The sequence below is a fragment of the Ambystoma mexicanum genome, chromosome 4q (assembly GCF_040938575.1).
Source record: "Ambystoma mexicanum isolate Mex_15411 chromosome 4q, UKY_AmexF1_1, whole genome shotgun sequence".
Taxonomy (NCBI): domain Eukaryota; kingdom Metazoa; phylum Chordata; class Amphibia; order Caudata; family Ambystomatidae; genus Ambystoma; species Ambystoma mexicanum.
In genome coordinates, this window is record NC_090928.1 from 362,125,229 (window position 1) to 362,369,021 (window position 243,793).

The window sequence follows — 243,793 nt, forward strand, 5'->3', positions numbered from 1 at the left end:
ATGCCTTCTTGCTCTTTCCAGCTGAGTTCTATGCGCTCTTGCGTTTTGTTTGCTTCTCTGCATTTGCGTGCTCGTTAATTCTACACATACTCATCGACTCAATACGCTCTACCGCTCTACGCACCCAACCATTCTTCCTACTCATTGGCATTATTATGTTCATGTAATTCATCCGGTCACCATACTTATTTGATCTTTCTAGTCGTCTGTTCTTCCACTCATGCTCGCTTCCACTTAGTTTATTCGTTTGTTCTATACGCTTCATCTATTCTAACTATTTCGTTTATGTCATTCACTGTGTTCCTTCCTCATTCATTATGTCCCTTTCATCGGTTCAGATCTCCTAAGTTTCTCAATGATTTATTCCTATTATCCGTTTTACTGTTTTGATCTACTTTACTCGCTTAGGTATGTTTGTCTTTCTAGTATTTAGCTGTCATTTCTCGCTTATGGTAGTTTGATGGATCGGTATTATTGTGATGATGCTGGTTTGGTTTTATGGGAAGAGCCAGGTTTTCAGTTGTTTGCGGAAGGACGTTAAGTCCTCAGTTAGGCGTATGTGGGGTGGGAGCGAGTTCCACAGGGTTGGAGCCAGAGCTGAGAATGATGATCCGCCTAGCCTGACTGAGTTTGTCTTGGGAATTACTAGGAGGCCGGCTGAGCTTGATCTTAGGGTGCGAGTGGGATGATAAGGTATTAGTTTGTCTTGAAGATATTGAGGTCCAGTTTTATGCAGTGCTCGATGGGAGAGGCATAAGGTTTTGGGAGCCAGTGCAGTGTTTTAAGGGCTGGGGATACGTGGTCTCTTGGACCGAGCGCAAGTATCATTTTGGCCGCCGCGTTTTGTGCTCTTTGGAGTTTATTCAGTTGGTAGGCATGGATTCCGAGGTATAGGGGGTTTCCGTAGTCGAGTCTGGATATGACGATTGATTGGACAGCGGAGTCTCTGTTGGGAAATGAGAGGTATGGAAAGATGCGTCTAAGGGTTTTAAGGTGGTAGTGGCAGGACTTTGAGACATTGTTGACTTGGCGCGAGGGTGTTAGGTCGGAGTCCAGGGTGCATCCAAGATTTTTCACTGTGTTGGAGGGTGTCGGTGAGTTGCCCATGGCGGGTGGCCAGGGTAGTGGGTGCGGAAGAAGATCGGGGTTGCCGCAAACCATGATTTCTGTTTTGGAGGGGTTTAACAAGAGGTGACTTTGGGTCATCCAGCGTTCTATGTTAAGGAGGCAGGATGCGAGGTCGGGTCGGGAGTTGGGTTTTGAGTTCAGGAATTTTAGAATTAGTTGCGTGTCGTCGGCGTAGTTGTAACATAGGATGTTGTGTGAACGAATTATTGGTGGGAGGGTGATCAGGTAGAGATTGAATAGGAGGGCGGATAGACATGCTCCTTGAGGGACTCCCGTGTCGACTGGTCGAGCTTGGGAGGTAAAGCTTGAGAGTGTCGTTATTTGGTGCCTGTCTTTGAGGAATGAAGCTATCCATTTAAGAGTGGTTCCACGAATTCCTAGGGAGTGGAGGCGGTCTAGGAGGATTGAGTGATTGATCGTGTCAAAGGCAGCGGATAGGTCGAGAAGGATTAGAGCGGCACATCCTGCAGAGTCTGCTGTCATTTTAAGGTCGTCCCAGATCGAGGTTAGGGTGGTTTCAGTTCCGTGACGTGTTCTGAAGCCTGATTGGGCGGGGTCAAGGAGATTGTTGGCTTCGACAAAGGCATTTAGTTGAGAGTAGGCGGTTCGGTCAATGAGTTTGGCAAGGAATCTGGTGTTTGAGATTGGGCGGTAGTTATTGGGCTTGAGAGGGTCGAGTGAAGATTTTTTAATTAGTGGTTTGACATGTACCATTTTGAATGCTTCGGGAAAAATACCGGTGGACAGGGAGGCGTTTATAATAGATCTTGCGTGTTCTCCAGCACAGGTGGAAGCAAAATTTCTTCAAGGGTTGTGGCTGGGCAGGGGTCCAGAGGGGATCCAGATGGTTTGCGGGCTGATAGAAGTTTGAGAAATTGTTCTGATAATATTGGACTAAAGGATTCGAACGTTGGTTGGGTAGAAGTTGTAGGTGACGGGCTGGCCGGTACGGGTGGAGGATTGCAATTGGCTGTAAGAGAGCCAGTTTGGTGTTTAGAGTTTTTGTCCTTTCAATAGCTGTGGTGTAAAAGTGGAGGGAGAGTGAGTCACACAGTGATTGTGACGGGGTCGGGACGGTTGTATTACAAGCTGGATTGGTGAATTCGGAAATGATTTTGTGGAGTTCTTTGCTTGGGTTTTTGCAGTTTAGGATTCGGGTGTTGTAGTGGGCTTTTTTAGCTTTCCGGATTTCGGCCTTGTACCGGTACAAGTTTCGGGCTAAGGTGGTCCTGCTCTCGTGGGTTTTCTCTTTCTGCCAATTGCGCTCTAGGTATTTGTAGTGTTGTTTAGTGGTCTTCAGCTCAGGAGTGAACCATCTGGGGAAAGGGCCACGGCGGGTTGATGGTTTGCACGGGGGGTGAGTCGCATCAGAGATGCGTTGAGCCATGTGTCGCAGGCCTCAGGTGTTAGTTGGTTGTTGGGGCGGCAGGTAGGCGGTGGAGACTGGAGGAGTGCCTCGGCTAGGTCTGGGGAGATTATTAGTTTTTTCCAGCATTTGCGTAGGTTCGGAGGTTCCGATGCGAGTACGGGAAGGGGGCTGGGAGAGGGGATGGTGAACAAGAGAATGAAGTGATCGGACCAGATGATAGGGGTGAGGGGTTTTAACTGAATCAGGGGGTTGGAGCTAAAGATGGCATCGAGAGTGTGTCCTTTAAAATGAGTCGGGCCGTTTATGTGGGGTTGGAGATTAATTGCATCCAGACCATCAACCAGGGCGTGTGTCATAGGGTTGGTGGGGATGTCGAGCCATATGTCGAAGTCTCCGAGAAGGGTGAGGTTGGGATGGTTTATTTGGAGGGTGGCAATAGAGTCGCAAAGGTTATTTGTGAAATGTCTATCGTAGCCAGGGGGCCTGTAGATTATTAGGAAGATGTGTGAGAGCGACGGGGAGAGGGATAGTTTAACGAGGAGAGATTCGCAGGATGGAATGAAGGGTTGGTTGTCCATGATTGAGGCGCGGAAGAGAGATTTGAAGACGAATGCTACCCCCCTCCTCTGGACGGACGGTTCAGTGGGATGAGGCAGTAGTCGGGCGGAAAGGCTTCATTTGCGATTGGGCTGAAATCATCAGAGAGCCAGGTTTCAGTGATGAAAGCTAGGTCTGGTTTGGCGGAGGCGAGGAGGTCAAAGATGCAATGTCTGTTTTTTGCTACAGAACGGGCGTTAAATAGGATACAGTTCACATCGGCAGGGAAGGTTGGTTTTGGTGCTGGAGAGGGATTGGGCGGAGGGGGAGAGAGTGGAGGGAGAGGGGTACGGTTGGTGATGCTAGGGAAGAGTGGGCGAGCCGAAAGTTTTGCAGGCTTCGGGCGGGGTTGGGTGGCTGTGTGTGATAGGATGATCGGGTTTGGGGTGGGGGATTTGAGGATGGGGAGTGGGCGGTTGGGAGTTTCAGTTGCAGTTGAAGAGAAATCGAGGGAGAGGGGTTTCAGGAAGGGAGAGGCCACGGGGGAGGGGGGAGATTGTGGGAGAGAGGTGGAGGGTCGAGACAAGGGAGGCGATGAGAGCAGAGAGGTTGAGGGGGACCAGGAACATTTCCTCTTTAGTTTCTTTGCTGCGACTGGTGTGAGAGAGAGGGTAGGGGGGTCAGAGGGGGAGCAGGAGGCAGCTTCGGTTCTCGCTAGGGCTAGGCGTGCAGTTTTTAGGGCGGGGAAAGGGTGGAGTCGGGGGGAAGGTGGCAGGGGTGTGATAGCAAGGCGGGGGTGGGTGATTGCAGGGTGTGGTAGTGAGGGGAGCGGGCATGGCAAGTGCTGGCGGGTCGGTGGTGTGGTTCAGGGGACGAGAGCTCTTGGGTTGAGTGGCGGTGTGGTTCAGGGGGTGAGTGGTCATGGGGTGAGTGGCACGCCATCGTGCCCCCCTGGCTTGGTGTTTGGAGAGGGTGATGGCAGGGATTGCGGAGGAGGGTGGGTTGTCTCGGGAGGGAGGGGGCGGGAAGGAAGGCAGATCGGAGAGTGGAGGAGGCCAACGGGAGTCGATTCCGACAGGCACTGGTGGAGTTGGCGCGCTCATGATTGGTGTGAGCTTTGGGTTGATTTAGGAGGGTTTTCCGATTGGAGTTCTAGGATCGGTGACTCACGCTTTTAGGCACACTTCCAGGTTCAATTAGTCAAAGACTAATTGGTGCTTCTAAGCAATTGGGTAGACTTCTAAATGAAATTTTCTCAGGGAGGTTATTGGGCGCAGCTTCCAAATGCAGTTGGGTACACTTCTAAATGCAATGGGGTACACTTCTAAGTGCAGTTGGGACACTTCTAAGTGCAGTTGGGACACTTCTAAGTGCAGTTGGGTACACTTCTAAATGCAATTGGGTACAGTTCTAAATGTGGTTGGGGACACTTCTAAATGCAGTTGGGTACACTTCTAAATTCATCTTTCCAGCGAGTCTAATGGGCGCAACTTCCATATGCAATTGGATACACTTCTAAATGCAATTGGGTACACTTCTAAATGTGGTTGGGGACACTTCTATATGCAATTGGGTGTACTTCTAGATGTAACTTTCTCAGGGAGGTTATTGGGCGCAACTTCTAAATGCAGTTGGGTGCACTTCTAAATTCACTTTCTCAGGGAGGCTATTGGGCGCAACTTCTAAATGCAATTGGGTACACTTCTAAATTCAACTATCTTAGAGTGGCTGTTGGGCGGAACTTCTAAATGCAATTGGGTACACTTCTAAATGTGGTTGGGGACACTTCTATATGCAATTGGGTATACTTCGAGATGTAACTTTCTCAGGGAGGTTATTGGGCGCAACTTCTAAATGCAGTTGGGTGCACTTCTAAATTCACTTTCTCAGGGAGGCTATTGGGCGCAACTTCTAACTGCATATCATTTAGTCACCTGACTCCTTCTTCTGGTTCGCCACACCATCTTCTTACCTTCCCCTCACTCCTTTTCTTTCTTCCTGTAGACTAACTTCTGGATACCGCAGGCAGGGCAAAGTCAGCGACTCCATGGACAAACCTGGGCACTCAGATACTTCGATGGTGGCGAGTTAGTGCAGTATAAAAGTATAATAACATAACAGCTACCTTATTACCTGCAAATATCCAATAGTTCATGTTCAAAGTCACATACATCCTGGGAAAACAGCACATTCAAGCAGGTTCTCTTACAATGCTTTCCAGAAAGAAATGAACTAACATCAAATTTCTCAAAGACAAATGTGTTGTGGCCACAATAGAAGATCTATCGGAAGATGAGAGTAATACATTGTACCAAACCACTTGTGAAGAGCTTGTGAAGAGAATGTGGAAAATTATGAAACTATGTCAAACTCAAAGAGCATGCAACCAAGGATTGGCCCCAAGAATGCTGTTTAACACGTACACCAATACACTAACAAAAGGGCACCGGCGTAAACACACTTGTATGCATACATGAATTTGAAATTGAACTCCTACTTCCTTCAGTGCAGCAGTGTGTCACACACTCTTTTATTCATAATACAACTGTTTTTTCAAGAAGAATATTAACCTAGGCCCAATCAATGTGGCCACAAAGAGCAACCTGTGACCTCCGATCTACTATAGATTCAGATACAAATTGCACATGCTCAAATTATACAAAGATAAAAAGGTGCAAAAGTGCTTGCGCATAAAGTGCAACAATGTTTGAGCAAATGTAGCAACATGCTGAGTGGGGACATATGAGGAATCAATCGAAAAAGTGCACAAGCAAAACCTATACATCACATAATTAAATTAATTTTTTCAATGATCAGACTAACCGAAAACATGTCAATATACTGCTCCTTTTGAGGTACTAGTACCTCAGAAGAAGTAGTTTAATTACCTGTTTTCTGGATAGATAGAGTGTGTGACACACTGCTGCATTGAAGGAAGTAGAAGGTACATTTAAACTTCATGTGTGCATAGAAGTGTGTTTATGGCAGGCACCCTTTTAGTATATTTTTGCTGCTTCTGCACACTAGGATATGTCCCTTTCGGCAATGGTGTTTTCTTTTGTTTACCACTTACACAACCGCCCTGCAGAAAGGTGCCCGAGGATATTTCGGTGCAAGAAATTATAATATTTATGAATGCCAATATTCCACCTTTTGCACGCATGCGTACTAGGCGTGCATTAGTGGGTGTAGCCTCCCTTGCAGTTCATTTGGGCACTATGCTCACAAAACGCAGAGTGAGAGAGATTTATTGGGGGCCAGGCTAGGATTCGGATGTTGACAAAATGGCAGATAACTGCATTGAATGTTTGACGTGATAGGCATTTACTGACTAAGCAAGCACGTCTACATCCTGTTGATTACCCAGAAGCAGTATGGAAATAAAATGGGGCTAGATTTCATTGGCCCACTAGAAAACATGCCAAGTGGAAAGAAATATGGAATTGTTGTCATAGCCTACTTCTCAAAATGGATCAAATTCCATTCTGTGCAGGATATTTGTATGGACATGACAATCCAAGTACTTGCCAATATTTTCAGAAGAGAAGGATTACCTGCAGAACTTGTCACGGACAATAGAGTACAATTATTATTCAGAAGAATTTTCTTATTCGTCAATGCAAGCAATGTTAAGCACACAAAAGCACCTTTATATCATCCCCAAGCTGATAGGGTTAATAGGTTTATAAAAAGGGCTCTTGAGGTAGGTATGGCCTCAAGACTAGGTGAAAACGGGTGGCATTGGCTGCTGTCAGTGCCCACAGAACTCCAATTCTGTCACCAAAGTGGGCCCATTCCTGTAGATGGAAAATGCAGGGGATATTTTGTATTAGTTCCATGGTGGCTTCCTTAAGTTGCTGAATGCCAAACTGAAGATATATCTGAGATTCTGTAGAGTTATGCAGGTCTCTGCAGATGTACTTGAAGAAATACCTCAAGAACCTAGTCGACCTGTCGTGTCGTCTACAAAGGAACTTACTCCCATAATGGACAACCTGCATGACACAGTAAAGGTTTCTCTGCACCAGAGCGAAACTAGGTTTCCCAGGAGACCATATAGAGTGATAAGAAAGGCCGTCAGACCTTCAGAAGAACAGGAAATGGTGCTGTCCACACATGATGTACCCAATACCAGATACAGCAAGAGTAAATAGAAGCTGCCATACAAGTATAAAGGCGCAGAGATCTAATCCTCTTTTATAGGTATAAAAGAGAGATATGTACCAGTTAAGCTTTTCTCATCAGATACATGCACGAGACTGGCTTGCACATGCATGGAACTTTGGCACACGAAGAGCAGAGAAGAGTGGACCTCTACAGAGTCAGTGGCAACTTCACACAGCTGCCACAATGCTGAAGACATGTACACTTAATCTGCAGTTTTGCATATACCACTTGGGAGCTTGTGGACCACTTACAAATACATGTCCTCAGAACCCATTACCTTCCAAGAGCTTTAATTCATGGTCTGGATCCTGATCACAACACTCCTTGCCTGCAGTAATGTTCTCCCTCCTTTCTTTAACTAAACATTGAGGAAACTCAGGCTCTGATGAAAACAAGTAATGGCAAGCAAGCAATCATGATAGAGAGGAAGTGAGGAGTGAGAATGCAGAAAGTCAGAGACTTGATAATAGACAATGCGCTCTAACAGTTTTGAGAGGAAAGGAAGATGAGAAATTGGATGGTAGATGGAGGGAAGGGATGGGTCGAGGGTGGGTGAGCATACGACAGTAGAGCCTGGCATATGCCCTTCTAAAACCTATGCACAAGACAAAACTGCTGGTCTTGTCAATGCTTGTTTTTAGTGGGACTTAAGTGCGAGGAACAACACTACACCAAGGGGCTGGAGGCACACCTGGTTAAGACATTTTATTACACCAGTACTGCAGTTACAGCTATGAAACAGTCAATGAGCGCGCCACTACAGCATAGGTCCTCTTTTTTAAAAAAAAATTAGAGGCTTGTTGCAGGAGGACTGAGTACAAGGAAAAAGAGGGGATAACAACAAGCTACCTTTCGATATCCACACCAGAGGTAACAGAACTGGGTCTCAAACTATGTAAGTGTGCAAACAAACCATCATTCTTTTAACAAATATAAAGAGATGGAAGGCTCCATTTTAATAATAAATATCTCATATATTTATTATTTTCTCATCAGTAATAAAACAGACCATTCTGTCACATTTGCAAATCTCATCAAACATTAAAAAAAAGTAAAAAGAGACAATTGATCAACAGTTTTGATCTTTGTGTTCATTCACATAATACATTGGGCCTCATTCCGGGTTTGGAGCTAACCATGGAGTAATTAGCTCCATTGTTGCCTCCAAAACCGTCCCAAATCCGGCATGGTGAATGGTGTAATTACCGGTCCATTCCAGGGTTGGAGGGACCGGTAATTCCCCATTCACCTTTTGCCCTTCCCCATTCCCATTTCTGCCCCATAAGGCTCAATGGGAATGGGGAAGGAGGTAATTACGGCACCGTACATTACGGTACCGTAATTACCTCCGAAGTACCTTTGCGGGTCCCGTACTTTACTCCTGCTAAAAGCAGGAGGTAAGGAAGGACCTGCAAAGGGACCTCGCAATACGGAGGTAAGGGATTACCGGCATTGGCACCCTTACCGGTGCCGGTAATTCCTTACCTCCAACCTCGGAATGCCCCCCATTGTATCATAAGTGATGTTAGTAGCACATGGGTGACTTTAGATTAGCCCATTAATGTTTGTTTTATCTATCGTAGATAGATTTCTCACTCTCTATTCTGCATGAGATAGGGTCTATTCTATATCTATTTAGATGGACGCCTTTTATTTTATTACTAAATCCATTTTTTTTATATACGACATGTTGATATATAAGCTGCATATTATTTGACAAATATGTACAAAAGACATACCCATTATGACTCCTTGTAAGTGATATCTTCACTCGCAAATGGAAACGGCGATTCTTGTACTGAAAAAAATGGATTCAGTAATAAAATAAAAGGCGTCCATCTAAATAGATATAGAATAGACCCTATCTCATGCAGAATAGAGAGTGAGAAATCTATCTACGTTGTACTAATTAGACAGCAAAACTATACCAAATAGCTTGGAGGATGCCCACCCTACTAGACTGAGAGGTTAAACATAGGTTCTCAACCATCTCTGTGTGTATTGAAATAACATTGGAAATAATGAAAGGCTCTTTTCCTTTTTGTGTACATTGATACAGATATCTCTGTTTTTATAGATATTGTGAGAACCTGCACAACTGACCTTGTGACATTCTGAACCCTCTAATATGAGGTTTTGATTGTGTCCTGAAGAAAGCCTTGCATATACGACCAACCAGTATAAGAACAAGGAAAAGTCGTTGTGTGAATTAAACACTAAGGCTGGAAATGTATTTACTCATGTCGACACAAGGAAAATGAGTGCTTTATAGTAAAACAAACATTAATGGGCTAATCTAAAGTCACCCCTGTGCTACTAATATCACTTATGATACAATGTATTATGTGAATGAACACAAAGATCAAAACTGTTGATCAATTGTCTCTATTTACTTTTTTTATGTTTGATGAGATTTGCAAATGTGACCGAATGGTCTGTTTTATTACTGATGAGAAAATAATAAATATATGAGATATTTTTTGTTAAAATTGAGCCTTCCATCTCTTTATATTTGTTAGAAGAATGATGGTTTGTTTGCACACTTACATGGTTTGAGACCCAGTTCTGTTACATCCGGTGTGGATATCGAAAGGTAGCTTGTTGTTATCCCTTCTTTTTCCCTGCATTTACAGCTGAATTAAGTCTTTAATTATCAGCAGACTGTTTATATAACACTGGTAATTTGATGAAACTGCTCGAAATATCTAACTCAATGAATCCCAGGAGGAGGTGTTCTGGGCAGGGAGGGGCAAGCAGTTTGTGGTAATGGCCGTAAGGATTAGCATGTTCATAGGCAGTCATTGGGTGGATACATGCTCCCAAACAACCACTACAAACTGTGTGTCCCTCTTCACAGGTTATCTCCCTCCTAGCGAAAACTGGAAATAGGGCTTTTTTTTTATAGATTGTCCAGGTGCAGCCTGCTCGTGCTATCCTGGATACTCCTCTGCTTCACTGGCTTTTGCCATACCTATCCTCGTGCACACACTGCACTCCGAAACTGTGGGACTTTTGCACATTTTCCAAAACCTAAATAAAACAAAAAAACTAAATATATCATGCTCACCTAAGATACGTTTTCATGTAAGGTACGAGGATGTGTCCTGACTCCTAACATTTTCCAAAAGGCGACGGATGCCCAGTGACGTACCGAGCGGGGTGTGTGGCAGGGGGGGGCAAGTGTCCCCCCTGGCTCTTCTAAGAGCCAGACCGGGACATTTGTCAGTGGGACACCTCCCCGGTTCGGCTCCTCAATGAGGGTTCCCAACGGGAAAGGTGTTGTGCTAGCACGACAATGTGTGCCAAGCAATTCCTGCTCAGCAAGCTCATTGTTCTGCCAGCGCAATGTGGTGTCATGTGACCCCGCGCATGCGGGCACGTGACACAGGATGAATAAAGGAATCACCGGAACTGACGTATGCACGTCAGTCCGGGTTTATGCACTCCAACAGCGAGTCGTGTATTGATTGCGCTGCGACTGCTTCCCGCGCCGGCCCTCGAACCAGCCCGCCCCCGCGCATCGGCGGAGGCCGGAACACTACGCGAGAGGCCAGGCCTCCGCGAATATCACACTGGCGACGAAGTGATCCATGGACCCGACGCGGACCCGCACCCCCGCGCCTCCTCATCACACGGAGCCACGCACCGACGCCCGCTCTAACTACGGAAAACCAGCAGCTGAGCATAACGCTGCTCACAAGGTGGTTGAAACCCCACCTTCTTGATCAAATCAGGGGCTCCCATACACAGCGGCAACAAGACCATCCAACGCTCCTGGCAACATCCAGCGATTTTAAGCAGGTACCGCGCAGAAGCACACAGGCTGACTGCGACAACCCACATGACATTGTGGTGCCGTACTCTACACCGCCACCCTAGGCCCACGCTCCAACGCTAGAGAGAACGCACTAAAAGTACTAGCATGTCGAGCCCAAGCACCAGCCCTGGGAGGGCCAGCATGAGCCCATCATCCAGGAGGAGCCTCTCCTGTGAACATCCCGACCCGACACAGACGTCATTCATGCCGCCGTTTGACCCATTCACCACAGGCGCCGCCATCAGATGGGAAATCTGGCTCCAACAATTCAAGATGCACCTCGAGGCCAGAGACATCACCGTGCCAAAGAAAATGCGCACCTTTCTTCTACTTAACATTGGAGCAGCGGCCCTGCGCCTCTTCAATGCAACACCCAACCGCGGTAACGCAGACAATTATGACGCAGCGAGATCTGCACTCACAAATATGTTCAAGCCCGACCTCAACCCAGACTACGAACGCTTCCACTTTTGCATGGCGAGGCAGCGGGAGAAAGAGACAGTAGACAAATTTCACGCTCGCCTTCGCGAAATGGCTGTAGGCTGTGAGTTCCCGGACGAAGAATTCGCCATCCGTCTCCAAATCATCAACGGGATATCCTCCGAAAAACTGAGAAGAGCTATACTATCAGAACGTAACATACGCCTCTCACGCATCCTTGAAATGGCGCGTCTCCGTGAGCAAACGGAAGACCAGGTAGCAGTCATGGAAGCTGCGATCCAGAAACTACCACTGGACAGCCCTGGACCTGCGGAAGACGTAGCAGCCATTTCCAGGCGCCAGAACACTCGCACGAGGCAAGATTGGAAGCCTCACCCACCACAGGGGCAGGACAAAAGCTGCAAATGGTGCGGAGGCCCGTGGCACAAAGGCGACTCCTGCCCCGCATGGGGGTCCACGTGCAGGAAATGCAATCGCCTCAACCATTTTGCCGCGGTCTGTTTGAACCCGCCAGACAAAGATCCTGCCCCACGCCAGACACAAGAACGCCGGAAAAAGTTTGCGCCCAGAGAATCCTCACACCACCAAGCACGCAAAGGCAAAGCCAGAGCTATCGACGAATCCCAAAGGTCCCCAGACTCGAGCGACAGCGATGACAGCGACAGCAGCACGTCCCCCGAAAGAGGTGATAAAAGTAGACGGAAAAAAGGAAGCAGACGGATACACCGCATACATCTCATATCCGCAGTTGAACCACATCGGTCACAGCAGAGGAAACGACCGTCGTGCACCGTTCTCTCCAATGGAGAGCCACTGAAGGTAGTCATCGACACTGGCGCAACAGTGAACGTCATGCCTGTGGCAGCATTCAACAGACTTCGCCCGAAGCCTAACCTTCAACAAAAAAAAGTCAGGCTATATGCCTATGGTTGCAAGAAACCCCTCCCCGTACGAGGGTCGTTCAAATCAAACTTTGCCCACGAAGACACCAACTGCCGTGCGCGCATATACGTGGTAGATGCCGGCTGCGAGATGCTACTGAGCTGCAGGACCATCAGAGAAGCTGAAGCTAATACACTTTGCGTTCAGCCTCCAACAAGATGAACTCAGCAACCTACTGAAACGACACAGAAAACTATTCCAGGGCATTGGGTGCCTCAAGGGGAGAACCATCAAACTCCACATAGACCCCACCATTGAACCGAAAGCAGTTCGACACAGACGGATCCCATTCCACCTAAGAGGCGCAGTAGAAAAAGAACTAGCCAAGCTTGAGGAAGAGGGGATCATTGAGAAATCGTCTGGACCAACCCCGTGGGTCTCACCCATGGTCGTAGCACAAAAACCCAAACAGCCGAACGCAGTAAGAATATGCATAGATATGGGGCTTCCCAATGTTGCGATCGGGAGAGAACGCCATGTAACCCCCACGATCGACGAACTCATCGTAGACCTCACCGGAGCAACCGTCTTCAGTAAACTTGACCTCAGATCAGGCTATCACCAGCTACGCCTATCCAAAGAATCGAGGTACATCACCACTTTCTCATCTCACCTCGGCCTGATGAGATACAAACGGCTCAATTTTGGAATATCCTCTGCTGCAGATGTGTTCCAACATGAAATCCGCAAAGTCATCACGGGTTTGGAAGGGACCACCAACATCAGCGATGACATCCTTGTATACGCTCCGAGTAAAGATGAGCACCATCAACGCCTAGCGGCGGTCCTGAAAAGGCTCGAAGATGCAGGCCTGACACTCAACGCAGAGAAGTGCGAATTCAACAAGAGTGAACTGTGTTTGTTGGCTACATATTCAGCGCGGAAGGGGTATCCCCCGACCCGTCAAAAGTTCGAGACATTAAGGATTCCAAAGCACCACAATCAGCCTCCGAAGTGAGGAGCTTCATGGGGATGGCCACCTACTGCGCACGTTTTATCCCCGACCTCGCAAGCGTCGCAAGTCCGCTTAGGGAGCTAACAAAGAAAGACCAGAAGTGGGAGTGGACCGCAGCTCACCAACAAGCGTTTCAACAAATCAAAGACACTCTATCTACCTCCACCACCACGGCATTCTTCGACATAGAAAAACAGACCGAACTTCTCATGGATGCCAGCCCTTGTGGCCTAGGAGCAGTACTGACCCAAACAGACAATGAAGGCAAAGTGTTCCCCATCGCATTTGCCAGCCGAGCCCTCACAAAGCCCGAACAAAACTATGCGCACATAGAAAAGGAAGCCCTAGCCATCTTGTGGGGATGCCGACACTTCAAAGTGTATTCACAGATCACAAACCATTGATCCCGATCTTCCGAGGCTCTGCCCCCCACTCACCTGCACGCATAGAAAAATGGATGCTGCAGCTACAACCGTACAACATTGAGGAGGAGTATCGCCCAGGATCGGACAACCCAGCGGACTACCTGTCCCGTCACCCAAGGCCAGCTACTGACAGTGAACAACACCACGCAAAAGAGACCGATGAGCATGTCTGTCAAGTAGTTGCCTGCGCAAGACCGAGAACCCTGACTCTGCAAGAAGTTGTGCGTGAAACAGAGGAAGACACCGTCTTACAACACACAGCGGCAGCCATCCAGTCCGGCAATTGGAAAAACTATCTCATGTCAATTGCCCAACGCACAACACCGGCGCAGACCAAACTCAGAGCGCTGTTTGGGATCAGACATGAACTCTCAATAGCCCCAGAAGGAGTGCTGCTGAAAGGACACCGTATCATATTGCCAGAGTCCCTGGAGGAAAGAGCTCTCACATTAGCCCACAGCAGACACCAAGGAATCATAAAGTCAACAGCATACCTCAAGTTTAGGATGTGGATGCCAAACATGCAGCAAAGAGTTGCAGAACTAGTTGAATCCTGCGCGGCCTGCCAAGCATCCAGGAGGCCCGAACACCCTGAACCAATCAGCAGTATCCCATGGAGCTGCACACGCTGGGACGCAGTCAGCATGGACCACTGCACCATTGCAGGAGAAGGATATCTGCTCATGGTGATCGACGAGTTTAGCAGATATCCGGAAGTCGAGCACGCAACCTCGACCAACGCCGAAACCACCATCCTCGCGCTGGAGAAGATATTCGCCACCCACGGAATTCCGAGGAAAGTAAAAAGCGACAACAGACCCTCCTTCACCAGTCAAGAACTACGCGACTACTTTAAAGAAGTGAACGTCAAACACCAGCGGATCACCCCGAGATGGCCCCAAGCAAATGGAGACGCGGAGGGATTCATGGGGTCTCTTAACAAAGTCATCAGAATTGCCAAAGAACAAAGGCACCCGTGGCTGAAGGCCGTCTACCGGTTTCTGAGGACACACAGACAGACCCCACTCTCGGCCACCGGGATCAGCCCCGCCGCCCTCATGTTCGGGGTACCCATACAGGCGGAACTCCCTGTACACCCCCACTGGACAGCCCCAGAACCGGACATCCCAGCGATAGATGCCAGACGGCTAAGGAGGAACGAACAGGAGAGCATCGCCAGGCGAGCGTGCCACCGAGAACTGACCCCAGGAGACACTGTCATTGTCAAGAACCGCGCACCGCCCAAGAAAATGTCCCTAAACTTTGAAGTACGACCATGGACAGTCAGCGCGACCAACCACAGCATGGTCACCGCCACCCGAGGGGGAGAAACCGTGACACGCAATGTGTCACACTTCAGGAAGGTGCCTCCGGAAATGTGGGAAGAACCATCAACACCCCCAAGAGAGGACGAAGGGGAAACGCCGCAGACTCCTCGAAGGTCGGCACCATCAGATAGTCTAGCCACACCAGGAGATGTAGACAGACCGCACTCGCCCAATGAGAGAACCGAAGCGGAGACCACAAAAAGAGACATGCCCAGAGAAAGAAACACCCGCTACCGTCTGAGAGAAAAACCCAAGCCGTCATGCCGTCTCCAGGGGTACATAGTAGACGGAATCTACAGGCGAATGCCCACGCCAAGATGAACCCCAAGAAGGACACGAATGAAAGCAGAGGCATTACGTTGTGCGTTACTTCGTAAGTCGGAACAGTTTACAAGGTCCCGTGTTAATTGCCATGCTGTTAATTGTAATGCATAAATATCTCCAAGTTGGGGAGGAATGTAGTGTCACGTGACCCTGCGCATGCGGGCACGTGACACAGGATGAATAAAGGAATCACCGGAACTGACGTATGCACGTCAGTCCGGGTTTATGCACTCCAACAGTGAGTCGTGTATTGATTGCGCTGCGACTGCTTCCCGCGCCGGCCCTCGAACCAGCCCGCCCCCGCGCATCGGCGGAGGCCGGAACACTACGCGAGAGGCCAGGCCTCCGCGAACATCACACGCACCACACGTATTCTAAAAGGGGGTGGTGTCCCACTGCTAGAAGACTGTCCCAAGGAGCTCTGGGAAGCATAGGGGATCTCAAGTTGCTCTGTGTTAACAGAGCATTTCAATGTGAGCCATTAGGCACTGATGGGAGGCAGAAGGGACTATTAGCAGGGGCTTTTGTCCCTTTAGAAATGTGAATGGGAGCATTTAAGCAAAGTTTGTGATCCTGGGCAAATCATTTAAATCGCACTGCATCTTCTCTGCAGCTCTGTACATGATTCGGATTCACTTCATAGCTTATGTTAATATATTATGCTATTATAAAAAAATAATGACTAGAGTTTTTCCATATATAATAATAATGCAATTTGAGTATTTTGCACCACAGTTATTTGCCACTGTGCCTCCAAGTATCAAAGACTGATGATGTTCCTTGCAATGTGCTTTTCCCTGAAGTCACTTCTGTTGGTGCAATTCATATGCAAATTAGGAGGTGTGCATGCATTTTACCCAAGAACGCCTGGACAGAGCTCTAATAGATACGTTTCCTGCATCTTTAATGATCCTACAGTTTTACTTTGTTTGTTACGTGTTAAAATGTAAAATCTACCACTAATGTTACCAAAAAAGTAGATTGGAGCAGGGAAGGGCGGTTTGTCGGCGCGAATGAGACCGTATGGCATTGCGCACACAATGCATTTTGTGGAGGAAAGGGGGCGGAGTAGCAGGACTTTTTTCGTGCCCCCCCCCCCCCCCCCCCCCCCCCCCCCCCCCACACCTCGTGCAATCCTGGATACTTCTCTGCTGAGGCCATTAGAAGAACTGCCCCAAAGGATTACTTTTTACTCTGAAAATGTTGAGCTAATAATCGACGGAGGCTCTAGAATGCAATATCTGCTTGAGATCCGCTTCTGTGCTGTGCCCTAGCATCAAAGATTGACAACAGGCACGAGAAGCTCCTCGCCAGCGCTCCGCCGCCTCGTCTGTGCAGCCCTCACTACTTCCGTGTTGTTGTCAGGCTCCTCCTCAGGGGGGGCGGGGCAGCAGGGAGCATTCTCTTGCAGTAGCCGCCTCAGTCCAACACTCCAGCTCGCAGTGCTTTGAAGTGAAGCTTGCTCATGGCTCCCCCTCCTAAGCTGCTGTGTGGTGGGTTTGTGTCGCTGCTGGTCCTGCTGGCTGCCCTATGGTACCGGCCGGAGCAGGACCATGACCTGCAGAGCCGCCTTGACACGGTGCTCTCCTCCTTGCTGCGTGCCGAGGGCAAGGTGGCGCTGGGCAGCCTCCCTCCACCCCGGGTGGCAATAGGTAAGGACATAGGCGGGTTTCAGGGCAGGAGGGTGCAGTGCCGGATTCAGTGTACCCTCAGGAAAGTGAGAGAGACAACTAGGGGGGGGGGGTCGGTTACTAGGCGGCCCTGGGAGTGGGTGTGGAAAGGGGCGCCCTTTCATCACAGCTGCGTCTTCATCACATCCACTCGTCCTTTGGGGGCACGATATTCAATTCTTTCTCGGTTGGTATGCCTAAACTCCCGCCCGCCATTCCTTACCCGAAAGCATCCTTTGATCACAAGGTCCCGTTCCTCCCTTGTCTGTGGGTGCGGGAGGAGTATCCCTTCACCTTCATGGCCTGCGGTGAAGCCCGGTTTCACGTGTTTAGGGGCTTGAGGGCAATTTTATAAAGCAGGTGGGAAATGGGGCCAGGAGTGGTCATCCAGCCCCTCCAAGTGCCTTTAGCACACGTTCATCTATGTCTTTGCTTTGTGCACTCCGATCTCAGTAACCCTCATGCATAAGTTATGTAGCGGCTCCCAAATGACCAGAAAAGAAAGCTTGGGGGTTCTATGTTGATAAGTTATTTGTGCTGGGACTCAAATAGGGCACCATCTCGAGGTGACTACAGATCTGACCCTAGCAAGCAAATCTGCTGTATTAGTGCCTCGCCGGGATGTCTGGACTACAGGTTACATCACCTGCTACTGTGCGTTTGGAGAGCTCTGAAATGTCCCTTGGCCATGTGAGAGAAGGCCATCTAGTCCGGTTTTATTTTGCTTTGGATTCTAGGATTTGTAGTTTTATTTCCCATTTGAAATTTTGGAAAACTGCAAGTCCCAGGATTCAAAGCAAAACCAGGACTCACGCATGGCAACGGGAAACTTGCGGGCTCTGTATTTGTTGCTGCTGCCTGTTATAAATTATTGATTGAACTTAAACACTCGGCTCTTACAACTAAGTGATTTGACAGGCTCTTGCTCTAGTGACCCTTTCTGATTGCAGTTCTGGGCAAAGAGCCTTGTCAGAGTGCTGCTTCCTGCCTGCAATAGTTGGTGGTTGGTTCTACCACTTTTCATGGTAACGCATTGCATCTCCTCAAAACTGAATGCCAATGGCTGTAAGGTTTTGCAAAAATGATTGCTCCGGAAAACCCCCATCATCTTCAGCCTGCATGGCCATTACAGAAGGGCAAAGATCATTTGCAAAACAGGTTCCATCCCAAAAAGGGCGGTCCAATTTGTACTGCTTGGTCACATGATGTCTACCACATGAGACCAGAAGTAACCCCAGACATGTTTCGGCCTCATGCAGCATCATCAGTGAAATGTAGTTTTATTTTCTGGGTACAGCAGGCTTGGGACCCATGTCTGCCCATATCTGTTCACTCAGGGTGACGGTAGCAAAACTGAAGGTTTTGAATTAATAATAACCACCATTGCTCTGGGCAAAACTCTAGACAATTTCCTTCAGCCTGCTACGCCAGTGGTGCCACGCTAAAAGGGCAAATCCAGCCCATCGATTCTACAGGCGAACACAAGGAAACCCATACTGTTTTACCCCTCGTCGTCACTGTGATGTGTTGGGCATACATTTATCCGAATTGGGAGACATTAAACATTGTTCTGAAGATCAATATGTTTCGATTTATGTTACCACAATTCCTTTGACGAGTAACTGTCTTCCTCAGTATCACATATGTTAAAATAACCTATTTAGTATCAAGATCCGAAATTGTGTTTTATCATAAACTATTCCTAAGTCATTGCTGATTCCTACTACGAGGTTAATGTCTTTTTATTCACTTTTCTTAGATACATTTTAGTTTTATCTCGTCTTCTTAATGTTTGATTCACCACTTTTCCGAATCTTGGGTTGCTAAATGGCTGAAATCAACAATTTGTTGTTACTTATTATAATTTATTTTGTTCAATGCAGTCCAAGTTTAAAAGATCAATATATTTTCTGGATTATACTGATGTTTTAATTGCAAGCATCACACTCGAGCCATGTCCTTTCTAGAGAACCTCCATGTGTTTCTCCTACTGCTATCTTATACGTTTCCACTTAGAGCTCCCCCGTGTAACGGGGTTCTTTTGCTACAGATCTCTCTTTTTGTGTGTATTACTGTGATAGGTGAGGCGGATAGCTCAGGGGCAACGTGTTTGTCTTGGAAGCAAGACAATGCAGCCAACACAGGTTTGAATCCTGATCCTGCGCTTAGAAACCAATCTCTGGTTTTAAGCATAAAAGTATAATTATAATAATAGCGCCACAGATTCCAAATTCAGATTATTTCCCACCCTAAAAAGATCTGGTGAGGACATATCTATCCATTGCATTAGATCTGGTTATCCTCTTCATTACACATGGGAGTTGAATTTAGTAGGAATTGTTTCACCTCTCTAGTCCTTTTAGCGCGAGGACCCACTTATGGGTGTACCTCTGCCCTGCTGCAAACCTGAAGGTTGATGGTTGTGTTTTTGAATTGATGGTAACCACTGGCATTGCTGCTGGCCACTCTCCAGACCATCGCCCTGCCCATGCCTTACAGAAGGAGAAAGCCCATCTCGACATCACTAGTGGCCTTTAGGAGTTCTAGATCAAGAGGAATATAGTGGCTGAGAAGGAGCATCAAAGGCAATGTTTTTGGAATCTACAGGTTTCCCAAAAACGTGCTGTCCGAACAGAAGTGCTCTTGATAGGAAGTGCCAGTTCTTCCGTTGAACGTATTGATCTTCTTCTTTTTTTTTTTTTTTTTTTTTAATGGAATGGGATACATAGAGCATTTCTAACACAGTCTGGGTGAATTTTTTTTCAAAAGGGATCTTCAGGTTTGTGTTCCACCCTGCCAGATGAATGCACCTATTGCAGAGATGTATGTTGTTTAATGTACAGGTCCCAGGTTTCAATCTGGGAAGGAGAATCGGGATGCACGTTAAAATGTGCGTGCATAAAACAAACCAATTTCCCTGTGCTTCTATGGAACAGACACAGGAGCGGTGTAAGGCCTGTTCATGGATTGTATTCATTTGTTTGTTTTAAATATGTTTTTAAGTGCGAAACGGTTGCGGCATGAACTTGCATTACTGTCCCGCAAACCAGGATATAAGCACTTTTTTCACAATGACAGGCCCTTTAAGGTCCGATTGGGATGAAGTGCACTCCCCTCATCCACATTGGTGCAGAGAGGGCCATACATTTTCTAGACACTAATGTATGCAATGGGACTGGCTAGCACATCATTTGTGCTGCAGCCCATTGGAAATGCGCAGGCCACCTTAGTGAATATGGTGACCTGCACATTTCTCAAGTAACCCAAGAAATACATCCTCTGTTTTTTTTTTAATTGCTTTTTACTTTTTGAAAATTTACTTTTTGATGTAAAAGAAATTAAAAATCTGTTGTGAGTTGCACATTGTTAAATTTGATTTTTATATTAAAGAAATAGTGGGGTGCAAGCTATTGGTCATTTAACCACTTTGCTTTCCTTTGGCATCCCTGGCAGGAAAGGTTCTGACCTATTGCATCACCATTATATTTTGTTCGCTTTGAAAGGGTTGGCCTCTTCAACCCAGAGCTTACACCAACATTTCAGCAGTCTGAACCAGTTCTAAACCTGAATCGATTAAAAGTTTGGCCGAACCGGAATCACCCGAGTACTCGGCTGAATTTATTTGCTCGGGGTTATTTCTGACATACCCGCCCCCCCCCCCCTCCCCCCCCCCCGATTCCCCTTCTGCACTCCTGGAAGAAAGCACTGGGAGGGCTAGGGGCTTTCAGCTTGCAACTCATTTGCACTCTGCTGCCCACAGTGTGAACATTCAGAAGCCGGTTGAGGTGAGGTTGTAGGAGAAGTGTTTGCCACTTTTGCTGGTAGTGGTGGAAGTGGAGAAAAAAGGAACTAGCGGTACTCTGGCTGCATCCGAAAAGGAGGGAGTGGGATGGTGGGATAGATGGGGCTGAGAGGGTGTTTGGGGGAGGGACAGGGCAGGGCAGTTCTGGCCTTGACCTTTGGTTTGCAACATCGATCTTTTTGTATTGTGGCCAGACTAGACATTGGCTAGAATAAACGAATGGCACTAGATTTATCATTTGATGTTACTGTTTGATAGAGCTAGCTCAAAGGCATCCGAGGAGTATGTGTTTTGGGTGGGAGGGATGAACCGGTAGTGGTGGAAATGGTCATGGGGACCAAAATGGCTGTGGGCAGTCAATGGATTGGTAAATAACAAAACCGTACCCTCAAATTGTGTGTCCCTCCTCACATGTCCTCTCATTACTAGCTTTACTCCAGTGCAATACTTTCGGTTTACAAACATGATCAAATTGCCAAAACTAAAAATGGATTTAAGTAAAACTACAGTACAAGCACATTTCTGTGGTTAGGGGTCCGTCTGGTCTTCGTCCCTCTGTTCATTGGTTGTTCTGGTGAGTCACTCTCCTCTTGTCCTGGAGCTGTCGAAAACAAATTGAAGCAAAAGACTTCCATTTTCTGTGTACTGTTTCTGTTGAAAGCCTCAAATTCCCACTCTTGCATGGTGTGTCAATGCAATCAAGTTTGCTATTGCTTTGCAGAAGATATGGTAACAATAGCCACTTCAAAATCACTCTACCTCCCACCCTAACTGAAAATACATTGTGTCACAAATCTGTGCACCAAAAAAAACAGGTTACAAAATGGAACATATTATATGCACTACATTTCCCAAAACGGCAAACTAGCCCACCACAGATATATACAGCACAACCCCCTCACACTTCCTCAAAAGGGGTGCCTTGTGTTGCTCACTTTAACAATCCTAGATGTGCAAGGTGACTGGTGCTTTGCGATGCCTTTCAGTTGGGAATGTTCCGTCATGCACATGAAGGACTATGCCACTGGTAAAAGAAACGTGTTTGCGGGTCGTTCAAGTGCTCGGGTTGAGCGTGTCTATGCCTGGCCCGTGACCTGGGGCAATCAGCAGTACTTGAATGTCCGGTCTGAGCGGATTCTAGATTTGGCTCAGGAGTAAGTGCTTTCCTTGAGCTTTTAGGCCAAAGGTATGCTCTGTAAAATGTAAACGAACTAGAGGTGCGGCGGACCAATGATTTATATTACACTTCCATCTCTGGTTGCTGGCCCATGACTTGATTGAGTGACCCTCCAACCTCTCCCCACCTGCGCTCCACTGCGAGCTTTGTCTCCTCCCCTCTTTTCTCTCATATTCTGTCTTAGAGGGGCGCAAGTCTATTTACTAACTGGAGGAGCAGTGTCGTTTTTAGCCTCGCGTTTGAAGAGGTTGTTTTTTTGCCACTAAAATAATTTACTACAAATGTTGTTCTTAACTGCCAGTAAACACTTATTTTTTTTTCTTATTATAAGTGTATTATTTTTCATGTCTTGCTTGCAAAGCATGTTTGCAAGAAACTGATAACATTTAATGTGCGTTTCTAAGCGGTGGACACTCCAAGAATCGTATTTATGGGTCACAGGCAAAAGAAGAGGGCGCTCCCATTATGAATAATGACGACCGCATGAAGGCACTGCCACCCCTTGGCCCACCCCTTCATTACCTATCAGCTCTTCAGTATATTCGTGCATATGCCATGGAAGGCAAGTCCTTGAGCTCTGACTTCTCTCCTGGCAAGTTGAGGAAGGGTCGCATCAGTACTAATGTAAGGCTGTCGCGCATTATTCTGAAGAATACATGCAGCCCGGAGCGCTTCACCCCAAGGTGGTGATAAGGGTTAGGATTGCGGGGTCCATGAGTAGCTATTATAAGAAATACTTGGGGGACAGCAGAGGGCTGCGGGTAGATATTCTCATAAGAAATGTGTGTAATGGCGCAGTGGCTCACGCCACATGTAATCCGTGTGGATATATCCAAGTAAGCACCGACCACTTGACATGTGCCAACCTGCACTTGGCAAGTTATTCCCGAGTTCCATGATTCGAGAACCATTAACTCTGGGGGGTGAGGGAATAACTTGTTACAGCACCGAAAAGTCCTACGAATCGGTGTGAAGCGCTCGCTACACCGTCATGTGTGTTATTTTGTATATCAACTGTTATTGCAGGAGGCAACAAAACCTAGGCCCAACAACCGTCAAACATGGATTATTTTTGCACAAACCGTTAAAACAAGGACTTTAACTATGCATAATAATCTTTGGGTCTGTCGCGCCCATTCTGCCCGCGTTTATACCCACTCTGCTCTCTTTTGTCCTTGGGAATCGAGCACTGTAGCCACCACAATAAAGCGAAAACACAATTGTAGTGGGGAAGGAACGTAGCAGGGGAAATTGTAGTAGACGGCCCTATATATCCGCCGCCTGCGCATGCTTACACTGCCTAGAGTATGAGAGAAATAACTCTTCGTGATGTGGCGTTTGTCACTTTTTCTACTGGGTGCGCTGTTGGCAACAGCTGCCTTTAATCACCATTGGATGATAAACCGACCAGGCCACAAGTTAAATAAGATTAAAAGTAACGACGTGGAAGCAATGAAGCAATACCCTTCCTGGGTCTGTGCCCAGAGTCCGATCACTTTCAATGGGGAAAAGCAGCGTGCGAAAACCGGGCCTTGCAAATTTCACTGCAACAAGGTTACCTCGCACTTCAGTTCAGCCGTCATGTTCTGAATATTAAAGCTTATGTATTTAAACCTTGTAAGAATGTTAGGCGAGCATGGCAAGCGGCCCTCCCGATTTCTCATCAAAGCCCATATGACGGTGAGCGGGCAGAGTGTGGGGACGCACCTGGGCAAGCCAGACATTATGCCAGCCCCACCCTAGAGATACCCGTGTTTCTATGAACGGCCTTATCTAAGCTTGACAAACGTTGTAATTCTAGCACATAAACATTTACAACGCTCCCCATTGTGAGAAGCTTGTGTGAGCCAATGGGCATGCCTCTGCAAATTATAGGGTAATGCTTGTGCCCAATATCGGTGCACCCACACACATAGATGTATTTACTGCTTTAGAGCTGGCGTGAGGGATTTACAGCGGGCATGTGTCTCAAAAGATTTGTTAAATGCTAAAGTATATGAACTCCATATATTCGACTTGACTGGTTTTACAGGACAAAAATAACCCAAAATAAAATCCATACACATGAAAAATGCAATGCAAAAAAGTCAGTGTCTCCACCAAAAGGCATGCAATATTTTAAGGAAGGTTAAAAGAGAATATTAAGTACTAGCTGTTGCCAGCATAACATACGCCATTCTAGCATATCTTAAAGGTCAATATCGGTCGGTAATTTGTAGGGTTACTTCTGTCTCACTTCTTAAATATCAGAGCTACCACTAATCACTTCCAGGAAGGGGGCGTAGTTTCCTGTGATTTATTAATGATCTTTGAATAGGCTAAATGTATCATATGGAATGAGAGGTATGCATGGTATAAGCAAAGTAACTTCCATCAATCACACAGGCCTCTATGATGTGTCTTTGTAGATACGTAATTGTCAACCTTCTTCCCTTGCAGAGTCTTGGTGATGGCATAAGATTGCGTCGTGGCATAATTGCAGCACCTACTTTCAGTTTAGTTTGTGAGGAGGCATTCGTCCTATAGCATTTTGCTCTTTAGAGACTGAAACGTTGAGCCGGTAATTAACTGGTCAATGACACTGGAACCGCCGTGCCCTGTGTGAAGAGAAGTGGGGGTTGAAAGAAGTAACTTGACATGAATCCGAATGTTTGTGATAGTGGAAGGTGAAGGTGACCATGTAGATCCCTGCTCATTCTGTTTGTTGAAATGATAGCTTGTGTGGAAGTGGGTGCACTTTGCAATTTGGACAGCAGAAGGCAACCTAACATTGATGAATTGCATAAGCTGAGTACGGAAACATGCCTAATATTAGGGGTGTCACGGTATGGATTTTTGGACGGTATGATAACCTTCTTGCCAAGTAACGGTATACCACGGTTATCGCGGTATAGTGAGCATATTAAAGTAACCTTAAATAATACTTTGACACAATGTTTACTTTTCTTAACAGACTTACACTACAAACAAGAAGTCGTCTTTGTATATAAATGTGTTTAAGTAGAAGTGACAAAAGTGGGCACTTTGGTGTTCCCAGTTAACAGTCCTAAAAGACAAACTCCCTTCTTCATTTACTGAGAACACTTTGGCCGCACTGAGTGCATAGCGACACTGACTACATATCACCAGGGAAACAAAGCTCTGTGCCCACGCTGGACAAATGTCTGGGCGAGGGTATAGGTAGGCCGGAACTTCATCCCATTCTATTGTAGTAGACCCCCCGCACCCAAGTCTTTGGGGGGCCCTTTAATCTTTAAAAGAAAGTTTATAGCATTGTTTAAGTGGTCATTTAGAGTTTCAGCTCCACAACTAGGCTACTTTTCTTTGTTCGGAAATGCAGAGGACAGGTAACTTCCCTTGATAATCTACACACCACAAAATAAGGCACAGGTTGAGGCTGTGTCACTTCGAATGTATATTTGGTGGCCAAACATAAATCGCTCCAAAAGGTGATCAATAATAACAGACCGTTTTTTCCCTGCTTTCAGCTAGTGGGTGTTGTGGGGCAGTGATACATTTTGGGATTATTATTCAAATTCATTGATAAAACCAGGGACTTCACCCATTGTAGTATACATTAGAATCTGTTACAATCTAAAATGTAATTTATATAATCCATAATAATTTACATATCACACATACCTCATGAACTAGTTCCTTCTCATTCCTTACAATTTATTGATTTTGTGATCAGGTATGTGCTTCAAAGGTACAAAAGGCACCACCTGAAACTGTGTGTACCCAAAAAACATATTGTTAACATAGGCAGGCTGCTTTTCCCAGATGTAGGAATGGGGCTCCCCAAATAACATTTTGAAATGGGCAATCATGCATCTTCAAACAGATCTGCAGGTACCCAAATCAAAACATCTGTTAAATGGATAATTCGTGGTAATTACTCTGTCTTCTCAAAAGTGGGGCCAGAGAAAGTGTGAATGCGTACAAACATTTAAAATCTTTGGTGCATGCTCCGTCACCCCCTCAGCCCCTGTGAAAACTGGGACATACTCTATTTACTAAAATGGTTCTGGAGGGACCTCGTGCAATCGCTTACTTCTCTTTTACAATGGTCTGCCACAAAAGTAGGCTGTAGGCTTAGCAGCACTTCAGAAATTTCAGAGAAATGCAGACGGTTGCCATTAAAAAGGAACACAAGATAGCCCATAAACGCTTATAAAGAAGCTCTTTTCAGTACGGTTTTATTTATTTATTTGGTATTTATAATGCGCCAATACAGCAAATGGTGTTCCATTGGACTTTTCTGATGGGTGTAAGTAAACTGATAGCAAGTAGGTCTCAGCCCCCCACCCCCACATACCTTCATGCACATCAAGTCCACTCAAATGTAGACAAGAATGATAGTTGATCGACCGAGGCAAATAACTATCCTTAGGTTTGTCACCCATAGGACCATTATTCGAACCCCATGGTCTCCAACCCGTCGATCGGGAGCCACTCGTAGCTCGCCTCTTGCTTCCCAGTAGCTCTCTCAGCTGTGCTGCCATTGCTGGCCCCTAAGCTAAGTCAGGGGAGAAGGGACTGCTTGACTCCAGCTCGGGGTTGAGCCATTGCTGCTGCCACTTTGCAAGGCAATAATTATGTGTGCCTTATGTATTTCCAAGTCTCTGAAAAGAGAAGTAAATTAATTTGGGCATTTAACTGATTGTTATATTGTGCCCTGGTTTTTGGGAATCCCGCTGGAAGCAGAGTACATATCAGTGGCATACACTGAACAGCTCAGAGTGCAGATTCTACTATGGCGAATCTTGCAGAAACTCCTGTTTACTCTGCAAACATTGAGTAATCAAAAGGGTTTTCAGGTGAGGATATACAGGCAATGTTTTAATTATTTTTATACTGACCACAGCCTAACATTACGGACTCAGCAGCACAAGAGAACATTCACAGGTAAAACCTGTGAATGTTTAAGAACATTTAAATTTATGGGATGGGATCACAACGCAGTGCTGGCAGTGCATTTTATGTTTGCATCTAGAGAAGAAAGTAACCAGTGTAAAAAAATATTACGTTATTTGCTTCTTGTATTTTTTGATTGACTATACTAAGCTAAAGAGTTGTTGGTATGACCGTCCTCAAGTATATAGGGAAGTGCGAGATCAATCAACTACTTTATGTGCCCAAGATCACACATTCATCATGTTTTAAAGCCTCACTAATAGCTTTTGCCTGTAGCTTAGAGGTCTGTCCCCTCTAGCCTACATCTGCAGGAGTCTGTCCTGATCCATTCTGGTTTCACCATCACCTTCTTGTGGCCAATGCTGGATTTTACTTTTATGGACTTCATTGATTGACAGTGTGTCACCCTTTCTCAACTCTCATGCTGGACTTCCTTTGCATCTTGTACTCATGGTGGTCCCGAAGCATCCTGTTCCCATCTTCATCTTGTATCCTGGCTTGCAACATTGTGTGTTACTACGGACTTCTGCAATTGTATTCGCCCTCCCCTCTTGCTTCTCCACTCTTTGACTGCTTACTCCCTGTTCTCTCCTCTCCCTTTCTCAGTTTTCCCATCTCCTCCCCTCCTCCCCTCAATTTCTTCTATGCACTTACTCTATCAGAATTGTCCCTGGACCTAGAATGATAGCAACATCATCTGTCTCCTCCTCCCTCCCCTTAATGTCCCCCCCAACCCGCCAAGCACTATCTGAAATGTCGTCAGGCCAAGTATGATAGTTAATGTCACATACTTACTGATCATGGCTTGTAAGAATGTCCTTGTATTTTCCCTTGTTCCCTCCCTTGCCTTGAAGCGCTTTGAAACACATTGTGTATAGGTGCTATATAAATAAACTATCATATCATTTATGCAATAGCAGCATATGTTTTTCAAAAGCATTTCAATAATGAATTTACAAAGATTGTTTAACCAAGAAGAGCTGTGTTGGGGGAAAAATGCTTGAATGAGGGACTAAAAGCTGAGTAAGAGCATGTATTTGTTTTGCATTGGCAAATATATGCCAAAAAGCTCCATGTTAATTTGAGAGCTACTCATCGATTCATGTTTTTTCTTTGCATTATGGAGCTTGTCGCCCAGCATTTATAATGGAAAAAGCAAATTTCCCAGAATGTAAAAAAGGACTTAATGAGCATCTCCCAAATTACATCGGCTTGTCAGGCTGCATTCTGATGTTGTCTACTAATGACAAGCATTGACAAAGCCAACACTTTTGGCTTTTGTGTAGACATGATCTCTGTATTATTCAGGCATTGCCATAATATTCCTACCTGGCCATAAAAAGCCAACAGCTGAAAATGATGTTAGTACCTGGGCATATATAACGGAAGTGCCTTATAAGTGCTTACTTAATGCCTATACAAGAGAAACAACCTTTGGGTTTTTGAATGTTTGTTGGAACAGGAATTAAGTGCAAGGGACAGCTGCAAGGACACACATACTGCTAACACATCAAGTGGCTGATGGTACACTTGGTTAAGACAGTTTTAATACATGAAGGGCTGGTTTATAGCTGTAATTATGCCATTGCTTTTCAGAATGATGATCAGAAAGCACATAACTAGACTTTGCGATCCCAGGGGCATGGGCTTTGGGAAGGTAGGGGAAGATAATAGTCAGTGGGAATGGCTAGAGGGACTACCATGGCCATGGTTTTCTTAATATTCAAGCAATACCCACAGAATGTGTGTTCCTCCTTGCATCCCATCTCTCTCCTGTCTGCGCTTCCCGTGACAATAGTTTTGGCTTATAGGCAGCACTTTTAGTGCCACCTAATAGCCAAAACTAAAAATGACCCATTTATTCAGCAGGTCCATAATCCACCATTTCAGCTCTACAGCGCTTTGCCACAATACCCTTTAACATACTGCAAAAGGATTGCAGAACAAAATATATGTATGTAACATTCAACTTCTCAAGTACCTACTGTATCCTTATAATGTGCAGAGGTAGTTGTAAGCTTGCAGTTTATGTATTTTTAAATTAATTGCAGTATTGAAATGCCACAGTGAATGCATACATTTTTATTCCGGAGTAAAAATAAAATTCCAATAAAACCAATCTTTTTACAAATCCCCATGCTCATCACCGCTCTCATAGTCTTGCACGTTGTCTCTGAACTAAAAGTAGCCCCTGTTCTAAACTATATACAGCACTTTACTCTGCAATGTTCACATTCCAAACCTTGGCAACAGTGGCTAGACTGACTATACGGCATTTGCCCATACAAAGCAGCCTGCCACCGGACCACCACTCGAGAACTTTTGCACTGAAATGCTTTTGGAAAGTTTGCTGCAGCACAGGAGCTAATGTGTTGTTTTATGGCGTGTTCAAGGGGCCTGGACCAAATTGAAACCTTTATGATCCTGCTGGCAGGGTGGTTGCTGTGCAACGGGCCTGGCTGTCCGTCTCTTTCACTGAAAGAAAAACAAAATGGGAAAAAAAATAAAGCTTTCTTGACACATACCGGCTCTGAACATGACGATTTGGGATGTCCTGAGCCCCACTCCTGGGACAACAACCCTTTCCGCATTGCACATGGGAGGCTTTTTTTTCACGCAGAATGTGTTTATTTTTGTATGGAAGAAAAACAGCACATTACTAGAGGGCCCAAGCCATGCAGCTTTCACTGGAGCTTTCAATGCACGTTTCACTGGAGCCTCGTGACTGCAGCTTCGCGACTTTTGACACCAGCTTATCTGCCTTGCTCAGTGGGGGTGCTAGCTTACTGGAAGATGCCAGGCAGCTGCAGGCAATGTAAACAAAATAATTAAGTGGTCAGAACTTCCACTGTCTGCGTGTAGAGATCTGCTTTGCCGCCTTGCCTCTGTCTCCCACGTGTTAAAATGAGCGAACTGAAACCACTTTAAACAAACAAAACTGTGCTTTGATGCTGAACACACGGTAAACCGGTATGGACAAGGTCAAGGTTATTGTGATTAAATGAGGAGATGCATGGTAATTATACCGGTATACCGGTGTACCGTTACACCCCTACCTAATATATAAACTTATATTAGGGCAGCAGCCTATAGTTGCACACTGACCATAGCTGAAGGCCAAGCTTAATGCCAGTTACAGTTGTATTGTAATTAGTGATGTCGTCATTGTGGTCATAGTCTGCGCAACTGCGGGCACGAAGATAAGGTGGCTTTAGTTGAATTTCCAGGGTTTTGTTGCATTGAGGTCTCACCTTTAACATCCCTTCAACTGAAGTTATTTTTCCTTGAATTTCAAAGGTTTTGTTACAATGTATTGCTCACCTTAACGTCCCTGCAGCTAAAGATTTTTCCTTGGATATTAAAATCTCAGTTGGTCTCTAAAACAACTATTGGGGGGAAAACAGTGACTACGGACAGTGGAAGCCAGGAGAGAACTGAATATTCGTATAGCCACAAACTCATGCAAAAATCTGCACACCAACATCCCTTTTCACAATCGCTGACTCGCCAGTTTCATATAAATGAAAGCGTTTATTTAAAGGCTGAAAATCGAGTGTGTGGGTAAAGGTCTTATTCTGAATTAATCAGTTATGTTGAAGTTGCACTTCCTTTAAGATGTGCTGGACCTTGTAACTCTCTGGATGTGAAGTCTTTTGGACTTGTGCATCACTTGTTGTTTCTGTGGTGAGTGATTCTGAGACGTCACAAGCATGCAGATAGTGTGCAGTTGGGGCTCAGAAATGGTGACCGTTTGACATTTAACTTTCAATTAAAAGTGTACTTTATATGTCTCAGGAAAAATAAACCCCTCCTCTATTTACACTTTGACAGTGGAGGTAGTCCTTTCACAATGCTGTACGCTGTTTTTTGAGGCTTTGCATCTTTGTCAAGTGTTTTGGGCGCACCTGTACGCCTCCAACAAACCTGCAGTCACCAAACCAGTTTTTCAAAATTTTAGTTGGCACCGGATGGTTTGGCAGCTACAGACCTACTGGAGCCTGGTGCTGTGCCATTGTAATGAAGCACGGTGTGCCAATTTCCCTGCACGCGTTTGGCGTGGAGTACAAAAAAAAAGTTCAACTCGAAGGCCTAGTAGGCACCGCTCAAATTTCTTTCAACAATAGAGATCTCCTCACCTATTCTAAAACATCCTTCTGCCGTGATTTCTGTTACTGCACAGGGGCTTAGTTGGCAATATGGTTTGTGTCTATTGCGTTTATGTAAGGCCCGATATACCTACACCCGGGATCAGGGCACCTCTGTGCTTGAATTGCAACAAGTAATGCGGACTGGATAAATGCTGTAGATGGATATTGGCTAATACAGAGTTATTTATTGCGGACAGCCTCTTGCTATGTATAATGGCTGTGAAGCAGTGGGAAGGTGACATGTAGCACTCCACCCAACCCAAAATAATACATATTGGCGGTACTCATTTGAGTTATAGAGCCACATTGCCCAGTATATACTGCAAAAGCAGACTCTACTATCCCACTGAACCCAAGATTACCCTGCTGCCCTCTATTGAAAGGATGAGGTGACTGCACCCCAGGCTGAGAAGGGGAGTCTATGCTAAATTATGCAGATTAACTTCCAGAAGTGCCTAGGCCAGTAGGCATCCAACCTCCCACACTACCATCCCCACAAAGCACCTAACAGGACTCAAAAACTTCCAGGCAGTCTGGTCCAGGGCCTTGCTCCCAGTGGCGCCACAAACCAATGGCCACCCCTATTTAAGATGTGCATGTAGTTTCCTGTCTATGGAACCTGACCGCTTGGGTGCAAGTGGAAGAGTGTGTGCTCTCCTGCTTCTTTGTTTATCACTAGAATACACCTTGGCAGTGCACAAAGGTGTCAACGACCTGAGCTGAAGGTGGCTGACAGCCTCTGCATATGCGCCTTATAATGGAGGGTTGCCGTCCTGGAGAGTTGTCCTTAATGTGAATGTCTTCTTTGACCCAGCTACATTGCTATGTATTATGTTACAACCATACCGCTAATGTATTTGTCCGATACTGTGCCAGGGGGGAGGAGAGTGCAAGTAGCTCGTAAGAGCGTCAGTTGGTGGCCCATAAGTGCAGACTCATGGGGCTGTAGGGTTGCAGATACAATCCCTTAAGTGGTTGGGAGGCCCAGAGGCAGTGCAAAGGCAATTGGTTGTGCAGGAGCCTGGTCCCATAAGTTCAGTGGGTGGCCAGGTAACCAGAGTGCGCAGCAGACCGGGACATCAGCAAGGGAGTGGAAGAGAGAAAGCGGATGCAAAAAGGAAGGTCTTGAGTTGCTTCCGGAACCTTAGGTGGTCCTGCTCAAGTTTCAGAGAGGCAGGGAGGCTGTTCCAGAGGGAGGCACCTGCCGAAGAGAGTGATCTACCCCGGATTCTCTGCCTGGAGAAGCGTCTGACCCTAAAAGAGTTGGAGGTGGATGAGCAGAGGGCTCAAGAAGGAAGATATTTAGGACGAGAAAGTTGGATGCAGTGTGGTCCCTGGCCCCAGAACGCCTTGTGGACAATGCATAGTCATGAACTTGATCCTTGCAGCCACAGGAAGCCAGGAGAGATTTCAGGGCTGGAGAGATATGATCCCTGGGCTTGAAGCCAAGGACAAGTCTCGCAGTGCTGTTTTGGATAAGTTGTAAAGGGCAAAGAGTAGAGGCAGGCAGATTTAGAAAGAGGCTGTTGCAGTAGTTCATCTTATAGAGGACTGGGGCTCTGGAGACTGAGCTTCTGGGCGAAAGTGAAAAAAAGAATAATACCTCTGAGGAGGTTCAGCTGATAGTGTGACTTCTTAGAGACATCAAATATGTGAGGAGAGAAGCAGAGGGTGGAATTGAAGATGACATTAAGGTTTTTAGCCTACCAGCAAGGAGCAGATAGAGGGCCCTCGGTGGGCGGCCAGTGTGAGAGGGAAGGCAGGAGTAGGTGTCCCAAGGAGGAGGGTCTGTCTTACTGGCATTAAGGCAGAGATTGTTGGAGGCACACCATCCCTGAATTGCGGACTGACAGTCTGGTATGAGAGAAGGAGCAGGAGCAGAAGAGGCTGTAGGGAGCCTGAAGGAGAGCTGGGTGTCATCTGCATAACACTGAAAATTAGAGCAGAAAGTAGAGATGCAGTGGGCCAGAGGTGTCCGGTAGTGGTTAAAGAGCCAGGGAGAGAGGTTAGACCCCCACGGGGAACACCACAAGTCGAGATAGAGAGGGATAGAAGAGAGGAAAGACCCAAGTTGGACCTGGGAGGGTGGATCAGAGAGAAAGGAGGTCAAACAGGCAAGGGCCCGACCAGAGATGCCCAGGTTGTCATGGAGACGATTGAGCAGGATGGAGTGGTTGACCATGTCAAAAGCAGAGGATAGATCTGGGAGAATGAGGAAAGAAGAAAGGTTAGTCAAGAATGGAGCAGAAGTCTGAGAGCAGTTCCGTGTTTCTGGCTGCTCTGAAGCCAGACTGACAGATTCAGTATGTAAATTAAACTGGGAGATGGTCAGCTTTTCCAGGAGTTTGCCCAGGAAAGGAATGATGAGATTGGGTGATAGTTTGCCACTGGAACCTCCCCCTCAAGAACTCCCCCCTACGGCAAAGAATGATTGCAGATATTGGCCAAGGCTGGAGCAATGGTGTTGATGTGGTCCTTAATGGATTTGGATTTACTGGGGAGCACCTGCTTTGACAAGACTTTTGTAGATTGGACTTATCTAGAAACCTTGTCGGGAGTGAACAGAGGGAAAGGGGTGAAAGGCAGAGGAGAAACGGCCAAAGAGGGGCCTGGAATAATAATAATAATAATAATAATAATAATGGTGGTGGACGTGGATGACAACTTTTTGGATGTAAGCTCTCTTCTTAAAGAGGACAGAGAGTCTGTATTGCCTTTGGAGCAGGTGGCAGAGTTTGTCAGAGGGTGTGCTTGATCCCTCATTTACTCTCATCCACCCTACCCTTGCACTTAACGGTGACAAGGTCAGAATCATACCAAGAGTTACACTTGGATGCAGGCTGCAAACGGATCCTCATGACAGGGGCAAGGACATCCAGAGTGGGAGGAGGGAGGAGGGCGACGAGGAGGACGATGACGAAGACGGCTTAACCTGAGAGAGAACACACAACGGTTGTGAAAGAGCCCAGAGGAGAAGTTGAGAGGTAGTGGCAACAAGGGAGGAGGAGAGGTCAGCCCATTCGGAAAGGGCGACCTGTAGATGATGGCCACAGGGAGAGGCTAGGAGAGATGGAGAGCCTGCAGACCAGGTATTGAAAGCAGTAGGCCTGTGTAGGAATGACCGAAGCTGGGATCCACTCTGGGAAGATCAGGGCTACTCCCCCCCGCCAGGATGATTGGTTCTGGGTTTGGAGAGGATCTTGTAGCTATCGGGGAGGAGAGTGTCAAAACCCGTGACGGAGCTGTCCGTGATATGTAGTACATCCAAATCAAGCTCTTCCAGGAGACGGCAGATGTTAGGCAGGGCGAGAGTTGAGTAATGACATGGAACACATTGCCACCTTTGCAAGACTTCTGTGGAGGGGTGCAAGCATGAGATGCGCCCTGTGGAAGTGTTGGAGGTACCTGAGAATGGGTAAAGAAGGAAGGAGGAGTAGGCAGGGTAGTCAAAGAGGAGGAAGAGGGTGCCAGAGAGGTTGCAGAGGGAGGAGAAGGCAGAGCAGCCAAAGAAGCATTGGAGGATGCCAGAGAGGTGTTGGAGGAAGGAGGCGGCAGAGGAGCCAGAGAGATGTAGATGGGAGTAGCAGGAGAAGAAATCAAATTGATGAGACGCAGAAAGCGTCTATCGAAAAAGGAGAAGATTGGCCTGAGGGCCCTGGACCAAGACGGCACCATTTAAGTGGACATTAATTATGGTCTTGGAGGAGTGGAAGGGGGCCAGGAGGGCCTGCCACCGGGTGCCACCATTAATGGTAGAGGAGGAAAAAGGAGAGAGAACCAAGACCGTATGAGGGGTCCATAGGCCTGGAGAGGGAACGACAAGGAGGATGTCGGTGAGGTTCTGTCTGGAGGAAGCACTGGTGTAGGTATCTGCGATAGGGAGGCCTGGGTTGGAGACCAGAATGTCCCTTTTTGAGCTTTTTACTACCAGGCTTTGTGAGAGGGATAGGCTAGTTGAAAGAATAGCAGTTAGAGAAGATAGGGGAGACAGAGAGCACCATAGAAGGTGCAGGGAGGGGGGAGAGGGGCTAGGGGTGCAGCCCAAGCAGAAGGGGGCTATCAAACGCTAGGGGCAAACATGAGGGAGGCACACAACATATCACACGAGGGGCAACGGGTACAGACGACACAGAACAAGAACACTGGACCTTGCGATGTCTGAACGTGGGTGGAGAAGAACAGTGCATGCAACAAAATTAAACTACAATGGAACTTGTGGTAGTGGGAATGCAAGTACAGTACAAGAATACAAAGCAGGAAGCCAAAGTGGCCCTTGATGGGAGAAAGAGAAAGAGGCAAGCGATGCAGCATGTAACAATTCAATAGTAACCCACAGACAAAATCGCACACGCTGGTGGTACAAGGAAACCTGGAAGTAAGCGGAAATGCAGTCAGTGCAACGGAATGACAATACAGTAGTGAATACAATATAGTGAAATGACAACACAATAGTCACAGAACGTAAAGGATAGTCATGTGGGGAGAACGCGGAGAGAAGGATGCGTGGGAGCAACGCAGCGAGGGATGCTTTGATGACATTTTCTTCTGGTCAAAACACTGAACACTTTACATTCATCCCAATGATCACTATCGCTCACACTTATGCTTTTATAACCCTCCATGCTGTGAGTCAAGTTTGTACATTCTTTCCTGCTCTCCTCTGCCCCCTTTCCTTTTTACCAGACAGACCATGATCTGGATGCCACTCTGGGCGGGGGGTCATAGTTCGCCTCTACAGGGACAGGCTCAGTGCTTTAAGACCACTATGGTGGTGGTGCGCACAGTATAAAAGGCAGCATAATGTACGATCTAGGCAGTAAATGTAAAGTGACCAATTGGGATCAGCCCAACAAAAAGGTGTAGATCCATCGCATTTGTGTCCAAGAAGTGTGATCTTTAACTCCATGATCTTAAAGCATAGACTTGTTAAGTTGGAACAGATGCAGCATCGATCTATGGTTTTTATTTGTGTAACTTGGGATGTGAAGGATTAGCTTTGAGTGGAGAGCCCATAGCTGGAAGACTCTGGGCTTTTGAAGTCATCAGTAAACTAAGAGTTATTTACAATATTCAGGGCACCACTTTAAAATAAAACGTTAATTAGGTTCCTCAACTGAAATGTAAACGTGTACTATTTGTATGACTGTTTTTTGGGGGCTGTTTACATTTATTTTTCATTGGACATTTGAATGGCGCCTATACACTGAGGTTCTTCTCTCCCGAATAATGGGCAGCTTTCTGAGGTTGCCCAGTGAAATTGAACCGTATCCAGTGGCCTTTTTCTTGTTAATATACTCATTTCAGTCTGTACTGAACCTATTGGATGTTGATGAACCGATACTTCTAAAGGGATGATCTTTATTTTCATGTTTGTAATTGTGCTACCTTGCAAATGTTGTTCAACATAATGGTGTACATTTGCAGTCATTCGACTACCCTGGGCAGAGCGGAGGCTGAGAATGAGGCAAAACATCTAGTAACCAGACCAGAAGAACCACAGCTTTAGGCCTTTACCAAAATTCCACTTGCATATAAAAAGTAGCTTAGCATGAGAAAATGCGACGCAGTCCTCATACTAACGTGAACAATGGAGGGACCACTCAAAAAAGAAACATTTAATCCAGTGGTTGCCGCCTAAATAATACAATAGCCACAAAAAAAGGTTAGTTTTGCAAAACTGCCTGATGTAAGATTGCTTCGAAAGTCAGAAATGAATGAAGGGGAAATAGCCTTTCATAAGTGCTGACAAATCGAACTTGCATCTTAGAAAGGAAATGCCAAGAATATGTAACTTATCCAGTGCCCTAGAAACTTTGTGCCAAATCAATGACATAATCCATAGGTGATCTTAAAAATACGGAAGTCCAAACCCAGCCAATAAATACCACATCATCCTTTGGAGAGGCTGGCCAAGCACACAGTTAGAAATTCCATTCTCACCCCATCCTAACCTTTTCCCACCTTCCAGCCCCCTACCTAAAGACAATACAGCTTATCAAATTGCTTCCAAAAAGTGTATTCTTGTATTTAAAGCAGCTTCATGCTTCCCTGCTGTGTAACAATGGACCCTTTCCTCATGCGCCGTGTTCTACATGTGGAAAGGCCTTTGAGCATCACATAAGTGATATTTGCACCTCACTGTCCTAGGCCACAACTCATGAGTTTGCAATGTTATGCAGGAGTTGCTGGATGCTTGTCATATAGGGCTGCACTAGTAGTAGCTCAGCTTTGGATTTGCTATCCAGACTAAAAGCTAGAAATGGTAATATACCCCTCCCACCCGTCGCCTCTGTTGCATTAGTACTTCCTGACAAGGGCATCTGAAGTAATGTCGGGAGGACAGGCTTAAAGGAATAGTGCGCTCAAAAATATTATTGTCCAAAAGATGGGCTATAATCAAAATCGTGCATTAAACATAATTTTAAAGAAAGTTCCTATGTAAACTTTTGAGCAAACAAGGCTCAAAGCGTTTACATGGGAGCATCCATTTTGCCATTTCAGGCCAGGCAGCCTCCTCAGCTCATGTTAAGCTCTGCTTTGGCAGCTCTAAAAAAGCAGCAAAAGCCCCTACTGCTTACTGCAGCCAGAGCAGAGCTGTACATGAGCTGAGGAGGCTGCCTTCAATTTCATTTTACATTTTCGGTGCTCCCAAAGCCCAGGGAAGCATAGAAAACCTAAAATGATAGGCAAAAAGCAAAGGCGCAGCAATTATAAATACAACATTGTTGTATTTCTGACTGCGGCGGCTTTCCCTTTGAGTCTCCTGGGCTCCCCCAAAGCAAAAGCCGCCGCAGTCAGAAATACAACGTTGTTGTATTTGAAAATGCTGCGGTTTTCTTTCTACGTTTCTGGGGCTCCTCCGGCTTGAAAGAAAACCGCAGCATATCTAAATGCAACATTATAATGCTGCGGTCTTTCTTTCCAAGTTAGAAAGAAAACCACAGCATTTATTTTGCAGTGCTTTTTTTTTAAAAAAAAGAAATTTAAAGCACTTACCAGCAGAAGCTGGTGTTCATCTCTGCTCTCCGGCAATAATAAAGCAAAATACACCTGGTGGTAGCGTCTGTTTATTACAGCTGGCTGGCTTTTGCTTAATTAGTACCGCAAGGGCAAAACTTTAACACAAGCACAGGAGGCTCATCCATTTCAACAAATTGGATGCCTCCTAGTGCTTTAAATGTGTGACTTTGAGCCTCATTTGCTCAAAAGTTTACATAGGCACTTTCTTAATGAATATTTTTGATCATGGTCTATCTTTTGAGCCAATAACCTTTTTGATGGCACTATTCCTTTAAGCAATAGTTTCTGAACCAGTGACCAGAAACAAATCCTCGGAAACTCTATAGCTTTTAATACCAAAAGCCAAGCCTCCCACCTTGAAATCACCAAGATGCATGCTTCCAGACCTTTATCTTGTGGGAAATCCTGGTTCCTGATCGCTTCCATCATGGTGTCCCCTGGGTTTCAGATGAACCCCCAGGTCTTACACCCTTGAGTGCATCCACAGGCAAGGCAGTGAGTACTTCAGCAGTTAGTTAAAACGCTACACCCCTACCCCTGTTCAGCTGCACTAGAGCTGACACCTGGAAATGTGCCAACAGCTGTCTCGAGGCAAATCATGTTTATCTAAGAAGGATGTAGATAATGTGCCCCATTTTGCACTTCAGGCAGTTTAGCTTGCTGTAATGTGCTAGGCATTTCTCCTCATACGTATTCACTTGTGTGCATGCCGTATCCCTATCAAATGGCATGACCTGGCCAATTATGGATTGTCATTGTGAGGCTGAACCCAATGGATGCAAATAAACCCTTCTATTTATTTTGGTAAAAGTCCATACAGTTTGACCTACAGATCTTAAGATTTGTCGACTATTTGTTTGATGTGACGAATTTTACCAAGGCGGCGTTTCTAACCAGAATTCTTTTTGGGCACATAACCTGATGAGTGTAACCTGAGCTGCCATAGTATGTGACTTTTACTACTGGCACCTTTCCAGCCGGTTGCATAAACAATGAGTGAAAGTGCGCATTTCCGTATGACGCTTATAAAGATATGTACCCTTGAAAAATCTTCACCACATGAAATAAGAGCAAATCCAATAACCAGTCTGATTTAAACTTTGCTGGTGTCACAATAACGGTTCGTGCCTGGAGAATGAAGAAGGCTCTGGCCGATACAGGGCCTCTGGGCATTATTTGCCTACTGGGTTACTTCATACATTTTAAAAACCAATACGATGATCTAGTGGTGCAACGTCCATTGGGCAAATGGAGTTTTAGACGCCTCCCCCGAAATTTCGGGTCATGCTGACTTGTCATGGTTCACCTACAGGGCCCTTGGCAGACAGGACAGGACACAGATGATAAAACGCGCTTTGAGGCCTGTGGGCGAGTTGGCGCTTAATACAAATTCTATATAATAGAACAGAAACGGTGCCACGCGCTGTACTCTTTACAAAATCCCTGCAATTACAAATGTAAAGCATTTAATTGTTGGCAACTGCATTCGTTTGCAGACATTTTGAGCCCCCTGAAATGGTGATGGGGTGTTGGCACTTGCATCTCAGGAGAGTGATTGGAGGGGGACAGGGGACGGCTCATTCTCAAAGCCGTTCTTAACTCTCCCCGTCACGTGTGAAATCAGACCCTTAACTGCTTTTAATTGAAGAGTCTCTTTAGAATGTGTAAAGAAGTTAGGTGCCCCAACACAAGTAAGTTTGTCCCTTACGCCAGAATCTCTGAAGTTAGCTCCTCCTAACATTTGAAGGGTTAGACCACCCCTGGGATTATCAGTCGCCGTAGTGCAAAAGAAAAGTAGTGGGACTGTGGAATTTTGATAGAAAAAGAAAAAAAAAGAAAAAGGGGGCGGGGGGTGCTGTTGCATGGGACTTTTTTTTAAAAAAATTTTTAATGTATTTTTTAAGGTGTGTGGCTACATAAGCAGACATTTCTTTCTGGGGTGGTAGCAATATCATCATGTAAAATGTGAGCATCTACACCTCTCCATCCCACCCAACATCCCTGGGGAAAGATACTGAGGTGACTAGCACATTTGCACTATTGCCGAGGTATTTGGTACTCTCATTTGCACCTCATCTTTGCACTAGCAAATGGCATTGCTGTTCTATTCGGTTAGTGCAAATGTTACTGCATAAAATGACCTAAACTGTCTCTGGAGCGCCTGCAAGCAGAAACTAGATGGTCCTCTTTGCAGCAGGCCGGTGGTGCCATGAAGGCAGTGCGTATTACCTCTTCAGGCTGCACATGCATTCAAACCCCTGCCTCTGCCGATGGAGTAATGTCACGTTATATGATATGACAGGCAGGCGGGAATGACACAAGTTGTGTAGCGCAGTGCTGCCGCTGGGCATGCTGCATGAGTGAGTCGCAAATTTGTTTAATTTTCTTTTAAAAACAAACCATTCTGGAACTGTTTTTATTTATTTTTGAAAATATAAGTATGGGAACAGTGAAGTATCAAAGAAAAAAGTAGATGATGCCAAGGAATAGTCTATGAACCTTTATTGTAACTGGAATGCACCCTTTCTCCTTTCTTAACTGCCAGGGCTAGTGGGGTGTTTTAATATGAAAGGCTCATACGAGTTTGGGCTTCAACGTAAATGTTATTGTGATTTTTATACCACTCACCGCTGCCATTTTCATGGTATATAGGGGCTCTAGCATATCTGAAAAGGAAGGCGGGCTTACGTAGTGAGATAGAGAGGGAAAGTGCAAGAGCTTTGATGTGCTGTTGGTAACTTCAGTTTGGAAAAACCGGTCGCTGTGTGCTGGATTTGTTTTTAGGTGGTATGGGTTAGTTGGTGTTTGTATGAGTGTGTGTATGGGGTGATTTGTGTGTAATTGGGTTTTCTGTAGTGTGTTGTGTTTAGTTGGGTGTTGATGAGTGTGCATTTTGTGGTGGTTGGAGGTTTCTGCTGTGGTAGAGATATGTGTGTGTTTTGTTTTGGTGTTTCGCGGTGAGTATGCAGGATATTGAAATGTTTTTAGTAGTCTGTGCCCTTCTGTGAAGTGATTATGTTGGTCTGGTAAGGTTCACATTCTTGTATGGTGGTTTGTGTTAAAATGCCTTATTTCGTTGGGGCATCTAGGTTTCGGTTCATTAGGTTTCTGTTGTTTTGGGTGTTTCTTTTGCGTTGTGTTGGCTGTTTCCCTTCGACAGCGTTTTGCTTGGTGATTTAAAGAGTAATGTGTTTAGCCATTTTCTGAATTTTAGGTGGTCTACTGTTATTCGTATTTCCTTCTGGAGTTAGTTCCAAAGATTCGCCGGGACGCTTGAGAATGGTGATCCACCAAATTTCTGCTTTGATTATTGTTTTGGCTCAAGGCGAATGCCGTTGCTGGACCTTACTGTTCGGTTTGGTTTGTAGATTGAGATTTGTCCCTCTATGAATTCTGCTCCTTGGTGGTGGATTGCTCTGTGGGTTATGCAGAGTGTTTTGAAGAAAGTATTTTTTGACTTGTATCCAATGTAGGATTCTCAGTGCTGTTGGGATGTGTTCTCTCTTAGTGAGTCTTGAGGAGTAGTCTTGCTGCTGTGTTCTGTATCAGCTATGGTTTTTTGGTAAGGTAGTCTGGCATTCCGAGATAGATGCCGTTGGCTTAGTCCATTCCTGACATGACTAGGGAGATGATGGCGAGTTTTCTATGTGGAAGGTGAAGAAAGGTAGTATCTGCTTGATTGTGTGTAGGTGGAAGAAGCATTTCTTTACTACTGTGACCACTTTGAAAGGTTCTGGTCTGTTTCACATTTTGGTAGGTGATGGAATGTGGTGTTGGTTCAAAAGGTTGCTGGCCTTGATCATGATTTCTGTTTTGTCCGGGTTGAGTTTCAGGCTGTTGATACTCATCCAAAGGTTTATTTCTGTTAGGCAGTTGATAAGAGCTGGGTCTTGTTCTCCACTAGTGTTTTGTAGATGATTTGTGCGAGTGCGTAGTTGTAGCCAGTGAGACCATTTCTTTTGATGAGAGGGATCATGTAGATGTTGAAGAGCAGTGATGAGTCTTCTGCAGCTCTGCAGGTTGCAGTGCGGGATGCTGAATTGAAGGGATTTGGCCACCTTGTTTCTGTTCTTTCTGCAAGAAGGGATTTTAACCATAGTAACGCAGTGTTGCCGATGACTATTTCTTAGTCTTTTGATGAGTGTTTAATGGTGGACTGTGTCGAATGCTGCTGATGGGTCTAGTAGTACTAGTGCCGATGTGGTGATGGTGTCTGCAATGGTTTTTAGATCATCCCGTATAGATAGTAATGCTCATGGATTTGAAGCTGACTTGTGCCTACTCTAGTATCGATTTGTTTTCTACATGTTCCATGTTTAAATGCAATGGCAAAGTGTAGAAGAGCAAAATGAGGGCAGTAGAATGTGGCAATGCTTTGAAATGTATGTACCATAGCAATGTTGACCTTGCCGGTAATATTTTACTTTGTTACTTGCATATATATGCACACTTGCCTGCGATCTGGGCCCATATGTCAAGTTAGGTCTCCTTTGTGCATTGGAAATGCATCAGATTTGCTGGTGAATCTAGGAAGGTTCAGGTAACCCAAAATAAGAATCCATATGTGGGCAGATTGGATGGATGTAGTTCAACTTTGCTTTAAGGTGGGCACATATTTCTCAGTTTACTGTAGGGAAATGCAGGGAAATCTGTGTGGTGCTTCAGGCAAAATTAGATGATAAACACCACAATTATTCAAGTCTTTTTATGCATTGTGCACCTAAGGTGGCCAAATGTGTACTAGCCATTAGGGACAAATGTATTTCCACCAATACAATAGTGAGTATAAGGAGGCCTTGAGTCACGCCTAAATGCTCAGCTTGCAAATATGCAGTCTGTGTGCACACTCCCCGTTATCCTTTGCAGAGAGTGGCCTGGGGTCTGATGCTCGCTCAGGGCCTTGAGTTGCTGCAGCTTCTGCATGATGAAAGAATTTCTGTATGGGGCATTCCATGGCCGACAGCCATCAAAGTAAGTGCAGAAACGCTAGTAATGCCAACATCCCAAGGCAGCCTGCTTTGGTTAAGGTGGCTGAATGTGTGTGTATCTGCAGCATGTGCTATCACAAAGGGTATAGCTGTTGAGCTACCGGTCTGTGGTTGGAAGGGAACATGGACCTGAGGCTACCATTGGTGCCTCCGCAATCCCTGGTTTGGTGGGACCACTGCAGTGTCTCTGGAGTATTGTGAGCAGTGACCCCAAGTCTACCAAATTGGGTGGTAGACTGATGAAATTGACTGCCTAAATTTAACTGATTTTTTTTTTTTTTTTGTTTTTTTTAAAAATCTGGTTTAACTTTGGACTGCCAGAAGGCTTTTGAAAAATGTATCTAAAAGGCCTGCCATGCATAAAGTTGTTGTAAAGTGTGAGCAGTACTTTAAGTGGAATGAGAAAGGTTGTGGATGCTTACACAATAGCATGACCTACTAAGTTAGGCTATCCTACTTCGCTATAATTTGCTGGGATTTTGGAAAGCTTCTTAAAATCTGAAGCTCCAGCCTTGTAGTCTCGATACCTTTGCCCATGCGCATTCTGTTCCTAGTGTTCAGACTTTCTCTATATAAGGTGGCAAGAGGCCAGGCAAATGGTGAACTTCAGACTATGGCAAGATGCAGTTACCAAAGGTCAAAGTGGATGTGAACTAAAAGGTATGGTGTTCCCTTGCCTTTCAGGGAAATCTGTCATAGTTTCAGTACACTGCTTGGGATATAAAGCCCAGTATGTTAGAGAATCTGCAAATGTTCTGTAGACGCAGTTGTACTTGTAGGTAACGGGAGGGGTGTGTCAGTGGCTATAGTCATGGGCATGAACTTCAAGAGGTGTAAATTGTGGGGTGACAATACAGCCCCAGAGTAACACAGGTGGAGAGGCCATGCTAGGCCCCTATTGTGAGAGTGAAGCTGGCTAATGTGGAGTCCTATTGAAATATAAAAGCCAGTACAAAACAGTGATTTCTGACATAAGGCCTGGTTAAATGAAAAGAAACTGGCCTAGTTCAATTCTACTGAAATTGACCGGGGCACAAGTGAAAGGGAATCTACCTAAGAGCTTAAAACTGCTTGATATGCCCAATGAATGGGAAATGACATGTGGTGCTGCAGATGCTGACTTTGTGTAAACTGGGAAAATGGCACCTGTTGGCAGATTCAAAACTAAACTGTAGCAGTACACATGGGGAAAAGATATATTGAAATGCTAGACATGTAAAAACTACCAAAGAGGAATTGTGCTTAAATTTAAAAAGTCAAGTCAAGTGACATATTTCAGAGAAAGACGCTTACTTTTCACAAATAAACTGACATTTAAATGGAAAGGCTTACTTGTTGATGTGAACAAGGATTTTCTATGTAACTGTGTCCTATGTATGAAAAATACAAAAAGTGTACTTGTATCTGTCCAAACTGTATGTAAAGAAAGATTGTATTATAAACATGCCCAGACATAATGCTAAATGTTACACATAATCACATCTTGTCGATTTTAAAGCTGTACTGTCAGAAGTATGTGTGCAGAGTGTGTTTTTTCCCACTGAACTGAAATTTACTCAAGACCTGTGGGATGGACCCACTGGGAAAAGCAGGCCTGGTTCAGTTATAAATACAAAGAAATAACAGAGAATTAGATCAGAATTGTATGAGTTTCAGATAAAACAGCCAGCAGAAATGACCTTTAAAGTCAGGTCTCTGCATTAGTGTCCAACAGTGACCTTTTTAGGGCTGACCTGACGTCAATAAATGGCTTCAGAGCCACTAATGGATCTTAAAACACTGTGTAAGAAACATACCCTGGTTTGTGTCGGATCACAAGAACAGAAATGAATCTTGAAAAAAAGGTTGGGGCTACTGTGAAGCTGAGGGGCACATGTGATGCCTTGCAAAATGATTAACGTTGGGCCACCTTTTCTTTAAAAGAGAATTGTGTGTCCCAGTGAGCTCATCCCAGACTCATATTAAAGAGGTCAAAAAGCCAGTCGGTACGATGTACATATGAATCCTGTGTGATGTATACAATTTGAGGTAAGATGACAATTATGATTCCGGCCTTCTCAGAATTCCGAAGAAATGGAAAGTTGGTGTTGTGATAGGTTATGGAAGTAAGGTTTGAATCTTGAAAGGCCAGGTTTGTGACTATTTCGGCTCAGGAGCAAATCGATTAAAAATGGCAGCGCCTCTCAGGAAGGGTGTGCCGAGATAAGATTAGTATTTTCTGACTCGCCATAAAATATACAACATATATATATATATATATATATATATGTGCCATTACCAACTGTCGGTAACTGTTTGCAGAGATTTCCCATGAGGCAGTATGTTTCTGTGCTTGCTTTCTACCTTTCTTCTGTATATATTGTTACTATGACTACCATGTGGAGCCTGATTTGCATTTTATACTTTTTAGCCATTTGACTGCACTTTTATGTACCTTGTTCATATGCTTACGTAAGAAATGCCTTATATTCTGTCATTTTGGGTGATGTCCGCATGATGCTTTACGATTTGCCTTTTATAGCCTTTACACGGAACATGCTTTTATGACGAGGGATTTTGTAGTTTCTCCATTGAACATTATCCAGTGAATATTACCATGCTGCTATACTGTTAGATATGCACTTGCACTTTATTCTTCAGTTATTTGCTGCATCTCTATGTATTATGTTTGTATGTTGACATGGGAATGTACTTGCACCTTATACTACAGTGATGGATTGCATGTGTCCCTTGCAGTCTAATGTTTAGGATGCATGTTTCATGCTGGATTTGTCTGTATTTAGCATTATGTTGGCTCTCCTTATATATTTTATACATGGCTTATGCAGGATACTGCTACATTCCAATATGGCCGCCTTGCTTTAGTGACAATGCAGGTAGATTGTGGAATCAGGAAACATGGAAGAAGGACTAATTGGCGTTATGTAATGGGTTTGTTTTCTCGTCCCCCTAACGTGATCAAGCGCTCGGAGGAGCGCGAAACGCGTCGTTCAGGACACTGCCCTGGCGTCCTGTTATGCTTTGCTGTGTGTTTTTGCTTTTTGTATATTTTTATGCCACATATTAAACTCGCTCTGTATTGGATTTGAGTTTATTTTTTTGGGACTTGTCGACCTCGCTTGGAGTGCGGTTTTCTTCCTCCATGTTCTCATGATATATATAATGTGCCTGCAGTTATCTGAAAAGGCAAGGTAGCTGCCATGTTGTGAGTTTTTACGGACACTGAAAAAGTTAAACCCACTTGTCATTTTGGGATGAGGAATCTTTCTCCTTCCTCAGCCTCCATCATCCACACCTCCCAACTCCTTCTATCAGTAGGCAGAAGGTAGAGGCTGGCCAATCCGTAGTGTGGGAATTATGATAATAGTGGAGTGTCACCAGCCCTATAAGAGATCAGTTTTCAATCTGAGAGGGACTTTTTGGACTTTTGACTTTCTTTGTACTTTGGTTTTCCCTTGACTTTTCCGCTCTATTGCTGGAGGTAGTCTACTTCTGGACTCTTGCAAGGAACAACTAGCAGAGACAAGGAGAGCTACCAAAGCCCTAAACATTGCATGAGAGACAGAGACTGGGAAATCTAGAACCTAGCTGGACTTGCAATTTGCAGATCCAGAGAAAGTCTGGGTGCTGGCGACTACCCTTCACCGAAGCATTTGACCAGATCTGTTCTGTCTTCAGTGGAGCTCTGCTTTTTCCCTGGATACGCCCTAACCAAGGCCTCCCATGTAAGTATATTAATCCAAATGCCAACAAAAGTGGGGGGGGGGGGAATCTGCCAGCCTTAATATACATCTCGCAGAGCGGGTAGAGGGGTAGAACTGTGTGGAAACTGGCACATTTGATTAAATCTAACTCAAATGAATTCCCGTTGAAAACCACCCTATCCATTTAAATGTAATTGTGTTGGGAACTGCCTGCCTTAATCCTTTCCATTAAATTGTGGGGAGGTGGTGAAACTGTGCAGACCCTTAGCATGAATTAAAGTTAAATCATTTAATTCCCATATAGAAAATTACGGGATGAGGGTTTTTAGAGTTCGAAACTAACAAAGTTCATGTCTAGTGTGTTAGACAGTAAGTACTTGGGTGACTATTTTTCTGAAACCACTGACTTCTGTACAGAATGGGGGTGTCCATATTCCCAAAATAAGTAACCCTAAAACTCTGACATTCAAGTGAATGTAGTGTGTGCAGAACGCAATTTCCCATTTATTTACTTGCATCCCAAATCAGAATCCCAAGGCTCTGCATTTTATGCAAATAAAAAGCCCAAAATGATTTTTTTTTCATTTAATCTATTTCCCAAACCCTACCTTTATAATACAAAGTCAAAACGATGTTGCTACTGTATTCCCATTCCCTGTAATTTGCTTTCAAATTAGGGGATGCCCAAGTGTGGGGGTTGCTGGGAGAGAAGAGCATTGTGATAACCCAAGAAATCACTGGGGGTTGTTCCAAATTTCCTAATTGTTGGTGTGCAAGAAATCCTCTGTGATGTGATGTAAAGTCTTTACATTCAGCCTGTGTTTGTGGTAGTCCTTGAAAACGCATCAGAAATATAGGTCAGTCAATTGGTGCAAGTATTTTGAAATTGTGATGGTGTGTAGGGCCACAGCGTTGGTGGCTGATGTTTGTGTGACAGTTCTATTATTCTTTGTCTAACCTTAAATAAATATATAGTCTTACTATACTCCAGCTTGGTTCCTGGCACATTGGAGGTAAAGAGGTTATTGGTTGGATGGTGCGAGATAGGTTGGAAGCCTCACTAAAGTTAAATCTGTATAAGCGTTTTTGTGCGTGCCATCTTGCTTGCGGGGAAAGGAACTCCTTGAGTTGAGTGACCGCCCAATAAATCGTGACAAAGCAGTGAGTGATTTGAAAGGGGGAGGCTGCTTAAAGCTGCATGCTGGGGGGTGGGGGGGACAATGGCACACTAATGGTTGCCATGTAAATGCACATTCATTCATTGTGTTTTCCAGTCTTGCTAGAACTGTTGTAAAACACATCAGGGTGGAGTGGAGCAAATGAAGGACCAAAGTATCTGGTTTGAAATTATGGGTGAGGTAGGAGTGACAGTGTATATGGGGGAGTGGAGGGAACACGAAAGAGGGTGGGCACGAAGAGCATCGTTCATCACTTTAAAAAAAAAAAGTCACACTTCACGGGTCCTAACTTGAAGGTTGTCTCAGATTCAGCCCTGCCATTGGGTTCTTATCTTGTCACCTACTCTGTGTCTCCTGTTATAGTCCTCTAGCCACTACGCCGCTCTTGTGGTTATGGCCACTCACTGCAGGCCAGCTGGCCATTGGAACTCTATTAATGTTCCAATCAAGGTCCAGGCAGAAGAGCGAATTCACCACCTATAGACGAACCAAGAACTCCAAAAGGAAAATGTGCAATGACATAAGCTATGGTTGCCCCACTAGGACATGGGGGGGGGGGGGTAGATAGGATTAGACTTTATTGCTAGTGAAAGAGGGAGGGAGGAAGTGTGCTCTTTGCTTTCCTGAACATGTGATTCTGGTCTGTGGTAGTCTGAGTGCTCCAAACAGTGGCCAATGATAGCTAGCCGTCAGTCTTACAAGTTCATTTTAGGATTCTTGGCAATCCAAGGAATATTAACATTGGCATTGTCGGCAATGGGAACCCTTTCTGCAGCGCTCAGTTGTGCGCTTGAGGCAGGTGCTTGTTTCAGAGCTGAATACCCGCAGAGAAATAAACAGATTGTTTGGCCTGACTGTATGTGATCTCGCCACTGCAGGTCGTGTTCAGTGCTCTTTCAAGTATTAAGAGAGTATTGCCAGAGTCGAGTATGGATCTAAACCTTTATAATTGTATTCATCGTTCTCTCTGAGCAAAGGAAGCTGATGAGATCCATGGAAACATTTAAAAGTAAAAACAATAAAGGAAATTCGGTTCTTGAATCATAGATGTTTCTATTACTTAATGTCTACAATTGGCCTCCATTTCATTAATAGAACTGCAAACGCAGCCCTGTAAACCGCTCTCTCCCAGATCCGGGTTCTCTCTGCCACCCAGATTTGTGATCACATTTGCGTTCGTGTCCATGGCCGTAACCTGCCCGTATAAACTGTGTAATTGAAGATCCGTTCACTTGCATTCAGTCCTTTCATGTTTTTGTTCTTGACCAGAAACAATGATTTGCTACCGCCAGAAGTTCCGACAGGGACTTTGTTTGCCATTCCATGCAAATAATCTTCAACTGCTATTGAATGTTCACCTTTAACCCCTGAACAAAAGATTCTGCCACAGCTTCTTGGGCTGTTCCACTGAATAATCTCAGAATGCTGTGTAAACACATCCTTGGAAAATCGCTATCAGGTAATCATATATATATATCTCGCCATAGGTGACCATATATATGGACAGTGGCAGCGGGGGTGTCCCCTGCTCCCCTTGAGATCTAAGAGTTTGGGGGTTGCAGGGGTGTCCCCTGCATGTTCCATGTAATGATGTCCCCACAAAAAACGGCCGTTTTCGGCGATTCTTTTTTGCATGGCGATAATTTTGAAGGGACATTATTACATGGAACCGAAAGATCATTGCTGCAGAGTCCCATTATCCTTTTTTCTAAATTTTAAAAATTTAGCCAAGGTACCTTCCAGAAAGAATTGCTATGGCTGCTCCACCTTTTCTGAAGATCCAATTTTCAATTTTCTAAATATTTACCTGTCTTCGGTTTATAATGTATGCATATAATGTGCCACCTGTATCCCATGTATTGCACTTTCCTCCCCTCCCCCTTCCCATGCACTTGCGCGATCTGAATGACACCTGGCCTAATGGGATCGTTGTCTGTCTTCCCTCTGTTCCCCCTCCCTGCCTCGGCGCGCCTTGAAACACTTGTGTATAGGCACGTTATAAATGCCATATCATATCATATACCACTCTTTTCCCAGTAGATTTAATAACCCAGATATTCTCTGTCACCAGCACTCTGCTTCTATGACTGTTCTGGCACCACGTTTTGCTCCTTTTTGTTTTCTGACTCGCCCACAAAGGAAATGGAACGGGTTTTGTGCAGCCCAAGAAGAGACGCTAACCTTTACAGGTACCCCCCCCCCCCCGCCCTCCTCAAAACCTCTTTCAGCAGGTAAAATTAGGCCTTTTAACTATCCTTTTATGTACAGGGGGTGGGAGGGGGTTGGCTAAGGGGGCGAGGCCCGCTGCTGCCATTACTATTTCCGCTTGGCATGATGAATCAGATTCCCAATAACACCAACTGTGGAGAACTCTTCAATAAATCCATTGTGATACCCCCCCCCCCGCACCCCCAGCAGCAGCAACAGTGTCAGTTTTTATTTCTATATAGGCCAAAAATGTGGTCCCGAACACTGATTTGTTAGGGTTTTTGATGGGCTTTAAACAATAAGAATCAGACATAAGACCATAAAATGCATTTAGTCGGTTACATTGACCAATAAACGCCCGAATGGATCACCCCAAGACCTTGAGGAGCGTGGCATAACCGCACCATGCTATACCTCCACAATTCTGCACGCCCTCCGCAGGGGGGGTCACAAAATCTCTGGCCTCGACAGATCACTCTTTTATATATGTCACATTTACTAATTTTACTATTGTTATTGTAACTGTGTGATGGTGTGAATTTACGTGCATGAAAGAAGTTACTGAACGACTGAAGTTACTGATTGACTGCCACGGCTCACCGGCTCTAGGCGGTGCTGTGTTCTCCTGCTAAATCCTTTCTGGCATTGTTGAGGGGAATCCCTTTGGTTCAGCCGACTTGCTAGTCCTCTTTCTTTGCCCTTGGGCTCAGCCTCCTGCCTCGCTTTCATCCCGCTCCAGGCACTTATGTGTTGGACCGGCTGCCCGCGCGGCGGGCGCAGTGGGCGCACCGCCAGCGAGCCAAAGGCGCACTTAAGGCAAGCCTGTCTGTGCCCGTCCATGCCGGGACGTGCTGGAAGGGATACCTAGACAGAAGGTTCTATTTCTTTGGCCCCTTCCAACACTAGGTGGCCAACTGGCTGGAGTCACAATACAGCCTTAACTATCCCCTCTCCCACCATAAGTACTCACAGCACTGAGCCCATGCTGGATGCCCCTACTCTATGCCTGCTAAATACAAGGTCCCTTCCTGCTCATACGGGTGAGATTTGGGACCTGTTAACAAATAGGCACCAGCCCTTCTATGCCTAACCGAAACTTGGCTGACACCGAGTTTGGCGCCTGCGGTAGTGCAAGCCCCCCCCCCAATTACCGTATCACCCACTATGATCGCCCGCCCCCCAAGCGTGGTGGAGGCATTGCAGTCATTTTTAGAGACACGTACACGGTTAGACAGATACCTTGCTCACACTTAATATGGAAGCCCTCCTCTGTCGATGCGTGTTGTCACCATCCTGTGTCACTCACCTCCTGCTTATTTATCGCCCTCCGGGCCCTATAGGAACTTTTGGGAAGGACTTAGTTGACCTCATAGCTGCTCTAAACCTGCAGTACACCAATCTCGTGGTATTAGGTGATTTCAATCTGCATTTCAACCTTCCTAGATCGGATGAACTTAACTTGCTTTTGGATAGCCTCTCTGATCTACATTTCTGTCAAGTGATTTAAGCATCCACTCACTTGCATGGAAATACTCTGGACATGGTATTTGCCAATGAGGCTTTACTTGGCCCGGGCCTTACTGAGCCAGTGACCTGGTCGGATCATAACCTGATTTCATGCTTCTTCAGACCAGCCACTCCCGTCTGTAAAGTTCTCCCCCCCTAAGACGCTACTTCGTTCTTGGCGATCAGTTGATCCCAAGACACTTGGTGCCTGTATCGTCTCTAAGTGTACCTCTTTGGGACCTGTATCTCTATCTACGCTCTCGAACTCGCTGCTGTCCGCCGCCGATGTCTTTGCCCCACTTAAACTAGTCGGAGATTACTCTCTCAGCCCTGGTTTACTGATCAGCTAAAAAGCGCCCGCCTGCTACTCAGACAAGCTGAACGTAAATGGCAGATTAGTTATGACCCTTCACTCAGAGACACAAGCTCAGTCTCTCTACCTACCTTGCCAATGTCAAACTGGCCAAAGCCACTTTTTTTGCTAAAGAAATTGAAAATGCTCTATGCAAGCCAAAAACACTATTTTCTATTGTCCAGTCACTTGCTTCTTCTGAGCCCCTTACTTCTACGGTTAAACCATCGCAAAAGCTATGTAATGACCTGGCATCTTTCTTTATCACGAAAATCGATGTGATTCGATCTAACATCGCTAAATCTTCCGCTACGCAATCCTCATGCACTACCAGCTTTGTGCCACCCACCCCCACTGATCCCCCGGCTAGCTGGTCCACCTTTCCTCTGTTCACCGAGGCAGAGGTTCTAGCACTGATCCTAAAAATTAAATCTTCCTCCCCAGAGGATGCTATTCCGGCAAGTATTATGAAGACAATTGCCCCGGACATTCTATCCGACATTACAGCGGCTATAAATAACTCTTTCCAGTTAGGACTGGTACCGCCGGAGCTCAAATCAGCAAGGGTTATTCCTCTGCTTAAGAAGCCGTCACTCGATCCTACTGTCCCTTCTAATTTTCGCTCCATATCCCGGCTCCCGTTCCTGTCTAAACTCTTGGAATCTCCGGTCACGCCCCTTCTGTCCTCCTTTCTGGAATCCTCAAAGATTTTTAATCCTGCCCAGGCAGGCTTTAGGCCAGGAAGAGGGACGGAGAGTGTGCTTGTCTCAGTGCAAGACGATATGTCCAGACTTGCTGACGCGGGTGGAGTTGGAGCTCTGATTCTGCTGGATCTGTCCGCCGCATTCGACACGGTGGACCATCCTATCCTTCGGTCACGTCTAGCGCAAATTGGGATCTCTGGCCCAGTCCTTGCTTGGTTTTCCTCCTTTCTCGCAGATCGCACTCAGACCCTTGCTATGCCCCCTTTCCTCTCTTCCCCTTGTGTCCTCACTTGCGGTGTCCCCCAGGGATCGTCTCTTTTCCCTATTCTATTCAACATTTATATCTGGGCGCTAGTCTGCCTTATCCGCTCGTATGGACTCAACTGTTATTCCTACGCGGATGATACTCAAATCCTGATCCGTTTGGATCAGGATCATATTGAGGTCTCAGCTTGTCTTTGTGACTGTTTAAATGCAGTCGGTGTCTGGATGGACCAAAATTGGCTCAAGCTCAATGGCGATCAAACAGAGGTGATGCTGGTGGGTTGTCCTCCCAGTCCCTCACTTGGACCCCGGCTTTTGGGCCTACATCATTGGGCCCCCTGCCCTGTCCAGTGGACAAAGTAAAGAACTTAGGGGTCATTCTCTCCACCTCTCTTTCCATGTCAAACCAGGTTTCAGCGGTCTGTCAATCCGCCCACCACCAGATTAGGGTACTTAAGAGGGTCCTTCCTATGATCCCAGAAGTTATGCGCCCTCCCGTAGTGGCTGCATTAGTCCTTTCACGGTTGGACTATTGCAATTCCCTGTACCTCTCTCAGCCGGCGGGCCTTCTCCAGCGTCTCCAACGCATGCAGAACCTGGCAGCTAGACTGGCCACAGGCTCTCCCTATGGAGCACATATCTCGCCAGTGCTTCGCCAACTCCACTGGCTCCCAGTGGCTCAGTGAGTCAAGTTCAAGTCATTGTGTATTGTCCATTGGGCAATCCAGGGTCTAGGAGCTGAGTTTCTTCAAACCAAATTTGTCCGATATATCCCGGAACGTAATCTCCGCTCCTCGACCACCAATCTCTTGGTTGTTCCCAGATACAACCGGGAAAGACTCGGTGGCAGAGCTTTTTCCATTGCTGCCGCCAGGCTATGGAACACCCTGCCACCACTACTCAAGTCTACCTCTAACCATTTGGTCTTAAGGAAAGCCCTGAAAACAACTCTATTCTAGCTCTCTGGCTCTTACTGATCTTCTTGTCCGGTAGCTCCCTCACCAGCGCCATGATGCCCTTGGGCGACCGTGCGCTTTACAAGTCCAGGTAACATAACATAACGTATCACTGGGCGTGCCTATGTCCTGTGCAGCAGAGACTAACGTTGCAGAAGCACAGCCCTTTGGGTTTGTTAGGTGCTGCAAGCCCATCGAGCTTACATTCGGCTCTTCCGCATCATGTCACTAATCACGGCTGTTACAGGTGCACAGCCAGTGCTATAAGAGAAATCAAATACTGTCGATTTTGAGCGCCATTTGAGTGGAAAGTGCTAGAGAGAAGAGAGTCCTTAAAATTTTAAAAAATGTAGCATGCATCCGGCAAGCTTAATTGCAGGTATGTTTAGTTGACATTTTTAAACGGTTTCATGTGTTATACCCATCTTGAATAGCACTCCACCAAGTCTCTGCATTGGGTCTATTTAAAGCTTTACTATACAGTAATAAAACTCGGGTGAGATTAGTTTAGGTTTTAATTAGTAATGTGGTTCCTGTGTACCTCCTTTCATGATGGAGAAAATGAAGTTAGAATCCTTCTTTTGTATAACATTATGTTTCTATAAAAAATATTTTCCAAATATTGTCATGTTGGGTTATGTAATGGAGTGCTTTCCAAGTAAGGTCTACAAAACAAAACAGAAATGTGTTTTTTTTTTTACATTTTTTTTTTTTGTTCCCTCTTCAAAATTCAACTTTCACAAACAATTGCAACACCACTATATGACACGAACTGGCAAACTATGTGGTTGTGTGTAGTAATTGCAGTCTTGGCTCCAATCCCAGCTTCACAGTTTAGCCAAAGTGAGTGAACTTGGGTAATTTATTTAATCTCATTTTGGGTTATGAAAGTGGCAGTACCCTTGTATTGCCACTTTTCCCAATTTGCTAAATTTTCTTTCTTTTGGCTAGTGGGTTTATTGAGTAGAATAGCCTTAACACGAAGGAGGGAGGGAGGGAAGGAAGGAAGGAAACAATGGTATGATCTTTCCCCATTTTGTATATTCTCCACCTAAATTGTTCACATTGTATGGCTTTCAGAATTATGAAAGGGTGAGCCACACTCACCTGACATATGACTGGCTAAAATACCACTAAACACGCCTTGCAGAGGAGCTGGCCTGTTAAAAACCATACACATTATGAGTTGGTAATAACGGCTGAGGTGAGTGGACCAAGGCCCCAGTTACAGGCGTGAGGGAAGCGAGGGCCTTAATAAGGGTCCTTGCCCCATTACCCTGCAGTAATGTGGCTCAGCAAGGATGGATTATAGCTATTAGCGCCCTGGCATTATGCTCCCTCAATGTGTGTGTTTTCTTTTTTATTGTAAAACCTATTTAAGTTGTGGCACTGCGTGGCGGACTGAACACAAGCTTTTAAAAAACTACAAAAAAATAGAAAAGGAAGAAGCAGACTTCTTTCTTTTCTTCACCTTTTCCATGTCGGCCATTGCAGGAGGAGAGAAGAGGCAGGCCAACTGGGTAAGCAGCGACTGCAGCAGCACACCCATAAAAAGGGGAAGGCAAGAGGATGGGGGCCATAAGTCTGGTTATTTAGAGAGGAATGAAAATGGGGAGGAATGAAAATGGGGCGACGGTGGCCAGAGCCCAGGAGTCAAGATGGTGGCCTCCTGCTACTGCGGGGGGCGGAGGGGTGCAGCCTTGGAAGGTGTGCTGAAACCCTGTGATAAGACTCGCATTCCAAGCTCCCTGATTGGCAGTGATCTTCATCTTTACCACCTCTCCTGTTGCTAACATTAAAAAAATGTCCCCTTGCTACACTAAGCCAGATACTAACCCCCCCCCCCCTTCACCTTTCTACCTGTGGTTGCACTGATATTCCCTATCTCTGCCTGCACCATCTCCCATCCATTTGGAATTCTATGGGCCTCCATTCACATGCAATTATGGCTGCCACCATCTCGGTCACTTTAGTGACTGCAGCCTGAGGCCGGGGAGCCCGCCTCTACTCTCGGATTGGGCCTCTGTATGCCTTAATACAATCGGGGGAGCTCACCAATGCTCCTGTCTGGCCCTGTCTGGAGCTGGAGGGAGCCCTCGCCTCCAACGTACCACCTTTTTGCATCTGAGCCGCAGTTAGCCTGGTAAGTGCCTCCCCCTCGAGTCTTCCTTATGGTCAGTACAGGCTCTCCCTTAGGTGTGGGCAGCGTGCGCTGCCCACACTGCGCTCTGCCCTCTACCGTTCACAGCAGCACCGGTTCATAGACTTCAAGCCCTCTACTCCGGGCTGGCTCACACTAAATTAGCCTCACCCCCCTCTTGCCCGCTGTTGCCTCCTCTCTTCCACGGCTGAGACTTCTCATTACTTCTGGCCTTTGCTATCTCTGGTGCCTTTGACCCGACCTCTGTGAGTCCTACCTCACATGAACGTTCTCCTGAAACTTGCTCACACCCCTTCTCCATCCCAACAGCCAACTCTATATGCTCTGCATTCTCTGACCTTGTGGATGCCTAATAAATGACACAATCTACCGGTTGCCTAGTTGTACACTGTTTTCTGCGTTCCCTGATTTACCACTCAAGTATACATCTGCTCTTGGCCATATGTGCGCTATTCAATCCTAGCTGTTGTGATTTCTCAGTCCATTTTCTAGAATTGCTGCACTTTTCATAATTGTGGGACATTCGAATCTTGCTGCTGTGATTGTTTCCATTTTGCTGCATTCTACATGCTTGTGGGAAACTCTTTGAATCCTGAAAACATCTCAACCACTTCTCAAATTTCTTGTTGTGCTTCAAAACTGGGTATTGATTGCTTTCTGCTGCACCTAAGCACTCACCCAATCTGGGTATCTAAAACTCTGCTTCCCTGTGTAGATCTTGTTCTAAGCACCCCCCCTCATCTGTGCCTGCTTGGCTGTTAAGTCACATGGTGAGTTTATTCGTGCACAGTGCAGGTCCTCCCCCCCCCAACCCCCGATACATGGCACTCTCTATTTCCCCTATCTATTCTAACTGCTACTCTATCACATATCCTATCCCTCTCACAAAGTCTGGAAGGAAAACGCTTAAAGCTCTCCTGTCCTCTAATCCAGGACTACCTATTGCTGACACGTACGTCAGTGCTACTTCCAGACACTGTTCTCTCACCCGCCCCTCCCTCTTCTCAATCATATGGAATCTGGTTTCCACTCTCTCCCCTTTCTCCTCTTCACCCATTAATGGTGGCACTAGATTGGAAGTACTCTTGGCATACTTCTCATCCTGTAGCGGCATCATTAGTGCCCAGCACAATTGCACGATCATTGCCCAAGGTTCTCAACCTACTCTTCTCCTCCTTGACCAGTGCCTGCCCTCTGTCATTAACTTCCTCCCTTCCCTTGTTACTCCTCCCGCCTGCGCTCCTCTAACCTCTCCACCACCACTGACTGGACTACCACGTCCCGGTGCCCCCCCTCGGAAAACATTGAAAGGTGGCAACTGGCTTCACTTATCAGAACGAGCATGCAGAGTTGCTGTCACACTCCTGACATCTGCCTCCTTCTTGAAGACTTTTGACCTCGACGTCCTCGCCCTTACCGGCACATGCTCAATGACAGCTCTGTCACTGCTCTTGACACTCTCCTTCCCGAGGGCTACAAAATCCTCTCCAAGCCCAGCCCCAATCGGTCCAGAGGTGGAGTGGCCCTGATCTTCCCTGAGTGGGTTCCTGCTTCTACCATACCTACTCTATCCTACCCCTCCTTTAAGTGCCTCATCTGAAGGCTTTGGATTTCTCCTACTCGCTCACTCAACCACACTACCATCTACAGGCCCCCTAGCCCTATCTTTCTATTCCTCTCTAAGTGGGCTGACCTCATTTCATCCCTCTTGACCTCCTCTTCCAAACTCCTCATCCTGGGTGACTTCAATATCCATCTTGCTCTCTCTCACTCTCTCTCTTCTGGTCCAACCCACTTAGACAGACACACTCTGGATGCTATCATCTATGGGGACATCCCCATCTCTAACCCAGTCACCACCCCCCATCCTTTCCTGGTCCGACCACTCTCTCCTCTCCTCCTGGCTGGGGCCACTCAGCACTCTGAGCCACACTGCCAGCCTCCTTCGCCGTCATTCGACCGATGAAGCGAGTGTTAGTCGCCGCCTTTGCTTCCACTTTCATCCCCCTACAACCCCAGCTTCTGACTCTCCCACTGACTCTGTCCTCGCTAACGTGCACCCCTCCATCTCCAACACTCTTCACATCTTTGCCCCTGTCATGAGGATCCACCTGAACCCCGCCTCCAAGTGCAACAGCTGGTCTGACTCTGATCTAGCATCTCTGAAACGAAAGTGTAGAGTTGCCGAACGGAAACGGCAGACCTCGGGTTCATCATCTGACAAAATGGCCTGTCGCCAGCTCCAAAGGCAATATCGTTTTTCTATCCGCTCCAAGAAGAGGTCCCACATGCAAGCCTGCATCCCTGGAGCCACCAACAACACGGCTGTACTTTTCAAAATCTGCAAGGAACTCGCCAATCCAACTGCAGCCTCCATCGTTTCTTCCTTCCCAGTTTCTCTGCACCACTTTGGCTTCCCATTTCGCATCAAAAAATGAGGGCATCTTGTCCTACCTCTCCACCCCCCCCCCACAACCACTCCCACCCCGGATCTCCTGCCTCCCTTAGCACTCCTCCCTCCACCCTGTGCACTCTCCTCCCTCCCTGCCCATAGCACCTGAGGCAATCTCTAAAGTTGTCCGCTCTATGAAGGTCTCATCCAAACAGGTGCTCCCCTGCCCTTCTAGAACCATTAAGGACAACATATCCTCTCTTGCCCCGACTCTTTCTGATTTCTGTAACCACTCCTTCACAACCTGCTCTTTCCCTCAACCACTCCTTTGTGCACCCTCTCCTGTCTGCTGACCCTAGGCTATCTCCACCACCCCCTTCCTGGGCATACGTCTGGAAAAGTTGGTCCTCCCCCAACTGATCCTTCATACTGAACTCGTTGGTTGCCTCCTTGACCATCAATCTGGAATCCAGGCATCCAGAGGCATGGAAGACATGCTCGCAAATCTTGACTCTAACTCTCTTGCTGTTCTCATTCTTCTCAATCTCTCCTCTGCCTTTGACACAGTCAACCACTCTATGCTCAAAAAACGGCTCTGTGATACCCTCGGCATCATAGACTGGGCACTGGATTGGCTGACCTCTTTCCTCACTAACCACCCCTCCCAGTTGCAGCTGGGCCTTTTCTCCACCATTTCACTCTCCACCTCCGGCGTCCCCAGTGGCTGTATCCTATCGCCATGGCTCTTCAATATCTATCTCGCCCCTCTTGCTCACCTGATCTCCTTCTCTCCTAATTTCCATTATTATGCTGATGACACACAGCTTTCCTTCAAACTTCCCTCTTCTACCTCATGTTCCACCTCCCTCATCCCCTGCATGTCGTCTGGCTAACGACCTCTGTCTTAATGCCAGTAAGACAGAGATCCTTCATATTGGGACACCTGCGCCTTGTTTCCCTCCTACCCACTGGCCGCCTTCCCTGGACCCTCTACCTTCACCCACCTGTGTGGCCAAAAATCTCAGGGTTATCTTCGACTCCTCGTTCTGCAACCCTCCCATCCTGGACCTTGCGAAGAAGGCCCACTTCCAGCTTCACCTCCTTGGAGGCATTCTCCCCTTCCTCACATTTCCCCAGTAGCACAATGTCTCCAGAACTCTAGTCATTTCCAGGTTGGACTACTGCAACAGCCTCTTCCTCGATCTCCCCCTCTCTTCCCTTCGCCACCCCTTCAGCTAATCCAAAATAGGGCTGCAAGACTTATCCTAAAGCACAGGGACCACATCTCTCCAGCCCGAAAATCTCTCCACTGGCTCCCTGTAGCTGCCAGGATCAAATTCAAGACCCGCTGCTTAATCCACTAAGCTTTCTGGGGCCTGGGACCACGCTATCTCCAACTTTCTCTCCCTAAATACCTTCCTGCTAGAGCCCTCTGCTACTCTAACACCAACTCTCTACTTGTCAAATGTTTCTCCAAGCAAAAAGCGGGGGGCAGGTCTCTCTCTCTGCAGCTGGGGCCTCTTTCTGGAACAGCCTCCCGGCCCTTCTCAGACTTGAGCCGGACCTCATTAAGTTCTGGAAATTTCTGAAAACCCTGTCTTTCTCCATCTCTTTTGCTTCCCTGCTAATCACCCCACTGCCGCTGAGACTGGCGGCCTGGACGTTCATGAATCTCACAGGTACCAGGTTCCTGCCCAGTCGACATCAGCTAGGTGCACATCACTGAGCTGACCGGGCTCCAGTACCCCCCTCCACCCCGAATAGTTAGCTGAGGGGTGGGGCTTCCGTGTCACCATGTCAGCAAATTGGAGCCGGTTGGAAAAAAATCCAAGGTTCCTGTTACAGAGTGGCCGACTGTTTCTGAATATGATTGGCCAGAAGATGAATGGCAGCGTGGCCGTCCAATCATATTCAGAAACAGTCAGCCACTCTCTGTGTAACAGGAACTTGGTATCATCCAATGGACTCCAATGGGGATACAAAATGCTGACAGTGTAGACCTTTTAAATGGCTACACAAAACAACATTGAGGTTGTGTTTCGTCTTCTGTGTCCGGTACCAGTTACCAAGCAAGGTGAAATCAGCCCAGCTGCCCTGCTCCCTACCCGACCACACAACACCTGGTGACCTGCAGCCTCGTGGCGTTTTTGAATAGGGTCCGTTGGATTACTTGTATGTTTGTCGCCGAGCTACTGTTATGCACGTGCTTGATGTAGTCGCTTCGGTCACATATAGGCCTTTGTCCTGGTTATTTGGTTCACCGCAGTTGCCCTCTGGGCGTAAGGTCCTGAAACCTAGTTTCGCGGGCTCCTTGTTGCCAAAATGCGGCATACAACGCAGAGAGGAGCAAGCGGTAGGTGTATGTTCTCACAGTGGAGTACACGCATCTCTTGTCCTAGAGAGAATGCCCACCCGTTTCATTTTAGGGCCCTCATACGAGGGGACACATTCTGGAACGCCCCGAGAAGGGACTGCAGTGTGGGAAGGAATGGATTGTCGAAAGGGAGGCAATGAGCACATATTTGATTTTTCTTTTCAGCTACCGTGATTTCAAACAAATGTTACAAATAGTATCAGCGTCACTTTGAATACGTTGTCAGACCAGGCACGTCGTACCTTGGGCTATTTAACAATGACGGCAGGCGTTTGCACTTTTGAGTTGTAATTGTGTTCTTTTATTATGTTTATATTGCTCTGCTTCTGTACTGCTCCAAATCGCCACCAAAGTCCTTTTAATGTGCAAATCCTTGTCCATTGTACGGCTTTCATCGCCCCTCGGCAAAATCTAATGCTCACATCAGCCCACTACCCACGGATGCGAGCCAACATATAATCACGATATGTGTTGTTTCGCATCCGAGGGGGAAGTGCTGATGTGTGCATTTGCTATTGGCAGAGAGCTGGGGGGGGGCCCTATCCTGAATCTGGTGGCAAATTACTGCGTCTGTGCAGATGCAGAAAAATGTACTTGCACAAACGCAGTCAAACTTTAGAGCTGCTTTTTAAGTATGGCCTATTTTTTTTTTTTTTTTTTTTTTTTTTTTTAGGCCAAGTAAAGTAGGCATGGCATGTTATTACATGGTTGCACTGGCCTTTTGGCGCAACCAGTCTAGTAATTTATTACTGTGGCATGACCATATATTTTTGGCATGTTTATTTTTTAATGGCCATGACGTGTGTTATATGGCTGGGCTACCATTTTGCTGCAGCCAGGCTAACTATTTTTTTTCTGCCACTTGACATTTTTTTTTACAGGGCATCTCTTGTAAAGTAAGCATATGTGTTATGTGTTTAGACTGGTCCACATTCTGCAGCTGCTTTGGACATGTTTCCATGTTGTGATATAGCATTTTTAACTGCAAAGTCACAAGAAGTATGTCCTTATATGGGGCTACTGCCATATATTGGCAGAGCCCGCATGGGCATGTTTTCTTATTGGTATCATTACTGGCATTATGAGCAAAGCAAACGTGGGTATGTTCGTAGATGGGAATATTGGCATTGTCTGTGGCAGGCAGCACAATTTTTCTTTTATTTTGTTATAATTGTATAATGAGAAAACATTATTGTTTGTATGTCATGGTTTGAAATTGTGCCACAATGTAGAATACCTGGAGGTTCCCCAGTGTGTGTAAATTAAGCCAGATGGATGCCGTTCAGTTTTTTAGGGATGCTTTAGCTAAATCCATTCATATTCTCTGGCATTTTTCGGAACCAATAGCAATGGTACTCTCTTAAGCACATTGGACTAGTAACACACATGTGTATATGCCACTGACAGCATGCTTATCCCATTTAAGAGGCACTTGAGGTTTTTGGGGGTCATGTATATCCCACAAAAGTACTCTTGGCTTTTTTTTTCTAATCTACCTGCAGCCTCTGTTTTTCTGTTTTCTCTATTAATTAAAATGTGTGTGGTGTGTTTGTTTATTTTTTTCTTCACATTTTTTTCCACCCATATTTTTACTAATTGCTTTCTCCTAATAGCCTTGTGTGTGGTTTCTTTTTTAACCTCCCGCATCCTCGGTAATCCCAATGAGCAGTACGATGAGAAACCGCGTCAGAGGCATAAACCTGATGCTAAAAGACGGAAGATGGATTCCTATTTTAGCCGTTTGCCCACCCAAAACTCTACTACTTTGGCAGATATAGAACCCGGCCTTCAATCTTTGCCTACATCATGGTCATGCCATATGTTCCAACTTCAAATGCAGAGCGTATACGCAAGTTGGACCTGGGGCATGGCATAGACACGTCTGACTATAGCAGCATTTTGAGTTCACTTTCATATGACTTGAGCTACCAACTCCTACACTCTTGTTGGGCACCAGATGAGCCCTATGTATTTCCTGCGGTTCCTCAAGGAAAAATGGATTCGCCACTTTAATCGTGCCTGGTTGAAAACGTATCAACCATAGCTTGCTTATAGTGCAAAGATAGAAGGTGCCCTATGTAAGATGTGTGTTCTGTTGGCACATACAGTTGCAACATGTCCAAGACGAGTGCCTTTCCCATGGTATGTGCACGTATCACAAAGACCGTGTGGCTGCAGCATCTGACGTCTTATTTTTGAAGGGAAGTCTGTTGATGTTGCATGCATGATGGAGAGCAGCTGGAGAAAAACCGTTCTAGAAAACCGAAAAAGATGGGTGCCCCTAATATAGGCCACTGTGCTAAACAGAGTGTCGCACTTAGCGGGCATCCTGACAGTGGGCATCCAATAACCTTGAGATAACCGGAGGAGAATGGTGGTAATTTCCGCGCGGCTCTCAGACTTCGTCTTCAGGCTGGTGATGAGGTGCTTGCTTAACATTTTGCTACCTGTCCTTTTAATGCAACTTACACAAGTTGGAAAATACAGAATTTAATAATCGCTACATGCTGCACAATAATGAGAAATGGGGTGGTTCAACGTGGGAATGAGGCTGCGTTGTATGATGTTGTTGTGTCTGCAAGCACAGCATCAATTAAACAGCTTGCAGTCAATCTTTTTGTTGAGGGCACAGCATTACATGAACAATTCCTTGGATTTGAAGAACTACAGCATGGCACAGGAGTTGGTATTGGGAATACAATTCTGAAAACTTTAGAAATGTATGGCCCGAGTCTAGACTATTTGCGTGGGCAAGCAGACGATGGCTGTGCTGCAATGAAGAGCAGTGATAAAGTGTACACGCAATAGTACCTGAGAGAGCTCCCAAATCTTTCTATGTCCACTGTGGAAGCAATACAATACACCCAGTGATTGCACATGCATGTGATGTACGTGAAAAAACAGAACTGTTTCTCAGTACTTTCAGAAGTGTCCAATTTTGGGCGTATCTCAGCAAAATGTCTTTCTCTCTTGAAAAGTAACATTTCTTTCTTGCCAGACATGAAAAAAAATTGCTGAATGGTTTGAGGGACCCGGTGGGTGGAAAGAAATGCACGGTAGCTCGTTTTGTTGATTTGTATCCTGCTCTGATTGAAGCACTGCTAGAGATCTTAACCTGCCAAGATCACACTGCTTCATCAAAAGCTGAACAGTTTTTCGTCACCATTCAGTCCCATACTTTTCTTGTGGCACTGTAACACTTGCAATATATTCTGGCATTCTTCTTGCTGTTTCAGCTGCACTTTAAAGCCCTAACACAGATATTGGTGGCGTGTCTGCAACACATATAAAACATTGAAGGTGTAATCCAGGACCGTAGAGACCATGCTGACACAGTATTTCATGATTTTCTTCTGAAGGTGCAAGAAATGGCAGGAGAATCTCTGACTATGTCACGTCTGAATGGACGACGGACCCAACATGCGAACTATGAAACCAGAGAACCTAAAACGTTCTATAGAATTTTTATCTTTCTACCCTTTATTGATAATTTATTGACTCAACTGGCAGAGCAGTTTAGCCAGCATGTGAAAATGGCCTGCACTATGTAATACCTGGTTCCAAAGTCTGTCACTCGGGAGTCTTTTAAAAAATGGAGGGATGCCGAGGATGATTTGCCTGGTACTTTTGAAGACGTTAAAGTTTAATACAAAACATGGCCACTGACGTGGCTCAAGGTGCCCGCTCATGAGAGGCCCCACATTATTATGAATGCTTTAATGCATGCAAAAGTGACATTTTACCTAAACCTGCATTGCTTGCTAAAAATCTTTGCCACACTGCCTGTGACGACAGCCTCTCCAGAGAGGTGGTTTTACAAAGGTAGCGGGCGCCCCTCTCTCGCAAGAACAGACATGATAACCTGTTCAGTGGTTATTAACCACTTGAGAGTTCGCAGCCACTGCTTTTACTCACTGTGCCTTTCACAGATGGGAAATATCCATTTGCATATCAGTCTTTGTCCTGCCCAGGGGCAGTCCAGCACCGAAATACAATGGCAATTCCAATCTGAACGAGAGTACCACCAGCAACCCCATACACGTGTTTCACCCTTGTTGGGGATCATCAGTGAGGTGAAGCTGATGCCTCTCTAAGCACAGTGAGAGGGAGACCACGTCTGGTTGCCCCCAGGAGACCTAGGGTTACCAATCCCAGGTTCCTTAAAAAATAGTTTTACAAAGGTAGCGGGCGCCCCTCTCTCGCAAGAACAGACATGATAACCTGTTCAGTGGTTATTAACCACTTGAGAGTTCGCAGCCACTGCTTTTACTCACTGTGCCTTTCACAGATGGGAAATATCCATTTGCATATCAGTCTTTGTCCTGCCCAGGGGCAGTCCAGCACCGAAATACAATGGCAATTCCAATCTGAACGAGAGTACCACCAGCAACCCCATACACGTGTTTCACCCTTGTTGGGGATCATCAGTGAGGTGAAGAGAGGTGGTTTAGTTGTCATTGTAGACTTAAAATCTACCTACAGTCCACAATGGGATAGGAGCGCCTTTCTCGACTAGCCATGATGAATATCTTGCGCTCACTTTGCCCACACCCACAGAAGCCATAATTGATGAACTGGCAAACTGGCAAACTGGCAAAAAAGGGGCGTTGCCTTGAAATTGCTTTGTGGCGAGTTATCGAGTTTTGCTGTGCAAGTGTTATGATGTGCCAATCTACTTTTTTTTTCCTCAAGACTATTTTTCAAAAGTTTATGTCCATGGCATATAAAATGATCAAAGCATCTAAATGTGTACTTTGTCTTCAAATCCAATAACCTTTTCATTCTTACTGGCATGTTGCACTTTCAAATGTACCTTTTGATACTCCCACACGGGAGGATCTTTAGGGGTAGAACAGAGGGGGTGGAGCCTCCAAGTTAGCACTGCCCATTTTTTGAAGTGGCCACTCCCCTCAAGTTAATCCCTCCCTTCACCAGTTAGCCCCCACCCAAATGTGGGTTTCATTATGCCCCCGACACCAGCATCCGCACCCCCCATTCCCACTCAGCATTGCCCTTGTGGGTTCCCTACCTGGCGACTGTGCTTCCCTCCCGTGGGTTCCTCCGCCCTTGCACTTGCCAGCGGCCTCCTCCCCTGACACCCCTCGGCACTTCCTCTCAGGCTCTTACCAGTACTTCCCCCTGCAGTGGCGTAGCACAAACTGTGGGAGGCTCCTCTGTGAGCCATGCGGAGAGGGGCCCACCCTTCCCCTTGCTGAGAAACAAATTCTGGGTCGCGCCACACTTTAGGCCGGCCTAGATCACCACGCTTGTGTAATACGCTCAAACGTGCTGCTGCAGGGGTACGCCACACACTGCACTAGGAGAAAGATAAAAATATATTTTTTAATGTATTATACAGCACACTTTCTGAGAAAAATTGGTTAAAAAGCCACAGTGTTTGCAATTGTTTGGTAGGATAACATCAATGCAATGCAATGCAATGCATGCAAGTCACCAACAGTGCGCAGGAACATTAATGCTTTGAAAACATGTCCAACTGGCTGCACGATGTAGGCCGGTCGAGACACAAAACAACATATCACAGTAAAGCATGCCAGGCCACATTTAGACATATCTAGGCTGGTTGCACCAAAATGGCAGTTGAAGCAATAGCACTTACAATAACCATTATAAATAACCATTATATCACAGATGCCCAGAAAAATATACAATGCCACATAGGAAACGGCTAGACTGGCAACACTCAAATGCCAGTCTAGCCAGGTAATTCCACGTAGCACGACTGCTTTAGCAGAGATGCCTAATTAAAATAAAATCAAGCCAAACTAAGAAAAAGACTAAACTGGCTGCACCAAAATGCCGCTCTATCCACTAACACCACATATCATGCCTGCTGAGCTTGGACATGGATGGCCATTAGAATTTATCACACAATGCCGCCCCCCAAATTCTCAATAAAATAAAAAATCCTATCCTTTCCACTACTGTCTACATGTACTACTGTCTTTGAAAAGAGAACCTTTTCACTGCACAGAAGCCCGACCTCTTCGCTTTACAATTGTTTAGCAGAGCTAATAGGGGAATGTTGGCTGTGAATATTGGGTGTTTACCTGCTAGTTTACCTTAATGATTCTGAAAACTGTTGTGATTCTATGTGGCAGTAAAGTCACGTAGTTTGGTAAAGTATCACAAAAAGGCAGTGAACAGAAATCCAGTTCGGATTTGGTACCAGTGAAGCGTGCAATTAAACTATAACCTGCTATAAATCTATAACTTGACCGCAGCCTTGATAGAGCTCGGATAAAAAGCCGCAGATGTTTACATAAGCGTATCAATGGGAAAGCTTAAGTTCGCCAACAGATAGTGAAACATTTAAAAGCTATTTTGGGATTTTTTTATTTTCCAATACAGTCTTGAGAAAATAAGCGAGCAAGTTGTTCAATGTCTGGCACGTGTGCTTGGGGCGTGGCGTGAGAGGACTCCAAAAATGGGGCTTCATGCACATCTCTGCATCTTTTAGAAGTGGGCTCAAAGTCCTTCCCTATTTAAAACATACGTGCATGTTTTTCTCCTCATGGAGTGCCACCTATTTCGTGTAGTAAGCGTTTAATGTGTTATTAAATTCTTGTCTTCTGGTTGGGGAAGGTGCAGTGCTTAATGTTAAAGGTATTTATACTGTGCATTGTCACCAACGGAGTTGGTCGCCAGGCGCTCAGGCGGAACTGTAAACGAGAAGGCAAGTTGCATTAGTAAAGGTGAAGAGGGAGACGAATAGTGAGAGAAGTGGTGTCCTGTTGGCAGCTTCAGTTCGGTTAACACCGTGGCCTGAGCTTTGGTGCGATTATCAGATCGATGTCAGTCCTCTTGTGCTGTTGGTGCGGCTTATGTGTTGTTTGTTGCGGTGTGGTGAAGTGTGTGCGGTTTGCTGTGCGAGAGGTGGTTGTGTAGGTTTTTGTATGGGTTAAGTATGCAGAGATTTTGAGCTTTCCTGGTTAGTGGGTTATATGTCTCGCAAATGATCTTCGCAGTTTGGCTAGATGCCTAGATTTGAGAATCCTGCATGGTTGTGTTAGAGGCCCAGGTCTTGCAATACACTCTGTTTCCCCATACATTAGACTAAGATGGAAGCCACACCTGGACCCGAGAGTCCTGCAAAGTGGGAGAAAGGCTAGGGTCCCACAACACACTATGTTTCACCATACAATAGACAAAGGTGGAGGCTACGCCTAGATTTGAGAGTCCTGCAGCGTGGATGCAACGCAGGCTAATGTTCACAATTCTAACTAAATGTAAATGTGGCACTTGCCAATATTCACAGCTCTGTCTGGGTGCGGCACAGGCTAATGTTCACAATTTTATCTAATCGTGGCACTTGCCAACATTCTCAATTCTGTGTTTATGTGGCACTTGCTAACATTCTCAATTCTGTCTGGATGCAGCGCAGGCTAATGGTATATTAACCATATATAAGGATGGAGGCTGGGCATAGATTTGAGAGTTCTGCATAGTGGGAGAAAGGTCTAGGTTTCAAATGCAGCAGGCTTCAGAATATACTACAGTAGGTTTAGTTCATAGCAGACACAGATGGTTTGATATACTTTTACCTGAGAGTAAGTTTTCAGTGGGAGATTGCTAGTGTTGTGTTCCCTGAGAGTGAAGCAGGTAATTTGTCTTGCAAGCTATGTTCTGAGGTAGGGTAATGTAGAGTGGCAAGGTTTTCTGGAGTAGAGTAATTGCTCTGCTCCCCGCCCATGCCACACTTACGTTGGTGCTTGCTGCTGGTTGACGGCTGGCCACTGGCTTCCCATGCTGACACCTGCAGACACTATCTGGAGCCGCCTCTGTCGGAGCTGCCCTTTGCTTTGGGGCCCTTAGCTGCAGGGGCTGCCCTAGCGCTAAGGAAATTAAGCGTCCCGTTGGCCAATGCCGATGCTGGTAGGTGGCACGGTATTGGAGGGTGGGTGCCTGGCCTATCAAATGCCGACTGCACACTGTGAAGCAGCCAATCAGAGGCCGGCTATATGGAGGCACCAGTGAGAATCAGGAAGGGGAGAGCGCAAGATGGGCATTTTTTATCTTTAAAAGGGCTTTCGGCTGTGCCATGGGGGATGAGAGCCTTGCCTGCTGCCTGGGATGTTACAAATGCAGTGGCATGGAAAATCGAGCCGGGTCTCTTATGGGAGCGTAGCCCGGGAGGTGGGTCAGCACCACAATTAAGAGGCAACACTTTGCTGGTTAGAATGGCTAACATGAGTGATTATTTCCTACAAGAGCCAGACAGTGTTATAAGGCTTTTAGGCAGGGATGGTGCCAGTCCTTTCCATTTCTTCAGTTGAAATGGGCCCTAGGCTCAGGGGGCCACAAGCGGCAGCACTCATGCTGGCAGTCTTTCTACACAGTAACATTTTTCTTTAATTCATGACTTTAAAGGAGAGTTTTGTCTCGTGCACATTAGAGGCTGCCATTTGTAGCTGTTGCCCTAATTCGAGACTTTAAATGTGCGATTTGGACGTGCACACTTTACAAGCTGCCTTTGTTGTTATCACCTTGTGCCCATTACTCGGGTTTTGTCTTCTTCCATGCTGACAAAGAGCAATTATTACCTTTTCAGTGGGCGTTTAGTGTTTCAGATCCCTGCTGGCACCCTGACACATGATAATCTGCTGCAATTGACATCCTTGCTGCATTCCTTTATACCCAATATTGTTTTAGCATTTAATTGCCTCAGTCTGTTTACCCAAACTCTAGGCAAGGTGACCCCAAATAACACATTGAAATGGGTTCCGCCAACAATCATAGACCGGACTAGTTACACACAAATGAGAAGTTCTTAAAAGTATTCCTGGCCATAATAAGAGTTCCATTCCAAGCACTTCTGCCCATAATGAAAATATCCTGTTTAAGTTCTTCCATGAGCATGGCGCCAGGACTGCATCCAACTAGGCCCCTCCATGTATAAACGTCCCAAAGGGACATGTGTGAACCATGATGCCCCCTGCTCCCTCCACTTGACGGTGCCGCTCCTGTGATCCTGGGCAGGTGTCCATGACAGCAGCGTGCTGAGATGTTGGTTTTCAACTACAACATTGACTCCTTAGTGTGCACTATTTTGCTGCCGATGGCGTGTCGTTGTCCGATTTTAGAAACGCTTGTTTTTTTTTCAGAATGTAAGGGATGCTTTACAGAGGTTGCTGTAAGGCAGTAAGGAGCAAAAAGGAGGGAAGCCCCCCAAAATATAAAATAAAAGGTGTTTGTTTTCAAGCAGCTTTAAAAAATTTAATAAAATCTCTCAGAGCCACCACTAAAGAGGAAATCGCCTGCCCTGGTTGAAATTTCTTTCCCCGCCCCTGTGCATTGCACGATAGGTCCACGGACACCGCAGTAGTTCGCAGATCGCACGTGCCTTATCCAGGGCTTTTGAGGTTGGTAGGCATGGAAATGGGACTGTGGAGGCCAGGGGATTGGTCAATAAGGTTTCCTGGGTGTGGTGTGCAAGGTAAGACTGTGACAGAAGGTCTGTTTGCTGAGAGAGGAGTACAGATGGCTATGGGTTTGTCTATAGCTGTGTCTTTCAGGAGGAAGCGTATATGGATTTTGGGGGGGCTCATGGATACATTGGTTGCAGGTGTACGCAGAGCACTGTGGAGTGGGTGCACATCTTGGATTCACTCGTGGATGTGCACTGGTATTGAGTGCATGGCATGAGGTGGCTAGATTTGCTTCCTCTTTGTGCCACTATGGTGATGCAGCATCATCCAGACATTATTGTTGTTCATTGTGGAGGGAACAGTTTAAGACATGTTACTGGAATCCCATTGCAGTTTGCGATGAAGGACCACTTGGGGAAAGTCATGGACATGTTTCCAAACTCCCGAGTAATCTTTTCTTGCATTGCCCAGAGACAGATATGGCTGCGCTCTTCTTTATTTGGTCCACAAATGGAGAAAGCGAGGTGCAATGTCAACATGGCTGTTTGCGCCTTTTTGAGAGATGTTGGCATGTCCTCCTTCCACAATGAAAATATTACATTTCGTAGCACCAAGATTTATCACAGAGATAAAGTCCATTTTACTGATGCTGGTAATCTGCTTGGTTTGCGAAATATCCAAAATGCATTGCAGCCCTTTTTGCAAGCATTTTTGCAGTTGCTGTTGTCCACTTCAAACCTTTAACAAACAACAAAGGAACCCCAAAAAGGCTCTTTTCAGAGCCACCACTTTCCCCCGGAAAAGAATGCAACGGTTTACATGCTATCACCCCACTGCATGACTTTAGAAGTCCGTGGACTACCGCGCTGTCCGCTGACTTCCCGGAATAGCCAGGGCCCTGCACCATTTCATTGGTACTTCTATTTTTAAATTGTGGAAGGTTGCTCTAAAAAGAGCCTTTTTTTTCTTTTTTTTTTTTTTTTAAACACGATACACAAGGGAGGGAAGGGTAGGGAGCGTAGGGAACGGGCACCAACCAAGGGGATAAAGGGCAGATGGAGAGAGGAAGATTTTGGGTGCGCCTCATTGAGGTAGGGGGCATTTTCCTTTGTGGTCCCGGATCTCCGCCTCAAAACCACTCGGGAACTGCTCACCCATGCAAAGTACTGCATCGCAGTACACACACAAAACAGTGATGGGGGATCTATTGTGGTGCATATGGCATGCAAGGCTGCTTGAGGAATCCTCTGTCCCACAGGAGTGTTCCTTGTGGTGACAGGAGCAGATGTCGAGAATGCTGCACTTGAACTCCACCTACTACCCTGTTTGAAGGGGACGACCCTACGAACTGCTGCTTTGTGGCTGGACCTCAGGTGTCGCTGCATGGAGGTAGCCCCATAACTGTACAGCCCAGGTTTGCCGTGACGGAGTACCATGCCGCACGCATTCCAGCAAAACTTGGCCAAACTAGCCTTGGTTTTACCACCAACGGTGGTAAAAAGCCTCCACATCCAAGACTCACGTGGGCAGCAGGTAGTGGGGACTTCAACTACCTCATTGTCTTCTTCCTCTTCTGCATAGTCGCATCTGTTTCCCTCTCCAGGCCCTTGCGGAGGAGGAGGAGGAGGTGGTGGTGTTGGTGGGGGTGCTGCTGCGGCAGAGGCAGCAGGGGAGGTAGCTATGGATGCCATTTTAAGAAAAATTTGTCTGGAACCAGGAATAGCAGCAAGACACCAATGTGCAAAATAGCTGAACAGCAACCTTTAGCAATCGTCCTTGTCAGGCACAACCAACAGCAATGCCAAGTAATGCAGCAGTGCCAATGATCACACATGCTCTCTTTAGGAAATCCAAAAACAGAATGAGGAGCAGCACTGGGGTGTGGCCTTTCATAGGGGTGCTGGGGAGCACTTCGCGGACAGTCGCACAGTCCGCGGACACCTCAAACCCCAAGCTGGGCTCAAAGTGTCCAGATCGCCAGGGGCATGGTCTGGAACCTCCTGTAAGGGTGAAGTTTCACAGTAAAACACCTTGGATTGCTCAAAAAAGCATTGTTTTGCTGTTCGGGGGCCCAGACCCTGTCCGTGAATAAGGACTGACACTCGGCGTGGGTGCGGCCACATGGTGGCATTTCAGATGTTCGCGGTTGGATGGCTATCCGCAGGACACCTATAGCACAGTATCCATTGTGCGCGTGTGCATAGGTGTCCTACGTAGAAGGTTGGGGTCCCCAAGTGTCACACACATGCAGCGGGCAGTTACGAACATGCGCGATGTTCGTAGGACCTAGGGGATGAGATGCGCGTGCCCCCAAGTGTCCGCCGGACAGGGTTGGGGTCCCTGAACTAATACTTTGCGGGCATTCAGACAGGAGCGGAGTCCTATGGACATCTCCATTTTGAATGCAGACTTTCCGGACCGGCGCGATGTACGCAGGACACATCCATTGTTATTAATTGCAGACATTCCGGATAGTCACGCGCTCTGTGGACTCAAAACGGGGCTTTTTAAAAAAGAAAACGCACACAGAACAACATTATTCACATAGCACTTAATTTACACACATAAATACACTACATGCAATTAGGAAAGGGAAGGGGTAGCAGAAATTGAGACATATACAGGGGAATTGTGGTTTTCCACAGGTTGGGCATCAGGGGAGGAAGGGATTGAGGCCTGCCTATTGCCCCATGTATGTACCATGTACATTAATACTTTTCATTAAAATTAATTTCACATGTGATGTCATCAATGCCATTTGTGATGTCATCTTTCATGTCCTGGGTGTTAGTCTTAACAGTGCACCGAGGTGGCGCTAGTTACGGTTGCTTAGTTTACCATATCTGGGAAATTTCTGGGGTTTTACTTGTAACCATAAAGTCCCTTTTTAACAGTTTTTACCCTAGTGATAGATATATATTCTAGTGTGGTGGTTGCTGCACTATAGTTCAGCTGTGTACCTAATTGCATAGAAAACACATTCAATTGCTAATCAATAACCTTTGACTTGCAGGAAGGATTTGGCTGATATTTTTGCAAAACAAGCAGTTTGTCCTGGGCATCCCCTAAAATGGACAATTTGGGAATGATTTGCTAGAAAATGAAAAAGTTATTAAGAAAGGAAAAAAAAACTGTTATCTGCCTAGTCCCATTCTTTTTCCCATAGAGAAAAAGTCAACTTCTGCACAGCACAGGGCAAAAAAACAGTGGACAGAATTGGAGCAAATGAGAAACAACTTGGGCCCGAAGCTTTGACTTCATTTCTGGGACAGGTTTGGGGTTATTCCGTCTAGTAGGTTTGAACATATTTGTTGGGGAAAGAGGTGCCCCTTCTCTCAAAAAATATAGCTATACCTTCCATGACGCTTTGCAGAAGAGAGGCTTTTCGGAAATGAAAAACATTTTTTCCCCAATAGTCTGTTGCCAATAACTTTTGCCTTTCTCGATTTACTTTGATGACATTTTCCAAACAAAATGTTTGTCAACCCCCCTCCCTGTACTGCAAATCAGAACAATTTGTTATAAAATGAAAAGGTATTAGGAAAACAAAACCGTTTTCTGCCCATTCATTTATCCATTGAGGAAAAAGTGTAATTTTTTTACAGACGTAGTGCGAAAACCGCAAAAAGATTTGGACCAAATAAGAAACAACTTAGGCACAAAACGTTGACTTTATTTGATTGGCTTGGGGTAAATCGATCTAGCAGTTTGTAAAATATTTGACACAGAAGGGGGTGCCCCCTGCTCCTTAAAACCTTTATTTCAGGCCTGGTGTGTTTTAGCAAAGAGGGCTGAGCAAGTGTGATAGTTTATGACTTGCTTGAAGGATTTGGATGACATTTTCTAAACAAAAATTTTAAGGCCCTACACCCCGCAAACTGGAAGTCTTGGGAACAATTTGTTAAAAAATTAAAATGTTTTAAGAAACCCTAAAAATTCACTTTTAAGCCCATTCATTTACCCATAGAGGAAAATGTTTGTGAACAGCTGTAGCACGAAAACCGCTTGGCAGATTTGTACCAAATAAGAAACTATATGGGCACTGGGCATTGACTTAATTTCCTTGAATGGTATGCTGTAAATCCATCCAGTAGTTTTTAAAATATATGACCGAGACATGGGGGTGCCCCATTCCTTAAAACCTATAATTTTCTCGACTTCAGAAAGAGACTAAAAACTCTGTGTGAAGACTGATTCTTTTGAACAACAACACTTGGATGGCCTGGCCGTAGGCACTATATAAATAGCAATCACATAAGGCTAGAGGTTGGGAGTGGTGAAGAAGACACCATGTGAAGTTGGGGATTTAGGTGTGGGTTGGGGTGACCGTTACGGGTAGAAGATCTTCAGTTTGTCTGGGGAAGACCGCAAGTCTCGTTCAGAAATAAGTGTGCCACACGAAACGATGAGTGATACAGGGTAATTAAGAGAGGATTAGTGAGGGTGAAAAGGCAATTGAGTCGAGTTTGAGGACCTGGAAAAAAGGACACATTTTGCATGCCTGTGAGGATGTGGAAGACCTTTTTAATTCAGAGCCATTTTTCCCGTTATCGTGGGATTAGTCGAACTGCCACTCTATCGCATGAATTTCTGTTCTTGGAAATTATTACTGTGAACTGATTGCGAGAATAAAGAGTTGGTGGGGCGGAGGGGAAGGTTTAACATCTGCAGTGCCTACATCTACTGGGCAGGGGGCAATGGGTGCTTGGTAACAATTGATGGTTTGACATGGCCATGGCTAGTGGGCCCAAAAGAAAGCTATTGGTGCAACTCGTACAGAGGCCACGGCTGAAAGCCATAGCCAGTGAGACCTCGGGAAACTATGCAAAACGTTCAGGCTTGGCCACTGGCCATGGCTATAGGCCATAGCTAGTGGACCCAAAATAAACTATTGGTGCAGCAGCATGTAGTGGCCACTGCCAAAGGCAATGGCTTGTGGGCCCTGGGGAAACTATAGCATAACAAAACCTTTTAAATTCAGTGAAAACACATTAGGTAAGAGTGTTAAGGTAATCCGATTTGATTTAACACAACAAAACCCCTAAAATTCAGCACTTGCATTTCAAGCAAGTGCACTTAAACTATGTGGCCCCTGTTGCGCAGCGTATACCCACAATGATGACATCAAACATGGCATCACTGATGACATCTCTGATGGTGTTACTAATAGCACCTGTTGAGATTGATAATTACATCATATGACATTATTGATCATATAAGTTAATTATCTTAACCTCTTTTGATACATATTTTGTTACACAACACTGATACAGAAGTATCATATGATTACGTGTGGAGCATTCATTTATAGTACTTATCAACTTGTAAAAATGTATAATAAAAATACTAATTGCAGGGAAAGTACCTGATTCAGATCAATCTTTCAGGCATTTAGTATATGTAGTGCTAAATAAAAGAACACAAGAATAGATAGAAGCAGAAACCTGTTTAATAGTTAGTGTGTTGACATTTTGTAAAAGTGCACATTTAAATTTACAATTCTCCTTACTTAAATAACATTTTAATAACATTACATAAATGCATTATTTTCTAAATTACACATTATATTAATAAGAATCACATAACTTATATACTACTCTTCAGTACACCTCATTTCTAGAAACAAGTGCAGAATACAAAGTACTGTGTATGTGCATAATGGTATGTAACAAGGGGGCGTGGCCTAGATCCATGGACTGAGGACGTACTTCTCCTGAGCTCCTGCCCTGATCCTGAGACCGATCCTCGTAAGAACTTCCAGCCCGGACCGAGGACGGAAATAATCATATCTCCAGCTACCTCATCCGAGCCTGCACTGCCCGAGAGCGAATCCAGACGAAAACGGAGCCGACAACACCGAAAACGCGACCTCCGCGCTTCGGTCCCGGGGAATCAAAGATGGCGGCCACGACTCCGTCCGAAGCCTGCAGACGAGGAGAGCCCGGGAACTGAAGGAGGCGGCATCCGCGGCTCCGGGCGGTGAGGAATTACTGATCGCCTGTGCCACAGACGGCAAGCAGACTGCTGCGCCTCCCGTCCCTGCGCTGAGACCATCGCGGGGCGCACACCGCCACACACCGCCACTGCGAGGAGAAGAGGAGAAGGCGGAGGCTGGCGGCCCGGGCCGCTACGGGCCCCCAAACGGACGAGGAGCACCGTGCGGAGGGGCACGCTGAACCTTCCAGCCCTTCTCTGGACCCGGCGGGTGGGGGCCCTCGCCGCCGGGCAATGCTCGCCCTCGGTCCGCGGCGCCCCTAATAGACGCCGGCGGGCCTTGCAGGCGACCGCCACTTGGCCTGCACACACGGTGTGAGCCTCCTAGGACACCAAGAATCACCCGAGCCACAACGAGGGCTTGTGGGCCCCGCGGCGGGGGCCACCACACGGCCCATCCACATAACGCGGACGGGAGGACCGATAGCTGCACAACGCTGAAGTGCCGGGCCCCAGCACAAGACACAACCCGCACCGACGGCCAAGAGTGGCTTCGCCCCAGCGGACACTTCCCCACCCTCTGCCCAAGGATACACCAATAGTCGGGGGAAACAGCACAGCACCATAACCCCCACAGCCCCCGGGAGGAAGAACGACCCGCTGGCAACTACTTGATCAATACCCTACAATAACGAGGCGAGTGAGGGGGAGCACCTCACTGCATGCAAAATGGCAGCGCCCACAACAAACCAGTGAACGGCACTCTCCCGCACAATCACTGAAAATGACCTCAGGAGCCATCAGGCCACAAAGTCCACCAAACCACGACGGCCCCATATTCCTGACAACCAGAGGTCCCGAGAAAAGAAACACTGCCGGAAGTAAGCGTACCGGAGAACCAGGCCGTTGGGAGGGGTCATAACACTGTGGGAACCAGCCCTAAAATATGAGAACACGCGGATGAGTCCCGAGGCGAAGTGAGGAGCAAAATACCCAGCAGCAATGGGGGTCACCTACCTAAGGCGACCTGAAAGCCGCATCCAGGACTCCTTCATAACAGTCAGGCCCAAACAACAACAAGAAGCAAGGGCAACAGTTGCACAAACGACTCAACGGACACGCTACCACTGCAGGCAGCAACGACACCGCACATACCTCTCGGAACACTCTGCTGAGAGCCCTGGTGGACGAGCTTGAAGCGGACATCATATAGCACCTCACCAAAAGCCCTCTTTGGAAGGAATGCCACCTCCAAGGCACAAACCCAGACTTGTCACAATGGATGCCTTCACCTCAGTCAGACCAAAACAACAGATCCCACAGGAGATGAGCGCTGTTCAAGGATCTCCGACTCAGGCAACAGATCCTCGAGACTCCCAAATCCTACAAGCGATAGCAGCACTGCGAACATCCATGGAAGACAAGATTGGCGAAATAAAATCGGACATTCAACTGATGAGACAAGACGCGCGAAACCTAACCGACAGAATGGTCACTGCGGAAGCCTCCCTGCAGGACACCGCGGAGACCACACAGGAACTTAAAGCGAAAGTCAAAGAGCTGGAATCCACAGTAGCTCGACTGGAAACGCGCTCAGAAGATGCGGAAGGCCGTGCCCGCCGCAACAATGTCCGAATACTGGGGATACCGGAGGATTCAGAGGGCCCCGACCCTACCGAATACATTGAAACGCTGTTCCTGCAGGAAATCGGGGCAGGCAAACTCACCCAGGGTTTCTCTGTGGAGCGAGCTCACCGATCCCTTCAAAAGCGACCACCCCCCGGCTCACATCCGAGACCCATAATAGCTAAAATCCTAAACTTCAGGGATCGGGAGGCCATTCTGCGGTACTCGAGAGAAGGCGGAGAGATCAAAAGAGGCGCGGCGTCAATAGTCATGTATCCCGATTACACCCCAGTAGTAAAACGGGCGAGAAACTCTTTTATACCGGTGAAGGCCACTCTAAGGAAACTCAACCTTAAATATATGCTGCTATATCCAGCGAGACTCAAAGTGCTTCACAACGGGAAGGCAATCTTCCTTGAAACCCCGGCGGCGGCAAATCTATGGCTTGAGCACAACAATCTGGCTGAGGATGCGGAGGGAATGGCGAGAAGCAACAAACACCAGGGCAACGACAAAGATCACGCGAGAAGCTGAAGGACACATCAACCACGGTTACCACCTCGGAATGAATCGCATCGCCACACCAAGAAGGCGACGCAATCGGGCAGGAGCTCAGAGGCTCTTGTGCAAAAACACTGACGACCCACCCCAACCGAAGCGGTGCAGGTAAAATGCCTACACATCACCCGGGCCGGAAGCCCTGGAGAGGACTGGAAGGCCCGGGAGCCCTCGAGCGTTGCGAGTTCGTAACAACTGCTGGGGGCAGTTTATTGTTGTTCTTCTTCGTTGATCCATTCTATGGGATGGAGGTTGTTAATGTTGATAAATCTCCGAAGGCAAAGTCACAACTGACGGGTGGGGGAACTGGCTGGAGGGCCAGGACGGGCAGGACCGCACAAAACGGTGCCGAATTGGCGACGCCCGTCGCCACCATCTGCATTACTGGTGGAAGTGGGGGCTCTCTAAGTGTTTTGCGAATACAAGATGGCTACACACATTAGACTATTGACTTGGAATGTAAGGGGCCTGGGCACCTACCTCCGCAGGAACAGGATTAAATCCTACCTACAAAGAAAGAGAGTGGACATTGCTCTCCTACAAGAGACTCATTGCACCGCTGAAACAGATGAGAAGCTCAGAGAACACTGGGGGGGACAAGGCTATGGAGCCCCCTACTCTAAATTCGCCAGAGGGGTGTTCATCTGGTTCAACCCCCAGGTACCGTTTCTCCTGCGCAGGTTGGTGAAGGACCCTGAAGGTAGATATCTGATCATATGGGGAACGGTAGAACAAAGAGAAATATGTATAGTAAACTCATACTTTCCCAACAATAATATCCCAGCCCATTTAAAAGTACTCAGCGCCCAGATGTCACAGTATCGGGATGGCCTCTTCTTGTGGGGAGGTGATTTTAATTGCGTTTACAATCCTGAACTAGATAGGTCTTATCCACCAGTAAGCGGCTTTCCCGCTGCCACCTCATCCCTGAATGTCACGGTCAATGAACTTGATCTGATTGATGCTTGGCGGGACCTCCACCCGGGTGAAAGGGCATACTCATCCCCACACAAACTTCATACGAGGTTAGATTATTTTTTCATAAGCAGAGAACACATGCCTCAAACGGCTAGCACACAATACCTAGGGAGGACCATCTCCGACCACTCCCCACTCCTGTTAGACTGGCAACACAATAGCCCTAGACCGCCCATCCCTATGTGGAGAATGCCTGCTGAGGCCCTGAAAGATCCGACCTTTAGGGATGAGCTCCAGGAGTCCTTGGAAGACTATATAGCGGTAAACACAGGCAGTGTGGACCAAATAGGTACGCTATGGGATGCCCTAAAGGTAGTAATACGGGGAGAAGCAATTGCAAAAGCAGGGGGCATCAGGAAATCACTACGGCAGGAACTGAACCAGAAGGAGTTGGAAGTCCAACAACTAGAGTCCACCCCTATTGACACGTTGGGGAGGGAGGAAGAACTGAGTTCTCTCAGAGAGGACTGCTCCAAGGCATGGGACAGGCTGGCTAAGTTCGATTTTAGCGTTAGAACTAATAGAGCACATGCAGAGGCCGACAGACCGGGTCGACTACTAGCGTGGCTCTGCAAAAAAGAACACCCTAGGCAGGCTACTACAGCACTACAAGACGAACAAGGCATAGAACACAGGACTCAACAAGACATAAACAATACCTTTCAGCGCTTCTATGCACAACTATACTCCCACACACACAAGGTCCCACAAGACCAGATATTAGATACCCTGGAGGAGATTGGCCTGCCCAAACTGTCGCCAATGTAGTCCGAAACCCTAGACTCCGACATCACACCGGAAGACATAACAGAGGCTATCAGGTCACTCGCTACTTGTAAGACCCCAGGATGCGATGGACTCCCCCCAGAATTCTACAAGGAATACGAACCCACCCTGACGCCCCTCCTACACCAGGTCTTTTCGGAGACATTTGAAACTGGTATCCTACCCGACAGTATGAGGGAAACCTTACTGGTCCCGATGCTCAAACCCAATAAACCCTCCGATAAATGCGACTCCTATCGCCCGCTCGCCATGCTTAACTACGATGTGAAAATACTGACGACAATACTAGCGAGGCGACTATCCAAAGTGATTGGCGACATAGTGCATGAAGACCAGAACGGCTTTATACCTGGACGTAACACGTCCCTAAACTTACGCAGGCTTCAGCACATTATAGCTGAAACCAATACAAGCGATAAACAACTCGCACTACTCTCCCTAGATGCTATTAAAGCATTTGATTCCATTTATTGGGAGTGGCTGGTAGCGGTCCTGGAGGGGTTTGGACTCGGCCAACGATTTATCAGATGGGTAGTGATCCTATATAATGAACCAAGGGCCAGGATAAAATCCGGGAAATATGTGTCGGACGCATAGGATATTCGCAGGGGCACTAGGCAGGGCTGTCCACTCTCTCCCATGCTTTACATCCTAGGCCTAGAACCCATTGCAATCTTCCTCAGGCAGCAATTTTTTGATGCAGGAATTAGGCTGGGCGGGACTGACCATATTGTTTCATTATATGCAGACGATGTCCTAATATACGTTAACAACCCTCATCTTAATGTCCCGACAATACTGGAAATCCTTGATAACTACGCCAAAGTTTCGGGTATACAATTTAGCAAAACGAAATCCTGCATGTTTCCATTGGCATCCCTGAAAAATAAACCTGCAGAAGTGCTTCCCTCAGTGGGCATAAAGTGGGAGACCAAATCTTCCCGTTACCTTGGGATCCAGATAATGCACACCCCAGAACAAATGCATATACGAAACACGATGGCTGCGATACCCAAATTGCGCAAATCCATAAGTTTCTGGTCTAAGCTTCCATTATCCATGCTGGGCAGGGCCTCAATAACCAAGATGATCATTCTCCCTAGATTCCTATATGGGTTCCAGAATGTGCACTTTTATATCACCAAACCCTTCTTCCAGCTTCTAGACACAATAATTAAGGAGTTTCTATGGGGTAAGGGCAGACATCGGGTGGCACTATCTACCTTAGTATTACCACACAGCCAAGGAGGGATCCAGTTACCAAGCCTAGAGAAATACTACCTCGCGGCTCAGCTAAGCCATGTAACCAAATGGCTAGCGGACGGGACCACTTCAGAGACCCCCCTCCTACAGGCCATGATCTCCCCAATTCGCCTGAGGGAATTGCTCTGGGCCCCTCAAACTTTGCTACACGATCAGCCTTTTCTGGCAATCCTAGGCAGGAAAATATGGTGTAGAACCGAGACGATGTTACACCTGAAGCAACCATACTTCCAAGAAGTACCAATACTCTCAGGACTTGACAAATCTGTCACCACCCTCCACACCATTAGGCACTGGGAGGAAAAGGGTGTATACACCTGGGGCGATCTATACTCCAAAGGCATATTCAGGGATTTCGCTGAGCTGCAAGAGGAGGAGGGCATTCACACTGGCCAATTCCTGTGGTACCAAAAGATCCGGAAGATAGCACGCACTAGATGGGACACCTGGCCAGAGGAACCAGAGGCCACCCCCTTCCTGTCTTTAATGTATACCCTGAGCGAAGAGGGGAGAGCAGTATCTCAGATCTATAAACTCCTTGTCGACATCCCTAATCCCCGCAGTGATATACTAAAGACCCGCTGGGAATCAGACATGGGACAGGAGTTATCCGAAGAGGAATGGAGTAGAGCGCTATCCTTTCCGAAAGAGGTCTCTAGAAACCAGAGATTTCGGCTAATCCAATTAAATATACTCTATCGCACCTACTTAACCCCGAGCAGGATTGCGAAGTTCAACAAAACCGCCCAGACACAGTGCACCTGGTGTGGGACAGAGGGGGCAGACCTAATCCACATGCTATGGAATTGCACCAAAACCCGCAGCCTCTGGTCAACGGTGAAAAAAACCTGCGAAGAGGCAGAAGTCACCAGATATAAGTGGACCCCAGCTGAATGCCTCCTAGGCTGCTATCCCAGATTGGCCAAACTCAAATATGCGGTTAAGCTGATGGACTTGCTATGCATAACAGCCAAAAGGACCATCGCCATGGCATGGAAACGGCCGGCAGGACCAAATCACAGGGCATGGCGCAAAGAATTTGAAAGATGGGCGACCGCCGAAACAAGAGCTTGGGAGGACAGCGTGGCTAGATCCACGGATGAGTCGAGTATGGCCCTTGCTGCATGGAAAGACACCATGTCTAAACTGTTTCACTCCTCTGACGATAAGCCCCCCTGAATTATCCACCGGCCCTAACACAGGACCTGAATGATTCCCTAAGACACTCGAAACCAAGCCCCTCCAGCATTAACATTCTTGGAAAGCCCATACCCGCGTCCGTGTCGCCCGGCCACTCCCCCTCCGCTTACGACCCAATCAGTCATCACCTACCTCTAAATCGGAGATAGTTAATGTTTCTAATGTTTTTAAGTTCTTGTTATGTAAAGTTTGTTGTTTAACCGCAAAGATTGAATGTCACTGACCAAATCGGTCACCTTGGAATAAGTAACTGTAACCAAAATGCCAATAAACAAATTTAAAAATAAATGGTATATAACAAAACAGTTGACATATTTCAAAATGTAATTAATCAAACCACTAATATCAGTGATGTCATTAATGAAGCCATCAGTGCTGTAATGTAATGTAATTGGTGGCCGTGGCTACAAAAGAAACCTATTGTTGCAATATGTGTAGTGGCAAATGCTAAAGGCTGTGGGCACTGGGCATGGCCAAAGGCCAAGGCTAGTGGGCCCCAAAGAAACGTATTGGTACAAACCAATCACCTTCAAAGCAATGTGCATAACACAGAGCAATCCACGGCTTAGGAGCGGAATTCATACCAAAGAAAATCGTCTTCTACCAGCCGTCTAGAACACCCCGATCCAACACCGACATCCGACCTAGAACCTAAACCATACACGAGGAAAAAACATGGATCGGTACTCTCTTGCTTAGCCATAAAACTTTGGAACTCCCTGCCGTGAGAAATAAAATTCTGAAAAGTGCTAAAAACCTGACTCTTCAACTGGGACGAAAACGAATGAACAACACAGGCGCTGCATGAAATCTGCACACAACTGAAAATGAATGTGGAGTATGCCAGATCAGAGTGACGAGCAGGGAGGTAAAGGAGTACCTGAATGGGAGGGAAACCTGGGTGTGCCCTCTCCTGTGGTGGGCCGAGCTAGAGGCAGGTGTAGAGACATATGTCCAACTTGGTTGATAGAGGGCCTTGGATGATGAAGGGAAGAGGGCGGTGTCCGGAGCTGATGGACCACTGGGCACGTGGAGCCATGTGTTTGGTGGCTGCTGTGCCCCGGGTGAGGGAGGGATGGATGTGGGTGGCTATTGGTCAGAACACTGGGGATGGAGAGGGAGCTGTCACGGAATAGCACTGTTGAGGAACCACAGCTCTGCACACAACGTAGATGGGGTAAGTGTAGCTGACCAGGATATACAACATGGGAAGGAATAAGTGCCACAGGCAGTCAAAACGGAGGTGGTAGGATAGCGTACTGCCACTAACCACCCTACTAAAAAACTCATCCTTCTGCATACACCTCTCAAACTCTGAGCCAAAACACAACCATACCTCAATGGCTCAACAAACCGCACGCACTCTACTATACCACAACAACGAAACAAACCACATAGCCTCGCCGAAACAGCACATGACGGCTAACAACCGACAAACACACCTACGCTCAGCGAACGGTGTAAACCGAACTGAAGCTGCCAACAGCACATCACAGCTCTCTTGCTCCTTTCTCCCGCTCAGTCCTACTAACTTATCCCACCCCGTCCCCATTGCTTTACAGATCCAACAGAGCACCAGGAAACCACGCAGGTGGCAAAAGTGCACGGTACAAGAACCTTTAACCTACATTTACAGTGGCCACGGCTGAAGGCCATGGCCACTTGTTATGGCTGGAAGCCATGGCTAGTGAGCCACATTGAAAGCTATTGGTGCAACATGGACAGTGGGCAAGGCCAAATGCTATGGCTAGTGATGGCCAAATGCCATGTCTAATGGGCCCCAAATAAATTGCTAATAACTTGTGATTTGCTTGCTGGATGGATTTGGATGACATTTCCAAAACAGTTTGTTGTCAAGGCCAAAAACTGCACATTTTAGGAACAATACATTATAAAAGGAAAAAGTTATTAAGAAAACCTATAAACACAGTTTTTAGCCTACCCACGTTCATTTTCCCACAATCTCACTAAGGATCGTATTGCGCCCCTCCTTGGCACACTCCAATCTGAATCTCCCCTCTACTGACCCTAACGTGCCCGCTGACCTCTACTCTAAAAAGTTGATGGCAGCTTTTGACCTTATTGCCCCTCTATTGCCTTGCAAGTCCTACCTGTCGGCACACACAAACCCATGGTTTACACCAGACCACCAAGAGCTCTGGACCTGTGAAGAGCTAGCAGAAGCCAAATGCAAAAAACTCACCTACAGACTCTTTGAAACTTCTCTTCACTACTTTGACCAAGTGCTACAAACAGCTATACTGCAGGCCAAACCTATCACCTACAATGCCAGAATTGCCAATGCTAAGTAACACCCATGACATTTTCACCATCCTCAGGGAGCTAAAATCCCTGTCCAACACCCCCAACCCCACAACAGTCACCAAAGATGAGTCCTAGTGCACCAATATTCCAAATGCCATGCTGGCTAAAATTGACAACTTTCACAAAAACATTGACCTTATAACTATCTACTCTGAAATCCATACAGCAGTCTCTGCCACTTACCCCACTCCTCACCGCCGCCCACAAAGATTTGCCTAAGTTCCATTTTACCAACATCTCTGATTCAGAAGTCAAAACGATTCTAAAGGGACTCAAACCTTCAAGGTGCAAAGGAGACATTTGCCCAGCTGCCCTTATCAAGGACTGTGCTGCAATCCTGGCACCATTCATTGCTACCTGCATTTCCACCTCCTTTTCCACCAGAGTTGTCTGTACTAGCCTGAAGGAAGTCTCGGTACTTCCACTCATTGACAAACCTTCACTAGAACCTAAGGTCACAAACTACCATCCAATCACTACAGTCCCGTTCTTATTGAAATTCCTGGACAGAGCAGCATCCCTGCAAATTCAGCGCTACCTGGAACCAACCATATTCTGGCCGTGCGTCAGTCAGGATTCTGCCCAGACCATGGAATGGAATCGGCACTGCTCGACCTGAAGAACCAGCTTGATGAGATTAAGGATGAGGGTAGGCCTGCCCTTTTGCTATCTGCAGCCTTCAATCTGGTTGACCACAAAAAATGTTGTCACCATTTAACTGAGGCTGCCAACATTTCACCTAAAGCTTCAACCTGAATTGCCTTTTTTCTGGAGGAAAGATCCATTAGGGTATTTTCCTAAAACACCTTTGACCTTCCTGCACCTATCTCTTGCAGTGTAACTCAAGGGTCCTGTGTATCCCTGACCCTCTATATTATATTGACAAAACCATTAGACTCCATCGGCATATCCTACACCAACTGTGCTGATGATGCCCAAATTTTACTTCCCCTCTCCAGGAACTATCAAGAGGACTCTGATTTGCTAAACACCATCTACACAATCATTTAGGCCTGGATGGCTACCCAACATCTTTATCTAAATGAGATCCTTCTGGTAGGTCCATCAGCAGTGATTAATAAGTGTGACACGCAATACACCTCCTTCAATATAGACGGCACCCTGATCACTGTATCTTCCTCTCTGAAGACTTTGGGAGTATACCTGGATGCTACTCTATCAATCACGTGCCAAGTGAACGCCATTGCCACTTCTGCCACCTTCATCATACCATGAAATTAATCAATGCTGCCTGACCTTTCTTATCCGTGTACCAGTGCCTCACAATAGCCTGAGCCATCGTCGGATCTAGGCTGTACTACTGCAATGCCCTCTTTGCAGACACCTCTGAGCACATCATAGGGAAGATGCAGATGATCCAGAATAATGCACTGCGAGCAGCTCTCAACGTCCGCAGACGTGAACATATCCATTGGCTGCCTATTCGTTAACGGATCTCATTCAAAACCCTATCAATTACCCACAGATGTCTCTCCAATTCAGCTCCCACTGATATTATCGCAAGAGGCCACGGATGAAAGCACTCCATGCTATTTCGGGGAGAAAAAGGTATTCCATCAAACTTTGGAATGAACTTTCCCACAACCTTAGAGAATTTTTAATAACCTTCTCAACTACAGAAAGAGAAAGAGGCTCAATACTCTAGTGTTTATGTAGTCCTGTTTTGAACCACAGCACTTAGGCCTGGCCGTAGGTGCTCTATAAATAGCAATAGCAATCGCATCAGGCTAGAGGTCGGGAGTGGGAAAGAAGACACCATGCAGGAGAGGGCACTTGGTGAGTGCCTGTGAGGACAGAGAAGAGTTTTGGATTTTCAAGCATTATCGATGGAAATCCTGCTGTCATGGGTAGTTAAATGCCACTGTATGTGGAGTTTGTTGCCATTATCGGGGGAATCCCGCGGGGAGTGGAGAGCGAGTGAAGAAAGTCATTTTACACCTGCAAAGAGCACATCTCCTAGGCAGGAGGTATGGATCTCTGTGCCCAGGGACCTGGCTAGTGGGGGTGTGCAGTCATAATGTCGACATCAATAATGTCGACAGTCAAAATGTCGACAAATTAATGTCGAAAATCAATAATGTCGACATACAAAAATGTCGACATTTTACATTAATGTCGACATTTTTTCGAAATGTTGTATAAATAAATATATATTTATTGTTGTGTTGTATGTGTTGAGTATGAGGGGTGGGGGGTGGCAGGGGGTATTGGGTGAGAGGGGTTGGGGGGGACATCCCCTTAGTAAATGATATTCTTTTTATGTATTTGTTTATTTATTTATTGAATAATAAATAAATAAATATATAATTACTATGTGTTGGGAATGAGGGTGAGAGGGTGGTTGGGGGGGGTGTGGGGGGGTGTCAGGGGGGTGTTGGGTGAGGGGGGGGTTGGGGGGGGACCCCCCCCATAGTAAATTAGACTCTTTTTGGTTATTTATTTATTGAAAAAATAAATAAATAAATAAATAATTAGATTGTGTTGAGTATGAGGGGTGAGAGGGTGGTTAGGGGGTGTGGTGGGGTGGCAGGGGGGTGTTGGGTGAGGGGGGGTTGGGGGGGGGGACCCCCCCATAGTAAATGATACTTTTTGTTGGTTATTTATTTATTGAAAAAATAAATAAATAAATATATAAATAATTAGAATGTGTTGCATATGAGGGGTGGGAGGGTGGTGGTGTGGGGTGTGGGGGGGTTGCAGGAGGGTGTTGGGTGAGGTGTTGATAGTGTTAAGGGTTTATAGTCATATTGTCGAAAAGAAAGTCGACATTTTTTTTTCGACATTATGACTTTTTACATTAAAAGTATAGAATGTCGACATTATTATTTTTGACATTATTTTTTCGACATTTTTGTCTGTCGACATTTTTTTGTCGACATTATGACTATAAACCGCTAGTGGGCCCCAAAGAAACCTATTGGTGCAACATGTAGTGGCCATGACTAGTGGGCCCAAGGAATCTCTAATATAACAAAAACCTTGAAATTCAGTGAAGTTAGTTGAGCTTTAAGGTGTTCAGATTTAATGTGAAAAATACATATAAACAAAATCTTTGAAATTCACTGAAAAAGATTCTTTGAGAGGGTTCATGTAATCCGTTGTAATGCAACACAACCAGTCCACCGTAACTTTGCACCCCCTGTTGCCCAGCATATGACCACAGTGATGACTGATGTCACTGTTTTGATTTAATTACTTTTTGAAATCTGGCAACTCTGTATGTACATATTTCATACTTGCACAGTACAATGTATTCTGCCCTTGTTTCTTTAAATGTAACGCACAGTATACAATTGTAAGTACATACAGACATTATTACAATGAAGAGTAGTATGTAAGCATTTATGTACTTTGAAAGGTAATCTGTTTATATTGGAATACACATTCATCTCCCTGCCTCTACACTCTGTCCTCTTCAACACATCCAGAACAGAACTGTGAAACTTGTCCTTGGCCTCAAGCCCAGGAATCGTATCTCTCTAGCTCTGAAATCCCTTCACTGGCTCCCAGTGGCGGCAAGGAACAAGTTCAAGAGCCTCTACATTAACCACAAGGCTTTCTGGGGCAGGGGACCACACTACCTCCAACTCTCTCTTCCTAAATATCTGCCTTCTCGAGCTCTCTGCTCTTCCACCTCCAACTCTCAGAGGGTCAGGCGCTTCTCCAAGCAAAGAGTTGGGGGCAGATCTCTTTCTTCGGCTGGGGCCTCCCTCTGGAACAGCTTCCCTTCCTCTCCGAAACTTGAGCAGAACCGTCTCGGGTATGTAAGCAACTCAAGATCTTCTTTGCTTCTGCCTTCCTCACCCCTGCTGATCACCTGCCTGTTCCATCCAGGCACTGGTCACCTGGTCAACCTCTGAACTCTGGCCCAGGTCCCTGCCTGTCCAGCTGCAATCCTGCACTGCCCCCTGGCTCCCCTGCACTTTTGGTCTGTATCTGTAACCCTACAGTCCCCTCCCTTGCACTTATTGCCACCCGCTGGCTGCACGCTTGTTTTTTTCTCCTTTGTGCTGCACTTCTCCTTCCTCCCCTTACCCCCCTGCACTTCTCCCTCCCCCCCTTTCCCTGCTCTTGCGCTATCTGATTGACACAAGGCCTAGAAAGATCTTTGTTTTTGTCCTCCTTTTTTTGTTTTTCCCTTTGTCTTGTCGCACCTAGAAACACTTGTGTACAGGCGCGTTATAAATGCCACATCATATCATATTTTCAAAAGAAATGAGGAAAAATCTAGTAATACCATTGCTATATGTCATGCCACTGCCCAGGTAACCGTGATCCTGGTTGCTGCGGCATCGCTGTAACTGGATGCGACCTTTCTGACCAATCCAATGGCAGCCATCTACGTGCTCTGACGCAAGAGCGGCAGCGTCTACTCACGCACACATGAAAGCAGTATTGGATGATCTGGCTGTTGATCATTGTATCGCAACTCTGCTTTCGTTTCAACAGCGCTTCCATTCCTTTGTCTTCTCCCTGCTGCTTCACTGCCTTTGTTGCTTACCCTTGCTTTTCCTTGCTACCAGTGAGTTCTGCTCCTTTCTTTTTCTGGCTTCTCGGAGTTGGCTGCCTCCAAGCTGCCTTTGCTCCTTTATACAGCGAGACGTGGACTCTACACTTCTGTTGCCACAAGACGCAGGTTTGTTCCTGTGTCAAGGTTTTCTCCTTGTGGGCTATGCCCCTCTCTCAGCCTAGGTTCTCTCATACACTGAGAAAACATGGCTAAATCAGGCAAGAGACCCTACTTGCATCACACCACCACCCGAAACAGACCACAGGTAAGGCATATCACTGAGAAGGCCTATTATTAAATATTTACTTTCTAATCTTAATTTGTTTCATATAAATGTAATTATGTAGTGTAAGTAACTGATTTTATCTGCATATTAACCAAACTTTTAATTCTTAGATTATATATTATCACAATGCACACGGATACGTCCTTTCTTTTTTAGGTGATTTTTATTTTATTATTTTTTGTCATTTGGAAAAGATTGTGTTCATGTAATGTTATTACAGTAAAGAGAATTGTAAATTGAAATGTGAACATTGACTATTTTCATAACACTTTCTTTTAAACATGTTTCTACTTCCATCTATTCTTATTTTTCTTTACACATACTTATTATATTATATTAGAAATCTGTGAGAAACAAAAGGGTGTCTCACGTACTAGTCCCCGGGATCTCTCTCTCTGGTGGCCAGGTCACGGCCACCGCCTTTGGATCCAGACCCTTGGGGTGGACCAGTGCGGGAGGATCACCTGGGTGGGGTATCTTCTGGAGTAAGGCAACTGATAGTGACATTTGGTATTCCCCCCCCCTTTCTCGTGCCCATACCACATTTTCCCACGTTGCAAGCCACCCAACCCCCCACCCCCTCCATACAAACACTGGGGCGAGGAAGAGGATGACTGAGAGTAAAGAGGCTAACACTTACATATCTCATTGGACATGTCCCATTAATCAGGTCAGGCAAAGTCAGGCACTTGACCTTAATCACATACATCTGATACCCATTAGCTCCCTCCACATGGGTAAAAGGCAGAACATAAAGACACACTCTGAGAAATGTGAGACATGCGAAGGAGCAGGTCTTTCAGGGCGAAGGCAAACCCACTGGAGCAGGATGACTGATCGAGGGACAAGAGCACAGGGTAGGGAAACCCTGAAGATCCCTGCAGGAGGTCATTGCCTCTGGGAAACCATGAAGGATATGTGGAGAAAGCCTAATCCCAGACAAGAAGAAGCCTGGATTGTGTTTCAAGGACGCCAGCGACCCTCCCGGGTGAACGACAGAGTTGCAGAGGCAAGGCCAAGCTTGTGGTATGAACCTTGACTCGTGAATCAAAGCCGCTGAGGCAAAGGAATGCACACAACCAGTGACTTAGCGAAAGACAGGAAAGGCCGGTTTGTGTCAAGGAGTGTTTGAAGCCGCAACAATGTACAACAATGTATCTCAAAGTTGAAGGATGAACGCATGCTGATGAGACACGAAAGAAAGCAAACCAGTAGTGCACAAGTTACAAATCACTGTGAAGCCAGTGAACAGAGTGGCAGAGTGGTCCGGCGAAAGGAAATGGCTGACTCGAAAGTCTCCTTAAAATGTTTGTGTTATAAAGCGGCAAAGTGAACGGGTTCCATCTGTTAATATCCCCGCCCAAAAATATCGCCATACAAAAATATTGCCATATTTTCTGCGGCGATATTCAGGCATGGAACCTGCGGGGGACACTCCTGAAACCCCTGCATTATTTTTAAATGAGCGGGAGACACCCCCGCAACCCCTGCTCCCAAAAATTATCCCCCCAAAAATATTGCTTATGGTGTTCCAGACAACCATATATACTGCAATATTTTTGGCGGGGATAATATGTAGTGATACCAGTGAACGAACTCTGAAATGCGCAATGGTCAAGATTAACCCAGACGAAAGGGGAAGTTAAAAGATGATTGCTTTAAGAGGAAGATTTTGTGAAAGGTTTCTGATTGTGGTATGTAACTACCAAGACCAAGAGCAACTGGGGTCAATAACATAAGGGAGAGCTGAAGTGAAAGTCGAAGTGGTCTTGCAGAGGTGTATGGTAAAAGCCTTGCACATTCAAAAGTCTTCGACATCAGTGAAAGGTCCGAGTCCGACTGAGGGAGACTGGAAACATGAAATAAGTTTGGGGAAGTGAACCCCTAACAAATGTAAATGAAGCTTGGGGAAGGGAACCCCTTGAAGTGCTGTGATTGCGAGGTCCGAGCACGGCTGAGGGAGATATACGTTCAATCTGTTGTGTTGAAAGGTCCGAGTCCGGCTGAGGGAAACCTACGTGAACTTTTGTTGAACTGTGAAAGAACTTTAGAAAACTGGAATAAGTGACTTTAACGTGGAAGGCCAAGCAGGCCTCGACCCACGTTTTGAACTGGCTTTTTAAAAAAAAAAATGTATTTATATAACCTGAGCCAGCGTGTGTCATCCCGTTTACGGGGCCGCCTTACTCCGTGCTGTTCAACGTGGGGAGGAGAACTGACTGAGCCACCTTGATCCTTTGTTTTCACATTGACTTTCCTTTTCATACACATTCCCTTTTACACACCTTTTGCATAAGAGATAGGGCAGGCATTAGGTGTCATTAGTATAGGCCATTTTGATTTGACAGACTAACTAGGATTGTGTTTTCTTTATTATTTGATGGTAGAGACTACTCCCATCATAGCTATAGGGCAAAGTAGGAGTTTTTAGAAACCCAAAGAATTTAATAAAGGTTTTGAAACTTGTAACTATTGTGTCAGTATCATACTTGTGATACCATGCCTCCTCCAGAACTGGGTACTTTCGTGCAATGAAGTATTGTAATTGTTTACTAATACATGAAATTCAATCCATTTGTATAACATTACATATTTTTTATTTTAAAGTTTATAAGCTGATGAGTTCTACAAATGAATGCTCCACACGTAATCCTATCGTACTTCTGTATCAGTCTATTGATCCATGTTATTGTTATTAAGTGTAATAGAATATGCATCTAAAGGTCAACACAAATATTCTAACTTATTTAATCAATAATATCACATTTAATGTAATTATTGATCTCATCAGTGATGTCGTGTATGGTGTAATCATGATGTCATCAGTGATGTCATCTGTGATGTCCTTGTTGTGTGCATTGTGTGAATCATATGCTGCACAACAGGGGGCGCATGGTTAAGGTGGGCTTGCTCAAAATGTGATTACTGAGTTTCAGGGGTTTTGTTGCGTTGTATCTGATTTACATTGACTCAATTTTTTCAATGAATTTATAAATGTGTATATAAACACAAACACACAAATATGATCTTTGCCAGTGAAAAAAACATGAGTTGTTATTACCCACACAGATAAAGTATTTTTCGAGGAATGCTAATGTTAATGTACAAAGACTCAATTGAAAGATAACAAAAGTAAAGTCTTGTGATAAGGTAAATCAGAGAGGATTTGTGATGGTGACGCTGGGTTCTGGGGACTACCACCCACAGCATGATGCTAGTTCCAATGGTGGGGTACATGGAATCTGCAATGGCATTGCTAGCCTCGAGTGCCACGCCCCATGTAGCCACAGGCTTCCCCCCCACCCCCCTCCATGTTTCGAGATTATAAGAGGAAGTAGGCTTTCGGATATTAAAGTTCTAACTTAAGAAGTCTGGCTCCCGAGCCCTTGCTCACGGGACTCCTTGAGCCACATATTGCATCAAACAGAAAGTAGATTCAGCCGAATGACAGAGGTGTGGACATAGTTTGCAGATCACACCATAAAGGCTCCCTGTGCTCGCAAGGGGGAGCTAGTTTTCCAGACAGTTGACGGGAACATGAATACAGTGAAGTCCAGCTACAATACACACCAGGTGTGCCATCGTGGTGTTGGGTGCCCTTGGAGAGGAGACCAACTGACTGGACTATGATGCATCGTCCCCTTGATTTGCCGGGTGCAGGTCTGTGGCCCAGAAAGAGTGGTGAGAGGTTAGAGAGACCGCAAAGGAGAAGGGGACAGAGTGGATGAAAAGGAGCAGCAATAGGAAAAAGAGGAAGTGAAGGAGTGTGCAAAAGGGATGAGGGAGTAAAGTGAAAACCTGGAGGAATGAGGAAAGTGGCAGTGGAAGAACTGGGCAGGAAGGATGCTCTGTTGTTGGAGCAAGTAGAAGTTTGAGGGCCAGTTTGAGAAGGGCAAAGACTAGAGATAAAAAAAACTTTAGCACAGCCTTAAGATTAAATGTACGTAGGGGGGGGGGGTTCTAAAATGCAGGGATGTGAATTTACACTGGGGTTCACCTGTTTGGAAGAGTCTTGACACTTGACCAGATGACCTAGGGATGCTGGGGTAGTGGTGGTGCCAGATAGGAAGTCCAGGAGGCCAAACCCGGCATCCTGACCGATCCTGTGTCAGACCAGAAAGACACTGGACCAAGTAAAAAGTGCTTTGAAGCATTGCAAAATCCCACAGACTGAGTAACTGTTTGATCTATGCAGAGTGGCCACCCTGATGTAGAAAGAGGGATGGACTCAAACTATGTTCCCAAAGGAAGGGAAGATACAAGTAGGAAACCCTGTGACTTGCTGTTTTGATTCAAACCCAGCTACTGTTTTCTTTCATCAGCAATAACCAATGTAATAATAGGAGTAAAAAGCCAAGAGAACTGTGGCTAAGTTTCAGGTGTCCTTGGACCTTCTGTCATTAGTCTGGCAACATTGGGAATGACGCTGTTAAGATGCAAAAACGCAATCCAAATTAATGTTTTACTTCATAGTTCCAATGTTCATCACACTGCAAATGAAACCATAACTTCACATGACACACTTTAAGTAGATCATCACGAATGTAAGCAGCCCTACATATAAGGTGCATATTGTTCCATTTTACGCATGTAATTCTAGCCCTTACGGAGCATTTAATTGTCTACTGCGTATTGTTTACGCTGTCTTTATTTTCATATAAAAGCATACTTTGCGCCACTAGATGGCACTGTAGTGCAAGCATATGAATCTTTTAACCCTCAACACTTAGGAGTAAGCTGAGAATCTGTTTGGCATTTTTTGGAGTAGTGTTCATTGTTTCTCCAGAATGACTGCTAGAGGAAGCTGTGTGTTTGTGTTATGAATGCTGACTATGAGTATTGATTTTGGGTGTTATTTTCACAGTTTTACTGACTTGCAATGATACCTCGAAGATCTGAGGAACTTGTAACCCTTGGATGTTTTCATAAATCATCCCCAGCACTGTGTGTCCTAGTTGGGATGATGAATGGCCAACACCGTGGGGCTCCCGAGGACAAAGATGTGTCGGGTGGCCTTCATCTTTTGAGGATGAATCTGAACTAGTGGTAGTGATGAGTTGGCATCAGATGCTGCCACCAGCTGTGCTTTTGCATCTTGCTTCTTATGAAAATAGCTTCAGATGAATATGCACCAAGCCTGCTTGATCACTGTTGACATTCGAACTGCACTTTTTATAAAAACAGAGACGCCGAGGAGTTTCCAGTCTGCAGACTCCTCCTTGGGGATTTTGCCTGGGCTCCTCTTTGTGGTCTCTGAGGTCACAGGCGTGGGTATGGTGCTGGGTTGAAGTGAAATTGCAGGCTGTGCGCCACTGTGCCTGTGTGGAGACCCTTGACCTGAAAGTGTGTGGTACACCTACCTTTTTAACCTAGCGTCATTGTTTATCCTTGGTAGAGGCAGCCGCACAGCACTACATCAACCTCATTACATGATAATTTCTCAGGAAATCGATGTTTGTAGATTGGGGAATGGTTGCTTTGTTGCTATGCTGCCTGTTACAAGTGCTTAATTGATAAAGCCAGTCAGAGCTGTTAATCATTACTTTATAGTAGCTATGCTGTTAAATGTTTTATTTATATCGTGCATTGCATAATCTCTTGGCGCTATAGGATTCCTAAGACATTAGTTTGCTTTGGTGAGTAGGGACAGGGAAAATGCAACCAAGTGTGCCGTTATGCCATGTGTGAAAAGTACCCAGGCTCTCTGAAGGTCATTTGGAAATGGTACTTCAGCTATTTGTATTCAGATGCTGCTGTGCTGGGTGCCCGTGCACCGTAAGTAGTGTTAGGGTGCGTGGGCTGACCAGTTCATAAAAGTTGATGAGTTGTGTGTAGAGTACTGATTTTCTTATATTGGGAGTGGGTGCTCAGTTGTTTAGAGAGGCCTAGTCAATGTGCTGGTATATGTTGGAACTTAGAATGGTTTAGTAAGAGATACAGCGTCAAGATCCCAGGGAACTGAAGTACCATATCTAATATAACAGCCCACCCCTCCCCTGCTTGATTTTGAAATGAAGCCTCGATGCTGGAAATGTGATATAAATAATTGGTATGCCGGCCCTACCACTAGCTCATTTGCTTTCTACAGGGCTCAAGAAACGTGTTTGGGTGCTTTTTCTTTCTCCCAAGCCAGTTAAAGAATCAGCCCAGGCGGACATCAGCACTGCCAGTTTCCCAGGTCTCATGCAGACACACGTGGCTCTGCAGGTCGTTAAGTGCTCAAGTTCAAAACACATTTCTTTTATCAGTGCCAGAGCCTTTTATGTGCATGATGGTACATTTCTAACTGGAAGAGCTTGCAAAGCACCAGTTACCTTGCACATATGTGATAGATAAAGTGAGCAACACAAAGCACCCATTTAATGATGTTTACATTATAAACACATCATTAAATGGGTGCGTTATATCCATGATGTCTACTAGCTTGACATCCAATAAAATAAAGTTGCTTTAAGTCAATAACCAAATGTTTTCAACATCATGAATAACAATGAGCTGGAGGTTTGTAGCAAAGCATCTCTGTATATTACATGTCTTAAATCACTGAAAGTACACTCACTGAAAGTACAGTGGGGGTTAACTCGATTTTTGGGACTTATAGTTTACCATTCAGGAAGTAAAAATTAAAGCCACAATTATATTATTTTGTCAACATGTTGATGTAATAATTTACATTTGGTCATGTTGCGCTATTATGCAATTTATGTTTTTTGTAAGTGAACTCCTTAAGATGGCATTACTGTCTGTAGGCCTTGAAATCCAATCTATTTGTACTGAGAAAAACTTGGAAGGTATGTGGTCAAATTTTCAGAGTGAATTAAAATCCCTGCTTCACTGTTCAGCAAAGGTTTGTGGTCCTGGTCCCCCCAGCCCCCATCTGTCCGGCCATCCCACTTCCACCTTTTTGAATGCAGCCAGAGTACCACTAGTTCCTTTTTTCCACTTCCACCACTGCTTTCACCCCCGATGTGATTGGCGATCACGGCTGAATTGGCTGTGATGCGTGTTATGCCAGAGATGCAGATTCTTGACTGCCTAGGAAGAAACCTATCGGGCAATCAAGACTGCTCACCTGGGATTCCTAGGTAAGAAGTAATGTAAGCAAGTTCTGTACTGCTAACACTTGCTTACTCAAACTCTCTCTGCAGGCAATACATTAGTCTCAATCTATAGTAGTTTCTAGGCTGCAGAATTTTGAAAATTAAGCTGTATATGTAGCATGAATTTACAAGTTATTTTCTGGCAGAATAATTTCCACAAGTGTAATAAAATGGTTAAAGGCAAGCCAGACAACTTTGATCTACAACTCTTTTGGTCTACGGGTCTGATTTTACGTATGCATTGGGTCTATGTTGGATATGTTTGACTCTTTCAGAGCAGAAAACAAATTTTTACTCTCTTGAAATTGCATTTACTCTCTAATTTGAAAAATCATGTGTACAATACTCCCACCTCAAAATCTTATCTGGAGCACTGAATGTAAGCTACCTAATATTTAAAGTGTATGCTGTGAAGTATGGGTGTAGTGATTGTCCCCATCTATTTTCCAAACATTACTCTGCCAGCCTTGCTCTGCGATAGCAGATGCAACAGGTTGCGCCGCATACTGACCCCTCCCCACTTTTGCCCTTGGTAAGGGGTCCTACCTTGAGTGTTGTAGGATATGACTATATTTTAAGCCTGAAATGTGTTTGTGCATGACCAAGATAGGTTGACATACAGCCTGGAACCATAAGAGAATCTCTGCTTTATAACCTTCATTTTTGGTGGCATAGAAGGCAGGTAAGTGGCTTTAAGAAGCATAGTGTCTGGTTGGCATGGCAACTGGCAACATTGTGTCATGAAATCCCTGGTTGCTAAGTATTGTTTCTAGTTACATTGTTGTGTAATCCAATGAGGACTTGAAACATGACCCGAAGCTGTGTGCCTGGGATTTCACGCAAGGAGGGACTTGTGCATGCAGTGATTTGACTTGCTTCCGTTCTCTGCCAGTGTCACTACGGAGATCAGCTGCACCCCTGGCCTGGTTAAAGGTGGGCCCCTCCAATCTTTGCCACGCCCTCCCCGCAGTGTGCTGCAAATCAGCAGGCACAACAAAAACGTTGACTACTGTTTTCCCTCTCCCCCTCACCCCCAGCAGTGCTGTGGTGCAAAGTAGGGCCTACTCTATTTTTTACTTTCTTTTTTTGCTCTCCCTAAACACCACCATCCAAGGCCCGGCAACACCTCAAGCCGTGCTCCAGGCATGCTGCAAGCTGTCTGGTGCAGGCAGAGGCACCTGGCCCTCTCTGCTTTTGAAGGATGATGAAAATTCTAGTCTTCCTTTGTTAAGTATTCTTTATTAAAAGAAAACTGAAAACTCCTGACTTTGCCTGAATTACATGTTTTCCCTACCTAACAAAAACGAACTAGGTTGCTAGTCAGTTGTCAGTGAGTCCAAAAGGAAGATCTGTGCTCTGTCCAAACTAATCCAACCTGTCCATGCCACTATCAAAACAAATGAGGCACACAGGAAGGACTCCCGTCTCCTGTGGGCTGATTCTCAGCAAGTTCACTTTAGTAGTTCCTTGTAACTACTTTTATCAAGTCGTCTAGTTCCGATTTTTGGGTTCTTCATTTTTTCGACGGTGTCTTTTACATATTGGTTCTTGCTCTTTTTTATACTTCTGTCTTGTGCTCTTATTTTTTTTCTATCCACCCTTTTTCCTGGGGCAATTCTCTTCTCTTGTTGGATAAACTTGAGGCTTTATCTTTACTCAATATCCAATCCTTTTCTTGACTAGGACAAATGGAACTGTTCCAATTATAACTCTATCTTCTTAAGTAATTCCAACACTTGGTCTTTACTGGGATGAGCATGAGTGTTCCAGTAATGATTCTCACTCTTCTCCAACACTTGGTTCTCCCTGCGATGAGTATGAGTGTTCCATGAGTGATTCGCGCACTCATTGAATACTTCCCATACTTGGTCCTTACTGGGACGACTATGAAGGATTCATTCGTTATTTTTGGTCTCCCACCCGGGTCTCCGGGTCTCCCGCTCACCCCGTTACCTTTCTGTCACAGGGGTCGCGTCACTGTGCTTGCAGTTCGCAGTGGCACTTCCTCTGTGATTGTGAGGTTTGCTTCTCGGGTCTTTGCTTCCTCTTCTTTCGACATGCTCTGCAATGGCTTCAAGTAACTGGTCTCAGTGTTGTTTAGGGACTCAAGTACACCAGGCTTCAGTCACGCCACCACTCCTCACTTGGTCACTCCTTGAACACTGTTAGTTCTTCAGCTTCTCGTACTTCAGGGTTAAATACCGGGACTCGCACGCCAGCTTATTCTCAGCACCTGAAGCCATGCGGCTCGTCTCCTTCAGCTCTAACCTCACAGCGGATTCAGATCTCCCTAGGGGTAGAGACCAGCAGGACCTCACCGGGAGAGACTTCCCTTACCCCCACCCTCTTAGGGACAAGATCTCCAGTTCCGATGAGTAACTCCCTAACCAGCCCACCGATAGCCCATCAGTAATAACATCTACCAGAAGAAAAGAAGAACAAGCCGATATTTGCTATTGCCATGTAGAACCCTTGAGTCAACCTGAAAATTATATACTTATGTGGCAATGAGACAAAGAAAACCACTGGAGCAGCACAGAGTGCAAGCAGGACAGAGAAGAAGGACTTTGACACTCCACCAGGGGAAGTCCCACAGCAGCGTCATAAATCTGAGCGGAGGAGACCTGGGAATGAGAGCTGGGAGGGTATTGCATAGCAGGCACGCCTCACAGGGAAATGCTCCCCCTCCCTGGGAAGCAGTTACTGAATCCTGTGATTCTACTAGGTGTCACTTTTTCCCCCTTCCTTTTTAAAACGTTTCTGACCCTTCCGCCCCAAACCTCAGCACTACCATGGTGGAAAGCAGGGACTTATTTTATGGCGTGGGTGTGTTTTATTTACTTATTTTGTTTTGGTTGTCTCCCTGTCTGTTATTTCACAGCTCCCCACATCACCACTCCGCCTTCCCCACCTCTAATTCACAGCCCACTTCCACTCCCCATACTCCACCCCTCACTCAACTCCATCCTGCCTCGCCCTGCTGTCCTTCCTTGTACCCTGTCCTTCACCCCCTTGTCCTTCCTCCCACTCCTTCTGCTCCTCTGGACCCCCGGCTACCTTCGGTCACCATTAAATCTTCATGTCACATTAGCAATACACCTATTCAAAAGATGTTGGTACACTGCATGAAACAGAAGTCGTTCTATGTCTATTACAAATATTGTTTCTCTGCAAGCAATAATTGGCTAAAAGGTTAGGAATTCGCGAGTAAGTTGAACCCATTTATTTACTGTCTTGTTAGCTATACATGTAATATGCAAGAAACCGCAAATGCCAAAACAACTGGCTTTACCAAAGCTAGTTTCTTTTACTCTACTAGATGTTATAATGGTTGCAACGGTTTCTCTAGCTGAGGGCCCTGGCACCTTGAGTCACAGAATGAAATGTAAAGAGATTATAAAAATGCCTAAAGAAATTTAGGAAGGCTGATGTCGTCAAATGCCACTTTCACTTCAAATGTTTCCTATGGACTAGTGCCAATGAAGGTGTCATTGTCTGAAGTTGTTGCTTGCTCGAAATAAAAAAAGCAGCGTAAACGGCAAAAGTCTGGCTTGGCCATATGTTGTTGTGGCGAAACTTTGATATTTTTGTCGTCATAATCAAAATTGGTCAGTTGGCTGTTTCCTATGTAGTAAACACTACACGTGTGGTTCATTCTTTAAAATGTAGACCATAGTCTGCTCTGTTTTCTCAGCAAGGATATTGCTTTGTGAATTTTTCTTAATGGATATTCTGTTAATTTGGCCTTCTTGTAGGTTTTGGGGGCTGCTTGGATATTATCGTAGATGGAGTGGAGCTGCTGGATGAAGCTGGGATCGAACCCAGTCACAATCCGATCCATCATGACTTTATTCAGACAGAGAAGCAGCTGGCAGAAAGCTTTGCCTATTTCTTTCCTCCTGGTGCAGCTTCAGAGTAAGTACATTGTAATACTCTCAAGGTTTACTTGTGTAAATGCACTGCACACTCTCTTTTCAAGGAATGCGGTTCTGTAAATGAAAAAATAACTCTGGGAACCTCCTTCTACTTGTGGAGTTGGGGGCAGGGCCGGTCTTGGGGCAGGGCCTCCCGGGTGACTGTCATGGGTGCCATTACCCCTTGGCCCTCCTGCTAAGCCAGTTTCCGGTAGCCATTTAAGGGCTTCCTGAGTTGGCGCGGTGGGTGAAGGCGTGGCAGTTGCCCTATTGAACTGAAATGCACCGCGTTCTCGCACTAGCACAAGAGCAGGGTGCATTTTATCACAATAGGGCGCAGCTGTCAGACCAGCATGGGGCAGCCTTTGCAAGGTAGCCCCATGCTGGTTTCACAGCCACAGCTCTATTATTATTATTATTTATTAATGTGATACAGTTTTAAACAAATGTAAAAAACTTTACACATAATTTAACATCAAATATCTAAAATACAAAGTACAACATAGTAAGATACAATATGATTCCAAATCTTAATAAAATCCTTAATACAATTTCTGGGAAGTTAATTCATATGGATTTGGATCGAGATCTAAAAGAGATGAAAAAAAACATCCTATTCTGATTCATACTAAAAATATTTCATACTTGCACAGCGAAACAAAATGTCATTTACCTAACGGGAAGAGACCCCCTTAAGTTTAATTTCATGAGAGCAACTGCCACTCGCCAAACCTGATAAAGTGCTAAATGCAATTTAGGGTTATATGTGTTAACACATTGCTTCCAAAAGTCTGCTTGGCCCATATAGTCTGTATTGTGGACAAAATCGCCCAAATACTTATTATATTCTATTCTCATCCTGCCGCAGCACGTCAACACGTGTTGAGCCGTCTCAGGTTCGGTAGGAAGATCACAGATCCTGCAGTATCTTTCTGCTAGGTTCAGCCCCAGTACAGGGCCCTGAGTAGATAGAATCGGTAAGTAATTAAGGCGCATTAATAAGATAAACCGCCTCAAATGTTCTGATGGGCACTGATTTAGATAAAGTTGCGCCTTTCCATAGGTGTATAGTCTAAATAAAATAAAACTATAGCTTTTCAGGCTATTAAGATGTTTAAAATTGTTCTGCCAATCCCACAGATTAAGGCGATTGCGCATGCTGGTAATCAGGACTTCATTATCCCGGTCCCATTCAGGTGCCCAGCTGATTTCTTCAGTCAGGGATCGAGTCTGATTTTCAAATTTGGCCTGTCTACCAGCCGCACAATCTTCCCTGATCGTCAGTAATAGTTTATTTGTAGGTTTATTATTGAGCTTAATATGGAATTCCATCCTCTTTCTTAATACCATGGATCTAAGGGAGAAGATTCCCATCTCAAGCCTAATAATTGCCATGGGAATACACTGCGGAAGGCCGAGGATTTTCCTCCAAAACTTACCCTCTATCAGTTGTAACCATCCTAAATTCATATTTATCAGTGGGTCTAAGCCATACGTCACCATAGGAGCCAGACATTGAATATATAGCTGGCGTGCTGCCCAAATTGAAAATCCACATTGCTCTCGTGTGAATTTATAAACTAAAGCTGTAAGTTGCGCAGCTTTTGTTTTGCGCTCCTGGATGCAAGTGAAATAGTTTCCTTTGTTATCGAATTCTACCCCCAGATATCTATACATGTGCGTGTATTCAATTTCATTCACACCCATCATCATTCTTGGTCTAGCCACTCTACCAACAGTTTATAACAACAGTTTGGTCTTACTATTGTTAATGACTAATTCATTAATTTCTGCATAATGCCAAAGCTGTTTGGTTGATCTCAGAATACCACTAAAAGTGTGATCCAAGATCACCAAATCGTCTGCATAAGCTAGAAGCGGGCAGTGGTAGGATCCTATCTTAGGGGGACAATTATTAATCCCTTGGAGACATTTAGGTATATCTGAGATAAACAAGTTATACAATGTTGGAGCAGTAACGCATCCTTGCTTTACTCCTCGCCTCTGAGGAATGGGTTTGGTCACTGAACCCAAGTTATCCAGCCTAACTTGAACAGTATTATTTGAGTGTAATAGCTCCAGATAATACAATAGAGGTTCAGGACAGCCTAGATTCCTCAATTTATTCCATAGAAGGGAGCGATTGACCGAGTCAAAGGCCGCCTTAAAATCTATATATAGTGCATATAGAGGGGGGTTAGAACGAGATAGCGCCTTATTTCTCAAAGAATCCATAATAAATATGTTGTTGGAGGTAGAAAAGCCTGCTCTAAAGCCACTTTGGAATTGATCTAAGATCCCAGCCTTCTCTACCCATACTAGTAATTCTTTCAGAATAAGTGCTGCAAACAGTTTCCCAGAGCAGTCCAGCATAGATAAGAGCCGATAGTTCGTAGGGTCGGCCCTGCTACCTTTCTTAAAGACAGGTATGATGATGGCTGCCTGCCAAGATGTCGGTATACTACCTTCATGTAATATTTTATCAAACAATATTTTCAGGAGGTTTGCCCAAAAGAGGGGGTTACTCCTCAGCACCATATTAGAGAGGCCATTCGGTCCCGGGGCACGTGAGGTGTTTAAAGCCTTAATTCTTATCTGTAAGTCCTCTATAGAAATAGAGAATGGGGGAGTCGGGGGTTTGCTAGCCCTGGGGGTATAGGTCTCAGAGGTGCTTCCCATATTTCTCGTTTCCAGAAAGGAGATCCATATATCATCTCCTATAGGATTAACCATGCTGGGTAAAGTTTTCCCCTTCACCTTCCCCAATATGGACCAGATTTTGCGAGTGTTCTTACCACATAATGTTCTAACTGTATGTTGCCACCTTTCTAACTTCCTTGTATTTTTGTGCAGTTTTAACCATATTCGGTAAGTGGTCTTCAGCTTTCTTATTTTAAGAGCAATCACCTTCTTGGGGTCAGGGCCATTTCTTATATACCTCATATCTCCTCTAAGCTTGCGTTTCCTATCTCTGATCGCACGGTCAAATTCGTTAGAGGCCTTGCCCACCATCAGGCCCATTTTACGAGAACCGTGTAGCGCAGAGAAATTACTTATCCACCTTTCGATTTCCTCCGGTGACTTTTGCGTAAACATATTTAATTGTTTAATACCCCACTCTTCCAACGCCCTTGTGGCCTTTAGGATATTATTCGTTGACCAGGAAATGCGATTTAGGGAGTGGTTGATTACAAGATCTCCCAGATTTGCCAATGCAGCATCCGGGTGGCTGAGTCCCAGTGATAGTATCAGCGGGTCGTGATCACTCCATTTGTATTCGCTCACCATCATATCTTTGACAATTAATGCGATTTCTACACTAGTATAGATATAGTCCAAGGTGCTCATACTACTCCCATTCTTCCATGTAAATTTACCCGGGCTATCATTTCTGGTACGACCATTAATTATTTCAAGGTCCCAGCAGTCAAAGAAACCCCTCCAGCACATCCCTTCAATATCCGTAAAAGCCTGGTTCCATATACTGTTACTTGTTAGAAGCTGATTGTTACTTGTACCACCGCCGCTATTGATTCTACAGTTTAGGTCCCCAGCCAGAATAATAAAATCTCTACCATTGGTTACATTCCATTCACTTAAGAGATTATGCAGGGTGTCCTGTATACTTTCTCTGTGTTTTGCACCCGGGGGATTATATATATTAATTAATAATATTTCTTCCCATCTTGCTTTAATCCTAAGGGTCAGAGCAGCAGCACACAGATAGTCACTATCCACTGGGATCATTCTACTTTTCAGCTTATTGGAAATCCCTATCGCTAGACCCCCATATGGTCGTCCCCGTATGCCTTTCTTCGCAAGGGTGTGATAGATGGTATACCCATCCAAGGCTGTCTGCTGGAGCAGCCAAGTTTCTTGTAATAGAAAGATGGGGAAATTACTTATCATTGATAGAGAGCCCTTGTTAGTAAGAAAATGCTGATGGCCATGTGTGTTCCAGCTTAGCAGGGTTTGATCTCATGATTGTTGTAGGACTAAAGGCAGCGAATCTGCCAGCCATTTCAAAGTGTTTTGGATGTCTGCCATCTGCACATTCTTTCCCATTTTTTGGGTGGGTATACCACTCTTATTTGGGGCTGCAGATGGCTCAACACTTGGGAGTAAAGGATCTTCCTTCTCTTTACAAGCATCTACTTCCACCCCCACCTGTAATAGACATTGTTTATGAGAGCGAATCAATTGAGCAGATGCCAAGACACAACAGTGGAGGGCTGTCACATTGGGATTGCATACAGTGAGCGGTTCTACAAAAGAGAAGTCCTCCGAGCGGATTACCCGCAATTGTGGGATCAGATGCAGTTTATTTAAAACCTCCGTTCTTGTCAGCCACTTATCCCTCTGCTTTTGATTTAAATTTTTGATGATGCATATTTTACTTGTATTAGGGATATTGATTTCTATTGTTTCCAGTGGTTTAGGAGGTCCCTTGTTATCCACTTTATGCTGTTCGTCTTGGTGCGGGTATATAGTATCCACATCAGCTGAGTTAGTAGAAAGGTCAAGGTTGGGGTCTTCTATAATCGTGCTGGTGATTTCTTGTGTTATATCTGGGATAATCCAACTTGTTAGGGTCCCCATCCCTTTCTTAGCATTTTTCTTGGATTTTCGCTTCTTACGTTTAGATTTTTTTGTACGTATTGTTGGAACGTTAGTGGCAGGTAAAGGGGAGGCTATTTCCGCCACCAAATTTCTCGAAGCTAGGCGTCTTTGTTGGCGTCGCTGTTTTTTTGTCAGAGGTATTTCCAAAGCATTCACTATAGATTTATCTAAATTGTCGGGTATCATCTGTGAATCCTGTTCCTCATCCCCCTTAGGGGGGTGCTGGTTGGGTAGATCTTGCCCCATAGGAATGAGAGGATTGGGTAGCCCCAGCTGTATTAATGAGTTTGCATGGATCCTCCCGCATAATTTTAGCAGGATTTTCATAGCAAATTGAAGAGAGGCCACTGAGGCTTGCAGATCTATAATGGCTGGATTGCTACTGACTTCAGAGTTTCCACTGTCTCCTTTGTCCATATGTTCCGGATCATCAGAGCTTATATAGAGATTTGGGGAAGTAGATAGCCGTTCCTCGGACAAAACCACTGAGGAGATAGAGGAGGGGCGCATGGGGAGAGAGCCCGATAAATTTGATGTTGAATTACCTGGTTGTCTTGGACTAATAGGTCTCCCAGGCTTTTGCTGCCCCCCCTGAGCTGTATTTAGAACCTGTGCCTCAATCACAAGTGGGCAATCATTGGGCACTGTAGGAAGATTGTTTGATGGGGCCATTGATTTTTGTATTGATAGGCATAGATCTAAGAGAGAATTGTTATCAATGTCATTAAAGTTGGTATTGTCCAAAGAGCTACTATTGTTATGTAGGGCTGGTGGTTGAGAATTACTGGCTTCCATTCCTGATTTATCCCCAGCGATAGTTGGCTTGGTTTGAATTTTCCCGAACATAGCTGGAATAGTTCCTTTGATCGGTCTGCCCTCCACCTCTGTAGGATTACTATTCTTATTAGCTTTCTGAGAAGGAAGGTCCTTAGGTCCCTCTTGGCCCTTACGCAGGTTGTAGCGAGTTTTGTTCTGCCTTGATTTGGCCATGGGTTTTGATGGTTTTGGTCACCCTTCTCCTGATAAGAGGTATTGGCGGGGAAAATAGGTACAATCGTATAAATACTGTCACACTTCAGTTGTGTCAGGTTCCTCAATATATATGAGCAAGAGTACACTGAGACACTGTTTTATGGGTTTAACAATAAGGATGGCTCACCTTCGCAAGTTCCAATCTGTAAGTAGCGCCACAGCGCCGAACAGTCGCAAAACAGTCAGCGCCCTTCACCCCTGTCGGGCTTAACGCCGCAAGGGTGGTAGCCTGGGTCTTTTGGCTGCTCCCGAAGTCACGTGATGGGTCACGTGCCGTGCGTGGCTCCGCCTCCTCCAGGAAGCGTATGGCACGGCAGACAGTGGCAAGAGTCGAGCAGCGACTCGCAGTGCCGGTCGATTAGACTGAGCTCCAGTTAGGTAGGTTCCAGGGTCTCCAGGTAAAGGCACAGCTCTATTAATGCAATTAACTTCCCACTCCAGCAGGGAGTAAATCACTTAAATAAAGCACCTCCTGCTAGTTTTGCAGCGGTGCTCTATTTAATTTGCCCTCCCTTGCCCCCAAAGAGGTGTTGGGGAGGGCAGTGGGGGCACCACATTTTGTTGACTCGTCCTGGGCGCTGGCAGTGCTAAGACAGGCCCTGGTTGGGAGTGTATGTGAGTGGAGCTTTCCCTTGCACCTCTGGTCTGTGGTCTGCCGTGGGGGTTCCAAACTGCCTGAAAAACACAAAGCCTGGTGCTGTTGACACTCTCGGACGAGTCACCAGTGATTTGGTTCTGGAATTTCGCAGCAGCCCTATGTGGCTTCTTGACATTCAGCTCGACTTCTGGGTAAGAATAGTTTTTAGGTTTCCTGTCCTCGCTCTCTCCACCTCTGAATTCACTTGTACGTGTTTGTTTGCTTAGCACCCGACCTGCTACCTTGCTTCCTTTTGGATCTGGTGATTTTGGAACTTGGTCCTGTAATCACTGCTTGTCTCCCCCTAGGTTTGGCTGGCCTTTCTCGGAATGATCTTCTGTCTTCTTGTGTCTCTTTTTCTCTTCCCTCTTTTCCCACTCTCTCCCCTTTTTTAGTTTGGGCTATTAAAAGCTTAAAAGCCGAAACTATTGTCATTAGCACAAGAGCTTCAAGTATGGGCTTTGAAAGTGGGTCTGTAATGCTTTTGCAAAGGAGATGATATTTGAGGAGGGATACGCAATTGTAATCCAATCCATTCCCTGCCCCTAGCCAATGTAATCTCTATGGCTAATCTCACCCATTCCTGCCTATCTCGGAACTCTTTGATTTTGAGTGAGCTCTTTCGTGGCGGCTGCCATCTTGGATGACTTCCTCTAAGGAAGCACTCTGGAAACATGGCAAAAGTAACAGCTGTCTTTGAATGGGAAGGATCCAATGCATCTTCCAAATCAAATTAGATATTTTTTTAATGGATCCATATGATCACTACACCCCGAAAATGTCAAATATAAAATTGCTATCTGCATTAATGACATGCAGTGATAACATAATAGAAATATGGGGCATTTCCAAAATGGTAAAATGAACTTGCATATTGAAGATAAAATCATTAAATTGCTCTTATTTGTCTGCATAAATGGTATCGTTTACCATGTGTATTACGGGCGACCGGAGACACTTTGCAGCCGGTATAAAGCTGCTGCGAGCATGATCCCCGCTGGGCTGATGCAGTACGGGATGCATCAACTGACGTACGTTTTTTATTTTTAGTCGAATGCACCCGCACACATTTGAAAGGTACAATTCATCCTGAGAGTACATATTGCTCCAATAATCCATTGGGTAAAAACGCCTAAACATACAAATGAAAGTACTTTTTATTTTAATACTTTTAAATGTGCACAAATGCAATTGTTTTAAGATTGGACAAACGTGATGCTGTATTGCACGCAGATGGAAAGTGAAAGCTTAACGTGCCACACAGACACCAGGCAGTGGTCATATAACTTGATTGGGCTGGTAGAATTTCCATTTAGTAAATGAGACACTGGGCGGCAGTGAAAAAACATGAGCGGTCATTTCATTGCCATCCAGTGTGTGCATAAACGAGGGGAAATGTGAACATACCACAGTGCGTGTTTATTCTTTTAATGACAATTGTGCGCGGCGCGTCATTACAGAACATGAACGAAATAAAATCGGAGATGCGCGCTCTTCGCTCATTGATCTGTATGAGGGTTGTCATAAAGACCGACTGTATGTAATGCAGCATCACTAGTAACATTCATCTCTCATGACTACACATTCACAAGAAGGTCAAAGTGCTTCACATACACCCGCTCTTTTGAACATTGTAGACGGATTAAAGACTGTTCCACCGTTTTGAAGCCTGTTATGTAAGATTATATGAATATGTATTTTGAAAGGCATCTACGTGGAACAGTAGCCATTAACATTGCAGATGAAGAAAGGGTGAGAAGGTTTTATTTTGAAACGGGTTCACTGAAGTCCCCCTTTACTGTTAAATACATAGAAAAAACGTGTAGTTATGAAAATATCAGGTTTACACCAGCCCTTCAAACTCAGATCTTCAGCCACTAATGTCCTGTGCCCCAGTTACGAACACTAATTCTATGCTTTAGAAAGCACAAAGACCCACTTGCAAGCGATGTGGATATCTCTCACTCTCATGCCCAGTCTCTCACACTTGTGCCATAGATCTCTCACATGCTCGCGCCATCTCTCTCTCATGCCCCATCTCTCACTCACGCTTGATCCTGTTCTCGCTCATGCCCTGTTTCTCATGCTCGCGCAATGTCTCTGGCTATCATGCTTGAGCTCGCTCCCTCTCTAATACTCCTGTCCTGTCACTCTATCGTGCTCACACCCAATCTCTTACGCTTGTGTCCTGTCTCTTTTATGCTTGTGCCTCGTTTTTCATACTTGCGCTCTATCTCTCTCTCACGCCTTACATCTCTCACACTTGTGCACAATCTCTCTCAAACTTGTACCTTATCTCTCTCGCTCATGCTCATGCCTTATCTCTCTCGCTCATGCTCACTCCCTCTGTGAGAAACCTGAAGGTGTCTCACCAGCTAGTCCCTGGGGATCTATCATCCAGGTGGCCAGGACCCAGCCATCGCTTTTGGATCCAGTTCCTGGGGTTGGACCAGTGTGGGAGGATCACCTGGATGAGGGGTCTACGGGGAGTGGAAGTGGGACACCGGACGGCGAGATGCGGTATCCCCTTTCCTGTAACATCTTTACCCCATCCTACCAGGTAGGATGCTTAGGAATTCGACCCCCACCCTTTTCCGACACAAACACTTTCTCAAGGACAGCTCACTGTGAAAGAAAATGGACTAACACCAGAGCTGCATACCTGACATGTCCCAATGCAATGGACAAGGCAGGATCGGGCAATTACCGATCATTACACACACCTGACTTCCATCACACTTCCCCACATGGATAAAAGGCGGAGCAAGAAAGCTCACTCTGAGCAAGGCAAAGCACACGAGTAAGCAGCCGTTCCAAAATGGCAGTTTAATACAAGGAGAAAGACGGCAAGACCGAAGAGGGTTGCAAGGAGGAAAGTGCCCTTGACCTTTTCACAGGAAGACAGTTACTTTCATGAGCCTTTGAGAATAAAAAAACTTAAGACCCGGAATCAGCGCTGCAGAAACCTGCAATGTGTGTCAGAGGTACCCGGGGAATCTCAAGACAGGGAGCATTGTTTTCCACCGTGGTGTTGTCCTTGGCTCCTACAACAAAGCAGTGCCAGTAAGGTCAGCACAGCCGGTGAGTTGGGGAGACTGATAACAGACTGGTCTGTGTTGAAGCCAAGGTTGCAAGTGGCAACATTGTATAGGGAAAACTGAAGAGAACTGTGTGTGAAGCGTATGTGAAAAGCAACGCAAATATAATTAAACAGCATATGAGTAACTGAAACTTTGAGGTCAAGATACGATACCGTAGACCATGGGTGCACAACATACGGCCCGCGGGCCAGTTGCGGCCTGCCATGCTGTTTTTTCCGGCCCGCGAGGCACAAAGACTTTCCTCATGGAGGGCGGCCCGCAAGCAGCATTGGCCGCCCTCCATGAGGAAAGTCTTTGTTGTCTTCCGGGCCGGACAAAACACTGGCCGTCATTGGTTCAGTGCACACGAACCACGCAGCTCCTACGAGCCACGTAGTGCGTGTGTGCTGCAACAATGGAGTGCCAGCACTACGGCTGGCGTGGCCAGTAAGGCTTGATGCCGGAAGGAATTTCAGCCTTGCTGGACACGCCAGCTGTAGTACGATTCCACTTACCTCGCCAGTGTTCCAGCTTACCTGCCTTCCAGCATTTCTCCGGTAAGTGGTCTGTGTGTTTGTGTGTCGGGTCTGTTCTGCTGTATATTTGTGTTGTGTATGTTGAGATGGGGGGGGTGGTGGGTGTGTCGGATGTGTATAAATGTTTGTTTTTGAGTGTTTGTGTTGTGTATGTTGAGATGAGGGTGAGGGGGCGTGTCGGATGTGTATGAATGTTTGTTTTTGAGTGTGTTGTGTATATTGAGATGGGGTGGGGGGCGTGTCGGATGTGTATGAATGTTTGTTTTTGAGTGTTTGTGTTGTGTATGTTGAGATGGGGGTGAGGGGGCGTGTCGGATGTGTATGAATGTTTGTTTTTGAATGTTCGTGTTGTGTATGTTGAGATGCATGTATGGGTGCATGTTTGAGATTGTGAGTGCTGAGTTGGGGGGTGGGGGGTTCGGGTCTGTATGGGTGCATGGTGTATGCTTGAGAGTGTGTGCTGAGTTGGGGATGGGGGGGTTCGGGTCTGTATGGGTGCATGTTTGAGAGTGTGCTGAGTTGAGGGGTGGGGGGGTTTGGGTCTGTATGGGTGCATGTTTGAGAGTGTGCTGATTTGGGGGGTAGGGGGTCAGGTCTGTATGGGTGCATGTTTGAGAGTGTGTGTGCTGAGTTGGGGGGTGGGGGTTCGGGTCTGTATGGGTGCATGGTGTATGCCTGAGAGTGTGTGTGTGCTGAGTTGGGGGGTTCGGGTCTGTATGGGTGCATGTTTGAGAGTGTGCTGATTAGGGGGGTGGGGGGGGGGGGTTCGGGTCTGTATGGGTGCATGCTGTTTGGTTGGGGGTGAGGGGGCCATGGGGCATAGTGTTTGGTTGGGGTTGAGGGGGCCATGGGGCATAGTGTTTGGTTGGGGGTGAGGGCCATGGGGCATAGTGTTTGGTTGGGGGTGAGGGGGCCATGGGGCATAGTGTTTGGTTGGGGTTGAGGGGGCCATGGGGCATAGTGTTTGGTTGGGGGTGGGAGCCATGGGGCATAGTGTTTGGTTGGGGGTTGAGGGAGCAATGGGGCATAGTGTTTGGTTGGGGGTGAGGGGGCCATGGGGCATAGTGTTTGGTTGGGGGTGAGGGGGCCATGGGGCATGGTGTTTGGTTGGGGATGAGGGGGCCATGGGGAATAGTGTTTGGTTGGGGGTGAGGGAGCCATGGGGCATAGTGTTTGGTTGGGGGTAAGGGCCATGGGGCATAGTGTTTGGTTGGGGGTGAGGGGGCCATGGGGCATGGTGTTTGGTTGGGGATGAGGGGGCCATGGGGAATAGTGTTTGGTTGGGGGTGAGGGAGCCATGGGGCATAGTGTTTGGTTGGGGGTAAGGGCCATGGGGCATAGTGTTTGGTTGGGGGTGAGGGGGCCATGGGGCATAGTGTTTGGTCGGGGGTGAGGGGGCCATGGGGCATGGTGTTTGGTTGGGGATGAGGGGGCCATGGGGCATAGTGTTTGGTTGGGGGTGAGGGAGCCATGGGGCATAGTGTTTGCTTGGGGGTGAGGGGGCCATGGGGCATAGTGTTTGGTTGGGGGTGAGGGGGCCATGGGGCATAGTGTTTGGTTGGGGGTGGGAGCCATGGGGCAAAGTGTTTGGTTGGGGGTGAGGGGGCCATGGGGCATAGTGTTTGGTTGGGGGTGAGGGACAGGGGGCATAGTGTTTGCTTGGGGGGTGAGGGACAGAGGGCATAGTGTTTGGTTGGGGGTGAGGGGGCCATGGGGCATAGTGTTTGGTTGGGGGTCATGGGGCATAATGTTTGGTTGGGGGTCGGAGCCATGGGGCATAGTATTGCACTCCAAGAGTGAACTCGATAATGAAGCTAAAACAGGCACAGTTAGGAGATGTACATCCTTTGCTTTTTTGAGGAAACCTGACTCAACGAAGGCCATACTCCTCTTGGGCAACCCAAACAGCAAACTATAGCAGTCCAAAATAACGGAATGTCCAATCAAGGGTCAATAAATTATATATAATTTAATTAAACAGATGATATACAATAACTAAATCGAAATAAATAACAATGGAAAATGTGTAGTACAAAATGTAAGTTTGAAATGCAATCAAAATCGTTACCCCTCAAATACATATTCTTTTTCCAAGTGTTTAATACAAATTGGGGGTTGAAAAAGCCTCCTGACATGTACCGCCTACCACCCCGCCCACTTTAACTTTTTGGCCCACTATAGCCCTCATGTAAGGTACTTTCGGCCCTCTGTCAAAATCAGTTGTGCACCCCTGCCGTAGACGGTGGTCCGGTGCAACGTGGGGGGCTCATTCGAAAGTCGCTGTTGGGTATCCAACTGAAAGGTGGCAAATGTAAAAGGAAATTAATTCAAACCCTGTGCACATTCGAAAGTCTTCGATAGTTGATGCTAATTGAAATTGGTCCGTACCCTGCTGAGGGAGACTAATTGTATTAAAAAGGGATCTGAGCCCGGCTGAGGGGGATCTGGGGTGAACCATGAGTCACCCGAGAGAATATCCTACGAACTGTTAGGACAGTTTTTCTGAAGTCCAGTTAAGGGCCTAGTAAAACCATTCAACTGAGGCAGTACAAGACTCCACTCTTAGTATAAGACCGTACCACCTGAGTACATGGTAGCGTAAGCAGAGCAGCCAGGCTTATCTTAGGAGGGAGAGAGGGCAGTAGATACAGTACAAGTGAAAATTGTAATTCAAATGATCCAAAGAAACACTGAAACACTATGTATTATAAAAATAAAGGATTTATTTAAATACAAGTAGGCCCAGATAAATCTAGGGGTTAAGTAAATACTGAAACATTATATGAAATCACAATATAACACAACACTATACTTGAAAGTACACAGACCCAAGTATAGACCTTATTTGGAACACCTAACAGTAGTTCTAGGGAAGTCAAAACCTTGTTATACACATTTAGTATAGGCCAAGCCTATTCTTTGGGAGTAAAAGACCAATGGTTACTTTTAGATTACTTTTGGTAATACAAGGACAGTAGGCCCTTCCAGTTATACAGTGACTCTTGGAACAAATCACAAACAGTCAACTGGACAATATACTTTTGGTGAATAGTGAAACACTTATTCTAGGTGCAGTAAAAACCTATAACTACTTTTGTCATAACACACAGTTATACCAGGTGAGCAAAACCTATGGATGTAATGTACAATTACAGATGCTTTGGAAATCAGGGAACCCCAGATTGAGCTAAGCAATAACTCTTGTAACTTGTTTTGGATGGCACACAGCTACCACCAGGTAAGTAAAACCCACTTACTTTAACTTCACAATGAAGGGGAAAGTAAAACCCAATGTCACACTTTACTGAAGAGATATTCTAGGTAGGCAACAACCTAATGTAGACTTATTAAAGACAGGCTAGCAGCAAGTCAGGGGAAGCAAGACCCAGTTGGGGGACACTCATACAGTTATCCTAACAGGACTAACCTGGTGATACCAACAGTTGGAGGACACTTATACAATTACCCTTCAGGAATAATCTGGTGAAACCAACACATTACTTTTGTAAAGAGGCACAACCTAATCACAGGAGAGTAAAATACCTTCACATCTACTTTCTTTTAGACTGGCAAAACAGTGGCTAAGGAAGGAAAGATGTTAACCATACTTTTAAGAATAGTGCATCACACATCCAAGATCAGTAAGAACTTTTGTAACTGTTCACTTTTAGAATTACAGTTACCAACCAACTCTTTACAAGTAAGTAAAAACACTTGATTTCTTTTCTAGGCAGAAGTCCCAATCCCTTCAAAGTCTTTTCCCTTAGAGCATGAGTGTTCTCAGTGGCAGAAGGGGGGGTCACTAGGACTAGTGACCAACAGGCAGTGTTAGAATAAGTTCTTTAGTAGCAAAAGTCAGAGTTTCCTTAGGAAAACTGGGCAAACAAGTGAGTACTTTACTTCTAGGGTTAGAAGAGGGTCCAGGGGCTTCACAGAAGACACCCCAGCAGGATTCTAGCAGTGGGACTGGGTGTACTGGACGAGGGACCTCCCAATCACAGAAAACACCCCAGGACTACACAGAAATCCCAACAGGCTTAAGGTAAGTATATACCCAAGCCAACACAGTACCTCAGCAATGAAGAAGAGATTGCAGCAGGAGAACTTCAGGGACTGCGGCCAAATACCCGGTCACTGGATTCCTTGTCCTGGAGACTGAACACAAGACCTCTGAAGGGACTTTGCAGCAGGGATCGATGAAGAAGGCTCTAGGCAAGATTTTTCTCGCGGCTGAATGCGGTTCTGCGGGTTTGGCGCCTTTTCAAGGAGCACAGAAGAAGACAGAAAATTGCGGTTGAATTCTCATCGTTTAAAAGGTCCAGCACTCTTGTGAGGGGACTTTTTTGGACTCGATTCGTGTCTCTGGAGATAGACCAAGATGCCCACGAAGTTTCAGCGAGATTCGGAATTCGGAAGACCATGCACCGCACAGTGGCAGGAGGTCCCAGGGTATTGGGGTATTGCAAGAACGCAAGGTCGCAGCAACCCGTGGGATGGCTCAAAATGCAGGTCGTCTTGAGTCTAGTGGGTCTCACCAGGCTCTGGGTTCGGGTCGTCGTTTTCGGAGACCCCAGGTCGATCGGAAGGAAGGGCTGCAGCAGGCTCCGGTTACAAAGCAGGCTCTCTGGCTGCTGGAAATCATTCCCGCCGCTTTTCCTTCGTCATCCTCTTCGGTTTTCTGTTCCAGTGGTCGACATGACTTCAGCTTCCAGGTTTCCAGTATTTATCAGGAACTGCAACACAACCTCTGCATTCTCTCCCCGCATTTTACAAGAAAGGGGCGTTTGGCTGTCCAATCAGGACAGCCAACCCCCCACTGGGATTTGGCCCAGTTGAAGGAAGACCTAAGACAAAGGAGGGGGAAGTTTGGTACCCCTCCCCCAATTCCTGTGCTTAGACTGACTGGAGCCTGGGCGGGGTGTCCAGGGGACTCCCGCCAAAGACAAAACTCCAACAAAGGATTTTACTGCCCTGAATGTCAGGGGAAGGAACAAGAAACGACAAGAAACACTAAAATGGCAGAAAAAGAAGACAGGGGCCATTTTGGTAAAAATGAGCACCCTTAGGTGCCTTTACTGCAGCTGTGAGTACAGCACGCGGTAAAGGTGCACCAAATTAGTAAAAGGTATCACTGCCACCAGCCATTAAAGGTAAGCTTGTCACTGTAACAGAATTGTTACAGTTTAAATGTGAAAGGGGATACATTGTATCTCCCCAGCATTCCACATAAGGTGGGGTGTGCTGGTTTCACAGAATAAAATGTAAAAGGGATCCAAAGATACTTTCTACCCTTGGGAACTGTAGTTCACTCAAGGTTAGCACAAGAAAGTTAAAGGGGGAGCCCCTAGGGCAACCCAGCAACAACAGGCACTTATTGCCAATAAGTTGTTAGACATGATAACTTTAAAAAGACACTATGGAGAGTCTTAAAAATGACACCCATAAAAAGAGTTAAAGACAGGTGAGTGTGGAAAAAGGTTCCCACTCAGTGAGGTATTAATGGAAAATATCTCACTAGAAAAGCAAAAACTTCTGGAGTTGAACCAGGCAAGGAAGATTTACCAGCCCTGTGGAAATCTTACCTAACACGAACATTCTGAAAGAGGATCTGAGCCTGGAAGAGGGGGGAGGGTCCAAAGTGTTGATCATTGTATTAAAGGTATCTAAGCCCGGCTGAGGGGGATCCTGGGTGAATAGTGAATCGCCTGAATTGAGTATTTGTGAAAATCTGAAAGAGGAAAAGAATGTATCGTTTTGTTTTGTCGCATCAGGCCCTCTGCATAAAGAGACTTTGAGAGGCAAAGAGACTTGGGCACAAAAGGCCCTGATGCTAATGATTGAACTGTATCATCATGCTAAAGAAGCCAGAGATCGTGCTATGCTAGAGTGAACTGCCTTGTTCCGTGTTGAAAACGTGGGGAAGGGAAGCCAACGGCCTGAACATCCTGACCTATAATTTTGTGAACACTTCTTTCTTTTTCATAACACAATACATCCCATACTATTTGTTTTTAGAGGTAAGGATTGGCAGTAGGTTTATTAGTATAAGCCATTTTATTTTAAGAAGACACCACTTGGAATGCGTTATTATTCTTTGATGGTCATAGTTTGCTCCCATCTGTAGATTTAGGATTAGATAGGCATTTTTCAAACCCTTTTTGAAGTTCAATAAACACCCTTGAACTGTGGTCACTTGTCTGTCTTACTGTTGATACCATGCCTTCTTTACACCTATCTCTCTTCTCATGACCCATCTCTCTCGCATCCTGTCACTCATGCTCATGCCCTTTCTCTCTCTCACACCCTCTTTCGCTCGCTCATTGCCCTCAGTCTCTCTCTCTCTCTATCTCTATCTCTCTCTCACGGGCCTGCCTCTCTCTCAAGCTGGCGCCTGGTCTCTCTCTCTCTCAAGCTGGCGCCCGGTCTCTCTCTCTCTCTCTCTCTCTCTCTCTCTCTCTCTCTCTCTCTCTCTCTCTCAAGCTCGCTCACGGTGTCTCTCTCTCCCTCTCTCTCTCTCTCTCTCTCTCTCTCAAGCTTGCTCCCGGTCTCTCTCTCTCTCTCAAGCTCGCTCCCGGTGTGTCTCTCTCTCTCTCTCTCTCTCTCTCTCTCTCTCAAGCTGGCTCCCGGTCTCTCTCTCTCTCTCTCTCTCTCTCTCTCTCTCTCTCTCTCTCTCTCTCTCTCTCTCTCTCTCAAGCTCGCTCCCGGGTCTCTCTCTCTCTCTCTCTCTTCTCAAGCTCGCTCCCGGTCTCTCTCGAGCTCGTTCCCTGTCACTCTTTCAAGCTCGCCTACTGTCTTTCGCATGCTGTCGCCCTGTCTCTAACGCTTGCACCTTGGCCTTTTTCATGCTTGCGCCCAATCCCTCCCACGCTCATGCCTTTTTCTCTCCCTCCTCTCTCTCTCTCTCTCTCTCTCTCTCTCTCTCTCTCTCTCTCTCTCTTCTCTCTCTCTCTCTCTCTCTCTCTCTCTCTCTCTCTCTCTCTCTCTCTCTCTCTCTCTCTCTCTCTCTCTCTCTCTCTCTCTCTCTCTCTCTCTCTCTCTCTCTCTCTCTCTCTCTCTCTCTCTCTCTCTCTCTCATGCCCCGTCTCTCTCTCACACATGCGCACTGCCTCTTACTATCACGCTTGCACACTGTCACGCTCGCCTAACTTCTCTCTCTCAGCATGTGCCCTGTTTCTCACTCACACTTGTGCACTCTGTCATGCTCGTACCATATCTCTGTCTCTCGTGCTCATGACCTTATCTCTCACTCATGTCCTCGTCCTCTCTCATGCCCTCTCAGCATCCTGTCCACTCATACTCTCGCCGTCCTCTCACTCACGTTCGCACCTTATCTCTCCTGCTCATGCTCTCCTCCTATTTCTCTCATGCCCTATCGATCACTCAAGCTCACACCTCTTCTCCCACTCATGCTTGCACGTTTATCTCCACCCTCACGACCTATTTCTCGCTCATGCTCGCACCGTCTCGCTCATGCCCCATCTCGCTCTCTTGTGCCTTATCTCTCACACACTTGCACCCTATCGCTCCCTCACACTCGTGCCCTGTTTCTTTTTCGCACTCACGCCCTGTCTCTCTCCTGCTCACGGCCTGTCCCTCGCATGCTCGCACTGCCTCTCCCCAGGATTGTGCCCGGTTTCTCTCTCTTGCTCATACATACCCTGTCTCTCCCTAAGGATTGTTCCTATAATAAAAAGACGTTGTACACTGCTGTGAGCAATAGTATATTTATTCAGTCTATAAACTCTAACTATATAGGACCATATATTTACTGTATTGAACCGTAAAATTACAAAATGTTAACATCCGCAAATCCCCAAACTATCGGCTTTGCCAATGCTTGTTCGTATAAGCCAACAGGTATTGCTGCTACGTGCACAGGGCTGCTTGCCTGATTTTATATTTTTCCGTTTCATTCTTTATTTATTTTTGGTTTGATTTATTTCCTTGTAGGCTACGGATTTCTCAGAGCCAGGCGTGTGGACTGGACGCAGTTTTTCTCTCACTCCCATGCATTTTACTATTTACTTTGTTGTGTTACTTTTATTTTGTTTTTTTAATTGGTTCCTTGTATCTCGACTTGGTCGGGTGGAGGGTGTCTGTCCTCCTGTGCATAGGTGTCCCCAGAGGAAGGCAAAGCAGGTCAATTGTTCCTCCCCTCCTCCCTAATTGGTTGCTCTCCACCTCTCTGGCAAGTAACTCTTTCCAGGATCTTTAAAGGTGCTCCTTCTCCCAGCCGTCTTTCGCGCGTTTTCAGGTTTTGTTTGCCTAGCCTTTGTCTTTTCTTCTGGCCTGAAAGGGACACCATAGGAATCAATGGGCCATGAATATCACTGGGACGAGGGTCATCAATGTTAAAAGTAGGCTTCCTACATGCTGGGCATACTACGGTTTTCCAATTCTGCAGGGCACACTTGCATAGTAGAAGCAAAAAAAGACATTTCCAAATTGAAACGTGCTTCTTAAAATTACATTCACTCTTTTTTTTTTTAAATGTGTTTATTTTTTGTAGCACTTTGACACAAATACCCTGGGATTTTTGTGCTCCTTGGTGTTTTATCACGTATATTGTATGCTTGTCAAACTGCTCAATCACAAATAAATGGTTCTATGGGGCTGGTATCAGTTAATAGGAAATCGATCAGTGGGTGCCAAGATTTGATTGTCACCACGGGGGAAAAAGTTCCCCCAACTCTGTGCTGAATATAAGCAAGCGAGCAGCCCAACCCATCCCCTGGCCTACCACATTTTATAGCACTTGGTTTTTATAAGGAATGTTGGGATGCACGTACAAGGTCCCATGCAGGCAAAAAGGTTTAGGCTGCGAAAAACGTATTAGTAAGTGCGCCAGTGTGATCAGATGCGTTTGGCGAGGCAGTTTGACACATATTAGAGACCACATATAGCTACACAGAATGAGCAATAATTTATTACTGTTGAGATTGCAGAGAGTATCGATAGGGCAATGTATTTGTCACGGCTGTTGCGCTGGGTCTTGCGCGGAGGTAGCACAAACTCCTGCCTCCGCCTGGAAGTTGTGGCACCTGCAGTTATGTCACACAGGGATGCTTGACCCTCACAAGGAAAGAGGGTTAGGGTCCAGATGTGTAGGGGGTGTTGGGGTAAACGGGCAAGAGGGTTAGGAAGTAGTAGTGGATAGGTAGGGGGAAATTAGGGAAGGAATGCTCCTCGACTCCTTTATAGAGTCTGTTTGCGCACAACTGTCACACACTCTTTTGCACAGATAACCCATATACCTCTCTGGGTCCCCCAGCTGCCACTATGGCCTGTAATCACTTTGCACGGCCATATTTCTTTAAGGCGCTGCACCTTACCTCATGCCAGATAACTCAAAGGTACTGAATCATAAATCGCTGTATGCAAGATTCCCCAGAGAACTTCTGTAATACTCCGTAATGCCCTACACACATCACTGGAGAAATCAGAAACCTATATTGGCCACTTAGCTGTGGATTCTAGACTTTCGTCTGTCGGCTCCTGTGTCTCTGCAGGATGTCCTTTAGCTAGCAGGCACCCATGTCATTGCGGGTTGTCTTTGCGGGTAACGTTCGGCCTGGGAGGAAACCGTGAGGATGGGAAAGATATGCCTGAGGATGCGTAGGTGGAAGAAACCTGTTCTGGATACAAAGTTAATGTGTTGGGAGGGGGATAGATCCATGTCCAGTGTCCATTTTAGGTTTTGGTGGAGGTTGCTGGGGCAGGGGGACCTAGAGTGTGAGGCCAGTGGATAGGTTGGCGAAGGAGCATGGTTTTTCTGCAGAGTAGGATTTCCTTTTCCCCAGGGTTGAGGATGAGGTGGTTGGTCGTCATCCAGTGGAATGTATTATAAATAGCTGTTAATGTGTAGGGACTTCCTTTCCTTGCTCCAGGTCACCCCATGTGGGGACCAACTCTCACCTTGTACATATGCGGATCCCGGATAGCCCCTCCTTACCTTTCAAAGGATAGTCCTTAAAGTCTGGATGAATAAAGCATTACTGTTTTTGCGCTGGTCCCATCATTTAGCTGTGGCACAAGTAAGGAAATCCCTCTGAGACCATTAGTTAGCAAAGGGCCAGAGAGACTACAAACTCAAATTGCAGTGTTTTCTGGAAAGTCCATCGTAATCTACCAGCCCCAAAACTCCTGTCACTGCCTGCTCCTCACCATTTTGCAGCCAGCTCACCTCCCCACCACCTTTTTAGGCCAAGGTGCTACACATTTTGTTTTGAAGAACCCACGCGCCACCTTCCATCTTTAAAGCTTCTTGGTTCATCAGGATGAATCCCCTGTAGGCTTACAGCATCACACTGACACTGAAGGCCTGGTGCTGCATCAAAACCTGGTGAGTCGTCTGTTGGTGGAAGTGGAGCAGGAATTTTATTTTGGACTGAGTGAGAAGAATGTGTGATTGTGGGAATCGGCAGGGTAGACATCTGGGCGAAATGAGCAGGGATTCTGGCCTCTGCTCCATCCAATGCCTGACAAAGTGTGTGTGTGTGTCTCTAGGTGTGTGTGTCTAGTTATGGTTTTGGGAGCTAGAGACATGGGACCTGTCTGCAAATGTCCAGGCAGTAGGAATGTAGGGTTGCAGGTTGTTTTGCCTTGTGAGGCCTACTCTAGCCTTCCCCTGACTAACTGACTCCACTCTAAGATCTCCTACCATCTTACAGTACACACACAAACCCCCCACAGACAGCCACCATATGCCTAGCATTTAGCACATCAACAACTAATCTCTCCTCTTTGGCCATGTCATACTTTCCCATACCAGTGGCTAACCAGACCCAAAACACTGTAGTCTGTCAGATCTGTGCCTTCTCCCTCTGGATAACATACTCGTAGTTTCTCTGCCAAACCCATAGAAGGCACATTGGCACTTAGGAACCTGGTTCTTCCAACCAACACCCATGAACGCCACAGTTTTTGCATCTGCTTTTTCCCACTGATCAAATCCAACACCCTTTTCTCTTGCAGTGCTTAGTGCAGCAAGGCCACCAATAGTGGCAGTCGGCACTATACAAGACCAATAATATATTAGAGATTTATGATGCAACTAAGCTCTCATCCCAATTAAAGTCTTCGCCACTCCATGCTTATGGGCTTGAAAGGCCAACTCCCTAATTTATTCTGGCACATTAATATATACCACAGTATTAATATAGTAGTCAGTCTGTCAAGTTTTAAATGCCAATTTACTGGTTCCAGAGCTTCGCCAGAGGCTATTAATGGACTAAATCACAGCTCCTTCTTGATGGGCTTAGCAGAAAAACCAAAAAGCCTACAATTCAGGAACTTCTCTCTATTGCATGTGGATGGGAGCAGAGCTCCCTCCCCAACACGGAGAGGTCAACCACAGAAGGGTTGCTAAAGAAAAACACCTTTGTCCTGGGGCATCGGCATACCTCTTACCAGAAACAAACCTTTCCCTTTAGGCTCCCTTCTACAACTCCAATCAAGACTGAACAGGTCGTATCAGCTGTCAAATATTCGGTCGGTTTCCACACGGTCATTTGTTCCCACAACGGTTACTCACTGCAGGATCATACAACGTTAGATAACTCAACCGGCACAGCACTGCCCCTGAGAGGAGCACTGAATCACAACAGTCCTGGAAAGATGACCAATGAAATGCAATTCTGTCATAGGCAGACCATGAAGCAAAGGGTTTAACCCCTTGCCATCCAGCAGAGTGACCCATGTGGGGCCAGCATCAGCCTGTATATTTGAGCGTCTCTGGAAGCAAAGGGTTTTACACCACTGATGCTTTCTTTTAGAACTGTATTAACCCTAACTTTCCATTAGTCCTGGGATAATCATCTGTGCTGGTTTTGAGGATGACTCCATTTATTGTCGAAATTCTTCCATACATTGTAATCTATATAGCAACCAACTATCCATCTGATTTTTGGTACTGTAGACCTCCCATAGGAAATTACTATCTAGGAATTGTCCTCTTGCATTTAAATGTCCATTCAGCCCAACTGAATGCGTGATGCACAAGTACTTTGCAATAAATACTCTTGTGTCTGGCCCCTTTCTGCACCCTCTATCTACCCTCTATACCTGTTTTCACTGTAGGTATGCAGTTTTGACGTGTGCCATAGATGCAGTGGGCGCTATTGACCCTTTCATACTGTTTTCATGTTGTTCCTGTGCCATCAGAAATCCGGCCTAGTTCTGTAAGTTTTGATAATACCTTGGTAGCCCTCATGGTCCAAGTCAATGATGTGTTTCTGTTCTCTCCTTGGGGTGGGGGGTTATTCATTTCCCCTTCTCACATGCTCGCCCTCCACATGCAATTCCTCCTTGATGGACTGGAGACCTTCCTACCCCTGCTCTCTAAGGACCTCCATGCTTAACCGGTTGGCTCATAGTTTTCTTAAATATGCTGATCTGATTTAAGTTTCTACATGTGGATGAAGGACTGGTTTAGATGCATGGAAGGAGAGAACATTTCTAGATTATATGGAATGTTATCTATTGATCACGTACATGTTGCTTAGTTCTATGTGAAAATATTTGGATTGGGATTTATTATGCATCATATTTTGTATCTTGCTTTTTAATATTAATTTTGTATGAATTGTGTAAGGTTTTCTAGAAGTGGGCTCAGCTAACCAATGTATTGCCTAATACGTTGGCGCCTTACGACGCCCCCCCCCATGCCCCACCTACCAGCTGTAAGCTGTAAGGATCATCCTGGAACCTGCAGATAATGGGCATGTGTGCACCTTGACATGATCTTTTACTTATCCCATCCTTCTTTCTGAACAGATGCCACACTCCTCTTTAAAGTTACTTTGTTACTCTTATTTAATCGCTGGGAAAGTGTCAATATGAGGCCTCGATATAGTATTCTTATCTGCTTAAATGTGCAAGTAAAATATATATATGGTTAGTGTTACAGAATGTCACAGTACCTCTACTGGAGGCCCAACTCGGGTTGCATCTTGCCACAAACCGAGGCAGTGTCCCACTTAGGTGGGACTTCTAAAGCACACACAGGAGAAGGCTCAGGTCAATGCCCTGCAATTGTTCCATGGATACAAAGAAAAGTGTCTCCTGTGCAGTGAGCCGAAGAATTTAGGGGCGGGGGGGGCAATCAACACTTGGCTCTGTCTCGCGGCCGCAGGAGGTTCTTACTGGACTTGGCTCATATGTTTCTGGTGTCCGGTCGCTCAGGAGCTACCAAGGAATCTGACCGGTTTCCTCAGTTTCAATCTGCCTACATGAACTGTACAAGTGAGAAAGAAGCATTTGCCATGGAGTGGATAGTTTGCAATTTGAAAATCTGCATTTTTGGGTTGCATTTAACAGTTCACATTGGCCTCTGAGGTGGTAACTCGTCATGCTGTTGGAGAATGTAAAGCTTTTGCGCTGGGCCACTTCCTTGCAATGAGTGAGGAAAGATATATTGGCCAAGCCTGAATCACAACATTCCACTCTAGATGGCCTCTGTCAGTAATTTCATCTTGAGGATGAGCCAGACCCTGAAGGGTGCTGCTCAAACATTTTTTGCTGTGGGTGTGGCCAGAATGTGGTCTGTGAGGGCATACTAGCCTGAGCTTTGTTGATTTTAAAATCTAAAATGATGCTTGTAATTCTGTCTCTGAAAGTTAGATCTGTCTGCGAATCGGACCTCACTTGTATAATGATCTATGTTGAAAAAGTATTGTGCAAACGTGTATTAACCTAACAGAAAATCATCCAGGCTTAGTCTTGGAGAATAAACAGGCACTGGGTTACTGGCATATTATCTTGCATGATAACGGACTGCATCCCATTCTAATCCGCAAACCCAACTAACCCACTCTGGCCTGCAGGGTGCCTGCCCTTCTACCCCTTGAGTTGCTGAACCACATATCTCTGAAGTGTTTTACATAAGTCTTCAGGCATGCTGTTCCTGCCTCCCCTGAACAAAGAGCACTCTAGCTTTGAGTACATTGTCTATCGTCACACTCCTCGGACTTTGTGATGTAGTCCTTTTTGGCTCATCTCGGAAGAGGCGTGGAGTTCCAGTCCCATGATGAATATCCATTCCTCAACGAAAGTCCCATTGTTCTACCCACCTAAAACTGGAGCATCGTTAACATGGTGGCTAAACTGCCTTTACTCAGTAACCATGCTAGTCCCAGAATGTGTAGGCTCAGCATCTCTCATGGTGCATGCCAAGTGCGCAATGAAACTCGAGCACTAACGCCAGCCAATATGTCATGGGGAAACCCTCAACCAAAGACTGCTAGGATTTAAGAAAAAAATAATGTTTGGGCCAGTGATGTATAGGCATGGCGATGGCATCTGCTGGGAGATTGTTCATAGGATCATATGCCTGACCATTATTCATTTACCCTCCTGACACCCCGCCAGGTGACCATTTAAGCAATAAGCCCTGAGCAGAGGGGACATTAACACTTCAGGTAGTGCCCCGGGCCCATTACCACTTCAGGTAATGCCCCGGGCCCATAGCGCTCGGGCTTTAACAAATGCCCCGGGGCATTACCTGAAGTGGTAATGCGCCCCCTCTGCGAGGGGCTTATTGCTATTATTATCCCGTCACGTAAGACTGGGGTACTAAAATCATTTTTTTTCTGCTCTAAAACACTCTGGCATTTCGGAACACAAAAAAAAAGTTTTTAAAAATGGGCGCCAGGGAAGGGAAAATCAAGTCTGTTTTCCCTTTCCATGGCGGCCATTGAAAACAATAAAAAGAGTAAACAAAATAGCCGCCATGAAAAGGGAGAAGGAACTACATGTTGTCCCATCTTCCTTTCCATGGCAGTGGGCCGCAGATCGGCAGCGGACGCGCTGGAGACAGAAGTGTTTTCAGTGCGTCTGATCCTGAAGCGGAGCAAAAAAACAGGTAGGTGGAGGGAAGGGAAATCTCTGGAGGGGGCAGAGCACTTATCTCATTCCCCGGCGGGGGAAGATGGCGGCCTCCAGCCATGAGGTGGCATGGAACGGGGGGGATTACTGCTGGTAATCCCCCCCCCCCCTCAAGACTCCTCATTGGCAGAGAGACTGTCGCACACACCCGAATCCCCCTGCCGGATTCTAATGACATAATTTTATTAAAACCTAAACTTGTGTGGTTCTGGGTCGTTAAATGTAACTCTGCTGAGCCTTTCAACTGACGCACCTCAGCAGCTGCCTTATGTTTGGCAACATAGCAGTTAAAGAGTAGAATATAAATTCTTGCAAATAGCATAATGCACCCTAAATTTACAACAGCCAGTGACTGCCTTTTAACTGTGGGAATCCCTGATCCGAATTATATATGAGTGTGCTGCGAGTGCCTGGAGGAAGATTAATAATATCTACTATATCTGGCTTGATATGGTTGTCTATGGCAATGTACAATTATACTGGCCAACGCTTTTGGTGTAACTTTATTTTCAGCCTGTCTTCTAGTGAATGATTAAAGTAGCAATTCCTTTTCTGTATCAGCCGTCTGGGGCTGGGTTTCACTGAAAACAAACCATTTGGGTTCAGCCCTCGAAACACCCTTTTGTTCTCTCTGGGAGGGCTGGTCACCTTCACAGGAGAACATGACATGCATGGAAGGCAAATTACCTCGGGACCTGTAACACTGTCTTCACACAGAACTGGTTATGCCCATAGAACTGCTGAGCCTTTCTATTCTAAATGGAGGTTGTTTGATATCTTAAAACGACGTTTACATTATTCACGTCGTTAAATTCACGTGATTAGAGATTGTCGCGTTTGTTTCTGCATAACGTTTTTAAGCAACGTGTGGATGTCGCTCGCTGCTTCTGAGTGAACCAACATGGCGTCTTGAGCTGAAACTTTGATCTGCGTCCTCGCATCTCTTCAGCAACATGTTTGGCTTTCCTCCTGCGTGTTAGCTCCACACGCAAACTCCTGTAGCTGCTTCCAAGAAGATATGGCAGCTTTCCTTGTCTGCGTGTATTTTTCTACACGTTACCGTCGGTGGCCGTCTACAAGAAGACCAACGGACGGCTTTTCCTGCACACGGCAGTTCTGGCAGTCCTGGCTGCGTGTAAGTTTGTCGCGTGTAAAACACCACGCGGCTTCCTGAACTTCTAACGTGCTGCTTCCTGGCTGTGTACCATTGCACGTGTAATTCCACATGCAAGTTGTGCTACGCTTTTGATTTAAATCCTGGCACCTGTGATGAAACAGGTGGATTTCTACTCCCTATTTCTGTTCTACGTGGGAAAGGAAGTACTGCCGACAACTATTAATTCGAAGGTGATTGTGCACAGTACTTTGGACGCTATCCCGTGGTGCACCAACCTGGTATCTAGCGTGAGCCTCGTGCCGTTCGGAATAAGTTTTCCCTTACTGACCTTCCCTTCTTTTGTCGTTGTTTCCTTATTTGGATTACTCTAGAGACTTGTTGGCAGAGCCTTCAGTTATCAGAATCTTCAGGTTAGTGTTGTACTAATTGCTATTGATGTGCTATTAGTGAGTTAATGTTGGGACACTTCCTCATTATACCTTATTGTATCCTAGGCTGACTTCCAATAGTTTTCCCACACCCTTTCCAGTGATTCCTTTATCTGCCTGTTCTGTTAGTCAGAGAGTGGTATCATTTGGAAGGTCTATTTTGACTTCACTACTTTCAAGCTGTTTGCCTCAACAAGGATCCAGAAGAACCCTACCAATTGTATCCTTTATGGTTATACCTGTATCTTTTTACATAAGATACTTGGGTGATTTATAACAGGATATACCACAGAGGGTCACTTTGGAACCATTGCTTCAAAGATGATTCCTGCCTGGACAATGTAGAGGTCACACCAGGGTGATAATTACTAAAGGGTCTTTGATGCCAGGCAAACAGGAGAAAGGTCAGAGTTAGTTGCCCAGGTGAGCAGTTAGTCCAGAGAAGATTCCCACCAACGTGGACTTTCTTAGGCAACCCATACTTTTTGCAGACAAAGCATTATGGTACTACCATTGTCAGGAAAATATTTCTCCTAGCAGCCAGAAATGGCCCCTTGGGTTTTAAAGGGATCAATCTACAGTGGCAAATTGAGTAAATAAGGGGCTGCAACTGCCCCCCCCCCTTAAATTGAATAATTTTGGACATCAAAAGAAGGATTTAACTGGTGCTCTATATGCGTACAGTGTGCCCAAATCCCTCTGCGATAAAGGTGAAGATGGAGGCCTCCAAAGAGGGAGAAAGACTTTTCACTAACCCATCCCAGAGGAACATTTGGGGTGAACTGCTGTGTGGATAAGGCCTGTCTGCAGCAAGAACACTTGAACTAGGATGGATGTTTCCTGATAGTTCTTGTAGGTAGTTCATACAGGTGCTATCTGGCAACCTTCCTGGCTGGAAAGGGTAGAACAAGGTCTCCCCTTATTCCCGGAGAATCTATACTGGTTCCCCAAGCAACCAAGGGGCACAGGAAAGGCCTTTTGCTCTGTCTCCTGCCCCAATCTACTATCCAAGTTGACTCAACAGTGTTCAAGTCCTTTCCAGCTGCAGCAGGGCCCGCAGGACTATTTTTAGCTCTGTGCACGTTGAGCCACTGTAAGCTACTCTTTAATTAGTCTGGACACATCTTGACCAGCTGGAAGCAGTCTTCTCACTAGTCTCGGCCGCCGACTCCACTCGGTAGAAGCCGTCGACTCTCCCTGTCTCGTACAGCAACTCAACACTGTGGAAGCAGTGGTCTTGCCTGCCAGGTTGGCCCATTTCTAAGCCTCATCTGACCCATCTTGATGCGTACTAGAACTGTGGAAAAGCACTTAAAACGCTAATGAGGACCAAGAACAAGCCAAAAAAGGTATTGTAGTGGTTCTGTCCACTGGCATGCCGTAACAGACTTTAGTGACATTTAAGACCCCCCCTCTGTTTACCTTTTTAAAAACCTCTTCATTGAACGTTAATGTTGCTGCTAAAAATATAACCTGCTTTTGGACCAAGTCTGCCCCATTCATCCTATACTCTGCATATTCTGTGCCTTCTCGTACAGGGCTGGGTTACTAGTGTTTTTATGATTAATGTGTTTGCATTTTTAGATTTAAATTAAAGTCTCCTAATTTATGTAGAGCTATGGTTGTACTTTATTTTATTTTGGTACCACAGTAGTATTGATGTTTGAATGCTTCTTTGCTAGCTCACACCCCCTTGAAGAGTCTAGCCTCCCCCGGTCCTTGCTACGTTAAAGGGGTGAAGGGGATGTACCCTTCATGTTGTGCCTGGTACACCTTTATTTAAGAGCCCTGCTGGTTTAGTGGTAGTGTGGTGCTAAGTAGGCGCTTTTATTACTACTCGTCTCTGTACTCCTGCAAAGCAGTAGCCATTTCATCACACATGGTACATAGATCTGGCCTTTCTGAGAGATAAGATTCTAGGCCTGATTCACAGAGCGTTTTCCAATGGGGTTTTGCCATTATAAAACGCTTCTGTGAATTAGGCCCAAAACCTGTGCCACGTCAACTCGCTCTCAGCTGTGAGTGAGTGAGTGAAAGTTAGACCCATTGCATCCCCATTGCTAAGAAGGTAAGACTCCTGGACATCACTTACATTATTTGTCACACCCTAAAAAGTGACCTTTTTCCTAACGGCATGCCTTGCCCCCTGTTTGCTAGATTATCGCTATGGTGAGGTGCACAAACATGCATTAATATATCTGAAAATAAACCAAACCTTGTAAAGTGATTCATACTTTAAAAATGCACACAAGTGGCTGTCACTGAAAGCAGCAGAACACATGTTTGTTTTCCAAATTAGTATTGGAGTATTCAGTGGAATTTAAAAATACTTAAAGCAGTCTGTCCAGTTTGAACAAAGGCTGAAATGTAGTGTTTTGGTTCTTTCAGGCGGTATGTTTCCAACGCAACTTTATTCAAGAAGTTGGTGAACGCGTCCAAGAAACTGTCTGAAATGCGCTGGTCACTGGGAGGAAATGCACCGGTAATGGCCAACCGGCTAGCTAGGGAAGGCTGCGAGGTTCTCCTTGGAGGTCGGCTTAGTCCGGAACAGAGGAAAGCACTTTCAGAAAATGTCACCGGTGAGTGATTTGTGACTTGGTAATATCGCCCACATTATAGTATTTTGTGATTATCCAAATTCACCTACTCGAATACAATATACTTGTAAGCACATGATGCATATGTTGTTGGAGGGTTCAGCAATTTGCTTGCACGTGATTTGAGTGGCCTAGCTACAAGCCCTCAGTTACGCAGACAGGGATGTTCTTCCTCCCAAATTCTGCATGCTATCGGGTTGCACCAATGTAGAGATATAAATGTTGTATGGGAAGAAGCATTCATTTACAAGGTTCAAACCTCCAACTTCGTACTGATTCGCTTCTGCCTTGAACCGGATATTGTGCATTTTGTATAAGCGTTGAAGTTCTCCTCTTCCTTTTCGTCTATAAACCCTATTTGGTGAAGTGGCTTTCTAGTCTCGAAGCTTAACCCCTCTGATCTTTCAATCAATCCTCAGAAATGGCACCTGCATGGGTAGCATATAAGTAAACTATGTCACACAGTGGACCTCGGTTGACAAATCGGCCAGACAAGTAAATCAAATGAACATAGGATTTTATAAACAAATGTTTACTGATTTTGTCAAAATTAACAAATAGTGCCTGAATTAAAGTCAAACTTGTCCGGATGGATTGGCTCCTTGGTGGGGTAGTGCTGTGGAAAAACTGATCCAAAGAACATTTCACTTGTGAAAGAAAAACGTAACATAAGTTCGACGGTGCTCCTTACGTCCAGGGCTAGATGTCCCCGGTAAATCGAACCAATACTTGTGAATTCACAGTCCCGGATTTTAAGGGTTCTCCGCACCCTATTTTCCACCATTATTTGGGTTCCCTCCTCTTCCTCTCAGGTTTAAGGGTTCCTGCATCCTGTTTCCCATAGTTCTCTTTTCTCCTTTGTCCTTAGTGCTGTACTTGAAGCCTATGATTGGATTCTATAAATAGGATCATGAGAGCTGGACCTTTTAATATGGATTGGGGCAGGAGAACAACAGGAGGCTACCCTAATGCTGGGACTGGCTTCTCACCAGGTTCCCCCTTCCTTTGTTTCTGTCAGCGTTCCGCTCCTTCAGTCACCTACTCCTATACCTCTCTTCCCTGGCATCTCGCCTCAAATTTCACTCCCACAAAGCTTTGCCCTTCTTTGGCTATTTGTCTAGAAGAAGCTCACTTTGTCTTTGCATCTACTACTTTCTTATCACCAAAATTCTGCAAGATTTCCCCCTCCCTTCCTTCAGACAACCCTTCTTTACAGAGGTTTCTCCACTCCATCGCCTCATTCAGCACTTTCTCTACCCACTCTGCTTAACTTTTCTGTAGTTCCTGTCCTTTTCTTGTCCATCCCATCTCTATCATCATGCACCAGCTGTATCATCTCCTGCCACCATCTTCAACCCTTTGAACACCTCCTCTGCCCCTTTGGGAACCTCACCTGAAACAGTTCTGTCTTTCCACTTACCATTATCACTCTCTCCTTCACCCATTTCAGCACTTCCTTCATCCTTTTGGGCATCTCCCCTAGAACAGTTCAGATTGTCAAGTTCCCTAATATCCCTTTCTTATTTATTCTTCTGTCCCACTACATGACTCTCAAACTACTTGTCCTCCCCCCCCCCCTTAGCTTTATGGGTCTTCCTCCTTCTGGCCCACTGTGTCTCTTGATTCTCCCACCTTCAGGGCCCGTCTTTACCCAGCCTCCTGTCTCTTCCTTGGCACAGCCTTCTGGGCCTCTCCTCCAGTCTTCTGCCTCCTGGTCTCAAAAGGCTCTCGGGGCTCTGCTCCAATCTCTAGCACCCAGCTCCTTCCCAAGCTTCTGCTCGTGCTTTCACAGCTAGCACCTCCTGACTGAGCCCTTGAGATTTTGTTGCCCCTCCTTCCAGTCTCCCTCTGGTAGTGATCAGATGTGGTGGTTTTGCATAGGGAGCTTGTGAATCATAGTTCTCTGGGCCTGGGTGCCCCGGGCTGCTGGTGTGGGAACCATGTCCACCATACTGGAACTCCAAACACCCTCTTGTAATTTAGTCAGATTCAACGCCCAAGTAAGGGGAGACGGGTGTGCCAGCGCTGCCGGCACCACAGGAATGCCGCTCGTAGAGTGTCTTAAAGGGGCTGCACAGGTCATAGTCACCATGTGACGAAGTGACCGTTTTGCATTCACCAACAAGGACAAATGGGACACTTCATCACAACTAAAAGAAACATTAAAAAACAATACTGCACAGGCAAAATGTGTTATTGTGTCTTTTGTTTAATTCTGCGGAAAGCGGGTGGCTAACACACATGGCAGTGCCTAATTTGAAAAAACAATAAGTCTGAGGTTCCAAAATGTTTCCTAGAAATCTTTCTGTGCATTACATGGAGACCATCACCGCTGTGACACTATGCTCATTTTTGGTTTACAATCATTTGGCTAGCTCATGCCAATTAAAATGGATATGACTAGTATTAATGTTGACAATTTTGTACACATCACAATTCACATATAACTTGGGTTTGGCTTTTTTTGATTTGATTTCTCCTTTGGACTTTGGAAGGGTATTGGGTCACTGGGGATTTCGGGCAAGATGGAAGGAAGGGGCATACATGTTGTACGAGGACGAGATAGATTTGGAGTTTCTTCAGTAGTGATGTTAAACTTTATTTCTTATTTTTTTAATCCAACAAATCGTAAAATTTGCAAAGGTTGAGAATAGCAATGTTAAGGTACAAACATTCACTATATAGCACCACAAATTCAACAATTAAACTCCAAGAACAAACACTCACTCCATACCACTTCAAATCCAACCTTACAAATCCAACCTTAACACTCATTTAAAGTATGAGGCAAGTTACAGCAACACTGCAGTTGAAGTGAGTGTTAAGGTTTGATTTGAAGTGGTATATCTAATGTCAATGTTTTTTGTGTGGTGAGTTTGGCATATAGAAGTTAATTTAGAATGTCTTCTAGACCTTCTATACGTAGGGTACTCAGTGGCATAGGTGCGTCATAAGAATGTGTGGTGTAAGGCGTATGAGTATTTGGTATGTGAGTGTCTGTCATGTGTGCATGGCATAGAAGTAGTGTATGAGTTTTGGCATGACGTCATGAAAATCACATGTCCTATACACTGTCTACACATATGAAAACTGATATGAAAGTTTCACTTTCATGTGAGTGTTTTTAACGTGTCGGAGGCGTATACATGTTTTATATAGTTCGTATGTTTTCAATTTACATCTCCTCTGTTTCATGTACACATGAAAATTACTTCAGTCAGTCTTGACTTTGATATGAGTATTCATATGTGTATTAGTGTGCATCTGCAAAATGTACATCACTTTCACGTATGTGTACAGTGAATAGACAATGTACATTGATTCGCAGCATGTGTCATAATATCAAGTGTTGCAAGAGTATGGGCCTCATGAGTTTGGCAGTGTGGCCAGAAACGGTGGTAACAGAGTTAACACTACATCTCTGCTGCATTACCACACCGCTGAACGATGGGTTTGTAGGTAAGGTGGAGGAAAAATCTCCAGAAAAATGCTGGAGGTAATTCCGCTAGCATTTTGCTGCCATTGTGCTGAAATACCCATGGAACTAACACTGCCATACCGCCACCTTGTAAACCAGGCAGTAATCCTGCTGGACCAAGTGGCGGTAATGGCATTTCTGTTTGGTGGTATCTCAGTGGATTCACTGCCGACATACCACTAAACCTATAGTGAGGCCCTGTGTGCCGTAAGTGTGTGTGTGGCATAAGAGCACGTATCCGAAGTTTGTGCGTGTGTGTCTTAAGGTGTACGAGTGTTAGCTGTGTGTAGCATATGAGTGTATGGCCTGGTATAAAGACATGAACATATCCTTTATGCCTCTTGTATGCATGCAAACTCCCATTAAAGTGAAGTTTGACTTTGATGTGAGTTTTTATACATGTACAAGGCGTATGACCTTTGTCCAGTACGTACATGTATGTAATTTACATCCTTTGAAAATGTATATTAAATTCAGTCCCGACTTTGATTTAAGTTTTCATACATAATCTCCTAAATGTAAGTGTATAGAGAATGTGCATTCATTCTACTCAACTGATTCACCTCCTATATGTGAAAAATCTCACAATAACTGTAATGTGATTTTACAATACATGTAACAGGTGTGTTAGGGAGAGTTCCCAATATGTGCTAATTTCCCTTACTTTTTGAGACCCCCAGCAACTTTGCTGGATTTCTAGGATTTGATTTGTTTTACCTGGGAAGAGTGTGAGCCTTTTTTTCCCACTCTTCATGTATTTTTTGCGTTTTTTACTTTTATGTTCTTTGGTTGTGGAGTTTTAAAACCACTCCAGTGGCATCATCTTTTTTTGGTCGTCACACAGCACCTTCAGTGCAGTGGCACAGGGATGTCTTTCAGTTTAAATACCTTCTCTGGGACTAACTACCGTCTCCCAGAGCATGTAAAGTTACATTGGATTTACTAGTCTCTTTAAATTTACTGACCCAGCACACACTATCTTCCTATAGAGTGCTGGAGGGGTTGCTTAGTTTCCCCTGAGTCAAAACACTCATGTAACAGTAAAATATTACCTCTTCACACATTAAATGGTTGGTGGCAGTGGTTTTGATCAACTACCGTGATTTTTTCCGACCGCTAACCACGGTAGCTAAAAATCGGGTCAGCCATGTTTTTCAATATGGCACCCAAAATCCAGTCATCTTTTTTTCCCCATTTCTTTTAGGAAAAGTCCTTCTTGTGTTTGTCTCTGCGCACCAACCCAGGTTTGATCCCTTTGTTTGTTGGCCTTTGGCAGGCTTCAGTGCTGAAGCCCTCCTCTGGCGCCTGAGTGTCTGGGATGGACAGGATGTGAGGGAGGTGCCCGATGCTCCCTGTGCTTAGTCTCTTAGGAGACCTGAATGCACTCTGGCGTGATTGGCTGGCTGGCTGTCCGGCAAGGACAACCACCCTGCTGTTTGAGTGACAGCCAGGCTGGAATGAATGGGTGAAAACTGTTTAAAAGCAGGTCTCTGGGCCTTGGAAAGCAGAGTCGACCACTGGTACGAAATAACCGAAGACTAGCTGAATACAGAAGACTGCTGCATCTCCTGGGCGACCTGTGAAGCCCTGCTGCAGGTCCGAATTGCCTGAAACGCCAATCGACAGAGAAGCCCTTCAAGGTTAACTTCTTCCCTTGAGTTTGGTGGGAACAACCAACTCCTAAGCCACCTGGACACCGTCCCCATCTGGTCGAATTTTCATCAGTGCTGTTGAAAACCGGATAGCCAGAGGGAAGGAAACCAGCTACTGGACTTTAAAGCACTCACACCTTAAACCTATGTCTTGCTACAACTTTTGGCCTCATCCCTGGGCAGTGCAGGAACCTCCCAATGTCCTCCTTCTTGTCCCCAAGACTAAAGCTCAGGAACTGCGATATCTGCTTGAACTTCCAGGAACAACTGCCTCAGCTACAGCTTTCTTCATTAACAAGGTACTGTGCAAACGCCGTCTGGAACTATTTTTGAGCCATTGAGAAAGTGCGTGAAACATTACTCAACTTCGAAGGCTTGTCCTTCCCTAAACATTCGTCACATTGTTCACCTAGCCAAATTCTTCTAAACTCTGTGGCAAAGACTTAACCGTTAATATACCAGAACTGTGCTATCCTATACAAAGACTCTGAACCATTGACTTTGGCCCAGGCCTATGTGAATTGCTGGTTGTAGCTAACTGAAACCCTTTGCCCTGCCTATGAATGTATTTGGGCTGTCTGTTCTCATAACCTTGTCTTTTTACCCCTTTTATTAAGTATCTCAAGTGCCATTTTGTTCCCACTTTAGTGGAGCTAAACTTGTTCATTTACTTACCAGTTGTATTTTTGTGGTTTATTAGTGTGTGATATTGAGCTGCTTATGCTAGTGTTATGTTTTCAAACTGACTGAGTAAATAAATGTATATTATTTTACCAAGAAACCTTGAGTGAGTGTTTGTTTGAATCACTGTATTAGTTGGTCCTTTCTGTAACTTGTTCTACTGCTCACTTAAACTCTTGAGATAAGTCTGGCTGCTCAGCCATCGCTACCACTTTACTGTGTAGTACAGGCTTGTACCAATGGTGAAATTGTGCTTACACTTGTAATCCTAATTGCCTGTAGTGTTCCCAAAGGGTACTGCAGGCGATTCTGCCTAACAGAGGACATAGGAGTAATAGATTTTGCAGATTCACACAATTTGCATCTCCTTTACGTCTTTTGTATATTTGAAAACCGGCATCATGTGATTTTTGTGACAAGGCCAACTTTCTACCCTGGTCGGGAACGGTGGGGGAGCGGGCAGTGACTATTTTCCACCCTCTAAATACCAGAATGCCATCTGTCAGACTCTCCATGCCCTATCTTACTTGATGGGGAGGCGGAAGGCACAGGAGACCCAGACGCAGCAAGGAAATGGGATGCACAAGCTGCAACAGGGAGAGCTGGGGCAGCAGACAGACAGCCACAAAGGAGTGGTTGTGAATTCCTGAGAGGAGAGAGTGACGTAGTAAAAAAAGAGAGGAAGTAGTTGTATGTGAAATTGAGAGTAGTACTAGAGGAGAGGTAGTAGTGAGTGGTAGTACGCTGAGGGAGGAAGCAGTGGTAGTGAGAGAGGAAGGTAGTGGAAGTAGCAGAAGGGTAGTGGTAGTAGCAGTAAGAGAAGTAGTGGAAGTGGTAGTAGGAGGGGAAGTGGAGAAGTGGTGTTGATGAAGAAGCATAGTAGTAGAAGAGAAGGAGTGAAGAGGAGGTAGTAGTGGGAAAGAAGCAGGTGGTAGTGAGAGGAGGAAGGACAGTAACATTAAAGGTTGGCGGCAGGAAGTCGAAGTGGAACACCGAAGGGGCAAACGTGGGGTGGGGAGGAGAACAAAGGAGGAAATAGTGGTAGTGCAAGGTGAGGCTGTACATGCATGACAAATGATTCGAACAGAGCATGTATAAGGCACTGGTCCTGAACTCCCCCTCCACCCCCCCGCCCCCGCAAACACTAACTGTGTTTAAGGGAGAGTTAAAGACCCCTATGGAGTTAACTAGCCAAAGCTTTATGGAATCCACCTTGGCTGTAGCGAAAAGACCGTTGGGGTTACCGAGGCCTAGAACTAACCAGGGTTATGGCTGATTAGGTTAGAGTAGCAGTAACCCAGTTTGCTCTGAACTATCGATGATTCCACCCAAGCCCACCATTTATTTTTTGTGATACTCCAAAATAAACACCCTTGAAATACATCCAGGCTTAGGAGGGATTTTTTAGTGGTGCCCACTCGGAGTTTTCAAACGTACAGTAACGTGCATGTACGAAATGTACATTTTCTGCACATAGTAGTGCAGTTCATATGAAATATGCCTTTGAGTGATATATAGACACATCTCAAAACATGAATACCTCGAAATTAGTTAGCTCCATTTTCAAACTTTTTTCAATTCATGATCAGATCTAGGTGCATGGCAAACATCTTTAAAATGGAAGTGGCCAATTTAGAGATGTTTGGGCGTTTTTTTCCCCTATGAGAAACCCCTGTGTAAAAAGCTGTTAAACTACTAAATATTGAATGAAGAATGAAGCTGTGCGTGACAAATTATCACATTTCCTATGCAGCAGCGGCTGCCTGAACATTTTATTGTGGAAAGGTTTTAGAATGTTTTGAAAATAATGCAGTAGAGTATCCCGCATTTGGGGACATCGCAGGTGTTAGCAAATCCTATGTTCAATGGATGAGCCTCACCCTGCGAGATCTGCCTTTCTGATCACAGATTCTCCCCTGCCAGGTAATATTGAATGAAGAATGAAGCCGCGCATGACAAATACTCGCATTTCCTATGCAGCAGTGGATGCCTGAACATTTTATTGTGGAAAGGTTTTAGAATGTTTTGATTGAAGGGTTCAAGAGTTATTTTCTCAAACTCCATAGGCAATCACACTTAATCCTAACTATGCCATTTGCAAGCGCTATGGCATTATATATATTATAGCATAAGCTTGTTAATGGACACTGTCTTATTTAGTGTGCTCTATTAACTGGCGACTGGCATGGAAAGTCCTGATTTGTATTATTCTGGACGTTAAAATGCTAGATAATCATTTGGAAAAGTGTATTATTTTTATTAACATTAGGGTATTTATTCAGCACAGACCTAGCTTCAGGAAACAACAAAGTGCTTTACAAGTCATAGGAGGAAGGACAGAGTGAGGGAAGCAGCGATAGAAGGGAGCTAGCAAAGGGGAGTGGAAGGGCAGGCAATTTGGCAAGCAAGGGATCTAGAAGCAATCAGGGTAGGAAACTGGGTATGGGAGTGTGGAGCTGATCACCTAATCATGGAGAGGGCGTGTGGACCTAGGTGTAGGAGAGGAGACATTCCTTGAAGAGGTGTGTCTTGAGCTCTTTCCTGAAATCTACAAGCCAGGGGGCAAGTCCGGTGTTGACTGGGAGGAGCGCCTGGGGTCTTAGACAGAAAAGGCCTGTCTTCTGGTTCTTTCCTTCTCGCAATAGCCGAGTTAAAGTTGCGCTTGGCCTTATTTCTGGTGGATCGTAGGACTCTGGAGATGCTGATTTTCTCAGCAAACTAGCTTGGGGACTGCTAGGTGACAGCCCTGTAGATGATGCAGCAGGATTTGAAAGGGATACCCACTTGATGTGGGAGCCAGTGCACTTTGATTAGGGTCGAGGCGATGTGGTCGAATTTGCAGAGTCGTGCTGCAGCAAGAAGGACATATCTCAAGTGTACCAGGGTAGTTGCCGGAAGGCCAGGCAGAAGTGCATTTCCACCACCCTGTTGAGGAAGGGCCAAGGCTTGGACAGCAGATCTGAAGTTTTATTGGTTGATGGGCTTGATTTTCTGAAGGAGATTAAGTTGGTACCATTGATATGTGTTGCTTGAAGAAGGGGCAGGTGTCTGTTGATGTTGAACTCGAGGCACTTGACGCAGGGGGTCAGCTGGGGTGTGAAGCAATCGAGGTTCATAGTGTAGAGCCTGGTCTGGACATCAGGGTGTTCATTGTTGTTGGTCAGCAGTAGAAATTCGGTCTTGGTTGGTTGACTGGATCAATATGAGGCAGGCCTTGAGCCTGTGGATGTCTTCGCTGGAGGATATCTTGAGGCACAGCTGTGTTTCATCTGCATATTAGTGGATGTGGAAGTTGCGTGAAGCCAGGCGGGTTCCAAGTTGTGCATGCAAATGTTGAAGATCCCAGTGGACAGGAGGATCTTTGTGGGACTCCACAGGTGATGGGTAGATTTGGAGATCTGGAGAAACCCATTTGGATGAATTGGTGGCAGTCGACAAGGTAGGATTTAAACAAGCTGAGGACGATGTCACTGATCCCCATGAAGCGATGTAGAATGTTGGGGGCTGGAGGGAGTGTCTTATGACCTACTGTGTTGAATGCTGTTGAGAGATCAGGGAGAACTAGGAGGCAAGGATGACCATAGAGTACGTTCAGGGCATTGTCGATCACCTTGATGGTAGCCGTTTTCATGCTGCATCTGAAGTCCATTTGGTAGGACTGAGGGAGGTTGTTTGCTTTCAGTTAATCTATCGGAGCATTCTCGAGCATTGGATCTTTCATATATTCACATTCTGTGAATATTCCCAGGTGTCAGCCTGGGAATCCTCAGGTACCTTATTGTTCCCTTGCTTAAAGCAAAGAAATCTTTCCATTTTGTAGGCTGTCACCCTCCTTATGGGTGCTTTCGGTCCCAACCAAGGGGACATTGAGTAGACCCTCTTCTTCCTCTCCTCAGATTCTAACCGTGTGTCATGCTGATGGGAGTCCTTGAGGTGTTTTCTCCTCTGAGAAAATATATTAATCTTTGAACAGGAGTTTGACAGAATTTCTTCTTCTTTGGAAAGAAAGGAGTTTTCATTGTGTCATCACATTTCTCCAGCATGGGGTCTGGCATGGATTCACATGCTCATGAATATTCCCCGTCGTCAGGCTGGGAATCCTCGGTAAAGAAAAAACCAGTATCAGTTTCGTTTCTGATCTGACTTTCGTAGTAATAACCAATCACTGATCTGTGTCATACTGACCACAGCCAATGACTGCCCTCTACCTAAGCCCCGCCTCTGGCAGCCATCTTCAGATTTTTACCGCACGTTCATGTGTTGGGATCCTCGTGCTATTGCTCTCGAGCGTTAGTGCTATTTTTTCACGTTTTTTCTCAAAAACTTCGTTTTTTCGGTCAAAAGAGCCTCAAGCTCCACCGACTCTCCATCCGATCAACGGGGACCCGTGTCGGATTCGTCTGCGCCCCTCAAGGGTGAAGATTTCGTCGAGCTACGCTTTTGGAGGACTCCAGAAGTTTCTCAGGCCCGGTCATGGCCCAGGAGAAGGGAAGCTCGACGCCCGGAAAGCTGTGATGCCAGCTGCAGAACGTCTTCAAGGAGGACGAACACTCTTTGTCTTTACTGCCTACATGAGGACAATACGCACGTGGAGAAGGACTGTGCGTTTTGCGGCAACATGTCGGAGTGGACCATGAAGGACCGCCATCAACGTCTCGCCAACTGGCTAGAAGGGAAGAGCCCGTCCGGCGAGAAGAAGAGAAAGAAATCCGAGCGGTCTTCTAAGACCTTTGAGGACGCCCCGGCGACGGGGGTCCAACATAAGGCCAAGCACCGCGAGTCCGCTGGCACCGGGAGCGCCAAACGGTCGGGCTCTACGGGCGCCAGGCAGGGCGCACCCTCCCCGGCACCATCAACCACGAGCCAACGCTCTGGGTCGGGTAAGAGGAAGGCCGAGCACCCGGCGAAGCTCCTGGAGAGGCCCTGGTCGAGCTCGAAGGCGGAGGGGGAGCGAGGCAGTGTCCCCCCCTCAAGGATAAGGCGGTGAGCGCACCTAAGGTGGTGAAGGCCTTAATCCATCCGGCCAAGCCCTCTATCGAAACTGTCGCGGCGGCCCTGGCTCAGCCTGTGGAGGCTACACCAGTGGTGGCGACCTCAGGGCTCAGAGTCTCCCTGCCACCTCGGAGGGAGTCCTCTTTTGTGCCCATCGATAGGACTCCCGTGAAATCCCCCGTGGGGAAGAAAAAGGGGGGGCAGGGCATCGTCATAGATTCGGCCTCAACCTCGGAGGAGGAGCTGGTCGAGGTCTTAAGCCACGGCCTCGGCGTGGAAGAAGACCGGCCCGTCGGGATGGATCCCGACGCAGGTGACGACGACATCGTCGAGGGTACCGACGGGGCTCCTGATCGCCCTTCGGATTCCCCTCTGCCAGCGCCGCGAGACAACTCGGCGGCCATTTTGTTGGCTATACAGTCCTTATGCTCAGAGATAAGGACGAGACTACCGTTGCCGACGGAACCTCTCCCGTCGGGGGACCCAGAACCGGGACCTTCTGGTGTTCCCCCTACCAAGAAAAGAAGGATCCACCCTCCACCTTCTTTTCAGCCGTCGCGCCCCTTCCAGCCCTCCTCCCCGTCCACCCGAGGGGATGATACGGGGACTGACACGGCAGCGATGGGTACGGACGACGAGGTATACGACGAGGATGTACCGTCGTCGCCTCCCACCAGGGCTTCTCCGCCCGACAAGATTGGATCGTTCCACTCCATGATCACCAGGGCATCCGAGCTTTTCCAACTCTGCCCTGAGGAGAAGAAGAAGGAAGGTTTCCTTTCCTTTATCAGCGGCGCGAGGCCAAAAGGAAGACGGTCCTCGCAGTGCCTCAATTGGACGACATTTGGGATGAGGGCCTCACCCTCCTCAAGAACCCTTCCACGACGCCAGCTAGAAGAGACCGGTACGAGAAGAAGTACCGGGTCCCGGACACGGCCCCCCTGTGCCTCCGGCCGCAGCCGACCCCGGACTCCGTCGTCTCTGCGGCGGCAAGGAAGAAAGCGGGGGGGAGGGGTGCGGCCTCCACATCGACTTGCCCACCAGACGGCGAGGGAAAGAAATTGGACGCTATGGGACGCAGAGTCATCTCGTCTGCAGCGACGACGATTAAAGCGGCCAACGCCTTGGCTATCGTGGCCCGCTACGACAGGGAGCTCTGGTACAAACTGGCTCCCCTGCTGGACTTCATGCCGGACGACAAGAGGGCAGAGGCCCTGGAGATCCTACAGGAAGGTGAGGTGGCTTCGGACCACGCCATTACCGTTGCGACGGACATCGCCGACACTGGGTTCCGCCAGTTGGGCAACGGCGTTTGCCTTAGGCGGCGTGGATGGCTCAAGGCTACGGACTTCCGTCAAGACGTTCAGACCAGAGTCCTGGACATGCCCTTCGATGGGAACAACCTGTTTGGGAAAACAGTGGACGATTCCCTTCAGGCCATTAAAGCGGACACCGAGACGGCCCGGGCCCTTGGAGTTCTGCAACGACGACGGACGCCCTTTTGGAGCAGCGGAGGCAAGGGCGCCTCCAAAGGTTCCGGCGGCGGTTTCTCCACCTACCGTCAAGCGGCCCGCTCGTCGTCTCAGGAGGCCTACAGAGGACGAGGCAAGTCTGGCGGACCCCGCCGTCGTCGCCAAGGAGGTCAAGGCGGCAAAGCCTCGTCGAAGCAGGATTGAACCGGCCGTGGGGTCGGGCCCCCCCTGAGGCACCCCGGTGGGAGGCCAGCTGGCGAGCTTCGTCAGCGTGTGGGAGTCCATCTCCACCGACCGTTGGGTGCTGGACGCCTTGGCCCGGGGCCACGCGCTCGAGTTTCAAAGAAGGTGTCCGCGCGTCCCCCCCGTGGCCAGGAAAGAACTTCACGTCCCTCAACTTCTCCTGGAGGTAAAGGCGATGCTCAGGAAGGGCGCCATCGAACTCGTCCCAAAGAGGCTTCGGGGCTCCGGAGTTTACTCGAGATACTTCCTCGTGAAGAAGAAGACTGGGGGATAGCGCCCCATCCTGGACCTGCGACGTCTGAACAAGTTCATCAAGGCGCAGAAGTTCCGGATGGTCACCCTCCAGCACGTCCTGGGTCAGCTGGAGGAAGGAGACTTCCTGTCGTCGTTGGATTTGGAGGATGCCTACTTCCATATTCCCATCCTAAAGGGGCACCGAAAATTCCTCAGGTTTGTGGTCCAAGGGCGTCATTACCAGTTCAAAGCCCTCCCCTTCGGACTACGGTCGGCACCCAGGGTGTTCACCAAGTGCCTCGCACCGGTGGCGGCGCAGCTGCGCCGCGAGGGGATCCACGTCTACCCCTACCTGGACGACTGGCTCATCCGAGCCAAGACGAGGGAGCTCGCCGTGGTTCACACGGCAAGGACCGTCCAACTTCTCACGGACCTGGGATTCTCCGTGAACTATGCCAAATCCCACCTGGTACCCGCGCAAGACGCTCTGTTTCTGGGAGCGAGGCTCAACACAGTGTCCCTTCTGGCCTCCCCGTCGGAGGAGAGGACCGGGACCATCCTGGGCAAGGTGCAGCGGATGTTGGTGGCCGACGCGGCCAAGGTGAGGTCCATCAAGTCCCTCCTCGGAATGATGTCTTCCTGTATCTACCTCATTCCCATGTGCAGGCTCCGGATGCGCCCGTTGCAGGAGTTCCTGGACGCGCGCTGGATCCAAACGACGGGCAGCTTCGAGGAAAGGATCACACTCGACGAGAGTTTCCGACAAGCGATCCGGTGGTGGGGCACCCGCGCGCATCTGACGGCGGGCATGGACTTCCAGACCCCAGCCCACCAGGAGACAGTGACCACGGATGCCTCCCTGGAAGGGTGGGGAGCGCACACCGAAAATCTGCACGCAAGAGGCCTTTGGCTCCCGACGGAGAAATCCCTACATATCAACGTCCTGGAGCTCCGTGCAGTGTTTTGGGCCCTCAGGTCCTTCCGTCCCTCAAGGGCAAGGTGGTGAGGATCTTCACCGACAACAACACCACCACCACCATGTTTTACATCAGGAAACAGGGCGGAACCAGGTCCCCAGCACTGTCCAAGGAGGCGCAGGACCTGTGGCATTGGGCCGTCGCCCAAAGGATGTTTCTGGTGCCGTTTCATCTGGCAGGGATAAAAAACACCATCGCCGACTCACTCAGCAGGGAGCTGCGCTCGTGCCACGAGTGGGAGCTACGGCAGGATCTAGTGGATCGCCTCTTCCGACGGTGGGGCACACCCCAGATCGACCTGTTCGCGACGGCGACGAACTCCAAGTGCCTGAGGTTCGCCAGCAGGTTTCCCCAGGCGAGGAGCATGGGCGATGCTTTCTCGTTCCCCTGGGAGGGCCTGTTCCTCTACGCGTTCCCTCCTTTGCCACTGCTAATCCGGCTTGTCAACCAGCTCAAGAGGTCACGGTGCAGGATGATCCTCGTCGCACCTGCGTGGCCGAGGCAGATATGGTTCCCGGACCTTCTGGACTTGTCAGCGTCCCCGCCAATCAAGCTGCCGGTGGACACGGATCTACTCTCCAGGGAAGGAGGCGCCATCCTCCACCACGACCCGAAATCGCTGAACTTGCAGGCCTGGCTCCTGCAGCGCTAGAGTTTGGAGGATACGACATACCGGCCGACTGCAGAGAGGTTCTTGCAAAGGCCAGGGCGTCCTCGACTCTTAAATGCTACGGACACAAATGGAAGAGGTTCTCTGTCTGGTGCCACGCACAGAAGATTAACCCTCTACGGATTACGGCTCCCCAAGTACTGCCGTACCTGCTGACGCTGGCCAAAGCTGGACTGGCACACGCGTCCATCAAGATTCATCTTGCTGCGATCTCCCGATACACCAGAACCACGGGGCGGACGTCCTTGTGGTCTCATCGTCTGGTGAAAGAATTCATGAAGGGACTGTTCAGATCGTTCCCGCCGGTGAAGGCTCCGGCCCCGGCGTGGGAGCTCAACGTGGTGCTGACCAAGCTCATGGGACCTCCGTTCGAGCCTCTGCACTCGGCTCCGTTGAAATTTCTGTTGTGGAAAACAGCGTTTCTTGTGGCCATCACCTCCGCACGACGAGTGGGAGAGATCCAGGCCCTTTCCTGCAAGGCCCCGTACTTGACTTTTCACGACATGAGGGTAGTGCCCAGGACGCACCCCTCCTTCATGCCCAAGGTACCGTCGGACTTCCATCTCAACGAACCCTTGGTGTTGCCTGTGTTCTTCCCGTCGCCTTTGTCGCCGGCTGAGAGGACTTTGCACTCGCTGGATGTGGCTAGAGCGCTGAAGTTCTACGTAGACCGCACGAAGTGTTTTCGGAAGACGTCACAACTCTTTGTGAACTTTGGACCTGTCAATCAGGGGAAGGCTCTCTCGAAGGCTTCCATTTCCAGATGGCTCTCCGGCTGTATCATGTACTGTCACCGGTTGGCAAACCGACCGCTGCCTGGCCGTCCGAGAGCCCATTCCACCAGAGCGATCGCAGCTACCACGGCGTTCCTATCTGGTGTGCCCCTGCTGGACATATGCAGGGCTGCTACGTGGAGGTCGACGCACACCTTCACGAAATTCTACTGCGTCGACCGGGATTCCAGGGAGGAGTCCAGGGTCGGCCAAGCAGTGCTGCGCAACCTGTTCGCCTGAGGTGAGCCTGGTGAGGAGGTAAGATGCTTAATGTTGAGTTTGATGTAATGCTTAATGTTGAGCCTTTGCCACCTCCCGTGGTTGTGCATGTGTGTACTGCTATGTATTCTTTATTCATGAGCATGTGAATCCATGCTAGACCCCATGCTGGAGAAGGAACAAGTTACTTACCTGTAACTGTTGTTCTCCAGCATGGGTCTGGCATGGATTCACATGCGAACCCTCCCGCCTACCCCTCTGCGGCTCTTCACTTGGTCAAACTGCCACTTCACGTGCTTCCAAATCTGAAGATGGCTGCCAGAGGCGGGGCTTAGGTAGAGGGCAGTCATTGGCTGTGGTCAGTATGACGCAGAGGTCAGTGATTGGTTATTACTACGAAAGACAGATCAGAAACGAAACTGATACTGGTTTTTTCTTTACCGAGGATTCCCAGCCTGACGACGGGGAATATTCATGAGCATGTGAATCCATGCCAGACCCATGCTGGAGAACAACAGTTACAGGTAAGTAACTTGTTCCTTACAAGATGTTCTGCTTTAGAAAGTATTTGTGTTATCACGTCTACATGAGGTCTTGCCGTCCTCTACACAGATAAGTAGGAATGGAAGGCAAAAAGAAAGCCTTGTTTTTTTTTTTAATTAATATTTTTATTGGTTTAAAAACAAACCTTTAAAAAATTTTTTTTTTCTTACAAAACTCAATTCCTTCACAATAACTCATTAAATATTCCCATTCCTGCCAGGCCCAAGTTAGCTGTTGCATCTTTCTATCAACCAGTCATTAAGATTGAGGTAAGTTCGATTTCAACAAGCTCTCAATCACTGTTAAGAAAGATGTGAATGGGAGAATCAGTTTCATGTCAGTCCCATTAAACATTTTCTCCCACCATTCATCGGCGCATAATGAAGGATGTTCCTCAGCCCATGAGCCCAGGTGAATTGATCGCGCATCTCTCAATTTGCGACAGAACAGTACCAAATGTTTGAGAGTCTCCACCTCGCATGCACAGAGTCTGCAAGCTGTGTCTAAGGATGTATTACAATCCCATACTTTAAGCCGCTCTTTAGTTTTGAAGGCATTCTAAACAGCATAAACACTCTCCTTGCATTCGCACTCGGGAACAGGCCTATGTACCTTTTGCAGTTCATTAAGCGCCCTTGCTTCGGTCAGTGCAGCGGCCATCCGGGTGTTGGCAGATGTTTGTGCACATGTCGCCGCCCGGTCAGCATGCCAGACTTTTAGCTTTGCAGCATCAGGATTGTCGTGTAATGTTTCTAAATTAATATCGAACTCCGCGAGAAGATCTTCACAGCGTTTGGCCCACATTGATACCATGTTATTTCCCTCAGCTGATACGTCATGTAGGATCTGAAACTGCAGAATGTTCTTGTGTTTTGCGCAATAGGGAGAAGAGGTTCCAACAAATTCTACCATGCAATGAGGATAGTGCCAGTTCATACCTTATACATGTCGTGGACAGTCCCTTTGGCAGGCTCAATGCTTTGGACCAGAACATATTCTCCAATGTGGACCACAAGGACTCTGGACATCCCAGCGCATTTTCAGCTCCATATGTTAGAATTGGAGAGACCTTTTATTGGTAAAAGTTTCGAACTGGTATTAGAGAAAACCTTCCACATTTTTTATTTAGAAGTGGTGCTTGATTGGCAAGTTGGTGACATTTCCTCCTGATTTCAGTGATCCACAGGCTGTCGTTTATATTAGAGCTTATCCGCATGCCTAGATATTTTACGCTGCTTGACAAGCCTAACGAATCATGGCCCAGCTTCCATGTAACTTTACTTTTGGTTTTGTTTCAAGCTGTTCTCAAGTTGTTAAGCACCATGATTTCACATTTGGAGGTATTAATCTCCAGTTGATTCATGGTCACATATTTTTGTACTGCATCGAACTTTCTCTGGAGGCCAATAGCTGTTATATCAAGTACAATCAAATCATCTGCGTATAACAGCCAACTGATGTGAGACATGTGGAGTTTGGGAGGAAAAGATCGCACAGAATTTATGGAGTCCCAATGTCTGATATAAAGAGGCTAAAGATGGCGGCGGCCAATGGGCATCCCTGCTTCACACCCTTGTGCGTCTTGATCTCTTTGGAGAGCGTTCCTGCTTGGTCTAGTCTGATACGGATCGATGTTTCTGTGTTTAGATCTTTAATTGCATTTGCCAAACCAGCTGGACAGCCCCATAGTCGCAACTTGTTCCACAGAATTTCACAATTAATAGTGTCAAACGCATGGGAGAAGTCGATAAAAGCAAGGTAAACTTTAGTGTTGGTACGTATGGCCTCCATCGTCAGCAATTTTAGAATAAGTAGATTAAGCGAGCATCCAACGTATTTAACAAATCCAGCTTGTCTTATGTCTACCCGATTAGCCTTTATGGACCATTCGATCAGTTTTCTTTGTAGCACTGTAGCATAGATTTTTCCAAGAACATTCAGCAGTGCCACTGGACGGTAGTTTTTAGGACAGGCTCTATTTCCCGTCTTGAAAATAGGTACGATTATAGCCTATTTCCCGAACCTTGGAGTCTGCTGTTGTACTCTTACCCTTTCAAACAATTCCAGACACACGTCTGCCCAGATATCGGGATGTTGCTTGATTGTGAAATTGGTTAGACCATCTGGTCCGGGTGCCCTGGAATTGTTTGCTTTTTTTATTATGGCCGTGATGTCTTCTTTTGAAGAGTATGTATCTCAAGATGATTCAGTTGGGGCAGATGGAATTGGGGAGACATTAGGTTTACTGTAAAGGCTCTCATAATGTGTCTGCCATTCAGCTTCCGTCACCATGCAGGCTTGGAGTGACATTTGAGGTGCTTCAAGGTTATTAATAATGCGCCAAAAATCTCCACTGTTTTTGTTTTTTAAGAACATCAGCATCTTCTCTGCGTCATGCTGTAACAGAAGGTGCCTGTGACCTTTGAGCCAATTTTTTGTAGCTTTGTTTCGCCAGCTGATTTTTCACTTTTCTTACTTGTCTCGGGAACATTTTGTTTTTACGGATTGTTGAACACATCAGACGTTTCCTCTTCAGCACTTCTAAATCGAAGCAATGGGTCTTTTTTGAATGACTGATTTTTAAGCCCTATGTTTTTTGCTTTAAACTCCGATAGCAGCGGTGCATATTCCTCTGTTGAGCCTCCTTTGTGAAATTGTTCAGATAAATACGCAACCTCATTTGTTTGAGGCTGGTGCCACATATGGCCATATAAATGTCTTTTAGGGAGGACGGGCACACAGACTATCTACTGCTTGTACCCCAATGACACAGAACAGTGTGGGATTTGTAAAAGATTTAGTTATAAAACCCTAAAGGATAGGAATCCTAGTCTTTGTCTGCTGGCTTAACGAGGGAAACTACCCCGAGGTGGAGTCTATAAGGATTATGGCCATCCCCAAGGAAAAAAGACAACGCTCTAAAGAGAGCAAGGTCGGAAGAAAGGCTGCTTTAAAAAACACCATGAGCCGAGGTAGTGGCGGGAGGTCTTGGTGAAGGCTGCAAGGCCGTTAATGCCTCTAAAGCCCCCTTCTTCATCAGGCAAATGATTGAGGAGCCAGTCGTCATTGAGCAAATCGACGAACAAAAAGGTGAGAAACCCTTTCACAGAGTCGCTGATGACCATCGAGGAGGCGAGCATACCGTCGTCTAACAAACATGATAATAAGGTATCGTCAACTACAACGACAATGACAAGCCAGGCCACAGCCTCCCCATCATCGAGCAATCAACACGTATCCAAAGTCTCAACGGCTGCGACTACATCATCAATGTCAACAACTGTATCGTTCATGACATTGTTGAGTAAGCATAAGCCTCTGAAGGATTTTGCAAGCGATATATCAAAATCCTTGTCGACAAGTCAATAGTTGTTAAGTAAACAAAGGTCAGTAACCACATAGACGGTTGGAAAACCTTTATCGGAGGCACATCAAAAGTAAGTCGTCCTTGGCCTAATCAGCGGTGAAACAAAACCCATCAACCATTAAATAGGCTCAGGAGACTGGGGCTACCTTCTCAGGTCAATGTGCTCCAAAGCCCCCAGAAAGAGGAGACCACAAAGTGGGCACTTTACCAAAGGACACTTGCCAACCGGAGACCTGCCCCATGCTTACTCCACAAGAGCCACAGCAGCATTGGCTGCTTTGTCGGTGGGTGTCTTCATCGCAGACATTTGCCAAGCAGCCACATGGTCGGTACCACATACGTTTACAAAGCACTACTGCTTGGAGAGGCAGCACGCAATGGACATTCAGATAGGGAGAGCAGTCCTGCAGTGTCTTTTCAATAAGATACTCTTTACCTGTTACAGTCTCCAATTCAACATACTGATACTAAGTCTATTCACAGCATGTGAATCTGTGAATGATTCAATGCTGGAGAAGGAGTAAGTTACTTGCCTGTAGCTCCAGTTCTCCACCATTAGTATCTTTCATAGATTCACATGTGCCCTCCTTCTGCCCTTACAAAGTAAAAATGTAAAAGTCTGGACAACATGACGGGCCAGAATCTGAGGAGAGGAAGAGGAGGATATAAGGGTCTAACTACTGGATGTCCCATTGGTTGGGACCGAAAGCACCCATAAGGAGGGGGCCAACCTACAAAATGGAAAGTTTGCTTTAAGAAAGGGAAAAAATAAAGTAACCAAGGGTTCCCAACTTGACTTCGGGGAATATTCACAGCATGTCAATATATGAAAGATACCAAGGCTGGTGAACAAGAGTTACAGGTAAGCAACTTACTCCTTCTGGGTGTTACTGAGCCATTACATAAAGCAGACGTCCCTGTTTCTTTGTTAACCTGATGTTTTGCTCCAAGCTGCCTACCATTCTGAATGCAAACAAGCTGTTATCCTGAATATTTTGTTACCTACCACCGTCGATATGCCATGGGTCAGATAACAAATATTTTGCTGCATGTTGATATAAACAGATGTGTTGAGATGTAGTTAGCTATATCACACTTTGGACATTTGTTGAACCACACAGTCCAACTTCCTTGAACCGTTTGTGCTTCAGTCTTCAATTTCACCTTGCTCTTGCCCGTTTCTTAAATGGTTTTTCTTAATCTTTGTGTTCTATCTTGAAAGAAAAGAGCTAAAATAAAATATATATATAGAGTATATTGCAAGTCTGAGGTTGATTGGTTTTGGTGAATTTGTGTGACGCTTGTGCCACAAAACTGCCAAAATCATTCTTACAGAAGAGAGGGAATGGAGGTTCTGGGCTGAGAATATCTGGTTGGTATAGCAACCAGCAATGCCATGGCAATAAACTACCAAGGCCGTTATGCAGTAAAGGAACATTGCCTGCACCTGGGGCCCAGGGGGCAGTATAAATGGCCCATTCAGGTGAAGCTGATGAGATGGCCTCGGGAAAGCTTGCAGAAGCCGGCGGTGAAGCCAGGGAGATGTGTGGTGAAGCGCGTAGGAGCTGCAGCGGAAGCGATTTGTGCTGGAGCATTTGAAAGGTCTCCAGTAGCAGAGCTGGTCTGCATACCTCCTGGAGTCAGAGAGACTCCCTCTCCATGCACCCAAGGCAGCAGAGATTCTGGATGAGAGGCGGGTGGGGAGCAGCGACGGCCACAGAGACCCTGTCCATGTGAAAATGAAAACTGTTGTATGATGACGTGGAGCTGCTGAGAAAAGTGAATGACAGGGTTTTTGCAAATACCGGAGTGCAAACGAGATTAAACTGACAAAGCTATGAAAGGGATAGGGAAAAGAAAGTCTTTGAACTTATGAATACGCCCGTGAACACTGTGCAAATTCCCAGCAGGAGAGTAAACGGGAATTTGCTGGTAGTTTATTTAATGTGACTGAATTGAATGAAATGAAATCACTTTTTTTCTTTTTTTTAATACCGAAACAAAGCAAGTGTGTTTTGAATACCAATTGGATTGAATACAGTTGGTGATATTCCCTGATAAAAAATGAACTGTGTAAACTAAAGGGAACAAGCAATGGCAAGGGCCATAAGAATATAAGGAACTGTGTAAACTGAAAGAATAAGCAGTGGCAAAAGCTCTGATAATATTTGAAAGTATAACAAGTGAATGGTGGCAAAACAAGTATTAAGAAAGCTCCAAGAGGACAAATCCAATACCACTGTGAAGCTGCAACAGTGGCAGTGTAACGGTGAAGAAGAATTGAGTATGGTGTGTTGGTTGCATGAATTGTAATGGGTGGAACGTGTGGTCCGACAACTGTGCCTAGACCGAGAACTCCACCTAAAGGAAAAGCCACTTAACTCACCTGTAAGCTCGTGGTTGAAGATCAAGGAAAACATGTGTGATCTAATACTAATGAACTGAACTCTGTAATGTTGATGAATGGCAGCTCTGCAGAAAAGCTGGAACGTATTCCAAGGAATTTTGTTGTTTTGAAACATTGAGAGACTTGAAAGCTTGGGGAAGGGAACCCCTCTTTTTGTCAAGCTGAACTATCCTGAAGCTTGGGGAAGGGAAAACCTGTTTTTCAACCAAGAACTGGAAGAAGCTCTAAACATTTATTTGAACATTTCTCCTTTTGTAGCAGACATCCCTACACATTATATTCAAGTAGATGTGAGGGCAAGTATAGGTTTTGGACACAGACGTTTTCTTTGGAAGAAAGAACTATCCTGACACAGACTATCATTAGTTTCAGTTAGGTAGGGAAGTCCCACCTTAGCATAGGGCAAGTTAGGCCTGCTTCCAACCTTCTTTGTATTTTAAATAAAGTTTGTAACCCAAGCTTTACTCCGTTGTCTGTGTCTGCTTCCTGATGCCTTCATACTGGACATGTCTCTACCGTTCACATTCACTAACATTTCTTAAACATTTCTCAATTTTATGATGGAATTTTCATATCTGAATATTTTTATTTGCATGACAACTATTTTCATATCTTGATATACCTTCAAGACACTGGGCCTCGTTACAAGTTTGCTGGTAAAAAAAAGTAAATTACTGGTTGCCCGTGTAGCATCGTGCCGGAATCTACGGTAGATTCTGAGTCAGCGTGCACGCTCATTCCGGCATGCCGGAAACGGGTAACCGCTCCCAAACCCCCGATACCAGGCACATGTGGCAGAAAGAAATATCTTTCATACCAAACAGTCAGGGTTCCGTAGTTTCCATGGCACTGAGAGTGCCTTGTTGGATCTGCAGACACACATGCTATCTGGACTGGAATCTGGCAAGTCGGGACTGCTGATGTTACTCAATCTTTCGGCAGCTTTTGACTTGCTTGATCATAAGATTCTGTTAGACCGCATGTCTACGGTTGGAGGCCTCTCAGTGGAGGCAATAACCTGGCTCAAGTCATCCCTTGAGGGACGTAGTTCTCGAGTGCATTGGAGTGAGAGGGATTCTAATGCTGAGATCACCATCTGTGGAGTCCCTCAGGGGGCTTGCCTCTCCCCCTTGCTCTTTAACATTTATATCATTCCTTTATGCAGGGATCTTGAGAATTCAGACCTCTTTTTCTGCAATTATGCAGACGACTTCCAGTTGGCACTGGAGGTCAATGGCGACCATAGTAAGGACCAACAAAACTTAGACTAGGTCTACCAAATGGTAAAAAGCTGGATGACAACAAATTGGCTCTGCCTTAACGCCACCAAGACAGAGCTAATGCTATATGGTCCCAGACAAGCCAGAGAGAAGTTGGGTTCTCAGTTTAACAGCTTTTTGGTCGATGGCTGTCAGATACCAGTGGTATCCAAGGTTAAGACCTTGGGCACCTATTTGGAGGCCAGTTTAGACAACAAGGCCCACGTTGACGCCATTGTGAAAAGCACTAACTATCATCTGAAAGTGCTACGTCAAGTGGCCCCGCTGGTCTCAGAGGAAAACCTAAAAAAAATTAGTCTGCGCCGTAATACTGCCTAGAGTGGACTATTGTACCGCTCTTTTGGGAGGGGCGAAGAAAGTTGACTTACAAAGACTCCAAAAGATTAAAAACTCTGGAGTACGCATTGTCTTTCTGATGAAGCGCTTAGAGCCCACATCCGCAGCTAGGAGGAGTCTCCATTGGCTGCCAGTTTCAGCTAGAATACAATTCAAGCTCCTGACAACCTGCCATAAATGTATCTATGGTGATGCGCCCATATATCTCAAGAATAGGTTGAAGATATATGTACCTAGCAGATCTCTTCGCTCAGCTAAAACCTGTTCTCTACACGTAGATCGAGTGAAAAGAGCTTGTGGCAATGGCCGCGCCTTTCATGTACAGGCCTGGAATGCCCTTCCGGTGTCTCTGCGTAATACAAACAATCTTATGATGTTTCGGAAACAGTTAAAGACTTTCCTCTTCTCATAATATTCTGATCAGCTACCTATGTGTATTAGATAGGGCCTACTTTCTTTTCTTCCGGCGCCTGGATGCCTTCGGGCTTTGGCGCCTTACAAATGAAATAACATAACATACCGTACCGGAACGGGAAATGCACCGGCGGCCATCTTTAAAAACTCCATCCATTGCAATCCTCAGCCTACAGCAGTCGAACAGGATAAGTGAGTAGACGGCAGTAAAGCAGACCATCATGACATCTAGGCAAGGCACCATCTGTCATCGGAAAGCACGTTTTAGTGAGCAGGAGCTACACATGTTGGAGGACACACTCGTGGAGCATGCCAACGTTGTCCTCTGCGCTGACCTGCGGCGGCCAGCCCAACTATGCAAAAAGGCCATTTGGGAGGAAGTGACCCGCAAGGTATCAGCAGTGGGGACAACACCCCGGACTGTCTGAGATTGCCGTAAGCGCTGGGACGATCTACGTCTTCGGGTCCGCAACCTCCTTTCTGCAGAGCGTAGCCAGGGGGTGTCCACAAGAGGCGGACCGCCATCCCCCATGAAACTCACGTCCTGGGAGGAGACCTGCAGCACCGTTAGCCACATGGAGGGTATTGAGGGTGTAGGAAATGCGGAGATGGGAGCAGCAACATCGGATGATGGGGAGTGTCCATTACCGTAATCCCAAAGTCACACCACACACCTTCATCCCTAATGCCAATGGTGAAGTCCAACTGCCAAGTAAGTGGCACCAGATTCCTGCTGCAGTTGCACCCACTGACAGCCACCTCCTACACAACTACAATCCACCTGTCGCAAACACCATCAACAAACCCCACTGACACACCCCACATGACCCCTGTATTGCATATATCACTGAACAACTGCAGCCATCACCACCTTGTCACCTCATGGCAAGATTCACCAGCACCGGTTGCACACCTTTCACACCCACCATGTCCATACACAGAGTAAACATCAATACCACAACACCCCAACCACTAGACACCTGTACCCCACCCAACAGACACTGTGCACAACATAGCCACACCAGAAGGATGCTCCGACACTGGATCCCCCCCCACATTCTTGTGTGTACCATGCCAGGCCCTCCAACATGTCTGTGACAATGCGCATGACTCGGAATGTACTAGCATCGATGTATGTCAGATGGATGCACACCCATAACGAATGCCCTGCCTCACTGTCCCCCACAGGAACTGACAACGTGGGCGAACATGCCACAACACCCCAGACATCCGCTGCATGTCGGTGCCGCAGCAAAGACACCACCTCCAGCCAGGAGCCGTCTACCTCCATGGCAAGACGCAAGCGTGCCACACCATCCACGGCACAGCCACTCCGCCACCAGGAAACACAGGCTGGCCAGCAGCCCGAGCAGCCACCATCAACTTCTGCCAGCAAGGCCCCCCGGCACACATCAACATCTGGGGCACCGCAGGCACTTCAGCTGGAAGAGCTGAAATCCCCCATTGCCAGCGAGCCTGAGGAGGTACAATCTGCAGTGCGCAGTGAGGAGAAGACTCCCCAGGCCACAGCCAGCAGGAGGAGGTAGAATCGACGCCACCCAGGCAGGCAAGCACACATGGTACACCTGTAGATGGCTCGGGTGCACACTGTGCAGTGGAGGCCAGTGGCTCTGACACCCATAGCGAAAACACTGTGTTCAGTCCCGCAAGCCCTCAGAGCCCACCTCCCCTGCCAGTACCAGGTTTCCACCACATCGAGGGGCGACTCTCTCGCATGGAAGGGCGGCAGCAGGCAATGCAGGCCCTGGTCAAACAGCACGTAACAGAGGCAGAACAGACACGGCAGGCCATGCAGGATGCCCTGCAAAACACTGAAAGAATGGTGAGCAGAGCTGTGTACCGCGTGGCCAGGCATGTGCATGAAGGAAATGCTGTCATGTCTGCCATGACCCAGTCCATCAACCATTTGTCAACCGCTATAGTGGAACAACGGAACATCACCACAACCCGGCCCATCCTCCAGCACAACACCGGCCAGTTCGACTCAAACGAGCCCTGTGCATCGCTCACAGCGAGTCGATGCCGCCCAGAGGCTCACCCCTCTCCTCCAAAAAGGGGGCATGAATAGGACAACTTACAAGTGCGTGTGAGGAAGGAGTAGTTTTGAAGCTGTTGTGCGGGTAATCGGGGGGTGTTGGGGTATTGGGTATGGAGGTAATGGGGGAGGGGGTGTTGGGGTAGTGGGGGAGGTGGTGTTGGGGTATTAGGTGCAGGGGTAGTGGGGGAGGGGGGTGGGGTGTGGGTTCAATTTAATGGGAGCGTAGTGGTAGTTAAACAATGCAAATCTGTAAATAGTTATTCATTATTCAATACAGCTGGTGTGTAAAAGAAAAACACATGACTGGACATTGCTTCTTGAGTGTGTGTGTCCATTTAATAATGTACAGTGCCTTGTCTTTTCCAGTCCACCAGAAGTAGTGGGCAATTAAATCTTGCTGTGTCGCATATCCTTCATTTACATTGTGCCGCTAGGGAATTCCACCATCTTCCTCATCATCCTCTTCCTCAGGTGGCATGTCAGGGGGACGTTGCACTGGAGACACATGTTGTTTAGCATGGCACATACTAACACAATTTATCCCACCTTCTCTGGCCTGTAAATGAGTGCCCCCCGACCTGCTGAGGCAGCAGAACCCGGCCTTCAACAGGCCAAATGTCAGCTCACTGGTGACACAAGTGCGTGCATGTGCACGGTTGTAGCCCTCTTCGTGCCCGTTGACTGGTTGCCTGATGGGTGCCATGAGCCAGCCCTTCAGGGGATACCCGTCATCACCTGCATGGGAGCAAGAGAAAGGGTGCTTGTGATTAAATTGGTAATTCCATGTTAGCACTGCCTGTACAGTGCTCATGATTGGATGGAACTAAGGATTCATAACTGGACATGACATGTTCCATTTTCAATTACCTGGATAAGTGTACTTTGGGCTGATCCATGGGTGGGGGTGGATGGGTGCAGTTGCCGTCCCAAGGACCATTCAATGTGAACCTGCACTCACAATCCAGTCCAAATATCCATGATGGCCTCAGATTTCATTGATGTTACCAATGGAAATGGACTGTGGATGTACAGTGGATATTCACACATTTGCCTAATTGGCTTCATGTGGTATCCCCAGTATGCATACTACTTATCCATGTCTCCAAGTACATGTCCATTGACACCATCCCCCATATGACTAGGTCAGATTTACATTGGAGGTATGGGCCACGGGTGAAGGGTTGCGTTTCTGTGATACGGCTGGGTGGGGGTTGGCGTGGTGGAACTAAGGTACTTTGGATGAGTCCTGCTCCTCTGTCATATCTTGGTGGTAGTCCATGATTGCTGATTTTAATAGCTTTCATACTTGACCCGTTGTACTTGGAGTTGTCACTTAAGGTGATATGACAGGCATACTGATCTGCGGTTTACCTGTGGACTGAGTGCAGTGACTGATATTTTTCAGCGTGGCAGATGGGTTTCCCTCTGGCAGGGCAGCATGACTCGTGATTGCCTTTGCTGAGATCATGTATTTCATGCATTGTCACTACAGGGCATTGTTGTACATGTGGTTCATGTTTTCTGAAGTTCCTGATACATGTGCTGGTGTGTGCACTCTATCTGTTGATTGTATGTACACACAGCTGCGTAGGCCTTGCACATCTGCAAGCATGGCTGTGTTGCACATTCTGTTTGATTTACTAAGGTCACATTTGAAGGCACCCAGGACGCTGCGTGTGGGCTTGTTCCATTCTATGTGTTTGGTTTAACATTGTGCATGTTGGGAATGTAGAGGTTACTAGGTCTGATTCCTCATCCGACTTTGCCTTCTATTGCCCGACCCAGTCTCTCTGCACTTCATTGCATACCTGGTAATGTTTACGGCTATTTGCAGGAGTGATGATGGATTAATGCATGCAGTGTGCACTTGTGCTCCTCATGCATGCAATCCTATGGTATGCTCAGACACCCCTCATGGCCCAGCCAGCAGACATGTTGCCTATGCTTGTGATTCCCCCTCCCCCTGCCACCAATCAACACCCCTCATGGCCCAGCCAGCAGACAGATTGCCTATGCTTGTGATTCCCCCCAGCCCCTCCCAAATCAACACCCCCTCATGGCCCTGTGGTTAGACTCACCCAGCTGCCAGGTACGTTGTGCAGCATGTCGTGCCATGTAGCAGCGAAGCGTGGAGTTGCGCAGCACCATGGCGTCCTGTGTGAAGCCAGGGAATCTTTACAGCAATGCGTGATGATTTTTTGTGCATCGCACGCCATCTATACATTCAGGGAATGGTACAGCTTCCTGTTCCGGTACACTACCTCCACAGCATGCTGGACAACCAGCACCACATGTGTACAGTCGAGGGCACCAATTACATTTGGCATGCCTGCCAGTCCATAGAATGCTATTTTGGTTGCATTCACCTCCTCCGCAGTCCGTGGTAACTTGATGTGATCGCTTGCGTGTTTTAGGCGTACAACTAGCACCTGGTTGAGCACACGGGAGAAACACGGTTGTGAGATTCCATGCAGCTGCCCCACTGTGTGCTAAGTGCCTGTGGCAAGGAAGTGTAGCACAGACGCGACCTTCAGCATTGGGGGCGATGGCTGTCCAGATATTGTTCAGGCTCACCAGGTCATCATGAATGAAGTCCACCATTGTGGTGATGGTGTCCCTGTCCAGTCGGTACAGGGTGTGGATCTGAGCAGGGGTTAGGTTGAATGGGCTGGCCCTTAGGCGAGGGATTGGTGGCTGCCTGCGGGGAACAACTGCCTGCACAATGGGTATGTACTGGCCCAATCCCGCCCTCCTTCTCCTCCTGTGCCTCTGCTGCATTCTCTGGCTGACTGCCTCCTCAAAGAGTCCAAGTGCATGCATGTCCTCCAGCTCCAGTACAGCAAGTGCTAATGGCAGCATTGTGGATTTGGGAGGGGTGTGGTGTGTGGGAGTGCTCCTTTTGTGCTGTGCCAGACTCCATTGCCTCCACCTGTGCAGATTGTGTGCACCTGTGGCAGGTTTCTACACACCAGATTACTGTTAACTCCTGCACTGCGATGCCAGTGTTAACAGCATAATTGTATCTGTTATTACCAGCATGTCCATGCCGGTAATTGCATGTCCGTGCACCTCTTAATGTGCACTTTACTGCGGCATGCCAGTGTCACTGGCACGGCTACTGCGTGTAAATGCTCATACCGTCAAGGGTGAGGCCGGTCACGGGGGCTCCCTGCTGGTGACACCGGCCTCGTGGCTCCTAATACTCTGGTCCGGTAAATGATGCCGGTATGATAATACCGGCATCGATTTTACCGGACGGCAACCTTGTAATGAGGCCCACTGTCTACTATTTTATATACACAGTCCCGTAATCAAATTGATGTTTATTTCTTTCTCCAATTATGGGGAATGATAGAACATTATACACGTAAAGCAAGAAATATTAGCATAATCCACATTTAAACACACTGCGAGTAACCTGAGGGTGTCCTCAATTTCCCCACCATGTATCCTCCTCTCAGGTGGCCATGGAAAGGCCATTGCTTTGGATCCTGACCCTGGGGTTGGAAATGCGAGGGAGGATCACCTTGGTGGAGGGAACTTGGGAATTGAGGAGAGGACGTCCTTAGGTGAGACATGGTATCCCCCATTCCCTTTTCAGAATAAACCCTCTATCCCCCAAGCCTTTGTAGGCTACTGTCAGTCTTTTCCTTTTTCTTCCTTCCAAACTGTCCCCCAGAAACACCACCTCAACACTGGGACGAGGAAGAGACCAACTAGGAAGACACATCCTCAAACACTTATCAGCCCTATATTGTTAATACAGACCCACATTAGTCGGGTACCAAGACGAGGAGGAGACAACAGTTATACACACTTCCTTTATTAATTCAGACATCCCCAAACACCACTCTGTTACCGAGATGGAGAAGAGGGCTATGGATGGCTACAGGTTGAACAGCCAGACACCTCCACCTAATGGGTTCCGTCATGGTCAGGCAATTGGACTTAAACCTGAGGTCACTTAACACTTCTAATGGATATAAACATCCTTGCCACAAATCCCAAAGGGGACCGGGCTGGAGAGAAGGAAGCTGAGGACACTGAACACTGGAACCCGGAGCTGTGTCAAGCAGGAGAGATGCCAAGGCCAGCCGTGATATGGTCTGGAAGTCCTGCTGCCCTCCTTATCTGGTAAATGCATCAGGAGCTGTGGTACGCCGAAATCTCCAGCTGCCGCAGGAAACCTGGAGAGCGAGCAGCGCTCTCTGTAGCGGCCACTTTTGAATATCGAACTAACAAAGTTATTGGAAGCACTTTGGAATGTCACAAGTACTTTTAAATACTGAACGAACTGAAAGACATTGTAAGCACTTTTAAAGGCCACGCAGAGTAAAAGCAAGATTTTGAGCACTTTTGAATGGAGTGAGAAAGGTGGTGTATGTAGCAGATACAACAGAATGTACCGTCTGAGATTCAAGTATTGGCAAAGCCAAAAAATACCAAGAAAGGTGTGCGCTAAGAAACCAAGTATTGGGCAAAGCAAATGGACTTCAACAAACTGCAGGTTAAGAAGAAACCTGTATGGGCAAGAGTCAGAAGAATACAGAAAAGTAATTAAGTTACGGTACAGTGTTAGAAGAGTGTGGCACTGATGAAAGAACCAAGCGTCACTGTCGAAGGAAAGCAGTGGCCACTTGTTGATGGAAAGCAATCAAAAAAGGGGTATTGGTTGTGTGACCTGTGATGGAGGGGGATCGTGTGGTTCAACAACTGCGCCTAGACTGAGTACTCCACTCTGTGGAAAAGCAAGTGAAATTATCCATAAAGAAACCTGTGTTTTGCAACAACCTTTTATGTGATTTTGAAATCAGGAAACCGTACTACCTATGCGAGCCAGTGAAAAGTACTGATGTCAAAAGAGTTGGGAAATGTCCTAAGGAATTGTGTTTTGAAAAGCTGGAAGATTTGGACTCTTGGCGAAGGGAAACCCTGTGATTTATGAACTACTTTGAACTTGGGGAAGGGGAGCAGATTAGCAGCCAAGAGCTAGAAGAAGCTGTGAACTTTATTTCGAACACTATTCATTTTGATGCTGACATCCCTACACATTGTATACAGTTAGTTGTGAGGGCATGTGTAGGTTTTGGGCACACACATTTGATTTGGACTTCTGACACAGACTATCCTTAGTTTTCTTTAGGTAGGGAAATCCCACCTTAGAATAGGGCAAGTTAGGCATTACTCCACCCTGCCTTTTAAATGTAATAAAACTTTAACGAACTTGAACCTGTTGTCTGTGTCAAACTCATGATGCCTTCACAAAACACTCACTCAGTTGCGCACACACTCGCACATGAACACACCTGTCCAGTGGCCCCATGTGGGACACCTTAAACCATTCTGGGTTTTGCCATTGTATGCTGGGGCTTGCAGTTTAATGTCCCCATTGTAAGATTGGGCCTAGAACTCCAATCATGCAGTGCCAATAACAAGTACTGGCTCAAGGTGTCCAGCATAACATGGGACCACTTGGCAGCTATCCACACACACTGGTGAATACACTTTAATAGGGTGACTTTTATTTTGTGTGGCATGAACTGGACAACATTACTCTTGGCCATAGCGGAAAATTTGTTTTGAACGAAAGTCGGAGGTACGTCCGACGATGGTGAACCCATCTTCAGGATATTCACTCTAAATAATGAGTCACTCGTTAACTACAGCTTAAGAATTGATTTCAAAACCTACCCCTGGGTTGACTTTGATTCGCACCCCACATATTTAGTAACTGGTATGCTTGACATGTTTTGTCTGGGATCATATTTCATGCAAGGCATTTGGCTTTATCTCCATTGGCTTTGTACCCAGATAACCAGTACTCCTATTTGATTGAAGACCGCCTTTCTAACAGGAGTAATATGTGATGTGTAGAGGACTAAGCTGTTTACAAATATTGCTTTCAGACTTGGAAACTGCTTTGCATGGGCTTGCCCATGAATGGTTTTGACATTCGGAATTCAGTCGAAGTTTTTAGAAGATTTACAGGGTTGGGAGAGATAAGGAGGCACAGAGCCCAAGGCCTGCTCCCTGCTGCTCACACGTTGTTCTCCCACCCAGTAAAGTCAACCCACAGAGGGACTGCAGGTCCCATCATACCTAGAGGTTTTCATGAGAAGAGGGGGTTAACTGTCTGCTTGCCGCTGAGTCTAACCACCATCCCACCATTTTATGCATCTAGGTCAGGCACTCTGTGCAGGGCCACCCAGCCAAGGGCAGCTGCTGTGAACATTATCTTTTGCCAGCATTCTCCTTTGTATTCCTCACCTATTGTTGACTAATATTGCATTTCCCTTGTGTTGTTGCCTTTAGTCATAATTTACACCCTACCCCAAATAGACCGAACCCCTTTGTATGCTACAACACAGTTTTAAGTCATTCGTGCTTGGCCTTCTCTTCCCTTCTCCCTACAGAGTTCTACTGTTTAATTTTGGTGTTATCGCTCATGCTATGACACTGTTGAAGGCTCTCCCACTTTGGCCTCCTCCGCATTCTTTAATCAGTTGAGTACCAGTAAGTGTTTCATGACTTACTTAGTCTGGATGAGTATGTTTGTCTGTGGTCTCCAAAACATGGCTATAATTCTCAAACCCCACCATTCCACACCTTTCACTTTTCCATTGGCTGGCAGCTTCCAAATCTTGGCTGGCAATAGAAAAATGGAGTTGAGTTGACAGTAATCTCTAGAAAACATCTTCCTAAATGTGGTTCCAGGATTGTCTTCACCCTTCCAAATCCTTTTCCTTGATGGCACCTATGACGCTACCGGGTGGCACCTAATATTTCTTTCCCCCACCACTCATCCCCCTTGTTTGGCTATTTTACTCTTCTCCTTGTCTTATCGTTAAAATCTGATACCTTAGGCTACACACTCAAAGCATCTGCACACATCCACCACAGGCTGAGTCATTACCATGTGAACATTAAGGAAACAAGGTGGGTCTAATGTCTTCTCTCTAGGCCATCACGTGTTCCCCCAAACTCCAAATCCACAGCTAACTCGAGCCTATGTATTGCGATGTGTCAGATTTTGGGCTCTCTGCAATACAATGGAAACAGAAAGGCATGTAGGGGAGAGTGAGTAATGAGGGAAGGGGGTGGAGAGGGGAAGGGGTAGCTTGGGGAGAAGAGGGGGTGGGGAGATGGGCAGACAGAATGGGGTTGGGGCGAGGGGAGGCATGGAGAGGAAGAGAGAAGGGAGAGGATACGGGAGAGAAGGGGAGGGGGAGAGGAAGGTATGGCGTAGACACAGTGAAATGGGGAGGGGTGTAAGAGAGAAGGGGAGGGGGAGAATTGTCACCATGGAGAGTTCTCTTTTTCTTCTCAAAATTCACACGTTGGCATAATCTGTGTGCAAATGGAATTATACCCAAAAGACTACAATGTAAATGTTACCTTTATACTCACTGTTGCTTCTATTTGTAGTTGCAGGGGAATTTGTAGAGGACGCTGATATCCATTTGATTCTGGAATACCCAAATGGTGCAAGATGGGGAAACTATATTTCACGACGTGCGAACAGGTTGGTAGAAAGATCTTGCTTTTTATAAAATAGTTGTGTAAACTGTGTCATATGTTTGGTCCAGCAGGGCCATGGAATGTGGCAGTGTTACAGGGATTGTACACTTATGTGACTGATTTCCATTTTAGATCCTGTTCACAATTATGTTCACTTTCCATCTTCTTGAGGTTTGCTGTACTTGGAGTACTGAGGAAAGATATTTTGATGTGTTAAAGTCCATCAAAGAACTGTTATTGGTTGATGTTTGAATTGCATCGTATAATATGTTTTTTAGGAGAAAACGAGAACTGCTCCTTCAAGAGAGACAGGAAAAGGATAGGGGCTTGAGTGGGAGGAAACCAGAAGGGGAGTAAGAGGAGGGAATAGGATGTAAGAAGAATAAAGAAGATATAGCTCCACACAATCAACTGTCTTATCATTGGAAGAGTGACCCTTAGGATAAAACATCTGGCGTTGAGTTTCGCATGAACCCGGTTTCCTGCAGACGACCCTAAATGTGCTCACCCGGTTCATTCCAGAGAAATTCCACTCATCTTGACTGGCACGCAGCTGTTCAAGCCGGTACATGGCGTAACTCCCGATGACTGTCCCCAAGTCAGTGCAATTGTGCACACCCCCGCGAGCAGACACCCGGCCGGTGCATTCCACTCCTGGACTTGCACAAACGCCAGATGATGTGGCTGCGCTGATCCCACCACCGCGCCTCTCCAACAGCTCCTGCTGCACCGCCTTTCGACATTGCAGACCATTGTGAGGACTCTGAGAGATCCTCACTCCTTTCCCTAAACCAGCCGCCACCCAGGTGGCCATGGAAAGGCCGAATCTGCCGGATCCTGATCCAGGGTGTGGATTTGCGAGGGAGAACTACCTGGATGGAGGTCACCTGGGGAGAGGAGATGGGGTGCTGCAAAGGCATCTTGAAAAAGTACATGGACTACAGATTCAAATTTCAAAATAAACACTTTTGTTAACTTAAATGTCAGAATGGGAAAAGGCCTAACTTGCCGTAATCTAAGGTGGGATTTCCCTACCTAAAAAAAAAAAATAAAAAAATAAAAAAAAAAAATAAAAAAAAAAAAAAGGGAACGTCAGTGTTCAACTGAAGAATCCGTCTGTGTCCATCCAAAACCTATACTTACCCTCAAAACGCGAACTCTATGCAATGTGTAGGGATATCATCAACCAAAGGAAAACTGTTTAACCCAAAGTTCTGCCCCTTTCCCAAGTGTAAAGTATTTTCTTAACACAGTCTAAAATTATCCTTTGTAGACAAAAGGAAAATAGTTTGAATTAGGACACAGGATTCCTTTCCCTAGGTTAAAGCCAGGTCACAACGGAAGTACCTGGATTCCCTTCCCCAAGTTCAAAATAGTTCACAGTAGAAGCACTAGGGTTCTCCAGCATGGGGTCTGGCATGGATTCACATGCTCGTGAATATTTCCTGTCGTCAGGCCGGGAACCCTTGGTAAAAGAAAAAAACAGTTTCACTTTCATTTTATAAACGGACTTTCTCGAATAAAGCAATTACTGAGCTCTGGGTCATACTGCCCCCAGCCAATGACTGCCCTCTCCCAAAGCCCCTCCTCTGGCAGTCATCTTCTGATTCTTACCGCACGTTCAAGTGTTGGGAGTCCTCGTGTTTTGCTCTTCGAGCTTTCTGTGTTTTTCATGCTTTTTTGGCTAAGAAAACCCTGTTTGTGTTCAATCGAGCCTGTGTGCTTCGTTTATCCATCCGAAGGGCAGAAATTGGTGAGTGTTTTCTTCTTGGAAGTTTCCAGAAGTCCATAAGTCCTACACTGCGCCGGACCATGTCAGAGAAGGACAGAGTTTCCCACTTCAAGCTCTGCACCAGCTGTGGCTTGCAGAATGTTTTCACGGACGACACGCATGTATTGTCTAAACCCGACGCACAAGGAAGAAGATTGTGAGATCTGCTGTGGCTTCTCCAAGCGCACGATGGAGGACCGGCACGTCCAACAGGTGATGTGGCTCAAGGCCAGGGCCTCTATCCTGCTCTTCGTCAAAGAGAAAGTCAGCAACCCCGGAGAGGCTGTGAGAGAAACCGGAGAAGGCCAAGCAGGACAAGGTGTCCGTCCTGCCAGCTAAGGCCCAGGTGATCCAGGCCAAGATGTCCTCTTCTATCGAGATGGTTGCTGCGCCCCCTCGAAGGCAAAAGGGACTGACCTGGTCCAGGGTACCCCAGTGGCGGTCAGGGTGGCTCTCCTTCCCAGGTGGGAGGCTTCGGCCAAACCAGTGGAGAAGACTCTGGAGACGAGACAAGGATCTCTCCAACACCAAAGGCTTCTCCGCCAGACAAAGTGGGATCCTTCCACTCCATGATCGCCCATGCGTCAGAACTTTTTCAGCTCACCCCAGAAGAGAAGAAAAAGGAAGACTTCCTGTACCAATGCCGGGAGGCGAAAAGGAAGATCCTTCTGTCGGTACCGCTGCTGGACGACGTCTGGGATGAGGGTCTGGCACTTCTGAAGAACCCCTCTGTCCCGGCGAAGAGGGGCAGCTAGAAAAGAAATATTGATTGCCAGAATCTGCACCCAAATGCCTGCAGTCGCAACCATCGCCGGACTCTGGTTGCGGCAGCAAGGAAGAAGTCATCCAACCTGTCGTCGTCAACCTCTGTTCCCCCGGATGGCGAGAGGAAGAACATGGGCACCGTGGGACAGAAGGACATTTACTTGGTGGCGACGACAGTCAAGGCGGCCGACGCCTTAGCGGTCCTGGCCAGGTACATCTGGGAGATATGGTACAAGATGGCTCTGATCCTGGATTTCCTCCCTCAGGACAAGCAGGTAGAGGTAATGGAGATCCTTCAGGAAGGTGAGGTGGCGTCGGATCACGCCATCACCGTGGCCCTGGACATTGTGGACACGGGGTTCGACCAGATGGGAAACAGGGTTTGCCTCCATCGGCGCTGCTGGCTGAAGGCCACCAACTTCAGACAAGAGGTCCAGACGAGGGTCCTGGACATACCGTTTGACCAAGACAATCCTTTCAGCAAGGCAGTCAACAAATCTCTTCAAGCCAACACAGAGAAGGCCCATGCCCTGAGCACGCTGCAACAGCACTGTCTGTCCTTTCGTCCCTCAGGAAGGAAGTCTGGAAGTTCTTCGAAGAGTTTTTGCTGTGGATTGTCCTCTTACCGCCAAACACGTTCCACAACCTAGGAAGCCTACATGGGTCGTTCCAAGGCTTTCGGAGGTGGCCGCCGTCGTCATCAAGGCTCCTAGGGCAGGGTGCCGGCCTCCAAGCAGGACTGAACCGGCCAGGACATCAGGCCCCCAACCCTGCACCCCAGTTGGAGGCCGGCTGGCGAACTTCATCAGCGTGTGGGAAAACATCTCCACATTCAATGGGTGCTGGACACATTCGCCCACGGACACACTTTGGTGTTTCAGATTAGTGTCCGCGAAGACCACCGGTGGCCTGGCAGGAACAACACATCCCTCCGCTGCTGCCGGAATTTTTGGCCATGTTAAGAGAAGGGGCGATGGAGCTGGTTCCGAAGCGACTCCAGGGCTCCAGAGTTTATTCAAAATACTTTCTGGTAAGAAAGAAGACTGGGGGCTGGAGGCCCAGTCATGATCTACGACGACTCAACAAGTTCATCAAATGCCAGAAATCCAGGATGGTCACGTTGCAGCACATGCCCGGCCAACTGGAGGAGGGAAAATGTATGTTGTTGTTGGATCTGGAGGACGTGTACTTCCACATCCCCCTTCACGTAAACATTGCAAGGGGAAGCACTACCAGTTCAAGGCTCTCCCCTTCGACTGAAATCTGCGCCCAGAGTCTTTATGAAGAGCCTGGCTCTGGTGGCGGCCCAACTGTGGCTACAGGGAATTAATGTGTACCCTTACCTCTACCACTGGCTCATCCGGGCCAAGTCAAAGGACATCGCTGTTGATAACACGGAGAGGACCGTCTGGCTGCTGACGTATCTGTGGTTCGCCGTGAACTATGCAAAATCCTGCTTGACTACATCGCAGAACGCGCTGTTCCTGGGGTCCAGGCTCAACACGGTGTCCTGTCTGGCATCTGTCAGAGGCGAGAATAGCAGCCATTTTGGGCAAAGTGCAATGGTTGTTGGCACTAAAGATCGCCACTGTGAGGACCATCAAGTTGTTGCTCGGCATGATGTCATCATGCATTTACCTGGTCCGGCTTTGCAGGTTGTGGATGCGACCGCTGCAGGAGTTCCTGGACGCTCGTTGGATCCAGGTGTCTGGAAGCTTCAAAGACAGGATCGTGCTCGACAAGGAGTTCCGTTGAGCGATAAGGATGGTGAGACGTGCGCTCCAACATCACTGAAGGCACAGACTTCAGAGCCCTCCATACCAGGAGACGGTCATGACGGACACTTCCCTGGGTCGTTCCATTAGCTGCCGGAGGAGAAGATGCTACACATCAACGTATTAGAACTACAGCTGTGTTTTGGGCCCTCGAGTCATTTCTTTTGTCCCTCAAGGGCAAAGTGGTGAGGGTCTTCACGGACAATTCCAGGTTTTACATCTGGAAGCAGGCGAGCACCAGATCCCCGGCAAGAAAGACTCAGGAGTCGTAGCACTGGGCTGTCGCCATGGGGATGTTCCTCATTTCTTTCCACTTTGCGGGAATAAAAAACACTGTTGCTGACTCCCTCAGCCGGGAGCTGCGTTCTTGCCACGAGTCAGAGCTTCGGCAGGATCAAGTGGACAACATCTTCCTCAAGTGGGGCAGTCCCCAGATCGATCTGTTTGCAACGACGACAAACAAGATTCACCAACAGGTTTCCCCAGCCGGGGAGCAAGGGGGGGGGGCGCATTCTCCTTCCGGTGGGAAGGCCTGTTCCTGTAGCCGTTCCCTCCATTTCCACTGCTACTACGAGTCATCCGTCAGCTCATACGGTGTCTGTGCAAGATGATCCTTGTTGCCCCAGCGTGGCTGAGGCAAATCAGTTACCTGGACCTTCTCAGCATGTCGGCGTCCCCTTTAGTCAAGCTGCCAGTGGTTGCGGATCTTTTTGCCAGGGAAGGAGGCGCAATCCTGCACAATGACCCAAGATCGCTGAATCTGAAGGCCTGGTTCCTGCAGCATCAGAGTTCGGGGGTTATGAGCTGCCTGCGGACTGCAGGGAGGTCCTCGCCAAAGCCAGAGCGTCGTCGACTCTGAAGTGTTACGTAAACAAATTTAAGCATTTCGTGACTTGGTGCCGGTCGCAGAAGATTAACCCTCTGAGGGTCACGCCCCCAAGTGTTGCCGTTGGCAAAGTCGGGGCTGGCGCACGCCTCCATCAAGGTGCATCTGGCAGCCATCTCCCGCTACACCAGTCAAAAGATTGTTGCGCTCGTTCCCGCCGGTGAAGGCGCCTGCCCGGGCGTGGGAACTCAATGTGGTGCTGACTAGGCTCATAGGAGCCCCATTCAAGCTGATGCATCAAGCTCTGCTTAAGTTCCTGTCTTTGAAGACAACTTAACTCGTGGCCATCACCTCTTCCAGGAGAGTAGGTGAGATCCAGGCCATGTCCTGAAAACGGCCTTACTTAACTTTCCACAAGACTAGGGTGGTACTGCAGGCTAACCTCTCCTTCATGTCCACGGTCCCGTCAGAATTTCATCTCAATGAGCCCTTGGTGTTACCTGTGTTTTTTCTGACGCCTTTGTCGCCGACGGAAAGGACTTTGTACTCACTGGATGTGGCTCGAGCTCTAAATTTTATGTGGCCCGAATAAAGAGTTTCCGGAAGACTTCTCAGCTTTTTGTGAACTTTGGTCCTGTGAACCATGGGAAGGCCTTGTCCTAGGCTTCCATCTCTAGGTGGCTCTCTGGCTGCATCACTCATTGTCGCCGGTTGGCTAACTGACCGCTGCCTGGCCATCCAAGAGCCCATTCTACCAGAGCGATCGCTGCAACAACGCCGTTCCAGTCTGGTGTGCCCCTGCTGGATCTGCAGGGCTGCTACGTGGAGGTCTACGCACACTTTAACTAAATTCTACTATGTCGGCAGGGATTCCAGGGAGGAGTCCAGAGTCGGCCAAGCAGTGCTACGCAACCTGTTCGCTTGAAGGTGAGCCTGGTGAGGCGTTCAGAGTAATTGCTTCTGTTGAGCCTTGCCACCTCCCGTGGTTGTGTATTTAAATACTGCTATGTATTCTTTATTCATGAGCATGTGAATCCATGCCAGACGCCATGCTGGAGAAGGAACACGTTACTTACCTGTAACTCTTGTTCTCCAGCATGGGCCTGGCATGGATTCACATGCGAACCCTCCATCCTGCCCTTCTACGGCTCTTCTTGGTCATACTGCCACTTTACGTGTTACCAAATCTGCAGATGGCTGCCAGAGGAGGGGATTAGGGGGGAGGGCAGTCATTGGCTGGGGGCAGTATTACCCAGCGCTCGGTGATTGGTTTATAGGAGAAAGACAGTTTATAAACTAAAGTGAAACTGGTTTTTCTTTTACTGAGGATTCCCAGCCTGACGGGGAATATTCATGAGCATGTGAATCTATGCCAGACCCATGCTGGAGAACAACAGTTAAAGGTAAGTAACTTGTTCCTTCCCTTCCACAAGTTTAGAATAATTCACAGTAGAAGTACTGGGGTTTCTTTCCCCAAGTTCAGAATGGTTCACAGTTTTAATAGGCTCAGAAGATTCACAATTTCGGGTTTTCACCTTCTGGTGGTAGACCTGTATTCAATCCAGTATTTGCAGAAAAAAAAAGAACCATCTGATTTATTATTATTATTCAGTACAATATTCAAAATAGGTTTTTATAAAGTTGAGGGAGGGATCAAGATTTATTTTTATTTACACCATTGAAACGTTTTACGCTTCTTTCAGACCCACGCAACCACTTTTATACTTGCACAATCATTAGTTCTTCACATCACTCACAGTCAGTTTCACACCGGGTTTCCTGGTCTTTGAAACTCACTGGCTTCCTTAGCAGGCTTCTCGCATATCGTGCTAGACTCGCTTCAACTCCGTTGCCTCCAGTGTTCCCTCTTCTGTCCGTGAGAGACACTGCGCTCTCACACCACTACTGGAGAACAAGCACTCTGTCTCTCCATCAGAAGGCTGGCCCCCCAGCATGCCATCTTCTCTTGCCTTGCAGTTACGCCAGAGAACTCCTGTTCTCACCCCGTCCGAATTTGGACCATCAGCATCTGCAGACCCTGGTATTCCGAACCTCGTCACATGGCAGCTCTGCATCCAACGGCTCACAGCAGTGTCTCGCCTTCCTCTCCTTCCTCTGTGCTCTTTTGGCTCCCCACCTTTTATACACCTGCGGTGTGTTACTGAGCTGCAGGTGTGAGTCCTCTTTCAATTGCCTGACTATAATTGGGCTCATTAGTGTGACATGCCTGATCTTTGTAGTCGTAGTCCTCTGAGCATCTCTTCTTCATCTCCGTATCAGAGTAGTGTGGTTGTATATTGCTGTGTATGCCTCCTAATCACATGTTCCTCGTCCCAGTACTAGATTGGCATGACTGAGGCAAAGTAGGGGAAGATGGTTTATAATAACCCATAAAGGTTGGAGAAGGATTGGTTGGGTTGTTGTTATGTCTCGCCCATTTTATATTTAACCGTTTTGCCCTCTTCTGGTACATCTAGACTGATGGGGGTCTCATACCTTTTTCTTGGTTAAGGGGACATGTATAGCAATATCCTACTACTGTCTTTGGAATGGAGGATTCTTCCTGGAAGGGGTGTGGGGAAATACTGTCTCACCATATCTCGCTTCCAATCCCCAACGACCCTCCACCCAGGTGATCCTCCCTCGCTTCTCCACCCCAGGGTCGGGATCCAAGAGCGATGGCCTTTCCCTGGCCACCTGTGTAGAAGATTCCAAGCGAGTAGAAGTGACAGTACCCTCGGGTTTCTCACAGTGCCAGAAGGTGAGATGCAGTATTCCCCTTTTCCCTTCCATTATGTCCCATCCTTTCCACAAGCCTTCATGGCCTTTTGTAAGTCCCTTCTCTGTTTTCCCATTGACGACCATAGGCACACACACCACTATGAGACTGAGAAGAAGATGACAAAACAACACTTTGGTACTGAGACGAGGAAGAGGGCAGGATCGTGCTAATCAGTAAATGAGTGGAGATCGCCTTCACCTGAGAAATACTGGGTGGTATAAATATCCCTCTCAGGTGCAGACTAAAGAGAAGGGGAATGAGCAGGGGAAGCCGGAGAAGCAGTTCGAAGTAAGGCTGGAGAGGAAAGAGGATGCCAGGACCACTGCGGGTCCTGAGAGGGCCTGTTCCTCTCGTTGTCCCCCTTGTGGAACTTGCACAGAGGAATACTGAGAAGGTGAATGCAGCCGAGTTGTCCCAGTGGGCCGGATTGCCCCGGGGACGTTCAGAAGTCGAGGCGGCTCACCACCAGCGTGGAGGAAGCGATAGCGGCCCGAGAGGGGTTGGGTGCCTGGTCGGGAGGAGCTGCATTTGTCATCGAGGTCCTACGCACACCCAGCGGAACACAGAGAAACAATTTACCTGGTGAGTTTGAGGCAAGCGAGTGACTCCTGGGTGCTCAAATGTGGTCTGCGTGTTCCACACAGATCCTTTCACGTGTGAGTTTACGAAGTCCAGACAAGTCGTATGAATATCAAACTGTTAAAACTCAGTGGAAGTATTGCCAAGAGTCAAGAGAGTGCAAGCTTTGCCAAGGGCTAAGGGAGAGCAATTTTTGCCAAGAGCGAAGAGCGAGAGCAAATATTGCTAAGGGAGTACAAGTACTGCTAAAACTGGGCGCAAGTAACCAAAGCAAGCACTGCCCAGACCAATAGAGATAACCTGGTAGGGGAGGGTGTCCAGTGAAAGGATCAAAAATAAAGGATCGAATGACCTTTTGTTTGAATACAAAAGGATCGAAAAAAAAGGGTCGAATTATTTTTATTTATATATTTTTTAGTTTGGGTTGGTTAAAAAAAGTGTTTTTAATAAAGAAAACGGGGTTAGGGGGGAACCCCTCCCCCATAAAAAAAAAATGAAAAAATTCGACCCTTTTTTCAGTCCCGTAGGGGAGTAGATCAGGTTCCCACTGAAGAAGAAACTCTGTAATTTGCATATTGAAAGAACTCTGAAGCCTGGCAGGGGAGTACATCAAGCCAGAATAGGTACAGTTTTATTGTGTTTGACATTGATGAATTCTTGGGAAATCTGGTAGGGGAAGACACCAGTTTCCAAACGAAGGAACATTTTGGCTTTGTGAACCTTTTGAGAACTTTGCCAGACAAGAGGTGCTGGGACACGCCCCCTCCTTTTGCCAACCCCATTTTCCTTTCAATAAATGTTTATAGCCAAAACAATGTCTTTTGTGTCTGGTTCATGATGCCTTCACATCGTCCACTACTATGGCCCTTCGTTACCCCATGTGGCCACACTATTCCAACATATACACCACTCTGCACCAGGGTATCTCCAGAACCATGACCTCAACAGGCCTAGGCTAACCCAGCTTCATATACTCGTGTGTTTCCCTCAATCCAACTGTGTTCACGCTGACCCTGCCTCATAAACTCACGTGCGCCTCTCCATCCAATGTTTCATTTGTACTGCGGCCATACTAGCACACGTTCCAGGATGCGATCATGCACAGCGTCTCTAATAACGTCCTTGTCTGACCTATACCCACCATGGAAGAAGGCAATGACACCAGTATTCCTATGCACATGTCATCCACTTCCAAGGCATCATTCTTGTGAAGAACTTTACAATTCCAACTACAACCTCAACAAGCCACAGGGCAGAAGTAGGGCGTGAGGATTTATGACTTCATCAAAGTAGAGGAAGATTAAATAATTCCCAGCACTCCTCGACATTTTCACTGATTTAGCTGGATCAAGACGATTTATCAAGATGCTACCTGCTGAAGAAAGGAAGTTTTATGACAGCACTGCAGCTGCCCTGAACCAAAAATTAATCCTCCAACCCAACAGGGATTACACTTTTAATCCGTGTCAGCAACACCCACATGAGACAATCGATGAATTTGACTTAAAAAGAAAAGTAACATACTGCCAACTTGCTAACTTCTCAGATGCCATTCGTCTGCACATCCTAGAATAATGCACTTGCTCCACTTTTCACAAACATCTACTATAGAAACCCCTGCCATTGGACAAAATCATTGAACTGGCACGAAACTACAAAAAGGGGGATACCCAATAGGCGGCCATAGAAGCCCCAAAGAATAAAATGGTCGCTGTGGCGGGACTGCTGTCTGCAAGACACCCACATCCTGCCTTCTCACCACCCTCCTACTAGGCCACGAGCGCACCATCCTCCATTAACTATGATGCAAAGTCCAGGATTATGATACGGGTGTGGGTTTGAATTCCTATACAAGGGAATCTTTCCAGCAATTGGGCAACAATGCACAAAGTGTGGAAAGGAAAATCATTTCCACTCCGTATGCATAGTGGTTGTACCATTCCCACAAACGCGACAAGGTTAGCCTGCAAGACCATATCTGCCCACGTTTCCCAGACATCCCTCTACAGCACCTGATGATTTGCACCACGGAAGACACCCACATCAGTGACGATGGGGCTCAAAAAAATGTCTTGATACTACATACACAAATGAAAATGTTTCTCATCGGTGAGTCACTTGCAAAAAATACAGCGCCAAGAGTAATTCTCAAAATAGAACAATCACATCAATGCATCATTGATCCTGGTGCCACACTAAATATTATGAACGAAAACCGATACTCCCGCAACTTGGATACATGGCCGTTATCAAAGTCCACTGCAAGGATTTATCAATGGGGGGGCGCCCCAACCCCTACCAACCCTCGGCCGGTTCACATGCACCATCCATCACAGGGACAGGCAGCACAGCAACCAAAATGTCCATAGGAGCCCCGCCGCCCCACTCGGGGCCTTCCTTACTTTGCTTCAAAACAACAAAAGCTCTTGATCTCCACTACAAGGCCTCTTGGGGAGAATTCTCAGAAATTTGCTAATTCCTGTCTACCTTGGAAACCCCCAGCAACTTGGATTTTGAGAACTTGAATTTTTAACCTGGAGAGAGTGAGGCCCTTTTTCCCACTCATGTATTTTAATGTGATTTTGAACACTGTTTCTTTTGGTTGTGTAGTCTGACAAACTCCATAGGCATCATCTTTTACATTGTGTCACACAGCACCTTCAGTGCAGTGGCACAAGGAAGTCTTTCAGATTTCCCAAAGGTTTAAATACCTTTGCTTGGATAAACTACTGTTTCCAAGTGCAGTGAAGTGAAATTGGCTTTACTTACATTTGTAACTTTCTAGACTCAGCACACACTATCTTACAATAGGGTGCTGGTGGGGTTACTTAGTATCCCCTTTGTCTAGCTTCCCATGTAAAATGTTTGTTACCCTTTCCTCGATGAATGGCTGGTGGCAGTGGTTTACCTTTAACTACCGCAGTGTGCTTTTACCGTGTGCTGCATTCGCAGCTGCACTGTCATTTTTGTCAAAATGGCCCCAGTCTTTTTTCGCCATTTCTTTGTAGAAAGGTCCTTCTTGAGATTTACTCTGCATGACAAAACAGTTTTGGTCCCTTTGTTTGTTTTGCTTTAGGCGGGGTTCACGAGTGAAGCCTGCCTCTGGCTCCAGGGTGTCTGGCGGGGGCAGGATGCGAGGGAGGTGTCCGAAACTCCATGTGCTTAGTCTCCTAGAAGACAAGAATGCACTCTTAGGTGGTTGGCCAGCTGGCTGTCCGGCAAGGATAGCAACCCTGCTGGGTGACTGACAGCTAAGCTTGAATGAATGGAAGAAACCTGCATAAAAGGCGAGGCTTTTTGGCCTGGAAGGCAGAGTCGACCACTGGATGAAGGAATCAAAAGAAGAACTCCTGGACAACTCCTGGACCGTTGGTTTGCCCGATGAAGCCCTGCTACTGTGCTGAAGCTCCGAATTAGTCTTGACTAGAGAAGCCCTGCGAGGACGACTTCTCCCCTCGAGTTGGTGGGAACAATCAACTCCAAAGTAAGCCACCTAGACATCCTCTCGAAGCTGGTTGAATTTCCACTGCAGTCGCTGCTGGAACCCTATAGCCAGGGAGAGGAACACCAAATCGTGTGCATTGATTTTAAGCTGGCCAAGAGCTCCAGGAAGATCTTCCAGACTCCCAGGAAGCAGGAGTGACTGAGCCGGAGCCACCTCAACAGAGTGCTGGACCCCAGATGCAAGGATAGTCCACCTCGACAGCCAGGAACCGGGGTGGTGCTATTTGCAGTAGACACGAGGAGCTGAAACACTGAAGTGCCACTTGTTTGAAGATTGCCAGTTGCGGTCGGTGACCGTCCCATTGCAGTGCAGGAGTCCCCAGAAGTCCTCCCTGTTGTCCCCACGACTGAGGCCCAGGAATACCAGGATCTGCAGAGCTGCACAGGAACAGAAGCCATCTGCTGCATGTTTATTCAACCAAAAGCTACTATACAGTCTACAAGAACGTACCTATTGTTGTGTAACCTCACTTGTCATCGTTGGAGACTTCTCTTGGTTGCATCTGTAGATTTGCTAACAGCGTCTTTACCTCACAAGCCTAATCAGCTTGTGGCCCTACTTTGATTTCTTCTTATTCTACAAAGACTTCTTAAACATTGTGCAAGACTTTGACTGACCTGCAAGGAGTGCTTCAGTTCACCTTGACTTTTGATAACTTAACATTGGCTGGCCTGGCTCCCTGAATGACTTCTCTCGTCTGCTTATGTGTTTTGCCTTCCTTCTAGGAAAGAGTTAACTGACTTTGCATTGGGGGTTTGTGAAAGTACTTACTTGATTTAAAAATAATTGTGTGAACACTTGTCTTATTCTGAAACCTCTTTCCTTTGATACGCCTCCCAATATTAATGTCCCCAGCACCCTAACTATTGAAGTCACCTGAGGGTGTAGGTAGTGTCAGTGGGCCATCCCAAATGGGTATTTGCTGATTTAGAAAACTAATGTATATCTTGAAGTATATTTGTGTGTTGCTTTAAATTGCTCCCTTCTGAAGAAGGCTTATTCAAACTGACTGACTGTTAAATGAATTAATAATTGTTTATTCAAGAAACCTTGTGTGTAAGAGTTTATTTGAATACTTGTCATTCTGAATCTCTGTGTAACTCCCTTACAGCTCACATTGACCCCTCTTGAGACAAGCCTGGCTACTCGACCACAATACCAACCTGTGTAGTACAGACTTATACCAAAGGTTTGGTTCCTATTGCCAGGAGGTCAGGGTTGTTGTAGTGCACCCAAAGGGTACTGCATACAATCTTGCCCAACAAGGCCTCTTAAGACGTGCAGTGTTGGCCGATGCCAATGGCCATACTGTGTATGTTGGAAGATGTACCGTTATCCAAACAACCAAATTGCACCATGTACCATTCTCCAAATAACAATATTGCACCATGTTCCCAAAACTCTTCCGTGGCTTGGGAAAACTGAAAGGCACAGTCATCAAACTGCACATTGATTAATCCATCAGACCCGTCCCTGAAAGTCCTAGACTTATTGGATTCCATCTCCAGCTAAAATTCTCTGAAGATTTGCACCTCCTCCTGCAAGCGGACATTGAATCAGCTGAGGGCCCGTTGCTGTGGGTATCATAGTCAAAACACAACGATTGTATTCAATTTTACATAGACCTGCACATCCCAAACGTCGCCATCCAAAAAAGAGCGACACCCGGGACTGAACCTAGAGGACGTGATAGTCAATGTCCACAGAGAAATCGGGTTTTTTCGAAACTAGATGGCAACCAGGGAGAGCTGGTCCTACACCCATCATCAAGGCCAATCATCGCATTATATGCGCATGATGGGCTCTTTAGATACAAGAAGCAACTTTTTAGCATCTACTAGTCAGCTGAAATATTTCAGGGAAAGATCAGGCACCTCCTCCTTCCATTCAACAACACTTTCAATGGCAAAAAACAACACTTCCAACTGTCGCAATGACATCCTTGTTTTTGGGATCTCTGAAGCTGAAAATGATCAGGCGTTGTGAAGGTATGCACTGCTTTACAAGAAGCAGGTGTAATGCTGAATAATAACAAATGTCACATTAATAAACAAAGAACATACAGGCCATCAGCAAACCACAGTTACTGCCATCCCCAAGCCAGGTTGGAGAAGTCTGATCTTTCCTATGGATGGCCGGATACTGTGCCATATATGTATCGAATCATGCCACCTTGATGGAGTCCCTCTGTCAGCTGCTCATGAAAGAGACACTCTTCCAGTGGTTGACAACATATAATCTGCACTTGCGTTGGAAAAGCAGCTGGCTTACCACAATCCATCTTGAATCACAGAACTTGGAGTTGATACCAGCCCTACGGGGTTGGCATGCGATACTAGCTCAGAGCGTGACAAAGGATTCACCTTCGACATATATTGTTGCTTACGCAATTCGAGCAGTATCCGCAAATTAGACCGCTTACACTCGGACAGTAAAGGTGAGCCTGTCCGCAGTGCAGGCCTGCAAGCACTTGCATCACTTCATGATTGGTCAGAAGTTTAAATTAGTCACAGAACACCAGGCATTGCTTTCCCTGTTTGGCAACCCGAGGATGAAGGTGCCACCACGAATTGAGAGATTGGGGTATATGCCTACTGGAATAAAATTATGAAATCCACAAACTGGGTGAGTGGGTTCAATCTAGCCGATTACATCTCGAGACATCAAAGGAGACTAGCAGCACATTAGAGAAAGAAGCAGAATCATACAAAAGATACATCACCACAAATGCCCTACCCCCTGCAGTGACGATGCAGGCATTGGTGAAAGAGTTGGCAGCCGATCCAACGATCAATGTAGCCATCCACCTGACAAGAGAACTATTGCATAACTTTAGGGAGATTCAAGAAAAGCATCCACTTGCTGACATGAAGGACTTTTAACGAATGGCAAAAATTCACATAGAACTAGCAACTTCAGAGCACCATATACTGAGAAGGTGCAGACTGGTAGTGACCAAGACATTGAGAAGGACACACGTACACACCGCCCATGAAGGTTGTAGGCATGGACCTTTAGCTCCACCACTTCACCCAAATTGGGCATACCTCTAAAATGAGTAAGTGCGCCTTTTGCCCATAAAGAAAGTTTATTGTACAATGACCGGAAGGGGGCTTAGATGACATCTAAGTGTCAATCTAACCCTGGTCTCCCTGAACCACACAAAGAACACACATTATATGCAATTTTCAACAGTTAATACACTCCCCCAGATAGTGTTACAAGGTCACCCCCCCAAACATGATTGGTTGTCCTGTACAGAGAAATCTAAAACCCACACAGTTAATTAGACATAAATCCCCCAAAAATGTATAATTACAAGGTTTAAATTTCCAACACACCCCTTCCCAAAACCTCTCCGTATTTGGTGGCAGCCTTGCCTCCTAGTTACATTACAGAATTCCTATCAATCATGCACACAAACCTACCCCAAAAATACCTAAGCACATGAAGACGAGAGAAAGACCCGTAGATTCCCCTTTGACCTATTCATGTTTGCTAATCGCATTGCCCAGACCTGTCTTTTTTATTTAAAAAAAAATAATTTTTGACTTCTACGTGGCTGACCTTTTTCTATTCACATGAGTTCCGCCTGACAACACAGTAATTCTCCTAAAATGTATTACTACTGGTCTCCACAAGTGCCCCAGGAGAAGCCACCTGCTTCAAACAACCCGATGAATTCACAAGACGCCTATTTCTTACAACAATTAGCTCTCCAGTTCACCAGAGATCATATTTTCCCTTGCCCTCCAGCACTACAGTTATCTGCAAACTGGCCGCACCTACCCCATTGATCAACTCGAAAATCCTTTTCCCCAACTGTTGACAAAGCCTTTGCAAACCTTTGCCACAATGGCAAAAACACCCTTCTGATTAATCCACAATGCGGAGTCCCATGATACACAGAGCAATCCCACCTCATATATTTAATATCTTTTACTAAATTCGACATACATATATACCATTCAGTGTGTGTTTTATACCTATTATGATCTCCTATCGAGTGCCATTCATACAGCTAAACTCCATGTTAACATATTGATCGCCTGCTTTACTTGCGTGTGGAGTGGCTCTCTGTGAGACAATGTTTCATTGTTACATTTCTGCGTGTATGCAAATCTACAAATGTATCACCTCTCTACAAAATAACACCAAGTAACCTAAATATAACACTTATCCCATTTACCATATATATTGTAATATTTGTAGCAATTTGCAAAAATGACAAATGACAGTGATGTGTCCACGTGTCAGTGATATGGGATGCGAAGCTCGAACTTTTCCAATTTCCCAACAATGTCATAGAGGGATTGTGAGCATCAAGAAATTACACCAATCCCAAATGTGGTTTCCACACATGGACAGTCTAATAGAAGAAAAAATACAACACGGTTTTGTTTTCCAATGCACTTAGTGAGAAACCAGAAGGTGCCTGACCCGCTAGTCCTCGAGGATCTGTCATCTAAGTGGCCAGGAGACGGCCATCGCTTTTGGATCCAGTTCCTGTGTGTGGACCAGTGCGGGAGGATCACCTGGGTAAGGGGTCTTCAGGGATTGGGACACCTAATGGTGAGACTCAGTATCCCCGTCCCTGTACCATCTTTACCCCATCCTACAAGGTAGGATATTTAGGAACTCTACCCCTCCGCCCCCTTTCCCTTCACAAACACTTTCACACGGACAGCCCGCTCTGGGAGAAAACAGAATCACACCCGAGCATTGTACCTGAAATGTCCCACTACTATGGTCAGGCAAGGTCAGGCAATTACTGGTACGCTCTCACACTGGACTTCCATTAAACTTCCCCACACGGATAAAAGGCAGAGCACAAGAGCACACTCTGAACGGGGCAAAGCAGACGAAGGAGCAGTATTTTTCAGACGGCAGCTGGACGAAGGAAGAAAGAGGGCAACCCAAGAAGGGTGTGCAAAGAGGGAGATAGACTTGACCTTTTTGGTTAGAAACCATTGATTTCCAGAACTCTTCTGATAATTGTAAGGCCAGGAAACCAGACTGAAGAATCCTGTATTGTGTGGCAGAGATAACCCGGGGCCCTCCTGCACGGCTGACCGAGTCGTGGAGTAACAGCAGCCCCCATGGTACCGTCCTTGGCTCCAAGATCAAAGCAGCACCAGAGATCAACACAGCCAGTGGGTTGGGGAGAACGATGCTAGACCAGTCTGTGTTAAAGTCAAGGATGCAAGTAGCAACATTGTATAAAGAGCGTAAGAACGAAGATTGGTATACACGTGTGATGAAAGATGCAAGGAAAGCTTAATTTATGATGGATGTTTGAACATTAACGGCGAAAGATACAAAACCAATGACAGAGTGGTCCGGCACCGCAAGTGTGCTCAATCAAAGGTATCCAGCCAAGAAGTGGCAGAAACTAAAGTAAAAGATTGGTAAGAATGGGAGTGAAGAGAAAAACCCATCTAGCATTCGAAAGTCTTCAATTTTTGATATAAAGAGGAAAACTTAGAAAGTGAACATTGTGCTAAAGGGGGCCAGAAGCCTAACGAGGGAGATCCATGGTCTGAGCCCGATTGAGGGAGACCAATTGTGAACATTGTGTCAAAAGGGGTCCGAGCCTGAAGGAGGGAGACCCATGTGGAACACTGGAAGCGAGAACTTGTGAAAGTGAAAATCCTAATAAAGAAAGGAACGTGCTAGTTTGTTATGACAGGCCCTCTGCAGTAAGAGACTGTTATTGGGGAAGAGGCTTTGGCAGAAGGCCCTGATAGCTATGCTTTGAACTGTATCCTCGTGGCAGAGAAGCCAGAGTGTGCGCAAAGCTCGAACGTGCTGCCTTGATCCGTGCTGAGAACGTGGGGAAGGGAAGCCAACTGCTCCATTATCCTGACCTATTATTTCTTGAACACCTTTATGTTTGCATACACTATTGTCCCACACCTTTTTGTATTTAGTAGTAAGGATTGGCAATAGTTTTATTAGTGTATACCTTTTTATTTTGACAGACTCCACTAGGACTGCGTTATTATTATTTGATGGTTGTAGCTTGCTCCCATCCTTATATTTAGGCTTAGATAGGCGTTCAACCAACCCATTGAAGTTCAATAAACATCCTTGAACTGTGATCACTTGTGTCTGTCTTCACTGTTTGATACAATGCCTTCCTTACAACTTCCATTATGGGCCCTCCACACCCGTTGGTCACCACACAAATACCAAAAGGTCCATGGCATCAAATAGTACTGGACTTCTACAGACAAATGTCAGAAGGAGGATATCGCCTAGTGACCATCGCTGAATATTCAAGGTTCACAATAGTCAAGGCCACACAATCCACATAGCAGGAGTATTGGATGAAATATTCAGCGACTGGGCTACTCCACACAAAGTAAAGACTGATGGTGGGACCCCAATCAATGGACGCAACGTCAAATGATTTTCAAGACACATTGGATTCCGACAACAAAAGATCACACCACTGTGACAAATGGGAAATTGCATGGCTGAAAGGTTTGTCATCAATCAAGAAAAGACTACAAAATACAACAATTGTGGATATGCCAATGCAACAAATACTATGCTCTATGCTGCATTGCTACCATAAGACCTCATGAAGCCACATGACTCCTGATCAAATACCGACCAAGAACACGGCTAGCCACAGTTAAAACGGAGATGAATGAAAATGATTAAATAGACATGAGCGATATGGAAAGGAAACGGCAGACAAAAGAACATAGGATTGAAAAGAGTGGAGCAAAATCCAAAGAATTCATAATCCGAAGAGAAGTACTAATAAAACAAAGACAACAGAAGAAAACAGATGCACGATATGCGACCATTCCATTCATAATAACCAACAAGAAAGGGACAATAATAACAGCACAAGCTGGTCACCAGTTAGTTACTAGGAATCATTCTTTCAACATATATAAAGACCAATAGAAGAAGGAAATGATTCGGAGAGATCAACAAAAATAATAGACTCAGACAAAGATTTGAAGAAGAACAACCTCGAAGAACTGAAAGTGAAGAACTGACAGAACCTTGTGGTAGTGAGAGACCCCACTGATTGATCAAGAAGCCACAAAGGTTACTAGAAGAAATGGGACCATAACTAAAGAGGTAAATGAGGGAGCGGTATTGTGTATGAGAATGCGAGAACTGCTCCTTTAAGAGGGAGAGGAAAAGGAGAGGGGCTTGAGCGGGAGGAGAACTGAACGGGAGGAGCGAAGCAGGTCAAAGGCAGTACAAGGAGGGCAGAGGATGTAAGAAGAATAAAATGCATCTAGCTCCACACAATTAACTCAGTGTTATCATTACAAGAGTGACCTTTACAATACAATATCATAGGGGAATGGAATAGGGTGGAGTGGCAGATGTGCCATATAGTGCGCTGCAGTCTACTCAAGTCATACTCTGACGTTCCTCGCGAGGGACGGGAGACGGAACCTTTTTCACCAGAAATTTTTTTAAATTTGGAGGCGCACAGGAGCACGACCCTGGGAGCATGCGCTCGCCTGAGTCCGCCCACTGGCGCCACTCCCCAGTCCCCTTTTACGCGTCAATGGGAACGGACTGAATTCACCAGCGCTCCTGGGTTTGGCTTTGGCCATCTAATGCCATGCGCTCTTCCCCGGATATTCTATCTTTGTCTTTTTCTTTTCAATTAGGTACTTGGTCCTCCGACGCCATGCTCCTCACCGCCGCATTTCGACTTCAGCGGGCTTCAGCAGGTGTCCAGCCTGCGAGGGGCTCTTCCCTACATCCGACCCCCACGCTATTTGTCTCCGCTGCCTTGCCCCCAACCACGGCTGGGAAGGTTGTAACGCACTGACTCCACGGGCACTGAAGATCAAGCTAGTTAGGTGGAGGGAGCTCTTCCAGAAGTCGCCTCCGGAGGACTTGGGGCACTTCGTCAAGCATCACTCAAGGCCGAAGGAAAGGCCTCTATTCACCAGCGCACCCTGCAAAGGTGACTCCTTTCCAAGGAAGCGCTTGACTGGGAGGGACCCTTTGGGTTCTAGCACCAGCACATGTACTGAGGCTAGTCCAGCTCACGGCTGAGGGTCTCCGGATCCTTCTGGGGTCAGTGCTGAGGCACCGCAAGGTTCTTGGGTTACTCCCGAGGGGCAACACCCTAGTACCGGCATCATGTCCAAGGGGGCGCCTTCACGCAGCTCTACCGCACCTCTCCCACAGATTGGGACAGCAACTCTGTTGGCGGAGATCTGGACGCTCGTCGAGAGCCAGGCAGTGGAAGTCCCAACCTCCCAGCGAGGCTTGGGCTTTTATTCCAGGATTTTCACCATACAGAAGAACCAGGCTGGCCTGAGAGTTGTGTTGCACCTTTCCACCCTCAACCTCTCCCTTCCTCTGCAAAAATTCAAGATGGTTACTCCAGCACTTATTGCGGAAACGCTGAACAGGGGAGACTGGATGTGCTCCCTGGATCTGAAGGACGCGTACCTACACGGCCCGATTTGGCAGCTGCATCGTTCCTTACTGCGGTTCAGGATCATGGGCTGCTATTTCCAATACAGGGTACTACCCTTTGGTCTCAACTCAGCCCCCAGTGTTTTTACCAGGTTGATGAATGCAGTGGCAGCCCATCTCGGGGCCCAGGGCCACCATGTCTACCCATACCTGGACGACTGCCTCGTCCGGGCTACATATCCGGAAGCGGTTCACCATACTTCCTCCGCACTGATGAATACACTCCACAACCTGGGGTTCACTATCAATCTCAAGAAGTCTCAGCTGCAGCCCCCGCAGCCCCTGCCCTTCCTGGGCCTCATCTGGGACACAAGCTCAGAGAGAGTCTTTCCCTCTGAGGACCAGATGGCGGCCATCAAGAGAGCCACCTCTCACTTCTTCTCCAGGGCAGTGACCTCGGCCTGGTGGTGCCAACATCTGTTGGGTATCATGGCAGCAGTCCTGTTGGCCATACCCCACACAAGATTCAAGATGAAGATATTACAGCTGCACTTTGCAAGCCTCATGGAATCAGGAGAAGGGCTCCCAAGCTGAGCCAGTCGGCATTCCTCCTTTTCTCCACCCAGACCTCAGGTGGTGGTCCGGGGACTTCAACCTGCCGCAGGGCAAGCCCTTCCGGCGGCCGGCCCCTCAGGTCACCGTTACTACGGACTCCCCCATAGAGGGCTGGTGAGCCACTCTGGACAGCCACAACGTCCATGGTGTCTAGACTCAGCAGGAGCAGAAGTCCCACATCGATTGGCTGGAACTGAAAGCCATACGGCTGGCTCTCAAGGCCTTTCTCCCTCTCATAGAGGGCAAGGCAGTTCTTATCCAGATGAACAACTCCACCAGCATGTACTATTTCAACAAGCCGGGGGTGCCAGATCCCCTCCACTTTGCAATCTAGCCATCAGCATGTGGGAGTGGGCACTGGAGAACAATATCTACCTCACCGCAGTCGACCTCCCGGGGGAGTCCAACCTGGACGCTGACAAGTTAAGCAGACTAGGGGTGGACAATTATGAGTGGTAATTGAACGACCTGGTTCTGAAGGAGATCTTCCTCAGGTGGGGGCATCCCCAAGTGGATCTGTTTGCCTCCTGGGACAACAGGAAATGGCAGCAGTTCCCCTCCTGGCAGGGGCAGGGCCCCGACTTCCATGGCAACGCTCTCCATATATGGTGGAACGACATGACGGCACACGCCTTCCCGCCCACACCCATTGTCCACATGGTGATCTGCAAGATAAAGGAATCTCGTCACCTCAGCATCATTTTGATCGCGCCATGGTGGCCGGCAAGACCGTTGTTCTCCAAGCTACTCAGCCTATCGGACAGGCCGCCCATTCACCTCCCGCTGGGCCTGGCTCCTCTCCTGGCCCAGCAGGGGAGCAGGGTACTCCACCCCGCTCCTCACAAACTAGCCCTTGCAGCGTGGTTCCTGAGCAGGTCACGTTGAAACACTTGAACCTCTCTCAAGCTAACCTAGAGATCATCCAGGGCGCTAGAAGCAAGGCTACTACTAGCCAATATAGGAGTAAATAGCCTAGATTCTGTCATTGGACCGACTCTAAGGGGATTGACCCTCTTAGGTGCATCTTGGATGACATGCTCTCCTTCTCAGCACACCTCGCCTACTCCGTCGTACAGATGGACACATGTCGCACCTACCTGGCAGCCATAGGGACATACAGGAAGGAGGGCCTCTTCTCCTCGTCCAATCAGGTGGTCAAGCGACATCTGGCAGGCCTCCACAGGCTCTACCCGCCTATAAAGAAACCACACCCTTCTTGGGATCTCAATGTTGTGTTGGGCGCCTTGGCGCACAAACCACTTGAGCCAATGGCTAAATGATTGTGTAATAAGTTAATAAGTGTTTTACCAAGAAACCTTGAGTATAAGTGTTTACTTGAATCACTGTGATTGAAAGTCCCCTGTGTAACTACTTGTACTGCTCACATTCCCTCTTGAGATAAGCCTGGCTGCTCAGCTCGCTACCAAAAACTATATGGTACAGACTTATACCAAAAGTTGGTTTGGCTTACACCTGTAGTCCTAATTGTGTGTGGTGGTCCCAGAGGTTACTGCATGCAATTCTGCCTAACACCCATGATGAACGCGTGCCTGACAAATGTGCCAGGTGACTGCTGATAAACATAGTAGGGGACAAAGTGGAAGATCTAATACCCACTTTCCTGCCAGATGAAGTAGAGACATGCGTAGGACTCGAGGAAGCGGTAAGTGCTTATTCTGACCCCCAAACGAAACATAGAAGACGAACGGCACACTTTCGACAATGCCTTCCAGATAGTGGATGAGTCCATGACATGTTTGCGACCCGGCTTTGCAAGCTCTTGCCCCATTGTGAGTTTCACAAGTTCACGAATGAAGAAGCAATTGGGCCAAGAATCATCAGAGGCGGCCTGTCCTCTTTTCGGAAGAAACTGCTCTGTGAAACGCTCCCTCTGGCAAGCATACTACAAATGGCCAGAACAGAAGCCAGAGCAGATTCCGAAGCATCACAGATTGAAACCAACAAATTGCCTGTGAAAGAACAAATATATCCAGTTACTCAAGGAGGAAGAGGCAGACACATCATCGATCCCCAGAGAAGATACTCCTCGACAGGAAGATTTCACTGGTGTGGCCTAACATTCCCTCATGAAGAAGGGACGAGATGCCCAACATTTGGGCACGTGTGCGCCAACTGCGGCAGAGGAAACCACATGGCAATGGTGTGCAACTCCCTACCCAGCAGAGCACAAAGAAACCACTTCACGGCAGCCCGACAAGAAAACATGCGTGCCTAGTGTGAAGACATCTGCTCTGCATGAATGTCTGGGAAATGCAGGAATTCCAACCACTGATATTGCATCCTTGTTTGGTCCCCATCAACTGTATAACCCACTGAAGGGCATTTTAATCACAATTTCCATCAGTTGGTTCTCCCACCAAGCACATCAGAGGCGTTCATACTCTTCCTGGCCTCTGCTTTTGATTAAGAGAACCTTGCTCTGGGCAAACTTCAAACAGAAGATCTGACCAGCCGAGACCATTGTGTTGACATGATGTATCCCTCTTTGGCCATAGCAACCCATAGTCCCTATTTGAGCAGTTTCAGTAAATCTGAGGCTGAATTTGTCAAGACGATTCATGGCTGATGGTTATTCAACCTTCTTCAGACATTGTTGACTTTCTCCCAATATGAGGATCTCACAAAAGCTTTTAGAGTTTGAATTTCATTTTTTTTACACATAGCTAGTGCTGCGATGTAGATTCTTGTAACGACATAGAAATTCTGGAAACATTTTCTCCCACTGTAGACTTTAGTGAAATGTTATACATCTTTATGAAAAGACTTGTGACAAATTCTCCAGCGTGTGCCTTGGTGTGACGGATGGGAAACCCAGTGAGGCCGGGTGCCACCGCTCAATGTAAAGGATGGGCATGAGGAAGATCCCCTTACTAAGCTCTACTGTTCCCCCGGCTTTAGGCAGGGGCTTGTCACATGGCAGTCCAACATGGTGGGGCTCCTTTAATGTTCCTGGCTTTGACACGGAGCGCCAGGGGACCACTCCAGTGGTGATAGTGTGCGGTACAGATATCCTTTAACATTAACTTTCCATAATATGCCGGGTTCTCCCGCACTGGCTTAAAACCTGCATCAACTCTAACCCTCATGTCCCGGGGGTGTTGTGGGGTCATTTAATGCAGATACAAAAGGTGGAAATACTTCAGCGATATCAGAGCAAAGACCCACTTGAAGGTGCTGTCCTAAAGCTAAGTGGAGTTCACAGTCTCCAAACGATTGTATGTTATAAAAACGTAAACGAAAAGATTGAATTACAAAATCACGGACACCACTAGTCTGCATTTTGATTTTGGAATTCAAACATTTTTGGGGACGGGGGGGTTGTGATTCCCTGTAACACATGTATTGTATGCGGTGGACACCCCTGCAAACCATAATAACTAACTAGTTCGGTATTTTGGTAGTAGGTATTATATACTAGACCACACCCTTTCACCGAGTAGACTGGAAAAAAGTGGCAGAGGAAGATCGGTTTCCAGAGCCAGAGTCGATGCTGGTACCCTGCGCTAGCGACTGGTGAGCGAGCACACCTCTACTAATAAAACACAATAGGGCTCGTTATCAAAAACGGCACTTAAAAGAACTGGACAGTAGTGGTGGCTCCACGCCCCTGTCACCTCGCGAGGCGGAGTCTTCTCTCCATGCCAGCATTACACCTCTTATTTTGCACCAGAGATCGCCGTGAGTAATTGGCAGGCTGAGTGACTCATCCTGCTGGAGAACTGAAGAAAGGAAGAAAGGAGAAGGAGGTGCGTGTGCCTGTGTTGTGCCTGTGGCTTTAACAGACCTACCACCTGACCAAGTCACCTGACTCGGTCACCAGACACAAAAGGCCGCCTCCCCCACCCTTGCGGCGTTAAGCCCTGAGGTCTAAGGGCTGAGGAATCCACTGTTTGGCTGTTTGGCGAGTGGCGCAGCGCTGATAATGGATCCATCAAACTTATCCACATCCCTAAGGACGCGAGCGCAAGTCAAACGCATGGCATTCCAAGATGAGCTGCCAGTGAAAGGTTCACGCAACAAACAGGTGAGCCAATACTTTTCCTGCCGATCTGCATCAGAAAATATGGATCATATTACTGACCATGATATTCCGATCCAAGACATTGTATTTCATCCCCTGCCACACGAAGTTTGTAGGATTACACCTTATGAGGGTGCTCGCCCATATTCCGACCCCTGTGGAAAAATCCACCCTTAAGTAGCCCTAAACAAGCTGAAGTCCTATGTCGGCACATGTCAAACAATGCAAGTTGTCAGAGCGCTACGGGCGATATTTCGCTCATTGTGGTTCAGGACTTAACAGCAGGGGTGGGCGAGCTCCGTCCCTCCATAGAGATAGCCGGTGATGTGCGAGCTTTCGGCCGCTCAGGGCCAGCGAGTGATGTGCCGCGGGAGGTCGGAGAGGCGGCGTTGTTGTACGAGGCGGAGGACGCTCTCACTGACGCTGAGGGGCGGAGCCAGTCGCAGGAAGCAAAAGCAGTAGGAGGATGCGACGCCGTGGCCGGCGACGCAGAGGCAACACGGCGCCTGTCGGACTTGGCAGAGGCCCGCCGCGTCTGCCCTGCTGCGGCTGCTCTCGCAGAGATATGGCATCCCAAGAGTGCAGGGAATCGCACTGATGTTCCTGAAACTAATCACGAGGTAGGCTCAATAATTCAAAGCGATTTTTCTTCCCTAAACAAAATGACAAATGCTGCTGAGCCTATCCCCCTCCTGATATCATCACTACTGACCGCAGATGAAGCGCTAACAACGGTGCACGCGGATGATTTGGTGTGTGATCCATATTTAGGTAGTGAACAGAAGGGCAATAATGTAGGTCCTCCTACCTGTGATAAAAGAAACTCTTTGGAAGTGGTCTCTACAGTGCTTCAAAAATTGATTAATCTAAACAAATCCCACTCATTTAAACAGTCTGTGACATCTACCCCCGTGCAGGATGCGATATCTAAAGCACCCCTGAAAAGGAATTGTGTTAACATTACAAATGTAAACCGTGACATATGGGGATCCGGCAATTATAAAAGACCTAAGGCAGCCACTTCCGTATCCTCAGATGAGACAACATCGTCACATCACACTAATGTAGCAGACTCCCAGAGAAGATTGCCAGTATCAACATCTCGTAAGAGACCCCAAAACCTGGAAAACAAGGCTACATCTAGAGAAGACTCATTAACGGACTCTCCCACAAGAGACTCGTCGTTAATTGAACATCCTTTTCCTAAAATCCGTCGAGAAAGGACGTGGCATAGACGGGTACGCCGGCCTTATCAAGAGCGACGAAGTGAGGGTAGTGGAGCCCCCTGTGCTCATGTACCAGCAAACAAACTTTTAATAGCTTTAACATCTGCAATGGCCATTTCGCTAACACCTTTCACTAAATTGTACGAATCTTTAAATGAAAATGTGAAAGACGTTACAACTCTATTGGCCATGATGAATTCAAAAGTGTTACATCTGGAAGCATCACACTGTGCCCAAAAGGCTAAACAAGAGGAGCTAACTCAAAAGATATTGGTAGGAATAAACTCCTTAAATAATGTGAAACAGAACGACACATTCGACAAAAAGCTGTTCGCAGAGGTCGCAAAAGAAGCTTTGTCTCTTTTTCGGAAATCTCTGATCGTTCAAAAAGGAGATATCCATAGTTGCGCTAGCAGCTCGAGCGTGACAAGGATGCCGGAGGTGCATTGTTCCGCTAAAGTTGCTTCTAATGCCGTCCAGGGGGCTATGAAGATGGCCTTCCAAGTTCATCCGACTCAATCTCAGCACCTGACTGCTACATCTTCAGAAAGTCTTGTAATTGAAGACAATGCACCTGAGCTACCAGGGCGCAATGCTGTACCACCGTCGTCCCAAACTTCGTTAGAGAAATCCAGCATCTGTAACACACCACAGTGCGGAAATGTTGGGCTCTCTAACCCCCTGGACATATCGTTTAACACGGCCTTCCATCAAGCTAGAAATGCTGCAAATCTGGCCCTATAAGACTCACAAAAAGCATCCGGCTCAATGCCTCCTGGGAAAGAGGGGGTTCAGGTGGGCGAAACGAGAGATAACCCCGCAGCATCCGAGACTCCGGCTGGGATGTTTCCCATTTTTGGAAAGCAAGACTCACAAAATCAGGCCAAAGTAAACAAGATTACAAAAAAAAAAACTCCTCCACGGATGGTGAAAAAGCAAAAGAACTTACCTGCTCATAAAAAAAAAAAAAAACAGCAAAAAGGAGCACGGAAATGTTTACGTAATCTGAATATGTTCCAATTGGTGGATAAAGCAATCACCTCAAGCCTGAAACTAGCAGACACAATTAAGGATAAAACATTGGACCAACCGTTAACAGCAGAAAACGTGACGACATCTACTGAAATATTGCCTTGCGAGGAAGATTTGGCAATTGACAAAGAGTTAATAGACTTATCAACGTATGAAGATCCTGAGACAGAAGGTGTAGCCAGTATGGAAATACCATGCGTTGACCTACGCTCACAAAAAAGCCCGTCAGTGCTTCCGGCCTCAAACGACCAACGCTCCCAAGAAAGTTGAAAAAGAAACACAAATGGTAAAAAGAGCAACAATCGAAGTGAGCAAGAGCACTTCCTCGATATCAACACGAGACATAAACCAGAGGAGTTGTGAGCTGGTGCCCCTGGTCAGAGAAATAGAAGAATCAGATTTTGTACCTAAGAGCCCAGAGTTCATGACACTTCAAGCAAAATGGGAAAGGCAGAGGCTGAACAACAGGAACATGAAGTTAGATCTCGACGAAGGCAACCATCAAATAGTAAATGGAGAGAACCACTCAAAAAGAATTGAAGGGTCTGGGATGCCTGTCCTGACTGTTCCTCAATTACCACTACCAAAAATCGGCAATAGCCATGTTGCACAGTCTAAAACAAACAATCAGAAGAAAGAGAACCGTTATGAAAACAGGGGTTCGAACGAAGTGCCTAGCTTGATTAAAATAATGCTGGAGAGGTTGGTAGGTGGTGACAAACTAATTTTGAACAGATCAAACGTGTTGAGATTACTTCATCATATACCTCGGTTGCGCTCACTTGATTCGAAAGACCTGAACACGGTTGAATTTCCGGACAAGCGGCAAACAGACAAAGTGATTTTGCATATAAATTCTCACATAATTGCAAATGTTATTTTAGAGGCTGATGAAGATCTGTTATCGTTGGGCTTTGATACCTATAAATTATTAGAACCAGACACACGCAATATTCCATTCAAGACTGCAGGACTATGTGTCTGTCGGCCCTTACGTACAGAAACATCTTCATCTTTGGAACATTCTCAATGCACAAAAGCACTCGGCATGGCTCAGTCGAGCCATTGGAGACAAGACGAGTCAATCAACAAGAGGCATCACTCCGCGCATATTTGCCAGAACTCTGAGCCCATCGAGCTTGTCGAGGAAGTCGGAACAAGCACGATGGATAAAATTAAAATAACGATAAATAACGGAGAAGCAGAGGTCATCCCGGTGAAAACTGCACTAAACGGCACACGAGGCAATGAAGTAACACAGGAATGGAACTGGCTGGCCTCAGCCTTAAATAGTAAACAAGACAGCTAATGCTCAAAGACCAACATGGCCCAAGAATGTCTGCTTGCATCCTGGAACACACGTGTTTTTGTCCACTTGTTAAATAACGCATGGGCCCAAGATTTACATCTCATATGCTTGCAAGAAACTTGGCTGCGTGAACTGCTGGTGATCTCCGAATTTGAATGTGCTTTGAACCCTGCTATTAAAGCGGACAAGGGGCGCCCGATAGCAGGGCTGTTAATACTGATCAAATGGTCTTCAGGTTACCGCTTGATAACTTCTAAAAACTATACGCCCTACATTTAAGTATGTGAAATAAGAAAGCTCACAGAGAAACCATCACCTTCTGATGTATTCCACATACTTAATGTATACTGGAATCATCAAGCCGCCGGGTCGTACTCCTTTATTGAACAAGTTTCCTCCATAGTTGACAATTTGCTTGAATCATCATTTTTTTAGCGTCACTATAGGTTGCCTTGCTCAAACCTGGACAGATGAAATGTCTGTAAGAGGTTTGTCTAAGTTAAACGTCTGTACCCAAGGTGACATTCCACCAAGGGCCACGTGGCAGCGTGAGCTCTGTAGTTCAACCATCGACTACATTTTTGTCTCTGACAGTGTGCACACGAGAACAAAATCTTTGAATGTTCGGGCAATGATAAACAGCGACCACAAAATGCTGGTAGTAAAATTTTACGACACAAAAGGTGCCCTGAGTAAAAAATGGGGCTCAAAAATCTCAGCAGAATCGAATCGCCCACGAATAAGACTGGAAGAACACGAAGTGGCCACATATGCTCCCAATTTAAGCAGATACCTTTGGAGATTGAGTATGCTCCCATATTGGCGCAATTCAAAAGCACAAATAACGGAATGAAAAACAGATCATTCAAGAAAAAACACTCCTTTGATCTAACAGTAATGCAACGCAAAAGAGCTATGCGAGCCGAAATTCGGAAAAATAATCTAGGTCCAAAAGAAGAAAGAATGCAACGAAACAAAGTAACTAAACAACACTACAAAAACTGGATTAAAAGTTACCAGTTTATATTACATCAAAATGATGCAGAGGCAATGTTGAAGATTCTTTCCAATAAGAATAGTGGTGAGTTTTGGCGAACAATAAACGCGATGGAATCACCACAAGAGGCATTACTTATAAGTCAGGTGACGGAAGCTGAATGGGTCCAGCACTTCACTGCGCTATATCATAAATCCCTTGTCCTGCATGCACACTCACCTATTGAATCAGATTGGAACCTAAACTTCTCAAGAGACTAAATACGAGATGCAATAATGAGAACGAAAAACTCTAGGGCCCTGGGTCCTGATGGCCTATCGAACTTTATGATTAAACAGTTCCCAGACCTGTGGGCTGATTTGTGCTTCGATCTCTTTGGAAGAATAAACTCGCAAAAACAAGTACCGACATCATGGAATTCAGGGATAATAGTGCCCATATTCAAGAAAGGGAACAGTGCGTCACCGAAAAATTACAGACCAGTGACCCTCCTTGACGTCCTAGGCAAGCTTTAAGCATCTTTGCTGCAAATCAAATTAATTAATTGGGCACAAACAGCGAAAAAAGTGGACGAAAGACAGGCAGGTTTTGTGAAAATGGTGGGTTGCTCACTGAACCTGCTAATCTTAAACCTGCTAAAAATGGAAGCCCTGCGCACATAGGTGTATACAGCTTTTGTTGACTTTTCCATGGCCTTCGATATGATAGATCGCGAAGCGCTATGGGTTAAACTGGAAGGGTGGGGGTGTCCGGAAGATCTACTTGCGGCAATCAAAGAGCTTCATACAGACACTTCAATTTCAATTCGTCTTGATCATTTGGGCTCCCTGTCCGCTAAAATCAAAACTCTCAAGGGAGTGAAACAGGGATGCCCTCTGGCAGCTGCAATCTTCAGCCTTTTTATCTTTGACATTGGAGAAGCAATCGAATCTGTGAGAGCCTTGCCTCCAAAACTCAACTCAACGCCGATAAGTTGGTTGTTGTATGCCGACGATCTAGTAATTCTAGATCAAACTCTTATCGGCCTCCAACGCAAACTAGACGCGGTTCAAGGATATGTGAATACAAACAACTTGAAGTTAAATCCTGCAAAAACTGAAATTTTGGGGTTTGAGAACTTAAGATCGCGCAAAAACCAGAGGTGCTCAAAACACAGGTGGTCACTAGAGCAAGTGGTTCTTTGCACATCAAAATCAGTAAAATATCTAGGAATGATTTTGAACTCCAGTATTTGTGATGACCCTTGGGTGACTGAATCAAAGAGGAAATGTGGACAGTTGGCACGTCAGGCTCTTGTGATCCATAAAAAATATGGGCGATTCTCAATGCGACCACTGAGAAATTTTTACGAACAGAAAGTGGTCCCGATTTTTAACATATGACGCTGAAAATGCCTTTGGTTGTCAGTCTACACATTGGGCATCACTGGAACATATGTTCTGGATGAAGGCTCTAAGCCTACCAATAGGAATATCTACTGCATGCATAAGGTATGAACTTGCGCTTGTTTCATTGCATGCAAGAGTCTGCTAGAACCAACTATCGTTGTTCCGGAAATCCAAAACTGAAGAGGGAATCCTACAATTCAAGATCCTGCATAATGTGTGCAGTGGAGGCTCCGACATTTTGTCCCAATGGGTAAAACGAGGTGAAGATTTATTAACCATCAACAACATTAGTTTACATGCCCTGCACGTAAACCCGACAGCAGCCAAAGTGAAGATCAGGCGCGCTGACTGGATTGACACAGGTAGTGAACGCCAAGCTACCAGCGCGATGAAAGATGTGCCCGCTGAAGCGAAAAGCTACAACGTACTGCAGCCTTATATGATTCGTTTTCCAAACTCGAAGGCACGTAGACTATTCTTGTTATTCAGGCTGAATTCATTCAAGACGAAGGACCGCATCAGACTTCGAGCAGACAACACTGATTTAACTCCCATTTGTCGTATCTGCCTTAAGGAGCTGGAATCCCATAAACACCTGGTGTTATTTTGTCACTCTTTAAAAAATGAAAGATCTGTTCATCTGGGACAGTGGTACGCAAACCATCAAACTCTGCACGCGGACGAGTGGTGGCAGAAAATGTGGAATGGATCGGATTGGAAACTAATTATGCCCCTGACCTCTTTCCTGGCTGTATCGAGGAGAGGTTATCTAAAAACTCAAGTGTCTGATCCCCAATTCGTCAAAACGAAAGTATAACAAGTGTGGACTGACCTATGAGATAAACACCTTGGAGAAAGGTCCGTAAACTACTTGTGTAAGGCAGAAGAGACGAACATCTCAGGGGCATAAGTAGAGGAGTGATAACGACATTAAGATGTTAAATGTTTTGTTTTGAATTGTCATATTTTAAAGGTTTGATTTTTAAACCAATAAAATTATAAAAAATAAATAAAAATACTAGACTGAATACACAACATTTGTGCATTCAGTCTTTTTATATACAATATTTTTGTCCAATCTGTCCAAACACAATTGTGGGTAAAAACAGGTTTTAATTGACACACAAATTCCTCTCCAAAGATCAAACTCGGAGTCTAGACTGTCTTTTTGTCAACAGATCAAGCATCTCCCTTTTGAAGTTTACAAGACCTGAGTTTCTCCCTGTCACTCAGTCTCTTGGGTTTCCTCTCTGATAGTCCTCTGGTGCTAGTGGGCAAGTACCACCTAGGTTCCTTCTTGAAGGTCCTCTCCACATCGCTGAGTCTCTACCAAGATGACAATAAGGCGGAGGAATATGTTGAGACTGAGATTGCATTCTGTAGTTCCCCAGGTCTTACAAACATATATTCTGGACCTTTCCCCTGATGAGTCCCACACCCACGTAGGGGCTGAAATGGGCCTGGCTTGTCACATGCCGAGTGATGAGCATCAGATTGAAGACACTAAACACAAATAACAAATATTGTGTATCGATTTATCCATTCTTTTATCTTTTATCTGGTCAAGTAGCTGTAAATATGCACGTGTGGTTATATTGAATTCAAAATAAGAGCAGCCAACACAAGTAGGTGGTGGTGGTGGTCTCTGGTTTGTCAGCAATCATTGGAATATTGTAACAATGTAATGGCCAATGTAGCACACTGATTGGTCGCTGGTCTAAACATTTTAACGTGAGCAGGGTCTGGAATGAAAAATGAGGGCGCATTTTTATGAAATGGAGCATGGTGATATTTCATATTTTCCTGAAAGAGTACACTATTCTGTAAAGGTGAATATTGTAGGCTTTATAAGCACATTAGATGGCAATCTGTTTTGGGGAGGTGTTGCTAATGTAGCACTTAAAATATTCTTAACGAAATGGCTAGTTATATATTTATACAGAAAGTATATGCATCACAATGTGGTGGGTTTATGTCAAAGCAATTCCTTTAAGATGTGATCAAAAAGGTAACTAAAACACCACTAATAATCTTCTTGTAGATACATAGTTCACAGCGATGTCCATAACCCAACGATAGATTCCCTCGAAGAATTCAGGTCACAGCTGCCGAGTTTTAGACCAGATGTGCTAATTGTGGGTGGCCTCCAGATGATGGACAATTTTCCATTTGAAGCAGGTGAGTGTGGGAAATGGTTGTTGTGTGCACTTAAGCTTTGTGCGCAGAAATTGAATATTTCCAATTTTCAGCTTTGGTTTAACTTCACGACTGATTTGTGCAAATTGTTTTGTTCTTGAAATCTATAAATCGCCAAGAATCTGGACCAATGGCAAAATGGAGTTATTACTCTGGGCCATAAAGTGTCCAAAGAAAACTGGTGGAAAGACCGTCAATGATTCGTGCTTGGAGAGGAGTACATGAGGCCAGCGGACAGATGATTTGGGTGTTTCTTTGGTAATGAGTGGATGGTGTTGCCAAGGAATGGGATGCAATGTTACTGGATAAGGGAGGTGAGAGTGGAGTATTGAGTGGCATAAACTGGATGAGGGGTGGTGGCAAAGTTTTGACTAAGTTGGACTCATTGTTTCAGAGGTGTGCAGTATATCAGATGGTAACTGTGTTTTTGGTAAGCAGTGGTGATAAAGAATGTGGCTGGACTTTAGTTGGATCAATGGAGTTAAAGGTTTAGATGACGGTTTATTGAGTCTGGCTTGGTTATGAAGCAGGCATGGTGAATGCTGGCCGTGAGAGACTGGTTGAAGATTTGGGAAAGGTAATAGAAAGTGAACGGTAAAGTATTTTGACAATACAGTGACCAGTGGCCAGACTGGGTAACTTTGAATTGGCTAAATGAAAAATGTATGTGGGTGCCTCAGAGGAGTTTGGACAGGAAGGTAAGTGGGTGAGCGAGGTCCTCGTTCATTTGTTTGAGAAGGTATCAACATTAGCCTCTGAATCTTGGTTTGAAAGATGGATATTGTGGGTAGGGCGAGTGCGGAAGAAGAGTTTGAAATCTGTACATATGTGTGCACAGGGTGGGAGTTACAAATGACCTAAGAATCTCGATTTTTTTTTTTTTATTTGCTGTTGTGATAGTAGATTGGGACAGCTTGAAATCTTCTAGAAGTTCTGGTCTGTGAGTTCTCTTTTTGCAGACAAAATTGAAAATGTTGATTCTGTTTTGACAGATTGCAGGAACAATCCAGGTGTGAGTACTGGGTTTCGATATGATTAAGTTGTAAAGAGGGTAAAAATCATCAGAGGAAGAGTAATGAGAAATTATGCGCATTATTCACCAGTATATCCGCCTGATAGGGAGAGCCAGGAGGCACTGGAGGGGTTTTGCAATCACAGGAATTGTGCTCCTGGGAACTTCTTATTGACACTTGTAATATCGGCCAACACTTGATGCACCCTTTGTCTTGTGGAGCAGTCTCCATGTTTCTTTCTCCCCCCCTCTCTCTCTCATCGCTAATGGGGATAAACGCAAACTAACTGCTCTCTGTAGTAATCTGCTTTCAGGTTAGGTGAGTGTGTGACATCACCTCTTGGAATGTTGAGGTGGAATGTTGGTGTGAGGGTTCTGGAAGTGACGGTTGGAAGAGAGTGAGAAGAGTGAGCTGAGAAGATGGGTGTGGGGGTGAGCCCGGTGTTTTCCATTGTCATCTTGTGTCCCCTACCATCCCTGTGTCTTGAGGAAGAGTACTGGACATGGACAATAAAGGAACCAGTAACTTACCTGAAGTATTGGAGGTCCACTTTGTTACACTGGCGACGAGGATGGGATGGTAGGTGGACTGCCTTCACGTTGGCGCTGCTGGGGGGGGGTGCAGCACTTCGGGAACACCGCCCCCGTGAGTCCCCCCACACCCAGGCGGGCCCTTATCGCATTTGGCCCAAGAGTATCCTGTTTGCTGCCCTCAGTGAGGCCCGTGCCAAATACGCCTCATTTTGTGGGAGGTGCAGTTGTGACTTTTGTTGCCATTTTGGTTGCGGATGGCTGTGTGTCCTGGAGGCCGCGGATTAGGTAGCCCATGGATTTTAAGTGCTAACTTTGTTACACTCTCCCCCAATCTGTGCTGTGGCAACACGGCCCTTATGCAAAGTTTCAGCCATACCTAGCATTTCTCATTATCATGACTTATTCACTGTCCTGCAGTGTAGGCACTCAAAGCCGCCTCTAAGATGGTGCCTAGCAAATGATGGTGTATTATGCTGAGCTTAAGCCCATGTTCATTTGTATGTCCTTCATGAGCGCACTGTTAGAAGTGCAGAGGTTGGAACACTTGACTTGAAAAGGGGAGCAGTGATGCATGTCCAGGTGCTTTAACTTGGTCAGCTTCTACATTAAAAATGTAAAAGCTGGAAACTGTAGTGCTCATTTTGAATTTGCAAAAATATATAGGTAGGGGAAAGTGAGTATTTTTTTTTTTGTATTATTGCTCCTAAAAATCTTTTCTGTCAGGAACCAGTTGATTTCAGACTGGACTGATTATTTTTACCAATCTTTCGGGGAAGAAAATAAAGTAAAGTCAGTGAAGAAGACACTTCTGTACTTTTGAGGACTGTCCACTTTACAACTTCCATGACAAATTAATTTCTTTTAGGAAGGCAGTATCACTTAAAACAAATGAACCTGTTCTGCTTGCAGTGTAAAAGGAGTCCCATTGGCCAGTTTGGCATAGACAAATAGCTTCTTCTAAACAATCGGAAAGGGCTGCCCCTTGAATAACCAATGCCACAAGGAAAGCAATAAGATTATTGGGGAAAGGAGAAAAACAGTGAAGAAATGTAGGTTCCAGGGAACTCTTACTGCTATTACTGAGAGACTATTTAAATAGCAGGAAATCACGAAGGTGCCCTTTTTAAAGCTGTTAGTCAGTGTGTTAACCTATTCCCAGATCAAATAATTGACCACTTGTTGCAAGTCTACATATCTAAATGGTTTTAGTAACAAAAAAATAATAAAATCAAAGGACGTATAGCTGCAACAGATAAGGAGTTCATATTGTTCCCCGGATATAACTTTAAGGGATGTAAAGAATTGTATACTTTTCATGACAGAGATATGAAAGTATGTTCTAAATTATTCAGGTCTTCAAAGCTATACGCTATGTTGATGTCCAATCTTTATAAAACACATAAAGGAGGATTCTATGGCAATTTCATCAGTTAATGCTACCTTACGACAGTTTAAAAAAGAAAATCCAATTTGAAGCCTGACCGCATACTGCCCTCATTGAAAGAGGCACATCTTGATTCATACGGTTTGGTGGAATATTCTATCCGTTACACACCCACACTTCCTTGGAGGATTGAGAAGGTTGTCAAAGACCAGCCTCTGGTACAGCTTGACCAGGCCAATTTGGTACTGTCCTACCAACTCTTCATTGACTATACTGGCTGGGGCTAATGCTAATTGTTGGTCGAAGCGTCTTTGGAGCTTACCCTGATGTTATCAGAATGGGCTATTAAGGGGGTGGGGGTGGGGACTTGCTGTTTATTTTTTGTTTTGGACTCACACCCTACCCATACAAAACAAGTAGAAAATCTGCAGGTAATTGTCAATAACCAACTCTCATTCCAATCTCAAACGAAATCAACTACTGCAAATGTTACCTTGAAAATAAATATGCCATGGGTAAATGCCTTGAAATGCTGACAACAATTGATTTTACCAGAGCATTAGTAAGCTCAGAACTGGGCTACTTTACAGCCTTTCTGGGGATGAATAAATACCAGATACAGCAACTACAACGTATTCAAAATAAAGCTGCAAAACCTCTCCTCGGTTTCCAACTATGGGACATTTCCTCAAGCCCGAAATCCCTTCAATGCCTCCTATCAATGTTTGCAAAAGCTATTCATTGGTGCTATGCCGCTAAGCACTTTTTCAAGGCTATTCAGATGATCCTGATTAAATGGGCTAAAACAGGATAGCACTGAGTTGTATTCTTAATTTCTGTGCCAAATATCATACACATGCAGTATGCAGGACATATCCTTTTTGCTAATGATATAGTTTCTTTTGTGGACTAATTCCTTAGGTTGTGTGGGTTGGTGGGGGGTGTCCGGGGGTGCACCAGAGTTTACAAAGCACCCCCAAAGGCCATGGATGGTATTTTTATTTCATTTTTAGCACATTTGCCATGGTGCTCAGTGTGATTGGCTGTTTTAAGACAGGAATTTGTCCACATCAGAACCCGAAACATTTTTTTTAAAAACTATACGTTCCACGTGCTCCAATTTCTATGCTATTTGGCACAGAAATTAAGAAATAGAATTCATTACCCAGCCCTACCCCATTTGTTCAGGATTATCTGAATAGCTCTGAAAAAGCTCCTCGGGGTGCAAAGCACATCGTCTCTTTTTGAGGCACGCCAGCAATAAAAGGTTTTGCACAAATTAACATTAATGCTGCATGATCATATCTTTTTGCCAATCACAAGTTGATAACTGAACTAAACACACCGGTTATCCTCTAAGGGTCTAGAATCTTCCTTTGTGATAAGTACACATTGAGATGCAAGTAGATATCCCGCATCTAGTTCATAAGACTCAGCAGCACTGTTGAATAATGAAGTAGTCACCCTACATAGTACAAGGTGTGCAGGGACACGCAGCTGTTCTACACTTTCCGTTCTGAAACGATGGCTACATGGAATAGTAAATTGTGGAAAACGCAGCATACTTTTTCTGTTCCTAGGTGGAACAATGAGGTCTGAATTTACCATGTTTAATGTTCCAGGAGTGCGCAATTGTTTTCCATGAAATCTACAGCCCGTTCTTGCTGCTTTGAGGATTTTAACAATGGTAGATCAGATGCCTGCATTGTTCTTGATGTGGGTGGTGTGCCAGGGTCGTTCTGTGCAATGCTGCATTGTAGGCTATGTTCACGCGGTGACTTCAGCAAACACCACCATGCATATACAGTTTAAACCAAACACTCACAGGTGCATTAGTCAAAACCTAGTATCCAGAGTTTTATAATGTACTGTGGGGCCTGCCCCAGAGAACCCAACGATTTGAACAAAGGTGAGATGTTAGCTCAGCGATGTGACTGTGTGCGTCCACATAACCTGTCATGTTTGTCACCCCACGTGGGAGATAACACCTGTGCAGGATCGCAGTGACCGGAAACAAGGCATGACGACCCCGAAAATAAACGTTACGGCTCTGAAAAGGCAAACTGCACAAGTCAAAGGAGGGCTCCATAGAGGTCCAGTGGCATCTGGGGAGAGCACACGAGATGAGTAGCAGGGCGTGAATGTTATGGGGCAGGCTGCATTGGAATTTGGCTTGTGATCTCCAAGTCTGCAAGAGACTGCAGCAGTAGCACTAAAGTGAACTGCTATGCTGGACATTCTATGGCAATGGGCAGCCTGATGGCAGACGGCAAGAGTGCTACAAGGAGACAGTGAAGGTGTTAAGGTCATTGGCCCTTCCCCATGCCAACCTCAGTGTTGACTTGTGCCTGGATTTGGAGGAATGAGAGGAGCTGGAGGACCTGGGACTAAGCCGGAATATCTCTCCACCGTAAAGAAATGGGGGCGGGTGGTGGCACTCTCTGCCTCATCCCACTCTTATGGATATTTTCTTCTCACTTCCTTTGATGGGCATTAGTGTGCCCTTTCTGGAATTAACCTCTGACCATCTTCAGCTGACGCAGAGTTGGGGGCAACTATGAATCGCATTATGGTGGCCGCCTCCTGTCTGCCACCGTGCTGCCGTTGAAAATAGTTAAGGATGAGTCGGACTCCGATAGGAAATGCTCAAAATTCTGTTAATAACTTTTGATTCGAGTAACCGATTTGACCAAAATTTCGAAAATGATGAAGGACTCTTCCCTCCTGGACTGCAAAGTTTCGTAAAGACTCGTTAAATAATAAAAAAGTTACTAAGAAGACAAAATTAAAAAAAAAAAGATTCTCCAAAAGTGCAGCCTACTTCCCATTCATTTTCCCATAGAGAAACAAGGTAACGTTTTGTCAAAGCGCATAGCCCAAACCGCTGGGTGGATTTGGACCAGGTCCGAAACAACTTGGGGACGAAGCGCTGACTTGCGATCAATGCATGATTTGGGGTTATTCTGTGCAGTAGTTGCTTAAATATTGGATGGAGAAAGGGGGTGCCCCTTCTCAAAAATAGATAGCTATAGCTATATTTTATGGATTTACCCCAAATCCAATGTTTTTTTAAATGAAACAGCCAGCATTTGGTTTTCACTCGATGCGAGAGATAACAGCGGCTATAGCCGAGGATACGGGAAAATGAAACGCAGGAAAAACACTATTTGCAGTGTTTTAATTGTATGCTGTGACATAAATGCAATTCTCACAGGAGCAGAGGGAGCCATAAAGATGCCAGAGAGGACGGGGCAAGAGAAGAGAAAAGATCTCCATCCTCAAAGGATCAGAGAAACAAACACATACAGAACAAAAGTACTTTGCATCAAAGAAACGATGAAAGTTGTAACCGGACATTTAAACTAGAAAGCTTGCTGGACAAAAGAAACAAGATCATCCTGAATAGGAGAACAGTGATGCTGGTCCTGCACAGCATACCAAATTCATGACAAATAATTACGGACGATCTATAGATCGTCAAATTTGGTATATAGCTTCGAACCGACTGTGTCTACTTACATATACCGTCACAGATCGTAAAAGACATGTGACTAGAATCCACTGAAAATCTGTTTTCTGGGCTTCGATTTAATGTTGGTTGAGCAGATGGAAACGGAAAAATCAAAGAGAAAAAAGACACAGCCCAGTGAACACAAGGCCGTATCACCCTAGTGAGGCGAAGAATCACTCACCCCCGTCGGAACAAACTTATCAAACCACAACATTGTTCTGAATACCTAGACCCTCTTGGAGTAGGTAGGAAGCCAAGTGGCCCAGGACCAAGTATAAAGGTTACGTTCGAAGTGGATAACAGGAAAGATGGTTCTGAGAGAGCTGAGATGAAAATTACATCGGGTTGGTCACCTCTATTATGCACATGCCATGATAAATAACAATGTTATGTACATAATGGTCTGCAGTGACTTAAATGTGATATGCGTACCTCCCCTGAGGAGTAAAAACGATCAAAAGCAGAATCTATCCGCAATTAAAAGGGGTAGGATATGGTCAAGCCTGATGAAAGACAGGGATTTACAGCAACTAATGCAAAAATACAACAGACACTACCATGGTTCCAACATGGGAACGAGAAAACCAAGCGGCTGACTTGGACTATATTTTTGTCTCCAAAGAACTATTTCAGCTTATTAAATCATACGAGGTCAGAAGAACGGCAAAAAGTGATAATTTGCTTAGAATGGCATTGAACTTGGAAATGAAAGCTAGGGAACAGTACATGCATATGGAAGTAGAAGTGAACAACGGGGGAACCGATTGAGACTAAAGTCTATAGACATAATAGCAGTAACAAAAGACTACACTATTAGAAGGGAGTGGGAAAGCAGGCTCAAGAGCTCTGACTACAGACCACTCCTAGACCCCGTTAGCAACAAGAAGCCGGGGAACAATAATATGAAAAAAACAAGATGTCATACATTGAATCTCATCCTCGTAGAAAAACGCAGATCGATGAGACGTCTAAAGCGAAAGGCAGCTAAGACTAACCAAGCGGGGCTCAAGGCCAAAGCACTCAAAGCACAGAAAGAATATAAATCATGATTATTGCCTAGAGGCATAAATTGCTACAACAAGATGCAGAGCAAATGCTAAGAGTACTCAGCCGCAAAAAGTCAAGACTTTTGGTCCTTAATAAAATCACCAATGAACGTCATCAATGACGCACAATTAAATTGTGTGAGCGAGCAGGCTTGGAAAGAGCACTTTACAAACATGTACAGGGGGTCGACACAAAAACTCCAACGAAGACCACATGTGAAGAAGAAAAATCATGGGCCTTCAAGTACGAGGCAACAGACATCCTGGAGAAGATACGAAAACTAAATCTATCCAGGGCCCCAAGTCCTGATGGACTAACAAATGTAATGCTGCTGGAACACCCGTAAGAATGGTCCTTTTTTATAGCAGTAGTCAATGAAATCTCCCAACAAAGGAAAATACCAGATTCATGGAAAACAGCTACATAAATCCCTATTTACAAAAATGGAGACCAGTCTGACCTGAAAATTTACAGACCTATCGCATTATTGGACGTGATGGGGAAAATGTTGGGGTCTTTCTTATTGGAGAAATTCCTAGATTGGACTAAGTGCGTAAACGCAATTGACCCATTTCAAACTGGGTTTATAAAATCTGTCGGAACATCAGCAAATATCATGCTATTGAGCACATTGAAAGACAAGTCCCATCAAAGCGCAGGAAAGATTTTCATCGTGGATCTCGTCCAATCGTTCGACCGAGTGGATCGTAAATTGTTGTGGGCCAAGTTGGAGGAACGGGCATGCCCAAATGATGTAATGGAACCCTTAATAGCTCTTCATACAGGAACACAGATCAGAGTCCGGCTGAATTGTGCAGGGCTTCTTTCCCCGGCTATTCCAACATCTAGAGGGGTCAAGCAGGGGTGCCCTTTGGCCCCTGCGATCTAGAATTCTTTTACATCAGACATCTAGCAATTCAAACCCATGTTGAGATCTTTTCTGCCAACAATTGGTGAGGAGAAAGTCATACGATTGGTATATGCAGATGACCTTATCTTGATAGACCAAACTAAAATATGTCTCCAAAGGGAGCTAGACAGTTTACAGCGATACATCAATCTCAACCAGCTGGAGATAAACCAATCAAAGACGAAAATAATGTGTTTACAACGAGGAAATTCAAAGGAGTCTTTTGCCTGGACCCTGGGGACAAATGCAATAGAAAAGGTTGAGATATTTAAATATCTAGGAATGATTAACGGCCCAGTGGAGACCCTTCTGCAAGAAGCCCTATTAGAGAAAGCCTAGTCACTAGCGATTCAAGCGAAACGTATGGAAAATATCTTAAACTTGCCGAATTCAACACAAATGGCTGTAATACGTACAGAATTGAACCGAACATCGCTTCAAGCAATTGTTGAATGGAAAAGGCTAACCCTGTTTCGATAAATAATTCTGTCAAGCAGCCCTATGGTTTTGAGAATAATTAACTGTGAAATAAAGAATGGGGTATCCCCAAGGCTGGCGAAATGAGCAAGTAACATCAGGAAGACCCTGGATGAACTTTGCTGCACGGAAGAGGTCCTAAGCACTAACCCTCTGAGTGTGAAGAAAAAACATTTTTAGCTCGATTGGATTAGTACCCTGAAGAGGGCAAGAGAATCTAAACTGGTCAAAGACATACCCAAGATCCATATGAAATTAATCCAGGTACAGCCATACCTTTTTAAAATTCTGAAACCGATTCTTTAGGCAAACCTTCATGAGAATGTGCCTCAAATTAATTCAAACAAATTAGATAATGGCAATTTGAGGCTGCAGTCAATCGAATATTTGTAGATTCTGTACGGACCCTGCAAAAGTGGAAACAATTAAACATGTGATAATTGGCTGCCCAGGGCTGTCTGAACAACGTGAGTGCTTTCTCAAACTGCTCTTCCGAAATCTTGAAACAATGGGCGACGAACATAGATGGTCCGCCCTGATGAGTGGGCAGAAAACATCATGGGTCATTGCTGCAGTCTCATTTATCCAGAAGGTTTTCCCACCAGTGAGCCTAATGGAAGCAACAAAAGACACTGATGTTCAGTGATGGATTGAAGCTGATGATGGAATGGCGTTTTAACTTTGGTCCCCACTATTGCGGATACAAGATCACCTGGTGAGTTAATAAGGAGGGAAATTGTTTATTTTGTTTATTTTGTAAAAATTGCAAATGCAATTAAATCAAATACATTTTTTACATTTTTTTAAAGTTACCACAAGTGATACAAAAGCAACCAAAAGTAGTAATATGGTAACAGGACTAAGGGAAACCATGTTTCCTAGTACTGACAGCCTGAAGGACATATCAGTTTCCCCATAACATATCAGCAAAGACCAATGTAGTGAAGCTTAAGGCTTCACTGCACTGCAAAAAGTACAGGTCATATTTAAAAATGAAAGCAAAAAGTTTGGGGGTTCCATAAAGATGGAAGGAAAGGTGCAGTAAAGAGAAATCTTTCCTAACATTCTCTTTCTTTCGTCTTACATAATGAATATACAAAGCAAACTAGATGCTTACCCAAAGTACTAATCCATAGTTCCATCCAGTCTGCTCATCTACAGATCTGCTGCAATATCATTCCATGCAGTTGGCCTCCAGAGCTCGCTTTGATCTATGATTCCGATTGCATTATATATCAGCACCTGCGGGAGAGAGTTGGCCAAACTGTTTTCAGAGCCCTTTTTTTTTTGTTGTCTATTTATTTGTGTCCATTCATTTAGCTAACCTTCTACATTTTACAGACGCTCATCCAGGGTTCGCAAAGTCTACTCGCCCAGTCACATAGTCAAGTAGATTTTATGAAGGGCGAGTATCATTTGCAGTAAATGTCAAATAAAAATGTCACTGTGCATGGCCTGCCTCTGGGGGGCATCAGTGTGCCAAACAGTAAGTGGGTTTGTGGTGACATGCACCATTTTACAAGAAAGCACCTTTATATTTTTGTCATCCGTTGCTATGGGTTGAGTGCATTTCCTTTAGGGTGAGTAGGTAAACTAAATTACTCGACCAGCAGGTCTAGTGGAATTTTCACTAATGTCTTCAGCGGTACACAAAAATGCTGTATTGATGCTCATTTTGTGTCTTGGGTACAAATAACTTCTGGTAATATCTAAAATATTAGTATGACATTGCTAATCAAATGGGTTGGTTAGTTAATCACGAACATTTTAATTGGCAAAATGTGCTAATCAATTTTTGAAAACTAATTTATGCCCTGCAGTGTGTGAATGGATGTTGACCTGGATGGATGGATGGATGGATGGATAGATGGAAGGAGGCATGGACAGATGGAGAAATTATTGCATGGATGGACGAATGCATGCATGCATGCATGAATGGATGAACAGTCAGATACACTATGTAACTACCAAGTGATTACTTCTGCAGACATGGGCTGCCCACGGGGGCTGGGTCAGTGTGTGGGAACAGCAGTGAGCTTCATGGGCCCAGTCCAGTAACTAGTTCCCTGGTCACAATCCCACTGCAAGCTGACCTCCACTTACTTAGGAAATTTAAATATAGACAGAGTCCCTTCATTACTTTGGACAAGAACAGACCACCACTCTCAGCATAACGTGCATAACTGATGATAATCTTGGAATATGTTAATTTGAAATAAAATAACATCAAGCAATGTTATTAGTTTACATACAGTCTCGGGTTGCAAGGTCAGCCATCCTGCGCTGGCAAGGAACACTCTACACCCATAAACAGTCTTTTCTGTCTTCCATGCAACATAAATGACTGTTTTGCCATGTCCATTCTGAGCATTGTTTCAATAATCTTATGGGTGCTCTTTGCATTTTTGTGCACAGACTATGTTCACATAGGTGTGAGTGCCCACGCTAAATTCAGTTTTTTTTCTTGGGTCTGCACCAAAGAGTATGGGCCTGATCGCAGGTCTGGTGCTAATGGTAAAGGTTAGTGATATTTGAAATTCCTCACATTTTTAAAATACCACCTAACTACAAGTTGGGATCACATAAGTTAGTTACAAAATCGGGTACGTAGAAAGTACTACGCATGGTAAATATGTATTTATACAATGCAATACTTTTAGGCACCCCGTGCTGTAAATATCCAATGCAATCCCGACGTGTAATGAGGTGATATTTTAACACTGAATATTTCAAATACCATGTGTTTTTTCCTTCACCACAATACCTGCAAGGAGGCCCAATATCTGCAATGACTCATATTTAGTACATTATATATTCACACAGTGGGAGAGGTTGGGTTCATTTTCCATACTAAAAAACTGTTCAATTACTGCACAGTGATGACAAATTGGTTTGAAATAAAGTGTACCCTTTTTTGGGGGTTGATGTCTGAGGAGACATGTACAAGCCATTTTTATTGGAGCAAAAATGGTGCGTATGGATAGTGGTAGTTTGTAAATGTGTACATGTGAATACAAACGCACCTTGGCGATGTGCCATCATTCCCTTCCAGAGGACGGAAACGTAACCTGCAGCATGTAATTGCCTCCACGTTTTGACTGTGTGCTTGTTAGTACTTCAATTACTAATATCAATAATGATGTGCATTTTATAGCTGCCCTTTTAGTCATAGTATCAAGTTTTTTGGTGTTTTTCTGTTTTATTGAATTGTATCTGAGAATACCCTCCTAATGCAACATGAAAGTGAAGCGGTGCAGGATCGGCTCAAGTTGTCATTTAACAAGGTACGAAGTATAATGCTTCCTGCTGTTGGAAGGCTTTTATTCGTAGGCATTTCATTATTGCACAGAAATCCCTCAATAAAAAGAGTATTTATAAAGTCCAACTTTCCTACAGTGATTGTACAGGCTTATTTCTTACGAGGAGCTTAGTAGGAGTTGGGTATCCGATGGCAGGAACTGCAAGGCCATACCTTACATTTGGTAACTTAACAGGAATTTGCATATGGTGACTGTGCAGCACACATGATGGTATTATTCAGTCATTTGAGGGTCTGTTGACATATAAAATCCAAAACCTATTGGCTGTGCCAATGCTTGTTTTCAAACTCTCCTTTAGATTCTTTTCTTCCCCTGCCCAGTCCATTTTTCCACCGGGGAGTGCTGTCCCTATTTTCTTTTCTTTCCTTCAACATTCCATCCAGTCCCAGGGTGGACTGGATGGACTTTCCCATTTTAACAACAGATACACAGAAAAAGACACAAACTACATTTAATAAAGTACTTTTAATAACCCTGATGTCTGTCATTATTTCTAGGTTTTCTCTCTGGGGACAAGCTTGTAGCCCCTACTAACTGGGCTCTTTGTGGGCCACGGGCTACATAAGCATGGCAATCAAACCGCAACCCCTGATAGTGATAACTGTGAAAGAGTTCATGGCCACCGCCAGCAGATCATTTCTCTCTATTGCAAATTAAGATGGTTCATTTTTACAACGTAATGAAGATATTTGTGATGCTTTTAGGCGGTTTTACACTCCATTGTACAGCAATGTTGTGCATGTTACGGAGTTGGTGTCCGACTATTTGGGTCGGATCAATATTCCTAGTTTCGATGATCATGACAGACTTCGCCTTGATATGGAGGTAACCCCGCAAGAGGTTGCAGACTCTACGGAGGTGATGCCTGCTGAGAAATGTCGAGGGCTGGTTCTGATTCCTGATTGAATTCTATAAAACCTTCAGTCACACTCTTGCCCCTTTCTTGGCACAGCTATATGGGGAAATTGTTAGAAATTAGGCGGTTACGGATTCTAGAGCCAGCACAGGTTCCTGCCGAGGACGGCTGCCTCTGCACACTGTGCCCAAACTACCAAGGTCGCGCTGGCACCGCTCCAGACCTCTACTTTTCCTGCTCCACCGCATGGATCCTCCATTCCAGGATCAGGACGACTGCCTTCCCCATTTCATCTCTCTTCCCAAGGGAGCCTTATCCTGCCTTCACGATTGTTTTACCTACATTGGGGTAATCCCGAGGATATCCGCCCTCCCAGGGCCCTCCTCCCGCACCAGGCGGTTGCCTCGACACTGCCTGCAGTCCACCTCCGGACATTTACTTTACTACCTGCTGCACTCCTACCTTCTCTGAGCCAGCAACGCGTGGAGCTCCCAGCTAGAGAGACCTGACTTTTATGGCCCTAGAAGAAGGCCTTTTGAGCCGAAACGTCCGCAGCCGCCGTGCCCACCATTCTGGGTGACGATCAAGTCTGCACCTACATCTCTAACATAAGACCTAGACCTATCATGAAGTCATACTTCTGCTGGGCATAGGTGTACCTCGACCGAGGTATCCTTATCAGAATATTAATTCAGACTGTGGGATCATTGCATCAGTTTATATGGTTCTTTCATCACTTGTCATTTAACAAATGTGAACTTACTGATGAGTTGTGTTTTACAGTTTTATGTTCATTTCAATGCTCAAGAACCTTTGTTTCAGTATCATATTATGGGCACAATTGTTTGAAAGACATTAAGCTTAAAATAAGTTAAATAACAGCTAAATAAAAAGCTTTGTGAATATAACATAATTACGTGTATTTTCAGGTTGCTTATCAATGGAACAAATGTTCTTGTGCCCCATTGACGTTTTTTCACAAGGGTTTGAATGTTTCTGCACTAAATCATTGCATAGATTTGAATTCTAGAGGGTAGGACAACCACCCCTGTTTCATGGTTAAGGATTCTATGCAGGTCGCTTTGATTACCCTAATTCCTAAACCGGGCCAGGACTACAAGGATTGTAGTAATTGTCACCCAATATCATTGTTTAATGAGGATGTTAAGCTTCTGGCTAACATTTATGCTAGGAGACTTAACAGTTTACTGCGGAAACTGGTCCACAAAAATCAAACGGGATTTGTTCATGTAGGAAAAGTTATGATAATCTGAGAGAGCTGTTAAATGTTGTTCACATTAGGAAGCATTCGGCTGATGCTTAGACGGCTGTAAGTATTGATGTTGAAAGAGCTTTCGATAGGGTGAATTGGACATTTCCCCAGCAGGTTTTGCTTAAGGTAAACTGTGGCCGCGATTCTTGCAACTTTTTGGTGCTCTATGTAATAGGGCTTAGGCACCGGTGACTGTTAATGGTTACACATCGGACCATTTTGCCATTCAGAGCAGTACGCGCAAAGGTTGTCTTTTGTCACTCTTGCTGTTTCATTTATTTATAGAACTGCTAGCTGCTGTGATCAGGGTGAATCTGGACGTGAACGGTATTTTGTTTGATGACTGCACTTCCAAGGTATTTTTGTTGCTGATGACCTCCTGCCGTTGATTTCAGATCCCATATGTTCCTTCCGGTAGTTGATATCATCGTCGCAGTTGTTTGGTCAAGTTTCTGATTATAAAGTTAATGTGTCTAAGACATTGATGTTTCCGATCTCTATTTCGTGCCATGGGGGCACTTTGATGTGGGGCAGAATGTTTGGACTGATAGTGGTTTTAGATACCTGCGTATTCGATTACTAGCGATATTGATTTGCTTATTGATCTAAATATTGGGTTAAACATACTGCGATTGCAGTGCTGTGTCTTAAGTGGGAAAGATTAAACTTGACATTTTGGGGTAAAATCAGCACAATCAAAACGATTCTGCCCCCCAAATTGTTACATCTTTAGCATGCTTCCGCTTTTGGGTAAATTGGTACAGGAAATAAACTGTTTAATACGATTTTATGGGGGAAGGGAGGGAAATCGAAGATTCCGAAAGATGTCCTTATGAGACCAGTACACTTGGGAGGTTTTGCTGTCCCTAATAGAAGACAGTATCACGCTGCTTACCCTACATCACTGGCTCATGTTGGCCAATGTTGCTAGTCTGAACTGGGTCTCCAATGAAAAGGAGTTTGTCTATCCAACCCTGCTTGATTGTCTAATCTACATAGAAAAAAAACTTCTGGTTGGCTTGACTCCACCATTTGTCAAGCATGTCATAAAAGAATGGAAAAGGAGTAATGAGGTCCAAGGTGAGAAGTTCCTTCTTAGTGCGGATTCCTCTCTATGGAAAAACCCAACTGTGCAGATTGATCATCGTGCTTTCTCTTGGATTCCTTGGGAAAAGGCAGTTATTTGGAGGTTAGGGCAAGTCTGTTGGCCAATCCATGTTTGATTTTGAGTTTCTGCACTTTAAGTATAAGCTGCGGGTGTCTGAAGCCCATCAGTATCTGGCTTTAAGAAAACCTTTAAAGTTACATTTCCGCCCCGAATGCCAGTTTACATGGCCCACCGATGGTTCTACATTTAGCTAAAAGTATGCCGCTTTCTGCATTCTTGCTCTATAAGTTTCTTACACCTGTTGGGCTCAAGATGGCTTCTCAATGCGGCTGGGGTAGTTGCGAGCACGTTCACGATTGGTTTGGAGTTGCGGTATACTCAACAGAGGATTATTCATTATATTTGCTGGTCCCCAGGGAAAATGTGGACCTCCAAGTTAAGTCAAGATAACATCTTTTGGAACTGCAAAATGGATGCGAGTACCACTTTGCACGTGTTTTGGCTGTGTCAGAAAGTTCATTGGTGCCAGGGAGTGAGGAGGGGGCTGAGCCCTTCAGCATGTAGATCTTGTGCTGGGTCTTTCTCTCCCTTGTACCTCCATGATCTGTGTGTTGGGTCTGTTACGGCTGACATTATTCTGCCCACTGGTAGGCTCTTCTGGGTTTATACAGCCCATTTGGTACCTAAGAAACGTATTTTGAAGTTTTGGAAGAGTGATATTGAGCCTACTGTGGAGGACTTGCTACGTAGCTTGTCGATTCTCTCTAGAAGAGACAGTGTCCTTTCAAATTAAAGACATATGAACAAATACTCAGTCATATAAGTCGTTAAAAGCGCTCCAAATGCTAAACTCCTGTTCTCACTTTGTTCTCACTTTCTTTTTTGTTTCTCTTTTGTTCTTCCTTTATTTATACGTGGCAACTGATTGGATGATACTGCTATGTGTTGTTGTGTTCTTAAATAATTGCCTTCTGTTAATACTCCAAAGGTATGTTTTGTCTAATTTGAAATCAATAAAAAGAATGTACAAAAAAAAGAATTTCTATCATCTGGAATGGTAACTGTAAGAAAGCCAAGTGAACTCCAGAGGACGTAACTACTGAATACAGTTCCACAAAAAAAAGGTTAATTCTGTGTTTAACATAAATATTGTGATACATTTTATAATTTTTCACCCAACATTCCCCCGGCTTCACTCAGACTCATGTCACATCTTGGCTCATGTGAATGGCATCAGATCCTGGTGTCCAGTGGCTTTCAGGTAAAGATGTTTGCCGCAGTTACAAAACAATACTAGCTGGAAATGGCTCATACTTGAATGCCGCTGTGGCATGGACAGTCCATGTTGAGCCAATACAGACTGAGAGATTCAAACTGTGGCAGGTGCTCTACAGAGCCAAGGGGTCATTGGATGCTTACCATGTGCATCATTGCCTCCCAGTGAAGATTTACAGACTGGTTATGGAGAGGGTAAATTGCAACAATGGGTAGCATCCTTTATGTAGAACACGTGCTCCTGCTGAAGTACCAAGCTTTGTTGTAATAGCGTCCACAGCATCTCCCAGCGGTGGGACAGGTCATTCTGTATGTGCTCAGGTAGGTGCTATGCTTCTGCTTGAGTCCTGGGGCCTGATCATATTGTCCAGTCCCAGCTTCCATTCCTCCATGCTGAGCCAACTTGCTCTCATACCTGGGGACCAATCTCTATGCCTGGACGCCTGAACCATGGCTGTCTGTTGGCTAATGTCCTCACAGATTTGCCACAAGCACATTCCTTCAACTTCTTCCAAACAATGTTTTGACTGATATTGACTTACTGTCGGTGTGTGGCTGCCCCTAGGTCATCAGGGACCTCACCACACTATTTCTACTTTCAGGGACTCCATCACTCCTCCAGCTTTCCTCCTCCTATGCTGATGCCCTCCTTTTTATCCACTCTGTACTCTCTTCTCCTCCTTAATACTCCATCAAATTATATGCTCTCCTTTCTTCCTTGATGTTCTCCTCCAATCTCCATACTCTCCGCTTCTACTTGATGATCTCCTCTTTCTCCAACCACTTCAGGCCTCTCCATTCCTGCTCCATGTTCTCTTCCAACAACTTCTACTTTAACTCTGACAACCCCCTCCTCCTGCACTTTCCTTTCTGCTTCCCCCGCCTCCACTTGTCCTCTATCAGCTGTCACTGCACCTGTCTCTCCACACCTGCTCCCATAACTTGCACTCCCGAATGCTTTGTCCCAGCTTTTATAGAACATCAATCCCTCCCACTCGGCAGGGCTAGTGTCTATGACCTACTGATGTGTTTAATGAGGACTCTGAGCTGGGGACTTGTAATGCAAGGAATATTCAGGTGAATTCTATGTGCCTCTGAGCACACGCTCAATCCTAAAGACCAGGCCTTCAATAGGCAGGGGCTGCCATCTTTGCATTTCCACATGTGCACATGAGCAGTGGTACACGTATTTAGTGTTTGCATCAGAGCAGGGCAAGCAACCACTGAGGGTTCCGTTTGTCTGTTGGAGCGACCACAAGAGAACGATCAACCTGAGAGTTCAAGTTTCCTTGTACCTATTCCTCTTCCCTGAGTTTTCTTCACCATTGGCCGCAGCGATAGCTTCTACCACACATAAGGACTGAAAAACAAAGGACCCTAGTTCCTTTTTCCTTATCAGCAGTCCCGTCTTGCGATTCTGTCAGACCGTGGGGTCTTCATCCCACATAACACTTGATTTTAAGGGGCCTGAAAATGTAGATTTCTTCCAGTGACGGTTCCATACCATGGAGACCTGTTGGAGGGGAGGTGATCCTGCCCAACCCCAATTCCAGGACACCACATCACGTGACATGTGGTGGGGCCCAGCCCGCTGTGTTGTCCCATGTAGTATTGGGGATACTGGAGAAGTCACAGGAAGGCAGAGATGACGCTGGAGGCAGGTATGTATCAAAAGAAAGTTGCTTTACTTAGTTTCAGGGCTAGTTGGGGGAGAGGGAGGCAGGAGCTATGCAATAAGCATCCTCAAGTCAGATCTCCCATCCTGAATAATCAGCTGTCAGTCCTGGAACCCTGATGAATTGCAAGGTTCCAGGCTACCTCATAACATTCTACTACCTGCATTGGTGCACACAACACAGGCAGATGCTACACCCCCCGCCCCCACCCCTCGCCCCCACACACGGTAATATTCAAACAAGGTCATCTTCACGCAGCCTTTTCAAAAGATTTGAATCTTAATCGTGCCAGAGCTCAGTGGGAGAGGCAGATGAAGGGTCTCATCTTGAAAATCATCTCGAGAATGAGCCACTGTTGCCAGGAGAATAGATGACTGTTCCTAGAGGCCCAAACCAAAGCCAATAGCACAATTGGAAAGGCAGGTATGACCTGAGTTTGTTTTGCTAAATGGTTTGGGAAGATTGAATTACCAGTAAATTCATGAAACTGTGAATTCTGTCAGTAAGCCCTGTATGTTTAAAGTAATGGGTTATTACGTTTTGGGAAGGATGTCCGGTCTACAATTCGGACCTGGCACTCTGCGCAGTACCTTGGAGCAGCCTGTTTGGAAACAGCCACACATTGATGTTAAAAAGAAATTGCCTCACAAAGTTTATGCTAACCTTTGCGCACAGTAACTTTATCCTGAGCCAAGTATCCAGTGTCTGGAGTTTCTCAGTGTATTGTAGCAGCTCGAGTGACGGTCCGTGAGCAAAACTGGTGTATTCTCAGGGAACATGCAACCCCTCCAATACCCAAAACATAGGTAGGCATACTTTTTAACAGTAACTTTGAGCACATGATGGTGTGCCAATATCTGTCAGCTTGCCCCTGTTCCCGATGAGCCTTGCCACTTAAATGCATAGTTCAGGTGGGCACTAACACATGGACACACCTAGTTACCCAAAAAGTTGACCATGGGACCTCTTTTGCATAGAAAATCAACAGGTACCTGGACATATATGGGAATGTCTTTCTCCTGTTTCTCTGAAAATGGACTAGCTGTTTTAATGTGTAACACAGCACAGATTTACAGCTAGTTTTTCAGAAACCAATGCTGCCCGTCTTGTCTTCATTTAAGATCGTGACTTGTGCAATATGTTTTTCTGCTCTGTGCAACATAACATTTTGCAACCGTCACAAACACAATGTTTACTGTTTTTTGTTGCAATTTCTGCCAGTTGCCGCACCTCAATGGTGGTACTCTATTTTGAGGAGTAGCATTGCTGTTATTTTCACATCCTAGACGCATACCTGCTCTTTTTCAGTGGATGCAAAATTTCGTTTTTGTGTAGCATAAATAGAATTTAGCACACACCTTTCTTCCCTTTACCCCCCCCCCGCTTTCCATTATTCCCGCTACTCCCACTTACCTCCCTTCCTTTCCTTTCTAACACCTTAAACCATTCGTCTTACCTTTCCCGATTCTGTGTTTTTCAGCTCTACTCTACGATTCACCCGTCACATTTTACACCCACATTTCTGTTCCTAAAACCCATCAAATCTACTCCCATTTTCTCCCCGTTTGTCAACCCCACTCACCTGTTTCCCATCCACTCCTCGCCCCAAATAAATATGTTCACTGTTGTGCCTGATACCACCCATGTCCCTTTCCCCTCGCTCCCCTCCCATTGTTCCCACCCTTCAGTCCTCGTCCAAAGAAATTTCAAGTGAACCAATCTAAAACCTACGCCTCCTCCACCTTTCCCTTCTGCCCTCCTGTTAGGGAGAATTCTCAAGAATGTGCTAATTTCCCTTACCTTTTGGGACCCCCGCAACTTTGCTGGACTTCTAGGATTTAATTTCTTTACCTGGGACTAGTGTGAACCTTTTTTTCCCACTCTTCCATGTATTTTGATGTGTGTTTTACTTTTGTGTTCTTTGGTATGGAGTTTTAAGACCACTCCATAGGCATCATCTTTTTCAGACTTCCCAACGTTTAAATACCTTCTCTGGGACTGACTACTGTCTCCCAGAGCATGTAAAGTTAAATTGACTTTACTAGTCTCCTTAAATTTACAGACCCAGCACACACTATCTTCCTATAGAGTACTGGAGGGGTTGCCTAGCATCCCCTGAGTCAAAACACTAATGTAACAGTCAAATGTTACCCTTTCCTACTATAAATGGCTGGTGGCAGTGGTTTAGATGAAACTACCATGATTTTTCCTTACCGCAAACAACGGGAGCTAAAAATCAGGTCTGCCGTGTTTTTCGATATGGCGCCCCAGACCTATCTGTAAAAACAGACTCCGGTCAACTTTTTTCGCCATTTCTTTTAGGAAAGGTCCTTCTTATGTTTGTCTCTGCGCGCCAAACAAGGTTTGGTCCCTTTGTTAGTTGGCCTTTGGCCGGCTTCAGTGCTGAAGCCCTCCTCTGGCGCTTGAGTGTCTGGGATGGACAGGATGTGAGTGAGGTGCCCGAAACTCCCTGTGCTTAGTTTCCTAGGAGACCTGAATGCACTCTGGCGTGAATGGCCGGCTGGCTGTCCAGAAAGGACAGCCACCCTGCTGTGTGAGTGACAGCCAGGCTGGATTTAATGGGGGGAAAACTGTTTAAAAGCGGGTCTCTAGGACTTGGAAATCAGTCGACCACTGGAACGAAAGAACCGAAGACGAGCTGAAGGATGACGACTGCTGCAACCTGGACGACCGGTGAAGCCCTGCTACAGGTCCAAATTGCCTAAAACTCCATCGACAGAGAAGCCCTTCAAGGTTAACTTCTTCCCTTCAGTTTGGTGGGAACAACCAACTCGTAAGCCGCCTGGACACCGTCCCCTGCTGGGCGAATTTTCTGCAGAGTGCTGTGGAAAATCAGATAGCCAGTGGGAAGGATACCAGTTTGTGGTCTTTAAGGCACTCGCACCTTAAACCAATGTTTTGCCAAGCTGTGGCCTCAACCCTGGGCAGTGCAGGAACCTCCCAACGTCCTCCTTCTTGTCCCCACGACTGAAGCTCAAGAACAGTGAGATCTGCTCGAACTGCCACAAACAACTGCCTCAGCTACAGCTCTTCTTCACTTTAAAGGTAATGTGCAAACGCGGTCTAGAAATCTTTTCGGCCACGGTGAAAGTTTGTGATACTTTCCTGACTTCGAAGGCTTGTCCTTCCCTAAACATTCGTCAACCTTTTCGCCTAGCCAAATTCTCCTAAGATCCTTGGCAAAGACTTAACTGTTTACTACCAGAACTGTGCTATCCTATACAAAGACTCTGAACCATTGACTTTGGCCCAGGCCTATGAACTCAATTGCTGGTTTTAGTTTACTGAAACCCTTTGCCCTGCCTATGAAAGTATTTGTGCTGTTGATTCTAATAACCTTGTCTTTTTACCCTTTTTTAAAGTATCTGATGTGCCATTTTGCTCCCACTTCAGGGGAGCTGAACTTGTTCAGTAACTTATTGGTTGTGTATTTGTAGTATATTAGTATATGATATTGAGCTGCTCTTGCTAGTGTAATGTTTTCAAACTGACTGTGTAAATAAATGTATATTCTTTTACCAAGAAACCTTGAGTAAGTGTTTTTTTGAATCACTGTATTTGTTGGTCCTTTGTGTAACTTGTTCTACTGCTCACTCAACTCCTGAGATAAGTCTGGCTGCTCAGCCAGTGCTACCACTCAACTGTGTAGTACAGGCTTGTACCAAAGGTGAAATTGTACTGACACTTGTAGTCTTAATTGCATGTAGTGTTCCCCAAGTGTACGGCATGTGATTCTGCCTAACTCCACCTTATCACAACCATCATGAGCAGATCCAGCCACTCCACCCTGGTGGCTATCTGCATCTTACTATATTCCATACTCTAACCGACCCTATCTGTTACACGCATTTTGCTTCAACAAAGTTAGACCCAAAGACCTCTCTGCTCAGCTGATCATATCAGCCTTGACCACACCTTGTTCCACACAAGAAAAACGCCAACATATCCCCTCCTGCTCCCTATCCTTCTACCACAAACCTAGTGAAATTCCTTCTTCCCCTCTTGAATATCTCCCCGTTCACTTCCCTGTTGGTCCAACCACTTTGTGCCCAAAAAATATCCTACCAACCCCTTACCTCTTTAATCAACCCTTCAGCCCTATCTAGTAAAATCAATTCTCCTATTTATAGGTCTCTTCACCGCATGCACTGCTCCTGCCACGCACATACTGTGCACCTGCTGTCCCTATACACCCTTCCATGCTCGCCTCAATAACCCCCGTATTAACTTTCTCCATTCTGCAACCTAGACACCCCGGTATGTCTCCAACCAGGCAACTTCTATCACACCCTTGTCTACCAGAAATAGCACAGCACATAATTACCACTGCACAATTAATCAATGCCAGATCAGTGTCCAAGAATCATTCTCATATCTACGACCTAATCATCTAAGAGAAACCCTGCATTCTCCTTTTCACTGGCTCTCCAATGTCTTTCTTTCCGTTGGACATTAAGGCCACCTTTTGGGATACAAACTCATTGCCCAGAAAGGTATTTACAGAGCATGCAGCATCGCCATGGTCTGCCAAGCCTCCTGCATCCCCACTTCTGCAGACACAACACTCTCAATAAAGGATTTTGAAGCCCTCCTGGTCAAATTAAAGTTCTCCCCTCAACTTCTCACTTGTTCTACTTGTAGACAGGCCTCCAGGTTACAATGCCACTTTAACATACTATTTGCAACAGTCTCCTCATTCGCCTTTCTCAATCCTCAATTAAGAAGCTCTTATGAATTTTGAAAATCTTCGATGACAAGCCTTAAAACCCTGACCCGGTCTCTACTGGCCAACCTAGAATCTATGCGACTGAGTTAATCTTGCAAACCTCCCCCTCCCTCCACTGACAGATGCAACTTGAATGCATTCTTCAGCTCTAAAGAGGACTTCACCATCACAATTGCTTATATGATTAGATATTTTCTGCCATATCCTACGATTATTCATTGTTCGGCCTCCCCCTACATCATGGGTCCATAGATGGGGTCATTAAAATCATAAAAGCCTTTCAGTTGTTGGAAGTCTCTGTATCCTCTCCCTCTGGATCCATACCACACCATGGCTTCCACTTCAACATTTGATAGCCGGCTACCCAGAGCACTCGGTGTGACCATCCAGGATATTGCTGCATGAAATGTACAATTTTGTGGCACACAATTGCCTCCTTTCTGAGGCACTTTGATTAAGGAACGTAACTATATACTATTGTTTAAAGCAGCAAAATCCGACCGGTTTTGAATATAGAGGATTGTGCATTGAAACAAGTATTTATGCAAATAAATGGATTACTTTTTACATATGTACAACGTGGTTGATGGGTTGATAGATCTTGAGCATAGTCACTCATACCTGGTACTCTCCTACCGCCATCCGCAGACACCCATGTTTTCCATCCTGCAACCACACAAATGCAGGCATCCAAACATAGTGGCCTTCCTCCCCACAAACTATACCAGACCACTAAACATCCTCATGCTTGCTCACTTCCACCGCCCCAGAAAACACTTTCCTCCCATGCCTACACCCGACCTGTCCTTCATATGGCCTCAGACATATGGGTGTAAGAGTAGGAAGGTTTGAGGGAGATGGGGGAGAGAAGTGGCGAGGGTAGCAGGAGTGAGAGAAATAGTAGACGGAGCGAGAGACCAAGAGGAGGAAAAGGTGGCTTTTTGAAAGGAGATGAGATTTAGAAAGGAGTTTAGGTAAAGAAAGAGGAAATGAGAGAAAAGCAGAAGTGACTGGGGAGTGATTCGAGAAACGAAGGACAGTTGGTGTTTGTGTAAAAGAGGTGAACGGAGGCATGAAAGAATGAGATAAAGAAAAGGAGACGGAAGGGAAGACATAGTGAGAGTAGTGTGAGGAGCCAGGAATGAGACACGACAGAGACGTCATTTTTGTGGTTATAGACATTTATTAAATGATAAGGGTTTGGACAATGCCTCAATGTTGCTCTTTCTAAGAGGTAATTACCTACCTCAAGCAAAACTAAGGGTCTGTCCAATGTCAAGAGGTCCAAAGCAAATTGGTCCTGTGTCCGAAATTTTATCCTTGCCCTAACATTCTAAAGTAACTCTAATGTGTAAAGGGGCAATGTTATTCTTGAAACATGCACAAATGTTCAAGTTCAAAGGAAAAATAAAGGTATGCCAACACAAAAAAGTTCCCAATGGATAAGGTTCACAGTTCCAGGGGATGGCTCCCTTCCCCAGGCTGCTGTTCAGGGTTACTCCCAACTCCATAAGGCACAAAACCTACTTGGATGTAAATAACAAAAACCTGTTGATTCCCACACAGTTTTAGATATCAGTTCCACCTAAACATAATAACTGGTGTATTTCCCTGCCAGGTTCTTTTCCCCTTCAATCTCTCTAATCTCTGTTTTGGTTTTTACCTAACGTTCTCCTGTGCCAGAATTTCTTTGGATAGCATGTTTTCTACAATTTGCAAACTTGAGTTTTGGCCCGTTATATTAATCTGTTAGGGGTTTTAATGTGTTTCAGCTTACACACACTTATCGACTTAGGTGTGCCTGGTATACTCTCCTGTCAGGGCCTTTAACTTGCTTCTTTTTTAATTTGTATTATTACTGCTTTTGGCTAATTAAAGCCTTTTGCATACAAATTAGAAAAAATAAATGAATGATTAATTACATAGTGGTGAAAATAAAATTAATAATACATTTTGACTATACAAATAAAACACATGTTAACACTTCCTTCGGAAGTTTTTTCAATTCAATTGAAACCCCTCAGCAGTTACTAGTTATCATAACCTGAATTAGGAGTGTAACAGATGGCTAAGAACGAAACTAAATACATCATGGATTCAACCATCTAAGCAGAGAATCTGTCCAATTCATTCTAGAACTGGCAACTTCCCAGAAATCGTGAGCTGCAACAAGGAGAATCAAAGGTTCAGCTGAAAATATTGTGGCCCAGAATTTGTCTTACTCGTAGCCCGCATGTGTTGCATAAAACCTACTATATGCCTTATCATATTGTTCCTTTAACCCGGTGCACCCTATAAGATTATGCCTGCAGGACTCCATCAGAATCCTACAAATGCGATGGAGCTGCAATGCGCGTGGCTCTTGTAGCCACTCCACAGTAATCTCCCGAACAGGCAGAATGTTCAAGTTGCAAATATAGGATAAAACGTAGTGACAGGGTACAGCATTTCATCAGAACTACATGGCTCAAACCAAGCAAATCTCTGTCTGATGTACTTTGTGTAGTGCTTCCGACCTGAAAGAACATCAAGGGTCATCACCCGGTCCCTTAAGAAAGGACCCGGGCAGGCCATTTCCTCACTTGGGAGACCAATGTCCTCCAAATGCTTAGTGACAACCCTTGTCCGATGCAAGTTAGCAGAGCTACCTGGTTTCTGGGACCTGTGTGTTTCCAGTAGCGCCAATAAAGTATTTGAGGATGGACTGAGTTTTGCTACAAGAATCTTCATTAAGAGATTGGTGCATCTCCGCTTCCATAACATTGAAAGCAAAAGCACCATTCTTAAGACCTCTACCGAGACAGTTAACCTGCTTCACTTTATACACACATGCAGACCTTTGATTGCCTGGTATACTCTACTGCCAGGGTTTTTAAAGTGTTGCACTTTACACACACTTGCAGACTTAAGTATTTGCAAAAGTTCACAAGGTCATGGTTTTTCTTTCTCTCCCCTAAACCTCTCTAAGGCTTTGCTCCCCTTGGTCATGGGTCCCAGACTTGTAACTGTTACAGCTTTGCAAATGTTCATGAGGTGGGAGGTTTTCTCTCCGCCCCCGACCCCCTTCACCCCCTTCACCTATCTCGGGCTTTTCTTCCCAAAAATGATTCCATTTCATTCAATTCTCAATTGGCGTTCTTCAATATTGGTGCTGAGGCACCCTGGTGCCCCTCTTTCTCTCCAGGGCTCACTGGCTTTCTGAAACACTCCTTGGGGCCCTCGCAGTAAACCAAGACCGGGGTCTCAGTGCTCAGCCTTCACTTTGCATATCCAGTGTTCTCTCACCGGCCTCCAGGTCCTTTACGGCTCCCGCCTGGTGTTTGAGCCCCTCTCTGTGTTACTGGGGCTGAGGCACTGTTCTCCGGTTCCCACGACCGCTGACCATACTTGCCTTCTGTCTCTGATGCAGTCCCAGTGGGGAACGCCAGTTATTACAGCCTTCGTCCTTCTGCCTTGAGCCGGTTGGCTCCACAGAGCTCGCCAGTCCCTCGCTCATCATCGAGCAAAGGTGGGTCATCCAAGTAGCTTCTCTTCACTTCATTCAGGTTCCGCCTTTTAAATCTTCCGGCCCTTGGCAAGCACTCATAACTACTAGTACTCATTCTCCAGTTCTCGGCATTGTGGATCTGCATTTCTCCCTTCATCCTCCTTGTCTCAGCATTTCTATATGTAGGGAAATGCTGTTTCCTAGGTTTTCTTTCTACATTATACTGGACGAGGTCTTTAGCAGGTTTTGTGGATAATGCAAGGGAACGTGTACAATAAGCCATAAAGGCTTGGGGTACAGAGGGAACAACCATAAAAGGGGAAGGGGGCGGGGGGTGGGGTGTGAGGTATGTGCCTTTACCTGACAATTCATTGTTATCCCCCTGTGGGTCACCTCCCCCCATGTGGTCCCCCCTCATAATACCGCCCCCAGGGTGAGGATCAGGTAGCAGTTGTCGTCCCCTGGCCCCATGGGGAAAGGCCCTCCCCAGGGAAAGAAGTGAGAACCTCTCCAGATTCATCACTTAAGGGAGGAAGCATAAGAGAGCCTAAAGGATTAATGTACCGACCCGGGCTAATCGCGTTGCCACCAACTGGTGCAGCGCTATTAAGGGCGGATCAATGGTTGGACAGTAATGGGTATTCCCCATTCCCCATTGGGTCCATTGGATTTAATGGGGCATTTTCGTGCAATTATCGTGTGCTAATTGCGCCCAAAAATGGGTGTTAAATTGGCGCATTGGGGTAAATGCTGCCAGATTCGTGATTGGGCGGGCCCTTAAAACTCAGCGGTAATAGCGTTACTACCACATTTAAGTGCTACTGCCCAACTCATGATGAGACCCAATGTCTTTAAGACAATTTTATTTAAATACATAGCCCAGACGTAAAGACACCGGGACTCGAGCGTCAGGAAAAGATCTAAAATCTACTGAACTCTATAGTGTAAAGTAGTGGTTAAAGTTGTGGGGGGGGTCATTTAAGGAAGGGGGGATGGAGGGAAGGGGAGAGCAGGGGGGGATTGAAAATTGAAAATCTTTGAAGGCTAAGGGAACTTCTACGAACTCTAGGGTATGAACACAAGTAAGACACAGAACCTAAATAATAATTGATGGCAAATGTTATGTTGTATTTACCTGTATGCCTTCGATCCAAAATAAAATTGGTTTTAAAAGAAAAACATAGCAGCATTTTCATGCATAAAGTTTAAAATGTAAGTACTAAAAGCACAATGCTTTCAAGAATTTGTGTTTCTTGAAGAAGAGGGATGTACATGACTTACAATAACACAATAACAGATGGCAGAGGAATACCCGCAAAGGGTGCCTGTACAATGGCAGAAAAGTCAGAACTTGTAGTGAGCCAGTTTGAGGATGTAAAAAGTGGGACATATGCCAGGGGCAAAACAAACTAAAATAAATACATAAGAAAAAAGGTGACTTACAAAAGTAACATTAAACTAACAGGACAAGTGCCTCAAACTAAAGAGGAGTAATCTTTACATATACAACATTACATTATTGCCACTGAAGGCACTCGTGGAGTCAGGCAGGGAGGATGGGGGAAGAGGGCAGTGAAATTCCCTCTTTAGCAAGTAAGTGAAGTTTAAGCCAAGCTTTTAAAAGAGCCACACTTCGGCTAGCATAGATTATTATGGGCAGTGGGTTCCAGTTGAGGGGTGGGCGAGTAGTGCAAAAGCATGAAGAGGCACAGGGAGGGTCAGGGATCGTGAGGTTGAGTGCAGAGGGGAATCAGAAGGAATGAGATGGTGCGTAATCTAAAATGCAGTCACACAGGTACTGAGGAGTAAGACCATTGATCATTTTGTAGACTAGAAAGAACTTGAAAAGAGAGCGCGGTTGTGCATGGGGAGTCAACCAGCATGTTGTTGGTTGGTAGGTAGAAGTTGGCGAAGAACTGGGTAGGTTGCAGAGAGTGTGGGTACCAAACTTGAGCACTTTGTCTAGATCGAGGAATGAGTAGCTAGGGAGCTCTGGCAGATCAGAAGTAGTACGCGGACACTTTGAAGACATTTCCAACAAGGGTTTATTAACTAATGAGAAGATGACCTATCTCTCCCTGGAACTGAGGTATTCCATCTCTTCAGGGGGGTAACGTCTCTGGGGTCCTGCCGTAGCTCGGGACCTTATTTCCTGTTTGGCTTCTCATTCTTGGTTTTCTTCTCCATTGGTGTGTCTTCACAGGTTTCTCACTTCCCTTGCGTGCTACGGTCTGGAGTTCCTCCTGGTAATTTTTGCCATTGTGTATAGCTCTGTGATTTGGTATCGGCATATTTGGTTGGGCTCCCTGCCCACCACAAACTACTCATGGCCACGCCACCAACTGGTTTTGGGTTGTCAGACCCTTGGTTTCCAGCTGATTTGGTATGCTCCATTTGCAGCGTCTGGTCCTGTAGTTCCGAGTCATTCTGAGTTTTGCAGTCTCCCCTGCTCTCGTTGCCTCCGCCTCCTGCTTGCGTTTCGCTACCAGTCGGCCTCCCTTGCTGCCGTATGATTTTGTCTCTCCTTCATCTCTGCGTGTCCTCCTCCTTTAATGTCCTTGTTACAGTGAAGTCGAGGTTTGTCTTTAAAGAGACAGCTTCTTTTCTCTGATACTCATGGTGCATGTTAGCGTTGTCTGCGGCCCAGTCTTGGTTCTTCTTGCTGTTAAGCATTTCAGGCAGTCCCGTGTATGCCATCATGGGAGAGGGGTTGGGGAGTTCCTTAGAGGAACCAGAGTCTGTGTCCCCTAAGGGGGAGTTGTCCCAGCGAGATCCACTTGCCCAGACCCCTAGGGGAGGGTCTTGCCAAGCGGGATCTCCTCCCTGGCCTCAAAGGGGGAGGCTCCCCATTGGGGAGAAGGGACGAATTGCCTAGGTTTGTCACAAAGGCCAAGAGTAGGCCAGTAGAGCAGTAGTCAAGTTTGCAGAGCACAAGAGTGGGGGTTAAAGCTTTTCTAGAGTGGATAGTAAGAGGATGAATTTTCCAAATGCAGAGAAACTATGGTAGTTTTGTGTTCGAAAATTGCAACTTGGCTTGTAAAACGGCTCAGTTCATCACACACTGCACTGGCCTTGGAGGAGGGATACAAAAAAACAGAGTCCTGCAGCAGCATTGTAAATTCATTGACACTGATTCTCTTAGTCCACATCAGATGGCAGGAAGTGCTGGGTTCTGTCTTGTCCTTTGTGGTGGCAGCTGCGTGTAATTAGCGTAAGTGAATTATGACCGCAGCTATTGGCAGGCTGCATATTTCATCTTCCTGTGCATTGTCTGCCGGCTGCATTGATGGTCTGATAAGTGTTAAGAAGTGTTAACCTTAATACTTAATCACATGTGAGCAATAAAATCTAAAGTTAAAAAGGAGTGATGTTTACTGTGGCTATAAACTACAGCTCAAACATTACAGATCCAAAGTAGGCAAAAAGCCAAGAAATACTAGTACACCAATAGAATATCTAAAGCGCATTGTCCAAACAGTCTCACCAGATTTAACAGCTGTTCTTCCCTTACCAGCACCCACACACTCACACGCCCTTTGCAACACACTCTAATTTCTACAACAAATCTATCAAGTCCCAAGACCATCCTTACCAAACGTACTACCCTTTGTATGGAAGGGATCTCCTGGTCATCCTCACAAGGACCTGGAAATGTGATCAATGGATGCTTGAAACCAGGAAAGAAACCCCAAGTAGATTTGGCAGACTCCTCTTCATATCCAAGGGCCGAAAGACTAAGGGTTTACCATAATCCCCCAGAGAAGTGCCTTCTGCCAAAAGCCAATGGATATGGGGAGCCCACACCTCTTTGCCATTTAAGAGCCAGGCTGACGGAGACGTGCAATAATCAGACACTGAGAGGATTCCATTTCTACCCATGCTACAGGAAGACCTGAGGAAAGGAAACATTGTGATTTCTCAGCAGCTGCAACAACTGTAGAAAGCCTCTTGCTGCCAACATGCCCAATGAAATCAATTTAAGGAGCAATTGCACAGGAAACACTACAGGAGAAAGGTTTATTCAAACCTCCAGTCCAAGAAAAGGTCTTTATAGCTCACCAACTAACCTGCTGAGTACAGGGAACAGTCAGACTGGACTTGAAGTCTTGCCACGAACAGAGGAGATGCAAGACAGCAGCACCAGCATGGATTGTAGCAATTGGCGGCTGACCTATTAAAAGGTTTCTATCCCAGGCTCAGGACTATAAAGCATCCTTGATACTGGGCATGCACGGTCAAAACGCCAGATTTGTCTTTCAGCAACCTTGGAGAGAACCTGTTCAGTCCAGGCCCTATATAAAGGACTTCTCCCAGGAGTGTAGTGCAAAGGAGTTTAAGTGCTGGGTTGTCAAATTGGAAGACCCACGTTTGCCACCAGCAGAAGTCCAGCCAAACCAGTAAAGTGAGTTAAGTACGCAGCAGGCAATTTACTCTTTTCTCTACTTCAATTGTGTGCTCCTTTACAGTGAGGCCACCACCTGTTTCCTTGCTCCCTCTGTCCTTTTTTGGCTTGGCCCCACCTTTGTGTCACCTTTCTCAGTGATCTACTTGGCCTTGCTGCCACCTGTTCTCTTCTGCTTCTGAAGACTCTGGCTGAAATAACACCAACTCTCTGAAAAGCCATCCATAGTACCTTACCCTTGGTAGGTTTGGTGGGTCAGTGGCCCAATTAATTTAGTTATGTTATTTGTGCATATCTAATGGTCCGGCCGCATTGTCATGTTTGTCCCATGTTTTCACTTAAGTTCAGGGGTGATGATTTCTGTAATAACTTGATTTTGCCCACACTAGGATGACTGCAGCCCAAGGGCTGAAATGGTCTCTGTGCTATTTTGGAATTTTATTTGCTCGCTTTCATTGTAGTCATATGTAGCATTCAAGGTTAGTCTGTTATTTTCCTTGTTGCTGTATGTTTCAGGTTGGGCTCTGATCCATGCCAGGGCTTTTGCACCCGAGGTGAGCTCATTAGAGCCAAGCTCTGCATGTGGAATCACAAATGAAGCCTGGAGCTCTCTGAAAATCTCCTGCTTGTGTTGTCGTAGAGGCTCATTATGAGTTTCCAGGTGTCCTACCGGGGAATTCCAGCGGGATACTGGGAAACCACTGTGCCGCCCGATATCCCGGTATTACCGGAATATTACGAGCAGCGGAGATGCCAGTAAGTCCCCATTTCATGGAGTCCTAGAGGACTCCATGGGATGGGGTTGCCCAAATCACCAGCTCCATCAGTACCAGTGCCAGCGATTCAGGGATGCATCTACCGGTAGGGGCCTGATCTACCGGCAGGTCAGGCCTGCCGGTAGTTCAGAGCCTCTACTGGCAGACTTGGAGTTGGCTGTTCCGGAAAGGTATCAGTATATGTTGTTAACGGTACTTTATTTCCAGACCGGCCAATTTATGAGGGCCATAATCTCAAATCCTTCTTTAGGTTATTTTTCTCAGGGATGCCTCCCTCTCATACGTCCCTCATATGAAAGTAGTACTTGATGACTTTCCTAGAAGGGGGTGACAGCAAAGCACTGCAGTAGGCTCCCGAGAGGTGATTGTGAGCTCTGAGGGGGTGGCTCTGTGTACCTCCTCCAGGAGTCTAATTGCATAGCTAGTGGCTTCTCCTGGCTCCCACAGACCCCGCAGTCAGCCTCTAGGATCTCACATTTAATTGACTTGAGGGTATCCAGTGATGATATTGCAGGAAATGATAATGACAGAATTTACAAAGATGAAAAAATATTGCCTCAATTAATAGAGTGGGTAAGAAATACTGACCAGCAGAAAAAATATTGAAATAATTGCAAGAAGGTGTAATGAGTGAGTTTTAGGTGTAAAAAACAAAAAGAAAAACAAATATTAGGGTTAGAATTGGGATAAAGTGGAGGGAGACTACGAGAGGTAAGGAGGAGGGGCAGGGGGTGTCCCCCCCCAGAAAAAAGAAAAAATGTATTTTTACAATGGGCAATGTAAAAGAGATGTCAATATTTTCCTTGCAATGTTTATTGCACTTTGTAATTGTACACCACTGTTATTTCAGCAATAAAATCATAGTAAACCGAGTTGCACTCTCAGAAAAACAGTAAGTAATCAAGACTCCTCTAATTCTCCTTAGGTTTAGGGTGCTGGTCTATTCAAACCACTTTGGGAGCATGTTAGATAGCCTGAGAGGTATTGCCCATTTCTGAAGTAAGTGCTTCCTCAATCACCACACTGTTCTTTATAGCAACTTTAGACAGGACCAAGCAACATCCCATCAATTAGTGTCGGAGAGAAACTTGGTGGGAAAAGGATTTTTAGTTTCTGATCCTGTAGGGTGATATCGTAATGCTGGCTTCAATTTCACTTTAGGGATTCTGTTCAGTCCTTCGCGGTTTGCAGATTTCTCCAACTCAATCTAAGACAGGCCTGAAAAAGGCTCATTGTAATTGGAACTCACTCATGCAGTCTCCAATACTGTACCCTCCCTTTCACAACCCTTTAGTGGTCCCCCATAATGGACACCTTTTCCGAAATGTTATTGAATGTTATCTGCAGAAAACGGGCACTGCGCTCTATGACAAGGATGTCCTTTAAAGTCTTCTCTTCTTTCGGATCCTTATCTTGGATTCTGTAGTCAGTTTTGGACTTGGAAGGCTCAATCGCTTTCTGAAAAGGAGAATTCTGGCTCTGGTTCCCCCTGGCATAGCCAAAGACACAGGATCATTCGTCATACATTGTCGAGCGCGAAGGCAATCTCCACCCGAGCAAAGAGAGTAGTCCATACGTTCTGTGCCCTCTTCGATTAACCATTATGCATTACTATGAACTGCCTTTTGTAGGAACTAAAGGAAGACCGACTGCAGCTATCAACAAGAATAGCCAAAGACAGTGAGGGCATAAACTTATATCAATACATGTTTCTTTCTATCTCCACAGGTGACCACCCTTACACTTCCTCTGTGGCCTTGGACCTGCGAGCCATCACACCATTTTTGTATAATATAACACTATTAAGTGGTGCTGAAAGCAATACCTAGAAAGCCGAAACTATTGTCATTAAAATAAGAGTTTTAACATGAGAGCTTGAAATGGGGGCTTTGGATGCAGGTTTGTAATGCTTTTCAATGCAGGTTGACATATGAGGATGGATATTATCAAGTTTGGGCATGTAACGCCCATCGACAAGTGATATGGTTTTCCTCCCATTCCCACCCATCTCCTCCCACAACACACATCTGTTTACACTCTTTGGCTGATTTTCTACTGTTTGTTGAATTAGTTGGCCATGTTTCCTTCCAAAATAGCGGCCACCATGTTTTAATGTTATTTAACTTGATTGATGCTTTCAAATATATTTACTCAGCTTTCAAACTATGTTACACATGTACTGTATTTTGTATTTAAAATAAACCTGGTACTGTACTAATGTTTTGGTTTAAAATGGTTCTGAAAATACCCATTTACTGATTTGTGGGGGTTGCTCTAGTGCTTTGAAATGTAAGCAGTAGATGATTGACTGTACAGTTTATTAGTGATGTCCCTATTATGTGATTGGCTCTTGAGTATGTGCTTTTTCCCCACACTGTGGCCATTTTCTTTCACCGAATCCGAGCAGAACTCAAGGGCTCTCGTGAGCGAGTTAACCCTGAATCGCATGGCTTGGGGCTGCTGTTGCCCATTGGGGTGGCTCACAGGCTTTCCCATAAGGCTGGGGGCCGCTGTTGTCCATCACTGCCCTGCCGATTATCAGCGCAGTGTTCCTGCTCTCACGGGTTGGGGGTTTTCTCACCGTTATGGTCTGGGCAGGGGCAGACACTGCAGATGTCTGCCTGGTGAGGGGGGCCCACGGTCCGCTCCTGCAGTCAGCGCGCATGACAGTGCGCACCAGCTGCATACTTGCCAACCCTACCGATTTAGGCGGTAGGATACCGCTTTTTAAGCAGTCCTACCGCCTACCGATTTAGTGGCAACAAATACCGATTTTTTTTTTTTTTTAATATTTTTGAAACTTTACGATTTCTACAAATTTTTGCTTACAGAATGTTGGCATGTATGTGGTATATATGTCCTGTAATTTACAGACATTTCTTTATTAGGGTGAATGTTGTGACTAATCAAAACAAGAGTCCATTATACACTTAAAAGCGCTTCTTACTGAATCACTATAAGACATGTTTAACATTTTAAATTGTGCACATCATGATGTTCCCATAATGCTCCTTGCTTTTATGCAAATCGCTAGGATTGGGTTCTATGAAGAGATACTGGGGCGCACAACCTGGCAGGGGACCATGCCCCTTGTCCTCACCACTTCCTTCCAAAAGCCTCGCCCCTCCAAAGAGGTGACATTTCCCCCTTACATGTTTTCCATTTCCAGCACTGACCACAGTAGTACAGCGCTTTGACAATGCTCAGGTAACACGCGTGTAGAATGCGGAACTCTCTCCCAAGTTTAGGGATGGTTGAATGCCAAGGATTAGAATTGTGATTGTGTACAAGTGCCAGGCTCAGTCATTCTCTCTTTGCTCCTTGCTTGGCCTCTTGCACAGCCATTCCTAATCCTGGGGAGGAATGGGTAGAGTCCTGCCTCCTCCACGTCTCCTTAATACTCCCAAATACTACCAGTGACCTTGACGGACACAGCCTTCAGTCCAAGTGAGTCTCTGTGGTTTAGCCTCCAACCCTACTGTGCAAGCTGCCTGGCCACCCTGGGCCAGAAGAGTGTTAAGCCTGTCCCTTAGAGGGCAGGAGTGGCAGCTATAATTCAGTCTAGTTTAACATGGCAATGATTTTTTTATGGCCATAGAGGAACATGTTGCCGAATGGCTTTTCATGTTGAATGCTACACTATGAAGACCCTAAGCATTAATATTTGTTTTGATATTTTTTGGAGACTATAGAATACCCACATCGTGGGCGCTGCACTGCAACACGAACCAAGAGAAAATGGTCCCATTTTTAGGATGCATATAGTTCTCTCTGCGAAAACGTTTTAAAATTCACTTCCAATATTTCAATTTAAGTCCACTGAGAGGCAGTTGGATTCAGTGATTTGTTATGTTATGCTGGGTGTCTTTTAAAAAAAAAATATATATATATATATATGCCGCCAGATCTGAGCCACAACAGCAAGGCATTGTGGGTATGCAAATTAGCCCAAATACATATCTTTTTCTCCAGGAAATTGCTTTGTCTAAGGGCAGTGCTACTTTATAAATGGCTTAATCAACCCAAGAAAGTCATCTTGAAAGGCTTTCAGGACAACTAGATAATTGGTTTCCCCCTTATTAGTGAGCATCAGTGCAGTATAGTCCTGACAGTGCCTGCTTCTTCTCCCCGCACCCTCATCTGGAGAGACGATGTTCGCTGTTTGTCTCTCTTGTCAGTCATGCAACTCTGCTAAAGCTCCTCCCACTTGCCAGTGTCCCTAATATATTGAATGAGGAACTTTGTAATTGGAGCATTTGGCCATGTTTTTAGCAACACCAACAAAGTTATGGTGGGTTTAAAAAGGTTTGGGAAAAAATAACCTTTTACCTGAAATGTGAAAATAGGAAAATCCATAAGAGCCAAGTCACACTCCACAGCGCCCCTAGTAGCCATCGCTGGAAGTTCACCTCCAGTTCTGAGCCATATCAGCAATGGATTGTGGGTATATAAATTAGCCCAATTGCAAACCTTTTTCTCCAGCAAATTGTCTTTGTCCAAGAGGGCGGTGCTACTTTATCCATAGCTTAATCAACCCAAGACAGACATTTTTCAAGGCTGTCAGGACAACCACATATCTGGGATCGCACAGTGAAGGAAAGAGAGAGAGAGACACACACCCCCCAACACCTATCTCGTTCGGACAAATATATTCCTGTGAAGGTTTTGAAAGACTTCAGAGAGGAGTGCTTTAGAAATTAGTGAACCATGGATGCATGATGGACCCAACAAGTGCTTGGGCGTTCCCTATTTGAGTGTGTGTTGGCCAAGTGTATCAGGTTGGGTTGATGGGCAACCAATGCTGTCCCATATATGTAAGTTGGTGTCTGCCAGGCCGTATGTCGGGGGTGTCATAGGCAAGAATTGGCTGAGTGAAAGGTGACTGGAGGGAAAACAGGGAGAAGAAAGGGTTGTGCTCATTAACGTGCCACCCCATCCTACATACTTGCCAACCCTACCAATTTAGGTGGTAGGATACCGCTTTTCAAGCAGTCCTACCATCTACCGATTTAGTGACAACAAATACCGATTTTTTTTCAATATTTTTGAAACTTTACGATTCCTACAGATTTTTGGTCACAGAATGTTGGCATGTATGCTGCTGCTGCACCACCAGGCACTTCCGTCGGGTGCAACAGTTGGTGGATCAACTCGTGGGTGGGGCGATTGGCAATTATAATTAATGTCTCCGCTCGAAAGTAGTCCATGGAGGGTTATTGTATTAATTGTAAGGTTTCGTTTGCATTTCGCTCGCTCAATCATGGTTCCATTCAGTTTCCAGCCCTGTTTCCTACATACATTAGTAGTACAAAACATAATTTCAAATCGTTTTTTGATAAAATATGAACAATCAAACTAATCGTAAATTTCTCTTGCACCGCCTCTAAAAGTAGTAATTAAATCTACGGAGAGGTCCTATCAGTTTGATGGCGGTTCCCTTTGGACGGATCATCCAAGAATCAATGTCGTAGAGCCTAATTCTGTTAAGTAGCCGGCTCTGCAGTCAGCCGGTGCCTCTGGGATCATGTTGCAGGGCTACTAGCCTCACCAGCCCTTTGCATATCTTGATTATGTCTTCCTTTTGCATTTTTCTGGGTTTACCTTATTGGCCCCAAACTGGAACTTCACATGGTTTGGGACATTTGTCTCGCCTTCCCTACTATAAAGCCCCCGCCCTGACGCCTGTGTACACACGTACATGAATGGCATTCAAATCCCCAGACACACATTCTGCAAATTAAGGCTGGGGCAATGGAGCCACATTTGGCTGCCAAATTTCACGCGGACTGGAATAAGAGATGTCGATGCGGGATTGGTGGGGGGCGCTGGGGGCATCTTATGGGCCTAGTATCATTCAGTTAAGCCCTGTCCTGTGAAGTCTAGTAGTAGAGGCTCCCTGTGGTCCTCAAGGTCGAGCTGAGGCATAGGCAACATTCACCGGAAGGGGCAGCACTGCCCTGGTCTGCTGCAGTTGCTCTCCGCATCTGAAACAGCTGTTGCATGCCTGTGATTATCGCATGCGCTCGTACTGACTGCAGAAAGGTACCTTTGTCAGCTTTTTAGGCTGGGGCTGAACAAAAGGATTGCACATTTTATCTATAAAAAAACATATTTTGGAAGAAACTGAATATAATGGCCATTTAGAACTCCTTATTAATACAAAACAGCGAATTTTAGTCATGTTACCTTAAAAATGAGTGGGAAACTAAATAAAGATTGCCATGTTTCCCACTCATTTTTTAAGGTAACATGACTAAAACTAAATAAAGATTGACAAAACAGCGAATTTCTTAGTTGGAATATGTTTTAACATTTTTGGGGTCGCTGTGCCACTCTGCAGGGTTTTAAAATGGAACTTTTAAGACATAGCCCTGCCACCGCTGGCAGCGCAAGCACGCAAGTCTCTATGTTATGGGTTCTGCAAATACAATTTGCAACTACGCGACGTGTCCCAACTCGCACGGATTCACGTCATTTTGTTTGCTGTGATGTTTAAACGAATGCTGCAGGCGAGTGTTTACGAGATAAAGATGTAAAAATACAATGACATGCTACGGCAATATAATTAACTTCCGGTTCTTGGTTATAACTATCATACTGCCTTGTGTTTGCCCCTCAAAATAGATGCTGCAGACAGTGCCCTTTAGTGGCAGGACGGGCCATTAGGCTGCCAAATTTATTGCTTTCCTCTTTCCTCTTATCAACTCTTCACCCTTGATGAGGTCGAGGAGTATTGCAGGTACCCCGGAAAATACTGGTAGTTTCAGCATTTGCGGCCTCAACCAACATTGAGGGGGTGAGGGGAGCGCTCAGCATAAAACATTTGAGACCGCTGCTTTAAACGGCCAAGCGTAATGTGTTTCAAACACACACTCCAGACCCCCTGTTACACTGTAGTTCTCTTACCTGCAGGGTCGGGCTGGCCTATAGGGCAATAGACCCATGGGTGAACCAAAAACGCAAAATGCTTGTGTGGGCCTGTTTTTTTGTTCAAAGTGGGCCACTTTTTGAGCCAATGTGGGCTAGTTTGATGAACTACTTCACTATGCAGCTAATAGTTTTGACCAGTGTTGCTGAGTAATTCTTTAAAATGCACAATTTGCATCAGATTTTACCCCAAAAACTCCCCCTTGGGTACTACTCAAACAGTCTGTTACAAAAGGAATGAATAGCCATTTGCATCCAGGGGCCACTTTTTCATTGGTGCCCGAGACAATTTTATGGCTGTCCAACCCTGCTTACCTGCTGGAGTGCCTAGAAGCCATTGCACTGCCAATGGCATAGAATACATGTTGCAATCAATGTTGTGAGGCTGGGAGCAAAATATATTGCTCGGGCGCTGCTTGGTCCTTATGCAAGCAGTGAGTAGCCCTTGCATTTATTGGCCTTATTGCATCCCTTTTAAATAATGGGTTAGTTTGGGCTATTGGATGGTGCTTTCACCACCTTTAAGCCCAAACAATTGCATTAGAGTACAGATGGGGAGAAATGGCATATGAGGAGGGAACAGGCAGCTTCTAGCTGCTGTTTGGTTATTTGCCCACCCTTTGACTGCCCATGGCCATGCTAAACCCTATGGCCATTCCCACTCGGGTCCTGCCCCTCCCCCAACCAAAACAACTCTTCATGGGAGCTCTTTGAGCTTGCTTTATTCAAACCTTACCATCAAACTTTGATCTTGAAGTGCCTGACCGTGTTTTTTTCAAGGCAGTCTTTTGAGAGTTAATGACTTAATTGGTGCTGTATACCCAGTACTAGTCTAATAAAAAATGCTTAACCAGGTCTGCCTTCAGCCACTCGATTTATAAGCAATATGCGTGTCCTTCACTGACGTCCTGTTAAAAGCAAGCATTGAAAAAGCCAATAGTTTTGGTATTGGGCACTGTCAGGCACTGCTATTAGATGCCAGGTACTCGCACCATTTTGCACCTGCTACCATACATGGCCAGTTAATACCACTACGGCAGTGCCTAGCAAGTGCCTTTCCCAGGCCTACACAAAAGCCAAAACGGTTGCCTTTGCCAATACTTGTTTACAAAGAGTGCCTGTTGTGGTAGTGATATTATGCAAACCTTAACTAATCCGTTCAGATGGAAAAAAAAAATACTGACCTATCCTTTGAGGGTAAGGTGTTTTTCACTGGTAGCACGGATGAGGTCCAAAACCACTGAAAAGCAGAGAGAATTACTGTGAAGTTCCACTCTGTTAACTGAATGGGGTCCCCGTATCCCCCTCAACAAATACTACACTATAGGCAGCTGCAGGTCATGTGCTTGATCTGGTTTTACTACATGCTACAGCCTGGGTGTAAAGACTAGACACGTATGCAGGCTAAACCGCCATTGAGTTAACTACTTGGGGCCCCTGTCACTTTATCCCAACTATAAATGTCGGGGCCCCGAATAACACTGCTGCCCTGGAGTTTTTCATTTTATTGTTTCTGCGGTGCAATCCTTTTTATGGTGCAGACCCCTGCACCCCCCCCCCCTTTCTCCCTTCCTTTCTAGCCCTAACCGAACACCTCCGCATCAACCCAAATGTGTCATATTATTTACACTCCCGATATCCGGCTTGCCATCCTTGAGATACGCTTTATGTGCGTATTTGGGTTTAGTTCACAGATCCTTCTTGTTTATGAACAGAAATGTGGTCCCAAAGACATTCATATGTTTCTTCCCCTGTGCAGAGATGAAGCATTCATAAGTATTTAAGTGCCAACATGCTGCTCCATTTCTGAATTTCTGTGAGGCACCCGTTCTCTTGTTTGCAATGGTTCTAGTGTGCTGAATATCGGAGGTATCGCTCAAACACACATATTTGAACTTGTGTGAAGAGAATGTCGGGTAGAGCTTGTATACATTTTAGTAGGAACATACATTCAAAACTGAAGGATTCTCGATATATAAAAGAACAATACGAAACAATATTTCAGACAACTATTTGGAAGGTCTATTAGTACCCGGTGGGGGATGTTGCGACCTCCCATCCAATCAGGAGGTACAGAACAGGGGCTTTACCACACTGAAAACCCCACTCTGAGTGATCCTCCTCGGAGCTGGAGGCCACCATCTTACCTCGCCGGGAATCAGGTAATTTCCCCCCCCCCCCCCTCCCCACTGGGGCTTCGCTCAAGCTTCTAACGTATGCTCTGGGGCAGTACCTGACTGGTAATGCCCCACTGCTGGGGTTATATTGATTAAATAAGTAGGCATTTGATCTTGAGGCAGAGTAGCGATTGCCAAGGTAGAACATGGTCCATGTGAATGTGTAGCCAATGCTAAGGAGAAATTGTATGAGTGCTGGAGTTAATATCCGGTTGTCTGTGTCCTTTCAAGGATGGAATTTACATTGATGTATTAGTGCGCATACTGATTGTATAACATTTATCTTGTAGGTCAGCGTGCCGCTAGATTGAAGGCTCTGCAAGATCTGCTGATCTCCACCGATGCAAGCACCGGGACCCACTTTGAAATGGCTTCCTTTGTGGAGGAAAGCTTAATGAAGGGCCTTCTGCAGTACGTCATTCCTTACTCTGACTCGCTGGGCATGAACGAACAAGAGCTGCCAAACTTGCTCAGCTTGCTCAAGGGGGGAAACATCAGTGTCCTGTCTGATCCTTATCCACGAGTCGCATCAATTCTGGACCAAATGCGCGAGCTCTACCGCCTCATAAACTCGCAGGAGCTGAAGACAGGTCAGCGCAGGCTCACGCGCCTGCACATTCACACCCTTGCCTTCCAGGCAATCGCTGTCTCCAAGGGATCCATGTGGAAAAACACCATGTCGGCAACGGCCAAAGCCTCCCTAACCGCCAACCGTCATGTCTGCGGTTCGGCACAGATAGACACAACCAAAGCCAGGCTGATCCTGGATGACTCCTTTTCAGTGAGCCAGGAAGTGGGCAGCACAAGGATCCCAGTTAAGGAGAATCGCCCTGTTTCTTGTTGGGAAGAAAGCGACTATGAGATTTGCTTAGCTCCTGTGTTGGTGTGCACAGATGTCTACCAGACAGCCGGCGGAGGTGACAATATCTCAGCAGCTGGCCTGGTGCTACAGATTTAATGGGCTAGGCACACATTAGAGTCATGGAATTTCTGTGCTGCAGATTTTTTTTGGGCATATTTAAAGCAAAAGGACAACCGAAATGCATATCAAAGAATCTCAGTACAGAGCTTGAACCACAACTCTACCGCTTAAAACGTTTTTCTATCCTGAGGAGATACTTGTTTTTTTTTTTTTTTATCGATTTAAAACACTTTAGCTTATAGAGCCCACACCTGTTGCGGCTTTACAGCAGCGGGTCGGTATTCTTCTCAAAAATGTTTTTTTAATAATCTCGATTCATCTCGAGGAGGAATACCCCAGAAGTTTGAACTATGGCAATTTAATATGTATGGAGGGGCGACTAAAAAAAGAACACAAAGCTCCTTTCCCCAAGAGATATATTTTCTTTAGGAATACAATCATAGCTACCAACAACAGGAACGGAATACTATCATGGTGGAGCCAGCAAATGAGCCTTTTCCTTTTGGTCCAGTTTTCAGAACTATGGCTGTCCAGCACAAAATATTCTGAGGAGTACAAAATAATTTTTTTATTTATTGAATTTATCCATGAATAAGTGTACCCAGGTACTCCACAAATAATTCCATAATTAACTTTGGACCCAATTATTGGTGGTGTTTTTAAAAATCTTGCTTTATAAAAGGAATATTGGGTCCAAGTATGACCAATTCATCTTGCTGATCTGCATATATGCTCCCCTAATAATTTCTATTAAGTCCCTTACTGTTGCTGATTCCTCCCTCCAGAATACATACACCTTGTGGCCTTTTCAGATAGGAGAAAGTTGATATGGTGTCTTCTGGATTAGAAGCTTCAGGGGGGCTTTCAAGCTATTGTATATCTGAGCCATTGCTTCATTATCTGAGCCATGCATTTTTAATTCTGTTTGTTTTTAACTCTGAAAATGTGAGGGTGGCATTAGCAGTTACAAATATTGTTTTCAAACAGATTTTAGTAGAAAAAAAGTAATCTTTTCCTCCTAGTGACTTTAACTTGCTTTTTTAAACTTCGTTTAACCCCGTCAGTTCAAAGTTTGCAGCAAAGACGCTAGATGTATTTTTTTTGTTACACTCCCAATCCGAATGTGATCAGGTTTAGGATACCCCAATCCAGGAGTTTGTTTTTCAATTGTCTCCTTTCTAGTAACTTTCTTTATAGCTGGCAGGGCTGAAGCAGGGGATGGCAACATCTCACCCGTTAAGCACTCACCTCGGACATCTAGCCAGTCTGCACTTCGCATTCCTGCAGGGCCGACTCAGCCCTTCGTCCTTCACAGCTCGATAACGTGGGTACAATTGAAGTGGGTAGTAACAGCTTACACCGGTGGAATGCAACATGAAGCATTCTATACAGACGCAATAGTTTATTTTTTTTATAATTGGTTTAATCCCCTTTTCTCTCATCATTCCATAAACTAGCCTCAGTGAATATTACATAGAAAACGTCTTTCTGTACAAAACACTATACAAATAGGTTCATTTTAAGTGAGCTACTCGGAAACGAAGCTTTTCATGACTTTGTTTAAATACTGACCTCCTAGTTGTGCAGAAGCACTTCATTGGGGCAGATCAGTCATTTAGAATGTGGGAGCATTATTGATGTTGTAGTTGTTGGGAGATTATTTTTCATGAGCAGGTTACGAACTGTTCTTAAATGTGTGTGTTTTATCCCAAAAAAATTGCATTGCCATTAATACCATGGTCAGAGAGGTCCAAGTTTATGTAATCGTTAATAAATTGAGAAGCGCATTGGGAACAGCCCGTTTTATTTTCAGAACACTTAATAATAATGTTGCCTTTTTCAATATTTACCTGTGTCATACAACATGAAACCTACTAGATGAGGGTTGAGCGGGCACAGCTTATTTCGACTGGTTTTTGTTACTAGTTCCAGAGGAGGTGGTAGTTGTTTGTAATTGATTGTTTTAATGGGGTGCAGCCCACTGTTGTGTGCCACCGTGTAGGGCACAAACTATAATTGAAGAGAAGAAAGAGACCTAGGCTAATTAGCCTCCCACGCATTCTTGACTAATGCAAGTAATGGAATTTATGTGAACATGTTCAAATTAAGAATGCAAAATAGTGTAACTTATGCATAATACACACACAACTTGTGGGGACCTAGAAACTATTACCTTTTTCAAAAACAAAGCTATATTCCAAGCCCCTGTTGCACAACTTGAAATTTAATATAAACATAACGCACAAAATGTAGTTAATGTCTTATTCTATGTTTCACCTTTTTCTATATTATGAATTCAATACGGTGGACTTTGTCTTTTTTTCCTTTACATTTCTACAAAGGACCAGAAACGGTGCTATGAAAAGCAGTGAGAAAACCAAAGGAAAACCATGACAGAAGTAAAAAACTCAGTTAACCCCTTTCTCCCACCTCCAATGTGTGTTCTCTGGGATAGAAGGGTTACCCAATTTTTTAGGGTTTTCCCCATTATTTATGCTGCTTTCAGTTGAGCTGAACATTTATCAACATTTATCAGGCCTTACAAATGCTTAAAAATACCACTGCACCGGCAGAGCCATTTTATTTAGTTTACATACTCAACCTAAGAGAAATGCACACTTGGTGTTTTGTGCAATGCTGCCACCCAAATGCCAGCCATGCACAGTGAAACCGTTATTTGCCATTTACTGCAAACAGTTTGTTTGAAACTTTTACTGCAAACATCCCCACACACACTGTATTTGACCATCATAAAATCTCCTTGCAAATGCGAGTGGGCCAGTTGATTTTGCAAGCCCTGTTTTATGGTCTACGGTGTCATTAGGGCTGTAGAAACTTAGTACATTCTCTCAGGGAACAGCAATTCCTTTGTGCCTTATGTGAACTTGGACAGCCCACAATGGAAGCAGGGTAACCCAGCATTCCATAGGTCTGAGTGAATAGCATGCACCAAAGTTGAGGTTTTGTTGTGATTTGCATCCAGGATGAAACTTGTGGGTACCAGTTGCAATGCAAAACCTGATTTATTAAGATTGCATGTCAAATGGGGACACTGGATACGGACGGATGTCTGTTTCTTGCAGTTTCTACATGAACGTTTTGCTTTGTCTTTTTATTACAGGGCTCCAGTATGCAAACCATGCGAACCTAGTGCTCCATTGTGTTCTTTGTTATGCAGTCTCTTCAAATACACATTCCAATTGATTGTATCCTGGGTCTACACAAAGCAAACGTTCGTGTATTCGGTCTTCATTAAGCAAATATATATGCATTTTGTCAAGGATGGGTATTTTTGTGAAACGGTGTTTGTGGAATGTATGACAATGCAATGAAAACCAGACAAAAGCACAATAAACATCTATGTATGCCTTTCAACTTGATCTGTATTGTTTTCTTACCCATTTACGTATTGGCTATATTGGTGGCATAAGCATTTGGAAATGTGCACATCAAAAGGCCACAGTCACATTTAATGAAATTGCCACAGTAACCGGGCTCTAATTTAACAAGCACCATGAGATTAGTAATGTTTACAGAATTGTCAAATAGATCTCTGCAAACTTGCAATACATTACACCATTTGTGGAATGCAAACCTTTAAAAGCTATGGCCAATGGGGCGTGGCTAGCAGCGCCAGCTATATGGTACGTTGCTGATAGCGTCCGCATGAAGCCCGAGTCTAATGCATGATTTAACACTGTAATTCCTTCTGCCGGTACCGGAGAAGGAAGGAATAGATGCTACAAACTGACGAGAAAGGGGATAATAATAATTAGCATTTTATACAGCGCTACTAATCCTCGGTATCTGAGCGCTACTTATTACCTATGGTGTGTGGTGCTCATTTATCGACCTCGGAAGGATGAAAGGCTGCGTCTGGCCCTGGCAGGCTCTGCACGGATGTCAAAGCGGGCACTTTACTCACTGTGCTATCTGAAGCGGTGACCTCCGATGTGATCCAGAAAGCAGGAGAGAGCCCAGGAACCGAGTCACAACGCGGCCGATGGAGTGATCCCAATATGGCGCCACCGCTGTGAAGTAACCCCCGGCCAGCAACCACCTGCCCAGATCGCGAAGCGGATTGCAAGGGGAAGCCGTTCCCCGGACTTGGAGAGTGGAAGTCCTCGCCCACAGCCCCTGAGGTACCTGAAGCAACAACAGCCAGCAAGCCAGCTGAGGCAGAGAGTGAGGACACAAACCCCAGTGGCAACCAGACAAGTGAGTGGCTGCACCCTAAGCCCAGAGGGGGTGCGTTAGAGCAGGAGGCCACCGGAGCTGGAAACCCACACAAAGTAAGAAGCTCCCCGGGGGTAACGGCGCCTTGGAGTGCGAAGCTGGTGGGGACCACAGGACACGGAGCAAGTGGGGGGGCACACCAAACAAAGAGCTGGAACGGGCCGAAACTTGCAGCATAATCCTGAGTACCTGAGATAGCTCAGAGCATTACACTGGGGCAACACCCCCTCTAACTCCCCGCTGAGCTAGAACAAACAAAATCCCTCTCGCCAAACCCTGCCAGCTTGTTCCAGCAAGGACAGGAAGGCCCTGGGCACGGGCTCAGGATGTCTAGGCAATCAAAGGCCCAAAAGAGCGCGGACATCTACACAATGCTGCTGCCATCGGAGAAAGCGAGGAAAGCAGTTCCTCCATCCCCGGACCACCCTGCAGTCCAGCTGGCAACTAAAGAGCATATTCAGGCCTTTTACATGGATGTAAAAGCCGAATTCAGCAATTGCATGGCAGAGATCTCAACCGACTGGACCAGAGGGTCGTGGAAGCAGAGTAGAGGTTTGGGGAAACAGAGGACTAAGTCCTAGACAACTCAATAGCGATAGCTGACCTGCAACAGAGGATGCACTCACTGGAAAAGAAGGGCAAATCCTGAGAAATGAAACAGGAGGACATGGAAAACTGAGCTTGTAGGAACAACCTACACATTAAGGGAGGCCCTCCTCCATCTCTGATCAGGCCCTGGCGGAATACGTTGGAGACTTCTTCCAGGCCCTCCAGCCCAATATGGACAAATCACTGCTACTGTTGGACCGTACACCCAGATTGTGCTTCCAGGGAAGCCCATCATTAAATACCCCTCCAGATATTATTACCCGGGTCCATTTTCTCACCACTAAACAGGAAATAATGGCAGCAGGGCGCACACAAGGCAAACAAACATATCGGGGTTCAGCTCTACAAATCTATCAAGATCTGGCCACCATCACGATCCAAAAACGAAGATCTCGCCGCCCTCTCACTCTGTTCCTGCAAGAACAAAACATCAAATACCGGTGGCTATTCCCGGCAACTCTGCCATTCACGTTTAAGCGGTCGACCTGCTCCATTTCCCTTTCATGGCCGCTTCCCACTGAAATTCGCTTCCACCTCAACTTAGAGGAAAAACATCCCATCTAGCATTCTGCAAAGCTATCAAATCCAGTTCAAGCTCTTCATTTGAACCTGCCATCACCCACAGGGTGTTCACTGCTTGTAATCCATGATCTGTATCCTTACATGCTCGGGTAACTAAATTAAAATAATGTACTGTCCATCTTAATCGCTACACTAAATGTAACCAGTAGCAAATTATGTATCATGTAACCAAGACACTTGCTTGTAACAGCGCCTCGGTGCCTCTGGGCTGCAAGTGCGCTTTAAAAATCTAAATA

The 243,793-nt window shown here is 45.9% G+C and overlaps 1 protein-coding gene and 1 pseudogene across 1 annotated transcript; one reads left to right on the top strand and one right to left on the bottom strand.

The window, feature by feature from the left end:
* The first annotated feature begins 16,823 nt into the window (after positions 1–16,823).
* LOC138467725 (ADP-dependent glucokinase-like) lies at positions 16,824–241,505 on the top strand. Its single transcript, XM_069607927.1, has 6 exons — positions 16,824–17,085; positions 100,686–100,845; positions 129,566–129,756; positions 162,997–163,093; positions 196,155–196,291; positions 237,499–241,505. The coding sequence occupies exons 1-6, from the start codon at positions 16,899–16,901 to the stop codon at positions 238,164–238,166; spliced, it is 1,440 nt and encodes a 479-aa protein (XP_069464028.1). The 5' UTR covers positions 16,824–16,898; the 3' UTR covers positions 238,167–241,505.
* On the bottom strand, positions 137,386–137,516 carry LOC138468587 (U1 spliceosomal RNA; annotated as a pseudogene).
* Positions 241,506–243,793: the final 2,288 nt, after the last annotated feature.

Excerpts from the sequence above, each read along its gene's own strand:
- LOC138467725 (XM_069607927.1), top strand. The coding sequence starts at position 16,899 with ATGGCTCCCCCTCCTAAGCTGCTGTGTGGTGGGTTTGTGTCGCTGCTG. Across the intron at positions 17,086-100,685 it reads TCCACCCCGGGTGGCAATAG|GTTTTGGGGGCTGCTTGGAT; the intron begins GTAAGGACATAG and ends GCCTTCTTGTAG. Across the intron at positions 196,292-237,498 it reads CAATTTTCCATTTGAAGCAG|GTCAGCGTGCCGCTAGATTG; the intron begins GTGAGTGTGGGA and ends TTTATCTTGTAG.